Genomic DNA, 263,104 nt, shown 5'->3' with positions numbered 1-263,104 from the left:
GCCAGTGTCAGGCACACACTGACAAGTGCTGTTTTAGGGTGGCAAAGCGATGGAGAAGCAGCATTTATGGTGCTCTCTGCCCTCATGCCTCTCTGTGCCCTGTGCCTTGCCCTGTTTTTTTTGCTGAACTGCCACCTTTGAGTGTGGGGGAAGGTGGGGCTGTGCAGGTGGTGGCTGTCCCCAGGCCAGGCAGAGGGATGTGACTGGAAGCCGGCCGAGCCCCGGCGCGGCTTTACGCCATCCCGGCTGGTGGCACTGCATCATCCCTGCAGGGCCAAGCAGGAGCCTTGACGCTGGCAAGGGGGGAGGGCAGGGATCAAACACGAGTCAAGGTCAGCAACACGAGCAGAGATGCAAGGGAAAATGCATCACAAGGTCAGCAACGCGAGCAGAGATGCAAGGGGGAAATGCATCACGGGCAGCGGGGAGCCGGCTCCGGGCAGCTGGGAGAGGATGCTGTGAATGAGGGACTAGCCAGCTACAGACACAAAACTGGGCTTTTCTCTCCTTGAGAAACAGGGAGGATACAAGGCATCCTTCAGGCTGAGCCTGGGAGCAGCTCAGAGAGGATGCTGTGAATGTGGGACTACCCAGCCACAGACACAAAACTGGCCTTTTCTCTACTTCAGAAACAGGGAGCAAACAAGGCATCCTTCAGGCAGCAAAGTGCTGTTCAGATCAGACTTCTAGAGGGGAGAGTGCTAAACTGGAAGGCAAAGAGGTCTGACATGGGCAAAAAACATACAATGAAGGATAAAGTGCAAAATCTTGCTGGCCAATGGCAAGAAAACCCTCTGTTAGTGAATCTAATAGGCGTGTGACACACACACATGGTGGCAGTAGTTGAGCCTTCCCATCTGGCATCCTACTACTGATTAATCAAGTGCCTCTAAACCGAGGAAACCTCCAAAAATATCCATCGACAAGAGCTGAGAGTGTGAGAGAAAGTAAGACAACTCCAACTGTGTCGGCAGAGGCTGTGCTTGATGCTAACAGGTGGTGACGAACACTGCGTGATTTAGAGCTCAGAGGGGAATAGGAATCTGAAAGATCAAGTATCATTCCAAAACACTGACAGACTTTGGGATCTGAACCTTCAGGCTTGAGGTCTTCCAGGACAGAGCAGAACATGAAAATAGGGAGAGGAAATGGAGAAATCGGCTGCAGTTCAGCATTTCCTGCCTTCAAGAACTCTTCATTATAAATAGTTTTAAAAGAAATCTGTAGCTCACCTGATATGCTGACATTCTCGAGAATGGAGAACAATACAATGTCTGCTTTTGTTCAGATCTTAGAGCAGTCTTCAGACCCCATTCCCTGCTATCAGTAGTACCTTGCATCCTTTACACATTTAGTTACAGTGACACCCATACCCATACCCTATACAAATGTTGATTGGCAGGATGAAGACTGGCAAAAGTAGGATCTCCAAGTGATTTATGAATGCAATTCAGTGGCTCTTGTTTAAAAACAGCCTGGTTTGCTGAATTGCTGTATGCATCATTCCTGCAAAGATACACGCAGGTCTCAGGTGCTCTGCACGCAGCAAGAAATCTGCAAGGCACCAAGGAAGTGAAGGAGGAGAGGTGGAGTAAATGAAATAGAAACTCTTGAGAAGAAAAAATTCATTTCCCTGAAGTTGCAAGACTGAAGTTTAGCAATGGAAGGAATTCACTGGCCTGGCAAGCCTGGATGCTGCCACAGGAAAGCACTTTGGGACTGCCTTTGCACTGTACCCAATATCCTTAGCAGTTACACGCCCTATTCTTCTCCTCAAGCACAGAACTATCTTGAAAGCAGTTTATCCCTCTTATATCCAGTATTAAGCAGTAATATTAACCAGCCAAAGCTTTGCTGTTGAACCCAAATAAAATGTGATCAGAATTTGGGTTGATGAAGATCTGGTGAGGGAACTGCACAGAGCAGAGAAGGATTTGTTTTCTTTTTCCATTGTGTCAGAATGAACCCTACGAAAAGAGGACGGTGCAGCTTTAATAATAAAGAAAAAAAAAAAGGAAAGGAGGAAAGGAAGAAAAAAAGAAAGAAAGGTGCCTCAGTTGTCTCGGCAGCTGATCAACAAAGGAGCAGTCGTGAGCTGTAACCTCTTGGAGCTGCAGTCTGGAACATGACACATGTCAGGCTATGATAAATGGTGCGGAGTGTGTGCAATTTCAAGCGCAATGCCCTTGAGATGCTCAGGACCCCGATCGCAAATGTTATTGTTAAATTAAACCTTAAAGGAAGGATTGGGAAGGGGAGGGGTGGGTTTGTGTGCGTGTGCGTATGTTTTGGTGTGTATGTGTGTGTTTATTTATATATATATATATATATATATATATATGGATGTATGAAATGCACAGAAGAGAAGGGGAAAATGGCAAGGTGAAGAGAGAAAAACTTTATATTTCTTTTAATTGAATTGTGCATCTTCTAGGTCTGGTTGAGCTATGGGAGAACTTCAGGCAGGGTTTTTCTATCCTACAGGCATTTTATTACTTTTGCTCCATCACAATTTGATAGCTAGAGATCAGCTAAAGTAGGCAGGTGCAAGATTGGAAACCAGGTAAATAAATAAATAAACACATGCCACAGATGTGCAGTTTCTCTAGCTCAAGTGTTCTGCATCCAGGTACCTTTGAATCCAAATGAGTGAAGTTTCAGAGACTACTGAGGGCTGATTTTTGGGAGCTGCTGTTCTCTGAGGGCTTGTTTGTTAGTTGGGTTGTTGTTTGATGGTGTGTGCTTGTTCTTTCTGAGACAAATACTCACCCTTAAAAGCTGCTCTGAGAAAGAGGTGATGTTTACATCCACATCCCACTGTGAGGAGAGCAGGGACAGAATTTTGCAAGTCCTGCAGGCAGATTTCATCCCCAGCCTGCAAGAATTGCCCCGACGTACAGCTCGTTGCTTCTGTGGTGTCAGTGTCCTTTTTCCTGTGGTTTTGGAATGGGAGTGGGGACAGGGGCAGTGAATAGTACTTTAGACGAGCAATTGCAGTCAAGTGAGTGGTCAAGGGGTGTGCAACAATGAGTAAAAAACAGAGCAACCTCTCCCACGTGCTGAATAACCTTCTGCCAGGAGAGGTGGCAGGGAGAGCTCCACAAGCCTTACCCCGTGAATCTTGCATCATGTGGGTGCTGTGGAGAGCAGGGGCTGGATCTCCTGCGCTCCCATCTCTGCAGCTTCCAGGTGCTGCCTTGCTCCCTCTAAAAAGGTGAGAACCAACATGCTCCTACCTTGAGGTTGTCTCTGGTCACTCTGAACCTGGAACTTGAATCTGTTCCTCTCTCCTCTTCCTTCTGCTGCCTATTTTATGTGCTCCATCTTTACCATGTGCAGAGGAGCCTCCAGTTCGAAACTCACACAGATTCCTCAGAAGTCCCCTCTTTACTTTCTCCCTTCCCAGCCTCCCTCCCCCACCACATCCATGCTAAGTGCAATTAGTGTAGGCAGTGCAGGAAACACAGTGGAGAAGGGAGCTGTGTAAACGAGGGGGAGGACACGGAGTGGGTGAGGTTCGGGGTGGGGGAGCTGGAAAGCGTTCAAGGGGAAATGCTTGCATGGCTCGCATAATTGAAGGGAAGAAAGAAGCAATGAGAAGCATAAACCCTCCACTGGAAAAGGAGATGGGAAAAAGCCTTTAATTCATGATGGAAAGTAAATTCAAACAAACAGTAAAAGGTAACAAAGGACTAGCAGTGACTCATTTAGCAATAGATACTGTTTGTTCTAATTTTTACCAGGTACAAGACAAACCCAATGGTTGGGAAAATGACCAGCATAAGAGACCTCCATGACCTATTTAAAACACTTAAGAGAAGGATAAAAGGTAGCAGAGATCTGGCTGCACCAGCAGTAATCCATCTACTTATTGCTCCTGGTTGCCTCCATAGTGACTCATTGTCCATTAAAACCTTCAGAGTGTCATGACAGCATTAAAACCAAGGCTCAGATTTGGGAAATATAGCATATTCAAAGAACATATTAGATACCAAAGTACTAAGATTATTATTTTTAGTTGCATCTTATGAACGTCCTACATCTTGTTTTGTACTTTTTGGCTACTGTTGCCTAGCGTCCAGGAAAACTCAAGTCCTTTTTCAGTCCTTTGGAACATTTTCCCCATGTTTCTTGTTATTAAAGAAAATAAACATTAGACAAAAGCGGACTTTATTGTATCTATAAATAATTTAATGCAGATGGATTCATGGAAAATACCAGCAGGCAGATTTTCAGAGAGAAAGAATGAAAGGGAATGCTCTAAGGTTAGATGGTGAGGAAACAGAAAGAGTGAAGCAGCAAGAAATTATGAGATGCAATGACTGGACACAATCAAGAAGGTAACTAATAAAGGGTAGCTGAACATAAAGATGCCTTGGAAAGACAACTCAATCTATTTAAAAAGAGATTATCCTTTAGGAATGAGCTTCTTGCTACCAAGGAAAAGAAGGCATTTGCTCTGTGTCTTGGGAGGGTACCACAAACTTATATTTAATCATCTTTCATATTGACGTGTTCCCTCTCCTAACTTTTCCTTTTGGGGACAGGTGATGACAATGTTGAGATGATTATTTAATGATGTATCCCTCCTTTATGACCTATCACAGGATTCTGTGGACTTAGAAGCCAGTGTGGATGGATGCCTGAAAACTTGTTGATATTCAATGTTCTGTCTATTCCTAGAAGAATGCCTGTTGCATTAGTTATATGAAATGAACATTGAAAAAAAGCTTGGCCTGTAGGTAGGAGGAGCTGGTGAAGAAATGAGTGGTGGGAAGGAATAAGGACATTTTTAGGAGGAATGGAGCAGCTTTGCTTGACTGCAAACAGCCATTCCTAAGCCCACCAATTTTTGCTGATGTTGCACCAGAAAAGCCTTCTTTGAGGTATTGCTTCTGCCAGGCAAAGTGGAATAAAAGCCAGTTAAGAACTCAGCTGGAGTCATTGAAGCAAACATAAAGCAAAAACCTGTGTTGTATGGGATCCCTCCCTGCACTGTGTAAGACATACGAGGCCTCTTTGTCCAGTCACTGCTCAGACAGGGATTGTATTTTTGTGATGTGTCTTGGCTTTTGTATCTGTGCATAACCAAAAGGCAATGGGTACTGAAGTGGAAGGCAGAGGAGCTGTGAACCAGGTCTGTGACATGAGCTGAACGTGTCTCTGCTCCCTAGGAGTGCTTTTGGGAAAGGTGCTGCAGCACTGAGCTATCTCCTGCAAACACAGGACATCAGGGGAGGGAGACAGGAAGGTTTGCAGGGAACCACCCACCCACAGGCGGGAAGAAAGGTTTACTTCAGACATTAGAGAAACAGGAGTAGAAGCCCAGGGAGAAATCTTCTTCTTGCCATTCTGCTGCTTTGCCACATGCTGGGGGAGCAGCACATTGTTCTCCAGCTGAACAATGCCCAGTTCCCACCACGTGCAAAGGGAAAAGAATGTGAGCTTTGCTTTGCTTTATTATCAACTTGTGCAGTGCAGAGATAACTGCATAGGCTGCTCAGTCCCCGAAAAGCGAAGATGAATTTTGATCAAAATTGGATTACAGGGCATTTCATTTCTACTTAAGAATGGTTCTGAATTGGTTTCCCATTTACTCAATATCCACAAAAATAACAAAATAAAAACTGTCAAGATGGAATAATGCTGCTGAAAAGAAAAAATAAAGCTCAAAAATTTGTGAAAAAATAATTGGACTGAAACAGCTCCAAGTCAGATTAGCATTAAATCTTCTTAAGAATGATGAAGGCTCTTGCAACCAAAGGCAAGATAGTTCATTAGGCTGAATCTGCATATTTAATTCTCAGCGTGCCAATTTAGTGTAATATTTTTTTGGTTATCAGGGACCGTTCTTTCTTGATATATAATAATGACATTGCATTTGGTTTAAAAGTAGAAGTCCACAATCAAGGCAATCACAGACTATTAAGTGCTCAGTCAAATCCCAATCAAATTGTGTTCAAATGGGTTAAAGGGAGACAGTCAGAGCTGCCAAGCCCAAAATACAGCCCAGCCCTTCAGCCCATCCTGTGGCCAAAGGAATAGTACTCTCTTGACTTCAGCAGACTCTGTGATGGAAAATATTTCTGTCCAAAACAAAATTGGCCTGTAATCTGGGTAAGCTATTCAGTGCAAACAGTGGCAAATTTAGCCTTTTCTCCCGTTCACAAATCATCCATGTACGGACTTTGTTGTTTTAATGCCTTTGCATGTATTTGTCTGACAAATACTAAATATAGAAATAGCTCAGCAGCCTGGTGACATTGATTATATCTTGTATTATCTGTGGTAGATTGTGGTATATGACTGGTCCTTTAGGTTACACTGCAATTTAGCCATAGAGCAAATATGTTAAAATACCAGTGTAAAATGTACTAAATCAGATCCTCATGAATTTTAAAGCCTGGAGTCTGAAGCTCTTCCTCAATCTGTTTACCAAATCAGCGCGGCTGCTCTCAAATTAAAGTGCAGCGCCCCATAAGCAAGATCAGGCTTATGAGCCATCATAAACCCACCATGCACTTGTAAATGGCAGCTGATTCAGCTGTAACCTGAAAGCAGCTTTTGGGACCAGAGCATTAAACATTTCCAAAAGTTTCTTACCATTGTCAACCTTCTAGACCCTTTCGAAATCATCCAGCATGCCGAGCTGTGGGTTCTGAGTTGAGTGAAGTGTCTGTCCTCAGTAGGCACCTTCTGAAATGCAACAGCAATGTCCCCTTTGTTTTAAAATGTTTGTTTTGTAACATGTTTGTAAATGTGTGTGTGTTTGTGAAGGGATTGATTGAAAATAAGATCATAATACTGAAAATAAGAAAGTCTGCATTTTTGCCAAACAATGTAGAAATGTTGTGTGTGAGGAGGCAAGATATGGAGGCAAATTTCATTTAAAGGGTTGAAGGCTCAGTGTGATGGCACAGAAACCAATGTCAGTGTCTGCTGCTCTGAGCCTATTTTGTCAGAAATTGCTGCTTAAGGACCTCAGGTGTCATCTCTCCATGGAGGACATAATGTACATCTTATGATTTAGTCTTTTTTTTCAGTGCCAAAAGGGCAGAGTCAGGGCTGTAAACATCTCCAAAACCAGACTGGAGAGGACTGAAGCCTACCCACAGGCACAAGCTGCCCAGAGAAACTGTGGATGCCACATTCCTGCCCGTGTTCAAGGCCAGGTTGGACGGGGCTCTGAGCAATCTGGTCTTGTGGAAGGTGTCCCTGCCAGTTCCAGGGGGGTTGGGCTGGGTGATTTTTGGAGGTCGCTTTGAACTCAGATCTCTGTCTGTGAGATGACTGAAGGATATCCATAAATTCCTTATGCCCTGAGTGGACATTCAGGCAAGAGAATACTTGTTCTATAGTTACACAAAACCTATTTATTACCTGTGAGAGATCTGATCCTCAAGTATGTGCCAGGGAAAGGAAAGTATTCCCTGGGTCATGTTGTCTCCTCTTGTCTCGGATGTTTTGCAGCGTTTCTCTCCAAGAAGAAAACTTTTCTTGCTGATGTGCCAGTCTCTTGAAAAAAGAAAAAGAAAAAAACCAAAAAAGACAAAAATTCCCCTTCTGCCGACATTCCCTTCCGAGTCTGGGAACCTCTATTGTCTTTTCTCTGGTAATAAATGATAATAATTAAAGGCAAATACACAATAATTAGTCACACTAGGTTTATCCATCTGGCATACCTGTATCTCATCACTGTGTCTTTGAAACAGATGACAAGCACCATATTGCACAACATCCTGCTAATGGGTCTGAGCAGGGAAAAAGAAGGTAAAAGGGTTACCAAAAAAAAAAAAAAAAAAAGTAAAGAAAGTAAAAGAAAAAAAAAAATAAAAGGTTAGCAACAGGGACTGGCTGACATTATAAACATTATCGAACATTTTAAAAAATAGTGGTGGCTGACTCTCAAGTTCTAAACCACTTAGTGGCAGGTGGACTTTTGGCTGGGGATTAGAAAAACATGGAAATATGCAGCCCTTGGTTTAAACTACCTCCTCCTTACAACACCTGTACCTGACATACCTACTGTTGAAACAAGGATCGCTTCCTGGAAGATTTTAGCTGGGCATGCAGATGGATGAGGAAAACAAGCCATGCTAAAAGCTAACTGAAAATTTGGTTTTGTTCTGAGGATAAGACATCACAGACCCAGTAATCAGCTATTTTGGTCCCTCTTCTCTGGCTTGATTGATGCACACCAGGAGTCTCTCCATTGCTATCGGGGCTGCCTGAGAGAAGGCAGAGAAAAATTAATACAGCAAAGAATTTTCAACAAATATTTACTTCTTTAAGAAAAAAACGATCATACAAGTCTGGCATTTGATTTCTGGGAACTTGTGAGAAGCAGAGATTTACTTGTATAAATAATCACAGGGAGCCAATTTCAGTCACATGCATTCAGATTTCGATTAAACCTCCACAAGTGCCTCAACTCCCTTTCAAAGAAAAAGCAGACCCTGGCATGCTCTGAGAGCTGATTGTCTGGTTGTAATGATTTTTGGGTTGCAGTGCAGTCATGCCCAAGACACCCTCAGTGGAGCTGGGCCCAGCTATGTTACCTAGCTGCATAAAAACAAAGAAAACAAACAAAGGCAGAGCTTGACCAAAAGCCTCCACAACCTTGGTGTGAGATGAGCATCAAGCACAAAAGTGATTTTGTGCTTCCCCAGGTCTAACCTTCCTGAGCCTTGCAGAGCTGATAGCTGAAAGCTACCAGATGTCTCTCTCTAAAGCAATAATATTATTTTTTAAAGTGTAATAGATTAAAATAGATTTATAATAGATTCTGAGGTGAAAAAAAAAGTTGCAATTTACACCCACTACTCATCCAAGCTTCAAGGCAAAATCTTCCTTCACAAACATCAAGCTGCCCTGTCACTCACATTCTGTGAAGATTTGTATCTGGCTGGGATTTAGGGAACATCTCAGTTCTGCCTTTGCAATGAAGGCGCCTCTTCTTTAGGTGTTATTGAGCTGAAACCCATCACAAGTCATGGGTGGTTGATGTGATGCCAGCAGCTGTACCATTTTCTGCTGAACATCCCAACCTCAGGAAGAGAATAACCATGACCCTGACCAAACTTCTCTGCACTCAGAAAATGCAGCCAGGTATTTGTAAAAATGGTAATGGCAAATTGGTTCATTTTCATGTAGTCCTTGTGCATTAGGATCCCTGATCATACAGGAAGATAAAGAAAATAATGGAAAGGGTGAAGGGAGGTTCTGCAGGTGAGGTTCTCCCTAACACCTCCCTCTAACTCTATCCCTGACCATACTGACATAGGGAATGCATCATTAACTGAGTTGAGAGAACTGGTTTTTTTTTTGTACACCTGGAGCTTATCTTGCACAACTTTGCCTCCCAGAAGCATTTCAGCCAAGCTAAGCCCACTGGCATACATCACACACAATAAGCTGTGATGTTCTTGCAATGTCTGGAAATGCAAAAAAAAATTGTACTGGTCTGCAAATGAATTGTCTCCCTCAGTCTGGGAAGAACCATGAGGCTCTGGGATGGGAAACTTATATAAAACCAGAGCAAAACCCTGGAGTTTGTCATTAATTCTTCCTAAGTAAATTAACTGGGGACGAGCTTTTCAAAATACTTCCTGTACATATTTTCTATACAAAGAGACCTTTTCTTGTTTGTTTCTCTCTTCCTCTGGACAGTCCCTAGTGATGATTTTCACGGCTCTCATGGAAGCAGCTCATTGTTCTGCAGAGACTTAATTAAAGTGTACTTCCATGTGAAATTAGGCTATTGTATTTATTTAATCTTTATGGTAATTGCTGTAGAAGGGCTGTGACTGTCTGCATCCTACTCTCACACCCATGTCCCTCCCCACCCCACAGGCCACCACTCCCTGAAGGAAATGGCAAGTTGTTCTGCCCTGGTTGAACTCCTCATCTGCTCAAGTGATGCATTTGAACTTTAACCCACAGACAGCAATATTTGCTCACCATGCCAGCGTCCTTCACAGGCTTAAGGTGTGCTAGAAATGCTCTGCAGAGAGAAATGTGTTGGTGGTTTTCTTCTCCCAGGTATCAGCTGATTCTGCATTGACTTCTTACAACTGTGCTGACTTCTTAGCAGAGCTCATGCGGTGTTTCACACTTTCTGTGCCAGTCCACAGGTCTTTCCTAGGCTGAATTTCATATTGAAACTATGCACTCCATTGTCATGAGAAAGCTTTTTCTTAAAATTAAAAATTAAATGTCTATGAGTCCAGCTTAATCACCTGAAATGTTAAAAAAACAATGTCAATGAACATACAACTGCCAGGTATTATTTACGTCCAAATACTATCCAAGCAAAGTGTAAAATAAAGCTCTGGCACTTTTTGCTCTTGTTGGGGGTAGAAGGAATTGTTTCAATTTGTTTTCAGAACATTTCTACAGTGAGATGGGTCTGTTTTCCAAAGCGATGTTGGTAAATTGAAAACAACATCAGGTTTCCTTGACTCCACTGTGCCTGGAAACAGATGAGTAGAGTTGCAGTGAGGAATAAAAATCAAATAAATGTAATTAAAGCCTCCAAATGGTGTGACGCCAACATGATTGACAGTTTTTATTTTGTCCTCAAAGAGTGAGCTCCCAAAAGTGTTTTTCCTGAGATGCACCAGCAGACAGGTGTTCTGGCCCCCTCTCAGGCCATACCTAAAATTCAAGTCTGACTCAAGAGAATCGCATCACAGGAAGAGGAAAAATTGAGGTCTCTGGCTCATCACTGTAAAGATGAAATTGTATTTTCTGTCATACTCTAACATCCTGTTTAAATTACTATTGCTGCAATCCTCTCACATACAGAGAGAGGACTCGTATTTAACATAATTTTTCAGATTGGTTGAATAAAACACAAGAATCCAGCTTTTCATAAATCAGTTGTCTCAAGGACAGATTATAATCCAAAGCATTTCCAGAAATTCTCTCATCTGTCTTCTGCCAGGTGTGTATTTTCTGCAATTGATAACCTCCACTTTGTTTCCATATGAACTGACTATTCTCTTTCATTCTGTCCCACAGGGCTCCGTGCTGGCCCTGGTGCTTCTGAAGCTCTGAATTGGCTTCCTCTTTTAAATCAGCATGAGGAGTGAATTATTATTGCAACATCACATCACTATCACTCAGATTCAGTTTGATTTATCTGCAGGCTGATCCCAATAGCCCAGCTCTGCTTTCTTGCTGGGTTGGTGCAGCTATTGTTTCAAATCTGGTGGTGGAGATGCCCTATCTGTGCTCTTTCTTTGCAGTTTGCCTTTCTGGGTGGTGGGCTGTGTAACTCCATCCTGACATAAGGGACACGTCCACCACTTTGGAAGAAGATATGAGAAACCACTCACTAGGCAAAAATGGAATAATTCATCTCCACTGCACTGCAAAAGCTTTAGCCTAATCCTTTGGGCACAGAGAATTGCTTCAACTCGAGGTTTTATAGCCATTCAAACTTTTAGTGTTAACCCTGACTATTCCTCTTCTCCATGTAACTATCTGATGGCTGTATACATCCCCACTGAAGTCTGACCCTGGGGAAATCTTCCCACAAAATTAACTTTTCTGACACTCTAATACCTGAGCTAGTATTTCTTATTCTGTTTCATTTTTTGTTGCAATGACAACAACAAGGTAAAAAAAGGATGATTCATAACTTCTGAGAGGCATAATATTCAAATATCTGGAGGCTCCAGATAGGGTTTGAGGATGGCCCTTCATAGGTGCTGTGTTTGCATGTCAAATGAAGCATATTGCAGTCTGAGAGGCCTTCCCATCTTAGGAAAACACCAGATTTATTAGGTACCTAAAACAACCAAAGGTGTTCAAAAATGAGTAATCTGCTCTTTTGCTTGTTTTTCCCGGGAGCAGGCTCAGTTTTTAGGTAAATGGAATCTGGGGGATTGTTTGTGGGACTTCAATTTGCCTTGGTTTTGCTCTGTATCTCTGACCTCAGCTCTCTGCAATCTGTTCCTACACGTTCCCCCTTGAGCAGGTCTAGAAAATGGGGGCAGGAGCTCAGCAACTCAAATGAGCTTCCACCTGCAGCCCCTCCCCGGGCACATCTCCTTAGACCTCCACCCTATTTGGAATTCCTTCTTTTCTACAGTGCCTCCTCTCCTCAGAGAATTGCTCTTTTATTGAGCTTATTTGTGGACTCCAAAGGTGCTGTCGGGAAAGGCAGAGATGACAGCTCCCTTTGATGCAAACCAGGCAATACCACGGCACTTGCTGGCATGTTGTACCTACAGGAGTGTAGGGAATGCATCTGAGGGGATGTTTGATCTTCCATGACTATCTCTTACAATCTGCCTTTTTATATGGTTTATATACACTCCACGTGTGCCCAGGCACTGCAGCACCAAGGACTGATCTCAAGAGAGCATGGCTGCGTTTAAACTGGCCAGTGTTATCCTCCAACCCCCGAAAAATCCTCGGGGCCCCACCTTACAGGGCCTAAAGGAAAGAAACAAGGAAAACAAAACAAAAAGCCCAGTGACTATGAACGGGCAGAAACTTCAGCTCCATTATCACTCCCCTTCATCTGCTCAAAAACCCTCGCTGCAGGGGTTGTCATGGTGATGCAGGTTTGACCTCTCACTTTTTACTCTTCCAGGAGCTAAAAAGGTAAAAATGAGCCATTCGGTCTCGAATGAAAATCAACCTTCCTCAGTCAAAGGACTCCAAATTGCTTTTTCCCTTTATCAAACCCGAATGTTTCCATAGGCGACACAGAAATATATAAATAACCAGCACCAGCATCAAGGAGCACCCGTGGGATGTGGCAGTGGCCATGGTGGATGGGGCTCAGCAGGAATGGTCCATCCCTAAGTTTCCTAGAAGTCACAAGGTGCCACATCCCACATTTCACCTCATTCTGTCTCTACAGCCAGCTCCTTACTCAGCCTCTTCAGCGTGGGGTTCATGCTTGTGGCAGCTCTAGGGCAGAAAAATCAAATTATTGATTGAACTGTGCAGCAGCCTCATAAGGCATTATTAGCAGCCTGCTATGAGCAGGACCAGAAAGGGTAAAACCATTTATTTTTATTAATATTCTCGAGAGTTGGGCTTTAGCAAACCCGCCATTTCCCTGGGTTGGCAGCAAAGTCATTGCACCATCTCCTCGTTCCTGGATGAAGCTGGCAATGCACATGGAGGTCCTTCTGTTTGTGTGAGGGGTGGCCTAATGTATTGGGATAGAGCCCTTGTCTGAACCACGAGCAGAAGTAATCTCCTTCTGTCAATTACTATTGAATCTAAGTCCTCTGCTTTGATAACCAAATCCTTCCCTACTTGCTCATTCCTCCCATCCAGTCTCTCCTCCCACCACTTTCACACAGTGCCAGGGTAGCTTGACATGTGAAACCAGCATGACTTCAAATCAAATATTCGGGTTAACTACAAGCTGGCCTTGAATGAAACATTTGAAGAACCTCTGATGCTAATTCCCTGATGTTTAACACAGTTCCATCAAATCTCTTCCTGCACGAGACTCTCTCTACCAGCTCTACCTTAAACAAGAGCTACTGAATTTATTTGACAGAATAAAAACAACTTAAGGTATACATATAAATACACACACATATATATATTTTGCATGTGTGTCTGTATTTATATATGTCATATATATATATATAAAGTGCCAGCCTTAAAATCCTACTAAACTGCAACTGAAGTCTGGAGTCATCTAAAGTTCAAATATTTCCCATGATTTTGGTATGGAAGGTTCTGAGAACAAGTGGTTTTGGATGGTGTACCAATGTAGGAGGTCCTCAGAGCACCAGGCAACAGGAGTTCAGTTGCTCTCCAAATACCATTGTCCTCAAACCAGGGACCATCTCTCTGAAGATCCTTCATTCCCACATCCTTGCTTCCACTTTTCCCTCCTTACAGATGAATCTTTAGCAAAATGCCTTCAACAGACAGGGTCTGACAGTCCTTCCTCCCACCCCATGTGCACTCACCAACCCCCAGACACACTCCAGTGCCCTCGAAGGTTTTGTGCCTGAGCCCCTGAGGTGTTTCAGCAGAATGAAGGCACTTGAGCCTCCCTTACACTCCAGAAGCAGAGCTGTGCTGAACAACAAGTGCCTCCAGGCCCAAGACTGTCTCTCAGACCCTGCCATGGGACCTTCTCAGACCTTCCCTTTTGCTCCTTTGCAAATCAGCCACACTCGTTGAGGCACTAGGGCCTCCTCCTTGCCCACCATCCCAATGAGTAACTTCAAGTGTTGTGAGAATGCTGAAGAGTATGGGCAGCACCTGCCATGACCCACCTTTCTCCTTTGCCAGGCTCCCTGGTGTGTGTAACACCTCCCCTCTCCTCATCCACACAGCAGCCTTTTCAAATTGGTTGAATAAAACACAAGAATCCATCTTTACATACATAAAGTCCTTGTCACAGAGCTGCACCTCTTCCTCATTTCTGGAAACATCCACAGACTTCCTCTTCAAATCCATCATCTCCTCCAGCTCCAGCAGAGATCATCTCTACCAGAGTCACCATGACCTCCTGATTCATTCAGAGGAGGCATGTCATGAAGGGACACAGTAGATTGGTTCAGATGATGCTCTGAATTATGAAAACAGACAGTATTGGTGACAACATTTTAGGAGTATCTTGTGGAAGGGCATTCCACAGGTTAATTATATCTGTGAAACTTTTCCTTTACAACCGTACAGCCCAGTGAGTCTGATTTGCCCCTATAAAAGGTGTCTGTCATATTCCACACAAACCATTTCTCTAGCACAAACAGGCATTCTCTAAGAATAAGCTTTACTGGGAAAAAAATAAATATTTTCTCAGACATACCCTTTTGTCTTAATTTTGGTTATACCAAAAGCAAATGCACTTCTACTTAGACTTACTTTGGGGTGAGAGGGTTGAAATAGTGCCCTGATCCCATTGTTTTTGTACTGTATAACACTCTCCAGAGGGTTATAAGTGAGAGGATGTTCTAAAGGTGTTAATTTCTGTATATTTATGCTCAGAAGTTCAGCCCTGAAATGCAAATTAAAAAGAACTTACCACCACTTTTTCTCTCACTCTGTTTTTCCACAGCCTGAAAGATATAAGTCATTAGATAAATGACTGCCAGTGGAATGCTATAGCTGCAATGTAAACTATGAAGACAAAATCCATAACAACAACAAAAAAAAATAACGCCTCCCTCAGAGAAAAGTTCTGCTTTTCACATTTAAATGTACCAGTTATCAGTTATTCCTGTTCACAGGGCATTAAAATACATGCTGTTTCCTAAGCACTGATGCAGCTCTAACTAGACTCAAGCTTGGAGCTAAAATAGAACATTTTTTACCAAGCAGTATAATGTAAAACTGTTGTCTAAACATCTCTCCTCCGTACTAGGTCTCTCTACAGTTTTCTCCAGAGAATCCTGCTTTTCCTTTATAGCACCATCATTTATGGCTTTGTTTATTAGTGGAATGAACTTGTCAGTAATTCTCTTCCCACCAGCCAACCTTTGTCCCAGCTCCCTACGTGCTCATCTCTCCAGCTTGGATCAGACACAATGGAGAGAGGCTCCTGCCAAAGTGGTTTCAACATCAGCTGCTCAGCCTGCTGCAGGGCAGGGAGGTCACCCCTGGATCCCCGGTGGCCTCCAGAGCTCAGGGGCCACCGCGGGACCAGGGAACACTGACCAGGGCTGCCGTGGTCATGCCCAGTGGCCACAAGTGGCACTGTGGGGTGGGAGGGATCGTGCAAGGTGCCCTGAACACTCAGCCACAGACCCAACACAGGCATGGAGAGGGAAGAGGTGTCTCACGGAATTCCCAGGACAGGCAGATTCCATGTGGAATTCCATACCGGTCTGAAAGGTGCTGCCATGGTGCTGGAAGCAACTTTAATGCCCCAAACCCCTGAGCTATGAGGGTGATTCTCAAATTCCAGGACTCATCTTCTGATTTCACCACTCTAATTCATCAGTTTAACCCAGACACTGCCTGGACACATCCTGTAGATGCTCCGTCCTTCAAAAAGACAAAGTTTATCTCCCCCCCATATTTTGCTTTAAACTCATGACTTCTGCTTTCAAGGCTGCAAGGATACTTGAGTCTGACTTCGAGTCCTGCCAGATATTTTCTTCTGTGATTTTTAGGTCTGGGGAAATTAGTGACAAATAAACTCTTGCCTGAAGTTGGAGCAGATGAGCAGCAAGAGCCCCTGTGGATGGCTCCTCACCGATGCAGGGATTCGCTGCAGGTTGAGAAGTTGCTACGTGTCAGCTGATCCACAGCAACTGTCTGTCCATGGCAAATGTGAGATAATTTAAGGCAGTTAAATCCTTTTTCTTTGCCAGTCCACATGATGAGTTCGTGCGGGGTGGTTGGTACACAGTAAATTCACACCGTAATTTACTGTGCACTAATTTCCCAAAGCTTTTAATTTCACAGTGTCTCAGTTTCCTCATCTGTAAAAGAGAGATAATAAATACTTTCCTTTCTGGCAGGAGTGCTTGAGATCCTTCAGCAGTAAACATAAAAGGAAACATTTTAAAATAGTTACTTACTGAAACTTAATTTTTGGTGTAAACAGTTATTTGTGTCTGATCTTATACTACAACAGCATGAGACTACATGTAGAAGCAAATAAAATTTGAAAAGTAAATAACTTCTGTTAAAAATAACTAGGATACTGACCACAATATTATTTATATGCAATTGGAATTGCAAATATTTTATTAAAGCTTTCTGTATCAATCCATCTGTGATTCCTTATAAAGAAAAACTAAAATGATGTATTTGCCATAAAGATGCACTAGACTGTTTTCTTTAAAAAGAAGCAACATGTGTCAGGAAGGCCTAAACCTTGTATTTCTCAGGAGGCCCTAAACTTCTTTTTGAGGGAGTGATGCATGATCAGACCCAGAAAACAGTGTGGTTTTATTTCAGATTTTTCTAGACTGTAATAGCCCAAGGGTATGTGCTATAAACTGGAGGAGTTGAAGGAGACCTGTTTTTAAGAGGAAGGTGGTTAGGTTTCTGTTTCTGATTGGAATGTTTGTTTTAAACTTTTCTTTTAGGGGAACATTTCAGAGCTAGTTGCAGTTTCAATGATGACTAAATTCACATCGCAATCCCCGTCCCTGGGAGTTGTCCTATTCTTTCTGGAGTGGCTGAGACTTCAAGAAAGGGAAATTTGCCTTTAAAAATTATTCTTCATGCTGAAATTATGAGTATAGTATTAAAACCTAAAGACTGTCGAGGTCACGAAGCAAAATGAAAATCAGGAACTTTTTTTCATTAGCATCCATATACTGAAAATTCAGATTAACATATAAAAAGGAAACACTTGAAACTTGTGTATATGGATATAAGATTCTTTGTTTCCCCCCCCCTCGGCTGCTGAAGGAAACTTTTAGATCCGCTCCTGCTCTAGTAACAAAGCAGTTTAAATTGAAAACGCTTTCCATTTCTTCCTTTTCTAATTCTTCAGGTATTTCTGAGTGGTATTTCACACAGGCAAAGAACAGCTAATTCCAATCAGCGGTTGCCGCCTTGAGAGAGTTACAACGAGGTGCAATCAGCTCTGCTCTGTTCCGTGGTACTCAACTGCCATCCACTGGAGGAGAGAGGCAGAGGCAGGAGCTCTTCTCAGCTATTTAAGTCACAGCAAAAATAAAAAAGTATGAACTTGGGTCTTACTTTGCTTATTTATCTGTTCTCTTGCGTCTCCCTAACATGAAGCAAAATTGAAGTTAATAAGTCAAAGAAAATACAGATGACAAGATAATCCTTTCGTCTTCTTGACCAAGCAAATCCAGTAGTGACGGTCCTTAAGCACTGTCTTTAAATTCAATAATTCTTAATAGCCATATGAAGAGAAAGAAAAGGAAAGGAGTGAAGGAAAACTACACTTTTAAGATAAGAATACTGTTAGATCCAGTCTAGGGCAAGTAAGGATTCTTAGAGTACAGTCTTCTACACTACAAAGCACACAGGAATCTCCTGTAGTATGCTTATGTAAATGTTAAATTCTCAAAATATCACTGATTAAACAAAAAACACTTACAATAAAAGTCTCTACTTTTTGACTGCAACAAGAGTAACAGCAGAAAACAGGCTGGCTGCAGCCAAGGGATCTTGTCCATCTGCCCAACATTTTGATGCCCCAGCTGACTTGAATTAGGAGAGAATAACTTGGAAGATTTTTGAGTGCATCCAGCCCCAAGTTAAGAGAGTCCTCTGAAGCAGTGACTTATATTGCTTAAGATCACGCAGGGAGCTCCTGGTTGTGCTCTTGTTGGCTTTATTAGAAACACAGTGGTGGATCTGTGCGATATAAAAACCATCAGGGAGAACTTCAACACCTGCCACCCCCCCGCTTTGCAAGGCACAGAAATATTTGGGTGCAAGGGGGGATAAAAAAAATAGCTGCAAGTGATTCACCATTCCTGGTACCTCCCATCACCGTGCCCTTTCCCCCCAGAGATGCACCTCCCATGTAACACATGTTGGAGTGAACTTTAGCTCCTTGGAAAACAGGACAATACAGTTCTCCATGCATGCATTTCCCTCAGATTCCTGTGGCTCCACACTGAAGGATGCTGCGTTGGATAAGGTTGAGATCCTTGGTACCTTGAGATGCTCGGTACCCTGAAATCCTTGGTACCCTGAGATGGAGCTTTTCCTTTCTGGCGAGGCCCTTGACAGCTGAGATGGGCGGCTCTTGTTTGATTGTCGCTCTCCATCACGCTCAGGGAAAGCAGGGCTGGAAAGATGGGTAGAAATATCCTTCACTGCCTTCCCTTCTGCAGGAGCCTGACTTGTGCTTGACTCGTGTTCTGCAAACGCCGCAGTCCTTGTGTAGACAAAATCCTACCAACTCAGAGGTTTAGTTTGCCTGGCTAAAGGCTGCAGGATTTGACCTCTGGAAGCTCATGCTAAGTCCTCGCAGCTCTGATTTTGAGTTTAAGCTTTGGCCTGGAATAACAATGACTGTGAGGGAAGCAATAGGTTATGAGCTGGGTTAAATGATACCTGCTTCTTGACAGAAAGTCTAACTGTATTCAAGCAACTTCTGTCCTCATTTCCCTTTAAATAAATATATAAAGACGTTCAAACTTCCTATCTGAGCTGCAATAATGAAAATCATGTGCACATTAATTTGTACAGGGGTCACCGAGTCTCCCCAGCTCAACGGTTTTCAAACAGAGTGCGTAGTAAGCCCATAAAACATTTATTTTTCATAATTTATGAAGCATTACATATTGTGAGTCCACAATGCCAGCTGACGTAATACGTGATAAATTTGAAATAACAAAACATTTCTCATGTATTTTCCTCCTGATGTGACAATGTGGGACATAAATTTAAAAGAAAGTTCCCTTAGAAGACAAAAGCAAGGCAAAAGAAAAGACTGCTCTTAAATCAATAAATACTTATATTACACCAATTTACTGAGCCATTCCCCCACTCCAAGGCTGTGGCTCCCAGTTTTTTGAAGCCTCTTAATACCCCTGCTTCAAAGCTGGAATGAAAAGCTGCTGGGGTGGGTCACTGGTGCCCCCCACGAGTCGCGGGGGTGGCAGCGATGCCGCAGCTGCCAGTGCTGCCCTGTCCCTCCACGGCCACCAGCAATGGCTCCCAGCACAGCTGCTCCCTGTCCTGAGCCTGGAAAAACCTACCCAGGAACGATGACAGGCAGCAGGGCACAAAATCAATACCGTGCAAAGGTAATTTTCCTCCGTAACAATTATCATCCCTGTATTCCCAGGAAGAGTAGCAGTGAAAGGCTTTGCACTCTTGAAGATAACTTTCTAGTGCTAATTTAGTAGGCATGCAAATATGTAATTGCAGGATTATGATACAGAGCACAGAGCACTGCAGAAAACACTTAGAACTCACCTATGTGGCTCTGAAAGCCAGCTGATAAATTCTCATATTACAGGAAACACCTTACGGGTTGAAGGTTGAGACTCTCAGCATCTGTAAAATTGCCAAGTGGCTCCTACCAAGCACTGAGTACCTGGTGCTGAGCACTATTTGGTTTCATTTTGTCTTGTTTTGTTTAATTCAGTGCACCAAAGAAATGTCTGCTTCAGGAAAATACTGCAATCCAAGGAAGTGAAAAAATGTGAAAGCTATTTGAATGCATGACGCAGAACAGGAGTGAAGGACAGAGCAGGGTAAAGAGGTTCAGGGACTTAGTCTGGTGTCAGTACCCTGTTTCATAAATAAAGACAAAAATATTTAAAGATTGTGAAAAGGAGGCTTTGCAATAAAATAATAATCTTTCCTTTTAAGTTCAGCTTTTATATTTGTAGAGATCAATTAAACTTTACACCAGAAGCCCAAATGAGAGGGAAACAAAATTAAAATCCATATGAAAAATACCCAACAGGAATTATGTGAAGTTCAGTGTGTTGGAAGTCAGTTTTCCCAGGAAAAGACACAGCACATCCACCACAGCCAGGAGTGCAGGGACATCTACTGGCAGAGCAGCCAGACCTGGCCTTGATGAGTACAAAAACCTCATTTCACACAAAAAACCCCATCAGTTTTAGTGACAGCAGAAGGTTTTGGCTGATCTACTAAGTGGAATGTGTACAGAAAAGGGAGGAAAAGCTACTTGCTTGTCCCAGGGGTGAAATTAAGCTTTTGCACAACCCATCTCAGGGTGGGGTGTCCTTAGCTCAGCAACTCTGGCTACAAAACCATGCCCATGGTGGGGATGCTGGGCACACAGGCAATCTCACCCTTTCCAGCACTATTCCTGCACCCCTCTCCTGCCAATTTGGCCCAGGGGAAGCAAGGCTCAGGTCTCACCACAGAGTTCTCCTGCATTAGCCTTGGGGACAGCAGTGAGGTTTGGCTGCTGTTTCCTCCCTCTACCCCAGGCAGAACATTCCCAGAAGTAAAAGGCTCCTTGCCTCCTCTCTGGCCTTTAATATAACCACAGGAGACAAGACATATTTAATCCCTTCTGGAAGGATATGTACACCAGACTGATGAGACAGAGCAGGAACCAGCCTGACCCCAACGTTTGAAACACTGACTACCCTTCTTCAGACAGGGTGAGGATCACAAGCCAAGCAGCCTTACCGTAAAAAGATAAGAAGTGTTTGTTTTTCTCATCTCCAGATCAAGACAAATTTCTCAACTCCTTGTAGAAGTCCTGATTCTATAACTCATAAATGGAAATATCTCCCTGCCCCCACCCATGGCTTCTTCTCCACATACTGTTTTCTGCCCTCAGGGTATCTGTTCTATACTTCCAAAAAAAGTCCATCTGGTTATTTTACTGTAACACACTTACCAGAACTGTAAGATCATAGAAAAAACATTTGAGAAGGACCTCTGGAGGTTTCTAGGCCAGCCTCCTTCTTCTTGGAGCTTCATTAACATCAACACCAGACCAGACCGGGGATGCTTTTTGTGTAGGTGATCCCTGAAAGTCAGCAAGGAGAGAAATCCCACCACTGCCATCAATGACATGCCCTAAGGTGGTACTGCACTCCAGGTAATGAAGTTAATTCTAGTTTAAGACATAAGACATTAGTCTTGAAGTTAAGCACTCATCCTTAGTAGCTGAAACTTATTCAGCAATATTGAAATTCCAGCTTGTACCTGGATTTCAAAACCACCCATTGGGTTATTTACATTTCAATTTTGGTTCAAACCATTCTTGCTTCCAGCATGGGCCCTCAGAAAAGGCCACAACTGGATGAAATTCTGATTTCTAATGCACCTCCACCGAGCAATGTAGGAATAAAAAGGTTGAGAGGAGTTGAGATCAGGCAGGAGAGCTGGGAAGCAAGTGACCTTAGTGATGTACACTGACAATGACATAGAGACCTAAGATGGGACTCTTATAAATACCACAGACATGTGCTACCTTTAAGTCCCATTTCATCCACCCTAAATATACTCACTTTTACTTTGATTACACAGGGCTTTCAGCATTTTTAGGCTTATCCCAAAAGCAGCTGCCAAAATCCAGCTAAGTGTTTCTTCAGAAGTAAAGCACCTACAAGATCTTTCACTTAACTGACATTATGATATCAGAAAATGATGCATACGATTGCATTTCTTACAGTTATATACTTCATTTAAAACATTTCACCTGCTTTTATTTTATTCTTTCCTTTTTTCCCAGTCGTTACACAACATCTGAAAGATAAGAGAGGGAAATCATTTTGTTACTTTAAATACTTATCTCAAGCTCTCATTTTGAGTACATTGAATACATGCACTGTGCTAAAAAATGCACAAGGGAAAAAATTCCAAGGATACAGCTAAGAGATTGTGAGAAGAAAAAAAAGACAGAAAACAACAACAGCAGATCATAGAAGAAGAAGTGTCTAAAAAATGAGAAACAACAAAAAAAGGGACAGAGCTATAGCACGGTAGAAGAAAAAAATAAATATACCACATAATTTATTGCAGGGAGAGTTCTGAAGAAAATGTCTTGTGAAATAAATATAATGCTCATGAGGACAAGAGATCTCATTCATATCCAATCTGTCTTGTGTAAAGAACTAGGCAATAATGTTCAAGTAAGTGAGTCACTGCGAGCTCTCCCAGTTCGGCTGAAGATTGCTCAATAGAAATAATAACAAGCCTCAGAAAAAAGACAGTGTAAGTACAGGTGGGAAAGGGAGACAAACTCAGAGCAATAAGTACGTACAAAATATCGAGATTGCTGTACAAAGTAAAGGCATGATATGTGTCATTCTCTTCTTCCAGACTGTTCCTTCTGTGCCAGTGAAGATCTGTGCCCAGGCTGACAGCTTCCCTCTGCCCGTGCTTGAGACAGCACAGATGTGAGCAAGTTTCATAAAGGGTGATTTATTTATGGATCCAGAGCCAGGGATTTCTCTGTAAAGGACCTTCAACTCCGTATTCTGTTCCTCATAATGAGCCATGGACGTCCAAGTCCCAGAAAATGTAAAGCGCCCTTTGATGCCACCACTGTTCCATTGGCAGAGGAGCTGGTGAGGATCAGGAAGGTGGTAACTCAGGATGCAGGTGCTTTGGTAAATGAGAATGACATACATTTGCCACGAATTAGCTACATTTAACCTTTATAAAGGGGGATAACCTTTTGTGTCCACGTGGTCTTCCACAGACAGACTGAGGGTGTTTGAAGTCATGGCCAAATGGGCAACCCTGGCAGTGCAAGCTGCTCCTGGACGCATCAGGAGAGCCCTGAACTGACACATCCTTGGGAGAGACTGGCTTGGGCAGGAGAGGAACAGCATCACACAGCCCTGGGACTGCCCCAGCACAGCGTGCTGGCACAGTGACCTGCCAAAGGCAGGAGGGCATGCCTGTGGTGAGAACAGAGGGCACGGCCATCCTGTTCTCATGCCAGGAGCAGGGCTGGATCCTCACAGAGCCCACAGCCCCTGCCTGGACACCCTGTGCAGGCAGAGGAGAAGAAACAGGAACCTTCAGCGAGTGATTCATCGTGCTCTAAAATCTGAGCCTTGTGGGAATGCTTCAAAACACACAAGTTCATTTCCTCCCAAAATGCAGCAAAACTGGATGTGTTTTTTCCTTAACTGCTTCTGTCCTCGCAGGTCTCTCAAAAAAGTTTAAGAAAAAAAAAAAGGAAAAAAATGGGATTCCATACTTTTGATGTAAACCTGTTTTGGCAGGTGTGAGGTGGGAAGGGAGAGGGCATTAACAGGATGGCAGAAAGATCCACTGATGACTGCATCTGAACAGGGCTTTTTCCAGCCCAGGATTAGAGGTTCAGTGAAGAGATCTCCTTGCTGCTTTTAAAATACAGTAGAAAAATTGTTTTGTATGATTTTGCTTCCACTTCTTCCTCAGTTATTGGAGGTGAGGCAGCAAGGAGACAGCACCATGTAAAAACCAGCTGTGGGGAGAAGCAGGGAGGATGCAGGGATGGGAGAGGACTGAGAGGGGAAGGGCATCAGTATCCAGCTATTGGACATCTGCATCCTCACCCCTGGAAAAGCATAAACACCACTGGAGTACAACTCTGCCTGCTGGGTGGTCCAGCATGTCCAGGAGCTCCCAGCAGGAGCCTGAGTTGCAAATGTAAATACTAAAAATTTCTGATAGCTCAAACTATTTACAGAGGAAAAGGCTATCGACTCACATTTGGAAAAAATGTCCTCTTGTCTGCACAACTCTACATTTTTCAATCTAAATTTGGAGTTTTGGCTACTGTGATTTTTCAGGGTATGAGATGTGGGTGGGTATTTTTGTACAAGATAATGTATATCCAAAACGATACAGACTGTTGCTAGAGCCAGAAAGATGTTACAATGTCAGAGTTGTGAGGAGAAGAAAATATGCATTTTAAAGACTATGAAATAGAGAACAGCAACACCATCCAAGTGACCTGACCGAGGTTAGAGCATGAGTCACTCACGGAGGCAGGCAGCGAACTTGATTCTGTGATCCAAGTCAGAAGCACTTGGAATTCACTCACTGTAAGAAAACCTCAGCAAGGAGGGTCCTGGGGGTTAAAAAAACCAGAATGGAATGATTTACCATGGTCTATGGGTGCAAACAGTGACTTAAATGGACACCCTGATGTCTCTGAGGCACTTGTTAGCAAGGGAATTCATTTACAGCTGTGCATCAGCAAACAGAACTACAGAAGCCCTGGACTTTTAAAATGCAATTAATGGATCATTTTTCCTTCTATAACTCTGTAAGATCTCCCATCCAGCCATTGCAAACATTTCTCTGGCAGTGAATACATTGCTGTGCTCTACAAACAAACTTTGGCTGGTCTTATTCTTATAAATTCCAAGGATTAGGGGACATACAGTCAATTGGTGTTGTATTGTAACATCTCAATTGAAGTCAATGGAACTACAAAACTACACAATAGTCAAGGAATTACCTGAAGACATTAAAATCATCAGCCTGACTCTTGATATCATGGAATTAAATGAAAGAGAGAATAAGCATTTGTGAGGTCTTGTTATAAAAGAATATCCCACCACCACCTCACACAAGTGACGTGAATGCAGACTGAAGAACCAAAAAACACAGCAGAAAAAGAAAACTCTTGAAATTCATTTTAAACATTCTGATTCTTTCAGCCCGACTTCATGCTTTTAGAGAGCTCTGTGATGACAATACAAACAGTAGCTCATTTCTCAATCAAATTCCACCCACATCAGTGTGTCACACTTGTGCCTGATGAGCAGGAAAGGGGTAGTGGTGGGGTGCTACATACCCAGGGGCATGTAGATACACAGAAATACAGATACTGCAAGTCTCTTTTCAAGCTTTTTAGTGCCTGCTCTAGTCCTAGATACAGGGCTGGCAGCAAAGCAGATTAAGAATATTGTTCATAACAATACCAGAACCTTTTGAAATTTCAGAGGGGAAATGCTTATAACTCGCATATTTAATTATGCTTTCTGATATGTCTCTGAAATAAATTCAGTGACTGTGATGATTTCTGTCTTAACAGTGGGCAAACTGAGGCTGACTGACCTGATCTGCCCCCAGACACCCTTCTGTGACTGCTGGGCCTGAGCTCTGAGGCCCCCTCCCCTCGCACAGCCACCACGCCGCTCTTTTCCAGGGCATAATTGCCACATCAGTAACGATGAGAAGATTTTATTTGACTGAAAGGCTGCTCTAAGTGCCCAGCCTGCAGGTTACACCTCACCTGCAGGAACTTGGGGGCTGTACAGACACTCGATTCCATGATTCATTTAAAGCGACACGAAATGTTGCTTTGAAGCTCCCCCCCCTCCCCATTCCCTCTGCACATCCAGAGACTGCACAGTGAAGGGAATTATACTCAGCATATCAGTGGACAGAGATGGTTTGTAAAAGCTGATAAGCCTCGTTAGGGTTTGCAACTTTGTATGAACTTCAGTGATAAACACTGCGTTCGTGAAATGCCAAATACTGCTGGAATGTTGGCGTGAGCACGACAGAGATTACAGCTAATGTGGGAGCGCGTAGGTACCCTGTGCAGGAAATTACAGGCATGATGTGCAGCCACTTTCTGGGGAAAGTGGTGGGCTTTGAGGCAGGGGTATTTCCTGCAGCACAGGGATCTAACAGAGCTAACAGCTTGGAGGGAAATTAATGAAGCGGGGATGATATGACGAGGATCCTGAATGGGTACGGAAGGAAGAGAAAGTATTTGACAATATTTGTTCATGGCTCTTACTCATGGGTTACCTGCTCTGGTGAGGGTATGAGTTTATGAACATACCCAGCCAATGGCTAATGGCTAAAGAGACTCCTTTTTCCTTTCTTTTAACAAAGAAATTACAACTCACATCAAGAGCAAACTTTCAAATTGTCTTCCTTTCTTTTTTTTTTCCTCCATGATCAAAAGGAATTTCAGAATGATGTCCCGAACTCAGATGAAAGCAAAGTTTGATGTTCTGAAGTGGTAAACTTTTCTGCTTTGACCTGCACGATTGAGATGAAGGAGAAATTTGTCTGTAGTAATTAACATGACAAATAACTGTGAATGGGAACTTGCTGTTCTGAATGACAGCGTTGTCTTCTGCTTCAGGGTGAGAAACCCAGGGCCAGGATCCTGGGGATCTATCCCTTGCTTCCATCTGACTCTTAACAGGTTTGAAAATCTCTGTCTCTCACCTGATGGAGACAAGAACGGAGGGTGGTGTCCTGCAGGAGCACAGCAGCTTTGGATGCATCCTGCTACATGCTGCAAGATATTGGGCGGGTGGGGGGGAGAAGAGCTGATTGCCCAGAAAAAGAATAATCACCAGTGATTAAAGGTATTTCATGAGCCCTGCCTTTCATGCTGACAGTTCTGCTATAATCATTCCCAGCATACTGCTCTGCTTCTGTGCGTATTCATCTGTTGCCAATTGCCTTGTAGTTACTTTGTGAGCGTGTTAGTTGGGGACTCTTCTCTTGTTCTTTGTTTTCACAGCCCTCAAACACAAGGGATCCTATGAGCAGGATCCTGGATGCTTTGAGGCACCTAATAAATAATTATTAGCATTCCAATACCTGAAGTATGCTTTGCAGTATCAGGAAGCCTGTACAGCAAGGAGATAACTGATATTAGCTAATTGTTATTGAGTGGCTTTCAGGCAATAGATCACGGAGGTTTTTCTTTGTTTTCAAGTGGGCTGCTTTTTGCCTTTTTTTTTTAATTACAGTATGAAAATGCAATGCATTTTATCACTAATTTGATAGGAGATTACTCCAGCAGAGAATCCTAAAACTTTCCAAGCCACAGAAAGAGATTGAATTGGGTTAAGCTGTATTATCAGTGAGGAGGGGGACATGTCCTGCTGTCTATGCTACACCCACTCTGCGCAAGGCATTTGTATCTCCAGACATATCATTTTGGCTTTGCTCATCAGATCAGCATTATCTACAGGAGACACTCCTCAGAAATGCAGCAATCCTCACCTCATTCATTTCTCCCTTCTGCTGGCTCGTGCCTGGTGGGAAGCGAGCAGCTCCTGAAACCCTGCCCCAAGCTGCTGGTAGCAGTCTGTAGAGCCGTGTGTGGGAGGGGAGCAGAATCATCCTCACCCTTCCCAATTAAAACTTCATCACCAGCACCAAGATAACAATGCGACAGAAAAAACACTGAATGCTGTTCTCACTGGTAACCGACATGACCTCCCAGCTCAAAAAACCCCAGTGCCCTCTTCTTCTCCTGCCATTCCCCTGCAGCCTCACCCACGGCGCCCATCAAACAATCAGCCACAGACCCCATCTGTCAGCACGGGGTCTGCAGTTCATGGAATCTGCCCGACCGTGGTGTTCTATTACTGAGACTCTCTGTAAACAGAGGTGCTTTGAATGACTTGTCGTCTCTTACAAATTGCACGGGGAGAATGAAGGCTACAGGACTGAGTGACATAATTGTAAGACAAAAATTACAAAGGCTCTTCTTTCACTTACCCTGGCAGTCTTAGAACTGAGCTAGACTTTCACACGCAGTGCCAGGGCCGATCAAAGCTGCCTTGAAAAGTTTTTTCTTGCTTGTTGAGTTGGTTTTTTTTGTGTTGGCTTTTTTGGGGGTTTTTTGGTGGTGTATTTTTTTGTTTGTTGTTTTGTTTGTTTGTTTTGTTTTTTGTTAAGGATCCTTGATGCTAAGTAAATTTGCATCAGGGTTGCTTTTTTACATCACAGTCCTGTGTACTGTGATGGCCAAGTGCTCCCCCTCCAATAGCAGTTACTGATCGTGATATTTACCATGAAGCTTGACAAAATACAAACTCTTAACATTATATTCTGTGGTTTGTTTGTATTTTATGTTTATATCCTCTCACTTACATGTCTTCCACCCCTTTCTTCATCTTGTCCTTTAAACAAAATTCACAGTACCTTGAGGCTCATGTCTGAAGATCCTGGGGAAACCTCTGCTCTCATATTCAGTCAAACCAGTCACATCCTGTTGAAGAAGCTCTTCTGTATCCCAGTCCTGTCCCTGGGAAGCAAAGGTCATGGTTAGACTAAGTGTCCAGATGTCAGAACAAAGGGACCACATTTGTTTAATGGATTATGGAGTCCAGAGAGATATTTGGGATCTAGTGATACTTCCAGTGGGTCCATGTATTTATCGTGTTTTCCATCTGAACAACATAGAGTCTAGCTAGATGCCATTGTGATGGGTGGCTGATACCTGTGTGTAATAAATAATTTTTAAAAGGCAGAAATCAGTTACTTAACCAAAAAAATGAGTCTGGGTTCTAGGATGCTTTTTGTGTCCCTATGTGTAACGCTGTAAAAACTTTTTTTTGCTCGCATGAAAAAGATTTGAGACTTTTGTAAAGTAGAAATCAGTACCACCAAAGGCTTAATTATATAATGTAAGATTCTCGAAGCCCTCACATTAGCTCACTGATGCTTAGTGAAAAAAGCATTACCTAGCAACAGTCACTTACAAATCACAGGAAAAGTAATGGAGATTATATGCTATACCACTCCATAGAGTCAAAACTCTTAGCAGGATGTGCTTGCCCTTTCATTTCATGTGGAAAAATCCATTGTTTACAGGTGTCAGGGTGTAAGGGATGCACTTCAGGAGGAAAACAGGCCTGTTTATCCATCATTAAAAAGTAATCTTTAAATGAAGCCCAAAGATGGAGCGAGACACATTAGCGTGGACAGAGAAAACAAACTACAACAGAGACACTAGAAAAATTACCTCTAGTTTTCTTTCTCTTCAAAGAAATTGCTCTTCATATGTCATTCATTCTCAAGTGCTTAATTAAAACAATTAACCCATTTTTAAGTGCTGAAAGGCTTGAGTTCCCCAGCACCAGTGTCCTGCCTGTGACTCAGACAAGTTACTCACATCAAGGTGTTCAGGCAGTTCCTCAACCACCAAGATTTGGTGGGCATTGCCTCTGTATTTTGTTTCCATCCCACTTCTGTGCACCACAGTGGCAAAAACTCTTAGAAACTGCAGGAGAAATACATTGGTATTTAAGAGACAGAGTTATTAGAACCAGCTCCATATTGCAAATGCAGCTAGCAAAGAGAGAGCTGGGTTTTATTCCGAATTATGCTTTGTTAACAAGTTGTTAACTAAGTTCTCACTCCAGAATATTTAGAGCCAGCTAAATAATATGTGTCAAATCATTGATCTGACAAGTTTCACAACTTTTTTTTTTCCACTTTAAATTTCAAATATCTATTCAAAAAATAGCATGTTCAGTTTTTTCGCTCAGTTTTAATTACTGGCGACAGCAGGGGAGGGAGAAAGAACAAAGCTGAATGCACAGATCCCAGAGGGAGTTTGCCATCTCTGACCATTAGGGGAAAAGAGAAAAAACTGGATCTTTTCACTTGGAAACTGAGCCCACTGAGTGTGGAGGTCCTGGGAAGAGAGGAAACACAGAGTCCTCCCAGTGGAAGAATCCTCCTTTGCTGTTGCTCTGCTGATCATTCCTGTAGGCGGCTGCTATGGCACAAAACCTGGTACAACAGCACTGTTGGACTGAGGCAGGAGTTCTGCAAGGGTGCAATGTTTGTTGAGTTGGGAATTATACAGCTGGCACTGGGGACAAAGGGAAAAGTTACAGCACAGAGCTCTGCTCATTATACAGAAAACTGTTCAGAGACAGGTGGCTTCAGAGGATTGTGATTCTGAGGGATGAAACTTTGCCTTTTGCATGTGTGTGTGTGTGTGTGTGTGTATGCAGGCACACACATCGACGAACATTTGTCTCAAAAAGCAATGGAAGTGTTTCTGGCTTCCCTGGGCAGTGCTCAGCCAGTCAGCTGTGGCTCAGAGCAGGAATGTGTGAAGAGAGACCCCCGTCTCCCCTCATCTCACTCACCAGTCCAGGATTTTGATGATGATGTCAAAAGCAATGTCCGTGAGACTACACTCAAGATTATGCTTTGGGACTCCTCTCATGTCACAGAGGGAGTAGCAGGATTTCTATCTGGACCTGAGAAATAAAGATGTCTTTTCTAAGTGAAATATCTTAATCTAGTTTGCTTACTACAACTGAAAGCCCATCAGTGGGCACAGACCATTAGCAGCTCCAGCTGGAGAGAAGTATAGGCAAGGCCATAACTTGCATATCAGTAAAGACTTGTGCTCTGTGACAATCTTCTTTTCCACTTTTGGAGATCTCAGACCAAACAGGGCTGCTGTGGATACGAGGCTGCTCAGTGCATGTTCAAGTAGCACAACTGGATTCCTAGCAGCTCCAGTAATTATCAGGTATACACGAAAGAGCCAATCAAGCACCCAAAAGGACAGGCTGCCCTCTGCTCCCCCCGGGTGCAGCTGGCTCCTTATTTCAAGCACAATCTTAAATTATAAGGAAAAAGGATTTGCTGCAGAAGCAATGTTGTTTGGTATCAAAAAAGATTCCTCCTTCCTTCTGCCACCTCCCCCCATCTGCTTTTCATGTTTTATACAAAACTTGCTGCTCTGAACACTCCTGGATTTTCTCCCCTTCTAATAATAAAGAAGCGAATCTGATGTCTCCCACTGATGGCTTTCTAACCTTCAAAAGCATGTGTTTATCATGAGTTTCAGCTATCCAAAATAGTTTTGACCTGAGGTTACCATGCAGGCTCAGCCTGCTTCGAAGCAGGTTAAATGGATGATAAGCAAACATTTCATTACAGACCCTTAGTTGTTGTAAGGATGTGCAAATCCCTGAGAAAGATTTTCAGCATATCCTCCTGAGCAGTGTGGCGCTTTGGACCTGGGAGGTTCACTCAATCAGAGCCCTGCTGTCACTTTGCAAATATCTCCGCTGACTGTGCCCTGCATCATCACTTTGTGAGGCCCTGGGTGAGCCACGGGGCTGGGGAGAGATTCCTCCCACCTGATGCACTGTGAGGGATGAGATTTTTAAGTCTTAATTGAAAACACTCTCTTTTTTTTTTGCTATCTTGTTCCTTCTCTGGTTTCTGTCTGAGCAGAGGAGTGTGGAGAGGTGCTGATGGAGAGTTGGGTGGCCCTGGGGGAGATCAGTCCTCCTCCTAGCCCCTGCCTGCTGCCTCATGTCTCAGAGCCACATGCATCCAGCAGCTCAAAACCTCCTGCCAAAACTATTTTGAGCAGCACTATTGCTGGGCTACCTGTGTCAAGTGAAAACAGTCCAGTGTGGACATCACACAGCCTCACCCCACTAGAAGGCAAACCAGCACTGCTCAGAAAGCAGTGCTTTATTCTGCATCTTCCTCAAAATAAAAGAGATGGCAGCCCTAGTGGCTAAGCACACCCCAATCCCAGAAAGGCACATCTACAAAGCACCAGGTACCTTGCCTCTCTCAGCTCTGTCTCTTTCCTAATTTAATCCAGCCCTTTATGAGTCACCACTTGCTTTAATCCTGAGCAGGACTCGCAGCCCCTGATGACCAGCCAAGGACCGTGCCCCATTTTCTTTATTCCTGTCTCTCTTCTGTACCCATCCAGCTAAAATGTTCTCAGTGCAAGAGCCTGGGCTGATTAAAGACAGAGAAAGTTGAAGCCTGGGAGAGAATTCACAGTGTGCACCCAAAGTGGGCACATCTCATGTCTCTGGTTCCAGCAGCACAGGGCATGGAGGAGTGCAGGGCACCGTGTGCTTGCTCCATGTGTTCCAGGTTCATTACCCAGCCAGTGGATTGCTGTTCTCAGTTAAGTTTCTGATAAATGCATGAAGAATATTGCACTGCTTGGGATGGAGCTTCCCAAATCCGTAATTCCAGCCTGACTGCACCAAGGAAATCAGTACCTCTGCTCTGAAACTGCATGAGTGACATGCTGATATAGCTGTCCTCAACCGGTCTCCAGAATTATTTTCCTTCAGTCCCAATCATTCCTGGTGTTGGGCTGTACACAGCAGTGTTCAGTACAGCCCCTTATTTCTATGGTATTACTGGGACTAGCATGGATTTACCTATTTTTTTTTAAAGAAAAGTGTGCAGGAATACATCTAATTATGCTTTGCTAAGTATGAAATGTCCTTCTATTTAGCAGATGCTTGGGCCCTACTTTGACCTAACACTGAGTGTTTCAAGTAAACTGCCAGCAGCCCCGTCAAACTGTTGTGGGTAATTTGGAGTATGAAATGTGTTAAATTATTCAAAGAGCTGAATAAGCATAAACAGGCAGTACAACAGGAGAGATATGCATACCCAGCGATGCTGGTGTGACATTTAATACATCATATTAGCACTCCTGTTAGTACAAAGAGCTGGATGCCTAGCACAGCAGCTTGCAAATTCACAGGCAGAACACAGCCTAGCTGCATTTTGTCCCCCATATAGCCTTTCTCCAATGGTTTTCCTTTGAAAAGCAAAATACTGCTTGTCTATAACCAAAGGTGAAAGTTGGGAAGCAAAATTTGATTTCTTCCTGAAATGCAAAGTGCATGAGGTCCATCTATCCCACCTCTGCTTCATGCTGGTGTCAATCATCCTGCTGAGAGCAACTGTCTGATTTAGAACAGTGGTGCAAAAACAATCAGAATCAGGCTCTGATTCCTGATGCTGGAAAGTGGAGCCCAAGACAGACAGACTCTGCTTAGTAATAAGAGCTGAAGCAGCAGAGAACACACACAGGATCACAACACATGTCTAGCTCAGAAATACATATAAAACCCCGTGTCCTACTAAAAGCTGACACTAATTCAACACAACCCCCCCCCCCCCTTAACCTACTGTGGAAGCCATTATTTCTTATCCTTCAAAACAAAGAGTGTTTTCAGGTTATGGAGTATTTCTGAGTTCTCAAGAGATTACACTTCAGGGGATGAATGAGATGCCTCTGTAGTCAAGGTTTCGTGATGGTGAGCAGCAAGGGGAGGTGATTCTACTTTGAAAGCTTTTTCCCATTCTCAGAAAAGAAAAAAAAAAATCCAACCGGTACTGGGGAGAAGTTTGGGCCTGGCAACCCAATCTTTACTGCTTGGTTTGTCAATGAAAATAAAACTAAAACTTCAAAAGAAAAAAATCCATATAGCCAACTCGTAACAAATAAATGGAATGATCTCTCCTGAGAGCAGATGGAAGCCCCAGTGATGGAGGTAAAGTAGCCTGCACAAAGCACTCATGGATGTGAAAATACTGTCAGCAGCATGCCTGGATCAGCAAGGGATGGACGAGCTGACCTTAAAGGCCTTTCCTTTTCTTTTCATTTTCCCCCTTTTTCTTTTTTCATTTTCCTGCCTACAGTTTTAAGTAAGGGGCTGTGGGGCAGCAGAATTCCCCTGTGCCAGGAGGAGTTCTGATTTTAAGTGGTTCTAGAGATAGTTTGCTGACTAGCGTAGAGCCTCTAGTTTTGTCCCATTTGGTTTATGCTAAAATTTGATTTTAACATTCTCTTAGAAGGTGAGAAGAGACATTGGTATATTTTTTTTTTCACACTTCATTGGGACAAATAGATTGCAGGGTGTCTCTTGGCTCTCTTCTTCCTAGCTTCCAAACTCCATTTAGTGATAACATGGTATTGATGAGTCTAATTTCATCAAAAATGTTTACTAGCTTTGCTATCATGAGTGCTGAGTGATACTAAAAGGAGCATAGCTCAGTTTTTAGATGGTGAAGGGGAGCTTCTAATGTAGGCACTTGGAAAAACTCCATTTGAATTTATAATCTGAGCCAATTTTTATTCCTTTTGGAGTGAACCACAGAAAAAATATTAAATGTCAACTTGCCAAAAACATGACCTCTGCCTATAAACACAATGGAGACGGACAAACATTGTGTGGGGAAATGTCAATTCAAATTCAAATCTTAATATAAATTTGGGGTTTGCAAATACTTTGAGACATACAAGTTGGCTGTTTCCCTAGGAAAACGTATCAATTATTTAGGAGTGTTTGTGAGAAGCCAGCTTAAATTCCTAACAAGACTATCAGTTCAAGAAATATGAATCTAAACATCAAGCTCACTGAGTCAGACAACAAAACCAAACCAATCTCTAGATCCAAACTGAACCAACATCTAGAACCACCTACTGAAATTATGTGAGAACCATTTGAAATTATGAGTTGATACAGAGAGCTTTTTGCCTTCTCATAAATATCTCAAAAGCAAAAAGGGGGGGGGGGGGGGAAAGCCTGCATTCTCCATTTCCCCTGTTGCTTACACCAGTCTTTCTGATTTAGGGAGGATTACTTCTCTGAGCCAGCTCCTCTTCCTCATAAGGCAGCTGGGAAGAGGGAAACGTAGGCTGAGTCTATATTTGTATATCTGTTTGGATTAGAAATGTGCTTTTATCTCCCAGTCACCCCCACAGTCTGCACTGTGGTACGTGTTACACAAGGTCAGATAAAAATAACAAAACTTGGGCCCAAACTGTTGAAGGAAATTCATTTTATGGGACCATAGTGGAGGAGGCAAAAAACAAATCATCTCCCAAATAGCACAGAAATCAGACCCACAGCATCAGCTATGGCCCTCCTTGGAGCAGATCATAAGGTGATGGATGATTTATTGATATTGATGCCATCACACAGGAGGCAAAGCCATCTGGGGAAAACTGAGAAAGGCAGCGAGACCGTCGAGGGCTAGTTGACATAGCTTGGGAGCCAAAGTGAACTCCAAGGTTCATCCACTTCCCAGCACCTCAGCAATAAAAATAAATCCTATTAACTTCCATCACAATTGAATTCTTGTTCAACTCTGCCACAGTAGCCAATCCTTATTAGAGAGAGGGCACATCAAGAGCCCACGCTTAATCCCTGCTCCCAACTCTGCGTGGCGCCCATCAACATCCTCTGGCAGAGAGAGACTCAACAGGCTTGTGAGATCCTGGAAATTGGTTCAAAGAGGCTGGAGAACGCTTTTCTGAATCTAGCTGCCTGCACACAGGAGCTGAGTCCCCTTTCCTTGCTGACTTCACGTGCAACAAAACCACTGCGTAAAGCGCAATGCATTTATTAAGAAATAAGTGAGTGCAGATTAGCTCCTTCTAAACATTTTAAGCTACCCACTGAACCAGATCTGGTAATAAAAGCTAAGGCCAAAACACTTGAAAAACTTCATTAACAAAATAAAAAATCACTTTAATGGTCATTGCTATGGTTTAAGTTAGAAGAATTGAGAGGGTGAGGAGAGATTGCTTTGAAATGCCTTCATCCTCCAAGGAATATGACCATTGTTGCAGTTTTTTGCTGATGTTCATTCTTACAAGCCCAGCTATTTTGTGAGTCACCTGGAACTGGTTTCAAATTTTAAATATTACAGTCTAGAAGTCTTATTTCATCTAACTTCACTGACTTCTACAACTCTGCAGGGCTTTGTTTTGGCTTGGGTTTTTTCTTCATTTTTGGTATGTATGTGTGTTATTTTTCAAAAAAGTTCTTCCTGCAAAGTACCCCCTCAAAGCAAAAGCCACCACCCTTTTTTTTTCTCTTAGATATCAAACTATTAGTGTCATTCTTGTGCGTGCTACATGAAATATGATCAAAGAGAAGTCACAGAGCTAAAAAAAGTTAACTTTCTCTTTTCTGCCTGCTTTACTTATGTAGTAGATTTTGCAGTTACTCTGCAATAGCCAAGCAGCACTTACTGTTTTCTTTACTTTCCAATTGTTGATGTCAGTGATGCCTTCATACACACTTCATCTAGCCTAGAAGAGTGCAAGAAGAGCCAAAGCTGAAAAAAAAATACTGAAAGCTTTCATAACAGCCTTTATCCAGCAAGTTTCAAAGAGGGCTCATTTTGCACTTTCCCTGTATTTAATGAAAACAATTTCAAAGTTGAATTGTCCTCAAGCACTTTCAGTTTTGTTTTCTTCCTCTCATTCTCCTTTCTTGTTCCCCATCACTGAATGTACTCAATAGCAGTAGAAAGCCAAAATACTCAATCATTGTGCCCTTTCAATGGACCATAATGGTACATAATGGTACTAAGGCTGCATAGAGTATTAGGCAATACAGTGTGAATAAAACTCCCTTTTTATATAATAATCTGGATTTTACAGGTCATTCCTGGGAAAACTGTACACTCATCTGTGCAAGTTTTCCACAGGAGCATACAGAGCTGTTATCATTTGCCAGAACTTTCCCAGTTTAGTCCTAGAAATGTCACTGTCAAACCAATCCTGTGTTTCTAAATGACTGAGAGGTAGCAAGAATCCATACTGAAAGCTCTCCAGGGCCTTTAACAGGTTTGTGTGTTTGTAACAGCACATCTATCTAATCTGCAATGGTCTGCTCACTTAAGAACACTAACTGGTAGAGATAAGCACAGGTTTCCAGTTCCTTACCTGCAGGGCAGTGGTTAGGTGGTTTATAGGCAAGACGACCTCAGGTTGTGGCCAACTTTGTCCTGTTATTCTGGGTGCTCACATAAATGTCTGAAGTTGTACATGTCATATTAGCAGCCACCTGAAGGCTGGATGTGCTATCCATTCTCCTCCTCCACAGGAATGGGGGAGAAAGCAGTGGGAATACATCCAGTTCTTTCAGCAAGTGCTAAAGGGGAAAGAGGAGAACAAAGCGAGCAACACAGTGACTTCATTAATAGATTTTCATGCACTAAATCAGTTTGTCCTCAAGAATCAAGAACAGAAAAACTGAGTCCATGAGCATCATGCAGAAAGAGTACAGATCAACTGAAGGGATTCTTGATAATTTTAAAGATATTTTGTATAGTCTATTTAGATTATTTAAGCGTTTTCACCAAAGCAAATGAACTGCCTTACCTGATGTGTGATGTTTCCAGATTCTTCATTGTTCCTCTGTCCATCCATCCATCCATCCATCCATCCATCCATCCATCCATCCATCCATCCATCCATCCATCCCATCTGTCATGGCAGTGTGGCTATGTTAGACCACTTCTACATCCAATGGAAAGTTGCTGAATACAGAAAAAAAAAACCAAAATCAGGAAAATCAGGATAAACTGGGACCCCTGAATCCAGCAGCTAGAAGATTTTTTGTTGCTTTCAAGCCCAGAGCAGAGTTATATATTTTTTCTGCTATAATCTTGCCAGGGTCACATCAGGCTCTGTGGCACTTCAGCAGCATCACACCACAAACGGGTGACCCTGAGGTGACACAGTCTCATGCCTCAGTGCAAGGAAAAGAGTGGATCTGACTTTAGGGTTTTTCAGCTTTGACACTTAGCCTTGACACAACCCCCACTCTATTAATAAATGAAAGTTCACCTACAAGAAGACACACCCCACACTTAGTACACCAAGTGTCTGCTTTCCTAATCAAAATTAAAAAGTACTTGTGATTAATTTGGAAAAGTAGTGTCAGGCAGGTGACTGTGGCATCTGCTTGACATATTTCGCATTCCTTTTCTATCACATGATGAAGACTCTCTGTACTAGTTAAGCAAGGTATTATAAATTCAATATCCAAATTTTCCACCACGCCAGTGATTGTTTTAAGCCTGCTTCTTGTGCCTTTTATCTCTCTTACAAATCTTGAAGGGAATCGGATTCATCATTACACAAATGGCCTTTATTTCTGGCTGTTAAAAACCTGATGATGAGCAACATTTCCAAGGAAGAAAAAGCAGTCAATTTCCGAAGCATGTGCAGAGTTAATGTCTGCAGTAATTGCGACTAAGTACGGTAGAGCAGAGATGCTCTGCCAGCTGGAGCCAGGGATTAAAAAGGAAACATCTGTGCTGAGATTATAGGAACAGAGGAAGCTGTGGGAAGGAAGGAAGCGAGAATGCCCATGTAGGTCCACCTACCTCATTTGAACTTCTCCTTTTCCCCATGGTTTTGTTTTTCCCTCACTAAATCCTATGTATTTGCCACCATGAGTGCAAAGAAAAGCCTGTCTGATTTCTCTGCTGTTTGACCTTTCCTTTAGACCATGGCCACCCATCTTACCAGAATGAGTCTTAAGAGCAGGAGTTGGGCATAGCCTTAAAACTGAGCATTTTCTAATGTGATTTGCTGAGCAAGGACACCTTTGAGCATTATGACTTGAGGTAAAATTTTGGGCCTCAACCAACAAACTACTTACAAAGGAACTAACTTTAGGCAGATAAGAAACTCCCTTAGTCTCAGTAGGACTATACACAAACTTAAATTTACATGAGTTTAATTATTTAACTAGACTAGGAGCTACACAAGCAGGAAGACTACAGTCCAACAGCAAAGTATTGCCCATTGTAATAGAACCAAAATGCATCATTGTAGATATTGAATACTGACTGTATGCTTAATTCTGCATCCAATAAAACATGCTGAATGTAATGAAAGTTGTGTTCTTTTCAGGTATCAGAATTTTAGAACCTGTCCTACCTTTAGGATTTTTTTTTTCCCTTCATTCTTACTTAAATAGTGAATGAAAGCTACAGGAGATGCATTCCAATAAAATAATAAAAAACTCTGGTGGCTTGGTAACGTGTTAAAGAATTTGAGACATATTTAAAAGCAAGGAGAAATTTCTATACATGCACAGACACACATTTAGCTAGTCAGCTGAAATTCTACTGAAATATTTTATGTTGCTTTTATCCCTCCCAGTACTGAAGATTTACAAGTTTGCAGCAGATTTGCAGAAATTGCCCTTCGTACAGGAAGATCAAAAAGAGATTAGAGAACTCTTCACATTCACAGTATTTTGTTTTTATTTTTATTTCTACTCCAATTGCCTTTGAACTCATGTTCCTCTGGTGAGGTGAAAACTCAGGAGTGAAGGAATTGAAGGTGAGGAGGAGGAGGGAGGACAGGAGGAAGAAAAGCTAGAAGGGAATTACTCCTTTCAAAAATAAATCAATCAATAGAAAAAGCACAGAAGTATTACTTTAAAAAAAAAAAATTCCCAGAGCCAGCACACACACTCCATTTCTACTAATTGGATTGTGATGTGTTTGCCTTTAATATGTGCAGCCAGCCCCTATGCCCTGCCTTGTGCACATGTCATGTCCTTTCAACATCAGCATCCACTGGCCTGATTCTCAGTCCTTGATAACATGTTCCCAAGTAGTATCGTGTAACGAGGGGGAACGCAGAGGGAGAGGTGGGGGAGAGCAGCCAAGGCCTGCACGAGCCATTGGTGGCCCTGTTGAAATGCTGCAGACAATTCTCTCCTCATCGTGACCCTTCTGTTTGATTTCAATTCTTTGTTTCTCGTTGATGCATCCAGCAAAGGCCACACTGGCCATAAAACAAAAGGATGGGCTTGAGCAGGGCTTTTCCTTAATCTGCTCTTCTCCTTTCTCCCTCACCCTGCTTTCAACAGATTTTCAGTATCATTAGTTTCTCCTAGTGTTTGCATTTTGCTGTTCTTGTTTAGAAAGGGAGGAGCTGTCAGAGACCACAAAAACGGTGTTGGGTTCAAACCACAGAAGTTTGAGGTGCTGCAATAGCATTGATGAAATCCTAAAAGAGAGTGGAGCTAGGGAAGAGCATGATGGGCAAGGAGAGGACACTTGCTTGCTCCATCCTCTCTCAGACCAAGTTCCCTCTTGCTAGTACATCTTTACACACAATATTTTATCTATTTACTTTAAGTAATTTGCTGAAATAACTTGCAAAGGTCCCCTTTGCCTGCCTGGTGGGACAACACATCCTCCATAGAGGAGCCCTCTGTGCTACATGGGTGCCAGAAAAATCAAAAGAAATTTATGAGCTGCACTGCCATAATATTTTCCTTTCTTTTCACTTACTGACTCTGTAAAAGGCATTATAGAAAGCTTTAGATGCAAGTATTTGCCAGTTCCTTGAGGAGAGAAGCAGGTCAGCCATTTAACTCTACTGCTCTTTTAGTGAGATGGCCCAGGCAGGACATTCAAAATAAAGCATTTCGAAAATAATTCGATTCCACCATCTCTAAAACTGAAATACACTTGAATAACATTGACCTTCTTTTAAAGTGTGTAGATGCTTCTGCACAGGTTAAATGTCAGATTAAAACCTACATGGACTTTTTGAGTGGCATGTGAGCAGAAATCAGACAAGACCCAAACACCACAGAACAGACTTTGCACTTATTCTGGGACCACATCTGAGTGCCTGATCATTTTGCCTGATTTTTTTCCATTTGATTTATAAAAAGAGAGCAGTGAAGTTGGGCTGGGATACATCAGACTGCAAATTACTCTGGACTTCGAGGTCTCACTGGTTGGCTCTCCAGGGCTTATCTGAACTAAGTGCACATTGGGTTTGCTCAATGGAACCTTCACCTAAATGTAGTTTCTCACCAGGTTCCTGATGTGTCCATACTGGTGTGAATAAGAGATACCTTCTGGTTCAGTGGAGATACAAGTGTGCCTGCAAAGTTACTCAGTCAACATCTCCAGTGTTTACTTTCTGCTTTAAAGTGAACTAGAGCACTTTTTGGACTCGTTATTTCCTGAAATCTGAGATCCTGAGTGATGCTTTTCCTAGAGATCAGCCCTCCAATATCCTGAAAAACAGTTAGTTAATAAAAGCAAAATTCATCCAGCAGGGACCAGAAGAGAAATCAGATTCACAAATACAAATTAGAAAAGTGAGTATACTGCCTTCCTTATTTAAGTCATAACAAATACCAAACTCTGTATATTCCATCTCCTATAAAAGGGCTTTATGGCACTATTCTTTGTCACACAGGTGATGGTGTGCAGTGGGGTAACACAGAGATCAGCCTGCCTTTCCTGTTTTGGATCCTCAACTATCCCAGATCCCCAGCTAGGTGACAGGCACCTGCCCTTAGCACCTCTCATTGTGTTACCTGTTAAAAACAAAAGTCCAGCAGCAGCAGAAGCTTTAAAATTTTGTGAAAAGAAATCTTATGGTTGATCCTATAAAATCAGATCCAGAATTTTAACCTGTAGCTTTTAGCACTTTACACAGCTGAGCCATTTTTTTCCTTTCTGCTCTGACCATCTCTTTGGGCAAGAGCAGGTAATCCAAAGCCTTCAACTAATGACAGACCCTACAGAGAATAAAAGAGCACCAGCATGGACCATCTCAAAGAAAACCAATGCAAACTTGAAATATCCTTGGAAAGGGGGAAATAAGGCAGCATATGGGAACTCAGCGCTTTTACTCACTTTCCTTAAAGAAATACTAATAGCAATAAAAACCCCAAATTATTGAGAGCTCCAGAAAAAAAAAAAAACAACCAAACAAAACAAAACCAAACCAACCAAAAAAAAAACCCAAAAAACCCGCCAAAAAACATAAAAAACCCAAACCAATATCCTTAAAACAGTAAGGATCCTGGCTGATAAGTTTAGTTCCCCCCTTGACCTGTGTTTGATTAGCAGATATGCACATCCTGACCTCGGAAACCTTTCCTGCACCCTACTGTGTGTCCCTCCATGCTCCATCTCTGCTCTGCCTCTGTGGGTTTCAGTGGCACTGGCACAAGCTGCTGACAATCCCTGTACCTGCAAGCTGAGCCCGTGCTGTGCCATGCACCAGCCAGTTGTGCAGCTTACCAGTGTGTTACTGCAAGCAAAACCCTGTAATGTAGCAGCTTGGCAAGGGAATAGTTTCCCTTTTATCTCTTATTAAAGGGGATCAGGTGTTTGCCCATGAGAACTGCACTCTAAGCGACATGATTCTTTTTTTTTTTTTCCCCTGGAATATGCCCATAAACTAGATATGTGTCTGTTTAAATAAGCATAAAATTATGAGTATCCTGCAGCAAAAATGAGACAGCAGCGTTCAGGAGTAATGTGGATTAAAAAAGCTCATTCTTTTCCCCTTCCATGACTTTGGGGGTGAACTTTGAGCCTACAGAGAATTTTCAAGGACACAGAAGAAGGGTCCCTTCAGCTGACAAAGCCTTTTTAGAATAAGCTTTTCAATGTATTTGATTGAGAAGCAGCAGTATAAAAGCTGTGATCTGTATTTATGTGCACAGATAATTCTCAGAATGCTGGCAGCTCGCTGTGTTGAGGAGCAGCGTCTCCCTCAGGTTTGCCACACACCCTCCACTTCTCCAGACAACAGAGAGGACTTTACTGCTCTCTGAGTTGGGACCAAAGAGCTTTATTAGTTGCACTGACTGCAGGATTCTCATGTTCTTGAGCCCTCTTATTTTAAAGCCTTTCATTTCCCAAGACAGCTGCAAGGCGTCCCTTCAAGGATTTTGCTTTTTTGATTTATGCTTTTATACACTCAAATCTCAGTCGAGGCATCCCAGGCTCGTTCCACTCCTGACCTCACGCTATCAAACTGGACTGACCCTCCATCTCTCAGGCCTGGGCTGGATTCCAGCCCAGGTTATGGAATCACTGGGGCAGAGCTGCCAAGCAACCCATCAACCCTGAATCCCAGGGAGACACTTCACCCAGAGCTGCTCTGGCCACGTGAGCCCGCTCAACTCTCCACCCTCTGAACTTCTGACTCCAGCCTTGTTTTCAGCCAAGGGTTCGTCCTGGGTTCACTTTGTTTTTCTGAGAAAATCCTGACCAAGCTGAGCATGGTGATCCCACAGATGGCATGGAAGTGGATGACATGGGGCTGAGAACTGCAGACAATGCTGAGAATTGTCTTTTTTTTCTTTTTTCTTTTTTTTTTTTTCAAAAAAGCAGCAATTTCAGCTAGGAGTGAGCCTGTTGGCAGTGAGCTGGAGTTCCTGAGAGCCAAGGCACCTGCTTCTGGTCATTGTTCTCCATCTACCACACCTGTAAGTGTGAGGATATCCAGGTATTCGACAAGCCCCAACCTCAGCCAAGAAGACCCAGCCTGCAGACAGGCTACACCCAAGGGTTGACACTTTTGTGTCACAAATATGCAAGTGCAACACACCCAAATGAAATAAATACCTTCACATTACATCATCACGCTTTTTTTAACTTTAAAAGAAAGGGAAAAAGGGAGATGCTTTACTGGAATAACCTTACTGTCAGAATCAGACTGGAAAAATGCAGCTGCTGAGTAAACCCCTTGCTGAAAATCCTTTCACTGTCAGAAAGCCCCTGTTCTGTACAATATATTTCTCTTCAATTAATACCTTAAAAAAATCAAATCAGTAGAAGGAAAAGCAGCTCTTATTCAGGAGAAACTGAGGCAATTTGAGCCAGTATAGGCTGGATTAGCTTCCAGCGTGGAAGCCATTTAAATAAACCTCTAAACAGTCCTTAGTACTTGCTTAAATAATAGAGGGGGGGGGGGGAATAGAGATTTTAAAGCTGGAGGTCTATAAAATCTCTATTCCTGTCCTATTCAAGAGCCACCCTTAGCTGCTGCTGATGAGAGCAAAATTGGGAGCAAATAATACTACCATCCTGCTTCCTCAATAATGCCTTTAAAACATATAAGTGCCAGTTGAATTAGCCTATTTATAAGACTTCTTTTTTCCCCCTGACTGTAAACTCCTAATGACTCTCCGTTACACAATGCAATTCAATATGACTCAAGCTTCCAGGGGTCTTGATCCCCTCTAGATAGTGTACCACAAAAGTGATTTATAAACTACAGTCTGAGAAAGTCACAGAGACTGAAGTGATTTGAGAAAATAGTTCAGGCTTGTAAGTGAATACAAGTGCTATGAATTCCAATGACAGAATAATACCCCCTCCCCAAATCTTTTTTTAGCTCGTTTCATATAACAGAGAGAAAGGTAGTGTTGAAGGAAAGAGAGGAAAGGAATAAAAAGCCCAAAGGGGATAAGAAAATTGAGAGCTGCATGGTGAGGGCTAATCAGGCACACACCAAAGATTTTTTTTTTTTTTTTAGTATGAAGAAGTGTAATGAGAGCCTGTTTGCATTGCAGATCATATCTGTGAAACTGAGCAATTTTGAATGGAGCACTCTGGCTGGAGGAGGCAGGGAAAGAGCTAATAAAAGCAGAGAACACTGATAAGCTGAACTCAGATATCAGGTGTATCATTGGAGGAGAAAAATACAAGTTTCTCATCCTTCCTTCCCCCAAACAAGTGGGCAGCAAACCTAGGTTCTTCTCAAGAAGGACTCTATATCTCAAAAGTTATTTTGGATTGAACTGGGGTGAGGGGGAAACAGAAAGAATCCCAAAGCACACAGTTCCTTCTCACAACACAGATTTTCCTCCCCGAATTTCAAAAGGGGCTGTTATTTTGGAGCCTGTTCCCTTCCCCCTCCCCTCATCGCCTCTCCCAGTCTTTCATATTGAGGCGTTTGGTCTAAAGACAACCAGGGAGCTAAATATATATTAATTAGAACTCTTGAGGCTGCCATCAATGAGATACAATTATCCCAAACTGTTGCTATTACAGGCTCTGATAGCTTCATTTAAATTCCTGAATAAAACATGAAATATCTTTAATGAGAAATGAATATAGTTGTCAGGAGGGAGTAGTTGTGATATTGTTACTAGTTGAGATATAGAAGATGAAGACATAATATGAATACCTCCGAATTTATATAAAAATGATGGCTGTTAGCAAAAGACAGATACTCCTTCAGAGACTTCATTTGGGCTGCATATCAAAAAAACATGGAAAATAGCAACATATCTCATGCAAGGAAACTCTGCTATCCAAAAGGCAGCTGGGACTGCTGTCATGCTGCAAACCATATCAGCTACAAGGTGTAACACTGGTCTAAAAAAATTCTTTACCATTAAGAGGAATGTAAACAAATCATGTGAAGCCCAGTAAGATACCTCTTTTGTCTTGTAACTCAGTGGCTGACCAGGGGGTTCAGTGCGGAAAACTCCCACACACAGCCACACACTCTGCTGTTTTTCTTACTTTTTTTGTCTTTTTTTATTTTTAAGACAAATGCCAATGAGTGAGCAGAGACACGGTTCTCTCCCTTTCAAGGCAACTGAAAGGCACAAGGCCAGGCTAGCAAAGAGCAGCTCTTTAAATCACACTGTCAGGGAGAGAGGAGCTGCAGCACCTCTTCATTCCTCCACAGCTGCTTGATGGACTGCACCAGATGTACTAAAAATTCACCCCTGAGCTGCAGCCGAGGTTTCCTCACCTGCTGTTACTTCACTGCATTTAATGACTCCCTCCTCCTTTCCACACTGGTGTATTTGTCCCTTTTTTCCTTAAAAGTGAGATCTCCTGCACATTTTAGACTTTTCATGCAGGAGAATTTCTGAAATAGCTTACAGAGACGGGGCAGCTCTGACTCCACCCCTGGAGTCCCTCACTTTTTTCCTGGTTCCACCAGATGAAAAAGCTCTCCCACCCTGGCATCCCTCCTGGGAAACAGTGGCTCCTGGGGTGGAGCATAGCAGCTATTTAACATCATGTACCATCACTTACACTTCAGTGTAGGTTGCAAACTGGAGATGATTACCATACTAATTGAAAGGGCATGGGAAACATTAAGGAAGCAGAACATAATTATCCAAACTGGAAATTGCCAGGTCGTTCCCATTCTTGAAGGATCCTCTAGTGACCACAGAGAATGGTCAGGACCTCAATTTAAAGTCTCAGCACAAGTTTGCATCAAGCTTTTTTACATTAAATCAATTAATATGCATGTCCTGACTATTATTTTTGAGGTACTTGTACTGTAGTGTCTCTGTGTCTTCTCCAAGCGTTGGTGTTGCCTATATTCTCTAGACACAGAGACAGAAAATTATCTCAGGGATACAATTCAATTTCTCTTAATCAACACCTCTTTGCTTCATTGAGTAAAGCATGCTTAATCCATTTAGAGTTAGTTGTCAAGGAACACACACTCTAATTAATATTTTCCTGAAGATGTTCATACATGACAGTATAATAAATTAAACAAAGAAAGTGAAGGATTGAAGAGGTCTTGAGTGCCTCTTTCAGACTGGACCAGAAGGGAGACCTCCATGGATTCTGTTTTTCTTCCACACAAGATAAGACCTTAGGAAGTAAAGGGAAGTCATATAAGTAATATATCTTTTATTCTTAGAAGCCCTCAGGGCTAAGTATGCTGCAGTTATGGCAATGAATTGCTTGTGCCTCAAAACTTCTCCCTTCCAGAATGGATCAACAATTATTGGCAGATTCCTGGGATGAGAGAAGAGCTTCCCAGTCTATTGCAAAGCTTATTGATGTTGCAGTGTGTTTTGTTAAGTTATTAGGTTGGTTTATTCCAATCCCCTCCTGTCTGAAAATGGTTCTGCCCCAGTTCTCCCTTCCCGCCTTTGGAGCTGTCTGTCTTCCTGGCTCCACCCCAGCCCACAATGGATCCCCTAAACTCCGCCCTGGTTTCCCTGGAAACCCCTGTATTTTTTCTTCTGATCCCTCCCCGGTACCCCGCCAATCACTCTCACTCCCCACCCTTACTGCTAGAATGTTCCAGCAGGGGAGTTCGATGGCTGGCTGAGGAACCGGGGCCCCTCCCCAGAATGTTTCCCGTTGGTGTTACCCACGTGTCAATCCCTCGGACCCCACTCCCCACTGCACCCCCATTGGCCCAATGCCTGGCACCTCCCTACCCCTTAAAACTTGCTGTCAACCCCCTCCCCCCCCCCCCCGTCTTCTCCTGTCGGTCCTTGCGGGGTTCATTAAAGCCCGGATTAAGCCACAGTTGGAGTTCGCCTTCTTTCCGCTGGTTGCAGCCTTTACCAGACTCCGTCCTGCACAAGGTGTGCCTACAGCCGCAAGCTGGGCACTGCCTTAGGCACTATCCCGAAGGCAGCTCTCGGGAGAAGTGCCCCTCGTGCTGCTGCAGTGCTGGAGCTAGCCGGATGCTGACAATTGAGAGTCACTGCTGCATATTCTGTCCTTACACTTGCCATATTTGTGATTTTGAAGGCTCACATGTATGCATTCACATCCCACAATAAGAAAATTGTTCTATTTCAACACCAAAACTGGCCACAAAGTACCTTGGAGGCAGAGAGGTGCAGTCACAGGTCCAAGAGTACAGCACAGCCTCAATGGCAGCACAACCAAGAGTAAAATACAAATACCTGAATGTCAACATGAATATTTACACCACGCTCAGATGCATTAGATTGATATGAATACCAACCATTCCTGGGATCAAAAGCCAGCTCTAAGGTGAAATATTACAACCGAAAAGCAAATATGTTGTATTAACAAGTGAGTTCTTTTCCTTTATAGCAAATTTGGGATCCCCTTGAGACAGTCAAACTTGCTGAAGCAAACACTCACCCCTGACTGCGTAAGTCATCCTTAAGGAACAGAATTAAGGGCCTCAGAGCCTGACACCGTGAACATCAAGTGCAATTTACAGCCCTGGAATCAATGGTACCAGAGCGATATCCAATTATACTCATTTTATTTATGTAGTTTATTTCCTCCAAAAATTAATTTTATGTTCCAAAAAATTGTTGGATTAATAGCCCTAGTAACTGAGGCCATCCGTCAACACAAAACATACAAGGCAAACAGTGACTCTGCAGATTTTACCTTTCATTTCAAAGCAGGACTTGGCCGGAGCACGTTTGGAGAGTGACAGAAAATCCAGAGACTTGTTCAATATTTTTACCCTTTTCTGAAATGACATCTACGGTGTCAGCCAGCTATGACCAGCTGCAGTGGTGCTATTTCTGATGGGAACAGGCATTTTTTCCAGGAGGACAGCTGACAGCAATGACTTTTTGACTGGCCCCTTCCAGTTGCTCAAATCTTAAGCTGTGGTTAAATGGCAAAAAACAAGGAAGAAAAAAAAAAGGTGTTACTCAAAAGATGGATGTTTACCTCAAACTCACAAGTTGTTTTAGATTTAAACCCAAACTCTCCTTTTTTTCCTCACCCCAGCACTGCTGTGTTTAGGCCCTGGCAACTTTTGTCCATATTCCTACTATATCCTGGGCAAGGCAGGGAAGTTTTCTGGGAGAAAGAAATATGAACATGAGAAAGAAAAGAGAAACCAGGCTGTGGCACTGTGATCTCAAGGGTGCTGACAGATATAAAGCTAAGATAGAGTTTACCATTGGGTGTGGTGACAAAAATTTGTGTGTGTTATTTGTACCAAAGTCTTGGCTTCTGAGCTCCTCCAAGCTCAGACTTCACCTCCCACTCCCATTGCAACCTCTCCCAGATTCACCCCTTGTCCCTGGGGCTCACTGGCACCACTGGGAGGGGGCAGAGTGCTCAGATAAGACACCCACCTTTGGCCCCATCTCAGCAAAATGTTGGTCTTCCCCTCTTTTCTTCCATTGCTCTCTTAATTCTTAAAAATCCCTTCTGACTGGAAGGTACCTGTTTGTTCCTATATCCTGAGAAGCCTAACAACAAAGCACTTGGAATTACTTATTGTTATGGCTTGGGGACAAGATTACATCTCTAAGTTTATAAAGCAGCGGCTACATTTGCCGCTAAATACAAATGATTTTAATAATCAGCATTATATTTGCTTCCTTCAGCAGGATGCCTTGTCATTACTCTAACGATAATAATACTCGCTTTTCATTTGCTAAGTGTTATTATGATTATTATTCAGAAGCTTTACTATAATTAACTAACTGAGCCTCACAACACCCCTGTGAGTCAGGTAAAGAATTATGACTCCTTGCTTTTTTACCTGGAATTGCTGCAACAGGGAAGCTGAGGATTGGAACAGAGAGGAGGATTAAAACCAGCAGTTCTTACCTCAAAATCCCATACACAACCCACACCCTGAATTCCCTGCCTGCAGTTCACCATCTAGTGATGCTGTCAATTCAAATTCCCCACGATGACATTTTGGAGAGGCAAGAAAAAAAAAGGAGGAGAAGGAAGAAGAGATGTGGTAATCCCTAACAACGCTGAGACACTTTGCTCTCTGCAGCTTTAACAACCTCCTCTGGCAGCTCCCGCTCCCGGCTGGTGTCAGTTCCCAAATCCTGAGCACTCGTGTTCAGTGCATGCATTACACACATCTGTATCCATACAGGCGACAGCTTCTGTCTATAATAGCCACCTGTGAGACCAGGGGAGGGGCATTAAAAATTAAAGAACTGCAGAGTAGATTGGAAGCCAATCTTGGGTTTTATAGACAGGGAAGCGTTTGACAGGTGGTCTCTGCAAAAGAAGTGGCCTTAGAGACACATTTCTCTTGATTTTATTTTTTAATTAACTTTTATTCTCAGTATTATCATGTCCTCCCCACACACACACACTTCCTTCCCTCCTCTTTTTCAGCCTGAAATGCTGATTAACTCACCAGACTCTCACCACAGTGCAATTACAGGCACCTTCAGTGTTGAAATCCAGCAGGAACGTTTTAAATATCTTTTCATCTATATACATCCTGATGCCATCCATCTACCCAATAAGCCCAAAGACCTTGACAACCACACATAGTCAAACTGCAGTGCTTATCATCAAATTAAGGCAAGTGGCTCATCCTGTAACTCGCTGTAGTGACTGTCCAGCAAAGCCTGTAATTACAGGGCTGCTCGGTGATGAGCAATCCAAGCCCTGGGTCAAGCATGTGCCTGTTAAGCTCTTCCACATGTGCCATTCAGACCCTTCCTGTTTGGGTTTCGTGCACTGGCTTTGCACCTCTCCCCTCACATAAAACCAGATGACCTCAGAGAGACCAGAAGGGCCATCTCCATCACTGTCTGCGGGGTGGGCTTCACCTCCTGCCATAAAAACGCTTCCTCACCTTCCCTCCCGCTCACCCCTCGCATTCCCGCTTTCAAGTTAACTGGAATAACACATCTGCAGCCCAACAACAGAACCCAGTGCATCCCCTGCAGGCCCCCCCTGCCCTCTCCACCCGCCCCCCAGCCCCGCTTTGCTTCATTGACTCCTCCAAACCCACCGCATTTCGACAGGAGCACTTAACCTTCTGCAGAATATCTTTATGCTCCATTTTCCTTTCCATTAGGAAGGAGATGAAAGCAAGCAGAGGAGGCTTTTGTACAGCTGCTGCTGCTGCCTGCAGATGTGCTCTCCCAAGCCTGTATGTGTTTTAAGCATAGGCTTGAATACTTTGGGATGTGAGGGGTTTTGGTGTGGAAGGGATCCTTGAAGGAAGCTTAAGCAATGCTGTGTTTAAGCCAAATGCAATAATTTACACCCAAATCAGAGTAATTTGTATTCATGCTGTCCTCCACATTCTTACCAGAGACTCTGCTAACCAGAACTGCTGCACTTGCTGTACTTTGAGTTTGATTTTCCAATTTCTAAATGTATAAAGTCAAGACTCAAACTGAGACTAACCATAGGCCTTTACCACCTGAGGAAAAGATCTGTTATGAACCTGCTAAGCTTTATGGTGGGATTCACCTCTTCACTTCCAAATTAAAAATCACTTCTGAGGTTTTCTTCATAAAAATTTGCTCATGGCAACAGTAGAAATACATCCATGTGTATATATAAACCCACTTTCTAAATAACTTTTAGAAAGATAAAAAGAAGCCTTAGTAGCTTCTACACTGAGAGAAAAATATCCTGCCAAGTGACTGATGAGCACCAGTAACTCTGTTCATGTGTGTTCCTGAAAGACCCTTGTGCATCCAACTGAGAACCAGCTCTGAGTCAAAGCTTGGGAAGCTCCAAGTGCAGGAAAACTGGCTCTAATAAAACTGTCCAGATTGTGTCCTCCCAGGAGTCATTTCACCCACCAAAGATGCAAGCACATCTGGGGTAGGCAGCAGCTGAGCATAAATATAATAGAGGGGGAAATGATGAGTCTTTTCTGCACTTGAACTGCCAAATGTATTTCAGGAAGATCCTGTTTGGAAGCTGTTCTGTCCCATGTCTACTCTTGCTTGTTTGCCATGCTTTAAAGCATGCCTGGATGTGACCTCTCTTTTCCATCTCAGGCTGGAGGAAGAGAATGGTGTGCGGATGGGCAGAGGTTAGCTCAGAATCTGTTTCCCCAGCTCAGTCCTTTGCTCTGTACAGTCTTTGTGGATGTCTTGGGGCAAATCAGTTAAACTCAATTTCCCATCTCTAAACTCACAGTATTATTGCAAGAGCAAACACTGCTGGGCCAGGGAGGAACAGAAAGGAGCCAAGTCACCAGAGCAGCAGCAAACACCACTGTGATAATGGACTGTACGGAAAGTGTCCCTCATTCCCTGATACCCAACCCGAGCCAGCTTGAGGTGGTGTTAGTGAAGCTGTAGCACACCCAGGCTTTGGGAAGGGCATGTTCTGGTTACAGATTTCAGGCAGATTTCAGTCCTGCAGCAGGGCACGGGAGGACTGTAGCAAGCAGGGCATCCAAAGACCCCTCAAAAACCACTTTGGTGGCTTGCCCAGCTCCAACAACAACAATCACTCCTCCATCCTTAGTGCCATCAGGACCAAATCAACATGAATCTCTGTCATTCTGCCCCTTCCCTTATTGAACCAGAGGCTCAGAGAGACTGGCTCTGCCTTACCAGTCTCATTGTATTAGCTTGATAAACCATCCATTTACCTATAATTCAACAGACTGTAAAAATCCTTGTGGCTATTGCACAACAAGGAAAATAAATAATAATATGCCTTAACAAGCATTAGTTGAAATAACCAGGATTTGATGGACCTGGAGATAAACAGCAGATTTACTTTCCTGGGAATGCAGACAAACTAATCAGATTTAGTTGGCAGCTATGAAAACACAACTGATGGGAGGCTCAGCACCAGCTCACACAATCCCCTGCATCCCTGTGAACGCAGAGGGGCACGAAAGGAAGGGACATTAAAAAGATACCACATCCTCACGTCCCTGTGCTGGATGCAATGCCCTGGCATGCTGACAGCTGGCTGGCAGCTTTCCATCCCTGGGAAGGGGGATGCTGGCCTGCACAGCCCAGACAGCAGTTTAACCCCAGGGTCAGAGGCCAGTCAGGCGTTATCTACCGACCGGGCGCATTTCCTCCGCATCTGTGGCTTCAATATTCCCGAAAAAGACACTGACAGGAGGATGAAAGCTAATGGGAGCTCCTCTGGTATTTAGAAATTTAAAGGCCTACATTCATTTTTAATGACCTTGGAAACTCAATAAATAGATAAATAAATAAATAAATGCCTTAAAAACAAACAAACAAATAGTCAAAAGCAATTTATGTTTTGTGAGAGGAAGAAAATTACTCCAAGCCTGCCTTCCCTACCTGTTTTTTTCAGGACTTCTAGCTGTTGGATGAGGGGAGAATTGCTGTGTGCTTTGTTAACTAAAACCTAATTTTCAGGATAACATTCTGACTACGAGATGAATTGTACAGCTGTGCCTTGCATGTACACCATTAAGCTTTTATTGCACAGGATGAAAATAATTCCTACCTTAGCAAGGTAAAAACCATTATTATCTCCTCCCTGTTCTTCTGCACAGGTAGATTGTGACAGACCCTTGTCAGTCTGCATGAGGCATAGGGCCAGTTTTTGAGCTGAGCACTTATTTGGTGCATCTCTGTGACGTTTTAAAGCCACTCTTGCTTTCCAGCTGTCTTGGAGGTGCCAGTGCTGTATAAATTGGAGCACCCCCTAAATCTGATCACATTTATGGTGCCCGCAAAAGCAACAGGGAGCTGCTCCAACACCTCCTTGCCAGGCAGGCAGATGGGGTCCTTGATTGTGTCCCATCTGCCAGGAACCAGGATGGAGAGAGGGCAGAGATGTTCCCAGAGCTCTCCTGCTCTGCCCGGGACATTTTGCTGGTGGGTGCCCCAGGTACCAGCCCTCCCTCTGGGGTGGCAGCTTTGTGACAGCAAAGGCCACCAAGCAGTTGCTGATGCTGCCACAGGGCCAAGAGGGATAAAACAAAGCCCTTTCCCATTACCCAGGTGGAGTTGAGCTCCTTTTATTGATTATGCTACAGCATTAGTTCTAGAGGAATGCAGCTGTGGATGGAGACAAGATGACTGTCTCCAGTGGACGACACTCCAATGTTTTTAGGTGTACTGCAATTTAGTCTTTTTTCTTTTGTTATCTTTCATGATGATGAAATCCAAATGCTACCTGATTGGGCACTATAAATGGACCAAATAGCTTTCCCTATGTGCTTGATTATTATACAGACCTCACCACAAAAATAGTGACCAAAAGACATGTCAGAAGGACCTTTTTGCCAATTCTTATGAGTCACTGATACTGTCTCCTTCCCAGCCATATCACAAAACCATCTCTACGATTAATATCTTTACTGGCATCCTCTGTGGAGTGGTAGCCAACACCAACATAGCCTCTGCATTTTAAAGGTGACAGAGATGGATGAGGTCATTTTCCCATCCCTCATGTCATTTCCCTCTCTGTCTACGAGGGTGCTCCTTGGGAGAATATCCTAATGGAGGGCTTGTCTAGACTAGCCTTTAATTGACTCCAGCAACAGGACTTCCTCCATTTCTCCAGGGAGATCATTCCACCACCCGACAGACATCACTGCCAGGAAATGCTTCCTGATATTCACCCCACCAGCTCCTTCCTCAGGGTTACCCCTGGAGCTGTGCTCAGATAATGTCATGTACAACCAGAGCTGCAGATCCCACCCATCTCACCAGGGTATTCTCACTTGGACCACACTTCCAACAGGCCTGATAACTTTCTGCTTGTCAATTTTTTTTTCCTTTCAAAGCCCTAGATCAACATAATTATTTTAGATTTCTCCCTCAGCTGCACATTAATTTGATTAGTTTATGGAAAGGGGTTTTGATAGCGGTGGCAGAGGAAATACCACCTTTTGGGTAGCCATTATAAACAGTCAAATGTTTTTAATTTACTAAGGGCAAAAAGGTGCTTATGTATATTCTTCAACAAATTCCAAATTCAGAGTGCAGAAGAATAATTTTTCCAAATAAATGATTGTTTAAAAAGAAATCTGTTTAGATTCATTTACTGGCAGAGCAATCACATAAATAGTGAACAACACATTAATAAGGCAGTAATAGATATATTAATAATGAGTAAATCGATTGTTATGGGCTGTTCTATACTGTGCTTATTAGCCAGGTTTATATTCATCTGCACCACTAGAACTGATGAGCTTTAAATAATCTATAACATGTTATTCATGACTTGGGTATTCTTCCCTATTAATAATTTACTAACAGTTTATAAACTATTCATAATTGCATTCTTCATCTCAAAATATGATCTTTTATCTAAAAGTGAGTTATGACTTAGGACAGTCTCCACTGGTCTGACCTTATCACACACAGGGGCACCACCCTGGAGCTGCTGAAGCACCACCTGAGCAATTCCCACAGTCCCCACCACTTGCTTCAACCCATGTTGTGGCTCCTAGGAAACCTGATAGGCAACACAAATTTGATTTGTAATTTTGCAAAACTCAGTAGCAGATGATGCTTAGAGCATGGCTAATGCTCTCATTGCATTTGCAAATCCCTTTTCATCTGCTGGTTTGGAAACGCATGAGGAAGAAAGGCTAAGAGGAGCTCACCTACACTATCATGCAGGCATTATTACTATTATCATTATTATTATCACCATCATGGTCATGAGACTTTTACTCATCTTACCATTTCTGTCGAGGCACAGAAACAAGCTCTGCTCTGCTTGGAGCACAAGTTGTGCAGAAAATGGCTTAAGAGATGCCAAGAAAAAATGGAGTTTCTTCTCCACAAGCAAAGGTCAACAACCAAAGCTCTGGCTTCTCAAACTGGAATTTTCACATCAGTACTCTTCCAAAGATTCACCAAGTCCTGAAAAGAGAGATGCCAAAAGCTTGGAAAAAAGTAATCCAATAGGTGCCACCAAGGAAAGAGAGAATCTGGCTTATTGGTCATTCAGGGAATGGCTAGACTGTATTAGGAGAGGTGTGTTTGATATAAAGATATCAATGCTCAAAGCTTTGATAAGATGTTCTGGAAATATTCCTTCTAGTTCTGGTATTTAAGAACAGACACCTCACTGGGACGAGTGCAGAGTAAGGTATAAATATGTGACAGGAATGCACTGGCTCCCTCATGAAGAGGTGAAGAGACTTTGTCTTATTTGAACATCTAAAGATTGAAAAGAACTTATGATGATTCTTCCTAAATGCATTCAGGATTCAGGATGGTGAGACCAGGGGAACAGTAAAGAAAGATTATGTAATTTGAAGGACACCATTGGAACTAGATCAGTTAATTATAGATCAACCAAGAATCATCTCACCATGAAAACAAAACAACGCAGGTATTTATTATTTGAGTATTGAAGCTCTGTTATCATTTTCTAAAATTAAACACAAGGGAATCTGAGCTGAAATTTGATAAGAAAGAGGCTGTATTGCCAAGGAGACATGAATCCTGCATGTCAGAATAACCCCAAAGGGCTGAAAGGAGACTGGATTCCTCTTTATTTGCATTGCATTTATCTTATGCATCAGGTTTCTGTGGTTACTTCTGGAGAGAAAAAAAGATTTATCCCCTCCTCACTCTTTTTGTTTTCTGACAGGCCTGTGGGGTTTGTCTGGGTCCAGTTTGTGCCTTTCCTTGAGCCCAAATTGCTGATCAGCCATCATAATGAACAGGATGTAGAAAGATGCAGTGATATACTTACAGATCCACATGTCCCCAGCTTAGATGGAGGCTGAAACTGATGGATGAACTCTTGAGAGAGGAATAAAGTTTGCCAAATATACCTAGATGACATAAACATGCTTTATTTCTTTAGATAACTCAATAGTACAATATATGAGTGATGGGGCAAAATAGAAAATGGAAAGAAAATTCTTCAGGGTATTTGTAGTACCTAGATTTGATTTTGAACTCAATCCCCACATGCTTGCTAGATGGTCTGTCTTAGTTTGTGTCTGAATGACCTTTGAAGGCTTGAATATCCTGGACCCCTCAGAATCAAGTTTGGGGCTGCAATCCTTCCTCTCTGGAGGAAAAATAATTTCAGAAAGAGCTGGAACAGAAGAAAGATTTGTTATGGCTTGTAGATTGGGTGATTTATCCAGTTTGGAAACAGCGACAAAAGTGCTATCTCCTGTTTCCCCAGAATAAGTCTGAATGGTGGAGAAAATTAGCCACCTTTTTTTCAATTCTTTTTTCCCCTTAATTATTATTATTGCCAGCTCAGCCCCATCATTCGACTACACTTAGGAGCTTAATTTTTTTTTTTTTTTTTTTACCCTGCAAAGTACTTTCTAACAATACTTATTAATTTTTCTGGAGGAGTGGCCCAAGTAACTGGAGTATTCTCCTGTTCTGTCCTCCCACACACAACTCAATCTTCCCCCGTGCTCGTGGAGGAACAGCAGCCTCCTCTTTCATGCGTCTGTGCTAAAAGTGGAAAGAGGATTTGACTTAAAGGCACACTGACAAATGGTTTAAAATCTTGAGTTAATTTGGTGTCAAAGTAATTTTTTTAATAAAACTTGGGGGATTCGTTAGAGTGACGAGAGAGTGAGAGATTTGTTAAATCAAAAGAGAATTAATTATTCCCAGCCATTACTGAAAATAACCAACACAACCTGGTTGCGTTAGAGCAAATGAAATTGATTTTAAACAAAACTGAACCTGACCATTCACATTTCACCACCCGCTCTGTAGCACCGACAGCCACCCTTCTCCAAGGTGGGCTGGCCTCTCCAAACTTCACTTCTTGTTTAACAGAATTAAGTATTAATCTGGCCACTTTTAGAGAAGGCTGAACGATAACCCTGTTGGCTCAGACTGCCTCAGCTGATTAAGTCTTGTTTCCAAACTGATTGGGAAGACATATGAGGGTGACAAGCTTTTGTCTCGCTGAGATCTTCGTGTTCCAAGTCTGTAAATCCTCTGCTCTCTCTCACCACTCCTGTTTCTCCATTTAAGCAGACACAAACCTAAACAACAAACCTGAAATTTAGGAAATGAACAGAAAGCTCTAGCTTTTCTCTTCCCCAAAGCCTTTCTAAATATTTCTGGCATGTTTTTCTTAATCTGCCACTTGACATTACTCCTTTCTTGCTAAAAGATATTAGGATACAGGTTTTGTTGTTGTTTGTTTTTCATGAAAAACATAGTATTAGATCTATTTGCATAGAAAAACCAACACAGCAGTAAAGGCAGAGTGGGGGGTTGCTAAATGCTGATGAGAGCTGAGGCATATTAACCAGGTATGAATGTGCTGCTCTATTCTCCTGCTTTGAAATCATTGCTAACAGGCTTCAAACCTGCTCTCTCACGGCCTATAACAGACAGAGAGGTGCAGAGGAATGTAATTAACTCCTCATTGGCTCCTCCTTGCCTCTGTAGCTGCATAAGGAAGGATGGTGTGAGACTGATTCAGTTATTCCATTAAAAACAAAGAGAGATGGTGAAATGAAACCTTTCCTGGCAGGTGTTTCCAGCTCCAGAAGACCCCACAGACCACAGAGAGGTACAAGCCCTGCTCAGGGGATGATGTGAGGCAGCAGAGGGGCCAGAGGAGAGGCAGCAGCAATGTGGGGCATGTGGGATGTGCAGGACAAATCCCTAGCTTGGTAACCCTACCAGCACCTTTTCCATCTCTCCTCAGCCTCCTCTTGCACAAAAACAGAGAGATGGTCAAGAGATGTTATCCAAGGCCATGGAAAGAGCAGTCAGAGGAATTTAGAGGAACTTTGAGGATGGCTTAGTTTGAGCTCATGGCACTCTGCTGGCATAACAACAAATTCAGTGGCCATTGCATCAAAAGAGCTCCAAGACATCTTGGAACCTTCATCAAGGCCAGGCTTGCCCCTGACAGAAGGGAGAGCTATGCTCCCCACCTGTGACACTACTCACAAGCAGATACAATCACTCCTGACAGGGCACTTCACAAAACATTTTCCATTGGACACCAGCACCTTTTTAAATATTAACCAGTGAGATCTGCTGGCAGCCTCTCTGAAATCACCAGCTCTGGTACTGGTGATCCCAGCGTGGCAGCACAGCTCAGAGCCAAACCTTGCCTCTCAGCGAGCGGCTTGCAGATGTGGATTTTAATTAAAAATATTTAATTTTCAGCTCTGAGTTCCATTTGCTCTACCTGGCATTAGAGCTTGTGGTGCTCATCACACAGCCTGCTGCAGTGCTGCTGTGTGGAAAGCTCAAGCCTATGGCAGCTCCACCAAATGGCCCTGCTGAGCCCTATTTTGTGTTCAGCCATAACAACCAAAATAGAGCTGGAAAAATGAAAGTCATTTGTGCCTCAGAACCTACCTTACACTGGAACAATTCCCTCAGAGATCAGCAATATGGAAACAGCACCTTTCTAGTCCCACCAAGACACATCCCTGTAGAATCTCTTTATTGTTTTTCATCTGCAGGAAGCTGAAAACATTACTCACTTCTAGGGGGAAAAATGTTAAATTTAAATTGGCACCTCAGGCTTGTATCACATTCACAGCTATCTCCAAAGCCCACCTCATCCTGTGGCCATTTTTCTTTGAGATGAGATGCTGCATTCCCAGAGCTCCTGCATTTTCCCTGGATGGACCTTACATGGTCAACTGGGACCTTACATGGCTCCTTCATTGTCCTATTTTCCTTGTGAAAAAAAGTTAAGACAGTTGTTCAGTGAAAAGTTGCTGTTTCACTTTTTATTGCTCATCACCTGATTTACCTCTTCTCAAGTTATTTAACAAGTAGCTTTAACTTTATATATATTTTCACTAGTATGTTTCTACATCTACAGGCATGTACTCAATGAATCCTTAACTGAACATTGTGGAACAGGATTTAGTGCAGGTCCTACTCATAAAAAAGGTTCTACCTTTGTCCTCTGATTGCTCCTTGCAAACAACACACACAGAGTGTTCTTCCATAGATAAACACTTCTTCAGAATTCAGCAGGGAATTTTCAGCATTTTGAAAGTTCTACATTATGGTTGATGGAGAACAGAAAACCTATTTTAAGTTTATTGTTTGGTTCCCATGTTTTTAGGGAATGTGGAGGAAGCATGTGGAAAAAAAGGGCAGAAGGCAAGAAAGCAACTCCAGGGCAAATAAGCCTCCTTATATTAAATATCTAAATATAAATATACTTTGAGGATTTCAAGGTATTTCTAATTATTATTAATTTTGATTATGGAAAATATTTTGAAATATTATTGCACTTTTTATGTCCTGTTTTACCTCAAATTAGGAGGTAAAACTGAGAGAAATAAGGAGTCCTACACCCTCTAAAGAAATTCCTGTTACAGGGCATGTACAAGTCAGTGACTGCAGAGCCAGTGAGGGCTCATCCCCAGAAAAAGACTTTGTGAACTGTTTGTGGGAAGGACAGCCCATGGTTGTATGGCACCTGATGCAAGGGAGGCATGACATATGACCCTTACTGCAAACAGAAAAATAAACATCAACAAGACAGATTGAAGAACACATCAGAAACAGTAAAAATAAAGTTAAAAATAATCTCTGATAGCATTTAGCCCGGAGTGCTTTTTGCTTTGTTATTCTGTATTGACAATCCCACCTACAAACGGGTCTCTAAGACTTTTTGACTTGTAGACAGCCTTGTTTGCTCTGCAGACCCCAGCATATCCATTGTCACCCATGGGAGGGCCCCAGGCCCTTCACTATGCTGCGTCTTTGGGGACGGATCAAATGGCTCCCAGACGAGAACAGAACCAGACATTTTCTAACCAAATACCTCTCAGGTCACTGAGCAATGCTCTGGTGGCTCTGCCTCGCCAGCAAATGCCCAGGCTGAGGCACATCAATGAGCAGCTTTGCCTGGGGAACCTTCCTGCCTCCTCCAGGCTTTCTGTGCTGATGGCAGGAGGGACGTGTGCCCTGCTTTGGCCAGTGGCAGGAACCTCAGACACGGGCTGGGCATGTGCTGAGATCCCAGTCTGGGAACTGGGGCACTGGCAGCACACAAGGAGGTTTTGACCCACCAGAACCACTGCTGAGGTGGTGGGGAAGTGAGTGGAACTTCCACTGTATGAGGAAGTTAGAGAAGGTGCTGCTGGCTGAGGGAGAGCAAAGGAGGAGCAGAAAAGCTCCCCTAATTGCCACAGCTCCACAGTCACTGCTGGTGAGCACTACCAGCCATGGCAGGGCACAAACACGAGACTGAAGGAGTTTCAAACTCAGCCTGGGGGTGAATTGCACCAGCCTGTTGCTGCTCTGAAGTCCCAGACACCAGAGCTCCTGTGCCAAAAGATGAAAAGCCAAAACAAAGCCCAGTCCCCGATTACAACAACTTACAGCCTTGGGACATGCAATTACTCATTCAGATGAAGCTTTGTGTCAAGAGCTACCGGTTTACAAGACAATTGGGTATTGCTGCAGATGACTGCCACAGCAAGGACATTTAGGAAATCTCTCAAAATCACCCTGTGAGTGCTGCCATAGGATGCAGAACACAGATGCTTCATCACTCTGTTCCAGGCTGTCATGTCGAAGGATAGCAAAATAATGTCAGGTTTCTGCTCCATGGAAATGAGCTGAGTTAGCTCTACAGGGGGACAAATCTCTTCTACAGCTGAACCAGCCAGGTTTTGCAGGACACCAAACCCTCATCCCCAGCCATCTCATGTGACAGACACTGGAAGTTACATGTCCCATGCTCCACCCTACAGGATCCCACAAAGACCCTCTGACAACCACTGCTAGCTTTTCTTCCTTGTGTCTTGAAGAGTCCACCAAAAGTGATGGATTGGGTGGGCAAAGCTTGTCAAAGGACACTTTGGATGTCAGACACTTTCCTATCCCTTTGAAGTAGCTCCAGAGCATGAGCAAAGATGAACTGCCCAAGTCCCTCTACATGAAAGTCTCCAGGCTGATTTCCAAAGATCCTTGAAGCAGTCAAAAAGAAATACACCAAGGTGTCAGATGTAGAAAAACATGTCAGAGCAGGAACATTTCCTTTCCCCTTCACCCCTTGCCTGCCTCATCACAGCCAGTGCTTTCAGCATCTCTCCCTCCTCACCACCCATGGCACAGGGAGCAGACCATGTACCCAGCAAACCCAGGCAAGGGCAGCTCCCGTCCAAATCCAAGCAGTTTCTCCTACCCCAGTCAGAAATGGCATGGGATTATGGTAATGGTGTTCTGCATGAACTTGTTCTTCAAACAAGGACCAGCTTGTCATGAGACAGAAGTGGAAAAGGGTCGACCTTTCGCGCCCTTTCTGCGCATAACAATTCCTCCTTTCAGGGGGCAATGGCTTGAAAGCTCCAGTTATCGAAGCCTGTTCTCCACAGTGACACCTCCAGACCCAGACTCCTCCTCTCCCTTTTTTAGGCTATGAACAAGTCCTTGGTGTTTTGGCCAGGCCACTTCTCCAATGCAGCTTCTGTCTTTGGGAAAAGAAAAAAAACAGGAGGAGGGGGATTAAAAAAAAAAAAAAAAATCTGTGCTTTTTTGGGGAAAGTTCTGCAAATATTGTATGCCTCCTCTTTCTTTTTTCTTTCTATTTTTTATATTTTTTCCCCTTCTTACATTCACACAAGCAAAACAACAAGAGGGTCCTCTGATGAATGTGGCAGATCGCCATGGTTACGGTTCAGAGATGCAGCAAAAAGCAATTATGGTGGGACAGAGTAGAGAAAAAAAGAAACAAAAAAAAAAGAAGAGAGAAATGCACCTCTTTGTCAGAATTTCAGAACAGCTGTAATAACACTTCTGCACCCCAACCACTGCAAAGTAACTGAAATATTGTGGCATGCTAAATGCCAACGCATTAAATACCAAGATTTCAATGTCACATTATTTAAAAAGACAGGAAGCATTAATTTCCAGCTGCACTTTCAGCTTGTTAAGTCATCTAGGGGGAATAGGGAAAAAGGAGCAAGTCCATGGCACAGGGCCTCACATTTTGAGGTGTGAAATAAAACACTGTTCAGCAAGGCAGTGGAATGCACTTGTAACAGATTTAATCTGACAGCAGCTGTGGTTTCCTATTTAAGCTTTGTGTGATTTATTTTTCCCCTTGGTGCTGGAGCTCCTGGAAGAGACGGCGATGCTCTCCTGACCTTTCCCATCAGAGGATCTCAGAATTCTTCACCCCCATGCACCCAGTGCTGCTGCCTGTGATGGGCAGGGGAGCTGGGCTCTCCCTGTCCTCACAGAGTGGGTGAGACTCGCTCAGGTCTGACCTACCAAGGGTCACATGTGCTTTGTCTTGGTTTGGGCTTCTGCAGTGGCTGGAAGAAGAAGGAAATTCTCCTTTTCCACGCTGTTGTTTTAAAATTATATTGGAAATAAAAGCTGCATGTCACAGGTTGGGATTATGTGTCCCTAACATTTATTTCTGTGCAGCTAATAAAGGAGTTACCTGTGCTCTCCCTTACTTGTATTTAATCCTGATGGTTTCCATCATTGGTCTTACAGATCTATTTTTGGTGATAAAAGCAGCATAAAATATTTCCCTTCCTTTTCATACCTGTTGCATACTGCAGCCTCCAGCTGTGTTCTTGTCTTCCTGGCTATGAATCGCACCAGATATGAGATCCTGCTGAATTTTAGACCATGGAAAGAGGCATCAGGTGAGCAATTACTAAAATGGATCTATGTCTCATCCTGTTCACCAAGATGTTCTGCATATTGTAGTGCCAAAGGGTAGAGGGAATCATGAAAGGGACAAATGGTGCTGTGTTGGATACACTTTGGGAGCAACAAAAACAAAGGATGGACAGAGTAATACAACCATGAACAGACAAAACAGCCCAAACAGGACAAATAGCAAACACTTCACAGGTTATTTACCTCTTTTCTGAATGTTTCCTTCCAGTTTTGTTTCTTATCTCTTCACAGAAAAGAGCTCTCAGGTTAAACATCCTAATTCCAGCTTTCCTCCATCTGACCACAAGAGCAAGCTCCTCCATCCAGCCAACATTTACTCAGTCAAAGGACTGAGACAAAAATGAGGTTTCCCCATCACAGCAGAGGTCCACTGTTCCTCTCTTCTTCTTTCTATTCTATGCCCAGCAAAATCAGAGCTCCAGTCTTGTTTCCTCACAAAAGAAATCTGAGGAAACCTGTGCATGAGAAGACGACACTAAATCTGAAGGAAAATGAAGTGTTGCCAAGTCTTTTGGTTATATATCACAAGTCTATTGATATTTTGACTTTTTTAATTGCTTTTTATAGCGCTGTCTTCTAAAATCAAAAATCATCATGAACCTCTTATGAGAACAGCAGAGAAATCATGAATAATAGAAGGGACTGCTAAAGGTTTAGCAGTGAGAAGGAGCCTAAAAAAACCCACAGCTTGAAATTTTCTTGCTTCTTAAAAGCAATTCATGATTTAGACCAACCTGTTGCAACTTCTCAACAAATGTATACATCATGTTAGATAATGCACTTTTCCCTTGACAATTCACCCCCTTGGAGATTCAGCTTCCACTTCATTTTCTCCTGTCTCAGAGCAGTTCCCAAATCAGAGGTACCCAGCTTGAGCAGTGGGGCAGGCTGGATGCCTCTCAGCCAGCCTGGGGCTTCAAGAGTGGGGTACATGGGCAGCAAACATCAGAGCCAAAGCCAATGATGTGAGGTACCAAGCAGGAAGGGTGGAAAGGCAGGTGAAACAAGCTCAGTTTCTAGGTGAGACTTCAGGTGAAAGCAGAGACAGTTTGCAAAAATGTGTCAAATTATGAGAAAAGAAAAAGATCTGGGGAAAAAAAAAAAGGCTGGAAGAATAAACTGTTTTAGGAGTTTCAAAATCCACTTCTATTTCCAAGAGAGGTTAGAGAGCAAAGCCTGGAAACCTGAGAAGTGAGTAATTTAGGAAGCTCTGGTTTTGAACACAGTGATGCTTCCGCCCAGCCCCTGAACCAACCATGGAGAGCTCCAAGAGGGAAGGATCCTTAAGGTGGATGAATGCCAAGCTGCAGCTGCAGACCCAGCCCTGCAAGATGCCTGAGCTGTCCCACACCAGCAGGATCTACAAGCACACAGAGCCATTTCTATCAAACACCCCTGCTCAAATGGGGAACTGCCTAGGGAGGGAAAGCAGAGCAGAACAACCAAAAGTGCCCCAGCCCTCTGTAGCAGTGAGTGCCATTGCCAAGGCATCCTTTGTGCACTCGACATTTATATGAGAGAAGATAAAAGAAAGAAATTTAAAACAAAGGTTTCATTGCAGATTGGTATTTTCTCATTGCTTTATTATTTGTTATTTGCATGTGTCAGATAAGTGGACTTGCAAATAGCCTTAATTAGAAATGCAGATTACACTGGGCCAGAACACAGTGGACACTTTCACTCCAGCAATCCTGCTGGGAACACACATGACCAGTTTGCTAAGAAACAGACTGAAAGTCAAAGTTAGCTTCATTTTTAGGCTGTGTCCTGTTCATAATCCAGCAGCTGTGAATAATTCTTCATTCTTAAAGAATTTAATTGAAGAACTGTGTTTGCAGTAGAAACTCCCACTAAAAGAGATCTGCAGCTCCTTGTAGTGATTGTAGCTGTTGAGGTAGAATCAGACATGATCAATCCTGAACTTGTGTTGCCTCAGCCCTGACAACAGGCTTCAATACTTGAAATCTTGTCTCCTTGCCCACAACTGAGATTAGTGTGTCAAATAAAAGGCACTACCTTTCCTCATGTCCCTTGGTTTACTTGTTTACTAATATTCCTCCTAAGAGTGGGACTTCTCCCTCTGAACTTGATGATACATCTAAGTATGATTACACAAAAGCTACCAGTTCCTGGAACAAATGGCCATTTAAAATCCTTCTGGCCATTTGATGTTTTGCAGGTGATTTCTTTGAGATTGGTCCATTGCTTCTTTTGATTTCAGCAATGCCTAAAATCCTCCATGTATTATTCGAGATGTGACTGTTTTCCCAGCTGCTGCTTTGCAATCATTACCAAGTTCAGAAGCAAGCAAAAATGGACAAAGTAAGGGATGAAAATAAGGTGTTTCATGTCATCACACACTACAGACACTCACCAGCAGGATAAAAGCTGCTCCAGTCCATCACCTGCTTCCAGGCAGGAGCTCTTGGCTGTTCTATTCCTGGGCATCAGGTGGCAGAGCTGCAAGATGGGTCCACAACACAGTGAAGTCCAACTTGACCCGAAGACCAAATCTGGAAAAAAATAGCATTAATAAAGAGGCTGTAGCAATATATGTCTTAAAAAAAAAAATTGCTCAGAGTGACTGGCTATATGGATGTGGATATGGGGGATATTTTTGCTTTTTTTTTTTAAGTGTTTATTAATTGTTGTGACTTTGTTCAGTGTTCACTGAAGAAATGTAAATGTTTCACTAAAGACAAAGATAAAAAGTATGCAACAGGTTTCAAATAAACCATTAAACATGTGAACCTGAAAGGAAATATGGACATACATCCAAAAAATCTGGTGTGAAGATCAAGCCCATTCTCACAGACTCACAATTATAGAGAAATCCTTATCTCCACTGTTAACATTGTATGGGTTTGTGAGTGGCAAAAAAAAAAAATCAGCAATCTGCTCAAAAGGATGATATCCTGGTTACAGAAGGCCACAACCTGATCCCCAGACACGTCACAGCTGTCTCGTGTGACCTGGGCAATCTGGTGAGATCCATTTCAGGAGGAGCTCACCCTGCTGCATCTCCAACTCCTCAGACAGATATTGCAGCCCACACTGAGTTCCCACAGCAGAGGTGCAGACAATGATGTGAGGCTGAAATTCAGGTGAGAACTGGTATCCTGAGCTTATCTAATTTGCACTTGAGTTGATATAATTTTGCAGTCATGAATCAGAGTTTTAGATGTAATGTACTGAATTTCAGACCTGAACCTGGTCAATCACACCTTGTAAATGTGTCATTTACTGCAACAACTGTGAGAAGAATTGGCATGGGGACAGAGGGTGAGAAGAGAATTAGCAAATCTTCTAAAAAAAGAAAAGGTACAAGACTTTCAGCACGTAAAAGAGAGCTGTGAGAGAAAGCTCAAGGATCCAGAATGGCCTTCATGCTCCAAAATACATCACCAAGGCTTTGAAGGAAATTTATGACATTGAAACTCTCCCCACTTATTTATTACCTACATTTGTTAGTCCAGGGAGGTCTGTTGAGAGGATGTGCTTGCTCCAGAGTGGTTTGGAAAGGAAGGAACGGAGCAGGAGAAGGGAGTGCAGCGAGTACTGGAAATGCACAGACACGTCACTGAAATCCTGACCTTTCTGACAGCTCTGCTGGAGCTGTGTCAGGGCCAGGATATCACATTTCAGCCTCTGCATCGCCTGCAGCACAGCAGCAACTTCTTTATAATCACTGGATTCTGTTTTTTCACTGCGTCACAATGGCACCTGGGCAGATAATTTTAGAGGAGGGTGCAAGCAGAGAAAGAGAACCTCAGCTGTGGAGCTGCTCAATTCAGGTTAAATGGAACTGGTCCTGTTTATCATAACTCAGTTTCAATCCAAAATCCCCCAACAACTCAACTACTCCTCTCTGAAAATGCAAAACTTAAGGGGTTAAACATTTCTTCCCGTCACGTCAATGAAAAAACTCTTTTTGCCTATGGTGGGTGTAAAATGCCATTAAAGTTTTCTAATACTGCTTCTAAGAAAAGGTTTGGGTGGGAAGGATAATTGTTGCGAATTTTTTTTCTGTGATATCTTACATTGACTTACTGTCAGAACTATTGCACTGTTACAAAATATTTTCCAAAGTCTTGCAATAAAACGTAGCTAGGGATGTAAATAAAACATATAACTAAGTTTGTGACTTTCCAATTTAGAAATGGCAAGAAGGCCTCAGCATTTCAGAGAAATGTATAAATTTGTATCACAGTACTTATTATCAGGTTATGAACTGATTTTATCTTTGTAAGTATCTCCAGTGTATATACTCCACTAAATATCACAAAGTATCAGGTCTAGGGGAGGGTTTTAAACAATGTTTTTTAGACATTTCGATTCACTTAAATTGCTTCAGGGGTGCTGATGCATCTTGGGTGTTTTATAGGGTCAATTTTACAGGGAGAGAATTTTATGTGAAGTGAGAAAATTTTAGACATTGGTAAATATGAGCAGCCACTAGTTAACATCAGTGGCAGAAACATGGCTTCAAAAATGTACTCAAGAAGCCCAAAATCTCCACAAGTAGACAATCTCCACAAGTGGATATTACATGAAATGCAAGTGGAACTGGCTATGAACAGCTGAAGAACTTTACCTCAGAGTCCAGGACCATGACATTTCAGGTTGCTCATGAAAATCTATCAGGACAAGGTCTCCATGGGACATCATTTAGCGTCTTCAAGTGTTCATTTGACAAAGTTCTGAAAAATACTTTCCAATCTTGATCAACAGAATAGGTAAAGGGAAAAAATGTAAATTATACTCTAAAAACTATTAACTGCTATGGACTGTGCCAGCAAACCTGCACAGTTCTCTCTTTGGACAGGACCACGAGCTCTGCCCTGGCTGGTGCTCATAATTTTCTTTTCCCCCTGTCTGGGAGCATCCAGACCCATTTCTATTCCAGGAGCTGTGCAGATCTCTGAAGCCTCTCTCTGCCACCATCCCCTGGGAATGTTGAATTTCTCCCAGCAGGAGAAGCAAAACTCTCCTCTCAGCCACTAGAAACATAATTCTATCACACTAGAAAATCCTCCAGTAGCTTCTATAAATAAGAATTAACCAACACTAAACTATCATATCCCTGTGTGTTAATAATTTCTTTTAAATTCACATGACTTTGGATATCTTCCTGTCTCTAACCTTATATTTACTTCTAATCTGTGATTTCAGTGTTTCACTATTTCATGAGGAAACCCACAGTAAATCTGAGGTTTCAAACAAACTATATTATTGCATTAATGATCTCTGTAAAAGTTTATTTTCAGCAAGACAAAAAACCAAGCATTCTTTCCCTTAGATCTCCTCTGTAAAGCAGGAAAGAAAGTTTATAACAATGAAGCATTTCTGCTTCAGTGTGGCTTTTGTCACTTTTCCAAAACCCCAACACCTGATATAAGGCACCTGGCCATGGATTGCCCAAGGCATCAAAGTTTTACTTCTAAAAATGAACATTAAATGTCAAAGCCACTTGATCAGGCAGCTTTTTCAAATTTCCAGTTGAATCAAAAACTCTGCCTTTAAGGTAGCATACTTGCATAAATTTGGTCCCTAAATATTAGAACCATAACAGGTATCCAGTTCTTTTTTCAGAGAGGTGACCACACTTGGATGAATTTTCAAAGTGTATACTCAAGGCTGTAATTCAGATATTCATGAACTTGATCTAGTGGTTGGAGTAGGTGAAATAACCCTTAAACAAGTGAAACAACCCTTAAACTGTAAAGGACAGTGCAAAAAACGAAAGCAAACTAAAACCCAGAGACACAAGATTCAAACAGGTTCTGTTACCAAGTAGAAAATATTATTTCCTCACCATTTCACAGAAGGCCAGATGTGAATGTGCTAGGATGTTGAGAAAGGGGTATTGGGTGACAACCATCCTTAACTACATTGGACTTGAAAATTGAAGCATAAAAATGGATTGAAGCTATTTTTTGGCAGCCCTATGGGACTGTGTCTCCCTGAAGTTTTCTGTGCCCAGCCCTGACCTTCTCAGAGGTTTCCATCCATTTGGAAAGCACGGACAAAGCAAGTGCTCAGCACTGTAGCTTGCAACACAGAACATGGGTGATGTTTCACTTCACCAGGCTGCACTTTGGTGGCTGTGGTGGCTGGGGAGGGAACCACTGGAGCCCTCCAAAGGATATAAATTAATAACAGCATTGCTTGAGAGAAAGTCTTGCCCCATGAAGTCAAGTCGTCAGATTTTCGGATAACAGGCTCCCCACCTGGGAGGGCAGCTGCTCTCAGCACTGGTATTTTAACTTGTGGAGGATGGAAAACACGCTAGCAGAGAGTTTGTTTTGGCCCCACAATACAGGGATGGCTGAGCTCTGCATCCAGCAGAAGATTGTTGTTCCAACAATGGAAAGCGGAAGGGGGGAAAGAGATGAACTCAGAGCAGGCAGCACACCAAAGCCAAAACACACAATGCAGACATTTCTGCTGTGGTGGGATACACAGGTTAAGCCAAGTCAATGCTCTGCAAGTCTAAAAACTCACGCTCCAACAAGCATCTGCCCTCAGTAGACCTGGGCAGAGCAAAGGGTTTTACTCTGGCAAAGCGACCAGTTGAGGGGAAGCGTGAGGTTTTTAATAAGTTGCTCCTAAGAAGATTTAATATCGTATCTCCTCCTCTGCTGCATTCCCCCCTCACAGCCTACCCCTCCCAGGAGGCTGTGCAGAGTTAAGTCATTTGGCTGCGAGACAAAGGAAGAGGAGGGTAAAGAGCAACTGAGGGAGCAGAGGATGAGAGAGGTGGGAAGGCAACGAGGCAAAGGAGAGTGTTCTCCCAGGGATGCAAGGGAGCTGCTGAGGGCAAAGATGGCAGAGAGATCACACAGGAGAAGCCACTGGCATGAGCAGGTTGTCCTCCCCCAGTTCCACACCTCAGTCACAACACGAGGATGTCTGGAGCAAGTTCCTGTGGCGAACACAGGCACTCAGATTCACCAGAGGAGCTGCTTGGCTGTGGCTCACCTGGCTCTGTCAGCGGAGCAAACCCAGGTGTGCACAGTCCTGACAGACTGCAGGGGCTGTAAATGGCCAGGGGCAGTGTCCAGCTGCTGGCTCAGCCACAGGCAGGGGAGGTTTCTCAAAGCAGCCCCACTGGGCAGGTCAGCACACCTGAGCATCTGCTGCCCCATTCCCCAGTGGGAGCACAGAGCCAGCAGCGCCCTTGGACCAGGGTATCCCAACCTCTCCCTTCCCTAGCTGAAGTTCAAGAGAGATAATTAAAGCAGAACAGTGGTTTTTTTTCCCTCCTTCCCCTTCCAAACAAAGAGTGCGAGTTGAGCCTTAGAAATATAAATTTCTTCACCCCAAACAGAGGACAGGACTGTGTGCTTTAGCACTGCACATACCCTGGATTTTATATCTCATTTGCTTCTTTGCCTTTGCTCCCTCTACCCTTCCATCCTTTCCACTGAAATCAGCCCTCCTTCTCCCCCATCCTCTCTCAGAACATTTACTTTGTCCTCCATGCTGTAACCAAACCTGATCCAACATCCCAGCATCACTGAGTTCAAACTAAAACACTCAGATATACTACTGTGAATTGGATGCAAACTCAAGCCTGGGAATTCTGCATATCCTCCATGTATTTAGCTTATATAAACAGCAGTAGATATTTCTGTCCCTTCTACACAAGCACACACATGCTCCTGCTGCTCCCAACCCTACAGGCATTCCCCAAAAGCCATCTAAAATTACTGCAAATGTAACACCATGTTATGGCTTCTAAAAAAATAAAAAGTAGTAAATAAAATAAAACACTAATGAAAATGAAAATAAAATTAAAGTAATAAAATAAATTTTAAAATAAAATAAAAAAATTAAATTTAAATAAATAAATTTAAAATAAAATAAATTATAAATAAATAAAATAAATAAATAGAAAATAAAATAAAATAAAATAAATAAATAAAATAGTCCTGGTGTACCACCAGAGAGGAAAGTGCCAGATCTCAGCTGGTAAATAAGATGTTACTGTGAAGCTTGTAAAGCCAACGTTATTTCTCCTTTGTAAAGCCTCTACCTGCATAACATGAAGGGGGCTCAGTGACAGACACATTAAAACACCATTAAACTGTGAAATAGAACACAGTGTGAAAATAGATTTAACCTTCACAGCATATTGATCTCTACCCCGCGCCGTGCCTAAGTTCTTGGACAACTGTTTTATAATAGGTTTTACTTATTTTCCTGTTGCTATTCTGACTTCCTCAGAGGAGGGTGTTATTTCTAAAAGCTCCTGACAGCTAAGGGAAAAGTGGGCTTGTTTCTTAGTCATCGCTCAGTGCTCAAGCCTTGCTGCTGCCAGCTGCTCCATAAACAGAAATCAGTTTTGTGCAAGTGAAGGATGGGTCTGGGCAGCAGTGATTGCAGTGGGATGGGAGGAGGAGGAAGGGGAAGCGGAAAGGGAAGAGGAGACGGGCTGTGTGCAAGGACTCTGCTGAACAAAACTCTGCAGGATGCAGGCAACCAGGCTGAACCCAAAATGCCTCCTGGAAAGGACGGTGCCAAGATTTATTTAAGCGTGCAGGGACACGGGCTCTGTTTGTGAAGATAGGTAAAATAATTGTGCACACATCTGCATATTCAGACGGGAAATCCTCCTGATGAATTGGCTGCCACAGATCACGCTGCTGCCAGCCAGTCCTTAGACTTTCACTGGGAGACAGGGATTTCTCACAGTGATGAGTTATGCCACAGGACCTCTGACCCGCCCGTCACCTCCCTCTGACCATTCATCCATCTCCCAGAGCCTTATGCTAAGAGTTCAAACCCTTTCAAATGGCCAGGTATTTTTCTTTTTCACATCAGTTCAACAAAAATGTTCCACCAGCCTCTCCACTAGGATTTCCTTTCTGACCACCCCAAAATAAACCCAGCCGGAATACAGGACAGATAATGTCCAGCCACTTCCTGTAGCCCTGAACAAGGGTTTTGTAACACCCATGCACAAACTAGATAAATTTTTTGGGGCGTGGAGGGGTTATATTTACGGAAATATTTCTGATGCCTTCCCCCACGGTGGTCATCTGGCAAATTCTGGCCTGGCTGGAGATCCCTAAACACATGTGAAAAGGAGGCTGAGCCCATCCATCAGATATCCCTGACATGCTGCATAGAAATCAAACCTTCACACTGGCTGCTGGGCATGGCTGGAGCACCCCTGGAGCAGAGTGTGGGATCCGTGTACCCAGACCTTGCCAGGAAATTAGCACCATACCAGACACGTTTGCACTGCTCATGGGCAATTTGCAAATTATCTGTGAAGCAACCGTGCAACTGCCACAGAGGTCACCACTCAGCAAGGGTGTCCAGGGCTGATTTCAGAAAAAGGCATTGACTTCAGCAGGACTGGGATGGTGCTCACTGAATTTAAGGCAAATGCCCACTGAAAATCTCAGTGTACTTCCCTCTCTGGTTAAGTCATCCAGTTTTCCCTGGCATTGAGCATTTCAGTGTAGCATGGATGACAGCCATTCCCCAAAAAATGTATAACAGTGTTAAATTTATCTCATACACCTGAATTCTAATAATAAGAGTAAAAAAATGGACAAACCCACCTTACAATCTGGCAATAGGAAGAATTATTTCTCATACAAAATTCTGAGGCTTTTACAGGAATGTCCTGTTTTGAATTACCTTAATCCAGGTCACACTGTGATGATGGAAATGACTGAACACGTGAGAAAACGGAAAATAATTTTGGAAAGAGTTTCCCTGCAAAGAAGCCTAACACTCTGCATGTGCAATAGAAAAGTTGCCAAAATCCCACTCCACAGACCCTTCACTTTCTGAGCACATTCATACCTTGCACTGCCTCTGGTGGGCAGCAGCCCTGCAGAGCTTCAGGGGACAAACAAAATCCCCCAGAACCCCTTCCCTCTGGAGAAGGAGGGGGCTGGCAAGTGGAAAAGAGGTAAAAGTGAATTTTCTATTACATGGGGTGAGCCAAGAACAAGTGCTGGAATCATCCAGGCTCTGCTGGCACAAGCAGAACAATGGTGCCCCTTCTACTCTTAGTGCTCAATGATGCAGGGGAGGACAGAACAAGCCCCTGCTGCAGAATGTGACCTGTGCAGGAGCCCTCTCCTGACTGATTCTATGAAAAAAAGGTTAATTCAGAGTGTTCTCAGCAAGCTTTTAACCTAGAGATGTTCAGAAACTGGCAGATCTTCTGTGCTGCCCCATGCCAACCCTGGGCAAATGGGTTTTGGCTGCCTGACAGGAGCTGCATCACACCATGCTCTGGGCACAGGCACTTTCTGCTGGTTTGTGATGCAGTAAACTCACAGAGGTTGGGTCTTAATAGGTCTAAATTTAAGTATTTCCTCTCTCCTGTAGTGGATCTCGGCATGGGGTCTACTGATCCTAACGCTACCAGAATAATTACCATGGAACGCTGTGTTACTGTGAGGAATCCTCTTTCAGGGCATCACCATCCTCTCAGCATTAGGGGCAACTAGTTTATCAGCAGCAAATTTGGCTACTCTTTATCCCTCTCACAGAGTTTTGAAGACTGATCCAAAACCTTTGAGCTCCACAGGCATTTGATTTCAGTGCACTTCAGGTGCAGCTCATGAAGAGCACCACTTTAGTACAGCAATGCCAGTGCAAAACCTCAACTGTTCATTGCTTTTTCATGCAGGGAAGTGGTTAAATTTACCTACAGGAATCCTGACACTGCTTCTACTCCCTGAAAGGAATCTACTCTTTCCCTGTGCTTTAGAGAGGGCAAACACACTCTCACCAGCACAGCAGAAGAAGTTGTTTCCATTTCTGATGATGCTGGACCAGAAGGACAAGCCACTCAGCTGTTTGACTTAAGGGGAGGGGAAAAGAAGAGTTTCACTTTCCCTATGCCTCATCCATTCATGGACTGTCCCACTCTGCTTATGGAAACTCTCCAGAAGCTTCTGTCTCATACCTCACAGCTCCTATGGATCACAGGAGGGTGGTACAACCAGTTTTTCCCACAAACAGGACAAAATGTAAAAACAATGCAAAGGAAAGTGGACAGCTGAGACTAGGAAAGCCTAAATCAAAATAATCTATGCTGCTTTTTCTGCCACATGCTTGCTCTGTGACCACGGGCAAATGGCTTGAGTTTCTCCACTTGCCCTCTGGCATTCTGATCAAAACACCAAAATCTTCAGGGTAGCACCTGAAGGTTACTCATTGTGCTTGGATCTCAAAGTTCAATCATTTAATAAACCCATTTAACTGTAATCTCAAATGCAAAGCCTGAGATGCAAACACTTCACTCAAAAACATATTTTGAAGCAACAGTCGCACATGGCTATGGAAAGATGATGATAATTGTGACTGCTTACATCAAATGGTATTGCCCAAATTGGTATCATATCCTACTGAAAAAGTCTGAACAGAAGCATCTGGGCCAGCACAGCAGAGTTAAAAACAAGCCCATCGAAAATGGATAAACAATTAAAAATGTATTGAAAGAAAAAAGAAAAAGAGAAATCATTCCTAATTAATTCTAGTGCCCTGTACAACCCCAGACTATTTGTAATCCTACAGGGAACATCTTTATTGATCTGGGGGACGCTGCAGCAGACTTCTGATGCTTATCTCAGCATAAAAATAGGCTCTTGTGATGAGCAGTGATTTAATTACATGACAATCACTGCTAACAATGCATGGCGAATACCAAAAATATGCAGAGCAAGAGTGGCAGTGATAAATGCAAGGGAATGGCATTGACTTTCAGTAAAGTCATCTATTGCCAGGGCTGGAGGGAGGCTTCACCCCCCTCCCAGCCCTTCTTCTCAGGTTGTAGCTGCTGTGTGGTTTCAGATACTCACTCTGGAACAAACCGACCATGGGCAGACAGAAGATGGAGGGAGAAAGCAGACAGCCATGATCAAAGCAAAATTTAGCACACAAGTCACTGAATCTAACAGGCTTTTTTTGTCTATAGGAACATATGCTCTTTCCACTGTGCATCTCCTCTTGAAAATGAGGATGAGAGATATTCTTTACTTTGGGAGGTGGCAGTACTGAGCAAGTGAAAAATATGTGGTTTAGCTGTGTACAGATACAGGCCCAAAAAATCAATTGCTTTATCCCTGTATATGAAAACCCACATCTTACTATCTCCTTATATGAAACCCACACCCACACACCAAAGCAGGATAAAATTTTAAAAAAGAAAAAAAATAGAAAGCTAAAACCCAAGGTATCATGATAGTGAGAGACCAAAGACCAGTCAAATCCCATATTCCACATACAGCAGCTAGGATAGAAGTAGCAGCGTTTGCTCAAGAAATAGAAATAATTTGGTTGGTTTCTTTTCATGTGATCTCATTGAAAAAAAATATCCAGGGTAGAAATAAAGAGTAGTGTCACTAAGACACTCCCCCTTATATTCACTTACCAGTACTGAGTGTGAAATTGAAGCATTCACCAGCATCTGAAGGCATTACTGTAACATTACTGGTGAGCAGACTTTGCACTGTCCTGAAGGCATTTGGATCCTTTGGGACCGAAGGGGAATTGAGGCTGATCGTGCATTTGGAAGTGGCAGGCCCAAGTCCTTAGGGTTTTATCACCTTCAGTTTGTAGATGACAGCTCAACATTTAATGTTTTATCCCACCATAAGAGCAACTTACCAAAATGCAGAGATCGACAGCAAAAAAATTCATTCTTTCATCTGCTGAAAGTCTGATCACAAGAAATCCAGCATGGAGGAGAGACCCCAACAGCTCAGCAGTCCCTAGGTTCCCTGGGGAAGCATTCCCTAGCACAGCCTCCCTACCCAAACCCATCCATCTATGCCCCAAACCACTGAGGGCCAGGGCCTTCTGCTTCCTTCTCGGGCTGAAAGCCACTCTTTAAATGTGCTGGCTGAGCCATCCTAGCAGACAGTGTTTAAGAGTGAGAGGCAAGATCTGCTGACCATCTAAACCTGACCCTGTAAGACCCAGAATCACATGTATGTGCCCAGTGCATGAGACTGCCCCACCTTCCTTCTGCAAGAAGTCCTCAAGAGCTTAGATGGCTGGTTGCTCTAGGACGTCAGCACAAATTTTACACCAGCAAGTCTTCCAGCTCTCACTCTCTTCCCCTGCAAGAGGCACACCATCATGCTCAGCCAAGAGGGAATTTGCAGGTGTTCAATCCAAGACACAGGAACTGACTGGCAACGTTCGTTCACGTAAAATTTAACAAGAATCTCCAGCCCTCAGGTTAAAGCCACGCTGAGAATTTGAACTCGTGCCTGCCCAGGTGCTGGTGCTGTTGCAAACACTGAGACCTGGATGCCATCTCCTGCTTCCCCGTGCTCAGTTTCATGATTTATGTCAGATAAGCACGTCTTCCATGCAAAACAAAATGACCCTCTAAATTCTCTTGAAATGCTGTGTTGTTCTCAGTCAAAGCATCACAGAGAAAAGTAGATTGAAAATGCTATAATGTCAAGAGACTTTTTGTTTTCACTCCAACAGTATTTCTAAATGCTAGTGAATATTTACATTAATCATAAATATATCCTTTGCTCACATTTACCCTGAATTACTCAGTTACTGCTGAGGGTCTTCCCTTCTGATAAACTCTCAGGCAGATACTTTGTCCCAAAATCATATTTCACCTGGCTTAATTTACCCGAAATTCGAGAATGATTAAAACACTCTATCTGCAACAAACCAACAATAATTTGGAGTATCGCAGCTTCCTTCTGAGCTGGTAACTCTTAGGATGCAGAGGAGCAGGTACTCTTATCAAGCCTCTGTGAGATTTACAGGGATAGATGCACCAGGGCCCTGACACATGGAGCATTACAGAGAAAACAACACCCAATATTAAAATCAGAACAGCATTCACTACTAACACATGCCATAGTCTCCAAACCAAAGATACCATTTCCAAAACATTCTATCAGCTTACTTAAAGGATGGAAAATCTAAAGGTTAAGGTTTGGTTAGAATGTATTTTGTCAATTTTTCAGTTAAGGTATCAGAGGAACCAAATTCCTTCCTGGTGTGCACCACTGGTCTGATGGGAAAATGAGGCTTTACCTCATTTCCTGCTGCAGCAGGAGATGCACTTACACTCCTTACTCCAAGCAAACTCCAGTGTGAATGGTTACACTGCACTGCCAAGGGATATCCTTGCTTACCTAGTCAGATACTAAATATTATAGCACAGCATTTTGCAAAGAATGTGAAACATATCTCCTAATCCAGACAAATTAAAAGCATCAGCTTAACCTCAAATGTTTATTGCATTTCAAACAGCATTTATCAAAACAAAGAGCTCATCACAACATATATAGGTACTGGACCATCCAAATCCCTTCATTTGGTATGTCTCCAGCAAAACAATTAACACAAATTATTCTGAAACCCAACATATCTACACAAAAAAAAAAAAAATAGAAAAAGATATCACCCTGTCTCCTGAACAGAAATCAGTTCCACGTGGAAAAACCTACAGAAAAACCCTCTAAAGTATTAAAGTATCAATCTGAATTTCTGAATAAATAAACAGTTTTCCCTGCAGTTGAATGTTTTCACTCAAATCAGCGATCAGATCCCACACGCCTGCTTAAATATGCCTGACTTTGGTCCTTACAAAATGACAAGATTACAGTATGATAAACCAGATGATAGTTTGAAGCGAGACAATGAGGCATTGTTTACAGAGAAGATTGAGAAACTGCTTTAACAAAAGGGTTCCGTGGACATCTATTGTATGTACAAGAAGGAGATTTACTGGAGATTTTGTAATTTCTACAAGGCTCTTTCCAACCAGCTTCATTAAGTTGAAGTAAATCAAATCATGCAGAGATCTGGCTCAGCCAGAGAGACATGCCGGGAAAGATACAAAATGAAGAAGAACAGACGCGAGATGATAAGCTTTAGAATCTTTGGCATTTTTCATAAACATTTTCAAGGTTTTTAAATCTGTATATTCACCCATTTTCCCCCACACACTCGCCTACAAATACATTATACATGTACTCTTTATACACAACTCTGTATATGCATGGGTACACAAGCACACGTGCAAACAAAGAGGCATTTTTGTGGCTTTTTAAACCAGGATAATCTTTCCTCAATCCTTCCATTTGCAGCTACAAACAGCTTTGCATAAGCAAAATACATTCTTTAGCCAATCAAGTATATGAAAATGTGCCTGTCCTTATTCAAAGGCACAGTGGGACTTCGAAAAATAAACTTATGAAAAACTACTGAATCTTCCTAATAACCCAGTGGAAGATAGTCTGCTGTTAGTTTTCCTCCTCCTTCAGATTCCTGGAACAAGCCCACAAGGATTGTGCTATGGAACCACACACAACTCCATCTGGATCACAAATCCATAAGCAAGGTTTTAACCATTCTACCTTTTATTAGATGACTTTCAAAACCCTTTTTTTTTTTTTTTTTTTTTTTTTTTTTTTTTACAAAAAAGAGTCTTATCTCTCAGGTTTCTGCATTTCTTTGTACTGTCAAGTACCTCAGGGAATGCTGGTGGTAATCCCTGCCTGGGAATCATAAGCAACAAATCCAGCTCTCATGCTGCCAATGACTTGTGGTGACAAATCACTCCCAAAATGTCCCACAGCACCTAAAGGACTGAGGGCTGCAGTATCAGCAAAATTAAGTAGGTTTTACACACAATTCTGTGTTTTAGTTTCCCCAGTCAAACAACCTGACTAATGCTCATTTTCTGAAATACATAAAGCAAGTGCACAATTGCTAAAGGATTGGTAAGCAAGCCAAAAATCACATTCTCCACAGAACACAAAATGGGGTCCTTTCTTCTGTCTTTCCATTGCTGTTTCCACTTGACTTCACTTTTGGGTCCTCTCCTTGTGAACCACCAGGAAAGACTGCAAGAAGACATCAGTGGTGGACCAAAGCCTGCACCCTATTGCACAACCACTTCTTTGGGCACGTGCTCTCTTTCTGCACAAGCACTTGTTTCTTTAAGGTTGTAAAGTGTTGGTTTTTCTTTTCTCTTGGATCTGTAGTGTTGACCCCTCTGGATTTAGACAGGAAAACAACAGCTATGCTGAAAATATCTGATGAGATGGAATTATAAAAGGCAAGCCAACAGAGTCTTTTCAGGTCACTGAGTTAGCCTTTTCTCTTAATCCTTTCATGGCATAAGGTTTTCATGCATCCATTGCCAGCAATGGATCTCTGATGATTCCAGTATATAAAGAGTTAACCACAGGCTGGGCTTAAAAAAAAAAAAAAAAAAAAAAAAAAGGAAAAAGGAAAACCCACAAGTGCAGGATGAAATACTGAGATACTGTTGGAGCTCCTAGCTCTTTCTGCTAATTATGATAAAAAACTTTTTAAAATGTACACTGCTTGAACAGAAGATGGGTATCAAAGACTCGTTAATTCAGAGCTTAAACCTTTCTAGGCACAGTGATTTAACTCAGAAAAGAATAGCTTTCATATCTTAATGTAAATCTGTTGGATATGTTAAAAACTGGTTCAGAGCATCTCCTCACATCAGCTCAGCTGATCTGCTACACTAAGCAGAATTATCTCTTCCTACATAACACAGGGAGTGCTGCCACATCCAGCCTTGTCTCTACAATCAAAGGGGGGAATAAAAAAAAAGAAAAATAAAAGGTGCAATTGCACCATCCTCTTCCATTCTCCTCCCCATCCCACAAAATCATTCACATTTCACCTTGCTCTTTTTTTGGGATTCCATGCCAAAAAGACAACCCAGAAAAGAAACCCAAGATAAGTGTTTATCAAAAACCACATCTTCCAAGAACGAGAAAGTCCGTGGCAAGTGACTCTAGTGTTGTTCTGAAGCAAGAGGGAGGGGAGGGGTGCAGTGTGTGCACGTGTGTGCAGGGAGGGAGGTGCTGCATTCCCAAACCCTGCTGCATCCTAGAGCGTGCTCCGCTTCTTCCTGATGGGGCTGGAGCTGCTGGATGGTTTCAATTCAGCCTGCTGCACCTGTAAAAACAAACAGGCATGACGTTTGCACTTAGGTAACTCTAGCTCACTGCAGCGTGTGTTAATGGCTCCCCCAGGACAAACCCAGGGAAACTAAGGAAGGTTCAAAAGTAATGAATCATTTTCTAAACACAGGAACATGGGGGATTAATTGCAGGAAGGATTTGAGAAGTCATGCATCATTTCTTGAAACAAAAATATTAAAAGCAGATTTTTCTAATGAGATACATGGGGTTCTACCTGATTTCAGAAATCTTTTTGGGTTTGTTTTGGTTTGGGAGTTGTTTTTCTTATCTTTCTGGCATTAACCTATTAGTTTAATAAACTTCTCTCAGGAGTCTCAGTTCAAGTGGATCCCAATAGACAGTAAGATGACAGTTGTCAAAACCATACACAGACCCTGGGATGTTGAAATACTTAATAATTTCAAAAAAGGAAAGTATTCTTCCAAATAGAACCTGGACAAAGCTACCTCCACCTTTCAAAACAAATTCATATACAATATAATGATTAAAACATGTGTGGTAAACTGTCAAGGATGGTGTAATCTTCAAATTGTCTGTTGTGTGAGACAAAAGTATTCCCACTGAAATCATGGGGAAAATTTGGCTGAAAATGCCATCTTTTTCACTCCTCCTCTGTCTTCTGTCCAAGACATGTGGTTGTAAAGGGGTACTGTACAGATAGGAGTAATTTCTAACCCACTGCAGCACCCCAGTGAAATGCTGAATGCATTGATAGCACACAGAACAAAGCAGGCAGAAGGGCTTTGGAGCTTCCATGGATGACTTGTCCCTGAAGTGTGTGGCTGTCACTACTTTCAGCACTAGTGGAAAACTCCAAGTTTTGTCCCATCCAAGGAACTTTTATCATTCCTCCCATAGAAAATGGTGATCATTTTCCTTGGAGAGCTCAAAGGATCCCAATATGATAGAAACCACTCAAGGAAATGTTGTAAGTGTAAATGTTAAATAAAGCATAAATAGAAAAGCAGCTTATCTTTAAACATAAACATTTAAAGGGCATATGCAAACCATCACTGTAAATCCAGTGGCCTCTATAAGAGCAATGACAACAAATAAAAATACACTGAAGCTTAATGGCTCTATGATTGCTCCTGCTTAGTGTTTTTTCCTCTCACCAGTCCATGGTGAGATTTCTTTCCAGTTATTAGTGCTGCCACCAACCAGTCTGGTGGCCTCTTGAGATAAAGAAGCTTTTTCCAACCCTGCTTGGGTTGGAAAACCCAACACTGCACGTGAGCAATTCAGTTTCTGTCTCCAACAGCATCAAGTCACTATGGGTAAGATTGTGATCCCCTTATTCCCAGTGAGCAGCACCTCACAGGGAAAGTGCCACAGAGAAAGGCACAATGTCAGAGGGATCCTGGGCATCAGGATCAGGGCCTGGGGACACAGATTCCAGACAGTGAAAACAAAAGAAAGAATCCTTTATATTGTGTGGCTTCATTACCCAGCAAGACTATTTTCCCTCCTCCAAGAGAAATAAACAGATCTTGACATTCGAAAGGATTTATTGTTCAAATAATTTCCAGGAAGATAGGCGAGATTGCTGAAGACAATGTTGTTGTTTCAAAGAAATGGGAGAAGAGACAAGACTTGACTGAAACTGAGGGAGGATAGATTCTGGTTAGATTAAAACTTATAATTCCATAATGGTAGAAGATTGATCTGATCAACTGTAGAGTATTTTAAGCACATGTCAGGGTTTCCTTTAAAGAAAAAGATGAGCAGGGCATTGTCCAAAGGAGGCCTGGAGCTCAAGCACAATGTCACAGAAATAATTCCCCCCCATTCCTCCCCCTATCTTGAGAAAGAGGAGAATTCAGCAAATCCTTTTGGATGGTTATCTCTATCAAAGAGACTATTTTTCTCCTCCCTCTGCACAAATACCGGAGCAGAAAGGTGACGAAAACCATAGCTCAGTAACCACGCTGAGTGATTTTCCAGATCATTTTTAAGTAGGTCTTTTCAGGATAATTTTTCCTCAATCATTTTATCCTTCTGACAAAGGATTTGGGCTCCCCTCTCTTCTAACACTCTCTCTCCCCTTCCTTTTGTGGATTTTCCCCAGATTCCTTATCTCCCTTATTCAAAAGTCTTTGGTATTGTATTCCCAAAGGGAGCACCCAGCCGCTCTCAGTGTCACTCCTTGCCTCTGTTGGCTGTGGCCATTCATTACCTACCTTTTGAACATCAGATGGTACCCTGGAGAGGAAATCTAGTAGCTCATTATTGTCGATGGCATAGGGATTTCTAAGCTTCTTAGTAAATTTATTTATGCCTAGGATAAAAAAAAAAAAAAAAAAATTAAAGAAAAATAAAGGCAAACAAAATAATACGAGCCTTTCCTACTCCCTCCCTCTAAATTTGTTCAGGCAAGGTGAGAAAGGGAAAGGGAATTCACAAGTAAAAATTAGTGTGAAAACAGTGCCTCAGACTTAAAGCCACACACATGCTCCCTGTCACGTGGAATCACTCACAAGTGGGTCCTGGAGGAAGTAGAGGACATCACTGATAAAGGTATTTCTCTACTTTGGGGACCATGTGCTGCCAACAACGTGGTGAAAAGTGACTGCAGCAAGAATTCATTCTGGGGGATACTATAGGGAGAATACACACAATGAAAGCCAAGGGTGCTGTTAAATCTGCTATCCTACACGACCAACTGGAAAGCTCCGAAAATAACTGGGAAAAATTTTCCTTCCATCTCTTCAGAAAATGAAAGCTTCCCTTCCCCATCCCTCATGGCTTATCCCCTTTTTGCAGAGCCACATTGACCAAACTGTCCATATTATGATGCTGTGGGACAATGTAAAACCTTATCACAAGGTTTACTTTAATTTGATCTTTGTGTAAATAATTAGGCTTATGAACTGCAGCAATAGCAGTCCATCTCCATGGACTTAGAAAAGCTTCAGTTGGCAGAGGTGGTCCCTAGTCTGGACAGAAGATCCATGGGACTGAAATGTTCATGTTATTGTGAAGTTCATAAGGTCTTCTCTTGCCTCTCTTAAGGTCTTCTAGGTGAAGAAAATCAGCTAACCCATTTTAAAGAATAGCAAAAAAATTCAGATGTTGGTTGCCCCTGAGGATCATAATACAGCATTCAATTCCATCATGCCCCTGTCCAAAACCTCATAGTGGTTTCCCTGAAAGTGATTTCAAATGTGATGGCTGCTCCAGCCTTCTCCTCTCCCTGAAATGTACCTGCTTCACATCTGAGATTCAGCTTTTAAGCCATATACTTGTAGCAAAATGACAACACAGTTTTCTGTGTACCTGATTTTTAAAAAACAGAAAATACCATAAGGTCTTTTGAGGCCTTGCCACAGGGTAGTTGTTTAACATGTATCATATCTGAAGGCCCTGTCACTCTGGATGATGTTGAATGGATGTATAGTTTTCATGTACTCACCATGTCTTCCATACAAGAACAACAATATTTCGTTACTGAACTTTTTACTCCCAGCAATTTCTCCCCTTTCTTTTTGCCCTTTCTTTTGTTTGATTTAATCCTTTATTTCTTTGTTGCTGTTGCCCAAGAATGGCTTTTTTTTTAATGCCACCTTCTCATTCCCTCCCTTTTCTACAGCCAAGACAGCAGCTGATGGCCCAGCCCCAGGGGTCACAGGGGGTCCCTACAACTCAGAGCCACATCAGGGCTGAGCTTCTGCAGGTCAGGGAGGATTTACCTGCACTGTGCTCTCCACACCTCTCTACCTCAAGGCTGAGATAAAAGTTAGCACCCTAAATAAGACAGGAGGTCATTTGGAGATGTAGAAATCCTTCAGCAGCTGGAATCATAGAATGGTTTGGAGGGTGTCTTAAAAACCATCTTAATCCAGCCCCCTGCTACAGGCAGGACACCTTCCACTAGGACCAGGCTGTTCCAAGCCTTGGACATTTCCAGGGATGGGGCTGCCACAGCTTCTCTGTGAGCTCACCACACTCACAAGAAAGAATTTCTTCCTGATATCTAATCTAAACCTGCCCTCTTGCTGTTTAAAGCCATTCCTCTTAGTCCTGTGCCCTTGAATGCCATCTCCTTCTGTGAAATATGACCTCACATTTCTTCATAATGCCACCAGGAAAGTTTTACTTTTTAAAAGCTCCTCTGTATGTATCTTCATACAAATACTTTCTGACCCATGACAAAAGGAGATGCTCAGTGTTTCCCACTGGGCACAGCCTGTCCTGACTGCCAGGATACTCATACCCAAAAGGCTCCCAGGGTCCAAATCTACATGGTCCAGCTCTGCAAACACATCTTGTCCACTTCCTACCATTTCCCAGCTGGAGGGCTCCAGCACCAGGAAGCTAATTACTTTCCTGCAGAAGAATAATAACACTGAAAGTAGCTTATCTAGGCTAATGCTCTTCTTGTGGTGCTGTTGGAAACTTATAAAGAACCCTAAGAAAAGCAAATTATCGGATAACCCAGGGGGGAGAAATGGTAATTTTAAGAAGTTCATAACATCTTTATTCACCTCTAAGCAACAGCACTTGTTTGTCTGTGTAACAGGTCGTTTAAAGCTTGTTTGATTTCACTCTGTAGACATATATTGTATTTATCTCATACAAATGAGACCCAGTGGAGTACTTACCCCAGATTAAAACAATGTACCTCAGTGGTATAAAATACAAAATAACTGTTGCTGCTGCCAGGACCAAGCAGGCCAGGACAGAGAGGAAAGGCACCGTCCAGTTGAATGTGCTGTAAGGAAAAAAACACAATCCCTCTCAACATTTCTGTTCTTGGACACTGTCTGTTCTCTGCTTCACAATAATAATTTAATGACCCCTTTGCAGTGCTCAGTGCAGTCAGATATGCTGTAAATTGCAGACACTTTGGAAGGTGGATAAGTAGATTGCTACATCTGGATGCTAGAACAGATTAAGGAAGATACCTGAGAGGCAGCTATCACAGTAAGGAAAGAGAAGAGGAGCCCTGGGGAGCTCAGTGAAGTTGTTAGGCATGTAGTGAGTTGTTTTTGTTTCTTCTATGTGTGGCACTTGTCACACATCTCTGCTGGCCACTCAGCTCTCCATTATTCATGGGCAGATTATCTGATCTGGAGACAGGGTGAGCCAGCTCCACTGGGTCACAGTGAAGGTGACACAAGGTGTGTGTCCAGTGCACGACCCAGGTGTGGCAGGTAGCCAGAGTCAACCCCAGCAAATAACTTGCATTGGATTGATTAGGACGCCAAACTGTGAAAGAGCAGTTCGAGTAATTTCTCTATGTAACATTAGGGCCATAATATTCTATAAAAAATCTCTCTACATATACATACATTTTGTCCTAGATCTTTACATTTGCAGCAATTCTTTACTACACTGAGTATAGGATGCTGGCTGGGATAAGCTGTAATAAGCCAGCAGCAGCCCAAGCTTCTGCATTCCAACAATCCACATCGGACCTTTCCCAAGAGGAGCGCTCGTGAAAGGCTCAGTTACTACAGCATTTCAGACTTTGGCCACATTGCAGTGAAAAACAGGATTTTATTTCGCTCAGACCTCTCATCTGCAAGTCGATGATGGACTGAAGGTGAGAAGCCACTGCTAACACATCTTTGGAATTACTTTGTTCCCCCTGTGCCATTGTAAGACATAAACCTATGCCCTGCACCAAATGTTGAGATACCTGGACTACAAGGATGCCTGCTAGTCCACAGGAGGATTTATGGATCTGGGCATCTCTGTTTCACACAATCTGCCTGCTAACTTCATCATATCACAATGATGGGGAGTAGGAAGAAGAGAGAATGAATCTGGACCACTTATCAGGCTATAAAATAAGACAAACTTCCCTTGACAGATAAAATTAATAGGACGCTTCAAGAATTACATTTAAGCTTCAATAGACGTATTAAATATTAAGTAAAAATAGGTGGGAGAGGACCCATCATTATCAATCAATGTAGCTTAAGTTAAAGCAAAAAAAAAAAAAAAATAGCAAAACAGCTCAATTGAGTTAAACTATGAAAACTCCCTATGATTGTGTAACTGGAGTGACAGACGGAAACTGTAGCACAATTCAGTCTGTCACTTACAAAAAAAACTTTGATAGCAATTTTTTAATGGCACATCACTGCCGAGCTACAACAGAATCCTTCTGAAATTACATCGGGCGTCCACATTAATACCCAACGTGTTCTTTAAGGCCATTGTTAGCAAAATGAATACAAGAATTAATAGTGTTTAAGTGCTTGGAGTCTTCCTGCCATGCAGCTGGGCAGAACAGTGCCCTGTTCATAGACTGGAATACATCTCTGGGCCACTTCCACCCCAGCTGGGGTGTCCAGTGTGGCACCACAGCACATGTGGTTGCTGTATTTTTAGCTTGAACCCAGCTCCTCATTAAAGTGAGGCTCGGTCACAAACCATCACTTTGTGTTCAAAACAGACAACAATATGGATCAATTAAGCTCCAATAAAGACTGAGTTATAAAAGGTTTGTGTGTGTTTGTCTGTGGGATTTTTTTTTTTTTTTTTTAGGCTCTTCACCTCCCTCCTGACCTGTAAGGTCAGGAATACCCTCTGTGTGTCCCCCCCTGCCATGGGACCCTGAAAACCCCCTCTGGGCTTCCTCGTGGCACCAGCAGGAAGCAGACAGCTCAAAATGGCAAAGACAGAAGAAGATCAATGTGTTGGCCAGGGACACAAGTGACTGGTGACCCCAACAGCCAGGTCAGGATTGGGAGGGCGTGGGAAAGGCAACACTGAGCATCAGTACCCACTTTCTGTGATGGGACTGAGAAGAAATGCCTGATACTTCTGTGACCACATCTTCAAGCATCATCTGTGGCACCCATGACTCCCCACCCCATCACAAAAAAGCAAAATTCAGGCAAACATGAAAGCTGCATCAGTAAGGACACTGCTGCTCCTCTTCTCTGTGCTCTGCAAAGGTGTTTTGGAATAAAAGACTGTAAGAGAAGAAGCAGTGGTGGGACTGGCCAGCTTATCCTGCTGCACCTTGCAGCCATTTTTGGAGCAAGACAATTACTCCACCTTGATCCTCCTGGTTCTGCTTCATTTCAAATCATGCTCAAGCAAGAAAAGGTTATTACTTACTTTTTAATCCTCTCTCCAAACGATGCTATTTCTTCCAGGATGCTTTGAACAGCTATGATGATCTCTTGGACCATGTGGATTCTCTCAATCAGCCCCTTTTTCTCAGATTCCTAATCAAAAGAAACCAGAAAACCAAAACTTTTAATTATTTGCTAGGGTGTTCACAGACACATGGTGAAAATAAGATTTCCAGCACTGCTGATCCATCCGTGACCTCAAGTATTTCACTGAAGGAAGGACAGAACAAACACCCTGGGTTTATCACACAGAACCAACATTATTTGTATAGATCCCTGTATTTTCTTCCTTTTCCTCAACACATGGGCAGAGGTTTCTTCATCTCCTAACACAACCTGACTGCAGGATCTCAACCAGGATTTCACACAATTGGATGCCAAAGCACAAGAGGTGCTGAGAACCCCTGGTGTGGAGTGCTGGCTGCTCAGTGCTCCACAAAAACAAAAATATTCTTGTGCAGAACTTCTAAATATCACATTTCTGAGCTTTGTAGGCCCCTCGCAGCCATGCTGGTTTGTGTATATAAATTAGCAGCAAGATAGTGAATGTAATATTTTTGAGCATTCTGTATACAGAGACTTATTCTTTTACTGGGAAAAAAAAAAGGATGAAAGGAAAAAATGTCATTTTCCCTTTGCAGCGGCCATCTCAACTTCATTTCTTACTGCTTATTTTAGGCAGCAACATTACAGGACATTACTACACATGTGCAGAAATAAAAAGGAAGCACAGAATGAATTAAAAATCAAAATTACTTAAATCAGGCTTGAAAACCAGTATACAATTATCAGCATTCAGCATTTCTTTGCCAGCAATCTAACACACATACAGGCATGCAAATTGGCTTGGTTGCAGATATTCTTGCAAGAAATCAGCAAAACATTCACTTATTACAAAATGCAGAGCCCTGGACACTGATTTTACATCACATTTAGACACTTAAAAATCAGTCCAATTTAGAAATAAAAAAAATTAAAAAAAAAAAAACAACAAAAAATGAACCAACAAAACATTTAAAGCTGTGTTTTAACCAATCTGTTCCCAGAGAAGGGAGATGATGGTAAAGAGCATTTTGTATCCGTGGCCCACACCAGTCAAGGCAGAGGAAAGGGTGGGTGGGAATGAGCAAGGGCCAGAGACTTTTGCATCAACACTGCTGCAATTCTGCCTCTGGGTTCTCATCCACATCCCTCCTCCATGCAGGACAGGGTCAGAGGCTATTTAAAGGTCACACAGGGCCACAGAGGTGAGGGCTTTTGCTCCAGCATTTTTGGCATTACCAAGCTGGCAGAGGGTCTGTAAGGGGCTGAGAGAGGGCACCACTCTGCAGAAGGTGCTGGAATAACCTGTGACCCTTCCCTGGATGCTGACAGGCAGCCATGGGAATGCAGCCCTTATCCCACTTTGAATTACTTACTGCCCATTTCTCTTCCCAGCAATTTTTGAGTTTAAAAAGCCAGCCAAAACCACCACGGAGTTATCAAGCTCCAGACATTTGAATATTTGCCTTTAGGTTGCAAGTCAGTGCACAATGAATAGAAGCAGCATTTTAAATAATCACACATTTGGGTGTGAAAATGAGTATTTTTACATTAATAAAACAACCAACAAAAATGAAACCCTTGGGGTGTGAAATAACCCCAGAACAAAATAAATAAATAAATAGTCAGTTTATGTGAAAATAGCACCAAAAAGTCATTTTCACACAGCTCCAGTTATAATCTCGTTAGGCTCAAATGTAAATGACACATTGAAATTATATTTAACTATTTCCTCACTGGAATGGTACAACAGTGCTTTGGCCATAGCTGGCTTTTTTCCCACCAAACTTGGAAGCAGAAGCTGAGGAGCAGCTCATGGAAAACCAGACAGTGGGAATTTCATTCTGTCCAAATTCAGGCAGAGGGGTAAATAAACCACTTAAATGAAGTGATATTGCAGGGCAAGCCTACTCTTGCTGCCCAGAGCTGCAAGGCAGATCATCTGCCAGCTCTGCCTGCATCATGCTGACTTCATTTACACATCCCCGATGGAGCTCAGAGATGTGGTGATAACACAGTTTAACCAACACAACACAACACAACTCCTGCTGCAGCCACGAAGCAGAGCATAAAATAAAAATAAATAAACCAGAAACTGCCAGTCCCTAAGTTATGACAACTGCATGCCCATGCTCACCTGGCTGCATGCTAAAATCACCCCTGGACAAGAGTGCTTTCGATTTCTGATGCAAATATGGCCAACCAATGTAAAGGCAGAGGGAAACTGGGATTAGAAAACCTCGCAAATAAAATTAGTTTGAGAGAAAAATAGGCTGCAACTGTGTGTATGCACGATGGGCATAACTGTTTGAAAATCCTGGGAATTTGTCAACGTCATTTCTTTGTTATTGTTGTTTGGTTCTGGAAACCTGCAGTCTAAACACATGGACAGGATTATTAGATCACTGCTTAAGCAACGTAGAAGCAGACAAATGAAGTACAACAAATGGGATTTTCCAAATTTTTTAGACTTTGGAGTGTTGCTTATGCTATGTGAAGCCAGCACCTCAGAAAACACTGTCAGAAGCAGTAAGAGTCCATCAGGATGAAAGTCACTGGACCCTATTTATCAGTAAATGGGCACTGTCATAGAGAGAGCTGTATTTGAACACTACCATGTTCATAGAAAATGTAAAGAAAGAATCCAAAATGCATCTTTCACTACACACACTTTCTCATCCGTGCAAGGTCCCACCACCCAGACAATTCTTCTCCATCCTCTCCAGGTGTCATTCCTTTCTGATTGCTCTTGGACTCCATGTATTATACTGCTTGAAAACTGGATTTGGATACCCATAGCTTAAGATCACAGCTCAGAAGCTTTTGCATGAATTGAAAACGAAATATCCTGCCTATTTCTGGCATTATTTCCCTAAAACCAGTCGTGATAGCTTCCATTAATTCAAGGCCTTTGTCTCCTTTATTTCTTAGCTGATTACAGCACTGTGGGTGGACCAAAACTGGTCTTCAGCCTCTGGGAAAGAATTAACTCCATCAAAATGAATTTACAGCTGAGAATTAATTATATAATCAGTGTGTTACCTCAACTCTTCCTTGCATATCCTGATTTAAGAATCCTTCATTTCTACATTAATTGCCTGAACAAAACCACAAAAGGGGGTTTACAAAAGATTAAGCATGTCAGGGGAGGGAAAAAAAAACCCAACAACTCCAACCAAGACCCAGCAATTTCAGTCTTTAATTTCTTTCAGAAATTAAGTCTTTTGTCTCCAGCTAACATACACCAATTGAAGTCTGAAATGAAGAGACCAAATCTCTGCTGTACAGGAAGATGCTCCTAGATTTTTCTATTTCTCAAATATGTAACAGTTAAACAGGACACACAAACAGACTTAAAGAGCCACCACAGCTCTGGGATCTCCCTTCCCCAGAAGGAACTCATGCTGCTCTGAGACATTTAGGGTCAGTTGCAAAAGAAACTTTCGCGCAACCACAGCATGGAGGGGCTCCCAAGGCTGAAGACTTTAAAAGAGTGGGAATCTGGGGCAGACCAGGACAGGATGTCCCCAGCACTCACACAGCAATTCACAACGGGTGAGCTGCAGCAGTCAGAGCTGGTCTTGCGAGGGAAAATCCTAAGAGTTATGGGGGAAGACACTGAAGGCAAAATTCTTCAATCATCTGCTCTGGAACAAAGGCCAAATGCCACCCATTAGCGCTTCTTCTCTAGCCAAGCATCCATTACTGAATTCAAAGCCTGGATGGTGGAGATCCCCTAACTTCTTTTGATCATTTGTTTCAATGATTAATAGCTTTCATCTTTACAGAAAGCTGTTTCCTATTTTTTAAATCTATCCTTCAAATATTTTTCCTCTGGATACATTCAAACCAGCAAGCAACGCTCCCAAATGCACAGACAAATTTTGCTGTTGTTCTCTAAGTGTATTTCTGATGTATACTGCAAGTATCACATGCACACAAGGAAAAGTTAGGCTTGAAGCCATGGGTAAGTTCTACATAATACTTGCTCACTTGGATTTCATAGAAAACACTTGCAGAGAAAAATCTTGCATGCAACTTTCAAACAAGTGGTATTCATCAGCAGATTTCTGGCATGCCAAGGGGAACTCAATATATAAAGCTGAGGAACACTTGGGGGCAAAGACGAGGAAAAGGGGAGGAGAAAACATAAATATGGATTAATGAAAAGGAGGAAGAAAACAGGATACAGGCAGCTCAGTCAGGAATGAAAATCCTGAATCTCTTCAGGGATTGGAAGAATTAGTCTGCCTAGCCCTGGGCTGGCCTAACTTTCAGGATTAGCTTTCTTACAGTAGCTGTCTCATTATGCTACTGCTGCTACAAGCACATTAGGGTGATGTTTTACCAGGATTTATCTAATGTACCAGTTATTAATTCTTCAGTGTATTAGCAACAAACAAGATTGATGGAAAGGGAAAAGAAAGGAAAATAGCTCAGGCATGCATTCCTTTTTGCTCCACTATTATTCTGCTTTAAAAAAAAACCCAACAAAACATGCTGTAGTTATTTAGGGAAAAGCAGAGCTAGGCAAAGTTGGATTTAATTTGCAACTGCTCTCTGCTGGACTACAAAACTCAGACCTTACCGGTGTCCAGCAAAAGCTGTGCCAAAAAACATCTCAGGGCCAAAACACTCGTCCACGAAGAACTTCTGAAACCAAAAGGATTTTATTGGGCATAAACAGCAGACCACTGGCCTCTGTTGCCAGCAGGGAACACTTCACTAACGCTCCAGTCTAGCAGCAGAACGAAGCTCTTGTGGGAGGTGGCAGCCATGGAGTGACAGACAGTCTCTTGGTAGCTGAAACGAATTCCAGGCAGAGCTTTGCAAGCAGTCACCACAGCAACCTTGAACTGGTTCCTGCCTTCCGTGGGAGCCAAAGGCTGCCGAGAGGAGCCCAGCAATGTGCCTTGCTGAGTCACTGCCCTGCCCCGAGCTGCAGAGTCTGCTGCGTGCCGAGGGGAGGACGGGCACGCGGAGGGGACGGCTGCCAAACTCTGAGCAACTGCCTCGTGCAGCCCTGAAACTGTGCATCACAGGATCTTTTTGTTTATTAACACCATGCTGCAAATGTGCCTGCCTGTGGAAATTTAGCGGATCCAAGTGTACTTGAAATAATTACCAAATAGAGGAAATGCAACACATACAGGTCAATTTATGCTCTCAGTTAAAAAGGTGTGAAATCTGGAATAATTCCACCGGAGCCAATAGAATCACTTCAGACTGGTATGAAGGGGAGCAGCATTGGTCTTAAAAGGACACATTTGGAAGGAAATAGCACATCATCCTGCAGCTCAGGCTGGGGAACACTCCCTGAAGGGCAGAAGATGACCACTCCATGCCTTGTCCAGCCATGCCTGCCCTTTCTCTGCCTCCATTAGATGAATTTCATCCATACACAGGGGACCAGCAAAAGTCTCCTAAGCCAAGCCCAAGAAGAATCTTATGTGAAAAACTCTAGGTCATAATTCAGTTTCTTTCTCTATGCACAGGCATGAAATGCAGGGAGTTTAAGAAGCATTTTCTGTACATGGTCACGTTTTCATAGACGTGTAAAGCAGCCCAAAGTCCACTGGTATTGCCACAAGTTTTCAAGCAGTATCACCAGTCACAATAGAATAAAACACAATTCAGGTGAGGAACACATGCTTAAGAAGCAAGAATAAATCCTGAATGGAGATAAAAAGTCATCAGTCATCTTTCATTTAAAAACTGGAAAGGGAAAGAAACTAAATTTTGTCAAAATAAGTGCTTTCTCCTGGAAACACATGAGACTTAAGAACAATCACATGGTTATTAGACTTAAATCTACTGGATCATCATCTATAATCTAGGTAATGACCTTCAGAATTTGGGGTACAGGAGAAAGAGGTATCTATTCATATATCTGACCAATTTAAAAGAAAATTTAACAATATTATAAACAGCTGGAATTTTTAAGAGAGGAGAACTCCCTGAGGCTCATCTTCTGGGTCCAGTGACCTGCTTAGTCACTTAACTACTTAATATTTTTCTAGAGATTTAGAGAAGTTGCAGTGTTGGCTTTTACCTACATCTAGGTAGGTAATTCTCCTTAAGAGGGAGAATTCTCTACCACCATTCTCTCCACCACCTCTAAACCTATGAATGGGTGGCTCATGGCACTGATGTAAGAACTGTGCCAATTTATGGGATGCCTACAGATAAGACCAGCCTTGGAAAACGCTGCTGTGTAAATAAGATTTAACAAGAGACCATTTAACTTCCAGTTTCTTGTACAAAGAAGGCTCCCAGGAAAAGAGCAAAGTAAAACCACAGCAACCCCTGCACTGGGTGCTCTTGCCCATAGTTTTGTGGAGGACATGGATGCTCCTTGTCAGTCTGAACATACCCTGTGTATCACGGGGCATTTTCAAGTCCTTACCATCACTTCTCTTCAGCAATCTTAATGGGGGATGTTGAAATATTATATTGCAATTGTTGTATTGAAGAGAAAAAGAAAAAAAAACTAATGAAATTATTTATACTTCCAGGGAAGAAAACAATGAGATGATATTGTCTTGAATGACCTTTCCTAAGTATGGGGATATAGCATCTTACACAATAGACTCTTGGTTCATGTTTCAATTACTGACCTTTACTGCGGAGAAAATTAATGCAATTTTCATCGTAATCCACCCGTACAAATAAGATCCATACGGAAGGTTTCCACATGCTGAATCTAACTCAAATGGAAAATGTCAGCTCTTTGCTACTGGATGGATTTGACTTTAATTTGTTCGGCTGGAGTCTTTTTGAATTGTGTTCATCAAACTTTGTATATCTTTGGTACCTACTTTTGACAGAGAATTTCCTACATTAAAGGCATTAAGTTTTTATTCTTTGGTGATTTTCTTCCACTTCTGTTTTTTTTCCAATACATGAGACACTAAACATTTCTTGGAAGTTGCCAAATAACTTGGCTTAAAGCCACAGTATCATTTGGTTCTTCCCTGCTACATTGCACTAGCCAAGCAGGACTACACTGCCTCACCACAGGACAAAAACTCATTAAAAAAAACCCAAAAAAATCAACAAAAACCTCACACAGGAATTGTTGTTGATTTACTTTTGTCTCTGATTTTCTTTTGAATCAATTACCAGACCTGAAAATAGTAGTAAATTAAGCTTTGTCTGTTGTGGAGATGTAAACTATTATTCAGACAATGGAGAAGACTCCAAGGCTCTTTTCAGTCAGGTGCTATGACACTAATCATTCTGTTTGCTCTTGAAACTCCACAGTCATTATCAGAAACAGAAAAAAAAATTAAAATAAAATAAATAGAACTGGTCAACAATCAGACAACTTAAACTGAGCTGCATGCAGCTTGTCTATACCTTCTTACTGGCAGACCAAGGATGCTGCAGTGATGCAATTTTAAAACAATCCTTACTCAGGCTGACAGAGCCCAGAGCTGACAGGACACAGCCTGAACTCTGTGTCCAAGATGGCACAAATCCGAGAAGGCATTTATCCAGGGAAGAGCTGGTGCCAAAGGGACAGAGCACTGCTATCTTTTACAGCCCTCCATGCTGGTATGTGGGGAGGGCAGAGGGGGAAAGGACGGGGGAGTCAGCAATTAAGCCCTGTCATTTAAGACAGATAGTCTAGGTGGAGGGAGTTAATCTGCTCTTGGGTTTTTGAACTAAGTGTCTGTGTATTTATAATTTGTAAACAGTTCATCTCTTCGAGGGTGTGTTACAATTCCCAGAAGCACGGTCTGTTATGTCTAACAGGCAGCAGAACCCAGAAGGGCTCTGTGTGCAAGTATTTTGATACAGCAGGATGACAGGAAACAGAAACAGTGACCTCGTACACCACAACCCAACTAGCAGATTTCAACTTTGGGAGCTCTTGTATTAGGGAGGAAAAAAAAATACACAGACTTCATTTTAAAGTAGACTTGTCTGTTTAAATGTTGACATTGCCATGAGATAGTGTCATAAAATTACATATTTCTTACACTCCCCAGAGAGCATTGGCCACCCTCAGACTTGGAAAAGTGTCTTAGAATGTTCTTAATGTAATTAAAGATGTACCTAATGTACTTAAAAGATGCAAGTCATGGGAGTGCAAGTGCAGCCCATCACTGCTGCATGGGGGTACACACAAGGCACAGTAAAGACATTAAGGCAATTCTGCACAGCACTGGCCATGGGACCAATGTAGGGGCTGGCAGCTGTCTCTTCTGGCAACTCTGTGCCAGAATTCCATCCATAACAACTGTGATGTTGGGATGTAAAATGTTATCTTCGTGAGAAAGCCTGCTGGGGGTATCTGGTGTGAGAGGCTTTAGCCAGTGCTACCAGCCCTCTGTGTCAGAGTCCTGGAGTTTGTGTGGAATGGAGACAGAGGCAGCTCCCATTACAAAATGGCAAGGCCAAACCATCAACAGCTCAACACTGACTCCCCGGAGTTTTACCAAACCTGCACACTTAGTTAAAATAAACCAAGAAAGTGAATGAGAGTGAAGCTGTTTTGGGGGAGACAAAAACCCAAAGTCATTAAATCCATATTGAAATGACCCAGTTGTATTTGCACAGAGAGAACCAAAGTCACTGGAGTTAAATGTAGGGTAAATGTAACCTAGAATATCTTAGCAGCAATGAATCGATTGCACATCACAGGAAACAGAGGATTTGATACCTATTTAGTACATTCTTACTTCCCTTTTCCCATCTCAGCACTTGCAAGGGGAAAATAGGAACATTAAAATAGAAGATATAAATGGGATTGTTCCAGTGAATAAGTTACACCTTCAGGCATCACACAAATAATATGTACAAGTGTCTAGAACCAGGTACCCACTAAATAGAAATTATTGACTTCTATAGATATACAGTATTCTTTTGAAAAAGATGCAACTTTCCTTTAGCAACTTTTGAAGAGTTTCAGATATCGGTCCATTCACTTGACGAATTTTACAATACAAAGAGTAAATTATAAATGAGAACATTTAAACAACTACTGTGTGTTGCAAGAAACCTGTAATTCATCTGGATTGCCTAAACTTCACTTTGTAACCTTGATGGATTTCTGGGTGCTCATTAAAATATAAGCACAGCAGAAGAGCAAGTTACATTTAAATAACTATTCCCATCAATTAGTCTGCTGAGCTTCAGTCCTAGAGTCTGTGACTGAGAAGAGTTAAGGTGCACTTGCTAGTTGCATTATTGATTTGCTTCTTAATGATCAACAATTTCACTGTAGCATTTTTAAAACATAGAATATTCAAGAAGAGTCTTATTAACTTAGTATGCAATTTGAAAGTTTCACATCCCCTCATGAACATTTTCTTCCTAACAGCTAATGTTCCTTTGCATGCTGTTGCTCGTTAAATAATTCCTCACCTTTTAGCTTTAAAGTATTTATAGATTATCAGATCCTCCTTCACTTACTTATGTTTTTTCAAGCTGTATACATTTAGTTCTCTTAATCTTTCTTCATATGTCATGCCCTCTAATCCTTTTATCATTTGTCACTGTGGTTTGATAAACTTGGAAAAAAATCCAATGAATTTTTCACAGTGAGAAGAATGAGTAAGTATGTTCCAATAAAATAAAAAACAGGCCTTGCCAATTCCAATTCTTTCCACATTTCAGCTGCTGAACTAAAACTGTTTTTTTTCCCAGGCTCTGAAAGAAATGCTGAGAAAATTCTAACCAGCCCTCCACAAATCACACCAATTCTGGCCTACTGAAGTGGAAATGCCAAATCGTTTGGGGAAAGCCATTAGTAGGGCACGTCTACCAGAAGCGAGGGGGGATTGCGCATCCTTGTGTACATCCCTGCACCTCCTCCACCACACACACCCCTGCTGCAGGAGCACATTCATGAGCATCTGCCCACTGCAAGGCCAGGCACAGCCTGGGGCTGCTCAGAGTCAGCCCTTGTTCAGGTCTTGCACAGGTACCGCCACTCTGGGGTGTTACACAAACCAACCCCTTCCTACTTTCAAACCTGCCAAGCAGCAAACTGCTGACAACTGTCTTCCCAGTTAATACAGAGAATAACTGAAGATTTATAGAGAGATTATTTGTTTGTGTTCTCCCACCTACCCTCTGATTCTAGCCAACACAGTTGTGAGATATGCTTACCTTATCGTCTTCATCCTCGTCTTCATCCAAGCCCATAAGCTCCTGCAGAAGCAGATGTCCATATTATAAAACACAACACTTATTTTTTAGTGACAGGCAATGTTCAAAAAGCTTATGATACTCCCACAAAGTTTCACTATACAATTTTCTCCCACTTCTATTGAAAGTCATTTAAAAAACCCACCACTTTCTCCTTTCCAAAACAGTGTTTTATATTCAAGGACCTTTCTTTTTTGTGGTATTCTGAACAAAGCATGCAATACCCTATACAAATTTTAAGTCTAAATAAAGCACTAGTGGCCGTGTCCAGTAATCTGAAGGCAACAGGCTTTCAAACACATTGCCAACTTTTACTATCTGTAAACAGCTTTGTTCTCAGTCTTGCAAATGAACCAACTGGTATGTCAAGGCTGAGGACTCTATATTCAACTTGTTCCATCCCCACTGCCACAATGACTGCTCCCTCCCTTTAGGGCCATTACTGAAACATTAGACTTTAGAAAACACATTAGTATGAACATAATCAATCTCACATAGAATCCCAGTCAGATTTCTATGCAGCATTATTTCCTCCCTTTAACTTCTGTGCTGACAGGTAGGACAGAAAACAAAAGGCTTGGCGAGGGCTTGGAATTAGGAGCACTTGGCTTTCAATTCAGGTATTTAACAAGCTGAGCCTTTAACAGGGTCCTCCAGTTTTTTTCTTGGTTATTTAATAGCTACATTTGAATCTGTGTACTACAAGTTTAAATACAGCAAACATGCAAAGAATGTGAAGAATCACAATAAAAAGATGTTTTGAATTTAGGGTTTCTTAGGGGGTTGGGTGTTTCTCTTTTGGAGTTTTTAAATTTCTTTTTTTCCTCTGAATAGCAGTTTCATCTAGGATGTAAAAGGTACTCGGAGTTCAGATAGCCAGATTTATTCTTTGGCTCTTTGGAATACCCAGCAGCTGAATTAACACTGATCATGGTTTAAATTTCTATAGAAGCTCCCCATCTGTAAATCATAAAACATTTTACCAATATTCATGAATTTAGCCTCCTGGCAAGTGGATCAGGAGTACAAGGTTAATACCGTTATTCACATTTTATAGCACAGAAATCAGAGAGAATTTGAGGTTCACTTTTGCAAAGACTCTTGCTTGCATTCCTCTGTATACACAAAATGTGCATGCTGGCACACAAAAACCAAAGGCAGTGAATATCCAGCCAAGGCCTGAAGAAGCAAAAAACAAATAAATGACTGTGTAAAAAGCATTGGTATTTTGAAGAAAACCTTTTCTCATCTGCAGGACAGATGTAACTGGGGCTAGCACCTGATTGTCTATTTTTGACCTACAGATGGTTAGAATCATAGACACACATAAAAAAGGAATCAGGTAATATTAAAGGCACTTTGACTACTTGTTCCATATGATCCCAATCCTGCAAAGCACTTTGGCAGACGTGTGATTTTGCTTATGCAAAATGCACCCCTGAATTTCATGGCATGGCACTGCTTACAGAATGTGTGGCAGGAAAAGAGCCAAATTCCTGATGGACCTTTCTTTAGTATTACCACAATTAGTTGTATGTTTAGAAATTGCCTTTTTGCAGTGTCCATCTGATGCTCTGCTCAATTTTTCTGTCTCGTGTGAGACTCTCCTCACCTGAACATGCAACAAACCACAGGATGAGGGAAGGGGCTGGAAGGCACTCTCTATGTATTTTATTTCTGGGTAGGTTATTATTGTTATTTTTTACTGCCTTTTGTGTTAAAAACAAAAACATCTGTTAGCCTGGGATTCTCCCACATGGGAAGTTCTGCTTTTCTTGATGAAATCAAGTAGTCACTGAAGACACACAGTATCTTTCTGCATTATTCTGGACTTGGCTGAAACTGAAGAAAGGCATTTCTTTTACCGTGTTTTCAAATTAAGCCTCCTCTGGTCTGGATAATGCAACTTCTCCTGTTTTCTAAGAATCTTTCCACTTGGGAGTGGATGAAAACTAAACAAGGAGCAAATTTTCACATGAAAATTAATAAACATGCCATTGAATTTTTTTATTCTAGGATATTACGCCTTTGTGTAAAATCCACTTGACTCATTTAGGTAAAGGTATTCTTCATGGTTACCAATGTCAATCATCTTTTAATCAAAAGTTAGAAGGAAGCTATCCTTTGACTTCCATTTCATTACTGTATTTATTTCACTTTTAAAAACAGAATATTATGTATATTCATGAATTTACTCTCCTGTCCAGTTCTAATTGCCATTGTTAAAGACAGTGGTCAACATCAAACAATCATTTTATACCCCAACAATAGAACTTTGTCACACTTGGTGGTTATTTCTGTGCTAAACCTTTCTTTCTCCCAAGTTAAAATCCAAAGCCTAAATTTCTGGGGGAAACAAAAAACATTTTTGGGTCTTAAGAGCTGATGGGAAAGAGGAGTAAAAGCTTCTTAAGACTTCAGATCACAGGACAAGGCTTAAAAGAACTACATTCTCCTTTGGATTCTATTGACTTTCCTCTTCTGTGAAACACGAATCATGAGTGTGTTGCAGAGTGCAATGGCAGGAGGGGAATGGCTTTCAGGAACTTGCTGCTTTGCAAACCTTTTTTAAGTCTAATTAAAAACATTTGTAGGTATTTAGTAAGCAAAATCCACCTCCTACACACTCTCATCTTCTTCTCCTACTACTCTGAATGGTTTATTTCTCTAATTGAATAATGAAAATTGAGAGGGTTGAGGTTTCTTTTCAGTAACTTTGAAACAAGAGTGTTGTTTAGCTACAAAATCAACTTAATGCCATTAGAATGTGTGACACTTCACTCAGGCAAACTGAGACTGCCAGAAATGTCACTCTACTTGCCTGGGCATCCTGGGCATTATTGACCTTCCCTGTTGTGACGAGGGAGAAATTGTATGCAAAGAGCACCAGCAAGGCCAGGGGCACCATGTACAGCTCCACGGTCCAGACAGTGACCACAAACACCTGGAGAATACAGACAAGTGTGGAAAGAGAGAGACATGTAAGAAAGGCTGTCAGTCATTACCACTGTGCACATTCATCCTTGAATCTCTGCTCACCCCACCCAGATTATTATTATTAATTTGGCAAAGAAATCTGCTCCCCCTGTTCCGTGTGAGTTCATTAGGCTGCTGCTCCCTCCCCTGTACCTGGGGAAGGAGAAGCCATGAACATAAGGTGAGCCCAAAGCTTCTCCACTCCTTCCTGGGATCCCTCCAGCCTGAAAGCCTTTTGTCCTTAGTGCTGGTGTACAGCAGATGCACTTAGAGAGGTCAACCTGCTCCACTCATCAAACTCTAACTGCCAGGGGGTCTTTCCCAGGCTAGGGAAGAGAATTATCCTCTTGTGCAACAGGAGCCATGGAGCTCCCTTGTCACTCCACAGGGATGATCAGCAAATGCATCTTCACCATTAATCCACCTATACTCTTGGCACACCAGCTCGGAGAAAGGACTGTCACCTTGCAGGAGGCAAGGCCTCAGGCTGCACATGATTCATTGTTTTGGAAAGGGATCCAGTCAGCCTAGTCCCCGTTCTCATACTCTTGCCATTTTTCAGCACAGCATATTCTGATTTCACTGGTTCTTTGGAGTCTCTTTTCCTAAAAACCAGTATGAGTCTGTGTGTTTGGACTGGTATCTGACAAAATCCACTAAAAGCAAAAACAGAAGGCAAACTGGAACTGCAAAACACACAAATAATATGATGGGGATCTAAAAAGCACATAGGATTTTTCAAAAAAACTGCATCAAGCCAAACTGCAAACCTATCTTACAAGTACCAACAACACCTGAACAGACTGCAAACTTGGAGGGGTTGGCAATGCAAAGTTAATAAACTAAATCCAGAACTGCCATAAAATGTATGTTGTGATCCCATTTCCTTTTCTACTCATACATAGTATTTCCAGAACTGCCTAATGCTGGTAGCAACTTGAAGCTATTTTAAGCAATCTCCTTCAAAGACAAGGCACAAACACATTTTTCTGATTTTTCTTTCCCCAAAAGAAACTGGTTTGATCAAAAACAACAATCACATTTTTAGAATAATACAGGTTAATGGAAATGAGTCAGATCCAGTAGAACTATCTCAAACAACAACAAAGAGAAAATTCTATGGGTGATGAGGAAACTAAATCTCTACCTCCCCTCATCCTTGTCTTGCCAAATACTACATAAAAAGACAATGCTGGCAGTTGTAGAATGGGACATTAATGGCAATGTATTTTGTGTTATGAACCTGAAAGTGTAACCACTCTGAACCAAAGAAACACTTCCCATTGCATTCAGCAGTGTGAGAATTTACACCCCCACAAGATAGCAGCTGTTTTAACTTTTTAAACAAAAAGACTTGTCTGATGTCAGACAAATGGCCAGTTAATACCTACCATGGGCCAAACACAAACCAAGAAACAATGCCTGTATCCATAACCTTGCCCAAACAGCACTTGCATTTTCTGGAGTGCACCTGATTTCATGTTAGCTGTTGCTATGCAAGGAATTCGACTGTCATCCTGTTCTTGGCATTTGTTGGCCTGTAAAGCAATCTCCAAGATATATTCATCTATAAAATGGGCTGACATCCAGGAAATACATCCCCATGTTATTGATTTGCGGCACAGGAATGTGGAAGACAATTTGGTTTGGGGTTTTTTTTCCCTTTTTTGATCCTGTTGTTCAACATACTAAAAAATTAGAAGTGATAATGATTCACACAGCCACATTTCATATGTAAGCAAGGCAACAGAAACACGTGAATCCAGGCCAAGAACTGGTACTTGATTTGTCTTATAGGAGTCTTGCATAACTTTAGCTAATAAAACCTTCAATAGTTTTGATATTCTCAGCTAAAACATCCCCCATAAATGAAAAGCTCCAACCTGAACAAGTTCCTCTGAAGCTATTCCAACTCCCTTGGATGAATATATGCTTGTCTTTTAAGACAAAGTGAAGGTGATAACAGCTTCTGTCCTACCCTAAATGTTACTTAAAGAACAAGGAAAGGACCTGTTATTATACATATCTCCACAGCTATCTTTGTCAGGCACACACAGATTAAAAAAAAAAGACATACATATAAACATACATCCGATCCTTACATAAATTCCTTTCACAGAAATTCTCATTTCCAGATATTAATTCCCACTTCCAGATATTAATTCAAAACATTTGCCTCAGCCCAGGGGAGGGGGTTGCATTTGCACCACCTCCCTGGGTAACAGCAAACTCAGCCTTCCCTTGATGCAGCAAAAAGACCCCACCAGCAGCCAGCCAGGCAAAGTCCTACAAGGAGTCAATGAAGCTCTTGAAGAACCTCTCTTCATTCACTCAATTGCAGGACTTGACCCAATTTTAGTGCATCTGTCACCATCCTATGTGAACATCACCCTGCTCGGCTGCAAGTGCAACACAACCTTGCAATCACAGGTCATTCAGGCAAGCTACGAAGCCAAGACCTTGGTGATTTTAGATCTTACAGTACATTTTGTGTATTATTAAGTTTCAGACCTCAAATAGAGCTTCATTACAAGATCTCACTGTGGGCTCAATGGGTAGCTGAGGCATGCTGTCTCCTCCTTTCTAATGCTGGCTGGTTAATCAGCTGCTGAGTTATAACTCAGACAGTGAAGCTTTGATAGAGCTCCCACATCTCCTTAACAAGAGCTGCTTTGCTGCTGTTGCCACAGTACAGGGAACTTTCATTACTGTGACACGACACAGACACAAGACAAATTGATTTAGCTATTCAGAAATTATTTAGCCTCGGAGGTATGGGAAATGATTGCTGTGAACATACAGTACATAATAAAAGTTCAGAGTGTGTTTATAGAGCGAATAGAAATATTTCTGCTGTTTTAACAGCCTTTTGAGTGGTTCTGCAGCATCAGTTTTCAAAGCAGATCCCCAAGCAGGCCCATGTCCTATTATCAACTTTCGGGGAGCTCCTTGACACTGACCACAGCACCAGCAGCCCTGTGACACAGATACCCACTCCCCAAATGACAAGGTCCTCAATCATGCATGTTTTTACTCTCTCCTCAGTGATACTTTGTGCCTGGGAGAAGTTCTTGATTTATGCTGCCTAAATTATTTTCTTATCAATATTTTTATGCCAAAACTCAAGAGTGCTTCAGCTGCTGATGTAAATAACAGCTAATGCAAGGAAGAGTATCTTCTTGATTTCTTGTCATCCCCAGTCTTCTTTTGCCTAATGCATAAACTAGAAAGAGAATCCATTAACAGGTTCAGATCACTTTCCCAGTGCCACAGAAGTCAGGGACACAAACCATGGCCCTGCTTCAAATGATCCAGTTTCAACAAACCATTCCTTTCTTCAATGTTTCTTGTTGTTAGACCAAGTTCTGTCAGACACAATCCATTACATTAATTGATACTTTTTCTGCTGGGCTTCACACTGTTCGTGGGGGAAGTTAAAAGCACAGCAGCCAATTTCTAAACTAAGAGTTAAAGTAGTAGAAGTGAGTTTTCCACACTACTCCTTTTAATGCAGTTTGAGAGCATAAAGGCCTATTATAGAAGTGAGCACTTTAATTCACAGCATTCTAAAACAATGATGAAAAAGAGAAACAGAAATAGGATAGACCTATCTTGAGGGAAAGAAAGAGAAAAAAGAGCTCTTGAAACTAATATTTAGCTAGAGCTCTACCTAAAAGACAACAGCAATATCACAGCCTTGGAGAAAGGACCACTTGATTTCAGCTGATTAATGTGTTGCTATTTCAAAGGGCCTAATAACTACAAGTTAAAGCTCTGGAGGTTTGGGAGCCGTTTCATCTGAAAATCATTGAAGAGGGGTCCAACTGTTCCTGTCAAGAAGCATGGAGTTTGAACAACCATGAGAGTGGCCCTTTTGACAGCAGCACAAAAGATGAGAGAAGGCAGTCTCAACTGAAAGTAAAAACAAACCCTTAGAAACACGTTTCAAATCTGGTTTTTCTGCCGCTCTGGTTCCAATTTAGCATCTGACTATTAAGACCAGATTTTAGACGGGTGTCTACTAAAATATGCCCATAAAACATTTGTCACCAGCAAACCCACAGCCATGGGATAGAACAGTTTTAAGAGGCTTAGAAACCTAGCACAAGATAGGATTTTCTGCGTGATTTTTCCACACAATAATTACAATTTTTCTAACTGTAAGATTAACAGGCTCTTTTTGACCTGGCAAGCCTTTATGGTGCAGCGAGGGATGCTGTGTTGTGTGACAGAATAACTCTTGGACAGCACCAGTGATGGGAGGAGAGTGATACATTCCATCAGATGGAAGAAATAAAAGTGAAAGGAGATTAAATGCATGCGAGGAACCTATGGTATAAAGTTATTTTCTTGGTCAGTGCAGGCTCCAATGGTAATGAAATGCCTCATCAGCAGAGCTGTGAAAAATATTGTTTGAAACTCCAAGTTTCAAAACCCACAATTTAACTGAACTCTAAACTTCTAACAGCTTCATCAAAAGTTTCCTCGCGATTTATAAACACGTTCTGTGTAACTTGTGAAGGCACGAGAAAAACTTGGGCTGATACTGCTGTGAACGTCCAAGTTTGGTTTTGAACTAAGCTACACTAAACCAGATCAGTGAATTTGATTTGAAAGAGAAAGACATGCTCCCCTTTATTTACAGGGGAGAGGAATTCTGTATTTTTAACTTATTTCTGGGCTACACACTTTCAAGTTGCCATGAACGCACAAATGAACTCCATAAAAAAGGAGCAATTTTTGAGAATAAATATTCAGGGGCGAATTCTCGGTTTTTTGGGGGGTTTCTAGGCTTTCAGTCCCTCTGCTCCAAACAAAATACAGGATATTAGCCAATGACATAAGATACTGGCTCCCCAAAAGGGCACTCGAATCCCTTGGAGGCAATAAGCCTGTCGACAACAAATTATTTCTGACAGATACTTATTCCTGCCCTTAGACAGGGAGAGCACAAGAGCAGAGGAGAGAATGAACACACTCACAGAGAGCAGTACATTTGTGCATATGTGCAGATATAGCTGTGCATATGGAGACAACTCTTCCAGATATGGGCAATGTGGATGCAGGAACACAGCAGTGCTGAGCCTCCACTGACAAAAATCAGGGTGCCTGGTGAGGGCCCAGCCTGACTGGAGTGCAGCAATCAGGCTTGTGCTCTTGGGCTGGCATTGCATAGAATAGTGAGAGTATTAATAAAAAGAAGTTATGAAAAAAAAATGGAAATTATCTTCATACAGCCCCATCTCAATGCTTCATAAAAAATGGAAATTATCTTCATACAGCAAAAAAAAAGGTTGAGGAAAGCACATAGCATGTATTTCCCATTAAACATCCTCTTCCAAAGATGCATTCCAGAGTCATTTTGACTGATACTCTCCTTCCCACATTCACCTGATGCTCCCTCACCTCACAGAGTGCTCTTACTGCACTTCACAGCCGCGAATCTGGAGCTCAAGGAGGGTCAGTTCTGAGCAGAGTCACTCCCTCATTGCAATGCTGTGCTGGAGAACGTGGCAGGAAGAGAAATTACACTTAAATAAACCAGCACTGGCAGAAGAAACCTATTTACTTTAGATTCAATTTGTTTTTTGTGTCCCCGGCAGAAGAACGGGGAGCATCTCAACGGCGGCGCGGAACGTGCGCTGTATTGAACGGCAACGACCAAAATCAAAAATGACCTGAAGGAATGGAGGGCTTTAAATATTTATGCCACATTACAAATCATCTCTGCATTGCTCCACACACCAGCATACAACTTACTAATTTTTTTGAGGGTGTACCAGAAGGCAAAAAGCTCTTTGAAGTAAGTGTGAGCACGACTGGAATTCAAAACCAAAGGCACAAAAAATCCACTTCAACATCCCAAAAGTCAAACCAAAGAATCAAACTGTGCCCCAAAAAACCTCTGCCTAACGTGTGACTGCACAGAACCAAGAAGTAGAAATAAAGGATATGTTTGCACAATTTGTTTTACCATGTGCATAAAGCTAATATTTTTTTTTCCCTCAGGTAATGCCTTGGATAACAAACAACAGGCCATGGTTGCCCAACCCAATTGTGTGCATAGGCTAAATGACACAAAGCCATGTCCTGCTCCCATATCCACATCCCAACTCTTCTTTTCCCAACTGCATCTTGCTGAGTGAATAGCCCAGGATGAGCTGAAGGAGGAAAAGGGGGGCCCAACTTGTTGGGAAGTACCCAAGTAGTGCTTGAAAATTTACATCACATGTGAGGATTCAACAAGAAAAAGGAGCAAAAGAATAAAGCCTGTGGAGGAGGGTGGGAACTCTGGTCAGCATGGTCACAAATTTTACAAAATATTCAAAAGCAAAAGAAAAAAAAAAAAAAACAATGTTCCCCACTCCCAACAAAAAAAAAGGGATGCAAAACCAACAAAAATAGCCCCAAAAACATGCGAAAAAACTCATACTGTTTAAGTCAATATGTGTTAGGGCCTTTTTTGTCATTGCCTGATTTAGACTCTTCAGGGGGATCTCATTTTCTCTGCTGCTGGTAGGAAGTAGAGACTCATTTGTGTTTTAAATGAAAGCTGTGATTCATGTGCAATCACAGGACTCTTAAGAAATGATGCTTTAAGAAGAAGCATGTTCTGCAAAAGTCGCAGAGAAATCAGAAGAGCTGACAATATTGCAATCTGTTCTCCACCATCCTCTTGGGACACTGCCGTCGGAAACTCCATCAGGGAAGGTTGGGATGCTACTCTCAAGACTGCAAACACTTACAAAATGTCCCCACTCTGAGCCTGAATTATTGTTGTCATTAACACGTTCAATGGATTTATCCCCTACTCATAACAATGCCTGGAATCAGAAAGAGATAACAACAAAACAAAAACTAAGCTAATTAAAAAGGGACGGTTTTCTTTCATTCTGATTATTTTTGTTACATTAATGAGGTTACCCAGCCTAGAAAAGTGGAATCAAGATCCATGGATATATTTCTGTAACGAGGAGGTCAGGGAAGAGACACTCAGTCTAAATTTATTTCACTGAACTTATCACTTGTAAAGTCTGTGTGTAATTTAAGATTTCTATATTGCATTCCAGCTATTTGACAAATACCTGGCACATTGGTCAGTGTGGGTGATAATTTCCAACTTGAAGGGGCACATGCCTGGGGGTGTCACCTCTGTCCTCTAAAATACGTGCATTTAACCCTCAAAGCCAATACCCACGAGTCTAGTGGGTGCCCCTGTCCAATTTTCTTGTGGTTCCTACTTTATCCCTAATCCCTAGAAGAGGTTAAACCAAAATCAGCTCCAACAGGAGTTTTGGGTTCTATATTTATGTATGTACAACAGTTTTAGAGTAAAAGATTTCAAATCCTTTTAGGCGGCAGACACTGAAGAAATAGCTGTTTGCCAACATGCTGACTGGTCTAATTTTTCCCTCATGCTTTTATCTAACGTATTTTACATTTCCTGTGCCAAGTAAAATACAGTTAAGACCCTCAAGCAGTAAAGCTTAAAATCAGAAAAAAAAAAAAAAGAAAAGAAAAATAATATTACAACCATTTTCTATGTTTTGGGGTAATCCTCTGGGGATAAACCAGGGGAATAAATCTGCATACTATTTCTAAAGGGGTTACTATCACAGAGTAAGGTGACCAGAGAAGATCCCAAAATAAAGAGGGGCTGACATGCAAGAGAAAAAAAAAATCTGTTGTTTTATATCATAGATAAATTAAATGGTCATTTTTAATTCTCATGTTTTGGTTTGATTATCAGTAGGATCACAGCTCTGGAATTATTCTCTTACACAAAGTTATAATCTATTTGCAGGGAAGACCGGCATTATGCAAGTTAAAAGCCTGATCTTATAGTAAATAATTCTTCCAAAAGGCACCAGAAAAAATATTTGTGCTATTTAAAAGAAGGCAAAAAGTAGGCAAATTTTATTTATTCCGGATAAGGTGACTACCTTAAAAGGGTCATGAAAAAAAATTATCATTAGCTGAGCTGATAAATGTCCACTTATTTGGAGATGTATTTGTTAACATTTTGGGAAACATTAGCAACAAGGGACAGATGGTGACGTAATTGTTCACAGTGGAAGGAGTGGTGGTGGAAGTGCTCTTAAATTTGGGCTCTCAACTGGGTTCCAGTTGGTAACAAATGGGAGTCTTAAATGATTATGTTTAAACTACTTTAATGACTCCTCCTTCACGTTCATAATGTAAATTAGAGCTGAATGGGTAAAGGAAAAAGAGCTCTCTAATAAAGAACATTTTAAATTAGACTGTGTTCAGTGAGAATCACACATAAGGTTACTTCCCTGGCATCTCCAGCTATGGCACAGGGGGGAAAAAGAAAAAATCAAAAACCAGGTTTGTAGAACCTGGCAGTAAACCCAGACAAATGAGGGATAGATGATTGTAGCACCACTGGTGCAAAACTCCCTGGTAATCTCTATTCCAAAACCTCCAGTCCTAAAAAAAACATTTCCAGACTGAAACAGAGCAAAGGAACAAAACAGTAATTTTTAAAAATCCCAAACCGGTAAACGAAGACCACAAACCCAGAAATCTAAGAGCACCTCTAAAGCACATATAAAGCAGTGAGATTATATCCTTACAGACAAAGAATTCCAGATTATTTATCCTCTGTCCTTAAGCTGTACCTGGGATTCCCCAACACATCCCCATGCCAGAGCCCAGAAAATCTCCTTATCTGCCTGGGATAGATTTCCCACAGTGAAGAGGAGAAATGCAGTTCATAACCCCAGCCCTCCCCACACCTGACACACACCCAGGACACCAGGAACAGTGTGATTACACAACACTTAAACAATTCCAGCAGGTTCATAATCTGCAGTGTGACAAAATTGCTGCATTACAGAACAAACGCATGGAGCTGACTGAGGCTCACTGTAATTATACCCTGGATATGTTACCATTGTAAGCTAACAGCAGTGACACACAAAAACACCCCCTGTATATTGACAGCATGACTATGTAATAGAGATTTTCCACCAGCAGACCTGTAGCATTTTGCTACCCAAAACACAGAATAATCTTAAGAAAAAAAAAAAAATTAGAAATTGCAAGACTCCCGCAATTTCAGGCAGCTGTTCAGGTAAAACTGAAGCCAGGAGATTGTTTATTTTAATAAAGCTATTATATGTGCAACTCCAAATTAGGAATGGCAGGAGACTGGGGGATGCCTAAACCATCACCACCTGTTTGCCCTGAAAATCAATTAAAGTCACACTATCACAGCAATCCCTTCCTAGCTAATAAAAGTTATACAGCTTCAACATGCAGCTTTAGGTTCTTTGAGGGAATGTGCCTGAAATCTAAATCCTGGGTCTCACATTACTTCAACACTAAACACAACTCTGAACCACTGTAAAACTTGCTTTTTTTGGGGTTAGAGAAGGTGTTAAGAGCAAAGAGATCCCAAAATGCTGTTTTGATGCAATGGATTGAACTAATAATCAGTAAATTCTAACGATTCAACCAAGAACATTATATAGAGTTTGAAGTAGGAGAAAACTGAAGTCCTTTATGACACATGCCTGTTCAACATATTCTGTGCTGCAGAACAGATCCAACTTTACAAGTTGAAAGCAAGGGCAGTAGAGACATCCCAAGTGTTTTAGTAATTAAACGAATATGCATAATGAACCATATGCCCAAAGGGCCTGTTCTTCATGTGGGCCAGATTTTTGTTTGAATTTTTAATTTTTATATACAGATGAAACATTTCATGTAATATAGCAACAGTGCAAAGGAACATGCTATGCAGGAAGGGAAGGAGGAACTACCCATCTGAGAACGATCAGAATACACTTGATGAATTCTGCTCCTCAATTTCCGATTCAGAGCCAAGAGGGCTTTAAAAAAAAAAAAAAAAGAAAGAAAGAAAAAAATCTTTTTCTCCTTTGAACAGCTGTATTACTCATCTGCTCAGAGTCTAGAAAAGAGGCATTGAATATATGTATATTTATATAGGTCATATTTATACATTTATGTGTGAAATGGATTTGATACACCAACACATTTAGATGCTGCAAGACTAGAAAAAACATAGACACTATCAAAATTGAAAAGCTCCTGATCCACCAGAAAAAATAACTACAGGATGGCTCTCTGGTCGGCAGGACCTGTCATGTTGTGTGAGCTGCAGTGAAACAGGACACACTCACATCTGTCTGTGAAACAGGAACAGGCATTTGGAAAAAGATGGGTCAAATTCCACTCCTGCTACAGTAATGCTGCCCTACTGTGAATGTGAGGATACCACGGCCTTGTTGCAGAAATATTAAATCTCCCAAGTTCTCCTGGGGTGGAGCAGTCCTTCTCCTCTCTCAGTAATATTTACCTTTTTTGCCATCCCTTGCCCTTGAAGTACTTTCCAAGCAAAAGCAGCATCCTTTGCAAATGAAACCTATTTTAAATATTTGGACTGCCAAATAATAAATTGGTTCTTCTAAGTGGTTCTGATCCACTGGGCAAATTTCTCTTTTGCTTCAAAAAACCAGTGGCACTGGTTTTTTTACCACACTGACAGGTACTTGCCAGTGTGGACATTCTGGTTCAGAAAAACTTTCCTGCCTTGAGCTTTACCAGCTTTCTGAGTGCATTTTTGTTTCAGGTTTTATGGACTCAAACGCTAATCAGACTTAGTGAGGGAGAGGAAAATTTTGGGAGTAAATAGAAGAGTGCCCCACAGTAGCTGAGGTGTGGCACTGCTCTGGGATAAAAAAGCTGTGCCAGACTCAGTCCCACAGAGATGTGCTGGGGAAGCACCGGCCCAGCAATAAGGGATGGAGACCATAACACGAGCACTTCCCAATTAAAAGGGTGACTTTTCATCAAATTCAGCAATTAAACTTTTTTTGGCACTTCAGGAACTCCTATAACCAAAAGTGGCATGGCAATGTAGGAGCAACCCTGGTCTCAGGACTTAGAGTATTTAAAAGCTGAAATAGTTCTAAATAGCAGCACTCATCACTCTCAGTCCTGATTTGGGGTCTGTGCTTTTGCCACTGCTGGGTTTGCATGATCTAGTGGTCTCCATGGAAAGACAGATAAACTTCAACAGCTGTCAGAAGACAAAAATTGACAAGGAGCATCACCTTGCCTGACTGTTTAAATCCTTTAAGGAAGTGTTGCAGCAATTAGAGAGGGAGTTTAATCTTTGCAGAGTGCATTAACACTCTCCGACCTCCCAGACAATAGATCAGGCCTCAGACACATAATGCTTCCCTAAGGCTTTTTAACCAGAGCATTTGATCTCATCCCACTCTGTGTGTCTTACTGTAGGTATCCCTGTGTGAGACAGCATTCACTGGGCACTAAAGGACCACTGGCTCTGCCAGTATTCACACAACTCTCAAAAAATAAAAGCAGGAGTAGCTTTCGTTGCAAGGCATGCTGCTGCAGAAGTACTACTTCCCAGAAGAAGAAGAAAAAAAAAGAAAGAAAAAGAAAGAAAACAAGATTAAAACCATCCAGAGTAGCTCTGCGAAATGTCTTCATTTTTATTAATCTCATATTTCCTTTCTACTGCCACTGTTTATTTCCCAGCTTTGGAATATAAATCTACTTTTTGAAAAAAAAAAAAAAAGCTTAGATTAGTTTTTTATTCATAGAAACAGTTATCTGATAATAATTTCAAAATACTTCATTTCTTAACCCCTGCAGAGGGACTTAAGGGAAAGGGAATTAGGAAGACAGGTCTAGTTTATTAAGGAAATTGAAATATATCATTGCAAATAATTTTCCCAAATGTGTACATGGAAGTATCTGGGGAAGTTTTCTTAACTGCTGGAACAAGTCATCATCTCATTCCTGATGGGCATGTTCAGTTAAAAAAAAAAAAAAAAAGCTAATATCTCTGTATCAATTATGCATTTCCCATTTAATATTCTAAACATTTTAAGAAAATTTGCTTAGTGCAAAATTTTTAATGGAATTAGGCTGTCTTGCCATCATGTTCTGACAGAAGCCACATCTCCTATGGCCAATACATAATGGGAGGATAAAAGCAGCTCACTGGATTCCCACCCACTGCTAAAAAATGGGTGCTGCACTCTCCCTAAGCACTTGGAGTTCTCCCCCCCATGCAATGCATTTGAGGCACCCTTATGGCTAAAAAATATTTAGATGAGGCTATTAATGCTTTTCATTAGCAGCAGGGTTTTATTTTACTTTTGTAGACCTACAAAAAGTGCCTTTTTGTGGAGTACCTGCATTACAAAAAGGTTTGGCTGCTGCTGAAATGGGTATCTCAAATTTGCCAAGCCAAGTGCATCACAAATGACAAAAAGGTCACATATACCCAGTATATTTAAAAACAAGCAAGCCTTCAAAGTCAAAGTGTAATGCAGTTATTTCTAATCTGAACAAACAATAGAATGCATCTAATGAAAGCTGACAATTGGCTTTGATACAGAGATGTGCTGCTCTTCTCTTCCATTAAAAGATGAAAGCTGAAGGGAAGTACAGAAGACAGCGACTTCTCCCAAAACAAAAGTAGAAAGTTCTGAACCTGAGCTAGCAAAGTAGTTAAAGGCTGTTTTAGTGAAGACTTTTGCTCACCTTTGGCACTCATCTCTCAGTAAACATGCTGACTTTACATGGGTAATGCTAAAGGTAAAATAAATCAGCATATTAGACTGGCACAAAACACTACATGCTTTACATATTTATTAACACTTCTCAAAATCACAGCATTACCTTTAAAAAAGAAAAAAAGAAAACACACAGATAAACACCAAAAGAAACCTGCTAAGCTTGACTACAGAGTGGATGCCACAATTAAGAATAAGAGATTTAATTTTCATGAAGTTGTGGGGGACGAGATCAAAACTCTATTGATGTTATTGGTAGCTGTGCAAACCTTTACTGTGGAAGCAGTCAAATTTATACATAATTAATAGCAAAGATTTTTTTTTTTAAATCAGATTTCTGGGATTTTGCAGTCATCCCACTGCTCCACATTTATTTTCAACTGAATATTAAAAAAAAATAAATGTAAGGGACATACCCTGATTTAAGGTATTTTTACTATTACTGCTATCCTCAAACAACCCAAGAACTTTCTGGTTACTTAAGAATTACCTCAAAGTTAAAGCACATCTTAGTTGCTAATAAAGAAAAGTAAAGCTAAATGAGAACAAGCTTTTAAAAAAAGTGTATTTGTTCTGCAGCTTCTCTACTAATCTCTTTTTATTTCAGAACTTGTAAAGGATCCAACTCTTTCTTATTTAAAAGGAAAAAAAGAAAAAAAAACCCGACAAGCAAACGCCTTAAGAGAAATCCCTCAAGGTGTATCTGTCTCCATCATAAAACCAAATGTTGCATTACCTTCAAATAGGAAATTTCTCCCAGTTGTCACGATTTCTGCAACTAGTGTTACATTAGCACTGAGAGAAAGGGTGAATTAAATTAAAAATAAAATAGTTCAAGCAAGAGAAAGAAAACCTGCCAGAAAAATCTGACAAAAGCCTGAATGCCAGAGCTGGCTCATTCCTGAGGGTCCATCGCCATCTACAGGCTTTGCCTCCTCTCAGAAAACCTGATCATTCTATTCACACAGCATTTTTGCCCAAAACGAGGATGCAGATTTTTTTAAACTGATGTTAAATAGCACAGGTTTGCTGAAGCTAATGGAGTTGCAGTGATTTAATCCACCTACAGATGTGTCTCTACTTATTCCTTCATTTTGGAAGAATCAAAACTTCCCCTATGCTTCAGGGGAAAGCAGTGTTGCTCTAAGCTTACATTTGTGTTAAGAAGAAAATCTACCTTTTTAAAACTAAAAGGAAAAGAAAAAAACCCACTGAAAGGGGTGTTCCACCAACGAGATGGGCAATAATAGTCAATGTCTACAATTTTCCTGTAAAACTGAGTGCTTTAAAGTACTTTCTAAGAGGTGTCAGGTCAAAGTAATGTGAATAATGAAACAAACCCAAGCAGATGCTGACTGAAAGAAAATCAATACACCTGTGGCTCTGGGGGGAAAAAAAAGAGCACACTAAGTAGAAGAATTTTTAATTTTAATGGAATTTTTGCTTCCTTATATATACCTTTTTCATCCTACATGCCATGGGTTTCCTGCCTTTTTTGTTTGTTTGTTTGGGCTGAGCCTTATGTTTTTCCCATACAGCTTGCAGAGTCTAAAGCCATGCCAACTTTGGGAATTTTACAAATAAGCTTCTCAAATTCTGGTATTTCCAATAGTGGTGGGTAAGTAGCTTCTGTCTCACACTCCTGTTTAATGAGTCTCACACAGATGCAACATTCATTCAACTCAGAATACTAATTTCATCTTTGTTTATGCAATTTCTAGTCTGTGAATAAAGTGAACTTTCAAAAAAAGCACCAGGCAAATTGGGAAAATGAAAATTACTGAATCCTGACATAGAAAATCATCTCTTTAGGATCAGATAAAGTGGCAAATTATTGCAGATAAATTTCTCCTGGTTTTCAACCTGCCACTCAATTCAGAAGAATTACAAGTCAGAATCTTGTGATAAGAATCAAAAATTCAGAAGATGACGATGAGTTTTAATCTGAAGTCTCTCAAAGAGAGGATTTTAGTTCCTCTAAAGAGAGTTTCATTTAAGACTGCAAAAATAAATACAGCACAAGAGGAAACAGCTCAGAGTGGCATGTCAGCCAAGTCCAATTTTTTTGCAGCAAATTCCTAAAGTCAGAATGGAGGTTTGTAAGATAACCATAGAAATCATGAGCTAAATTCACCTTTGACACAATCCAAATTTTGCACTTTTGTTGGGAGTAAAGGAACCAGTGCTGCCTTGCTGGAGAGAGAGTTTCACTTTTTCTAAAACAGTTAAATAATAGTCAAAGGTAAAAAAAAAAAAAAAAAATTAAATGCTAATGCGTGATTACTCTCACAGTTGGGAGAACACAGAATATCTGCTAGTGAGGCAGGAGTGTTAGATGCAGGAGTTCAGCAGTGTTAAATATACAAATAAACCCAGCAACAGGCAAGAGTATTATTTTACTGTGCTGAGCAAAGCAAAATAAATACAAGGCATGCAAAAATAAATAGGAAAAGTACAAAATAGCATAAGATCAACCAAACCTTTTGCAAAACTTCAGGAATTTAAAAGACAAAAGGTGTTATATATGAAGGAAAAATAAAAATTAAAATTAAAAAAAAATAAAAGGGCTTCATAAATCAAACAGTGAAAGTACAACACAATATAGCAAACTCCAGCCAGACCACAAAGAGGGTTTGCTCTTCATAAACATCAGATCAGGCAGCTAAAATTATTACCAAACTCTCTTGTAACTGTCACCTGTGGTGGGTATAATTACAGGCTACTGCTGCAAGCACGCCCACGTCATATGGCAATAAAAGGACCTACAGCTTGCCAAGAGCAGGCAGACAATGGAGAACACACACCACCTGACGAGAGCCCAAAAAGATCAGCCAGGGAGACTAATAAAAATGACAGCTTCGAAACAAATGACAAAGCTTCAACCACAAAAAAAAAAAAATAAAAAAAAAAAAGGAAAAGAAAAAAAAAAGGCGATATCAAATTAGCTGGAAATGCAAGCACTGAGCAGAGTTCTCCAACAGGTTGCAACTTGAGCACAAAGGGAGGAAGAAGGATTTTTGGATGCCTTTAGTTCAGGTTTTTGCTAGAAAGAGCCCTTTTTCATTTACCTTTTTTTTTTTTTTTAATTAGATAAAATGTTCGCACATTTGACCTTGGCTTTGTGGGCTGCCATTAAATAGCCAAAGAGATGAAAACTACATTTCCAGCCTGGCTTGGGAGACTGACAGACACAGGTATCTATTCAGCTATCTTAGCACCAACACCTTCCAGGGATAAATCCACATACTATAACAAAGCTGAATTTCTTTCTCCCTGCCTTAATTCTCGACTGGATGCCTGCATACACATTCCTGCTGACCAGCTGCACAGAGGCTTATCCTACATCAGGACCTGTTCTTTTACCCAAATACTTGGACCACAGAGTTGAACACACACAGCCAAGGTATTAAAAGGCTTTATCATCAATTAAACCCAACAAAATGCAATTAAAGAGGAAGAGGCAGTGATTCAGGTCTCTCTCATTACCAGGGCTGAGGGAATCATTTCGATGTGATGCATTCAAGTTTTGAGTACATGACACAGAAAGCCTCAAAAATATCAGCACAGCATAATTTAAGAGGAAGATCCCCAACCCAAAATCAAGGGAATTCCTATATAGGGTAAATGTCTTGTTAAGCACACGCAGAGGAAATGACTCCTCAGATGCAAAACATAGTTTTGCTTTTATTTTTATTTTGGAACATTTCACTGGTAAGAAGCAAATCCCCAAAACTTCTGAGCTGGAAACGTAAGGCCATCCATCTTTTTCAAAGTTAAAAGGGATATCTGTACTGGTCTCTGCTCAGCTCCATCTCACCCCAACTCTAAAGCTTCAAACTCTGCTTTTCAAATCTTGTTTATTGTGTTGTCAAGGCTCAAAGTGGTTATTTCCCTATTAACTTTGTCCTTGTTTGTTCTTGCATTTTTGAAAGAGCTGGAAATAACATGTGTTTACTTTGCTGTGTGTCTCTCAGCATCGTCAATATCACTGTTGCTATTCCAGGAATTTTAACTGCTGCAGCAAAGCGAAGTCTGGGATCTCGAGCTTAAATTGTATTCCCCCGCAACCACGGAAGAATAATAGTGGAAATGTAAAAATTGCAGGGGGAGAGGATGAAACCATGCCCTTTAATTGTCTGGAGAAGCCTGTTTCCCATCTGAGCAGCCACTCGTGTCAGGTACCGTGCCCCTGACAGCTTTGCTCCAGCACCGCTGCGTTTGCACAGGCACTGCCACGAGCAGCCAGGGGGAAGCAGGATGGAAACGTTTCCTCCTTCATTAGGAAAACACTTCTATTGGGATATAACAGCCTGAAATAAAGACACACCTCTCCACTCCAGCCTTTCCACCAGAGCTGGAGACAACGATTTTAAAGATGTGCCTTTGCCCGGGATTGGCAGAGGGGAAAAGGGGAAGAAATGTTGGGGGCTCTGAAGAATTACTTACTAGGTGAAATTCCTGAAACCTGCCTCTTGCTGCTCCTCCAGCACCAGCTCTAGCCTGAACATGAACGAATTTCTGTAGCAGGGATATTTTACAGCTCCCCTATTTAAATAGAAACTGCCTTCCTTCCTTTGCCGACTGCCTCTTTAAAACTGCAGCAAAACACAAGCTGCAAATGAGCTGAGAACAGCCCTTAGCAAAAGCTCTACAGTAAAGCGGATGTAAAGACCATCTCTTTTGCATTAATACTTTTTTCCTTCTTTTTTAAGTTTTTTCTTCTTCCAAGTTCCCTATTCAGTGTTTGAAGAATACTCATTCTTCTCTCTTTAGGATTACATCTATTCATTTTATTTAGCTTTTTAATGTGGAGACATTTTAATCTACCATTACTTTAATGCTGTTCCCGAATAGTTTGGGAACAATGATTTGTATTTCATCTTCAGCTGTGAGGATGAAAAAATAAGGGGGGGGGAGAAAAAAGACTGTACCCTTCTCATCAGTTACACATGTAGTCAAGGCAGGGTGGTTTGTGTTTTGTATCGGGAACCGCTTGTTCAAAATTAGCAGACAATCCACAGGGAAAATAAGAAATATTTTAGGGGAGCTCATGTGAGAGCACATCTTGCTTCCCCACCCTGTAGAAGAGTGAGTTATTACCACCTACTGAAAATACTCAGTTAAATCAAACCTCTCTCCTCTGCTTGGTTGGCCAGAGGTGCAAGAGGGGTTTGGTGACTCAAGTCTCTATCTTATTCCATAGCTGCTACTGGTCTCCCTTCTCCACAGATTTCTCATGTTGCCTGTGAAACTTTCATCCCAAGAATTTCCTCTTATTGATCTATAAGCCCCCTCCCATCAAGGAAAAAATACAATAAAATAAATCACTGTGTTGCAAAACAATGCAGGAGTTAAATTGGATGTTTTACCCATATATTGTTGTCATCTCCAGGGTTGAATTATGCTCAGTACAAACAGGGCTGGAACATTTTGTGCTTTGCTTGGGAAAGCCAAACCATAACATGCAGGAGACACTTGTCCACATACAGAATGAGAGATTTACCCCATGTAAACTCCAGAAGGCTCAGATTTTGAGTTAACAAATATCTTTCCTGAGGGGATAAAGAACATTTCCCTCTTACTGATAAGCAATTAGCAATTTTAGAGGACACTGTCAACAAGCCAATGGCCTTTTGCCTGCAGTTCATCACTATAAATATAGCCCAGCTCAACAGGGATCAAAAATTGTTCATGTCTAATAAGATGATTGGTATCTTCTCTCTGAGATGAGTTTAGCTGGGCTCAGATCCAGCTGCTGTATCAGGAGCTGAAGTGGCAGAGTGCTCCATCACACACTCAGCAGAGATGCCCAGAAGTTCACAGGCTCTGTCCTCTCTCTCTCTGTCACTGCCCCAGACCTGAAGCAAACCAGCAGAACAGTGCACAGCCCTGCAGCCTCACCCAGCCAGCCCTGGGGCTCCTAAACCTTCCAAGCTCCCCCAGCCCAAGGGGCCAGTGCCCAAAACCAGCCATCCCCAAGCTCCCTCTGGGTTTAAAGAGCTTTGGAGATCTCAGTGGAGAGCAGTGACAAAATCCCACCTCTGCAGCAAGGAGCACAAAAGTTTACATTTGGGCTCTGCTCCCATACTCTTGCATCAGCCAGATTTCTGGGAAGCCCAAAGTGCTCCAAAATGACCCCATGCCTGTCCTTTTCCCAGCTGCCCACCACTAAATAGCTGCAGGCAGTTTGACCAGAAGCCCCACATTTCCAACACATTATGCTGCATCACCACACACTCCTCCCAGTACTAAACCATCATAAAATAATTAGTAGACACAGTGCAATGTCACTGCAAAATAAATAAATGCTGCCTGTGCCTGCTGCATCCCTTGTCTGGCTGGCCCCTGCTGCCAGCAAGGGCTGAGCTGGAAACATCACTCCCACCTGTCCCCACCCTGGCAGCAGCCTGGATCAGCAAGAATCCTGAACTTGATGGAGTGGGAAATGCTGCCAGTGCAAATGAAGGATTCTGGCATGGGTGAGTGTGCAGGGACCCTGAAGGAATCCAGAGCAGCACTGCCAGCCACACCAGAGGTGCTCTGGTGGCTGCTTTCCCACCGTTTGCCTCATCCTGTCAACGTCTCTTGCAACTATCATACAAATTTTAAAAATATATATATATATGATAGTAAAAATTCCAGTCAATATATTCTTTTAATTCGCAGCAGCTTATATTTTTAATGCAATTACTGTAATTTCATTAAATGGCATAATTACCATTAATGCAGAGAAAAGTGTCAATAGAAGGTGTAATTATGTTGTATAAAATCACAAGCACAATGTGCAATGATGCATAATTCCTCATGAAAATCATTGTGACTAAAATTAACTTTTAAATATTTTAAAAATACATATAATACAGTAAGAATGATTTGGTTATTACAGACTTCACCTCCACAACCAGCAAAGGCAGAGCAGAGCAGGCAGGGAGTGTTTGCATACAGAAGGAAGGCTCAAAAATTTGGTTTAAATGCGCAACAGGAAGGTAAGAAGACAAGTTTTTGTATGCATGAGTGGGAAAAACAAACAGGTTATAATCAGACATAAAAGCTGAGTTGTGAGCAGACATTCCCCCAGGCACATTACAGGACACAACTCCAGTTTTTGGACACCAATAATGCTGTGTGGAAGTGATATCCCAATGGAGAAAAGTGTGGTGAGGAAGGAGTGAAGAGGACCAGGCTAAAACTGCAACATTGAGACAGCAAACTGGTAGAAAATTGTCCAAGGTAGGATATGGAGTGTGTCAGGCACACAGGAAGGACCATACTAGGTATACTGTACTATGTGTCTTTCACTTCAAAATAAAGACCTTTTTGTGAGGTATGTTTCAATCAAAACACAACACACTGGGTTCAATACAGAGATAACCATACCAGGATTAAACAGAAAGAGAAGTTTGAAGGTCTTTTTGGTCTTAAAAATCTACAAATCCCCCCAAACTGTGAACTGATGGAGAAGAATACACAAAGTAATTAAAGGTTTCTCTTGGAATATGAAAACTGTCAACTCTACAGGCAACATTTTTCACATGGGGGAATATTCCTGATATTCCCAGGCAGATACAACTATGTATGGCCACTTTTCACACCAGACCAGTGAGGAGAGGTAAACTATGAAGAACCTAGAAATCCTGTGTGTGACCCTTTCCTCTGACCCAGGATGTTTTCTCTGGTTGTGTAACACCATTTCCACCAAACCCTTTATGCACAGGGCAAACATCACCAAAAGTGAAAATTTGCTCTTCATCTCACCTCCCTTTCAACCCTCTTTCCTAAACCTCTAAGCTTGAAAAAAATCTGATTTTACATGTGCTTCAGCAGAGCCCAGTGTCCTCTGTGCCTATACAATTAACTCAGATGAAAAATCATCAGATTAAAAGCACAGAACGCTGATGAAAAATGTGATTACATTTTTATAGCACAAAAAAATTCATCTACTCACATGTTCTTGGACTGTCTCCTCTCACCATTACATCCTAATAAAGAAATTTAGCCTGGGATGATGAATCTTATAAATGAGGAAACAGAGTGAGAGCATTTTTCTCATTCACTTGTGTCCTGCCTGTGCTGTCCTCTGTTTCCTCCCTCTTCACCTGCCCCTCTTTTTCTCTTACACCCCCAAAAGCAGCTGATGTCCTTGTCACACACACGAGCTGTCTCACTAATGGGGAGGGAAGACTGAAAAAGAAAGGTGAAAGATTCCATGTCCTTGGCTATTGCTGTCCTCTGACAACCTCACAAATATTTTATCTGTCTGGCAGTGGGTTTTGTCTGATTGCTGAAGAAAACAAGGTTCTCATGATTACACTGCCTGCTTGTCTTCCTCCTCCTCCCTCACTTCATTCCCCCTTGGAAGAAGGGGCATGGGTTACCTGTAGAGGGAAACCAAGGGAAATACCAGATCAAAATGGTAATTGCCAGGGGCCTGAGGGACATCATCTGTAAGGTAAAATAATTTTTAAAAACCACATTTTCTATTTTGAGGGCCTAACTGGCATCAAAACTACCAATAAAGGGTTTCATGAACTCAGCTGAAAAATGGGTAGAGAAGCTTTGTGCATCCTCCTCACCTCATCTTTTAAACACCAGCACACAAGGAGTGGATTTTCCTCACAGACTGGGCAGGGAGGGATGCTGCACCTACTGTGCTGTGTGCGTATTTTCAATACTATGAACACTCATGCTGGAAATAGTGAGAGAGAGAGAGAGATATATAATTAGCATTTCATTTTTAGTGCCAGAGCTGAATTATCTCCATGTGAGAAAAATCAGATAGACTTAAATTTTGGGTTGTAGAAGAAGCCTGTGGTAATTATTCTTAGAGTTGAGTATTTTTATTCCTTTCCCATTACCCACTTCCTTTCAGGAAACCATGAGTATTATGGTATCCAGTAAAGATGCTATCAACCTGTAACTTGTAAACTGCTCATAACTCTTTTTCACTGGGAATAAATTCCTTTTTCTGTAGACCCATTTTCCCACCTTCTTACTTTTCTGCCTCTCCACCCCTTTCAAACTTTTCCTAGGTTTGGAAAACTGAACTTGACAGCTGTAACTTCGCAAGCACTTTCGTGAAAAAGAGCAATCCTTTTAAATATGTGCTTAGATTCCTGCTGTACAGTGATGGCAGGACATGGACACTGGGATTTTACCCTCTCCTTCCAGCCCCAGAATGAACAACCATCTGATCCCCTTGGACACAATCACAGAACTCCTTTGCACAGCCACTCTTACTTCAGTGAGGTACCAACCACTCTGCTCTCCAGCCATTAACTAAATATAACATATATATATCTTCTGAATGAACTTCAAGAAACAGAAGACAAAAAATTAGAGAGAAAAGACCCTCTTCATCCTACCCACTCATCTGTGTGAGCCATCCCTCTGACCTACAGAGTGAAGACAGCTCCTCTGTCCTTGTTCTGAAGCTTCTTTCAATCAGGACTGGTCTACTTTACCCATCTGTGACAAATACACTGAAGTTTTCCTTAAAAAAATCTTTTAAGTATGTTACAATTCACAGACAGTAAACACAGGAGAAAATCTTAGCGATGTGGATGTTGTATTGCTTAATAAACAATAAACTCAAAAACTTTCTCTCTGCATGCTGGACCACCACAAAATGATTTTTGCAACCTTTAATGACATGCCAAACATTTCAAGCATGAAGAAAATGTCACACCGCAGAATAAAGAGCAGGCAAAATCTTTTTGTGCTTGAGTGGATTATGAGAAAACTGCAAATGGGGTGTTTACTACCAAGAGGAAAAAGGAGAGAGATGAAAAGCAGGATAGGCAGGTGGAGAAGTTGGCTTTTGGTTTGCAGAGTAGAGTAGAACTCACTGACCAGCCTTCTCCTAGTTTTTTTCTTTCAAATAATGTATTATTACATTGTTTGAAAGAAAATGTCAGGAGACATAGTCAGGAGAATAAATTTGCAACAGGCAATGCCAACACAGGCAGAGCAGGAATTGATAACCTGCAGGGAAATGATGCCTCACTCCCATGGAAGATGGAAGGCACAAAACCCATCAACTCACTGAACCACTGAGATCAAAAGCATCACCCTACATCACCCTCTTGGTCCCCACCTCCTGCCTTTCCTATCCCCCAGCTGCCATGTTTCAAATTAAAAATAATTCAAAATTCCAGAGTTGCCACACAGTTACAGACTGTGCATGGCGGCATCACCCACCACAGACATGGGCATCCCCAGAGCTCGGTGCAGGAGGTGAATATCTCTGCTCCCAGCCAGGAAAGGTTGCTCCTGAAGGTCTCATCCCCATCCCCACCAGGCCCAGTGTAGCCCAAGCTGCCCTGCAGCCACAAAACAGCAACAACAGCCAACGAGAAAGGGAGGAAGGCACGGGAACACTGATGGGGAGGAAGGCACAGGAACACACCAGATCCTGGATCACTCAGCCCCATGCAATAAAAGAAGAAATCCACTTACCACAAATGCTATCAGGCTCTTCACCGTGGACTCCCAGAGAAAGCAGCTCCAAAGGAATTGTATTGTATTCCATATTGCCATGGTGATTTTTTTCACGCGATCAACATTTCTTGATAAGATCTGATAAATATTGAGTGGGAGGAGGGGAGGAGAAGAGGAGTTTAATCAAACACACTAATATTGCTTCAGAAAAAGGGATAATTTAGGCTACAAACGCATGCCAGGGCACATATTACAAATAAAGCCTCTATTTCAGACACATTCGCCAGCTCCTGTCTGCTTTCTGATTACACCCAAACCTTCCAGATTTTCCTCATCACTTACAAAAAAAAAAAAAAAAGAAAAAAAAAGCACAAACTGATGCCAAAACTAAATAAAACAGTTATACAAACCTACCTTTATCGTCATTCAATTCTTAAAATACATCAATGTCTCAGGGAAAGGGACAGAGAGAATGTAGTCTGCTGCTCTATTCTACATGTTTTGGACTTTTCCATAGAAATAAAGAGGGATTTTTAGACTTATTATAAGGCCTCTCAATTTTAAAAAGAATAATGGCGGTTGTTCTTAAATCCTATGGATTTTCTACATAAGGAATTTAGCCTTTCTTCACAAAGAAGGGAATAAGGCTCTCATTGAGCTTTAAGTGCTGCGAAGTGTGCAAAATCCACAGCTATCATTTTCCCCACTCTGAAGCACAAAGCAGAACTACTGATGCAAGCCAGATCAGAAAGCAATTTCATGTTAACACAAACAAACCTTTTAATATATACAGAAATACATTGAATTTACATGTGTTCAGCACTTTATGCATAAATAGGTTTTGTTCTTGCAATTGTGCTACAGCAATTCAAATCTTACAGATGCAAAAGCTTAGCCCAGACCCAATTTTCACCTTTTTAGAAAATTTGCGGTTCTCTTCAGTAAAGCGCTTTTCTCGGGGCTTGAATGTTCTAATACTTGCTTTTATCTAGAAAGAAAAAATTAATAAAAATAAGACCATGTAGTATTAAAGGGATTATTTCATTTTCACAGCACCAGCACTGCTCAGGAAGATCAGGAATTTCAGCATCTCTCAATCTTTCCAGACTCTGTGTGACATAGGAGTTGCTTTTAATACACCTTTGCATAAAATGAGGATGGTGAGGCACTGGCTCATCCCTGGAAACATTCAGGTGGACAGGATTCAGACTAATCTGTGTAGGGGAAAGTGCCCCTGCCCATGGCAGGGTGGGGTGAATGAGATGAGCTTTAGGCTCCCTTGGAAACCAAACCATTCTATGATTCCATGCTAAGGAAAATGCAGACAAGTTAAATTGGGTGAGGCTGGACTCACTTGAGCAGGAGCAGAGCGGTGGCACAGCCCACGATGCCCTTAATAAATAGGAGTTAAACTCAGTATAAGACTGGAGGGCATAAAGGATTGAGACTGACTCAGCCACCTAAAAACTAAGCACTGTGTCCATGCCTCATTAATTTTCCTGTCAACACCCTGGGAAGAGAACATCCTGGGTCAGCTTTTTAGGGGAGAACTAGGTATTAAAAGTAATGTATAATAAAATGAACCTGAAGCCCTTTTTTGGCTGTTGCAATAGAAGTCATGGCTGCAGCAATCAGCACCTCCTTCCCAAGGTGCTTGTAGTTATTTATCCCTCCAGGAATGCCCCTTCTCTGTCCCATTCACCTGGAAGGGCCACAGCTCTGAGAGCCCAAATCTTCTTCACCCACAGCATCAAACATCCCTCCACCACCAGATGCAATGGGGACAGGACTTTTCTGGCTTGGCTCCTGGTTTTAAAAGCATCACTCCCACCCTCGTCCTTGCAGATTTGCACTTTTCTTACACCAGTGATAAGCAAAAATACTTCAACTTACAGGATTAAATAGGACATCCAGCTCCAAGTAAATTACTCCTTTTGAAGCACGTTCCAAGTCTTTATTCTTCAGTGTGTAACAACTTTGTTTACCATTTCTAATCTATAGTTTGGGGTGGGGAGGGGAGAAAAAGCATCAATATTTTCCTGGCTGTAATCCTCAATATAATTTAAAGACACTGCAAACAAATAAATAAATATTTATAACTCAAGCACAAAAGAATAAAAAAATAAAAACTTCTCCCAAACCCTGATAATATACTCAGAGCCTGAAATACAAAACAACTGTTGGATTAGAGACCTATAAAATTGCAGATTAAATCTCTTACAGTCCAACTTTAATTTTCAGACCTTGTACTTTATAGTAGAGCATTGCACGCAATAACCAGTCTGAAAATTCTGCCCTGGAAGCCAGTGAGTTGATGGGAAGTAATCAGCCTCTGTTATTACAAGTTTAAAATGGGATTTTTCTTCCAAAGTTTAGGAAAAGAGCCACAAACAACAACTTTACCTACCTATTGCACACTCCAGTACACGAAACCACTTCTTAATGCTTAGTTTATTGCAACGTTATCAAATTATAACCCAGCAAACAAATGCAATCCAAAGAAATGAACAGGCTGAAGTGGAGCAAATGCTAATGTAACAAATGTTCAAAATTAACTAATTCATGTAAAAGACTTCTCCCCCCACCCCACCCCTGAATTTCAATACCACTTCTCTGCTCTGATCAACCCGTTGGCCCTATCTCATTAAGTATCTATTAAACAAAAAAAACAACCAGCCCAAAAACAAAATACCTTCCTTGCCATTTTGTAAACTATTTGGCTCAAAGCAAAAGCATTCTCTCTTCAAAAATGATGGCAGAAATGTATTTATTACACACAGTGGGATATGTATTGATTAAACATTTGGCTTTTTAGGAAGCAGACCAGTTAATTCTAAACAGCAGTAACATAAAAAACTGCAGCTTACCAAAAAGCTATATTGAGAGACTGTAATGATCAAAGATTAAAGATAACGGAGGAAATTTGGGGGCATGAAATTGCAACCATATTTAAAATGGCTATTGCTGCTCTGGCATTTAGAAGAGGCACTCCTATAAACCATGGTAGAAATGAGTAAGGAAAAAAAAAGGTGTAATAGGAATAAAGTGATTTCACAAGACAAGGGAAAGGTCACTTTCTTTCCCAATGCTGCTCCACCCTTTCTATACCCAAACAGCTTGTCAAATGGTAGATGGGATTTCTGCCCAAGGGTTGAAAGGGAAGAGGGATCTCACAAAGACCAACTGTGCATCCTCAGTGGTGTACAGCCAAGAACTCCAGCAATTTCCTATTTTCTCACCCAAAGCTCTACAGTTACAGAGACCTATGTGGAATTCATTTAATACTAATAAATAAAAACAATAACACTAAACTGATCACAAAGCACCTCTGCTTTCACCACAAGAGAGCACAGACAGTGCTGGAGCTGGCAGCAAAGGATGCTGCAGGAAAGGGGCAGGTAAAAAAACATTTTGCAGTCCTGCAGCCTCAAAGCAGAAGAGCTGCCAAAGTGACTAAACCCTTTTCTAGGGCCAAATGGACTGGCATCAGAAGGTCCTCAGGCCAAATGCCACATGCAGCATTGTCAACCCATCATAAAGGTTTCTGCTCTCTCACCAGTTTGCTTTTCCCCCCTTCAAAAAAAAAGGCAAAACAGAATTGAATTTACTGAATGAGAACAAAATTTTGTTTGGAAAATAGTGATTTTGTTACATTTTACAAATTAAAGGATAAAGGGTTTTACTGATGGCAGGAATACTGAGACAGAAGGATTTGGTTTGAGGTCCTCGGTGCAAGCATCAACAGGTTTAGCCTGAGCTTTGATTCATGGATTCTGCTGTGAAAGGATAGAATGTACTTTATTCTCAGTGTGTCTGCAGAAATGCAGATGTCCAGTATATATCACAATACCCTAATTCTGGACTGTCCATGGCTATTCATTTTGGAGCTGAATTTCCCTGTATTTCAGGTACATCTATTTCTCATCACATTTCAGCCAGTTACACCAGAAGCAAGAGCTAGTGGGAAAGCCTCTTTATATTCTTTGGGATATATTTCTTTCTTACATCTTTCAAGAGCATAACCCACAAGGAAAAGAAATGTGACACAGAGCTAAATTGATAGAAAAAAGGAAAAGAAATGTTTCTGAGTGTTTGAGCCTGATACTGTGGTGTTCTGCACTCAAAAAAAAATGCTTTGGGAAAAAGACTTCATTTTAAGAGCTGGAGCTGAATCAAACATTTTGGGTGTGTCTGCAGGTGTTTTCAAACAGTAAGTTTTAAATCAGCAACAAATAATTTCCACCTCTGTGTTTGTAAATAGGAGTTGCTTGGGAAACCTCTTGAATGGTGTCATTATTATTGTTGCTGCTATTCTTAAATTGAACAGGGCAGGAAGTAATGCAGTGCAAATAAGGTTTTAGAGTCAGATTTATTTGGCATATTTAATTCTAAGTGTTCAAACTGTCTGGAAAAAGGATGTGCAAGAATAACGCAGCCTAGGACTAAACACTCCTACAGATATTTTAGCTTCAGACTTTCTTCAGAGGGAAAGAAGCACAAGAGAAGAATGGCAGCCTATGAAATGGCCTGTCTCCACTGCATTTTCATTTGGATAAAAAGGAAGAAAAAAACTGAAAAAAGTCAACAAAAGACTCCCTTAGAGTTTTGGCACTGTGCTAGGGCAATCTGGTTCAACAAAAGGTACAGGGTAATTCTAAGACCCATGACTGCATGGAGATTACACTGGTGGCATGGCTCAACTGTGCCCACAAGAAAACATGCAAAAGAGCCTTAAATACTCCTCATTTTCACTGCATCCTGTTCTTGGGGCACAGTTCAGATTCTGTTCAGCTTCTCCCCCAACCTGAGAGACAGACAGTTACAGTAATTTCATTTTGCATCTATTTCTTTCTGCTCTCTGGGTACTTTCCCCCAGTCTCTGCTATTCCCAAAGTGCTTAAATGCTCTCTCCAGCTGTGGAGAAGAGCAGCCAGGGCTGGGGTCATAGGATGAACCTCAGTGTCAGAAAGATCAGGTTTCTTCTGTCACCCAAACACCTCTTGCTACAAACCTGATGATGTCACATGGATTTGTCTCAATGAGCAGTTCTGATAACTGTGTCTAAAACTGCTTAACATCTACTTATGGGAAAAGGAAGGGAAGGTTCAAATTAAATGTGAAAATATCTGCAGGTAAGCACCTTAAAGAGACAAAATCAATATTATTCCTTTATTGATGATGCTTTATATCCTTACTGAATACTAATGCCTGCATTCTCTGAAAGCTTCTTAAATAGCTTACTGGGGCTCAAGCACCAAGCAAGACTGCCCTGGGATTAACACCAGGACAGCAGAGCCTACCACACCTACATGCTGCCTTTTGCAAGGTCACCATCAGAAACATAGTCTGGATTTTCATCCCATGGGAATTTCTGATATTTGGGGCATTTCCCTCCTCTGAATCAACACAGAAAGACAAAACCACATCCATAATTTCACAGGAAGAATTGTGTATTCTATATCACATCCCTTCTCCATACAGGGCCAAGAAAAGGAAATTATCAGCTGGAAGAAAAGCTGAAATTCTTTTTTGCAATAAATATTTCAACCTACGGAGGCACTTGAGGCAAAACACTCCCTGAAGTTGCCTCTAACTGAAGGAAATGTTGAGGTACATGAGACCACCATCCAGTCAAGGTCCAAAGTGCACCAGGTTCCTCTCGAATGAATGAATATATTTGCTAAACTCTTTGCACAGATGTCCCCAGTAAAACAAATGTGACTAAACACAGTATTGATGTAGCCAGCCAATGCTAAATCTATTAAGCAACAACCTTCTGACCGCTTGGGAATTTTAATGAAATAGCAAAAGCCAAGATTGATATGACACAAAACACGGAGAAGACAGGACCCTTACGCAGCAAAGCGTGTTTTTTCATTGCTCTTGTCTTAAAGAAATATGGTTTAGAGGCTTTTTTTTTACATTGATTTTAAGAAAACTTCACTCTGTATCCAGCTTTGATGCAGATTCAATGTCATATATTGATGACCTGACAGAAGAACGCTGGGTTAAACCTCTGTACATCAACACCTGTGACGTGTGGAGAGGGTAATGGCTACTCTCCAAGGGTAATTCATCTAAAGCATTTGGGACCCCTGATATCCCTGCTTGAGCTCATTGCTGATGCACAATGTCATCCCATTTGCCCTGCATAACATAAAGCTGTCTTGTAATAGACACACACCTCCCCTTATCAAAGGACGTATTTCCCCAGGAAAAGATGAAAGCAAGCCACATATTTGATCCACCTGCACATGAATAAAGAGGTTTTTGCTCCTCCCCAGTCTTGCCATATGCACCAAACTAATTTTGTACAAAATGCTTGTTCCTTCACCCCAAAACTCTTTACTCCAAACACTTCACTCTGAACAACCTCCTGTGGGATCCAAAGTGGAATGGAGATTTGGGTTTTTGGCAGAGGACTGCTATCCAAAGACCAAAGAGATATGGAGCTGAGGGACTGAAAGAAAGCAGGCAGGGCTTTCATATGAGGGCTTCAAGCCAGTCAGAGGAGGAGCTGAAAACCCTGGGAGCACAAGGAGCCTAGGTGATAACTGAGACAACATCCCTGTTGGTACTTTTTCAGTGAGCAGCCAGTGGCTGGGGGAAAATCTAATGCCAGAAACAAGACATTGTTTTCTCTGGGAGAGAGGTCAGGGATTTTTGCCCATTCCAAAAATCCTGGTTCATGATCAGGATGAAAGTTAGAACAGACAGCACATTTCACAGCTGCCTCCACTGCGTAAACACAGCAGTTTCACTTTTCTCAAACTCTAAAACTTTCTCCTGGAAAGGACTGTGCACTTATGGTCAAGTGCTAAGTAAGTGCAATCGTCAGGTCTCTGCTCTCTGAATCCAGGCCATGCTTTAGACAATCAAGCTTGCCAAAGGCACACTCCTTGTTTTTAGTGTATCGTTGGCTACTGACCTTGCCAGGCACTTGAGAATATTTCATAGACCTCTTCCTGTTGGCTGGAAAAAAAGGGTGCAGCTGAGGACTACTCTGACCTGATAATCCAGCAGATAAAAAAACATTCCATTCTGCGCTACAACTCCTCACTCAAAGGCCTTTCTACATGAGGATATTTGATATACTCTGCTTTCAAATTCATTGAAGCACACTATATGCTCCCATGTCTCTAATAACTTGCAGCCTTCTAGGAGATAGGAGTCTCTTGAAGCAGAAGAAAAAAGACAGACCCTCACAAAGACACACGGTTGCCTTTACTAAGATCTAGGACACAAAGGAACACAGAGACAGAAAGGACTTCTTTGATAATTAGTTCAAGTCCCCCAGAACCTACAAAACTTCTAAAACCTATCAAACTTCTTTCTTGAAGTAATAAAGTTTTTGCCCTACTTCTCTGTTGCCCAGGTTCTTCTCCAGTTTCTGGCACAAAAGCTTGCTCTGCTCAGTGCTCATGGGCTTCCCTTTCACTCCCTACACCCCAAAATCCCACCCAAGGCTTGGCCAGGCCATACTCTTTGGGTCACCTCTGGCAAGAGAAGGATCCTTTCTGCTGGATACTGTGGTAGCACTCATTTGTTTCTTTTCTAGTGTAAATTGTGAATGTGGCTGACCAGAGAAGTGTTTGAGATCAGGTCCCACACATGCTTTAGAGGAGGACAGTAATTCAACAATAAGAACAGGAGAAAATAAGTACAACAGGTTGATCAACGTGGAAAAATTAAAGCTAAACCACAAACTTCTCTCTCTCTGCCCCCAAACTCAGTTTATGGCTAGCAAAATGTGCCTTTATCCAATTCTGCTTTATCACCTCTACCAGAACGTGAATTTTGCAGTTTTATTCATCATTTGCCACCTTAAAACTCTTCTCATGCTGCCCAGATTTTTATTTTTCTTATGTGGTTCCTGCGATAACCCTGCATCACAGTCAAGGATGAACGGAAAGAATCCATAATTCCACCATCCCTGAATTTTTGTGCTGTAAGGTTATTCCTGTGCTAATGTGATGATGAGGGTGTAGTCGTGTTTCCAAAATGCCAGTGTGGGACTACTGAACACATTTAACCCAAAATTCGGTGTCATATTAATTAAACATTTCATATCCCTCCAACACATACTTTATTCAAGGCAATTTTTCATTAAGAAAAGAATCTAGTCATCCATGAACAATTCCTGAAGTAAACTTACTTCATGTGCTGACAGCTCACAAGTCAAACTTGTGCATTTTTAACAGGAAAAAAGAATGGCAAAAGCACATCTATTTTCAAAAGATAATTCAGTGCCAGGCAAATATTAGGCCTGATTACATACAGAAATTAAATCTACATGGTTGTGAGGCTTCCTTGAGTCTTTAACTTTTGTTCTCTTTTAGTATATTTATCTAAATGGTTCAAAGGATACATTCAAAGTTACAGTCAAAATGACAACATACATTGAAATTCCTATTTGAAGAAAAAGAGCTTAGAAAATTACAGTTCTCTGTCTGAGCAGACCAAGTTAATAGGTGCAAAATGTTTTTAATCAGAAGCAGAGATGAGTATATTTACACTAGATTTGACTGAAATAGGAGGCAGAGAAGTTTGGATGGGAAGGAAGAAGATCAGTTGGCAAGGGAAAGCATAAACAATTTTTATTTTATTTTTTTTTTTGTCCCAAACCTTGGACGCAGAAAAACCTACACTGAATAGTTTGGCCATTACCACACACATGCACTCCCCTCCTCTGCCTTGTTACATGCTTCCTAAGGGATACTTGACAAATGCCTATAAAATCAACAGAAAATCCAAATCTAACATCTTCTCACTGTGAGCCCACACAGCCTGCTGCTGATCATGCAGGCCATTTGGCAAGCACTGGGTCTGCAGGAGAGCAGCTGCTCCAGCCACTCTCTTCCAGTAACATCAGAGATACGAGGACTTGGGGGGAAATTAACAAAGTGATCAAAAATGGAATAAAAGATGTTAAGAGGTTTTTTCCTCCCTGTAAACATCAAATAATCCTCCATGCCCAACCGACTCTAATATTATTCTAAAATAGAAGATATTGACAACTCGAGCTACAAAAATAGATGGGCAATCTAAAATATCCCCAAAAAGATCACATAGTCTGAGGGAAGAGCATTGGAAAGCTCAAAACAGCATGTGTGCCACTGAGAACTTAGTATTTACTCCTCAGATCCTGTATCTTAGGCTCTTTATATCCCCAAATTGCTGGGGTTCCCCTGTTTCAGACACCAGCATGAACAGCACAGGGTGGATGAAAGCATGTACACCTTTGGGAAGAGATTCAGAAGCCACATTTAACTCACATACACAAGAAATACATGTATTTAGACAAAATCCCAACAAAACTGGAACACACAGACCTATTTCCCTACCACTGTAAAGCATTCTTTAGTTTGGGATCATATCCTCTAAGTCAGTTCAAGAGTTTTCTGGGCAGTTCATTATTTATTTGGAAATACCAAATGTTTCAGTCCCCCTCTCTGATCTTGACTGGTCCCTTACCTAAACTGTGCTTATGCTGTGAGGCTTATATGGCCTGCCTTGATCAGATGGGATCTTTGCTTTCCCTCTAGAAATCTCCAATTTCTCCAGTCTCGTTGGGACAGAGCCCCACAAACCCATCACTGCCTTTCCTGCAGCAGCCAACCTCCAAAACTCACAGGCAAACTCTTGCCTTAACCCTGGAAGATGTGTGGCAGCCGTTCTGCAGAGGTGAATCTGCCTCCACAGGGATGTTTCAAAACAAGACTGCAATTTTGTACTCTGCAGTTTCAATCAGGATCCACCATCTGCCTGTTTGAGAGTGCTATTACCCACAGCATCACACCGAGCATTTCTGAAAGCATCTCACTACAGCCTGTGCTGCTGTGGTTATATATGGAAAGCATAAATGCCATCATAGAACACCCTGACTTGAAAGGGATTCACAAGGATCCTGGAGTCCACCTCCTGCACAGGACAACCCTGAGAATGACACCAGCATGTTTGTACAACAAATCATCACCTCACACTCCTGCACAGGGCTCAACTGCACAAATATCTGTCACAGCATCCCCCCAGCACAGGGAACTCCTGCAGAGCATCACTGCCTCCCAACTCACAGCAAACCCCATGCTTACAGCTAAACCTGTTTACACAACTTGGCTAATATGACACAAGAGTCCCATGATGTTTCAAGCCTCAGCAACTAATTGATTTAATAAGTCACAGCCTAGAAAGTTCTTCCTACACATTACAGTAAAAACTACCAGAACCTTCTGTGACACTGCACATACACATGGAGCTGTTTACGTCCTCTTGATCTGGTTTGCTCACTAATACCACCAGTCTTGTTTCAAAATTAAATCAGTCTTACCAAACACAAAGCTGCTTTTCCCCCATTCCTCTATTAAAGTCTTTTAATGATCCTTTCATGTTCCACTCTCTTTAGCTTGGCCTTTTTTTGGCTGTTTCTGAAAAAGCTTCAACTCTCCTTAATCTCCAGAGAAACCACTTTCCCCTGAGCTCGCTTTGTTTCCAGTTTTGATTTTGCACTCCCATGGTAGTACTCACTCCTCACCTATTTGTTTACAGAACAAAGCCACCAGTCTTTTAAAGCACTATAGAGTGGAAAACACCCCTTTTAGGTAATTTCATTCACTTGTGCCAATAACAACAGCTATCTCCAGTCAATCCTACTGCAATGTGCAATTACTCTCTTGGAGGAAAAAGAAGCAAGACAGAACAAGGACATGTTTAAAACGTTACCTTCAGAAGATGATGTGGAAACACACAGAACGACTCAGTTATGTTCTCAGACCTACGTGGCACCGATGAAGTGCAGACATTTCTGAAATTTGCTTTCCAATCAACCAAATTTGTACTAAGATGGGTGGACAATGCTCATTACACTAAGGAGAACTATAAACACTGCCAACTAAGACATGCATAGATCACAAAACCTATTTAAATCTGTTGGGTTTTGTGCTAAGGGAGGAAAAAAACCACTTGTTCCCAGCCAACCATGATACATGTGGTAAAGGTAACTTACAGACAGCAAAGGGATGGCAACTTTTCCAAGGAAATCAGGGGGTTTGTCTCCATCTTCATCAAACACTGTCACCTCCAGAACATCGTGAATATCTTTAATAGGGCTGGAACAAAAAAGTGCAGACACATAAAAAATAATATTTAATACACATGCACACAGTCTCCTCCACAAAGATCTGAGACTACTTTTTTACTAATTAAGTTTGTATTACCTTGGGATATATAACTAGCATTTAATTAAATTCCCCCCCAAAATGAATCAAGTGATGGGCATTCCCCAAGCTTCCCCTCATGGTTCAGTTGCATAACTAGGTCCAGACAGTGACTTTTTGGTATTTTTTGTATTGGTGATGCTATCAATGTAAAACTCAGCTCTCCAACAGAGAATGCTGGTGCTGGAAAAGGTCAAGGGCTGAATTCAAATCCAAGTTTCATTGCATTAAAACTGCACAGTGACACACACAGGTAAGTGTATTGCAGAAAACCTGGATATAATGGGGATAGCTTTGTAGTGGTACTGAAAGGTCCAGTTAAAATGGACTCATCCACCCAAAACAATCCACACTGCTCCAAAGTAAATCCAAATCATCAATAGCTTTTAAGGGGCTTAATTCTTTTTATTTTTAAATGGACAAAAATCTAAGGAGAGATGCAAGTGCCTGACTGGCTCTGCAGATTTGGTGCTTGGATCAGCCAGGCAACATTAGTAAGAAAGTTAGAGAAAGTCCACAGCTGACGTTTCTGAGACCCACAGGAAGTACAGACACAAACTTTCTTTTTAAATAAAATAAATTTGGATTGTTATTGGATTTATTTTGCTGGCTGAACATCCAACAAGACTCATCTGCTGGCACAGTCTCAGAAAAAACAGTGATGAGTGGAAGGTTCTTGAGAACAAAGTATGAGAAAGGACTCCAAGAGACAAGCATTCAGCTGTACCCCTGAATTAAACAAAAATACAGCAAAGTATTTCTATTAAAGAAATCAGATTGTTTTTCTTGTGTTCTCATCCAGCCTAGTATTTATGAATGCTGCTTTAGCAAGAAGTTCATAATTTTCAAACTGATCTTCCAGTGGACAGATGCAAATGTCACAAATGCTTCATTGCCAGCCTTTGCACAGACTGCTGCAGTCTTGGGAGACAGCAGCACTCACCCACTTATTCACAAAAATCTTTATCTCACTCACTTATTCACAAAAACCTTTGTCAGCATACAGCAAGATTAAAAAATTGGGCTGTCTAAAAGCAATACCTAAATTATAACTTTTATTATTAATAAAGTGACAAATAAAAGAATACCTTGATTTCCATAAAAATTTAAGCATCTAATTTGGAGCGTTTGACTAGTTTAAATTCAGAATATAGACCAACATGAGCTCTCATTCTCTACTTTCTTCAAACTAAACAAGGATTCTACCAAGATTCAATGAAACATATTTTATTTTAAGTTATAGAAAATGTAGGCGTGAGTATCTGGTCTCAACTTTCTGTTACATTATCTCTTGGATCAAACTATGACTCCATTATGTCTAGTCATGATTCTTCCTATAAATATCACAGTAATTTTTCTTTTAATGACTTCTATTAATAAACTCCACGCAAGAACTAGTAAAAGGCAAAAGGCTTTAATTAAGTTATATTTGAGATTTCTCCAACATCCTCTCTGACTATGAAAAAAATGACATATCTTAAACTTGACCTTTGCATTTTCCCAAAGTCAATAGCTTTCCTAGTTAAGCTGCTAAGTGGAGTTGCTGCATGGTTTCCAAAGCAATCCACTTACAATGTGAAAACTTTGTTCCACTCTGGGTTGAGGTTCTTGTAAACGGTGTGTGTTTGAAGCATGTCGTTTCCCAGCTCCAAGACACAGAAAGGATCACTTTTGCCTAGGAAAAGGAAAGGAAAACAAAGTGGATCAGTTATGGTATTTAGTATGCAGACTCTTTCTTTGCAGTAGGGCTGAGGAAGTGCTTGGTTTAATAAAATCAGATCCATTAAAGCAACTGCAAAGTGCCCCATTCTGCTGCAATGACTCGCCAAAAAAAATAGTATCTCTGATCATCCCCATTCTGGAAACTCCAACACTTACCTTACAGCTCAGTCTGGGGGCTTCACTCTAATACCTGAAATCTGAGACCTTCAGTGAATCATCCCTCAGTCCTTACAGCAAGAAAGATCTGCTCATGGTGACAATGACTCAGCCACCCTTAGGCGAGCAGCACCACTGCTCTGAGCCAGGGAAGGAGCAGTGCTGCAGTTACACTCCCTGTTTTATCCTCTGCCTAGAGCCTGTGGTCTTCTTCAGTTGATTACAGGATTAAGTATCCACATCATGAGAAAAGAAGCACAACACTGACTGAAATCAGAAGCATTTCTTCAATTAGCTCCATGTGAACAAGTCCTTGAAGCTATGAAGGCTCTGCACCGTGCCACAGTTTAAACAAAACCCAATATCAACTGGAGAATCCATGCATGATCCAAGTATTGTACTTACAGCAAACAAACAGAGCAAACCCCCCACAACAAAAAAAAAAAAAAAAAAGGGAAAAAAATTCCTCTTCTCTAAAGAAGGATGTCAACATGGAATCTATTAGGTGAACACATGTTCACTAATGCATTTTTTGATCACTCGCATTAAATGAATTTGTAGTTTTACCAACTCATTGCAGCTCAGCAGTTTCCTTTGTGAGCAGAGTGGCCCCTTATCAGCATGTCTGGCTCAGTATCTGATTTAATCTCATCTCCAATGCTCATGTACAGCTCTGCCACAGAAACTCCAGCCTAACTTCTACGTAGGCAACTAAATATGTCAAAAATGCAGGGATTTAGATATCAGACAAACAAGCTATTTAAGCAAAAGCTGTCGTTTTCTTAATCCTTATTTTCTGTATTATTATTAATGCAGAGCTTTTAAGGGTCTTACTCTCAGAAGTTTATAAACTAAACAGGAATCTTTTCAGTATGTAAACAGTGGGTATTAACTAGTCAATATTGGTAAAGTTTAAAGACCATGTGTATTACTGGAATCTATTTGTCTTCTCCTTTTCAGCTTACATGCCCATTCCCTGATAGTGTGGAAAATGCATGTAGCCTTTCAGAGAAACTGCTTGAAATGCAAACTGGTATATGCCAAAAACAATCCCACTGTATAATTTGGTATTCTGAATGCTATTTTTTGGTCAGTGAGCAAATGCAGTGTTTGAGAAGAACTCTCATGCGCACACAGAAAACATCCAACAAAGCAGAAAAAGTCATTTCCACATCAACAGAACTATTATCTAGGAATATAAAAGTATGGAAGGCTCAAACTGGGCTAGCTGTGGGTGAAGAGCTTCTACATATATGATACAGCTGTCTGGAAACCAGCCCAAAAATTTATGTCCACGAGTAAAATATGGATTTCCAGAACACTGTTCGAAACCAAAGCAGATAGTGCGTGTTTTCTGATCACTATTATTACAGCAGGCTAAAAACTTGCAATTAAAATCTATGATGATAACATACAGAAATCCTAATCACACCAAAATTCAATCTTTACTGTGGGAATAAGGTATAAGGTGGCATTATACCCATCATACCCACCGGGCTGCAGGACTTGGGGGATTTAAGACTCAAGGCTGCTATGGGAAGGGACAGGGAGGGGACACTACCTGCTCACACTGCTCCTCTATTAACCCTTGGAAATCTTTGTACCTCTGATTCCCTCTGTGATTTTCCCTTTATTAGATTTTTAGCTGGGACTTTGAATTTACTTTTATCAATAACAATAAATCTGAGCAGTCTCCTTGGCAATGCAGGAAATATGGCACTGCTCTAGGAGGGCTCTATTATGGAAGCCCATAATTGCTCCACTAATCATTTATGAATGGCTCAGAACAGATAATTAATCTTTATGTCTCTCATTTCATGATCAGAAATTATGCTATTTTTACCTAAAATGGCTGCATCCTTTTGCAATTTGGTGGGTCTATTACAGCATAATACTAGGATATTTTCAGCACTGCCATTGAAAAACAATTTGTCATTTGCTTCATGAATCAGGCTCAAAGCCTGGGTTATTTTGAATATAATGACAGACTGAGTAACCTTTTACTTAAGCAGAATTTCATTCTGTGCTATGCACAAGGAATGTGTATCACATACTCTGTATGAAAAGTCTTTGAATTGCAGAATCAAGAACCTGCGTGACTCTTCCAATGTTCATTATCCACCCACATGCTCCTGTTTGAGTACTGAGGGAGAGGGGGCCAAATCCATCACTGATGCAACTGCTTCAGCATCAGCAAAGTTTTCCAGAGGGTAAATAACCTTCTGAGCTCAGCTCTTTCCACAAACTCTGTCTATATTAAAACTCCACGTATTTCTAGATGGAACTTTTGGCACATGGCAAATCTGGGGCTGTTCTGCTGTGCTACATTTATCAAATTATATTAGTCAGCAAGGTGCAGTTACACTCCTAATTCCATATGGACCTATATATTATGTCAATTTAGATATGGATTTCTTTACCAGTTACTTTTCATTATTGACAGGTTTTGGTTTGTTTGTTTGTTTTTTTTTTCAAATTAAGTTCCTCAGTTCCTTGAAGAACTGCTCTCTGCAGTAAACATTTTTTTCCAATTCAGGGTTAGCAGTGAACTGAATATAGCCCTAAAATAGTACCATGATTGATAGTGGGCTTTCTCCTTTGCTCCTTTTTTCAGAGGCAGCATTCTCTTATGTAACAATGCCTTCACAAAAACAAGAGAATGGGGCAAAAATGTTTTCCCCGTACCATCTTTCCTGCCTTTATCAACAAGTTATCTTTAAAAAATGACTGTGTCAGCAAACACACAACACACAATGCTGTGCCTGTGAATTATGAGCTGCTGTGAGATAGAGAGGGGAATTAAAAGGTCTCCAGAATCCTGGAGAAGATGATAATAAAAATAATAATATCCAGGCAGTCGCTACAGAGAAGTATCAACCTCCTAGACTTTCCCCAGAGGTACAATATAAAGTTGTGGTTTTAAAAGGTGTTAGTGTCCACTGCTGTCAGGACCAAGCACAACCTGAGGAACAGCTCAGTGGAAAATCCATATTTTTCATGGAGTAAGAGCACCAAAAAGGTCATCCCAAAGTGAAGCCTCAAATGAGCTCTAAGAGAAAGCATCACACTCACATCCCTGTTGCTGACAAGCTTTCTCTGTCAGGTGACAGCCTGCAGCATCACCCAAACCCACACAGCCAGCACCACATCAGACACCCCAACATCTTTCAGTCTTGCTCCAAACTCACAAGACACCTGATGGAAGATGGAGAGGCTTTGCTTTGCAGGTGCTCTGCAAGCACCATCGCTGTGTATCAACTCTTATTCTACATATTCCTGATGGGAAAAACACTTAGCATGATGTGCTGTTGTAAAGTTATCTGTCAGATTGCTCAGGTCTAATGGGAAATTAAGATCTCCATGCACTGGACCTTCCCACATACTTTTGGCAGTCAAAGCCATTTGGTATCACAGTTCCCTGAGGCAGGTTTCAGCGCTGGAGAGATGATGGCATGATTCACTTTTCCTTGATCAACTGATCATTTGCAATATATTATAGCATCATATGCTGCAAAACAGAAATAAAATACCTGAAAAATCTGCTGCCATCAGGTCCACTGCTTTTAAAACTTTGACTTGTAAGAAGCCAATGTCCTTCATGTCCCGAAAGGAATTCTTTATACACTGCAAGGAGAAAAGCATAATGATGTATTTTGCTTGTAATTCAGCAAGAAACAGACACTATGGACCACTAAATAGCTTATCACAGAATCAGTTAGGTTAGAAGCAACCTCTAAGATCATCAAGTTCAACAACTAACCCTGCACTGCCATGTACACCACTAAACCATGTCCCTAAAATCTACATCTACTCATCTTTTAAATACCTCCATCACTGATGACTCAACCACTTCTCTGGGCAGCCTGTTCCAGTGCTGAAAACCCTTTTGGTAAAGAAATATTCCCAAATATCCAATCTAAACCTCCCCAGGCACAAATTGAGATATACTTATTCCATCCTGACCAGCTTTGAGGACATGGAAGCCATCACAAAGCTTTATCTCCCAACATTTAAAGCCTAGAAAATAACCTTCCCATAGGAGGGAATAAAGCTAAGTATATTATTATCTCTTCATGATATTCAGTGTCTCATTCACCATGATAATCTCCTAATACAATTCAAGTTTGCAAAGAACAGCATTAGTTTAAAACTCAACAAATACAAACAGCCAAATTGCTTGGGTCTATCTGCCCTGCCAACCTCCTCATCATTCGACATGCAACTACTCAATTTAACAGTTTTCTTTGGTAGGGGACAGGTCATTATGACCGGAGAAATTTTTTTTTTTTCTGCAATTTTGACTATTTCAAAACCAAAAAATAAAATAAAAAAAAAAAAAACCAAAAAGAAAGAAAAAAAAAAAAGAAAAAAAAGAAAAAAAGGAAAAAAAAAGAAAAACTCACATAACGCTGAGCAATCTGCTGCCGTTCATTGGGGTCTCCCAAGGGACAGACACACAGATCAGAGATAGACACTCCTGTACATGGGGCAACAGAAATCAGCATCAGCAGGGACCCTGGGTGTTTCTCCAGAGGCAGCTCCAAGCAGTTGCTCTGCTTTTCTGGCAGGGCAGTAATGTCAACGTGGCACCTGGAACAACATTGCCAAGGCTTAATAAGGAAAAAGAGGTGATAAAAAAAAATAAAGCAACCAAAACTTTCTGCTTCTTCAGTGCAAAAAATAAAAAGATTCCAAAATTAAACTAGGGAAACCAATTAGGCAGATTCTATTGCACTTACTGTCAGATTTTGTTTTTTGGTCTGTCTGCTGGTAAAGGGAAGTAAAAGGTTTGGGCTGCAAGTACAGGAGGAAAACTTAACTCTGGCCTGCCTCACTTCCCCTCTAAAACCCCCCAGCGTTTTGTGATGGATTTGAAACACAATTCAATTTCACCTGGGGGAAAAGAAAAGGGGCAAATGCAAAATTTAAAACATTAGCCTAAAATAGATTAGTTTCTTTAAAGTCACATACTCCATTTTATGCTACATTATACTGTATGCCCCAATCTCTTTTACAAGCCTTACTAGAACTACACTTTCAATGTACTGTTATATTTCCCAAAGGGAAGAATTGTCTTAAAAGTCCCCCTACCCACTCCTTGCACATAATATGTATCATTAACCTGATACTTCCCCCAAAAATAAAAATGAAGAGGATAAAAGAGAAACATTCATAAAGAGACAACAATAAAATATGAGTACGGGCTAAAGCAGAGAGATCACCAGGCAGCCAGTTACACACAAAGGGAGTGGTTAAATGCAACAAAAAGTGCAATCACTGGCTCAGCTAAATGCTTTCTATTTAGAAGTCCAGTAAATGGAGTGGAACTTTCTTGAACCTCCGTGGGGCTTGGCTCGTAAGAACAGGCTGTGCAAAAGTTACAGATGAAAAAAGGGTAAAAACCAAAACAAAACAAAAGAAACAAACAAAAAAAAAAGAAGAAAAAAAAAAGAAAGAAAAAATGAAAGAAAAAAAAGAAGGAAGGAAAAGGTTTGCTGCCACACTGCAAGAGGAGGAACATTCCTCAAAGGGATGGGCAGTGGCTGACGGAGAACGAGAGGTTTTGCTTCACTTAATGCCTGCCGACAAGTTTTTATTTAAACTAAACTTGTTAAGGTGTTGTCTTAATAGGCTAAAATTCCACAGGGTTCCCCCAGGTGTGTTTCTTCTGGGTAAATGGTGCATGTAGTGTTCCTGATTGATCCCATTCCAGTAGTAGAGCTGGAGCAGTTTATGCCCATCTGCTATAAATTGCATGCTTTCCGCTTCTTAACAGCCTATTTTCTGTGAATGCTAAAGGGGGTGAAAAAAAAGAGGAAAAAAAAATCTCAAAACATTTCAGCCTGAGAACCCAAGAAACCATGTTATGAAGTAAAAGCCACTGCTCTGATGAGTTTCTAAACTGTCCAGTAGCTCTGTGTATTAAAACACAACTCCTTAAGCTTCCTCTGACCACAATCAACGGGAATGACTTTGCCTTAAGTGTGCTCTTTTCTCTCCAGTGCTCTGGAGGTACAACAGGTTTCAAGTTTACTCTTATTAACTGCTTTCAAGTGCTTTGAAAGAGAAGGAAAATAAACCAGGCAGAGTACCAAGACGGCTCGGCGTGTAGGCTGCCTCTCAACACCATTTCCAAGTGTGAGAGGTTGCGTTTAAAGCTCACTGCTACACCTAGACTCTTCAGAAAAATATGACAGGAAAACTTACAGCAGGAAGGAAAACAAAACAACAACAAAGAGAGAGAAAAAGACCTTATTTCTTTCTGAGAAAAAGCCTTTATCACTTCCACACTGGAGGTCAACATCACCTTGGCTGCACTGACACCACTGTGTCTCAGGCTGCAGCAATTCCAGTGATACTTTGGGTATCAGCACAAAAAGGGAGATGTATCCTTATCTTGGAGTTTAGTTTTTTGTTTTGGTTTGTTTTTGGTTTTTTTTTCTAGATGCAGAAACTAAAGGAAGGAGAGGGGAAATCTCAAGGTCACCCAGCTGCTCTGTGGTTCAGCTGGCAGGAGGGACCATGTCTCCCACATCAGCATTTCATACACCACCCACTCAATGCAGTCCACAAAAAGCTGGGAAAAGCTGCAGTTGATTTTTTATGTTTAAAACTTTCCATGGACTAAGACAGAAAACATGACTTGTTCAGACGAGAGCATCTCCCACCAATAGATAACCTCAGCCTTCATCAGATGTCAAAGGCAGAGTTAAATATAATTCTATTCTGTTTTGGCAAATTGGAATTGCTTCTCTTCTTAAAAGAATTTGATTTGCATAAGGTTAAAGAAAAGATGGAGTACAAGGGTGTGGAGGTCAGAGTGATTCACATGTGGAGGGGAAAACAGCAGGAGGTGGAGTGTAAATATTTCTTCCTCAAATCATGTCTGATTTCTGTGCAAACTAACTTTCCTTCAAACATCTGTGTTCACTCAAGGTATGCCTATATTTTCTTGTGAGAAAAAAAAAAATCTTGTGAGAAAAGAAAATCCACGTTTGCACTGGCAAAAGGTTTAAGAAAAAAAGACACTCTGTTTCATTTAGGTTATAAAATCAGACTGCAGAGAATGCAGCCTGGTAAAACAATTAGACATTCAATTTACTATATAAATTCAGCAATTTCCACACTAACACTTCTACACTATTAAAACGAGTCTAATGATTTCCAAACTACTTCCCTCATTCTTGCGAAACAGAAACTCTTCCTTTCCTTCTTTCTCAGCCTTTTATCTGCAAGATCTTACTACACATAATTATTTCACAGGAAAGTGGTAAGAGGCTTGTGATGGGCACAGAATCAAACTAATGGAGGTAATCCACTTTTGTTTAAAAGTTGCCTGCTCTGAATGCAAAGGGCAAAACTCTCAGAATTTGTATTTTAGGTGATAAAAATGATCTCCTGAGTTAAATTCTCAACAGTAATCCTGTTTTAGGATAGAACAGCTCTGCTTGTTGTCATCTTTTGCTATGTTACATATTAAATTCAGACAATCTTTCATGTGGCTACATGCACAATCTATAGGGGCTGCAGGTGTGTAAGTTAAGACTGCATTGTGCACACAACTGTATCACTTTCCCTTCTTTCAACCACAATTAATTAAGTGCTTTCCTTCCTCCTCCTGATCAGTATTGAGGTCTTCATCTCTATATTAGCCTCGAGTTCTGTACAGATTTAGTTTTCATTTAAGACTGTTCTTCTGACTTAAAGCCCTCACCTATAGTTTCCTTTTTCCCCCATTTTTAACTAATTTTGTAGAGAAATAGTACTTCTCTACTTGAGAAGAATACACAGCAAATCTGGGATTAAAATATTTGTTTATCTGTTAAAATTTCACTAGAAGGTGCTGAGGCTAACTTCTTACTAGCCATGAAGTTTTATTTCATTTTCCCAATCACAGTTAATCAAATTATGACAGGAATATTTAAATATATACAAATAAATATGAAAAAAATCTGTACACAACAGTACACTTTCCCCCCTGCAGACTTCTTGAAATCCCTTCACAAAAAAGATCAGAATCATTAGAGAGTAGAGACAGATGTATCTGTGATTAATAGTTGAAATTTCAAATGCCACAGGTGTCAGGGGAACAATTAGTAAGGTTTTATTATGACTTATTCAACAGACAAATTTTGTTTTTTCTGATTCATCCTACAGCCTGGTGAGATTTAAGTGAAGGTTTCGGTTGCAGCCATAATGGGGATTTTACTGCTCCATCCCAACAGCACAGCCTTTAAAACACGGGGTGTTTCTTCCTGCAAAGACAGTTTCCTGGAGGCATTCATCATAAAGATATTGGATGCACTCCAGTCTCAGAGCTTAAGTTTAGCAATTTTTGTAAAATCTCTTTCTTGAGGTAAATATGCGAAGGAAAACCCTTCAATGTTCTGCAGCATCTCTTTTTGCAGAACATATCCCCTAACGCAGAAACACTCTCTAACAACCTGGCATAAACAATTTAACTCTGCCTGGACAAATTCTGCACACGTTAACACCTTTGTTTATTCATATACATTAACATCCTCTCCTGTTTATAGCGTGCCTCTTCTCCCAAAGGACACAAAAAGCACTCAATAAACGTTACTAACAGTCCTGTGCAGACTAAATAGAGGGATTATTTCAGCCAGCACCAAAATGCAGCCAGCCCTCAGTGTCAGAGCCTGCAGCTGAACCACTCAAGGCTGTGGGATTTTAAGTGAGGAAGAGAAATTGGACCCAGCTGAAACTCTGAGGAGACTGCAGGTAGGCTGAATGTAATAATTTAGCTTGTGATGTGCACTGACAGTGAGGGTTTGTTTTGTGATAGAAGGGTGACATGAAATGTTTCCTCACTAATTCAGAAGCAGACAAACACCCCAGGTGTTTGTGCTCAGCACCAGAGGTCCAAGGCATTCCTTATTCTACATGTTCCATGCTCTCCACAGACACTTCAGGTCCTATTTCAAGAACAATATTTTACCTTGAAAACAAATTATGCCTGGGAGAAGAACCATATTCCAGAGTCTTAAGGCATCCATACTATCTGAAATCCTGTGTCTAACAGAATTAATAACAGTCTTTGTGCTACAAAAGTTTATCAGATTTGACTCTGACAGATGTGACCACCTCCAACTTCATTTAAATATTAAAAACATGCATATATTTAAAGGTTTAACCAACGCAGTTGGAGGTTGAGCAGGCTGGAAGGGACCATAATGAATTCTAACTCTATTCATAAATTGACCACAAAATTATTAATTCAGATCCAGAAAATTTTGTTTTTTCCTTAAAGCCATGCAAATTATTTGAGGGCAGTTGGCTGCACTGCTGTGTGTAATGACCGAATATAACCCACAAATATTTTACTAAAGAATATTTCTTACAATGATGTTGTGAAATCCAGAAATCTCAAAACTCAACTTGGAAATCATGGAGACAATAAACACGGCACCTCATAATGCTGTTTTTCCAACAGAATCCTTCTCCAGATTAGACAGCATTTGAACCCTTCATAAAATATTATTTATATGGTGTCAGAAAGTTTCTACACTGTAAAAACAATACTTGTTATGATGCACTTGGTGTTTACCTATTCTTGCAATTGCTCTTCAAAAACTAGTGTGTTTTCCCATTTTGATGCTACAGCCAATTTGCTGTGCTTAAGACAACAAAAGCAAAAAAATTTTTCTCCACATAGACATCAAAAATAAATTTCAACATGCATGGAATCAGGGAATTGTTTGGGTTGGAAGGGATCTTAAAGATCATCTTGTTCCAACCCCCCTGCCATGAGCAGGGACACCTTCCACTAGACCAGGCTGCTCAGGGTCCCATCCAACCCAGCCTTGAACACTTCCAGGGATTTACCCTGGAAGTTGTACCTTTTCTTTAAGGTAAATCTACCACACAGAACTCACCAGTGCTGAACAGAATAAGCATTCCACTGATTTTTTTTTTGCTACACTAAACATCACCTGCCAGAAACCAGTAGGAAAAAAAGTCGGGAGAAGCTTAGGGAAAAATTAAAATAAAGGGGAAAAAACCTCAGGAAGAATTGCTCCAGCATCAGAGACTGACCTGAGGCAAGCTGCAAACACTGCTTTATTTCTTAACTCTAAACAGAGTATCAGAAGTAATGGAAGTAACTGTGAGAATGGAAGGAACAGATTCATCTTCAGCCACTTCTCCATGTGATGAGCAACAGCACTCAGCCAGAAAGAATTTCCTGCTCTGCAAAACCACAAACATTTGTAGAGCCAAAGGGCATTGTTCTTCTCAGTGAATAGTCTCAAACTATTTGAATGCCTAAAGTTAGAGAATGTTCTTATGAGTTTCTGCTATTTAGTCAGCACATTGTGAAACCCTGGCCAGGTGAGAGCAGCAAACAACTGCAGGCAGGGTCCCCACCCTCGGGAAATTGAGAGTTGTGGCAATGATCCTGCCAGCAGATGAGCTGGACAGACCAAAGGGGGTGTCCAGTGGAGTGAATGGTTCTTGGTGCTGCTGCATGTCCCCAACAGCAAAGATGTTTTTTGGGGAGATGGGTTCCACAGGACAATGCTGAAAAACAAAGCAAGGATGAAAGAGGTACTGCTAAGAAAACAGCACTGAACAAATTCAGACAGAGTGGAATGGAATTGAAGAATCTTACAAGAACACAGCATGGAAGTGCAAACAGAAAAAAAGGGACACCACTCTCAAAAGGAGCACAAAATCCCTTGAGTGGCACCAGCAGAGCATATGTAACAATGTGGAGCAATATCACCAGAAAAATACAGAAAAATCCTGCCTGCTGATGCCACTGAGCTCCCACAGTACTTCAGGTTTTAGAGGTGGCCTGGATGTCTCTGCATTCAGATTTTGGCTAGTCGATTACCACTAATAGGTTTTAATATACATAATGTAAACATAACCTAGACATGGCTGGAATAAGGACAGAAAAATACATTATGATGCTTGTAATGAAAAAAAAAATTGATTAGTTCTAAAAAAATAATCAAAGAAACTTTATTTTTTGTACTTAACCCATTCCCCCCTCAAAAAAATATAAAATCTAACTCAAACCCAACTTACCTTCCCAAAAGCTCCTCATGCTTTTTGTTATCCTTTCTCCACACCTCAATGTCCAACATATCCTTCCTGTCAGAGAAGTAGTGAAAATCAAACTGTTCCCTCCACTGAGGATTTGCACTCTTACACAGTGTCTAGAAAACATGCAGTTATAACATTTACTTTTCTTAAACAGTACTTATTTTCACAGTAAATCAAAAAGAAGAAAAAAGAAATCAATTCTACAGAATAAGGCTGGATGTTAGAGCATCAAGTACTAATGTCATTCCAACCAAAGATCCCCAGCCCATTACATACAGTCTCATCTTCCTAAATATTCTCTTTCCTCCCTCTCAATAACAATAAATATACATTGTTATCTGAACGAATGGCTGGAAAAATTCCAAAATACAAGGTAGATCCCACCAGCTCCATGGTCATCATTCACCATCATACACTGAAAGAAATCAGGAATAACCCTTTTGAGGACAATCACCTAGAAACAGGTTTGAATGAATTAAGGAACCCAAAACAGTGGTTTTTCACCCTTCTGTGTTAAGCAAACAGCTCAGCTTTGCAGATTCACAATACATCTATGGACCATTAAAGAGACACATAAAAAGGGATTGTAACGGGAATAACATCTATCTATTTATTCTAAAGTAACTAAACCATTTGTTACTTTTCAAAACTACTTTTCTAAATAAAAAACATATCATGACCTTGGTTTGAGGTCTGATGTGAGGGACAGAGTGCAGGTTTCAGATGCGCCTACATCCAAATGTTATGTTCTGTGAACTTGCTCTGTACATTTTGTACAGGAGGAGGTTTGTTTTCTCCTCCTCTGCACTTCCAGTTCATGACATGCAGAGCTCTTGCTCTCTCAAAAGAGTATTATTTTAATTATAGCCTTTCTTCTTATTAGACTTTCCAGATGAAATGTGTGTCTTTGGGAACCTCATTAATTTCTTAGACTCTTATATAACTGAACTGTATACAGATAAACACAGCCTAGAAGAATAAAAATTGATATCAAAACCATGGAACATTTTATCTGTTTGGGGGGCAGGTTCTGCAATATGTAACATATTTTTCAAGAAAAGTACTTTAAAAGAATAATAATTCCCCTGCACTGGAAACCATTTCAGGTCTACTTTTCCAGCACTGCAAGCTCAACTTCTGTATTGGCAGAGTACAAAACACATGTGTGATGCATGTAGCTTTATTTCATTTCATATTAATATCAAACATCCATCAACATGATGAGTATGTTAAATGCACAAAACACTGATAACACACAATATTCCTAACTTGCTCTTTCTCTACTGGCACCAAAACAGAGCAAAACATTAATGCTTCTGGTGTGGTCTCCTGATTTTGAACTCGCTTATCAAAGAGAGCATCAAGAATAGTTCCATCTGAGGTAGCAACACCAGTAAAAGAAACACCAAGCCCCTTACTGACTTCAGACAACTTAAGGAAATCCTTAATACTTACCTTGCTCTTGTATCTTTGGTCCCCCAGTTTGAGGAGAATAAAAATCTCTGCCAAGCCCCCTCTGGGCATGTTCTTGCCCTCCAAGAGGGTGATGGTGACCAGCCCGTTCCACAGCTGGTTCTTGCGCAGCGACTCCGAGAGCCGCAGGTTCCGCGTGAAACTCGACTGAAAAGCAAGGACAACATGGAATTTTTCGAGACCCAAATACATTTTCATGCTCATGTTAACTCGACTGAAAAGCAAGGCACAAAACAGAATGTTTCAAGACCCAAACACTTTTTCGTGCTTACGTTAACTGAGCTATGAAAGCACACCAGGAGTGAGAGAGACACCATGCTTCCCCGAGGGTAAGCAGGCAATGGAAGGCAGTAGGATGTTATGGATTTTCTGCCCAACTGTACTACAGTCCCTGTGAAGGGACAGTGCTCAATGTCACAGCAAAATCAGCAGGGCTTGCTTAAACCACCAGAGAAGTCACCTTCAGCTACCCTGGCTGAGCTCTGGAGAGAGCAGACCTCAGGCACTGAGAGCAGTCTGGTACCTTGGCTCAGGGAAAGGCACGGGAGAGCCATGGGGAACAAAAGAGGGGAGAAAGTAAAGCAAACTCTTAAAACCTCTCCAGCTACATCCATAAAAAGCAGGTCTGTCCTTTCTGGGGAGGCAGCCCAGGATCATCAAGTCCACAGCCAGGTGAAAGGCTGAGCAGCATCTTCCACCTCCTCCATCACTCAGCCGCCCGCCTTAGCTCTTTGCTAACTTTGCTCTTCCTGCTTCCAGAAACTGAGGCCACGAATCAAAAATACTGATGCCTGCTGAAAAAACACTGACACCACCAGGCTCTTTATCTGGAGTTATGGTTACCTGGTAGCCACATTTGTTACCTTCGCAGCTTCATCTTGTGCAGCACGGCTGCGCTAACAGTTTGCTAACTGGCAATATTTTATTGGACAGAGGATGATTAAATAGGCCTTTATTTGGGGGGAGTGAGCTGGAAACATTAAAACTCAAGGCTATACTCTTCTTCCTGCAGTAAAAATCCTGCCATATTTTATTCTCCTGAAGCAACTTTTAACTCGCCACACTTTGGAGCTTCAATCATGTCATGTACAGGTGGGAGCAAGACGGAGGAGAAGATTTCACAAGTCACTTTAAAACAGGACGTGTTAGCTTTAAAAGCAAGTAAGAAATGTTGTTGCTAAATAAAACGATTGCAAAAGCACCTGATGTCTGAAGATTACTTTTTATGGATCAATTACCCAGCAACAAAATTCTTAAATCATAGGTGGTGAACTCACAAATTTTTTACTTGTTTTTTACTGGTTAAAACACCGAATTCTGAATCCCACAAGCATATTAATATACTTCTATTTAAACACCCCGTTTGGCTTTCCTGGAGCAATGGGTAAAAATTCCTACCTTTAAAAAGAAAACGAGATTTTGATTCATAAATCCAGCTGCAATGTAATTTCTTTTCTCTTCTTTTTTTTTTTTTTTAAGTTCATCTTTTGGGCCAAAAAAGCTAAAGCATGACTGTTCCCATGGACATACTTCAAAGTCCCAGCAGATATACTCCTCCCTAAACACTGCAACTATTTCAAAATCCTTTTTATAAAAAAGGGAGTAATGTCCACAAGGGATCAAAGGGCATTCTACAGTCTGGCAATCGCCTTAGAAAAATGGCAGTGCTTCCATGAAATATGCCCTAAAATAATTTTGCAGCTTGGTATGTCCTAATTTCGAATTGGATGTTTATCTTGGAAAGGCTTCTATCTAACTTGTCCATAAAACAGCTCCACTTAGCTCTATGAGCCCTGTGAAAATGGAATCCAAAGCTGGCTATTAAGGGGGCCTGGAGATTGCTTCCATATGGCGTAACAGCATGGGAGTGGAGGGCTAAGGCCTACAGCAGGCGCTGCTTGGCTTGAGCTCCCCATCTATCCATGGACACTCATTGCATTACACCATAACATCTGGATTATTGCTTGTAATGTCCCTGGGAAATATCCACTTCCCATCAAAGCCTTTATCTATCTCGCTTGTACTTTGAACATTTTAGTATTTAACATAGTCATGTTTGATGTGATGTACTCGCTGCTTTAGGAGCAAGGATGTTCCCTCCCCCTCCTGCTCCTTCCTCGGAGGAGGAAGAGGTATTTGATGTTAGTTCACAAAAAAAAATTAAAAAAATAAAAAACAGATGAAGTTTATTATCCACGTTACAATTTCTTTTAAAAACAAAGCATCCAGCTCTCTTCAAAGCTTCCAGGCTGAACACAAAAGACAGTTGTTATCACTCAGTTTTCAAATCAAACTTGGATTCTTTTCTTCTTTTCATCCAGGCCAGTATTTCAGGGAGTCACTAAGCGTTGGGGACCTTCCTACCCCAGCTCTACAGCACACATAACCCCACCCTTGTAGCTGCTGACTTGACAGTTCAAAGGACTCTTGGGAGGTACCCAAACCAGCCTGGATCCCACACAGCCCCTGGAAAAATCAGCACCTGCACTCAATATTACCGAAACACATTGCAATGCACCAACCTTGACCTCCCAAAACAGGTGGCCCCAAGCAAAGAGCCTCGTGCACCCCCTTCTCTGGCTGTGCAGCTGCTCTGGGCTCCTCTCAGAAGAGGGGTGTGCTGGTCTCCAGCTAACAGGACCTGCATGAGATCCAGCATCACTTGAGAGCATCCCACTGCAGATTGGAGCCAAGATGTTTGCAACTGGTTCAGGGCACAGCGCTGACCTGCAGCAGCTCCACACAGGCTCCACGACTCCCCTCCAGCTCCCCACCCCTCCCAGTCCAGCCCTGCCACTGGCACAGGGCTCTCTCCAAACTGAGCATGGGAAGGCTGCTTGTCTCACACCCCTGCAAGGCACAGCACATGAGGAATGCTTTGGATTTCCTGGACATGCCCAGGTCGCCCCCACAGAGTCTGCTCAGCAGGTCTGGCACATTTCCTGCGCCTCGTAGCACCAAAGAGCCCCTCTGTGCTTGCTCTGTGGCCACCTCTCCAGGCTCCCCAGGTATTTGGCAGGCTGTTCCTCTGACCACCCTGATGGAAATCCCAGTGAAACAGGCAGTGTCTCAGATTCCACTCACAGTTTCTGGAAGGAAGCACGTCTGGGGAAAATCAGATGTGTGGTAGACCCACAGACCCAGGCCTTCAATGAGTCAACTTTAGTACTGTCTAGGGAAGTCTGCACTATGGAAAATGCCTCCCAGGTGACAAGAAAATGATATTGCCTTATTTATTTTAGACTTACCTCCTCTCTGATACCCCACACCTACTCATTTCAAACTGATTTACACAGAGCTAATTGATTCAACTTCACAGCCTCCCTCTGAGTTGGCAAAACTACTGCAGAGCAGAGCACAGAGGACTACAGCCCTTAGTCCAACAGAGTTACTTGGGCAAAATAAGCACTGAAAAAAACCACTCCAAACACTCTTCCTTGCCACCAGCCAGCCTCCTAACCTGCCTTCACAATGAGACCAGAAAAACCAAAGCCCTGGTCCCAAACTGGCCAGGAAATGAGGACACAACTGCTTAATCAGTGACAATTTTGAAGTGTTTTATCTATTCAGCTCTCCCTTTTGCTGCTACCTCCCAGGCTACTGATGCCTCCACACTTGGGTACTGCAGCTCCTGCCCAGCTGAACCTGAGCCCTTTCCAGCTGGGCTCCCACACTGGATGCCAGGTCCTTCAGGCCTCTCCTGCTATATTTTCCTGTAAGCTCTCTGCTCACACTCTGGCTACATCCCAGACCCAAGCAAAGGTGCCTTGCCGAGGTACAGAAAAGTTGGCTGAAGCTGGGATCAGGCTACAGGGCTGGAAATTAGGAAGCACATGATTTATGATGGAAGCTGGCACATGTCCCAAGCACAAGGCATTGGACAAGCTTGCTTATTCCTTCCCCTCATCGTTTCTGAAATCAAGGTAGACTTGAGACCAAAATTTGAGGGCTGTCTCTAGACAAGCTAGAGCTCTGATTTTGGCTGGGCTCTGTGTGCAAATAAGCAGTAACACCATAAAGGTCACCTTTGTGAGCAGTTCACTGCTGTAAAATGGATAAAAACTGGAACTAAAGACATCCCTCAAACAAGCCAGCCAGGAAAAAAAAGAAACAGCAACAAAAAAAGCCCAGATAATAAACACTAAAATATCCAGAGATCCTTATTCCTTAGAACTAACTAGATGCTTTTTAAGTTTAGGAAACCATGTCGACTGCAGATTTTGGGACTGCAACTCATCAAATAAGTAAAGAGTAATCTCTGAAGCAAAAGTATGGCGTGGTCATAGAGCAGGATCCTGCCACAAAAGGACCAGAAGATGGCTCTTCTCCCAACTGCTTAGAAAGGGAGAAAAATTTGCCCAAAAAACATCCCATAGCTCTGCATAGAAAAATTAAAAATCAGTGTTCACATAACCACTCTCAAAATCTTGTTCCTGGTTTCAAAATTTATATTAAAGTTTCTCACATCAACTTCCAATTTTTTATCACGTTCTGGTTTAAAAAAGAAGAATGAGCAGGTGGGCTTTATTCTGCCTTCACAGAGCCAAATACAGGAGCTGAACAAGAATGACAGAGCTTTGGAGGGGAAAGAACCAGCTCATTGACCCAGCTTCACAGAATCCTTTAGGAGCTCCAGTCTCCCTGATAACTCCATTTGTCCATAATCTCCCTCTATAGGCACCCAGCAAATCCCCTCTGGTGCATCAGGGCTGCTTTCAAATCTGTCTCTTTTCCTGACACACACATACATGCCCCAAGTTCAAACTTGTTTTTGAAGCAATAAAGAGATGCAGAAAAATTGTAAATTTAAATGACACGGCGAGGTGGCCAAGTGTGAAGTGAGCCCATCTCTCCCATCCTTCATTTAAAAGGATGAGACAGGACAACAGAAAGCCTGCTGCAATCCCTGTGAAGAGGTCAGCGTCAAAACTGGGCCACGTAATTTGCCATTTGAGAAAACAACAACACACAAATAGGAGGACTCTTCAGACCTCTCCTCATTAGGCAGAGAAACCATTTCTGCAAGAGGCAGTTTCCCCTTGGGAAAGAGGAGAGGGCAGTGGAAAGGCAAGTGAACCAACACGAGATTGGCACCACGACGTGTGACCCCGTGGCGAGCGAGTCCCCGCGCTCCGCGCTGCCCACAGGGGATTGGGGGAGAGAGCCAAACACAACGAGGCAGACAAAAATGAAACCTAACAGCCCACACAGGAACACACACAAAAAAAAAGATATGAGAGTGAGGGATTTTCCCCTGCCAAGAGATGTTTGAGGAGCCCTTGGGTCCGGTCAGCCTTTCAGCCAATTTATTCAATCAGCTTAAGCTATCAAGGTGGCAATTCCGTCGCTTTTGTTTCAGGACTGAACTGCTGCAGGTCAACCCACCCCAAGAAGACCTGCTTATCTGCCTCCTGGATGTTCGACACTTAAAGGTTATTCAGCTGTACAAATGCTGGAAAGAGCGTGCCGGGCACTCAGGGTGAGACTCAAGCCACCCGGGACAAACAAGGGTAGTGAGCATCAGCATGCTGGGCTCCAGCAGAGAGCTACCATCTCCCTCTGTGCCCCAGAAAGGAAAGCAGAACAGAGGGAAAAGCATGTCAATACATAGATATGAGTGATTATATTAATGCTGCCTAACAGCATCCTCTTCCCTTTGCAATGCCACCCTCCATGAGGAAAAGTAGAAACCCACACTCTTGAAAACAGCTCCCACAGAGGACAATGCTGTTCTCAGCTCCCATGAAAAATGAGGGATCTGAATGTGCTGCCCATGTCTGGGGAATCTGCCCAAATATGCAATGATTCCCTTCCAGCAGCAGTGAAAAATATACACTGTGTAATAATCAAGAGACACCTAAATCATGTAGTTCAACAGCTCTTGCTCCAAAATTATTTAAAAGACCATACTGAGTTGCTGGAATCCTTCCTGCATACTCCCTGTAATGACCATGAGGCTACTGGAGCTGGACTGGAGATCTTGTACTGGCACTGTTTTTGCTGCTGTCTGAAATGCAGCTCTTTCTCCAAAAAGCAAGGGAGCTCAGAGAACACACATGAAGAGAGCACAGTACCCACAACAGCCCACGTGAGCCCTGCTACCAGTCTGACATGGAGCTGCAACAGGTACCAATGCCATCAACATTTGGGGTAAATTTGGGAAGTCAGCAAGAATCTCGTGATTAATGTGAAAAGACTCATTTAGGACACTGATGTGCCAAATCTTCATTAAGACAACATAAAATGGTCAAATTAGAGGATAATCAGATTTCTTTCATGTAGGCAATACAGATTAAAAAACAGCTGTGAAAGTTATATTCATTTTGTCCATCCTTAAAATAAGTCATTTTCCCTGTATTTATAGAAGAGGAAAAGCTAAATATTACAATAAGGGTCAGCTGGAGTTCAGCACATTAAAAAAAAAAATATCCCAGGAAACTATTTCAAATAGAAAACTTTTATTTGCCTAAACCTGGAGAGAGGAAATTTAGATGTTGCTCAAAAGGAAAGTATACTGTGTTTTCCTCCTGCAACACCCAACCAGAGTCAGCTCAGGAGCCAAAAACCAGACAAGCTTGTGTATCCATTACAGAGCGCTCTCCATTTCCCCTGCACTCCTTATTCCTGTATCTTTATCTCGTCCAGCAGCATTGTTTTCTACCCCATCATACTCTCTGGCTATTCTTCCATAACCTCTTGTGCCTTCCCTAGACACCTATATTCCCCATGCACACAATTTTTCTTCCCAGCCTTTATGTTCTGCCACAAACTGCTAGTACTGCTTCCACAGAGCAGAGTTTCCTAACTAAAGATGGTTATTGATGTACAGTACTAGTGTTTTAGTGCAGTAGCAGAATCAATAAAGCAGGAAATACTGCTTTGTCAGATTTTTTCCAGCGCATGCTGGGAAATATTTTTTACTGCCTTTGGATGGTCACAGAGGTTTTCTTTAGAGATCACACTGGAGCATGAACTGTGTCTTCCCTAGGAAGAGCTGAAGCTCTCCTACCCTCTAGTGACTGGAACAGAACAGAGCACAGGGTTGAAGATTTTTTCCTTTTAAGCAATACTTTCAGTCTCCTAAATCAGCACCACGCTTCAGCATCTCTTAATTTTATTTTGAAAGGTGGTAAGGCACAAGACGGAGTCTTGAGACCTGAAAGACTGACAGCTAAAGATCCAAAAACATGTATGTAAAAAAATTATGCAAAATGCAATGAGATATTATGTAAAAGCAAAAAGAAAAACCAAACAAAAAAATCCTAAACAAATGGAAAAAAAAAACCACCCCAAAACTTTCAGTAATAGCAACCAAAACAGGATTTTGACTATTTTGAAGAAAAAGAACCTGAGTTTAAAAACCCAACTCCCTTTCCCAGGTCCCAAAGCCAACCAGCATCCAGAGACAGCTGTGTGAGAAAGATGGGGATCAAGCAATGCTGACCAAGCCAGGGCACAGTAATTTCCAGAGTTTTAGTTAAAAACTGAAGTGATAAGCTCTTCAGTTATTCCATCACTGTCTATCATGTGGCATTCAGGCATTCCTGGCAGCTCTCTGCTCCAAGCACTGCAAAATCCCTGCAATCAGAGCTCCAAAGGCTGTACTTTGCACTTCTTCTATTGACAAAAACATTCTTGCTGGCACAATACCTGAGACGGTTGGCTCCTCTATACAGCACACCACAGTTGTAATGAATAAAACAAGAGGAGGTTAATGATTCAATTTATTTAGGCACAAACCGATAGTTACAGAGGGAAAATATCATGAGAGCACACTCATCTTAAGAGCCAAATTCTGCTTTTCAGAGACTGAGACTGTACAGCTCTCAAGCTGGGTACTGGGGCTTGCAGTGTCTGTATCATTGTTATTTACTCAATAGCAAATTAAAGCTTTACAGAACACATAAAAAGCCACAGTCTGCTTCCTGAACAAGTTAAAATCTAATGCAAAAATGATACAGGAATATAAAAGTAACGGAAGCCTGCAGGGATCCTACAGGAGACCAAGGGAAGCAAGCTACACGGACATGTGGCAACACACAAATCTTGGAAATCCTGTTACAATGGAGGTAATGAAAACTCCCTGCTCAGCCTCCATCCGAAGAACAAAAGGAATTTCAAAACCCACCGGGGCAACTAGAAGAAATACTGCCTCACAAAATTCCACCCATGGTGAGTGGCAGCCCCAAAGACAGACGGGGATCCAGGAGAGCCTCGTTCAACTCCTGCACCAACCACCATCTGTGCGTTCTGAAACAACTCAAACCCTCCACAGCTCCTCTCATGTTGGTTGAATTACACCCCTTTCTTTTGTACAGGAAGTTTTTCTCTCTTTCTACAGCTCTTTGTGAATTGGGTCTTACGTTCACTTGCCACTAGATACTACCACGGCACCTACAATTAGAAAACAACAGCAATTTCCCATCACGATGAATAGAAAAATCAAGAAAGCAAAGGTTACAACAGCCATCACATTGTGACAGGTTGCCTCTACACTTCTATGTTTTCTTTGTTTAGACTGTTTCAGAGGAGGGCACAGATTTTGGGAGGGGACCTTCATTTTCTTTAAGTAAAAAAAAAAAAAAAAAAAAAAAAGTATTACCTTGGATGAAGTTCTTTTCTTTCGACTTGACCATCTCTGTTCATGAGTCCCCATTATTGTACCAAAGACATTCCAGGGAAAGGAAACAGGTAAGAAGTAAAATGGGGAAAGTGTTTAGTAAAATAATTCAAACAGAAGCTTGTCAAATGAGTTAGAAAATCCTATTACAAAATAGAGGGCTAAATCTACAACTACATCTCCATCTACTTTCCCTGCTTCATGGAACATAACAATCAACAAACTCAAAATACCTGCATTGCACCAAAAAAAAAAGAGGCAATAAAAAAAAAGTAATTGAGAATAAAAAGTGGAGGGACCCAGAGCCATTAGTAAGAAACATGGCTTATACTTTTGGTGCCATCTGGTTCTACAGTAAGCTAATTTAAAAAGGGGGAAAAAAATCATCTTGCTGTTAAGTGCTAATGTGGACAGAGCTATTTCACTGTTCTGACTCCTTTGGAAATGGCTGAGCAATCTGCATTTGAAATATGAGGGCTTAAAACATTGTCTTTTAAAAAAATTACAGTGTGCACCAGCTCTTCTATCATCTACACTCTGAATGTTAACTAAGCACCAAAGAGTACCAAAAGCTGCTATTTAAACCAATAAGCTTTGTTTCACTGGCTAGGTCCACTTTAGCCAAGGCCTTAATAAAAATCCTAGAATTCCTGAGGTTCTCCCGACTAAAATGACTTTTTTGCTAAAGTAACTTTACATTTTTGCTTCACCCCTTCCTGCAATTCAGTAACACATGCCAACAATGCTGATTGTATAAGTGAGAGGGGAGTTCACATTCCAGATAAAACCCATCTCATATTATAGACATATAAATACACCATTATTTTAAATATTGTGATTAAGCTTTCAAATAATCACACAGTGAGGTAAAATTAACTCTATCATTACCTTGTTATTAATTAAGGCTTTACAATTCTCAAAAAGGCATCTATTTGAAAAATAATAACGAACAGCAGATATTCCACATTAGCTTCTTCTCATTTTGCTTTCCAGCCCCTTGAAACATTTATGTTTCTATAAATAATCCCATTCAGGCTGGAATTCCATACCTATAATTCACTAAAGTACTGTAAACAGCAAGTTTCATACCCGGCTTTGCAGAAAACTTGTAGAAATATTTTCTCTTAATATGTATTACACATATTTAAAACTAGGTCTGGTTTTTAAGACAGTCCAAGTAGCTGCCTGATCTTGGGCATTCTCCACCCCTTGCTGCTCAGGAGCGGGATTAGTTCACCAATATTTGTGAGCTGTACACACTGTATAAAACACTAGGAGAAAACTTTAAAAATAGATGCAAAAAAGCCACGTGCAGGACCTGAAATTAAAAAAACTATCGGTTGCAGTTATGGTGTTCCCAGTCTCTGACCAGCTTCTCTGCATTTCTGACATCACTTATCACCACAAATCACATTTCTGCATCAGGAGCCAAGTTCAATTAACTCAGTGAAGAAACTGACAGTGGGAAGATCAAGGTTTTACAAGCAACCTCCTCCTCTCAGCCTGGTGCTCCTCCACACGACTGGGGCAGTTTAAGTCTTAAAATTCATGCTCAATTTTTAGCTTTCACATGGATAAGTTTTTTCATTGTTGTTAAAACAAAAAAAAACAAAAAAAAAAAGGAAATATAACAGCTTTTCTTCAGCCTGTCCATTGCAGTGCTGGGCACATACCCAGAGCACAGAGAGCACTGCCACAGTGCACATCACAGTGACAAGACAGAAGCACCCAGCTACAAATGTCTACACAACTTTAACCCAGCTAAATACAAGGATTTTTTTTAAGTTATGCTCTATCTCGATTTCAATATTGAGTCTCAGAGGATGAAAATAAAGGTGGCATTTCCCAGTAAATCAGATTATGCCAGCTCTTCTTTTCTCCCCCCTACAAATTCCAGCTATAAATTTGATTTCCTAAGCCACTTACATTTCTCTTGAAGTCTCCTTGCTTGACTGCTAGACTCAAGTTTAATACAATCACTCCCATGTCGTCTTCTAAACTGTTGGGATCTTCCAGTTTTAAAACCTGTTCAGTAGTTCTTCAAGGCAACAACAGAAAAAAAGAAAAACAAAGAAGTTGTGCATTTATTGACTCCAGTTAACTCGAGTTGATTATTAAAGGTCAGGCTGAGCTGTGCAAATTTCAGCTTCTTGTCTGAAATTCCCAATATTGAGTTTAAATGTTAAAATGGGAAATCTGGAGAGTTCTTTCTTGGTTCTGACAAAACACCCCTCTTTTAATAATGCAGCATAGTGTTCCTATAGCACTACTCACTACTCATAACTCTCCATATGCAGGTACACACTGAATTAAGTTACTACTACCTCCACTACACAGAAGAGTGACAGGGAAACTCATCCAAGTGAATCTTCTAATATTAATGGTTTGTATTTGACTCCAGAGATATTTACTCTGCCTGCTTTTAATCCCCCTCCATGACTCTGTTCCCTTGCTGAAAACCGGAATGCTGGTATTTACCTGGTGGCACTATCTCATGGACAAATTAACATTTCTAGAAATTCAGATACAACAGCCACGGGAGCTACAACACCCCCTGCACAGGAAAAACTCATTCCCCCCAAAAAAGTCATCGCACAGCAAGGGAGTATAAAAGAAACAACTAAAACTTGAATTCCTGGCTTCCGGCTCCACACTGAGCCCAAGCAGCAGCAGCAGCAGACAAAAGGCACAGGGCTTGCCTCGGCACTAAATCAGGGCCAGATGCAGCTGCTGCAGGCAGGGATGGATGAGGGGGAGGCTGGAAAAGGGGCACTGGCAGCTGGGAAAAACCTCCTCAGCCCCAGAGAAAGGCACCCCGTGAGGCTGAGGACAGGTCCCAAATCTTCTCCCCCTCTTCCTTCTTCCACCTCCACAAATTGTCCTGGTGCAGCTCTCCCTAAACAAATGCTGCACACAGAAATTCTTAGTGCCAGAACTGGGCTCTGTCCAGGTTGGATTTGAATCCAGTGCATAACGCCGGATAAAAACATGTGCAGAAGATTTATCTCAAGTGATTTCTCTTGAAATCCCCACTATTCGATCAACATAAGTTTTCACAAATAGAAAAATTTCAAGCCAGAAAAAAAGCATTTCACCACTTCCCTCTGTTTCTCAATTAAGCTCCATTAAAAACCTTTAATTAAATGAACTGTTACCTATTGAGTTCAAGTTCAGTGAGTGCCACAGATGCCGAACCCATGAAGTCTGAAGAGGTTAAATCACGATCGTACACCTGGTGGCAAAATAAGACAAATATTTCCAATTTTCACATCATAAGCCAGTTTTATCCCAGGCGATGAAAGAACAGATATTTTAAGCCCTTTCAGTTCAATTTTGTATTTGAAAGATCAAAGCTTAGATATAATTCAGGGATCACTTTCCATCTCCCCGCTTTAATTTGTATTTTTAGCTAAATATTTAACCAGCATTTTGAAAGTATCTTCTTAATATTATGTAAACAGAGACATGTGTGCTGCTATGGATTGTGCCTGCTCCTTTATACTCCACACGACAGCATAATGAAACGCTGCACAAAAATCAGGTACTTGTGCTTACAGATGTTTTAGCAATTAGTGCTCACAACTGGTAGCCTGTGGTTCTGGTAACTGCAACGTTACTCATAACCAGAAAAGGCTTTGCTACTTGTCACGGCTGCATCCCAGGTAATAATTCTGTGCAGCCCAGCCAAATTGCACTCCTAAAACGTGCTTCTGAAACTGCCCTTGGTTTCCCTGAGTTTGCACAAGCACGGGGGAAAAGAGGGAGGGGGAGAGAGAGAGCAGAATTCAGCTCCACGGCTTTAAACAGATCCAGTCAAGGAGTTTTATTTCAAACTTGGGTTTTTGCAGATGGAAAGCAAAACATACAAGTAAAATCTGGGAAAGACATATGTGCATTTTAATTTGAAATTGCTGAAGCTCTTAAACCGGATTGTGTTTTATGCCGTGCTGCTACAGCGAATAAAAATCAATATGTTTCTAAAGTTGAAAATAATTGCTTAAAAAAATATTGGGCAGTCTTTCAAAAATCTGAGACCAAAACTTACCTTGATCCAGAGGTTTTGATCGAGGGTCTGTATGGGCAGCACAACAGTTTCATCCCAAACTGGGTTGAGGTTCTTGTAGACTACCTTACTTTTGTAAAGAGTTTTGCCATTCAATTTAAACTTCACGTACGGGTCACTCGTACCTGTGATAGTTAATTAAAAAATAGATTAGCTTCAGCGCTGTATGCAACTCCACAACCTTAAACTATATTTTCATACAATAATTAAAAAACAGTTAATTGTAATTACAGATACATGTATATATTTAATTACCTATATAAAAATTGCTCATTCATACAGGAAACCTACAGACAGAACCAGAAAGTTGCCTGAAAGCAGGCAACAAAAAAATCTTCTTTGTTTGCTTGATCTCTGTTGTTTTATTCTTAAGAATATTAATTGTTGTTTAACAACTCTGTTAAAATTTTAATTTGGTAAAAGAGCAAACAGAAGCAGCACTGAAGCACTATTTACAGGCCAACTAATGACACAGCAGAAGAGAGAAAATGTGATCCTGTGACTAGGAATATATTCAAAGGACCCAAACTCCAAAGCATCGTAACTGGGATAGGAGCTCCAAGGAAACCAGTAACAATAGCTAAAATACCCGTCAGGATTTCATCACTGGTGTCACTTTGCCAATTTACTTAAAACCCAATTTGAGGTTTCAGTGAAAAAAACCAGCAATGTTATTCATCAGCTCAGGATAAAAAGCACACAGAGAACAGACTCTGTAAAAACAAGCACTGTCCAGGTAACTCGTTTTTTAATCCAAGTGGCACAATTTGCCAGGGCAATAATGTCCCCTGTTTTTATGGAGCAGATGTCCATGGACAGAGCGTGAGGCTCGTGCCACTCGGCAGCAATAGACAGACTTGCATCTGTCAAAGGAAAACAGAAGAGGGAATCAACTTTTTATTATTGTTATTAAACTGGTGGCATCTGCACCAACACCAACCACCGTGCAGGACACCGGGTGAAAGGGGAACAAGGCACAGGGAGGATTTAACTAGAGGATGGTTGATTTAGTTATTCCTACAGACTTTGCAAAAAAAAATCTTCACAGGCTGCAAATAAAGGGGAAAATCAAACTGAGATGTAGCAGCATCTACAATTAAATGAGCCTAGGTGCCATTCATCTGTCATATCCAGTATTTTCTGTATTGTACGTGATAGTTGGAATTAAACTTCCCTCCTAATAGTTCAATTTTATTAGAAGAGTAACAGCTAAGGTGGTGGTCCCGGCTGGCCCCAGCCTGCAGCGAGGGCTGCTGGAGGAAAAGACTGATTTCTACAGCAGACTTCAGAGTCAGAAATAATCTGAACCTGTCCTCCCTGGTTCCCACTGGCCTGACAAACACATGGCAGTCCAGGATAACCCAGCCTAAGAGCAATATTCAGTCTTGCCAATGATTTGGTGCCCCTGCGAGGATGTGAAAAATCCATATTTAAATATCCAAAGCTCTCATCAGTGTTACATGAAGACAGACTTAAACACAAGAAAAAACAATTATGTGTAAGCATCTATTTGGAATTATGCAGCACTGTAAAGAACTGTGCTCTAGGGAGACAGACATATTTCTAAGAATTAGAGAAAGTTTTTATTCTGCTTTAATTTCAAAAGGGAAGAGTTGTACAACCTGGTGCATAAAGTGTGTTTCACTCCCAGAAGGAAAATATCAGTTGGCTTTCAAATACTGTCCACAGCTGATCCTTTTTCTGAATAATAATTGTTGGAAAAAAAAAAATCACTTTTTTTTTTTTTGGTTAAAAAAAAAGCTACAAACTTCTAAAATAGAATTTTCTTTTTCTTCTCCTCTAAGAGAGACTAATAATAAGGGCCTGATGGAAAGCCAGAAAAGTCAGAGGGCAGCTTCTCATTGTTCCCAGTGGGTTAGGACTAGACCTTTCCCTAAAAATTTCTCAGAACTATGATTATACTCTTATACAAAGCATCCAGCTTAAAACCAGCACAATGTCCTGGAGTGGGAACACAGAGATAGATCACAGCCCCACAGTGTGGGGGGGGGGGCAGCAGACCTCAGAAGATGCAGAATTAAAAAATAACAGCACTGAGCTTTTTGGTGTCACTTCAAAAAGGTTTTAAAAGGCAAAAAAAAAAAAAAAAAGGCAAAAAATCCCCTGACTTTTATTTACAGGGCAAGCTGGACAAAACTGCATAAGTAAAAGTAAGAATAATAATAATGTCCACAACCTATTCTGTGCATGAAATAGCAACTGGCCAAGACAAGGAAAGCAACTGATGAAATGAAAGCACAAAGAGACGATGGAGGCAGGTGGTTTATGGCCATAACTCATCTGCTTTTGGCACAGAAAACCCATGAAAAAGGACAAAACCTGAAAAGAGAGAGAGAAAAATAGGAGATAAAGAATAAAAGCAAACAGCCAGCAAGTTCAATACCAACAAGTAGAAAACTCCAAGCCCTTTCTCTGAGGATGGGAAGCAAGAAGACTATAGCTAAGTAAGCCTCCCAATTGCATTATTGCTCTGAAAAGCTTTCCAGGTTGTTATACAGCAAAGGAAAATAAAAGGTGGGGGGGGGGGGGAGAGAAGGGCTGCCCAGCACTGCTCATGCAAGCCAGGCTTTAGCAATCATTCTCACGTGTTTATTTTTAATAAACTCTTCCTTTATATTTACATATAGAAACACACATATATAAAAGGAATTTATGTAAAGGAATATATATATAAAAATGAATATATGTAAAAGGAAAATATATTTTGTTTACGTAAAAATACATATTGTACATCAAAAAAAAAAAAAAGGGAGGGATGTGGAAGCTATAATAAAAAGAGGCCTTTAATTAAATAAGATTGCCACTCTGGGATCAGGCCTTCATGCTTGTCAGCTTACTCTCAAAATAAACATCTCAAAGCGGGGCCTCAGTGGTGTCACTTACTCCAGCAAGGCAGCCTGGGTAATCCCTCGCTATCTTGACAGCTCCATAATGTTCCAGCGGCTTCACGGGTGAGCGGCGGCACCCGCGCCGCGGAAAATATTAATGCGGAGAATTAACGGCCAGAGAGAGGGGGACGGCGGCTTACAAAAGCCAAACAAGGCAAAGGTGTCAAGTTAGCACCGGTGTTAATTGTGAGGGAAAATAATTGTGGTGGGGAGCCTTGTGGTGCTCGCCTGTCGGGCTGTCACGGGGGTGACATCTCAACTAGGCGGGTGAGGGACGGGGCGGCGCGGCTGCCGCGGCCTACAAATGGCCACCAGCAGCTGGATTGTCACCTGGGTGGGGGGACACAGAGCACCTGGAGGTTGGTGGTGGTCACTGCGGTGAAGCTGGTGGAGAAATGTCAGGGGTGGATGTGGCAGCACGGGACCAACCAGCGGCAGGCCCTGAGGGCCAAGCGGCACGGGAGCGTGGCTGCTGCATCCTACAAATGACAGGATGGCAGCTTCATGCCACCAGCAGCTGGATTGTCACCAGGGTGGGGGGACACAGAGCACCTGGGCGGTGGTGGTGGTGGTCACTGGGGTGGAACTGGGTGGCTGGTTGGATGCCAGGATGGATGCGGCAGCACGGTCCCCAGGGCCTACCCCTGGTGGGTCCCAAGTGGCACCAGAGCGCAGCTGCCACATCCTACAAATGGCAGAATGGCAGCTCTGTGCCACCCAGCAGCTGGATTGTCACCTGGGTGGGGGGACACAGAGCACCTAGAGGTTGGTGGTGGTCTCTGGGGTGGAACTGGTGGAGAAATGTCAGGGGTGGATGTGGCAGCACGGCCCCCAGGGCCTGCCCCAGGTCAGTCCCAAGATGCTGACGTACCTCTCTGCTCACTGTCTGGTTCTGGTTTCCTTTAAGACACCCCAGATTGCATCCAGGTGACCAAAATATTTGACAGGGAATGAGAAATAAGCCACGTGGGCAAGCCTCTCCTGATGGGATGAACAGCACAGACTGCAAATTACTGACTGCATTTGAATTCAGGGCTTGAAGCCTTCTGGATTCAAGCTCAGAAAGATGTCTGGGTCTATTAAAAGCTATTTATAAGAGACAATCTACAATCTAGGCAGAAAAACATAACTTTTTTTGAAAAGAGCCTGGTGATGCTAGAGATGAACCAGTCTAAAAAAAGGGGTTTTTGTTTATAATCTTCTTTTAACTGTGACAGAAATGGATAATTTACTGAAAAAGCCAGACCAATTAAAAAAAAAAAAAAAGCATTTTAGCATCCATTTCCTAGTGAAGGCAACTGAATCAACAACTTTTAAGCACGTGCATGCAGGCTCTTCTGAAAGCAAGGTCTCACTCACATCAGCTGTAGCAGTATCAACAGGGGAACGGATTATTGTTAATGCCAGTTGAGAATTTTGCCCCCAAAAAATATCTCCATGGTGGGAAAAGTAAGGTTCTTTGAGGTGAATTTGTATATTGTACAGTGAAACAAGTAGGTTCTGACACAATAAAATATATGGACAAAATACATATAAAAATCCACGATAATCTACTTCTCAGCCTAAAGCAAACCAAATAAAGGGTAAAAAGGAAAGTTGACCTCCAAAAAAAAAAAAAAAAATCATTCATCATCTAGGCTTCTTCCCCCATGAGAGAAAAAAACACTCATCTCGACAGTGATGCTGCCTGGAATTCCTTTGCATAATACCAATATAATTTCTATTTTCTTCCACTAACACTAAAAAGCAATGAGTGCAGGCAGACCAGACATCACCTAAAACCTGAGAAATTTTCAGTGAGCAAAAAGTTGTTGGGACAGAGCAGCAGGAGAGGGTCTAGTAGCCCAAGAAACTAAACTGTTAAAGGTGTTTTTAAATGGATACTGCTGCCCTCTAGCAGCTACCAAGAGGTGCATCACATCCACTGCTTCAGAACGAGGGGAAAAAAAAAACCCAACAAACCTAGAAGACCCAATATAATTTCAAGCCACACACTGTTTTATGAGAGCAAACTTACTGGAAATGTAGCATATGAAACAAGTCTCGTTCCATAAATAAATAAATAAAAATGACCACCAAATTGCCTTAAAATCTTGAAAAAATCAAAGAGCAGTGTGAAATATAACCTAGACCATCTTAAGTTTTGGTTAAAAAACTAAATTTTAATCTGAAGAAGGAAATTAAGGATTTATTTTATAGGCATGTAAAGAATAAATATCTGAAAATCTTCCTAGAAATAGAATTACTGGAGTTATTTACGACAAGGAGTAAAAGACATTCTAAAATAGAACACACATTTTTCTTTTTAAGTGGAAAACCACTACATCCTTGCAGAGAAACAGCCAAGATCAAGGCTTAAAGGGGAAATCAGAAAAAAAAGTATTCTGCTGGCAGGAAATTCAGGTGATTTTGGACAGTTTTGTCCCCAGCTAGTTTTACGTGGCCAGATGGAAATGAAACATTGCTTGGAAACAAGCAGTCCCAATAGTTTCCAAGGGAAAATAAAACCAACCAGAAAAAGAAAAATACACACAAACCTAAAAAAAAAAAAAAAAAAAAAAACACACAAAAAAAAAACCCCAATAAACCAAAAAGACCAGAGAAGTGTGAAGAAAGTGTGTAAACAGTTTCAGGGAAGGTGAAGGAGGGGAAAAATTGCCTGAACTTAATAGAATGAAAGATGCAGATATAGCACTTTCTATTCAAGACACTTCAGAAACACCAAAAAAAAAAAAAAAATTAAAGAAACAGAAAAACCTACAAAAATGCCATGTGACAAACATTAGGGACATGTGACACAAAGCACAGAATTGTCTTTGGTAAGAATTACTTCAACTGAACACTGCTTTAGGCACTGGCAGAGGCTCCAAGAGCTCCCTGGACCTTTCTCTTCTGCATGATAAACCCCAACTCAGCATTTTTTTCTCATCTTCTGAATCTTCACCCAAATAAAATCTTCTTACAAGGTCCCAGAAAGATGCAGTGTGAGCTGCTAATGCAGGCAGGTGCCCCCCAAGACTCAGCTCTGATAACTGATGGAGCTAGAACAGTTTAAGAAACTTGGTTTTTAAACTACAAGTCTGACACAAGAAGAGTCACAGGGTATTCTCTGGGCCTAAAAATTCTCTTCCTAGTCTATCATTCCAACATTTCCTAATTTAACGTTACAAGGATTGGAAGACATAGAAATTGCTTTTGTTTGAACTCCTCCAGACACATAAATTGCTTTTGTTTGAACTCCTCCTGTTTTTCTGAGGTTCCTATCTCAGTGCATTCCTTTCCCACACCAGTGTAGGCAGGATGCTCACGGGGATCACTGTGCCCAAGGGCAAAGTTTCAGGCACTTTGCACTTCCAGAAACTGGGCTTGGCACAGTCAGACATTCTCAGCACAAGCCCTTGTTCACATCCCAAAAACATCCAGAGAAAACATCCAAACGAGTGCTCAGCACCATCCAAACTCTCAGCATTTGCAAATTAGCCATGATTACGCCTTTCAAAAAGAAGTGTGAGAAGTTGCCTAATACATGGCAATAATTAATAAATCTGAAGGCCTAATGATCTAATTGCAGATACCCTGAAAACAGAGAAAGTCTAAATTAATCAGCATGTTTGCAGAGAGCAATTCAGCCTAATTGCTCTGAGCATTTGCTTTCCAAACAATTACTTGCTCTAAGCTGACAAATACCCAGCAGAGCACACACACATCCCTTCCTCTGGCACTCTGGTATCAGCACAGACCCAGGCAGTGAAACACAGAATGATAAAACACCCTGAGCTGGCAAAACCCACTGGGATCACCAAAGTCTAACTTCTGGATAGCCCAGAGCTATGAGTGGTGGGTTCCTGCAGGCTCACTGCTGCTGGAAGTTAAAAGTGTGTATTATTCTACAAGTTTCTTTCTTTTTATTTTGTCCTTGGGAGGCTGATCTCACAGGGAGCCCCCCAGGACCCTGTGGCAGGGGGGGCTGTGAGATGTGAGAGCAGAGGATGATGTGCTGAGGACGAGGAAAGCAGGATGCACCCATGGAGGTGCTGCATCTTCTCCCCTTGCTCCCTTCACACTGCCTCCATCATGAGAGGAAAACCAACGTGCAGCAACAGGAAACAAATGAAACCTGAAAGGAAGAAACAGAGACAGGGCTCAAAGGTCCCATAAAAAAGATCCACAAAACACAAAACCAGGTAGAAAAGAGACGCATACAAAGTTCAGACTGGAACATGTGGTTAAAGGGGAAAGAAAAAGAAAAAAGACACCAAGCACAGCCACATCAGAGAACTGTGTTTCTTGTAACTACACTGTTTAACAGATGAAAAATGAACTTTAAAAGCACGTGATTTGGAAATGGGAGGGGCTTCTCACCCTCACAGGCACCCAAAGCCCAGTTTCTGTTTATTTTTACAGCAGCAGAGCTGGCTTTGCCACCTGAAGGAAGGCAGCCCTTCCTTACAGCTGTGGCATCCCTTGGTTCACTGCTCTGGAAGGGCGACTCCACCAGGAGCAACGTGCACAGCCAGAGCACCCCAGTGCCAAAGGGGAGCAGGACCTTGGAGATTGCTTCAGGTTGACTCAAACAACCACAAGGCATCATCCTGCCCTGTGAAGGTGAACCAGCAGGTGGAAATGGGCTCCAGCCTCCCCCAGCTCAAAGCATGAAGTTGGACTTGACAAAACAAGGGTCAGCAAGGCCCTAAAATCACTAAGGGTGCCACAAGATGCCAACACTTAGAGCACCAGTGATTGCTTCTTAATGCTAAATGAGATACAGAATAATCATCTCTCTGTTCTGCCAAGCTACTGCAGTGCTCCACAGATTTTTAATTAAAAAAATACATTTCAGCTTTCTTACTACCTGCAGCATTAAAACTACACAGATGCAAACTCCTTGCCATCACTGAAACACATCTAGTAACAATAATATCACAAAATACATAAAAATCAAACTTTTGGTGCTGCTATGTACACACATACATAACCTTCAATGTTTGGCTCATCCCCCTACAAGAAGTATAAATGTAGGACCCATTCAGTGCCTAACATTGGCCCCAAGGTGCACACAGGTAACATGTCAAATTTTTCATCTGTTTAGGCAGTTTCTGCTCTGTGACTGGGTGAGACTGTAAGCAAGTAAATCAGACTCCAAGCAAGCTGATGAGCAACAGGTAACACCACTCTTATCCTACATCCCAGACAAGACATTGATTTTGACCCAAAAAAGGAGTTTTTGGAGCTTCTTTACTTTCCACCAGATCTAAGATCCTGCTCCAGCAGCACTTGGATTCCTTGGCTGGGGCATGTATGTTGGGTGTTGCTGTACAGAGGCTTTTTCTTTCACTTATCCTTCAAAAAATAGATAAAAGAGGAGAAGAAAACACTGAATCTCTGATTTATCTTTCTTTTCTACATCGTTGTGCAATTTAGAGGAAGCACATGCATCTCTGAACCAGTGTCCTGGACTGATGCAGCCTCTCTATAGAGAGTAGTACAAGGAGAGGAGCTGCAGAAAGTCAGGGACTGGAGAGACACGAGAGAGAGATAAAAAGCAATGCAAGAAGTAAAAAGTGAAGGAAAAAATGGGAAAGAGCAGATGTTAACAGGATTAATATTATGAAGAGAAAAAAAAAAAAAGTAATGAAAATCTGGTAAAGTGAAGGAGGAATTTATATCACACCAAAGGGAACAGATCCTGGAAAGAGCAGTACATAGTGAGGCAAAGAGTCAGAAAGAAATACTGGGAAAGTTGGAAAAAAGTGAAGTCTGCAGTTCTAAGTGGAACTCCTGCTCACCTTTACTTGGCCAAGCATAATTATTCAATTAATAACTTAAGCATATAATGAGTAAATTCAGGGAGAAACCTGTGAATTTCATGAGTAGTGCCAGGATGGTTTTTAGCAATATCTAAAATATCAGAAATATCCAATGTCAGAAATATCTCTCCCTGGTCACCCACCTTAGATTAATTTTTACGTGTACACACAGATAAATACTTCTTACACTGGGACAAAACAGAGGCAGAAACAGACTGAACATGAGCACAAGAGACTTTACTCAGCTGCCAGGAGAGGGCATCACCCACCCACACTGCAGCCCCTAAGCCTGAGCTATTTAAACTGTTGTAAAATAAAATTATGGGGGAAAGTGCAAACATGAGAAGAAGGCAGGACACCACACTTAAATACCATTTCCTTTATCTTTATGTAGATAAAGAAACTCTCTCAAAAAATGTAAACTGATGGGTTTGATGACTGCTTTGTGATTTTTTTCCAGATAAATCACTGATTGCATAAGAAATGAAAATTAAAATTAAGGAAAATTACAAGACTTATTTTAAACCTTATTTAGGCTAAAGATGCTGGGGCATAAACTCTCCACTCAGTCTGTGTGGATATTTTGCTAAATTCAAATTATTCAGAGCACACTGATACCCCCCAGCACAGCAGCTCTAACCAGCACCAGGGTAGGGGGAGAGGAGGGAAGTCTCACACTCCCAGCCCACAAGTTCTCTCTGGGGCTTTCTCACACTGAAGAGATGAGCAGATCTGACAACCTCCCACTTTCAAAGGCACCTTGAGAAAGCCCAGTGGCTGCAGGTCAAGCCCCAGCATCACACAAAGATGTCACATAACCAGAGTGACAGCAGAGGCCTGCAATGATGGGCATCCGCTGTGGGATTTTTATTTTTTTAAGGAGCCACCACTGCAGCATGGTGGTGACTGATGAATAATCATTAAGGCACTGTTTCCTCCCCCCCTGCTGCCTGTGCAATAAAAAGCGGCAGTTTTACTGAAGAAAGCATCCCCTCACATACTCAGTTTACTAAATCAGAGGTCATTTGCCACAAAGCAACAGAGACTCATCAAAAGGGATTTTTTTCCCCCCTTATGTTGTTTCCCTGTGCTGTCCAATGCTTTTCTAAGACAAGCATTTGCTTTCTTACACAACAAAACACAGCCTAGAGCAAAGTATGCTCTGTCTTCTCTAGAAATACTATTTTGCTGGAATTGCTCATTTCTAGCATCATTTTCCTAGGAGCAGTTGGATGTGTCCTGGCTTGTGCAGCCTGCTAGTAAAATCTGATGAACTGCTACACTGTGAGGAAATTCAGGCTTTTGTATAACCATAAAGATCTTAATCTAAGTACTGGTTCACTCCTTCCAAAAACTGGTAGGAAAAACAAGCATACACTCAACCAAATCTTACTGTTTTGGGAAGTCACGAAAAACCAGCATGGAAAAAGTTAACTGAGATACCAGACAACAGAAATATCCCAACAGCACCTCATGTAAAATCAGACAGGTCCCTCCAGGTGCAAACCTTCAACCTTCACAGGCCTTTAGGCTGTGCAAGCTTATTTCGTTTAAAACAAATGAATAAAGCCCATGGCTTCACCTCAAAAGAAGTTGCTCAGACATTTTGCAAGACAAAACTACCAGAACTGTTTCCACATGCAGGAAAAAAATATGAAATCAAGCCTGGACGTATGGAAGAGCTCTCTGACAGGTTCAGATGGAAGGTCCTGCCACAGCTGCTGCCTCAGGCTGCAGAGAGCCTTTGGCAGGGCAGCTCTTCCTCCACAGCAAGTGACTGGCTGCTCATAAGCATTTCTACTCCCTCTTTCAAAATCCTGAATAAAAGCCAGGTTAAGGGAAGGCATTGTCACACATTTTTTCCAGGACTTCCCCAAATATTTCATAATTTATTTGATACATCATCTGGGCGTGGGGTTATTGGGTTTTTAGGATGCTGTCATTGCTCAGCCACATCCCAGGTTGGAGAGGATTGTTGGCTTACAGCCTTGCTCCTGTGGTTCCCCCTTTTATTAACATCTTTGCAGATAACCCCAAAAGCACTCCTCAGAGCAGTTCCATCATTTAATAAACCTCCAATTATTCTTTGGAGGTTTTTTTTGAGCTCAAATAGAATTTCTTGCAGTTCCTGAATGGGTCCAGGTGCCAAGGGCAGCCAAGAAGGAGCTCTGCAGCTGCACAGTCAGAGGGCAGCTCCCTCCCCTGGTGGATAAACGCAACCTGTGAGTGCCCCGACCTGCAGGAGAGACACAAGGCCACGACTCGTTGCACTGCAGATAAGCAGCCAGCTTGCTGCCAAACAGATCACTGATAAAGGAGTGAACAAAGTGATAAAGTGTGTGAATTCTGCAGGAAGCCAGAGGGAAGGTGGGGCTCACCACAACGATCCCTGATAACCAGGTTCCTGCCTTCCTTCAGGTGGATGGTCAGCAGGTAGGCAAAGGGGCTGGGCAGCTCACTCAGGCAGTCATTGGCTTCCTCCAGAGCCTAAGGAGAACAAAGGAATCAGTCACACACCTCTGGAAACAGATCATAAACGAGGCAGGTGTGCTCCCAGTGCTGCTGCAGAGGTAAAGTTCTGATCTTTCCTTAGGGCAACCTTTTACAGAAAGGAAAAGAAAAAAACAGAAAGAAAAAAAAAAAAGAGGGAAAAGAAAAAAATAATTCTTTCCCAGGCTTTCCTTCACTATGCAAGTAGCTAAGTATCAGCATCAAGTATGTTCAACAAAGCAAGGATTTTACCTGAAAATGAGTGATGGTATAAGAATCACAAATGCATGCACACGTTCTTCAAATCCTATCAGCACATTTTTTTCTGAGCTGTTTCTTGTGCATTCAGAGCATCTCTCAAGTTGGAAGAGACCCTGAAAGTCCTTTGTATCCACCTGATAACCTCAGGAGGAAGAACACATCTCACAGAGCTGCTGAGAGGAGAGCACAGCACTTCTTTGTGCAGCTCCAAAAGAGAGAAGGGCAGTGACAGGCAGTGCTGGTTGGGAGCTTTTGCAGAAGCAAACTCAAGAGGATTTCTGCTCATCAGAAGTGCTGCCACAGAGTTACACAGCTCAGCATCATCCTCCTGCTGGAACACTCGGTGAAAACAGCTCTGGACAGCACTTGAGAGGTTATCAGAGGGCAAAGGTAGAGAAGTTCATCCACAAAGCAAACATGTTTTACATGAGAATAACATGTCAGAACTGCCAGTGCCTCTTCACACTGCCCTGAAACTGATTTTGCTACCTGTCAAAGCTGTGTTACTTGCTGTATTTACTTTAATCCAGTTTGTTCCTACACTGTTATTTGAGTATTCATGCTGCTGCTCTCATCAGTTACAATATAGATATTATAGAGTACTTCAAAAAATCCAGAACGTTTGGGTCTATTCAAAACACCAGCAACCACTTTGAACTACTAAAAACCCAAACAAAAACACAAATCCACCACTAAATAAACAAATCCCCTACAAACTGAAACACCCCCACAAAAAAAACCCAACACACTCTGGGCAAATCTCTAGATGGGCTCTTCACCTGATGAGTTTTTGAATTTGTAAGAAGCAAAGAACCTAAATCTGAAATAAATTGTCTTTCTGATCAAGCTTCAAAATGACAGGACTTACCATTTGGTCATCGAAGTTTTGAGATGATAGGGAAGAGTCAAAATCCATTTCTCCACACGGGCACTTATAAAACAAAAGATACAATGAATTAGACAACAACGGAGGAAATAAAATGCTCCTAGCATCAGTAAGAAATTACTCATATATACAAGTAATGAATGAAATGCTCTTACTTATGCTTATAGATAATTTAAATATATATTTCTTTTTCCTGTTTTCCAGTAACTGCTCTTAGTCTCTTGAATTTAATCCAGGAAAAATAAGTGCCTGCTTCCAGCTAGGAATAAATTTCTTCTTCTCCTCCCCAGCACTGGGCGCTGAAGGTTCTTATCACAAACTCTCCTGATGTCTGAAGGTTGTTGTGTCTGCCAGCCGGCTGCTCTCACTTGACCACAACTTCTCCTTCACCACCCAAAAAGCAAGTTCCACTTAAAGGTTTTTTAAATCGTTTTTTTAACTCGGTTTGGTGCTTGGGTTTTTGGGGTTTTGTTGTTGTTGTTGTTTGTGCGGGGTTTTTTTGTTTGGTTTGAGTTTAAAAAAAATTGCTCAGGGGAAAAGTTACAAAGAAATTGTCAAAGGGAAAGGTATCCTTGTTTTGGATGAGTTAATTTTCCTTCTAGTAATTGGTACAGTGTTCTGTTTTGGATTTAGGGTGAGAAGAATGTTGATAACACACTGATGCTTTTAGTTGTTGCTGGACAAGTGCTGTCCCTCTGCTGAGGAACTGGCTGGATATCAGTCAGCAGGTGATAAACAATTGCACTGTGCTCACTAGTTTTGAATACTTTAACTGCTGTATCATTTCTATCAAAATATTCATTGTTTTAAATTATTAGATAAAATATACAATTAATATAATTAAAATTTTAGACGTTTGCATTATAATATCTTTCTATTATAATACATAAAATATTATTAGAATAATAATATTATTCTCCCTTATTAATCTTCCTTTTCTGTCCTTTCCTATCTTTATCTCAAACCATGAATTTTACCTTTTACCCTCAATTCTCTCCTGCATATGATGGTTCCCACTGAGGAAGGAGAAAATGTGATATTTAGCTGCCTGGTAGGTTAAACCACAACAAAAGAGAAAATAAAAATACGAGAAACATGTACTTCCCCCAACTTGCTGCAATAACTGGAAGATCCAAAGGATTTTTTAGGAGAGGAAGTCAAACATTTCTTCCTAAATACTGACTCATCCAAGACCTTGAGGCTCCAGTGGCCCAGCATCAGGTCTGTCTGAAGTGATTCACCAGCCAGGACACCTCTGATGCTCCCTCTGGCTGCTCCAAGAGCTGAAGAGGACCAAGGTCCCTGGGAAACTCCTCTGGTCCGATGCAGGGCAATCACAGGCCGTTCAAACACAAAGATTTATGCTAAGGGCAGTCTCTGCCTGCAGAAATGCACGCAAGGTGGAATTCGATCCTCATGTGAAAGGGTGGGAACATTCAAACCTCTCCCGATGAGAGCAGCATTGTGGGCAGCACTACAGAAACATTTAAAAGTCAACCAGCTCCTGCACCAAAGTACATAAATCTTGGCTGTATTGACATGCTGAAATAAATATAAATACCCTTTGTGTAATTCTTTTCCTCCTCTTCCTGCAAATACATATATTAGATATCAGGAAGTACAGTAATCCAGCATTGCAAGGAAGATTTCCCTTGCACGACAGACAAAATCTAACTTTATGGTTCCCACAGTAATCATAACTTGGCCACCTTGCAAAAACACATTAAAAGTGGAAAAATTATCATCATAAAGAGCGGCAGAAGAATTTTCTCACACAATGGAGCTGAGTTACAGCTGCTAGGGGAACCCTAACTTTGAATTTTCTGACTAGTATGCATAAAATCTCACTCATGTGCATTAAACTTAGTGTTTCTTGGAATCTCTGGCTTCACAGGAATCTCCTTCAGGCACCATCATTGGCACTGGTAATTGTCTCTCTTTACAGCTCATTTTACACAGCACTAACACGGGATCAAAGAACTGCATTGAAATTATAATAATTTTTAAAGTATTGCCTTGGCTAGCTTGATACCATTTATTTAAAAATTACCCTCAAAATTATGATTTTGTTTTTATTCTGTTTTTTGTTTACTTGCATTACATCCACAGATACTGAACAATTATAATTTTAAATAGAAAAACTTGTTTTTTAATTTTAGCTCTACATAATATAAATTACTGTTATTCTAGGTAGCTAACTGCAGTGAGATCACTGAATATAGATAAAAGTCATGGTGAAAACATAGTCCTGAAACCTTGATTTTATCAAACTACAGTGACACTTCTCAACTTTAAACAAAAGTGGGCACACCCAGAGGGGTCACAGCCCCAAATATATTTGCATGAAAACAAATCAAGCAAGAGTATGTATGAATATACATAAATTGAAAGTTCTTCTTTACAAGCGTTCCCACCTCTGCCTCCCCTTGGTTTCTGCAGAAGAAGTATTCAAAATACAAAACCACTGAGTGCATCTGCAACAGGACAAGGCTTTGGGTTGCCCAAATTCGCCCTAAACCAGGACAGTGACTCACTGCAAAGTGTTGGCAGGGAGATAAAGAGATATCAGAGCACTTCAGCAATGATACTGGCCATGGACAAAACCCAATGGCAAAAAAAAAAATGGCATTACAGGAACCTTTTACAACCTGAATCACGCAGGGATTCAACACAACTTCACCCGCTTCTTCAGCCTTGCCTAGCTAGGTGCAATGGGGAACAGAGAGCAAACCTCTCACAAATGGGAAAATGGTTTTTGGGCAGAGCCTTGGTGAAGATGGGCTGTGCTGAGCTCTGCAGGGGAGCTCACACAAGTGAGAAAACCACAAGCACACGCTGATCTCACAGAATCGGGTGGCCAAAGACAACCAGGAAATGAGTAGGTGGCATGTGACAAGCAATTCAGGGGGGAAAAGAGCTCAGCCTACATTTCTGCTTTTTTTAGTTTGTTTTGTTCCAGGGATCTGCCTTCCTTCTGATTTACCTCCCTGGGCAGGGAGTGATGCTCACACAAGAACAATGGGAACTCTTGAGCTCCTCAGAGCAACCCCACCCAGCATTCAGGGACCACAGTCCCCTAACAAACTATTCCTATCCCAGGCAAGCACAGCACAAACCCGGTAACTGTTCAATTAAGTACAAGCAAAGCTGAATACTGAGTTGTCATAGAATCATAGAATATTGAGGCTTGGGTTGGAAGGGCTTACACATCACTTAGTTCCACCCTCCCTGCCATGGACACCTTCCAATATTGAATTTGTTTTTCACCAGATTCAATGTAATTAAATTTGCTCAATTCTCCTTATTTCTACTTACCTTTGCTTCACTCTCTCCTTTTATTCTCGAGGAGAAAGATCTTTATAAATTGCACTGGAGGCAGATAACAGTAAGGAAGCATATTCACACAGAGAGATGATTTGCCATACAAGTAGATACCAAATGATTTACACACATTTACATTTACACAGCAAATACAGAAATACACATTTAGGGAAAGACTAAAGTGCTGCAGAAAATAAGCCAGACTCGAATTGTGCATCTGGATGAAACTTGACTTGAGGTTAAGCTGTTTTATCACTATACAGGTACTTCATTCTCCTAGAACACTCAGTTCACCCAAAATCAAAGCAGGACTTAGTATTAACTTTGTTGTGCTGGGGCAGATTTTAAATTAGGGCTTCTGGCATACAACAGCAGGAAAAAACTGCTGCTATCATTAAAACAACCTGGAAAAACTTCCAAAATAACTAGAGTCCGTATATTTACCATACACCAAGTGATGTGCTACAACTTTTGAGTAACGCTTGAGCAGAGAAACAAAGCACTGTACTATTTCAGTTGCTTTTCTTAAGTAGACTTCAAAATAATGAACACTCTAGCAAGATGAAACCAATTTGTGAACAATTTAGCAACTCTAAACCGCAAGTGATGGTCAGTAACTACCAGTCTGACACTCTGCCTCACAACAGACTGGGAGCTAACACCCATTTGGTAGGAATACACAGGTCTCTGAGATGCAAAACAAGCAGTTTATATCAGAAAAGACCACTTTCCCCACATCAATGCGAATCATCCTTTAGAAGGTGCAGTTAAAAAACAATTAACCTGTGAAATCCCTATTCCCAAGGGAAGACTTGAAATAAAAAACGCCCATTTCCCATTTTAGCATCTTGGACGACTACAGAGGCAGCTCCCACTACTGCAACAATCGGGTAATGAGAAAAAGGCCTCAGAAAGTTGAAAATGTAACCCTCCCAGAGAGAACTCAACAGGAGCAGACATACTTCCACAAAATCTAACTAAAACAAATTTTGCCTGAAGTGTTTCCTGCAGCCACAATCTTCACCTCCTGTCGATATAATGAAGCTATCATAGAGCTCCTCAGGATTCCCAATTTGCTCAGGCCAGGCAGGAATTAGTTTCGTGACAGTATTGGTCTCTGATCCTCCTGGGTCATTTATGTCCAGGCACAAATACTGAGCACAGAGCAGGGGGAAGGAAAGGGGGACAAGACAGTGCAGAGAAAACATTTTAGTTTTTCACCTCCTTAAATCATCATCACAAAAACCCAAAAAACAGTCCTGAGAATGATGCTACATGTTCTGTTCTCCATCTTGTGCTTCCTGGAAGAGGCAGAGCTCACCTTGCTCACAGCTATCATTCACCTATTGCCTTCATCAGAGCCTTCAGTGGGTGAGTGGCAAATTGATAGTGCTACATAGCAATCCTGGTAATTATATTAACTAGAAAGCAAATGTATCAGCACCTCAATTCTGTGCTCAGAGAACTGCAACAACTGTTGATTTGAGCAATTCCAACAGAGCTGAAAAATCTCAGGTATCATTACAAATAACAGAAGAATAATAAAAGAACTAAAAAATTGGAGCAGTGTTATTTGCAGCTCCAGACTGACAGGAAGGATAGCTGAACTAGTCTTGAATAATGTGTATATCATGTAAAGTTTGGGCTTATTTGCATTGCTCATTCATTCCTTGAACAGAGCCCCCTCCTCACAGAACGCTTCAGGTGGGAAAGAGTCTTAAAGCTCACCTCATGGGCAGGGACATCTCCCACTACACCAGGCTGATCAGAGCCCTGTACAGCCTGGCCTTGGTTGGATCCTCCATCCCTTTTTAACCCAGAAAACGAAGGAGAAGCACAAGGAGCCCACAGGAGGTGGCGGCTGAGCCTCACTGCTGCTCCAGCACCCACCTCTGTCCCCTCGTCGCTCAGCGTGGCGCTCAGCCGGGAGCTCTGCAGCAGCTCAAAGAGGTCCTCGCTGGATCTCCTCTTCTTCCCCTCAGACACGGGGCTGCCCACAGCCTCAGCTCCTCGTGAGGACACCAGCTGAATGCCCACATCTTGCATGTCTGGGGGGGTGACTGTCACCTCCGTCCGCGTCCTCTGCTGTGACGCCCACAGCCAGTCCTCTCCCGCTGCCTTCACCGAAGTGTTTCTGCTCTTCAGGGACACCACAGACCTGGAAAAGCTCTTGGGGGAGCAGCTCGACAACACCTGAGCGTCCGTGTAAGTAATTTCTTCTTCTTCCTCCTCTTCCATGAGGGTGTCCACCTCCAGCATGTCAGGCACGGACACGCTGAGACAGCGGTCCAAGGAGCGGCCCTTCCTCTCCAGCATCTTGCCAGACCTCTTCTTCGTCTTCCTCACGCTCAGGTTTCGCAGGAACGGCCGCGTCTTCTGCTTCAGGGATCCCCACACGGATTGTTTGTCCAAGTCCATTGCTGCAAGGGGAATCTCAGCAATGCCTCCTGCAGAGAACAGCTTCAGCGATTCCCAGGGTGACTAAAAGGAACGTAGGAAGGAGGCAAGTCAATCACAAAAGTGAACAGCCGCTCAAGACTATGATTCATGTTGTCTCATCTTAAAAACTTTCAGTCATTTCTCTGAACAGTTAAAACAGAGCATGTCACATTAGTAAGTGCTTCCAAATACAATCTGGTGGGTAGGTTTGATTATTTAGGAGGAAAACAGCCAGAGCAAGTATTTATTCCTACACAAAAATGCAATGTCTGCCCACTACTTCATTATTTCTAAGAGAGGCCATTACATTTCTTCTTCTGTCAAGCCCTGATTTGTGAAAACTTGAGATTTGTCCAATTTGAAACTGTTTCTGTACAAAGCTTACTGACGGGAGTTAAATCGTGATAATGCAAGCACACAAAACATGCTGGCAAAGCTGGCACTGACATTTCTGCTGCCACTTTCCCAGGCCATGTAGGGCTTTGTTGACTATTTCCAAGGCTACATGGATTCTTACAGGATGTGTTGTTGGCAGATATGTAAAAACTAAGTAGCTGAGGCTGAAGAGAGGACATTGAACTTGAGGAATCCCAACTGGGACCCCAAAACACTCCCTTACATTAACCCACTCTCAGTGAAAGCTGCAGAATTATTTTTCCTTGTAAAGTAGGCAACTGAGAGAAAAATAATACAAAAATGGATGGGTGGATCACTTTTGAAAACTTACTGGTGGACTTATCTTTGAGCTGATTCACAGTGAGCATTTACACAGCTGGGAGGGTCAGGAATAAAAGAGCTAAAATAAAATCACTCACCGTATGTGCATCGTAAGGGAACAGGGACACCTCTGTGCACAGGAATATCCTCACAGACAGACTCTTCTGTGGTTAACAGCTGAGCAATCATCCTTATTCTGTGAAGAGATGTGGTCAAATCATCATCAAAACCCAGTGAGAAAAAAAGGTGGTGAAACCTACAGATTTACTCCTTTACAGTCACACACACAGAGGTTTCAGTACATACCCACATCCTCAGAAATATACCCCCATTAACTACATGAGGCTGTTCCTAAACTCACAGCATGTTTACCTTCTAACTATTGCATAATCGACAAAAAATTACTTCCCACCGCTTTCCTGATTACTAGGAAAAACACCAGGAAAGGCAACAGAAACACAATTGTTAGATTAATGCACACAGAGAAATTACTGCCTGCTTTCAAAGAAATCTACTCTTGCATTCATTAATTTGAATGAGGCTGCATAACCAGTTACTTAATAACTTATTTAAATAACTTTATGACTAACCTTGCCACACTTGCAGAGTGTTCAGGAATCTACAAAAAAATTCTCTAACTGCATTGCTGTCTAACCAAAGCTGCACAATCTTCCCCTCCCCCATTTATATTAGCAAATAAAGAATATCAGCATTATTATAACACAATAAATAAATAAGCTTAATGGCACTGCATGCATTCACAAGGCAATAACAGGTTTTGCCCAAACAGGAATGTGTGTTAGTGTAGATGTATTAGCTCAACACAGCCACAATATCAAAGTGCACATGGACAAACTGAAATTGGTTTTTTTCCTTTACAGCACCACTATGTAAAATCAGTTTTCTGAACCTCACAGAGGAAGATTTCACACAGAAAGACCCACCATGCCTTTGTATTTCTCACTGAACTCAGGCTGAAGCACAACAGATTTACAGAGTGAGGAGAAAGACAAAAATGCCAGCCCAGTTTGATTGGGAATGGAGGGATGCCTGTGCTGGAGCAGCACCTGATGATGCCCTGCACAGCCTCAGGAGACATGGCTGGATTTGCTCACACCAGCTGAGAGCTTTCACTGAGGCCCTTCCCTGTCTCCATAACATCTTGACAAGGCAGGCACAGCCTCCCTGGCAGTGTTACATCACGTGCCAGCAACAGAAGTTATTGGGCTAAACACGTTTGCACAAAACATTATGAAACACACTGCTGGGAGTCATTTAAACAACTCATCTTCTGCTACTGCTCTCTGCATGGCTCGCCTACTTGCACTGAAACCTGCTGGAGCCAAGATGTTGCAAATAAAGGCAGAGCCCAGCTCAACATCCACTTCCCAAGGCACTTACTGCTTCCCATTCCCTTCCTGTTATTCTCCACCCCTCTCACTTTGAGGACCCACTGCCGTTGTTGTTATTTTGTTTGCTTTGAGATTTTGTTACCAAGGAGCAGACTTATTCCTGTAGGTCTTTCCAGTTGCTTTCCCCAAGTCAAATGCTCTTTTTCCCAGTTAGATTGCCTCAGTTGCTGATTAGAAATGCCCATTCTAAAAGGGACCACACTGTGTCTCTGATATCTATCTGCATTTCACCCAGAGCGGGCAGAGTCCTCCTCAAGCCCAGCAGCAACACAGTGGAATCAAAATGTTTAAAAAAAATTTAAAAGGGGTTTTGTCAAGACAGCGGGGACGGCTCCACTGAGCTGCCACCTCACAGCTCCTGCACTGGAGCAATACATCAGTGGTATTTGCTGCACAGGAAGCAGCAGGTTGTCTCACTGAGGCCACAGAAGAAATATACCCATCCCTGGTCACTGCACTGCCTGGAAGTTTAACCATACTCTGCCTCTGGACCTTTACACCCACATTCCTGCTGCAGCTACAACTTCTCTTATGTAAGTATTGTATTTACAAACAAATTAACCTGAATGATGGCTATGATACACAATTAACAACAAACACACAATGTGCTCTCATCTGAGAAAAGGGTAAATACAGTCTGAAGGGGAAATGCACTCTGACATCAGCTATCTGCTTTTTCACTTCCTCAGTTCAAGAAGACACACACAGATCTCCACCACGACAAGAAATATTCCCTAGGGAGATCACTGGAAGATTGGGAATGGGGATCACCCTTCTCCACAGTGCTTCTGAGCCAGGATTGCTGGGGCCAGCCCACATTCACACACACACAACTCTCCTTTCTTCCCACATCAATTTCCTCTGCTTTTCTCTTCCATACAGAACAGCATCAATAGAAACACTTTATTTTGAAGAGAGAGAAATTCTCCCTTGCATGTAGAAAGTGTGTTCTTGGTACCAACATGTTGTTCATGTAGTCCTTATCCTCCACAGGCCAGAAGTTTTCCCTCTTCCTTCCTCAGCCTCACAAGTTCATGGCCAACTGTATCGCCAAATATTCCCTAAGCAACCACAGGGAAAAAAAATATTTTGCCAAATTCTTGGTCTAAGCTTGGCCTCTTTATTCTTCCCCTTTCAATGGCACATTGTGGCAAAAATCTGCAAACAGAAAACATTCAAAGAGACACACTTCCTGTTATCAATTTAACTCTGTTGTTTTTGATTTAATTGAATGGCTCCTTGTTCTTAGGTAAAAAGAAAAAGATAATGTTTTCAGTCTACCTCCTTCAGCCTTCTCTTTAATATGCTGCCAAATCTCAAATGCTCAGAAGAATCCATATACTTTAATCTCTTCCTTCAGAGACTGCTTTTGATTGTACCTGTCATTTTTATTATATCCTTTTATTTTGCCATCTCCTCCTCTTTTGGGGGCAATAGGGACAGAAAGGATTACAGACAAAAAAAGTTGGTCACAGCTCACTAGAACTGAACAAATATTTCTAGCATTTTATCCTCCCTTAAGTATCTTCTAATTATGGTCCTTGGAATTTTTTAGAATTTTTTTAATGTGCTTTGGTTTCTTTCAGTAAAACACTCCATATGCACTCCCTTAAATTCACATAATATTTGGAGCTAAATGATTTTTTAGATGTTCTACCAGGTGGCTATAAGAGATATTTCAAATGCCACTGAAAGCCTAGAGAAATCATCCTGCAATTCTACTTCACTTACTGGCTTGACAGGAAGCCAGCAAAGCCACAAGTGAGAAATACTGCAAGACACTCTGAAAATATTATAAAAGTGCCAATATAACCAAGCAAATAAACTGAACAAACCCAAATTGATTTACACACTGGAAATTAGAGAAGAAATTGTCTTTCTTCACTATGGAACCGTTCCCTGCACACCCAGAAGTGCCCCGTGCACACTGAAGATGCTCCTGGTTAATATTTTTAAAGTATCATCTTCAAAGTCAGCCAAGATGACAAAAACACACCTGAGCACCACACCAGCACTATTACAGCTCTAGATTAATTAAATCCATTAATCCTTGTACTCATTTGTTTATCCAATGGAGGTGAAAACTTCGGGCCAGTGTGCATGCCAGCCACCTCTAAGTTCAAATTCAATCAGTGTGTTTTCAGCTACAACTAAATGCTAATAAACACCTAAATCCATGGCAGCTGAAATTACCAACACATGCATCAGAGGCTGTTAGGAAGATGCTCCTCACTTGAATGCATATTAGCACAGGTTCAAACTGGAAGGAACTAATGGAACTCCCTCAGTGTAAAACCTCTATTGATTCTGGCTGCTCTGGAATAGGATATTCACCCCAATCTCTGCCTGTCTGGCACATTCACTGATTTAAAACCTAATGCATGAGACATTGTACAAATTACAAGAAAAGATAATTACATTTCCCTTATGCAACATAATATTTGGCTATGGAAAGTTCTAATATAAGTTTATAACCTCCATTAGGTTTATAATGTCTGAATTCAGTGCCCTGAGAAACAAGGCTGACAAGAAGGTGATAAGGGAGCAGGGGGAAAAGGGACTGAGGACTTTTTTTCACATTTTTCTTTTATCTTTTTGCTATAAATTGAGTCTTCTGGCTCTAGGAGCCATAAATGAAATCATTCCTCCCTGGGAGAGAAAGGAAAATATCAGTGAAATAGCTCTCTGCTGGCTGAACAACCACTGCATGGGTGGTTATATCTGTAACAGAACACACCAAGTACCCCAGGTTTTTAATATCATTGTAGCTCAAGCACAGCCAAAGATAAACCATTACTAGGAATGGAATGACTTCTTGTAAAGAAACCAACACTTCCTTCTTTGCAATGGCTTATTTCAGTCCCTTATCTGGCAATGCTTTATGATAAGCACCAACAGCCACAGAGATAAGAAAATATCATCCAAATCAAGTAACCCTTTGTTGAGCATTACCAGTTTGCCCTGGAGATTTCCAAACCCAGCACCAGTTATTACAAGCATTGTGTCTCCTTTGCAAAAAAAAAAAAAAACCAAAAAAAAAAGAAAAAAAAACCAACCAACCAAAAAAAAAAAAAAACCAAACAAAAAAAACCAAGTCCCAAGTGGAAGATTGGAAGGCTGAGCCTGAAATTCCCTACAATATGGACAAACTGAGACAGCCTTTCCTCCCTGCAGCATATGGCAAATACCTGGACTTAAATTTAATAAGGCACCAGAAAAAAGAATCTAATCTCAATCTGATTCTGCACAGGCTAATTACCCAGGGGAAATCAGTGTTAGAATTATTTTTAGCACTAGCAAGCATCACAGGGAGTGCACTGATGCAGTGCAGGTAAAATCTTCACTGCACAGGTGATTTGCTGCTAAAGCAGGGTCATGGCTTGGGCAGCTTCCAAATCTTCCCACTGAGCTTAAGCTTCCCTGTAGGGCTTCAAATGATGCCAGTCTGTGGATACAGATCCTGCTCTGCTGTAACAGATTCATTTGCAGAGCGTAGCAGGATGCTAAACTCAAATATATAAAATAAAATGAAGACTTGACCTGTTGCTGTCAGCCAAACTAGAACAAGTGCTTCGTAAGAAACAATTTTACATGCTTCAATGGAAACAAGATATCCAAAACAAACCAGCTTTATTTTCTTGATGTGGGATGAAAGAAATCTACAGTCTCTGCAGAAGATCACAAGTAACATCCAGGGTAAATACAAAGCCTAAAGAAAAGCCTGTTTGTTACATGCAGACAATAAGGGCATCTAAAGTAATATTTTCTATTTTAGGTTTGGGTTTTGTTGGGGTTTGGGGTTTTTTCACAGATTCATGGGGTTTTAGGCTCTTTTAGATCCCATGCTTGGCTCTTTGATTTCTAATTGGCTCAAACATGATGAGTTTCATCTTTCACAAACACATGAAACAAGCACACATCCTCCTCCACTTAGCAGCAAGAGAGGAACAGGCCCACTTTAACTCCTTAGAGGCTCTTTTGCACAATCTGGAGGGCTTTTTTCTCAACATTTATGAGCAGACAGTAACTAGGAGAAATAAGAGAACGACCAGCTGCTACAAGCATCTTAAAATAGCATCTGATAGTGAAAGTCACTGAGAAAATACCGTGCACCTGCCTCCAGCTTATGAAAGTATTGCTTTCATTTTGCTTCTGTCTTTTCTAAAACAGAAGAAAAATGATGAGTATGTGTTGAGGAAATGAAGGAGGAAGTGTTTGGGTGTATTTTTACAAACATATTTCACAAGTTCCTTCCACTCTTTGAGCTTCCTTCAAAATATTGTGGCTTGCAGTTGTACCTGTGCAAGCAAAAAGACCCTTCCAACCTTTCCAGTCAAATTTGTGAGACTGTACCAGAATGGGGCAATCAGATATGATCTTCACAGTGCAAACAACACCTGCTGGGCAGCAGAGCTCTCCAGGGACACCTGTGCACAAAGATCTGCTTCCTGCAGTGATGATGTGCACCTCAAACCAGACTCCAAGGGAGATCGTGGAGGGGCAGATCCTTCTCCTGAAGGCACTGTGCCATCTGCTGAGAACACACCAGCAGCTGGGACACTTGTTTCCCACTGACTGAAACTGGTTTATCATTTGTCTCATTGTTCCCAATCACATCAGAAAATCCCTGGGAATGCTGGCACCCAGAGGAGCAGGGGGAGAGGGAAAGCTGGTGAGCAGCAAGGGGAAGGAGAGGTGTAGGTACACACAGAGTAAGAATGAGGTAAAAAGAGCTCTAAATTAACTGGGCTCACATGAGGGACAACACAAAACCAGGATAGAAGCAGGTACAGACATGCTGAGAGAGCTGGTCCCTGCTGCAGGAGCTCAGTTGGGAATCCAGCCCTGCAGCCTCCTCACTCTCTCCCCTTCCAGCCCCTGCTCACCTCCCTCAAAACAAAAGGTTTATTTTTATAACAAGAGGTGCACAGAAATAGATCCTCCCTTTCCATAACTCTCAGGGAAAACAAACCTAGGAAGGAAATCAGAGACTCACTTCCACTGGAGGCCAAATCAACTCATGTCTTTTACTAGCACTTAAATCATATATTTCAATAAAAGCAGCTTGTGACTATACGCAAATTACTTGTCCATATGCCAGAATTTCTCCCTAAATAACTACTATTACTGTCACACTTCTTATCAAATTTCAGTGACTATAGAGGAGAGGTCTATTAAAAGCTCTGTATGATTCTTTATTTAACAATTTACCAAAATAACCCAAAGAGAACGCTTTTGATTCATAAAAATGCCCTGATGACAACTTGAGCAGGACAAAAACCTACTGGTTTGCCCTTTTTTTTTCCTCCTTACTACATCACGTTCCTCTTTCCAACAGTGACATGGCACAAGCCAGGCTCAGAGCTTGGGTGTATCTGCAGGTAAAGTGAACCGGTGTTTCTGCAGTCTTTTAATTCCCAAAGCAGGAGGCTGAAGATCCCTAAAGAAAAGAGAGTTTGGTGTGTTGCAGCACAGCACTGAATGAGGGAATTGCACCAGTAGCAGCCCTGATTTTCTGCAAGAGCAACAAGTCTCCCCACAGAAAACAAGAGCACTTAAATACCTGGAGTTGTGCATCACACTGAGAAAGTTAGAAGGGACACAGACAGAGAGAGCCCTTAGCAATCTCTTGGTGAAGTCAGGTGTTTGAGGGTCTCACCCTGGACAATAATTTACTACTTGAAATATAAAGAAGCCAATGCATACAACTAAAACCAGTCACGTTGCTCCCCTGAAGTCATGACAGCAAAGTGCTCAGCACACAAATGGCAGCAAACCCAAAGACTCCTTAAACTCCTTTAAACTTCCTTTTTCTCCAACTGTAAGGACTGAACATATGCCAGCACACATCTCTAAATGCCAGTCATTTTTCACAGGAAAGAGCCATCTTTGAGGTTTCACTTTCCATTCACCATCTGAGTTTTCAGCCTCCTGGCACTCCAAATCTGCACCTTGTCTCCAGTTTCTGTTACAGCATTACTTTCTCACTGAGAAGATCAGGTAAAGTTTGCAAATTTAATTCATCTTCATTGCAATTACACTTTGGTACTTCCAAAGTCTCAACACTGGGGTTTTGGTTTGCTAAAGATGAAGCCCCAACACACAGCCAGCAGCAGCATCATAAGAAAAGCACAAACTATGATTCCAGTAACTATTTAAAGCTTGAATAAAAGAGACAAAAATTAAAGCATAGGAATATTCTGCTGGGGTCAATAATAAGTGACCTGTTCAGGATTTTACTTGCAGAAGTTCAGAGAACCCCAACTACAGCAAAGCCTGGTTTTGTTAATTCTGGCTCCTGGAAGTGATCCAATCAGAAAAGCTCCACAAAACAGGAATATTATCATTGCTGAGCTTGGATGACACCTGATGAAGCAATTTAAAATTCACTTTCAGCTTTTCTATGATTCAATACGACACACCTGCTCCGTGAAAACCTGCAGACACATTATATGCAGCCCTTAAAAAACTATCTGGGCCTGATTCATCTGAGGCATATTTGCCATGGGCAGGGTGGGGTAGATTGCTAACTTTAAACACCTTCCCTTAATCATATTTACAGCTCTTGCTGCCCAACCACGCTGGCTTCTCCTTTGTACACTGCTACCACCATGGGGTTTTTTTGTATGGTTTTAATCCTCCTTTGATGCACACATAGCTCCAGGCAGGATAGCTTAGAACGGATCAAGCTGACCACTTGTCATTATCGTGCCCCATTCACATATTCTCAAAGTAAGTGTTAAGTGCACAAATTATGACTACTTAGCCCCTAATTAACCAACAAAACACTGGGTTTATAATCATGAATGTTTAGTTCTGGTGAATACTGACTAAAAGGTATTTTAATTCAGCTGTCATAATTATACAATTTCCTGGTTTGGCTCATGGATTAAAATCGCATAAAGCTCAAATCCAGAACTTTTCAACAGGTGTCAATAAACCCTTTAAAGATGTAGTAATGTTTTTTTAAATGGATTTAAGAGCTATTCACATTTCAATTCCTCCATCTAGCAGATATGGACGGGAGTCACCAATCTGGCAAGTGTCTTGAAATACAAACTGCTCGCGGTCAGCTGAACAGATTTTCTGGTTCAAACAACTTTTGCACCCAAGTAGGTGAATGTTTGATCAGCTTTCATTTGCTTACTATCAAAGACCAGGCAGATTATTTGTTAAATGCTACTGTGAAGCATTTGGTGAATGGGAGGAACGAGAAGCATTCCTGAACACAAATCCTTGTAGTGAGATTTGTATCTTACAGTTTTACAGAGTTGAAGAAAATTCAGCCAGTTATACAATAAAATAAATTAAAATCGCACCACAAGCACAAAGGCACCATTCCCACTATTTGAATTTGAGTAGGGAGCATTTATTCTAAAATAATTACAAGCAATCCCAAGTAGCAGGAATCTACAAAATCCACTAGAATATATAACTGGAATTAGATGTTTGCATTCAAAAAGGAAAACAAGACAAAATAAAACTCTCCAGTTAATTGTTTCCAAGTCGAAGAAACTGGGAACAAAGCCTGCTATTGAATGAACATTAATGATCTGCCATTTGGATCTGCAGATGTTTCCCATGAGGGAAGAGAGCAAAAAAACATTCTCTTCAAACCGAGGGAAGCAGTGACAAGGGGATGAGTTATGTTCATTCATTTGGATACTTTTATTTGAAATTGTCAAAACCATTAGGTTCAATAAGATTTTACTTCAAGGGGAACCTGCATCCAATAAAATTTCAAAGAACTGAGCTCTTATTCTCTCCTCACTTAAACCCAAATGAGTCAGACTTTCAAAAAAAAGAACTTTCACAACCGTGATAAAGTGAGCTGAGAGAGAGACTGCCCCATCCTCGCTGACAGCTCCTGATCATCACCACCTCCACATCAATGGCAACACAGACAAATGCCTGCGCAAATAAATTAGCGTGGCCTCCTCATTTCCATTCACCCCTATTAAAAGATTATCAAACAATATAGATTATATGCCCTGCCTAGAAACTTAGCTTCTAGAGCAGGGCTTATCTATCTGGGAGGAGAGAATGAAAGTGCACACTCATAAATCCGACAAAGACAGAGCTACTTCATGTCTTAATTTATGGCGTTATGCAAAAGCAGAACTGCTTTATTTCTAAATTCGCTCTGATCTCAAGGCAGTAAAACTATACAATTCCAAGAATTCCCAAACAGTGAAATTTTCCCAAACCTAAAGTTTCCAGTAAAGCAAAATTTACTCCACAGACTACATCTATAGTTCTAGGAGTGGGCAACAGGAAGAATTGTCAAGGGTACAAGTGCTTCCCAGAAAGGAAGGATATGAATAAGATCTCCCTTTATTTCTCCCCATCCCAAAAGGCCAACAAAACCAAACAAAGATCTCAAAAGCAACGTTAGTATTTAGCTTGCATTTTATCGAGTTGTTTTTGTGGGAAAGTGAAAACAAGCCAGTGAAGGAGCATCTGTGTAAATACACAAGAACCAGGCACCCACCACGGCAGGAGGAAAAGTCACCCCCTGGGTCACCATGCTCCAGCTCTCACCACCGCTGACCAAAACACCAGGAGCAGAGAGCTAATTAATTACTTCGAACTGAAGACCACTAGAAATTGTTACCAAGAGGCTCTCCTTTAAGGCCAAAAGTGGTCACAGAGTACATTCAACCTACCCAACATGAGGGTCCTCTCTGGTGGCAGGAGGGGTTGGACACCTCCGTGACCAGACTGGAAGATCCAGCTTCAATTCCACAGGCAGACTTGAAGACTCTGAGCTCTGGGGTCTGTTTTCCTCAGAAGTGAATAGGAAAGCACAGACACAATTTGTCCCCATCAGTCCCCACCTAGGGTTTGACAGGAGGCAGTGAAAGAATCAGAGCAAGGGTTAAAAAAATTGCCTAAAGGTCAGCAGGCTGCTTGTGTGAAGGAAAGAAAAAAAAAAGTCTTCTTAGAAAAGCAGTGTGCATTTAAAAAATAGAAATTAAAACTAAAATTATTACATTTTCCCACAATAATCCAATTATTTCAAAATGGAGCTTTGCAGCAGTATAGCCTTGCAAAAGGTCAACTTCATCTGTGCTCCTTACAGATTATATTTATGAATAGCCAGTTAATCAAAACTTAAGGAAACACAGCATACTATTTACTTGAGCTTTTTCCCCCAAGTATGGAAATTGAAGCTGCATCTAATGTTCACCTGTTTGAAACTATTCCAGACAAAACAGCAGTGATCCCAGGAAAAACCATCCAAATTTCCATCACGCATAGGACGCAAGGGGACCATATCACTCCAAATATCCACTTAGCCCAAATAAGCTGCCTCTAACTCTGACCAAAAACAGATGCTCAGGGAAAGACTATAAGGTCACAAAATCATATTGTGATTCTGCCTACAAAATAATCCTTGTTTCCAGGAATCTGTGATTTAGGAGCCGCTTCAGCTAGAAATTGTACCTGCATCTTTGTGATTAACAGCCCCTGGCGTTTTCTCTCTTAATTTGCCAAACAACTTTTAAAATTCATTTATATCTTTAACAGGAAGATATTGGAGTAATGAGCTGCACAGATAAATTATGCTTGTGTGAAGCAGAAGCATAATTTAGCTATGGAAGATTTGTTTTTATTGAAGAGGATCTTAGGGAAAAAAAAATCTTTGAATCTTGCTCATTTACTCTTACCTCTTTAACATCTTGAATTATGTGAAATTATAAATAATTGTTCTCTGTTTACTCCACATCACTCAGACTGTTCCCACTCCTGCATTCTCCTCTCTAATGATCTCCTTAATTGAAAGAGAGGCTCATTCAAGGAACCTGGTTACTGTTACACCATCCAAACATCTGACCTGGCACACACCACAGGCTTTTTTCCCCCGTCCAAGATAATTGATTTGTCTGAATATATAATGTAGTGCAAAACAACCTAAGTTCAAAACCATCTAGGAATGTTTCAAGAAAAGGTAATTAACATCTAATTTTCTACAGTCTTTACAAATATTTTACCAAGTACTTACTAAGTTGAAAGAATAGTTTAAAGGGTTTGAAAATTACCTCTGGCTGTGTAGCTTTTTAAAGGACTGAAGTTTTTGATTAAGAAAAATTTGTAATCTCTAAATATTAAAAAAAAAAATAGAGCAAGACCCTCCTTTATATCACTCCAGAGCAAGTTTGTGATGAGTTACTGTAAATACAATTCTATTCCTGCAAGTGTTTACCCTGGCACAGCGAGGCATGAGGCCACAGGGGTGGCAAAAATCAAATGTGCTTCAGGAGGTGACATCCTCAGGGCAGGACAGACAGATTGCACATCCACAGTGCCTTGCAGCTCACAAGACACCCAATATCCAGGGAAAATAGAGAACATCTAACAGCAATAAAGTCTCTATCAACAAAGCTTCCTTAGTACTGATCCCTAAATTGGACCAAAACCATCTGCCCACGCAGCAATCAACCCACTCCGTGGCTATGCTGGTGAACCTGTAGTTACACCCAAGCTAATTTCTCCAAGGCAGAAATTGCCAGGTATATAAAAAGGTGATTAATCATTTGATCTAACATGGGAGACTTGGCCCAGTTTCTCTTGTCACTCGTGGTTCTCATTAGAACCCTCACACAGAAGATAATGGGGAGTTAATTCTTATGTAGATCACAGAAAATCTTCTGTGGGTTACAGTGGGATACACGAAGAAAGCCTTGATATTGAGACATGTAAATTGTCCAAGTATGAATATTCCATCTGGTTCTATGATGATTTTACAGCATCAACATCTCAGGGAACAGAGGTGCACTCAGGATCAGCTTTTATACTGATACATGATTTAAAATCAGAGTTCAGGGCACTCATGGCTCCAACATCCCCACAATCCTGAAACGACTAGTTAAGCCTTAAGAAACAGACCCCTTGGGCCCAGGGAACATTTATTCAGCTTAAGCTGAATAGGAAATAGTTGAATAGATTAAAAAAAATGTTCTTTTTCTTATAAACAAGCTCCTATGCAAGCGTGTTATCTAATAAGTACAACTGGAAGTAAAATGGGAATGTGGGAAGAGTGCCAACGTAAATCCTCCAATTCTGAGGAAATCAGGAGCAATTTTCCACTCAAGGGTGGAAACAACAGAGAGGAAATGCAGAGCATACTTGGCATGCTTTGCTCTCCTCTGCTGAGGTAAAGGTTCCCTCTCCCCTGTGAGGCAGAGAGACCCCAGGGGATGAGACCCCCAACCCTCTGCACTTTGGGAGACTGGGATTCAAAATCTCATACTAGAATTAGTTCATGGTACGGGTGATGGGTGAACAAAACAGTTAGAACCCAGAAATTCTCACAATGAAGTGACAGCACAAGTTGTTACACACATCCTGCCTGAATTTGACAGCCACTGGTGGGGGCCTCATGCCAACCTTCTGCTGTCTATGAAAATTAAAGTTAAAATGGGCAAATCTGCACAGTGTAGACTGAAGGAGGAGAAGCAGACACTCAGTATTGCCTGGAAATATCAGTGGGACCAACCAAGAAACTTCTGGGGTGAGGTTTATCCTCTGTCCCAAGCCCACTCCAGCACACACACACAACCTGACTCCAGCTCCACCAAATCCCACTGAACTTCAGCATCCAAGGTGCAACCACTGTTCTCCTCAGAAGTGTTCCTTGGCTAAGCAGGTAGATTTTTTTAATAATCATCTGTTCAAGTAAGAGGTGCAGTTAGTCCAAAGGCAGCTGCTTACATTACCAAATGCAAAAGATACCGGGGAAAAAAAAAATAAAAACCTGCAGTGAAATGAGTGAAATTGAGCCAGTTATGGTTCTAATTACCTTAAATGACATTATAAGCAACACTTCTAGCACTGGCACAGCCTCATTCACTGTCCCAGGAGGAGATGATTACAGGAATCCCTGGGCTGTTTAGACACCCACCTTCCTGTCAATGACAGTGGTGCCTCTCCTCATGCCCTTGTTTATAATTGACACCTTAAACCCACACATCTACAAACTATACCAGAGCTCTTTTAATATAATCAAAGTTAAACTTGTCTAAACTGCATAAAATTTACCATTCTTATTTTTCAAAAAGCACAAAATTGTCAAGAAATAAAGTGAAAATTTCCTCTCTGCATCATTTTTGTTTTTTTTCTTTCCACAGGCAAAGTGAAACTACACATACTGAATCCATCTTCAGGTTACAGCACATGCAAGTTTATTTGCTTCATGATAAGCTATTTTATGATGGCATTGAACAGCAGCAAGAAATCAAACAAGTAAGATTATTACTCAAATACACTCATTCATCTTGACAGTTAACTCACTCAACAGTATCATTTCTGAGAATTACTGCAAAATGTATGATAAATTCTACAGTTTAATCACAGTAGCCTAATAGTATATAGATATCCAGGTAAGAACTTTCATTTTCTTAACACCGCGTAGCAGCAATTCAGCTATCAGTGAGCTTTGACCAACTGTCATAAAGCTAAAGGCACCAACTGGATCCCTGCCAGTTGCCATAGTTGTGCTAAGCAAATATCAATGAAAATTCACACTAGTTCTCATTACAATCGTACGAACAGCTCTTAAAAAAAAAAAAAAAAAAACCAAAACAAAAAACTATGCCTTACGCACTACATTTCCCTCAAAGTTACCCTTAGAACAACCCCGCTATGTCAATGCACTAGTGTGAATGTTCTACTTGGTTGTTTGTTTTTAGTTTAGGGATTGTTTTATTATTACTGTTAAGTGGCTTATTTATTTAGTCAAAGTCAACAGCCAACCAACTCAGTTTCAGTCAGCAAGCGCACATGGGGATGCACCGGCTCAGTGAGAGCTGCCTGAGGAAGCAGAGAATTTACCCAGCAGCATTTTTTCACATCAATGGCAACTAAAAGCATTATTCGCACAAGGTGCGAGTCCCAGGAGCAGCATCACACAGCCAAAAAAGCGAAGGGACCCAGAGCGTGCCACGGCGGCGTTCGTTCTGCGGGGCGCCTGGGGAAGCACCAGCAGCGAACGGAGAGAGCGACCGAGCCGGCAGAAACACGCCAGACCTCAAAACAGCAAACAAACAACGAGAAAAAAAACCCCAAACTAAAACCCAAACTACAGAACCTCCCTCCCCGAACCTGCCGGGCTGCCCTGTCCGGGCGCGCTCCCGTCCTTTACCTGCCGGCCGCGCCCGCCGCCGCCCATCGGACCCGCTCCGCCGCTCCCGGCCGGGCACGTGTGGCTGTCGCCGCTGTCACCGCCGCCCGTGTGGCCCTGTCCCCGTCCCTGTCCCCGTCCCCTCCCGCCTGCCGGGGCGGTGCCGCCGCCGGCGCCTCCCTGCGCGCTCCGCTGCCCGCCCGCCCCCGAACCTCCGGGGCTGCCCGCAGCCCGCCCCGCCGGCATCGGCTGCGCACCGCTTCCCGGGCATCCCCCTGGAGCATCCCGCTGGGCATCCCCTTGGAGCATCCCCCTGGAGCATCTTCCTGAGGCATCCCTCTGGAGCATCCCCCTGGAGCATCCCCCTGGGACAGCCCCTTGGAGGATACCCCTGGAGCATCTTCCTGAGGCATCCCTCTGGAGCATCCCCCTGGGACAGCCCCTTGGAGGATACCCCTGGAGCATCTTCCTGAGGCATCCCTCTGGAGCATCCCCCTGGAGCATCCCCCTGGGACAGCCCCTTGGAGCATCCCCCTGGAGCATCCCCCCTGGAGCATCCCCCTGGGACAGCCCCTTGGACGATCCTTCTGGAGCATCCTCCTGGGACATCCCCTTAGAGGATCCACCTGGAGCATCCCTCTGGAGGATCGCCCTAGGGCATCCTCCCGGGGCAACCCGTTGGAGGATTCCCTGGAGCATCCCCTCGGAATATCCCCCTGGAACATCCCCCTGGAGCATGCCCTTGGAATATCCCCCTGGAGGATCCCTCCACAGGTCCTGTCGCTCATAGCATCACCCTCCCCCCTCCCGGACCTGCATCCTGCCCGCCCACCCCACACCAAGACCAAAGCATCAAACTCCCACTGAAGCCAACACCCCAGGGACATCGGGGATGGTGCTGGTAAAGGGCAGGGACTGGCAGCACTGCCCTGGAGAGCCCTGGGCGAGGGTGGAGCTAGGAAGGAAACTACACGAATGAGGACAGGCCAAGGGAAATGCAATCAACAGCAGCACTGCTGCCCCATAACACTTGCTCTTGGCTGCATCTCCCTACAGGTTTTTTCGGCAGCATCTCCAGGTGCCTGACTGCAGGGAACCAAGAGCTGCAGCCGTGTTGCAGGCAAGGAAACTGAGGCAGGATTGGGTAAGGTGCTGAGCTTACCTGGCGTGTCTGCCCATGAAACGTGGTCCCACACGTGTTTCTTCATGAGTTTGCCACAGCGTGGAAAGGCAAACGCCTCCCAACAACGCCTTCAGTGCCAGGGTGTTTCTGGAGCAGGCTGGGTCACGCACCTTCCCGGAGAGCTCACCCAGTCACCACTCCCACCTGCCCTGTTCAACATCCCTGGAGCGTGGTATCACTGCAGGAGATGCAGAACAATGAAATGGGGAAGGACAGGCTTGTGGTGGAACATATTTACATTCCATACGTGTCATTCTGAAAAGAAATTACACCTCTTGCAGCTGACGTAGTGACACCCATCTCACACCATCGTGTGAAACTTGGTGATGTAACCCCCTTGTGTCATTGCAAAAGAGAAATGGTCTGGGACCTGTGGGAAGGGTGTCACAGTGCAAAGAATTGTTCTCTAACCACTGAATAAAAATGTGGGGAAAACATAAAAACCATTGTTCCAATTCTTTCAGCAAAATCCGGAGAGGAAGAGTTCACACCTATGCACAGTCCCATATGGATTCACAAAAAGAGGACCAGGAGCCATCAGTTCAGGAGCTGGGAGCTACACATCAGGAAGATTATTACTTGAACACGTGAGCAATTTTAGAGGAACTGGAAAAAAAACCTGGCAATGCTTTATTTTGCCTCCTGACTTAAAGGTCATGTTTGAAGGGCCAGATCCTGATGTTCCAGCACAAGCTCAACAACAACACTGGTTACTGCAGGCAGTGTTACAGGTATACAGCAACTCTTAAATTGCATAAACCTTCCCAAAGTTTGTCTACATGATGAATAGGACAGCTTTACTCAGCTCATGCAATCAAAAATCTAAGGGGAAGTTGGCTGAGATCAGAAAGCTAATCAACGAGCTCAGCTGAAAACAGAGAAGAAAGGAAACTCATGGCACTAATGTTTTTGTTTTCCTTTCATCTAAACCAAGAAAAATATCAGCTTCAGATAATTAGATAAGTTTAGAACTAAAACAACACAACCTTTAAAACACTTTTCTCTTAGGTGTGTGATCCCACAAAATGTGTATCAAATATAGTTCTGTGCATGTTTTGTCAAAGGCTGCAGCCAAGAGAGAAAAAACTGTACACATGCCCAAAGGCAATCTAATAAAGGTGGCTGCTGATTTAGGGAGTAGCAAACGAAAGCAGCTTGTGTGTGCCTCTGCCAAAATGAAATGTAACAGTGCTCCTTGGATGCAATAGGAGAAAGAGAAATAAAATTCTCATAGCCAATATGAGAAAAGCTTGCCACAACTTAGTGGCAATAAAGAGATAAATTGATTAACTGTCACAAGATTACCCAAATATGGGCTTTGCAAAACATGAGCTTGAGAAATTTTCTTGTCTTAGGCATCACGTAGCTGTATTAAAGATGCTGATAAGGCCACAGAATGCTGAATATCAAGTTCTTTGTTACTTCACTGCTAACTAAGAGAAAAAAAGGAGGACAGTGCTGGGAAGATCCTTGGCATAGGAGCTTTACATCACTGGCAGGCTAAGGGGAAGAGAGGGGGAAACATGAAACTTTGGAAATGTCACCAAACATCAGTCTGAGGGTATTCTATGGATTTATCCAATGTAATCTGAAGTCATCAAGAGCCAAGATATGCATTATTATAACAATAAGTCATTAAGTATGACTTAAAGATGAGCACTAATTAAATCCCCCTGTAAAACACTTTGTCAAAAAAAGAAAAAAGGCACAGTTAAAAATACAGCTAACAGAAGAACTTCAGCATGAGAAATTGAAATATGTATGTCTAAACAAGATTTCTTAATAGCTTTCCATACTCACAAGGAGCCCCTGTACACCTTCTCTTCATGCACACAAATGTTTTTCTTCTGGATTTTATTAAGGATGTCATTATCAATTCCTGTGAGGGAAGAGAAAAATATATAATTGAGAACCATAGTTGGCGTTATCAAATCCTACTCATCTTTTGTGTGAATATCTCATTTTCTCAGGAGGGAAAGAAGACCTGTCTTCTCAGCAAAGGAAAAAAAATCACAACTTTTCTTCTTTGCCTGCATTTTCTTACCCTGTATTCTGAAATGCTGTATGCTGAAAGAAAAAATGACCTTCTCAGCCTTTACCAAAACCTGGCCAATGTGGATCAATGTGAGGCTGCTGAAAATAATGAGTTTAGCTCCTTTCTTAATTACAGGTTCAGCTGCAACCTTTCAGAGAGGCAGCAAGTGAACAATTTCTATCCAGCCCACCCCTCTGCACAGCCTGTTTGTAGCAGCACTTCTTTAGGGTTGTGAGGAAGAGACATGAGGGCACAAGGAGATCAAATCACAGAAGAAAACAGTCATAGAATGGTTTGGGTTGAAAGGAAGCTTAACGCTCACCCAATTCCAGCCTCCTGCCCTGGGCAGAGACAGCTCTCACCAGAACAAGTTGCTCAATCCACTTCAGCCTGGCCTTGGACACTGCCAGGGATGGGGCAGCCACAGCTTCTCTGAGCACCCTGTGCCAAGACCTCATCAATCTCACAGGAAAGAATTTCTTGTGCATATCTAACAGGAATTTCCCTCCCGTGTAAGTTAAAACTCCTTTTCCTGACCCTGCTGGCAGTGTATCTGCTAACAAGTCTTTGGAGCTCCATCAAGTTAAAAGCTTGTCAGTAATTCCTCCTCTTATCTCACCTACGAGTGGAAGGTGTTCACTGGAAGCACCATCAGAAGCTTTGAAGATGTTCTTATCAGGATTTTGAGCAATTCTGTTTGCACCCACCTGCTCACCACCAGCTTTGCTGATGTGTTTACAGCACTTGGCTTGACAGATTGCTTGGGACATTTGTGAGCCTGGGACGCAACCCCTCAGCCATGCAGCTGATAAAGGCTTTTCAAAACCCCAAAGTGAAATCTCCTGCAAGAGTCGAGTGTTATGTTTCATTTCTTTTGGACAGGTGGGTCCCAGAGAGCTGGTGACCCCAAATACAGAATTACAAGTCCCTAAGCTGCAGCCCATTTTCCTTGCAGCTGAGCACCTGGTTTACAGGCAGAATTTGGAGCAGGACCAAGGGTGTGTTTGCTCCCAGCTCTTTGAGTGTTAAGCCATTCCCAGAACACAAACTAAGCCAACTGCAAGGTTTAAGTCATTCTGTGCAATTGCACAAATAAATGCACTCAAGACTTTAGGAGACTTAAGCACGTCAGTAAGTCTGGGATTAATAAATGAATAATGATAATTAGTTATGGCTTGACTACTTTCAGCTCCAACAGGTTACCTTGAAAAACCACATATTTTCAATCCCACTTAATGTCATTATGATTCACCTTATCAGTTAAATGTGTGATACATTCTTTAGGGCTGGATTTTCCGCTCTGAAATGTCACTGACCATTTTTTTGTCTCTGCCCATGTGGCATTTCCACAGCTAACCTGAGCCTAAACTTCACAGAAATGAAACCATCACAGCCTCAACCTTCCTCCTCACTTTTTCAATCCCATGCCCATGTTTGTGTGCAGCTTCACCATTTGAGCAGCACTGACAACATTTCCATCATCTGTACAAGGATAGAAAGAACAAAGATGTGAGACAATTGTTTCAACCACTCAGGATTTTCATTATTAGCTTTTAAATGCCACTTAAACAGGCTGTATTTTGTGACAGAATTTATATTTCAGAATCTATGCAGTCATTTTCCTGACAACCCATTGAGCAGCAATGCTGGGGGACTGTTTCTTGTGCAAACAATGAGCTTTTAGAACATTTGAAAATTCAGCTTCTGATTCATCCCAAGAGTAGAGCAGAGCTGAGCAGTGGGTCTGTGGGCTCCTGAGACCAGATGACAACTTCTAGAACAGAAGTGTAGTCAGGGATTTAAATAAGGGACTGTATCCAGGAATCTCCAAGGAATTTATCAGCATTAATCAATGCATCCTCATACATCTCAGAAGTATTTTCAGAAAAAAAGGCTGATACAAGCAAAGGGTTTTTTTTTTATCATTGGCTCAGGATTAGACAGGAAACCAGTGAGAGTCAGGGGTAAAATATGAAATCTTGATCCTTCCAATAATATCAAAGTGTTTGGTAGGGGAGGAGATGATGAGTGACTTATTTTGGTTGGGTTTTTCTGCTTGTACTTCTTGAAAAGGGAAAACTAAACCATGGTGTTTGTAGCTCCCTGCCCCAAGCTCTTACCAGAGCTCCAGTGAGACATTTGGTTCTTCAAAGAGGGGAGGTTGGCACCTCACAAGCTATGGAGAGTGTGAGTTATGCAAATAAGTTCTGAACACAGGGCTGGAAAAATGAAAAAAAAAACCACATACACACACACAAAAAAAAAGCCCCAAACCAGTCTTTCAATATTTTTGTAAAATTTCCCCTGATTATCCTCTCCCCATTCCTTCAAGTACAGAGTTGTTACAAGCTGATTACTGGTGTACCATCATCTCTGCCTTCTCACAAAGTGATCCTCCTGGGAAGAAGATACAAACACAAACTAGGGATTAATAGTGTGCTCCAGACCTAGTCCTGGATCTAGAGAACAGAGCATGGGGCTGGGAGTAAATGTAAGGAAGAGTTTTGTTCTTTTCCAGACTCTACCAAGTAAGGTATTCTTTTCCTTTATGTCTCTTTTCAGCAAAATGCATGTTCAAGAAAGAGAGTATTTTCCTACCTTGAACCATGCCTGTTGGAACTGGCATTCGCTCATAAATTGTGATCTGGGGTAGCTGAAGGAAGAAAGGTACACAGGTTTTAACACAACAGTTTTCAACTGTATTTTCTAAAATTTGACAGCTAAAACTCAAGGTTTACATTTCTCACAACTGACTTGAATCAGGAAAAGGAGCTATTTGCCCTCTTATTTTTGCTACTGTTAATGTTTTGGGGGGTTTTATCACTTGATTATAGCACAAAACTCTCACTAAGCTGAAATCCATAGTGAAAAACTGGAGCACAGCAGGTCTCATCCCTGCTGGTAATGCATATTTCCAGTGCATTGTTTAATCAGAATAACATATTACTATTGACAATAAGGGTTAGTCTTGTACATATTCCTAGATGTTGAATGAGTTTTTCAGTGTTAAGGTTCCTGGATCAGAACAAGTGTTTACATGTAGGCATGGCCACAGATTTACTTAAAACCTCACCTACTGTTGCTCTCCAGGTGTTATCCCATGAGCAAACAGAAAGGCTTTGTTTTACAAAACACTGACCTATGGACTCTTCTTAAATTCAATTACTTGAGTCTTTTAAATTCAATTACTTTTTAACATTAAAGACCCAGAAATTACCAAAGGTGAGCTGAGAACTACCACAACTAAGCCAAATGTGGTTTGAGAATGGCATGTTAAGGTGACAAGCCTGCAAAGCCAGGCCAGGTGTCACATACCTCCTTAGAGCCACCAGCAGACAGATCCCTGAGGGTCCTGCTGGACTTGTTAAAGCCTACCCTGCTTCCCATGCCAAGGACAGCTGCACTTGCCAAGGAGGTTATCAATGCCATCTGCACGCTGCTCCCCCGTGCCAAACGTTATCACACACAGACCTGTCAGCAGGGCTGCAGCTGTGAGAGCTCATTAATCCTCTTCTGTCAAAATAAACTGCACTGGCAGAGCCCTGCTAATTAAACTCCTTCACCTTCCTCCCCTGGCTGCTGCAGACATGTCCTAACTACCTCGTTCAGGAGCATCTCCAGTCCCCACATCCCTCTCCTGTCCTGGGCTGCTCCGGGGAGGCTGCAGATGACTAAATCTGTAGGAGGGGTAATAAAACTCACCAAGCAAAGCACAGCTCCTGTGCTTCAGTGTGATATGATCAGAAATGCTAAAACCCAGCAGTGCCCATGAGCAGGCCCTGTTTGGAGACGTGCCAGGTGTGATCAAAGGCTGCCCCTCACCCTGCTCCCAGCCATTGTTCTCCAGGACAGCGATTCCTAACAGGAGAGGTGCCCTGCACAGGGGCTGACAGGCTTCAAAGCAGGTCTGTCATCCAGGCAATCTTCAGAACAGCCTGAGAGGAGGGCAGGAAATTGTGTCAGAACAAGGAAATGATAAGAATAACTGCCTATTTTTGTAACTATGAATTTGTTGGTACTGGATCATCCCACTGATCCATCAATTTCCCTGCCCTGCCTCTGTCAGGGACCAGAATTTGTCAGAGCTGAGGAAAGTGGAAACCCCACAGAAGGAATAGGGGCAATTGCACAATGCTGGAAGTTCAGGGAATTTGTGCTCAGCAGCTTCAGGAGTGGTTATGTTTGTAAATGAAAGCACAATACCCAGGAGCAATTATTCTAGCTGTGTTTTTCCTACTTCGTCAGTCTGCGTGCTCCAGAATATAAACAGGAATACTGAATTACAGTAACTGGTGACTCTCTGTTTCCCAGCAAGGCCAGTGGGCTCTGATTCCCATCCTCTTGGTTTGTTGTGAACCAGATCTGATGATTTCCCAGCCTACCTAGGAAAACCTACCAGGGATGCAGAGCAAAGAGCTCTCCCTGTGGAAAGGTGAAGATCTGAGGTTATTACAGAGAGTGTTGGTGGAAGAGACACAGGGTGGAGCGTGAAGTGCTGGGCTAAGGCCTCAGCTGCTATGATTTAAAACAGCCCCTGAGGCTGCTCTAATTTACTTTGGAGCCTTTCCTAGAACAAGGTTGAACATTTTACAGAGAGGACACGAAACACAAAAGCCTTTTTGCACAGGCAAAACCAAATGAAACAATCCCTAGGCACAAGTGTCTAATCCCTCCTCTTTAAAAGCCCAGGTGTTTTGACTGGGAGTTTGAACCCTTGCATAAATCAGGCCAGGTGGAAACCCCACCTCTGTGTACACTGATATGTTCCCTTTCCTCTGGGTTTGACAGAATCCAGCTTGAGTGTAGATAATTAGAGGGAAAAAAAGCACAGAGCAGCTCTGATATAACATAAAAATAAAAAATGGGTGAATTTGAGGTGTAGAAGCAAGAGGTAGCACTTAGCTTTGAGGACACTCGTTAAAATTCATCTTCCACATGTCGGAGTTGTTTATGGAGGATCACCTCAGCCACTCAGCTCTGATAAACTACAAGAGCCAGTCTGGAGATTGATGGCACTGCAGCCTGAAAAAAACCCACCTAATTCTTGTCTCAGCAGTTTGAGGCTGATATACAATATATATGTACAACAAAAGTGCTTTGAGCTTGCTTTTCCCCCCTGCCTCCCTGATAAACCCAAAAGGTTACTGTTAAGGTTTTTAATACAAACCTAGGGACCAGGGGGGAGAAAGAGCACTAAATGTTGAGTAATGTTTCCAGGAAACAGCCAGAGCTGGAAGCCAGGTGCTTTATACATCCAGCTTCAGCAGAGCTGATAAGAGATAGGCAGGCATCAGTAAGTTGAGAAAAAAAGTGTATTCTGCCTTGCACAGGGATATGAAGGAAGGTTTTAGTACAGAATGACCAAACCCATTTATGTCTGTACATTTACCATCCTCAATACCTAGAACTAAGATACAACAAAAGAAAGCAGAGGAGAAAAACAACCTGTTGAGTGTGGGTGTTTTAAAGGGTTTTGTAATGTATAAATGCATTTGTAATGCATGTATGCTTTTTTATGGCATTTCAATAAATCACGTGGCAAGATGTTGCCAAAATGATGTATCCTTTAAGCATCCTGTTAATTTTCTTTATAAATCTCCAATTGATGCAAATAATTTAGTATTGAGAAGGACTAAGCAGCCAAGTTGGGAGAGACTTTGTTCTTCAAAAATCAGGATTTTTACCGCTACTGCAGTGCAGCCTTAGCACCAGAATGTCTTATTTTTTTCTAAATCCTGGGGACAACTGATGCAATTCCATTGTTCATCTAGTTCAGTGGAAACCAGGGCTGCAAATCCCCCAAGATTCTGGGGAAAGTATTCCTGCATGTTAACTTTCAAAACTTTCTTTCACCACAGACAGCATTTCCATGTTGCAAGCTGTGACCTAGCAGCCAGTGAAGGAAGCTGTGACATGAATCCTCTTGCACCAGGGGGAAAACACCAGAGCATTTTTCTTTCCTTTTAACCCCCCACGTGCAGTTTTCCAAGCCTTTTCCTGGGTGATGGGAGAGGAGGAGGGAATGGGGAGAATTGTCCAGCAGTAGCACAATAGGCTGAGGGCAGAGCACTGCTCCTGGCTGGAATCACACTGCAACCAAGGCTGCATTCCTGGCAGCCAGCTGCTGCTGCAGCCTGCCTCCACCTATGCTTCATAAAGGACTAAAGAGAGCAATGCTCTGGGATCAAGGGAGAGGGAAACCAACCCAGACCATTTGCAAATCAAATCTCTACAGGGAACAAGGCACGTTCATGAGAGCTTAAACATCTTTTTCGCACAGCAAGACAAAAACTGCACTGGTGTATGTCTGCCTGGATTTAGTGCTAGAAAGAGTCAAATGATGCCAGTGAAACATCCACAGAAATGCCAATCAGCACGTACTATACTCAATATCCTTGAACTTCGAGCAGTATAATTCACCAGGCACCAGCTGGTGAGTGCTTTTATTTGTTTTCCTATGAATATTCCTTTCTAAGAGATGAGACACTCTGTTCTGCTGAAGGCCAAATGTGAAATTATAATTGCAATGATGCCTGAGTGGAGCAAACTGGGAATCCTTCCAGACTCTTATTTTGAAAACATGTAAGTAGATTGGAGAGTTGGAGGGAAAGAAAGGGAGTATGTACTGGGTAAAGGAAACAAATGTTTGTTTGCTTGTAAAGTACAAGTTCTTCTCCCCACCACCAGTAAACACCTTAAAATTAGTATAGGAAAGTAAGTTTGCAGTCAAAAGCAGCTCTAGAACAGGTGATCATCCAGGGGGATGTCCACAACTTTTACTTGTTATCCCAGATGCCACAAAACACTCTTGGTACCTTAGGACCAATCTACATCTATTTCTTAGGAGATCACAAGGTATAGAAAACAAAGTTCTGCAGAAAATCAGATAAAACCATCAAGAATATTTTCTCTTTTTCTATACTCCTTTAACAGAAGATATTTTATACATGAAGATAGTAACTGTGTAAATATAAGAAGTAGTCCCTGAAAGCAGACACTTGTGCCACATTGGAATAGAGACACTAAAGGTCCATGCCAATAATGGCACCAAACCCTCCAAAAATGAGCAATATTCTCTGGTCAGTCCCTGAGTTATTTCCCATGCCCAGCCTGGCTCCCATTTCACCATTTCTCTGCCTGTGGCCAATACTCCAGAATGTTCCATAACTAGATGGGGAAGACACATTCCAAGACTGATATATATACCTGATGAAAAGCAAAGGTACTCTGACCAAAAAAACCCTGAAATGGGCAGGGATTCAGCATCCAAACACTTACCTGTTCCACCTGGGAGAGGAGAGAGGCCACAGCTCTGGGCATCCAGGGTGTGGGGTGACAGGGACACACGGGAACAGAGAGCTCCACTGCTCTGGGACAACACAGGGGAGTCACTGCAAAACATCTCAGTGCCTTTTCATATGGGAGCAGCTGAACATCATTAATTAGGAGATGCCTTCAAGGTTACCCTCCCACTGCCTCTAATCCTATACTCAAGCACCCAACACGGATCCTCCTGCCCCCTTCACCACCTTTTGCTAAAAATTGCATCCTCCAGAGACAAAAATCTGTTCTGGATCCTTTTCTTCTCCCAGAGTTCTCACAAAACTCTTCCCAGATAGCCTGGCCTTTGAGTTCTACTCTTCATTCAGCTCTGGAAACCCTGAGGTTCAGTGAGACTCTCCCACTTTGCCTGGTTTTGCATCACTTGGAAAAAGCTAAACTGCTTGCATAAATTCAAGTGGTTATTTTGGCTGACACAAGCTGACAATCAGGTTTGCCTGAACCCTTCTCCTCGGTAGCTGGAGCAGAGAAGTTGAGCTTCAACAGCCCTTTAAACACTGGTTTGATGGGTTGGGGCAGCAGAAGGGGACTCTGCCTCCTCCCCAGCCCCTTCAGAGGCTCCTGCACCTTGCTGCTCACTCAACTCAGCCCACCTGGCATCCAATCCCTCTGCCAAAGCCCCCAACAGGGTAACCAGCACTGAGATGTGACATGGATCACCTGGGAACAGAAATGTTTTCCAGCATCTCAGCTCGATGGGGATGACCCCACAGGTCACACCACAGGGCTTGTTATGGTTTCTTCAGGTCACACCTTCTCAGTAGAATTATTGGTCCTGCCCTGGTTCCCAAAGACAGAGCAGATTAACTGGTTCAGATGTGGATTCTTACAAAGTAAATCACTTCCCACCTGAAGAGAACTTCCCTTCCAAAAATTTTTTATTAATATTTGAGTTGAATTTGTCTGCCTAAAAATGGTGCAAGATGAAAACATTTCCCCTTTTTGGTTCTCGATACACAGGGAAAAACCCCATGTGAGTGTGGGCTATTGCTTCATTTGCCTTTATGACTATTTCACATGGCTGCATTTAACATACCTTTAAACCTTTGTGAGAAGGAGTGGGAATGCTGAGAAAGTCTGATACAGCATAAACCCTCTTAAATCTTAGAGACTGGCTCCAATTTTTGGCCTACCCAAAGAGCAACTGTTGCATCATCGTCACCATCACCTTTTGTGCTTTTAGAAGAAATAGTGAATACTTACATGGGTATCAAATTTAGTTCCACAATTTTTACAGAGAAATTAAATTTAGGACTGTTTTATTTAAAGAATCAAAATTTCACAATTCCAGAAGGAAATAAACTTTTTTTAGGAGTCTGAATCTCAAAAAAGTAAAAAAAAAGAAAATTCAAGATTAAGGAATGAAGTCTAATCTAAAAGTGAAGGTAGTACACAGATTTTCAAAATTACAGCACTAAAATGAAGGAAAATGCTGCTTCTCTACAAGTCTATCACTCCTAACAGCTGATATATCAATGATGTACACTGACAATCTTGTTTCTAAGATTGGTAGTTAAACAGAAAATATCTTTAGGAATTTGCCAAATTTCATTACATAAACCCAAAAAGATCTCTACGAGGACTCAACATAATCAAAACTGGGAAAGTTATTTTTATAGCACCAGAAGAATTAGAAACATCCTGTACAGAATCCAACATTCATTTCCTCCAGTAGCTGTAGCAAGTCAGAGACTTCAAGGATAAACCTTAAGAGCAGGGAAAACAGTTTCAGGAATAGTGCATGCCCAGAGCTGAGCTGTGCTTACAGTAAAGCAGATCAACTTTTGAGTCATTCTTTTCCTCCATGCTTTTCTTTATTCAGAGCCTGATGTTCCCGTATGATTTAGTAAAGTTATAAAAAAGCATGAAATATTTCTCTCGGGTGTTGACAACACTAGACAGACTTGATGGAAGTCTCTCCTTCTCCTCTGCCTGAAATGAATGTTTCCTCTCTCTTCCTTTGCCTCTCTCTGACAGGGAGAAACCACATCACAGCCCTCTTACAGAATATTATTTCCTTCTGGTTATAGAAGGCCATGGGTTCTGCTGCACATATAAGTGCATGTGTCAAATACATGTTTTCACCATTAACTGTATTTCCATTTTTAAATGGTCACACCATCTGAAGTCTAAAGAAAATAAATAGCTGTTATGGTAAAAGAGCTCAGATCCTCTATTTGTTTGTCATGAATAGGAATTGCTTTGCAATTTATATATTGTAAATAAAGCTTATTTAATTGTACCTGAATTAAATAAGGTTTAAAAAGTTTTTTAGCCCATACTAATTGGCATCACCACATTTCTTCCACTTCCTACACCAGTAAACTTCATGCCATAGCACTCAGAACAGCACCACTCTTACATGAGGGAGCTGAATAGAAACACACCCGGAGCATCTGCCAAGGATGGGTTGTGGCTACCTACCTCTGTGTTTTGCCAAAGAAGGCCATTTCTGCAGCATTCAGGCAACAAATGGGCTTTGTGTGCCCTTGTCTCAGCAGCACAGGAACACTCTTTCCTTCTGAACTGCAGGTTTTACCCTCAGATGAGCTGGAATGTCCAAACACAAGAGAGAGCCGGTTTGATGACAGAAGAAACAAAAGGTACAGTGGATGAACATGGTGCAGTTGTGCAGCTCTGGCGCCAAATGGACATTAAATGTCAGCAATAGAAATGGCAAACACAGGAGGAAAAGCAAAGAAATTGTCTTCTGGCTTGCTTGAGACACTAAAGATGATCAGTTGACACTCAGTAGATAGATGGCTCGGAGGAAGAATTGTGGTCTGCAAGAAATCCACACTGAATCTGAAATCAGATGGATAGCAAATGGGCGTACAGAAATATCAAAAGCTTGAGCTCAAAGGGTATTTGAGGCATTATTACTGTTCAGACTCGATAAATGATTCTATTTCCTGAAAACTTGGCTTTCAAGACAGTCTCACTTTACAGCTACCTGGTGAGAAGGTGGATAATGTTTAGAAACTTTTGAGAGGAACTGAACCAGTCAATGTGGTACCAGGCATTTTCCCTCAGATCAACATCAGGATCACATCTGGGAATCTTATCTTTGTACAAATTCCAAGCACAGTGATATTTGGGGTGGGAGAGAGGCCAGAAATTAAATCACAAGGTGACTAAATGAGAGAAGGAGTTAAGCCCCTGGGATGCAGTGCAAGTGAAGCACAATCCCACAGCTCTGAACACAACTCACCCCCATCCAGGATCACTGCTCATAAACAGATCCCAGGGCCACGTGCCAGCCAGGAAATACACTCCTGGTTATGCAAACAGCCAGCAGAAGTTCAGAGAACGTGTGCAAGCAGGAATGACTCCAAAGAACAGGATCCAGGCACATTCAGGGAAAAATCCCAACCTCAGACTGACTGAGCTGATGGAAATGTGCCCTGGAGAAAGGAAAATGCAGGGACAGCTCACCCAACCCTGCTCCAAAGCTGGCATGGTACTGAGGGGCTGAAAATCTGACCACCAACTGAGGGTGGGAAATAAGAGATTTATCATGGTGGTTAAGAGTATACATAGAAGAGGAAGAAAAACAGTGAGATGCATGAAAATGGATCAGGTGCTATCCAGAGTATTTGTGCCACCTCCTGTAGAGATGTTTGTACCTTCCCAAGAACAGCAACAGGCTGGTCAGGGGTTCATCAGGCCTGCCTCTGAATGGGGTTGCAAGGATTCTGTTTCATTCCTTTTTCTAAAAGAATATACCAACCTTCCACGTTATCCAGGTCACCTTCATGGTCAGAAGGCATTTGCAGTGAAATCACTACAGATTCTGTGCTAGAACATTCATTTGCAAAGTATAGTGGAAATTCATTAGGAGTCTGCAGAGGCTGTGCCAGTGTTCAGCCTTGAACACAGATAAGAATTAATTTTGATCAATAGCACCTTAAAGAAATTCCTGGTTTTCTAGACAAGGAGAGAAACCATAGAGATTTATGAACCAGAACATGAAGCTCTGTTTTGGGTGGCACTATTTTTCTTTTATAATCAATGGTTAGTGATCAAAAGGAAAGTTTAAAATTGCAATATGCCCTTTATTGCATCCAGCTGTCGTAAGCTGCAAGATAATTTATCTCCATCTCAGCTGCAGAATCATGGAATTAAGGGTGGAAAAGACCTCTTAAGATCACTGAGTCCAACCACTAACCCACCATGGTGTTGAAGGTTTTACTGCAGTCTGGGTAGACAATATCCCTTTCCCTCAGCCCCTGGGCAGGTCTCAGGAGATCAGGCTGGTCAGGCAGGACCTGCCCTTCACACAGCCTGGGCCTGATGCCCTGGTTCTCCTGCAATGCCACTCGAGGTGATCTCTCCGTAAAGTTCCTTGGCACCCACATCACTCTGACAGGTGTGTGTGCCTCATTTCTGCCAAACTGGAATAGACAAGAGGACAAAGGTGTTAAACAGGGCCCTGGTGACATGCAAGAGGTGCAGCCCAAAGTGACAGCCCATGCTCTGGGGGTACAGCACCTTGAGATACCCATTCCTACAGGACAGGCATAAACCAGAGGGCTGAATCAGCCTTACTTGGATGAGTCATTTAAATAAATTGCACTCCATTATTTCCTCTTTAAACTAGTAAATTACTCCATCTATAGGAAACTGTGTTAATTAAGGGAGGTATTCAAGTTGTCTCTAATCCATTTACAAGGAAAGCAGAAAAAAAATTGCTGCAGAGTTCACACACCTGGTGGTGCTTTGCCCTGCTTTCCTGTATGACCACATTCCTGCCAGCAAGTGCTGTCCCGTGCTGCTCCCTCATAGTTCACTTGGTGACTGCTTAGCAAACAGCTTCTCCTTTAACTAGTGTCCCATACTAATTATGGCTGCAATTAATGAACAAGCATTTCCCTTCTGCTGAGCTGGGCATGCTGCAGACACAGCCAACATCTTTTTTTTTTTTTTGGTTGCAAAGAAATTCCTGTCCTTCTAGACAAGCAGAGAAACCATGGGAGGCAAAAATCCATTTTGAGCTGCACTGTTTCTCTTTTATAATAGATTATGAGTTGCTTTTCAGCCCTGTCCTTGCTTATTAGCTATGGCTTAGGCCATGGTGCAGCAAGTGGGTTTGGAACCAGGGCTGTGGTAAAACTTTGCTTTCCAGTCACTTCCCAAGGATTTCCAGTGTCATTTTAGGCAAGAAGCATTCAAACACTTGAAGACTTTATCCCAAGGGAATTAGGCTTTTTATAAAGACTCAGTTTCTTAGTTGTCTCTAGAGAAATCCTTAGCCACAGAAAGGAAGTTTCCTCTGCCTCCATGCTTTTGTGACTTACCTGTAATAGAAGGGTCCTTTTCTTGTTGCTTTTTATTCAGGTTTTGAGGATTGCTCAGGGAATGGTTTCATGCAGTGTTTGTAGAGCCTAACAGCACCCTGAAGCTGTAATGACAATATGACAGGACTGAAGAAAATCACACATGCCCCAAAACCAGCCTGACTTCTGCTACGCATTTAATTCATCCTCAGAGAGAGAGACTAAAAAAAAAAAAATTATTAATTTCCTCTAAACACCTCACAACTCAACCAAAACTAACTGGAAATACCTAGAAAAGTTTGTGTCATTCTCACCCAGCCCAGTTCCTGCGGGGGCAAAGCACAAAAGGAATCGAGTGCTGCTGGAGGTGAATCCCCACCAGCCTTTCCCCGCAGCAGACCCAGCTCAGTCAAGCATCACACCTGGCAGAGCTCTCAGGGACTCGTTCTGACGCTGCTTTAGGACAAAAAATCCAACACAGAAATATCCTGTTTGGATTTTGCTGCCTCACTGTGGCCACGGGGAGCTGTGGCAGCAGCTCTGTCTGGTCACAGAGAGCAACAGAAAACGTTTCCAGGCATGGTGCTGGGAAAAGTCTGTGAGAAAATCAGAGAAAAGGATGAGAAACAATTCTTATCTCCTCTTGCTACACCTGATATTGCAAACATGTAGAATGTGCTATAGAAATTTGTTTACCAATAATTTCTTAATTAACCAATAGTGATAGTGTTTTAAGTGAAAGACCAAGTAAGTCAACCTGGAGTGAACTGGTCTAAAAAAGAGCAATAAGTTTCTTGATAAAGATATTATTGATCAACCTTCTGTCATACATGAAGTCTATGCCAATTATTACCTGGCTGGGGGCCCACCTACCATAATAGGGAGCAAAGATCTTGAGGTGAGATGCTGCAGCTCAGACAACTCCACAGCTACACAGACTCCAGACTTTGAATTTTCTTAGACAAGTGGCTTATGTTGCTTATTTTCAGGCAAAATTAGATATTATCAAAGAAATAAATTTCTTTCTTTTTTTCGGATGAGAAACCTGAGAAATTAGGGCCTGTGCATGAGCATCCTGGTGAGAATTGAGAAAATATTATATTAATAAAAGCTCTTGGCATCCCCAAGAAAGTTTTCAGTAGCCCTCAGGTGAAAGTGGACCCTGAGAGACCTAAAATGACCCCAAAAAAAGGAAAACAAAAAGTCTTCTCTCTACTGTACAGTTCCTAAATAAGAGCCCTTGTGGTTTTCCTGTAGCAATTTCTATTTTGTATGCCCTAAATAAATCAGTATTCTTATCATTCAAATACCAGTAAACCCTCTCCCACCCCAAGTATAACCATCTCTGGGTTAAACCACATGGAAATTTTGAGCAAGCCCAAAAACCAAATCTGTTGAGTGCAAAACAGTGCAGAGGCAATATAAAACAAAACACAAAAAAACTCTCACGTTCCTTCCCAGTGAATATTAACACTGATGTATGAAAACACCAAAAATCTTCTTTCTAATCCCATTTTGGCCCTGGCACAGAGGCTTGTCCCCATGAAACTGAAAGCAAAGCTCACTCACAGATAACTGCTGACTACAGAGGAGCAGCACAAAGCAAAAGCAGCTTCTCCAACCCATCCAATTCCCAGTCCTGGGGGCCTGCAGGAGGTGAACTGAAATGCAGAAAATTGCAGGCCCTGAGAGCAGCCAGTGTGAGACCTTCCAAGGGCAGCTGCTTCCATTTGACTCCTGAACTTTTGTTTCTGTTTTCACAGCAAATCAAACCTGTGTGTTTTATAAGCAGCCAGAGCATCCTCCAGCTCTGTCAAGCTCCCCCAAAAGTTGTGTAACAAGAGTGTGGATAAGATGCTGCTTCAAATCCCCCAAATGTAGGGCCTTAATAAGTTGCACCCCCATCCTTCCCATGATTTAGAACAGGTGAAATTCCCTTCAAATTACACACTGAAATCCTTTAAATGGCTGTGGCACTCCCTCATTTAACCCTGCCAGTTAAACACCATTTTAAGATGATGCCTGTTACAAGGTCTGATCACTCAAGCATTTCTCCATATATTTTTTAATTTGTTTTCTGGCCTGGAAGAGGTGACAACATCCTTATATGACTGTCCCAGGATACATAAATACATTCCCTTGCAGATATTCAAATTATCTGTAAGATAGAACTGAAGAAGTTCTGTCTTAAGGCAATCTGGTCCCATTAGTGCTGGCAGTTTACCATTTTTCCTGAAAACTAATCAGGCTGCTCCTGTCAAAACAATGGTTTGCATACAACCTGCAAGCAAATTTTAGGAAAAAAAGAACAAAAAAATAAGATATTAATCTGCAGAGACCTTCTTAGACTTAAAGCAGAAATTCTGTGCATCCTCTCCCACCTGGTCAATGTTAAAATGTCAAAAGTGATGGGTCTGAAATACTATAGAACGCAAAGTGCTTGATCGTGACTTCTTTTAGGTTAAATACTGGCTCAAATTCCAAATGAAGGCAGCATGTCAGCTACTGATGAGTTTTTACAGTGCATTTTTCAGAGGAAAACTTTCTATTTTGTAGAAAACAAACACCTGCAACTCCACTATGAACTTGCTCAGCTCCTTTCATCCTACAGGAATGTCAGAATACCTGCAATTATGTATCCAGTGAAAGTCTCTAAACAAGGAGACATCTCCATCCTGTAATGTGAGGGCAATGCTTTTTGCATTCTGTCATCTCCAAAAAATACATGCAGCCCATCATAGTGTCTACAAATGCTTTTTACTGATAAATATCCTGTATTAATTTGAGTCATTTGATAAACGTGACAGCAAACACAAGCACCAATATCCGCCAGCACAAAATCAGGTGTTGAAACTCAGAAAAGCTGATTTATATATGTGCAAGATAAAGAAAACCACCCTCAAATGTAGCCACTTACTGACCAATGAGGGGGAAAAAATCCATTTCCACTACAAGGTTATGCTTCTGCTTTGGTATTAGCTATACTAGAAATGGGCTGAAGATGGAGAATTTCTTCACAATATTTCCCCAGTTAAGAGAAAGAAATCTCTGGGAGATCTGTCCAGCAGGATTACTGGACTCACTTGGCAAAACTCAATTACTTCATTGATCCTCACAGACATCCTCCTTCCTTTTAAAGTCCATGTGAGAGGGAGGCACAAAGGCTGAAAAATTGAAGCCTGGAGGTAGCTGAAAAACAGACTAGAAGCCTTGATTACATTTTCCATCAAGTTACCCTGGTTTATTGCATTGCAGCCCTGGAGAATTTGATTAGCAATTTCTCCTCTTCATTCATCCTCATGTCATCTGGATTTCAAACCCCTGATCTGTATCTGCAAACATGCTAATACAGATCCCAGCCAGGTCTTGTCACTACCCACTCCTGACATACCAGAATTTAAGTGTCAGAAACTCCACTTTATTTGTGGTTAACGGGTGCAAGTTCCCCACGGGCAGAAATAAGGGAGGCCCAGGGCAAACCTGGACTGAAGTCAAAGCAAGGTGCATGAAGCAAGTGTATATAAATATATTTTTTTTTTTTAATATGGTGATTGCACAGAATGATATATTACCTCTAAAAAATGGAAGATTTAAAAGTGAATTGATGACTTGGCTTTGACACACATGCTGTCTTTAGGCTTGTGCAGTGCACATGGGCACCATCAGGACTCTGACACACACCAAAATGTGCTTCCCAGCAGCAAGGAGGACAAAGAGATCAGTCCCCTTGCAGCACACCCCCATCCCAGAGCAGTTGCTGTGATGGAGGCAGGGAAAAATGCAAATTAAAAGTGCAAATTTAAAGCATAAAAACAGCTCTACCAGGTTATCTGGAGTGCTAATTGCAAAAGGCAGGGAATATCACCAACTAACGTTGTTATCACAGCTCATCTTTGCTTGGACACAACCCTTTTACAAACCAGAAAAAGGAAAACTTCCCTACATCCTCCATCACATGGATGGGTTTGGTTTTGGGTTTCGTGGGTTTTTTTTCTTTTTTCAGGCCATTTCAGAGATTTGTCCAAAAGTAAACCTTCCATTGCTCTGGAAGCTTTCCAGCAGTGTCTTTACAACCCTACCTCAGCAGTATCACTGGTGTCACTCTGCACCAAAGACAAACAATGTCCCTCAAAACCACATGGATTCAGAAGTTCAGCCTGTTAGGTTACAAAAAAAAAAATCTCCATCTGCAGCAGCCCTTGGATCTGGGGCTGCTACCATGGAGCAGACAGAATTCCAGCAGCACAAAGAGAAGTGTGCAAAGCCCAGGGCGTGGAAAGCCAAGCTAAACAGAACTCCAAGAGAGAGAGGCTGTGCAGGTGCTGGGCTGGAGGGAGAATTTGCTTTGCAAAGCCCAAGGAGTCACCCAATGTCACAGATACATTTTATGAAAAATCCTTTCGTTACGATCTTTCCTCCTGAGAAGCTGAGAGGCCTCAGGAACAAACTGTAACCAATGGTTATCTGCTGCTGTGGAATGCAACAGGTGCATCTGGGATTGGGCTCATGTGGTTGTTTCTAATTAATGGCCAATCACAGTCCAGCTGTCTCGGACTCTCTGGTCAGTCACAAGATTTTATTACCATTGTATTCCTTTCCTTTCAAGCCTTCTGATGAAATCCTCTCTTCTATTGTTTTAGTATATATTTATATATATACTAATATAATATATAGTATATTATAGTATGCTATAATATACTATATTATAGTATTCTATAATATATATTATATTAGTATATATACACTATATAGTATACATATAATATATATAGTGTATATATGTATACTATATATATGTATACTATATATACTATAGTATACTATAGTATATATAGTATACATATATTATATATACTATATATTATAGTATATATAGTATATATGGTATATAGACTATATAAAATAATATAGTATACTATAATATACTACTATAGTATAGTATAATATACTACTATATACTATATATTATAGTATATATACTAATATATAATACTATACACAATACTAATATAATATATATTATATTATTAATATTTAAAATGTAATATAATATATATTATATTATTAATATTTAAAATGTAATATAATATATTATATTTAATATTATATATATAATATAATATATCAGCCTTCTGCAACATGGAGTCAAGATTCTCATCTCTTCCCTCATCCTGAGACCCCTGTGGACACCAGCACAATCCAGGAAGGGTGGAGATGGGGGTGACGCCACCTGCAGAGAGCTGCGGCATCTGCTCAGGAGAGGAGCTGGAGGGTTCCGTGCACATCCAATTGTGCTGACTGAGCTCTGTGCCAGCAGATGGCACCGGGATCCCATAAATCCATAACCTGCAGGATCGCAGCTGCTGCTGCTGCCTCCAGCCCTGCAGCCATCCCGCACTCAGCCAGGCTGAGTTAGATAAATACGCTGATAAGTAGAATCGTTCTGCGCTAACTCGTGCAGGGTTTTTTTCTGCTGCAGCGCCATTATTACTTCCTGCCCTTGCTGTGGGAAGGCTGATAAAAGCTGTGTACAGAGAGGGGAAAAAAGGAAGCGGGAATTCAGTGTCTGTATGTAGAAAAAGTATAATAATTCTTTATATAATATATAATTACACTATATATAGTATATAATAATACTTCATATAATGTATAATATAATAATAATACGTAAAAAAATAATTCAGTGTCTATACTACAAAAAAGTAGCATGGCAAGGGCAAAAATTCTCCTCAGCCAAGGCCAGCACTCTGCTCACTTGTCTCAGCTGCAGGAAACATGATGAGAGTTTGGTCTCAGCATACCTGCATATACAGACAGGTGGGGAGACTGGTAAATGTTGTGGTTGAATTTTATTTCAGTTGTTTTCTTTATTGGCACTGTGTCTAGGCACTTCTTCATGAAAATTCCTCCCCTGTTTATCATATCATGGAGTACCTGAAACTCAGCTCAGATTTCCACAACCTTCTCAGGAAAATGACACCAGTAACTGACAAAAGGTGGGAGGGAATCACTTGGCTAAGTACAACAAATATTTTGTTTCTAACTTTGTCCCACAGCAAGAGGCCGGCATAGTTTGTCCAGCAAAACCTCTAAAAACTGTTCCCAGCAATTGCTTCAGAGGCTGGGGTATGGGAAAATGCTGCCTTGGTGACAGCAAAGGGAAACACTGGGGAACAGAAGAGAGCAGCTGTGATTGCAGGGCTAAGCCTTGGCCACGAGAAACTGTACTTACAATATCCCTGAATTTCTGGATTTTATCCATTCCAGGTACTGCTCTGTAGTCTTCACTTCCAAATCATATAAAGTTTCCTCCAAATCTAAGGCCTTTTCCTCACATCACTATTTCCTTCTATAGATTACTCAGAGGGCTTCCAGTTTTAAGAACAGCAATATTTACATTTGCTGCTGCATACCTCCTTCCAGAGCCATGTCTTGGGGCTTTTAGGAGTGTGCCTGAGCAAACATGACTCTTTATATAGACTTCAAGAAGAGGTAACTCGAGTAAACACTGTGCAACTTAAAACCTTGAAAGCTAATATTTGGCAAGCTCTTGTGTTCACAACTTTGGAAAGGCTCACCTCTGGAAATAAAGCAAGAATATCTTCTCCTTAGAGAGAAATAAAGTCAGAGTGGCAAATCCACGCCCAGGACTAACAGTGGAATTCCTGAGTTCATGCATTTTCCTATGATGGGAACAGCCATACCCAGATGCTGTTTGATAGAGCCAGGTTTTACAGATGCAGACCCCCAGGACAAGACTTTCAAGAGGAGTCTTTGTACCTGCCTGATCTGCATGGGCAAGTTGCCCCAAGGCTTGTGAAAAAGCTGAATATCAGCACAGCAAAAGTGGGAGGAGTGGAAGCAGCCAGGGACTGATTAACAAAACAAAGCAAAAAAAAAAACCAAAACGAGACAACAAAAAAATCCCAACGACCCTCGCACCAAAAGAACCCGAAACTGAGCACTTGGGGAAGTAGCTGTGAATGTATTGAGGGCTGGAAAGAGCGACCCAGCCCTAACAACCTTGCTCCCAATAAGTTAATTCAGGTCTCTCCCAGCTTTAGCAGATACTCTAGGAAAGGCTGCATCTCCAAAGGCACTCCTGAGCTCTTTTGTAAACTCGTGATTTCATTGCTCTCCATGTGAGCCCACCGCTGCAGCAAAGCTCTCAATTCCACACATGAGTGATAAGGAGGGAGGGTCCCACAGAATCAACATTCAAACATGTCTTTCTTCTTCCAGACAAAGTAATTCAAAGATCAGCATCATCTCCCACGTTTCAACACGAAAACTAAGGCATAGAGCAGGGGATGGGCTGTGCCAAGCAGGCTGGCCAACACTTTGATTAGCAGATCTTTCCAGATTGTGTTTGCTATGCATTGGCTTGGCCCCACAGTGACTTTGAGAAGAAGCAAAGCCCAGCTACCATTCTTCTGCCACTGCTTCCAAACTCCTCAGCAGAACAGGAACACAAAAATCATTTTCCCAGGAGGATACTGATAGCAGGATAGAAACAACACAGTAAACACAATTATCCTGAGCTATCTGGCTCAGCATAGAAACCAAAAGGGGCAATTTGCAAAACAGCTGCACTCAGCTCCATAGAGGTCTGGGGGATTAATTTCTCACATATGCAGGGTTGGATATTTATCTGATTTTTTTTTTCCCTGCTCTTCAAGAGACTTTGAACAGGGTTCCAGCTCTCCCAGTGTCTGTTTAGGAGCTGCTCTCAAGTTGCAGGTGGTCCTTGCTGCAGTGAGTGGCACATCCCCAGGGACACTGTCTGTGAGCTACCACAGCCAAGAGCACTGCTGAGGTCTGTACCAGGGCAACACAAACTACTGCAATGCCACATCTTTGACAGGCTCTCCAGGGACCTCCACAGATGTTTTGGAAGCTATTTTGCAGCAACAGCTTCATTAGAAGAGCTCAGCAGGAACTCTGAGCTCCCTTCTCCTTGCAACCTCCCCCTGCCACATTATAACAATGGTAAGTCTTAATTTTCTTTGCTGACTCTGTGACAGGAAGAGATGCAGAGATGATCATTTAAAAGCCTGCTAAGAGCCCCATGTGTAGGTAGCTGTTTGCAGCACTCACTGTCACTCCCCAGAGCCACCAGCTTTGGGAGGTGGGAAGTGATCTCCCACACCACAAACAACCTCACACCGTTTTTATTTGGGCACTGGAGTTCATGGTAGCACAGCCCTGCCCAGAGCAAAGGGGTTTAATCCTTTTCAACATGGCAATAAGGAAGCACGACAGCAATGAGAAAAAAAAAATCTCTCTGCATGCAGGTATTTGGTTAAGCACAAAAAGGTTCTGGCATCTCTCCAGCCCAAATTGCTCTTTCCTTTGATGCAGGATTCCATCTACCTCATGTAATGGCTCATTGGTTTGGCTGTCAGCAAGAACTGGACCTGAGGCACATACCTCTGGAGGTAGCTGACTAATCCAATTAAGTGGAAGCAACAGGAAGGTGAGATCCTTCTTGTATTCTGGACATGAGCAGGAAAGAGGCATAAACAAGGGATTTTTATTTACCAAAAGAAGCTAACTCAAGAGTTTAATTTGGGAAACTTGCCACAGACAATCATGGAAATGATTTTACTATTATAATTAATAACTTTCCTTCAGCTTATCTCCACATGTTTTCATGGTAGCTGGTATCACTGCTTTGATTTTACAGGAAATCAAAGACAGATGAAATATCCCCTCCAAATTTAGTCTTCCTTCCAGGCCAGTAGCAGAGCTTGGAACAAAACATGGATCTCAAGAAATACCTGAAAGTTTAGATCCTGCCAGGCTAACCTAATCCACTTTCAAGTTTGTGTTCAGACAAGCTCTTCAGAAGCTGTTAAATAAGCCCAAAGAATTTCTGAATTACATCACTTATCCATACTTGTTCTGATGCAATTCCTTTTTGCAGACCAGTTTGGTATCCCTTTTTCCCCTCATCTTTCTTTCTGTAATTAGTGCAAAGTCACCCACACGGTGCCTGTTTCATGGTGAACTGGATCTTCTTAGTTGGCCCCACTTCTTCCCTAAGCAAGAGCAGCCAAGCTCCAGGTGTGCTCTCGAGCTCAGGTTTGTAAAATCACAGAATGGTTTGGGTTGGAATGGACCTTAAATCTCATTGCATCCCTCTGCCACAAGCAGGGACAGCTTCTCTGAATATCTGCTAAGAGCAGTGATTGGCTCTGAAAAAATTTAGAGGGCAATAGCAGTATCTGCTTTTTTTCAGATCTATTTTCTTGCCTTTTCGTCAAATGCAAGTTGTCGTTGATAAACTTGAATTTTTGCCTGCCCATTCCTTCTGGAAACTCTAGGTCCAGTTTCCCTGCTCCTCCAGGCCCTGGGAAGGATTGCAGGATCTGGCTGAACACCAGAACAAGATGCATTGCTGAGCAGGTACCCAAAGGTGTCCTAACACCAGCTGCAGTGCTGGCTGACCTCTCCACTGCATCCTGATGGAAAACACTGGAAGCACCAGGAAACACCAGAGCAGGCCTTGACCTGCCACATTTTCTGAAAACTTCTTTATAGTCAAAAGAAAACCAGTGTCCCAAAGTCCCACACAGCCTCACTGCCTCCTTGGGGGCAACAGGATTTCAAGGAACAGCGACTCCACCTCAAACATGATCACAGCGACCTCTGTCACAGCCTACCCCAAACACTCCCATGTTAGAGTTCACTGTCACCAGCTTTTCAACAAGTTGAACTTTTTTTACCTCCCACAAAAGAGACCCCAGCAGCTTTGGGGCTTGACAATTCACACTCTCTCTATAGGATAACTCCTATGTGTTTGTAGGCTTGTTAAAACTTATCAGACTTGAGTGAAGCGCCACCATAGGGAAAATAAAACTTCATATCAGTAAAAGCTTCATAGCAGATCAATAAACAGTAACACAAGGCCTGAACAGGAAGTCCCTTTCAATAGGGACTCTTGATATGTAACAAAAATTCACAGAAATCAATCAGCATCTTTATGCCCACACACTTCTGATTCTGCCAGGGGAACCCACAGCCATCACTGCAAATACTGGGCTTGAACAATCTGCTCCAAAGGATGGGAGATAAGCAGCAACCACAAAAATCTGCTAACACACACCAGTAATCTGAGAACTAAACTGCCAGCTGCATCTGCAAACCAAATTTTATATTTTCCCCATGACCTACATTTTGACATAAACCCCAGAAATCTAGAGATGATTCTTCCAGAGTGTTTCTGCAAAAATTCTGTAACTATTTATTTAATCATCCTTGGCCATAGTCCTGACATTTCTGTTCAAAGTTTATGCACATGTAGAAATGCTGCACACAAGGGCAAATTTAAGTTTCACACTTTGGACTCTGGGGTGAAAGGTTCTTAGGAGAAATATCACAAGATTTTCATACCACCAGCCTTTCTCTCAATATTCATAGCAGAAAAACTGGGCATGAGATTGGGAATAGCTGATGAATTTTCTATGGACTTGTCCTGCACTCCTTCTGCACTTATTCCTCCAAAATTGCCTCAAAACAATTAAAAATATAAGCCTTAGTTTGAGCAAAATATTTTCTGTGGAATTTCTGGGGTCTAGGTGAACATTCCTCTATTGAAACTCTTCCAGCACATAGGGAATGTTTGACACTTCTGCACAAGGAGCAGCTCCCACTGCATGGGGGCACAGGGCACCTGACTTTGCAGAAATGTTCAAATTTCCCTGAAAAATTATACTGGAAGCCCCCAGCCATGTCTCTGAGCTCACCTTTCACACTCAAAATCCATCCTCTCCAGCAATCCCAGCTCCCTGAGAATGACTTGGCTTCTGGGTTGGGATTACCCTGTTTGACCAAACTTTGTTCAGCCTCTTTTAGGGATATTCCTCATTAAAGAATTTGTTTAGAGAGATGGGAAAGAATCTCCCTTTCCTTTGTTTCTAAATGGATCCAACACAACATAGCCCCAAGCTCTTTTCTGTGGCTGGAACCAGCCAGCACAGGTAGCCAAGATGTGCTGGCAGCAGAGCACCACTCAGTAAATGCACATTACTCACCTCACAGCAGCCAAGCAACCCAACTCTTCATTTCACCTTTCAAGCACTAATTAACAGCAGCAGCGTGGAAATGTAATCCATGATCCCTCTATAAGCTGTCAAGTGTTTACAGAGGGGAAAAAGGAAAGTTTTAACAGAGCTGGGCAAAGGCAGCTCCCACTCCACACCCAAACTTCTGCTCTGCCTCACAAAAATCTGCTTTTATTTCATTTTTATCATCACCACGTGTTCACACCAGAAATGCCTTGGTGGGAAATCAAGGACAGAGACAGGGCAATAGGAATGGGCTCTAAAATGTTCAGATTTCATAGATCCCCTCCTTTGGATGAGCCTTTGTTTCTTCCCCTTGCACAGCCTGAAGGGGAAAAACGTTCTTGAAAATTCAAGAGAGGAGGAAAAAGTACTTCTGGCCTTGCCTTTCCCACAAAGAGCTGTGCCAATGCATCCCTGCCTGGTCCAATTCTCAGCAGAGAGGGATTTGCAGCAGACAAATCTCCTGCACTCTGGCACTTCATTGGCAGCATCACCAGGACCAGCAGCCCAGAGGCTGGAACAGCCATCCCAATTAAACCACTGCCACCCTGGAGAGATTTCTTTCTTTGAAGGGAGAAAGCAGGCTCCAATTCCACTGGCAGCAAAGCTGCCATCTCTGCCACAAATAAACAGCCAGCCTTTTTTCTCTGCAGGTGCCAGCTTTGCCCCTGTGCACTCAAAATTCAGCTTTTTTTTTTCCTCCCTCTTGTTCTGTCATCACAACTCACTGCCAGTGGCACTTTATCTCATCCCATTTTATGGGTCACATGTGCAGCATTGTCTTGTTCAAATTATGAAGGCACAAACACCACCTGCCACTGGTTTGTGGGTTGTGAATCTGCCTTATCTGTGTTCAGGTAATCCATGATTTCCATTTTCTAAGCACCAAATTCCATGATTTCTATTTGTTTTACCCAAAACTCCATATTCTGAAATCTTATGAGTTATGAGTACCCTGGGTTTGATTTAAAATAACAGTAAAATCAGCAAATTACAGAAATTACTTTTGGTCACGTGAGTGACCCTGTGCTAAACCCAAAAATAATTTAAGGCAAGAGTCAAAAGGAAGAAACGGGAAGGAAGAAAACACTAGCACCACCAGAATAATATGTACTGCAGTCCAGACTACAAGGGCAATAATAAAATCCAGATACAAGGTACTTCAACCTAAGGTTAATTCCCAGTGAAGTTTCCAAATGAGTGACATTTGCCTTACACTCATATCAGCACAACTCCTCTCAGGGTAGGAATGGTATCACTGAAGGAAAAATAAATAGTATTTAACTGTTCAGAATTCCTCTTTTTTCCCTCTGCCTGGATTGCCTATGGCATTTATCTGGGATCCGTGCAATACATCCTGATTTCCAGAAATGTGCATTGGACACCCAATACATGAATTTTCTCGAGGGATTTGGCAATATCTTGCCTAGAGAATCTGGGGTCCAGCTCCTTTCCAGCAGGAGTGTCCCCTCTCCATGGATGCTCCCACACTCGCGGTGTGCACTCCCAAATGTGCCTGCAGCATTTGCAGACACCTTTACAGGAACCAGTCCTCCAGCTGAGCACATTTCCAAAAAGGAACAAAGACACATTTACCCAAGCAAAAGAAATATTTGAAAATTCAGATGATTAAATACAGCCTGCTGTTCATTTTACCTCTGTGGTCTCTGCTAAGTACCATAAATCCTGGTTTCCCTTTGAGACAAATTGTCACATTATAGCCCTGCTATACAGGCATACACACATTCCTTGCTATAAAGAGAAGGAGAGAAATCCATGCCAGATTAGGACATATGGAATCTCTGTTTATGGATAAATCATTTTTAAACCCCCTCTCCCTCTCTCCCTCCATGAGTCTGTGTGAATTGCTTAAAGTGTCCTGTCAACAATAGTTTATTTACATACAGAACTAATTAGCATTATTATGGCAGATTGTAGAGGCAGGATTATAGCTGGGAGACATCACCAAATGAGTGATGCCATTTTAGGAAGGTTGGGGAATGGAGGTTTGCAGCTCTCCAGCCCAGAATTTCATAAATTGGCCACCTTCCAAGGGTGTCAAGATGAAACCCATTTTTAACATTTCTTCCATTACTGATAATATTACTTCACAATTAAAAGCCTGAGTCCTAATTTGTATTATCTTGATTTTTTTTGTAATATGCATTTCAGAGTAGAGCCTGATCAGCTTATTTTGCTTGTAGCCCACTTTCTCAGTTCCATATCTTAGCACCACAAAATTGAGTTTAGATTTGCAGAACTACAGATCTATTAATAATTTTTAAAAGCTTTAAATGCCCCTAAAACATTTATATTTTCTATTTGAAGATTATTTAAAGTCAGCAACTAAATTTTAAACTAAATTAAATTTATATGGCCTCTTTAGGTTAGTGAGCATAGTACATACAGCTACTCTGGGACTTGCATGGACCTTTCATCATTAATAAGTGGAACAAGATAATTACATGCTCCAGTAGCTCTTAGGGGTCTAGAAGTTATCACCACATAACCTGCTTTATAATGCAGGGAGAAATCATCTGTGCTAGAGCTGGGGGTATAATTCAAAGAAATTTCCATAAATATATAAACACTGTGAAATGAATTCATGTGATGTGCAGGCATTTCATTTCAGAGCTGCTAATGTGTTTGCCCATTAATTTGTCAGGAATGTTCACTTTGATTTGCTCCATTTACCTTGGGAGGATGTTCAACAGCAAAACAGCCAAAACTGCAAAATTAGTCCACAGAAGGGCATCTCAGGTAAGTGCTGCTGAATTTGCTCTGAAAGGTCCATGCACAGATGCCTGCTCAGGTAGACAAATGCACAAAGAGCAAGGGTCAGAAGCTGCCTGGAGCTCTGGAGAGGATCTCTGACTCCACACACAGACACCTGACTGAGGGAGATGCCTCCTCCTTTGCTCCACAGAGAGAGGATCCCCTCTTCCACACTTACTTTTGGCAGGATTGCTCTGCTCCCATCTTACTGCCCCCTTTCCGGGGCTACACCTCCACACCAGCTGGGACAAAGCACTCAGAAAGCTCCAGAAAAACTGTCACATTATTCAGAATTTCAGCTAATAAGTGCTTTCTGGCTGGTTCCAGATTTCCCTGGGATTATTTCCAGCAAGATTCAGACTGTGATGGACAAGTTTTCCCCGCAGAGCTTTGCAAAGCTCCCTTCACAGGCAGTGGCTCTGCGAGAGGGCACAGCCTCCCTGCCCTGGGATGGAGCCCTGCAGCTCCCTGGGCTCAGCAGGCAGCTGCCTGGACCAGAAAGGAGCTCCTTGGCTGGGAGATGCTTCACTTCTCCCCACAAGCAATGAAACAGGGATTCCTCAAGCCTTCTGCACCCCTTTGGATGGACAAACGTAGGATTGACCAGGGGTAGGACGGTCAGGGACGGACGGAGACGAGAGATCTCTGCAGCCAGGGCTGGGAATTTGGGGTTCATTGCAAAGGGCCTGGGTGCAGGGCCCTGCTGGGAGCTGCCAGACACAGCTGGAGCAGGCCTGAGAGAAGAGAGGGGTAGAGAGGATGAGAGAGTGAGAGAGTAAAAGCATAAGAGAGTAAAAGGGGTAAGAGAGTAAAAGCCAAGAGGTAAAAGTGCAAAGTTCCCATTACAATACAATAAATCTCTTCTGTGTTGAATATTCTGATTCTCACTAACCAATCTAGTACAAGATACAAATCCTACAGCATTTCCATACAGCCCATAAGAATCGCTATGTTACCATACTGTGCTACATTTTAAACCCTAAAAACTCCTCTTTGGGCCCCTTCTGCCCAGCTGGCAGGGTCTGCTCTGACCCTTGGAGCTGCCTGCAAGCAGAGGGTGTTGTTCCATCAAAAGGGGATCACCCTCAGCCAGCCACACCATTGTTTTCCTGTTGTTCAGTAACTAAGGGATCTCAAAGCTTGCTTTCATTTCAATCTCACTTATAGTTTCTATATTCTCACAATCTTTTGCCAGACAATCATATTTATAAGGCTTTCCTGTTTCATCTTCCCCAACAGACAAAAACCCCTACAAGACCTGTGAGCTCTCCAGCTGCGGACACTGGCACAGCTGTGGCAGTCACAGGGACATAACAGGCTCACTTTGCTCTCTGTCACCCCTGGCTTTCACACAGCCCCAGGCTCAGGGGGCGTTGCAGGGGGACCTGCCAGGTCCCCACACATCCAGCCTGTGCAGGCAGGTTCCACACAGCTGGCTTGGGAGCATCACCCAACCCTGGCACAGCACCAGGGGCTGGGAAAGCAGAAAGCATGGCCAAGCTTAGGAACAGGCAAGTGGGAACCTGCACAGCCTTGGGCATCTGGAAATGGTCTGAAGAGGTATTAGATAAGCACAGTTTTTGCCATCTGAACGACTCCTCTGTTTCTGTTTGGCACAGATGTTTACATTTTGGGGCGTTTTAAGGGAGTTTTTTGCAAGAGCGTTCCTAATATTTCCCCTTGTCATCATTTTTCCAGTTTCTGACCATTTTTAACAATTAACAAGAGCTGAGAAATTACAGGATTTGGACCTGGAGAAGTTGCATTGCTCAGAAGCCAAAAGAAGAAGTTTTAGTCTTGCTAAGAACTAAATTTGATAGCAGTGAGGAACAGAGCCCATTCCAGCACCACAAGCATTTCAGTGGGCATTACAGGACTACACTGCCTTTTCCTCAGTGAAAGAGGACTGGCACACAAGCCCTGGGCTGGAGGCAAAAAGGAAGAAACCTGGAAGAGCACTGCCAGTCCTTACCTCCTTGGGGATCTAGAAGGGGATGCTGCCACTGGGGATGGGAATGGGTGTGAAGAAAATGGAAACAAATACTGGGGACCTCAAGGAAGTGTTTGCAAAGCCTGCCAGGTGAGATTTCCAAACAAGTTAACAGAAACAAATGCTCTTAAAAGTTACTTCCTTCACAGCACCACCCCACAGATCCATTTGGAATGGCAGCCCCCTCAGATTCTGCCTCCCAAAAGCAGAGCAGGCAGATCTGCCCTGCAGGTATCAGGCAGATGTGCTGGGCTGGGCTCCCAGCAGGGACCACTGCTGTTTGCCTTGTACACACCCCAGGCTGATACTTGAAACCTCAGCTTCCACTTATTCACATCTTCAGAGAGAGATACCTTTGTTCCTTTGCTCTTGGCATCTTGATCTCCAAACACTTGAGTAAGTGGTGTTTTGATTGTGTGAGGATGAGGGCAGCAGGGATCCTCTCCTGTCACTACAGCACATGCACTTGGTACACAAGAGGCTCTCAGCGAGTCAGGTTTCACTCCTGACATTGGATTTTCTGTGTGAACCATTTATTTTGCTGAGTTGGCATTTATACACCCTCCCCCTTGCACCATTTGAAACCCGAGACAAATATAAGCTTGAAGTCCTGACTTCCCCCCTCCTCTGCAGAAAGCTAAGCTGGTGTGGCCACCCAAATTCCAGACCAAGCTGCTGAAACCCCATTTCACTGTTCATAAAGCGTGTAAGGTCTGCCTGGTGCTGGTTCCCACATTCCTGATCCAGGCAAGCTGGATTAAAGTTCCTCCCTCACAGCCTGCACCTCTCCTCCATGCATCTAAACTTACATGGATGAATCCACACAAAGGAAAGCCTGGACAAGTGCAAAATAATTTTTCCACAAATTTAAGTGCAGGACAACCTCCCCTCGCTGGCTTTCTCCCCATCATCCAGCTGTGCCCATAAACCAGAGGCTGACCAACCAAGGCAGGGGTTGGAGGCAGCTATTAAACCTGCTCCCTGGAGCTTTAACACTTGGAGCAATTTGTAGTGGAATTATTCTCCCAGCTCAGCTTGCAAACCACCTCCACACAGGGTTCAGTGCTGGGGTTCAGCTGCTCTCTGCCAACCCTTCCTCTCCAGAGGAGGGGCTCAGATGGGCACACAGCCCCACCCTGCCCTTCCAGCTGGCAAGGGAGCCCAGGTCCAGCCTCTTCTCCTCCTTGAAGCGCGTTATTGTTAGTGTGAGCTAATCTGCCAGATATGCCAACTGTCTGGCAAGCAGCTCCAGGCAGCATTGTTTGTTTAGGATAGGACTGGGCTCTGTGAATCCAAATGAGACATAACCACCTCAGCCAGGAATGTCTGAAGGTGTGTTGGGCCTGAGGAGGCAGGGAAACAGCAAAACAGGCCACAAGCCTAGAGCTTTATAAGGGTTTGTGTGTGTTTCTTTTTTTAGTTATTACCTCGCCTCCGCTTTAGATTCTTTGGGAAACCAGATACCAGAGTGTACCTGTATACCAAATTCTCCTTATCACCACACAACAGAGGTGGTGATTTGTTTTTCAGCAATGGACTGCAGATTGTTTATTATTTGGGTTCTCTTGTTTGTGTTTTCCTTCTCCCTCTCCTCTGGAGGGCCCTCAAACACTTTACTGGTGAGCACTGGAAAAGTGAAAAGAGGAGCCCATCAGTACCTCAGCTCCTCCTTCATTGCCTCCTCTGCCCTAGAGGAAATGCAGACCCTCCAGTCTCAGCAATGACCAGAGGATGAACTGGTTCCTCAGCAGAGCACTGAGCTGTTCTAGAGCCCTGGAGCCACACCCCATCCCACTTCCCAGGTCTCAGATGTTCATGTTCACATACCTACACAAAGCTCACAAAAAACCCAGGCAGCTGAAGAGCTGTTGCTATTTCTCTCTAGTCCCAACATTGCCAAGGAAAGGGAAAATGGGGGACTTAGTTGAAATGGGGACTCAGCTGAAATAAGCTGGAGCACTTCTTGCTCCATCCCCATGCAAAGCAGCCAACCTTGGAAACCTCTTGCAGCCAAAAAACACAGACCAGGCTTCAGCTCAAGGACTAGAAAGTGGCTCTATCATAGTTATAGAAGATGAACATTATATTCAAGCCTTAAAATTACTCACCCTTAACAAAAAACAGCCATTGCCAGCTCCTTCCTGAGAGCAGCTGCCCTTGGGATGCAGCAGGAGAGCTGCTGGTGCCAGCCTGCAGGCTGCCTCCTCCAGGCAACCCAAACCCACCTTTTAACACACACAGCCCCTCCTGGCTCATCCCCCTGGTCAGCTCTGCCTCTCAGGTGCTCAATTGCAGAGTTCTTGGTGCTCTTTGGCCCTTCCCAGGGCACGGGGGTGGGGATTACCAGCACATCTCTCCTGCCCACAGGTGGGCAGATCCAACCATTCTCCAGCAGGGCCATGTGGCCCTGCCTGCAAATCAGCAAAGTGCTGTAATTAATTAAAATCAATTAATGGGTGTCATTTCCCCAAACTCGACCTCAGCCTTTTTGCATTCACATCATCCCCAGGCATGTGCCAAGGCAGTAAAAACACATTTTACATTTGCTTCCTTCATAATCCACAGCATCACTGTAGGCTTTTCTCTTAGCTTAAGGAAATCTCTCTGCAAGAAAACTGTGTGGAATTGTTAAAGAGCTTTGCTCACCAAAAGTAGCATCATAAAATGTAAAGCACCAACCAGTCTCTGAGCAGCCCAGTGCCTTGAAGAAGAGAAGCAGAGACTCACATAAACCTTGAGCAAGCACACACCAGGGAAAACTGCCCTGAAATTACCCTGTCAGGTCTGCCTGTTGAGACAGGGTGAAGGTTCTGTGCAAAATGAACTTGCATTTATTTGGAAATAAATGACAAATGGCTCCATTTGTCTTTTACTCTCCCGTTAACGCTTGAACCTGGGGATTATTATCCCTGCAGTGCCTAAGGCTTGCAGATGAGGTGACCTCTTCATCTGGACAGGATTCCCTCCATTTGGGGAGTACCTTTCATCAGCCCATCCAGCCTTTTCACCTGTACCTTTGACCAAATACTTACTGCTCAAGGAATTGTGAAGAGTTTGCCAATTTAGTTCCATGGCTGGGGTTGAGCTACACAGCTCTGGGGCAAGGAGAACTCCTGTGAATGGTGCTTGACAAACAAGATCCACAAAATAATAATTAATTCCATAAGCATGAGCTGGAGCACGAGCTCCATAAGGAGACAGTCTGAGCTATCGTTATTTTTGCTTTTGCCATTTCTAGCCACCTCAAGCCATTTATCTGGTGTCTCTGTTTACTGTTTACCTTCCTCCCTCAAAGAGGAAGTGATTGGCAGTATGAACAAACAAAATAACTTAAAAAGAGCATGAAAATGTGATTTTATCATTTTGTACGTTATCAGTGATATTTGTTATGGATTTGTTATGGAGTTTTCATTGTATCTTTATAAAATTTAGATATTTTAACTCTCATTTTTTTCTCTCCCAGTGCAAAGAGCCACAAGCACCAAGCTCTGTTTTGTTTTGTTTTCTGTTTCTGTTTTGTTTTCTTCCATTTTCAGTCTTCAGTTTTTGTTTGCCCTTTTTATTTCCTTTTCTGTTGAGAAAGCAAAGTGCACGTAGACAGAAAGCCTGGAAGGAAAAAAATGGAAAATAGAGATTTGAGAAAACTTTAAAAATTACACTCGAAACGAGTCATGTTTCTGAAGTTCAATTTTGATTTTTGTGGGTTTTTTCCACTGGAATATCAAAATACATGAGGACAGTAAGTTAATAATGTTTGGACTATAATAGAATATTGACCTATTTTGCCTCTGAGACAGGAGAGGAATAAATTTAGGAATAAATCTAACTCACAGTACATCCTGTTGCAGTCAGCTCTTTTCCTGCAGCAAAGAGGTGGGAAACAGTGGCCATCATCATCATCATCTTCATTATTATGATACACAGAAATGTTGATTGTAATCATAGTACATGCCGGAGAGAGCTGTGAAGTGCATTTTATTTCTCACAAAATACCCTGGAGGTGCAAAATAGACAAAAATAGGATTAATTGAGTCTCTTTTGTCTGAACATTTCCCTGCTGATTTTAGGCACTTTTAAATGTGTTAGAGAAAAATCATCAGTGATAGCAAGATACATAAAAATATATTTTTTAATGAAGTTGCTTCCAGGAATGCCTTTCATACTTGACCTAGCAAGGATGTTCTAGGTGGTCCAGAAGAACTCTGGACCTGAGGTGTCCCATGCAAGGCTTTGTGCTGTGAGAAACAAACACTGAACCAATACAAACTGATTCTGAAATGAACACAAACATCTGTTAATTGTTTGATAGAAGTGTGATGGATGTATTATCCTGACAGAGGAACAACAGGTAAACTGAATTTCCAGGGATCAAACCACAGAAATCAGGGGGTGGGGGAAGCCTTAGAGGGGAGGAGGTGCTGCTGCTTCTTGCTGTGGCTGCACATACATGTGTCACATCACTGACACACAAATATTTTACATCAGTGCAGTGATGAAGGGTTTTCTCGTGAAAATGAGTAGAGAGGAGCCCAGTACCAAAGGAGTCTGGAAACAAAGACAATTCCATGCTCTGGTGGTACTCTGAGAGAAGAGGAACCAAGTATCCAGGATTTTGTCATGAGCAGGGTTTATTGGGACAGAACTGCTCAAAATGCTGCCTGAGAAAAGCAGTTTATTGAGCTGGGCCTGAGATGTGTGAGTGCCCAAGCTTCTCCCTCACTTGGCTCTCTAAAATCAACAATAATGTCTTGTAACATGAAGAGACACTGAGATCTAAATGTCTGACTCACAATGCCCACGTGTGCCCCATTAGCACTTTGCCACTCTGGACTGTGAGCAAATTACCTTTTCTTTCACCTGAAATAACCTTTTCTTTCACCCTGAACCCATTCCTCAGATTTCCTTGGCATTCTTTTTCCTCTGTTGAAACCCTGAGTCCAAGCCTGGGGAAGTTCACAGCACATCTTGTCTTGGAGTTTCCATCCTGTATCACCACATTCAGGGTTTTCCTGTCCACTGGGGTGTTTGTGATGATTGAAAGAACTCACCCTCAGTCAGCTTTGACTTCGTCTCAGCAAAAAGACCCAGCAGGCCTTCATGAACCAGACTTCCTTCTTCTTCTCCACTTCTCTCAGTCCCTTCTGACAAAACTAAGGACCCTTGGGCCATATTTCCTATTTATTTCTCTGTCTGAAGTTAATTTGAACAGATGCACGGAGAATGACAGTTAAACAGCCTGAAAAATAGGTTTCCAACCCCTGAGGCAAAGTTTAAACTATTCTCTTTTTTTAATTTTTTTTTTGCTTCTATCAAAACAGCCTGAGACAACCCTGCTGCTGAGCTAATGGCTAGTTTAGAAATTGCTGCATTCTCTTGTTTTCCTCTTCAGCCAGGTTTAGAGTGAAAGCTTTGTGTTTCAGATACAACAGAAGAACTACAACAAGAAGTAATTGTACATCACTGTCGGGTATCACCAGTCAAAGAAGATGAAGCCATTTGTGAAATGCTCCTATTTTCCAGGGCTGGTGTAGCTTGTAAGCTGTTTTATTTCTTCATTTCTGTTCTCCTTAAAGTTCACTCATGCAGTTCAGGCAATTCACAAGCAATAGGAACTTTAATCCTGCTGCCTTCTTTGAGATCTCATGGTACTTTCTGAAAAGAACCCTCACAAATCAAATTCTTCCCCTCTATCCAATTCTTCTCTCTTGATTTTCCTTTTTTTGCCTAAGAAACAGATCTGCTTTGCTTCTGGGCTGGAGTTAACCAGAAGTGTTTAAACCCAGAGGCAGATGCATCACAGCAAGGGACTGCTTTGTTCCTATGGAAATCACCTGAAAAAGAAATGAGAAAAAGTAAAATACCCTTGAACATGGATTCTGCCATTAAAAGTGAATTATAACTTCCTCAGAATCTGAAAAGAAAAAAAAAAGAGAAATTTAGAGAACCCATTCCTTTATACTAAAATAATTCTGGGTCGTGCTGTCTACTCTTGCATCCTTCTAACAATTTAGGTAAGTGCTTGTGTGATCACCTAGGAATCTCTGATTTTTCACACTCTGTTTTATAGTGTTTTCAGGTCTCCAAGTATAAACATCTGCTTGGATACTGAATGTCACACAAATGCTTTTAACAGCCCTGAATACAGCTAAACAGCACTTTACTACCAGGGTGTTGAAACATGTTTATACAAAATATGTATACAGGATTTCAAAGAATATAAATGTGTACCAAGAATGCATACAAAAATAATTGCAGGATACCAAGAAAAGCAGGTCTAAAACCAAACATTTGCCATGAACATTTACCCAGTTCTACTCCTAACCACCAGCAAGTGAATAGAGAGGCTCCATCAATCCATTTGTTTTCTTCTGATTGCTTTGTTTGGCTTTTACTCTTAATTAAAGACATCCAGAAAACTTCAGGGGGTTATTGGTCTTCAGAATATATTTAGAATTCAGGTTCAATGTTGTTATTTATTTGTGGAGATGAGAAGATAGAGCTGTTAGAGAACCAGAGCCATGCAGGAAATGCACTGATAAACAAACACATTGATGTTACATATGTGTGGTACCCACACACACACACACACACATACGCAAGTGCAAATGAGAACATCTGAATATTAAAATAAATATTTCTCCTTTAGCTTTCCCACAAGCTGTTGCAGAGCTGAGTCAAAAGCAGAGCAGAAGCAAGGAGAAGTGGGTAACTCGCACTTCTGCTTCTGCCAAGGCTGTGGCTTCTCCCTGTGCCCAAAGGAGCTGTGTGTGGCACCCTGCAGGCTGCAGTGGCATCTCTGCACCACCAGAGACCAAACCCCACAAGGCATGGCATGGGTCAGGTGCCAGTGCCTGCTGAGGCACCTTGGCACCACTGCAATTATTCCTGGATCTGGTCCTTTCCAGACACTCAGAACTCACAGGACTCCTCTTTGGAAGTTAAAAGGCCACAAGCTGCTATTCTCAAAGGCAAACTCCTCCCAGGGATGCTGAAATCCCTCTCCTGTCACCATCAGCATCACCGGTGCAGGTGATGCAGAGCAGCTCGCTTTGGCTCCCATCTCTGTGCAGGTGTGAGCCTCCAGGGCCTCTGCAGTGGCCTGAGGAGGAGGAGGGGGAGAACTGTAAATCTATCAATAACACTCGTTCTCCTTAGGTGCTCTCCAGCATTCCTGGATTCCAGCAGCAGGAATGCAATCCTCACTGCTGCAGAGGCTCAGGCTGAGCCCTCCTCTGGGGACCAGGCACTGCACCTCTGTGCTGGATCAGCCTCTGTCAGCTCAATAGGCCTGACAAGAGATCCTGCAGCATTCCTTCCAGTGAACACTGGTCACCAGCCCATACGGCCTTCACTCCATTTACTCCATTTCTTATTTTCTTCATTTCTTGCAGCATTCTGCTCTCCACAGGTCTTGTAGCCACACTCCTCTTCCACTGCAAGTCAAGAATATACATGTTCAGTAGAAAAAAGACCTGTTCTGTTAGTTAGGCACTGTCTGTGACAGGATAGTTTAGTTCCTTCCTCGTGCCTGAGCTTGTGCTCCTATAGCTAAATATCTGACAGCATCACAGGAGAAACTCTGAGGCCACCAAGCTTCAGAAAGAAACTGTGCCTGAGCCAGATGGCTGGAGCTGGTGGGGGGAAATCCAGGGCCTTGGAACCAATGCTGAAGCATTATTTCATCTGAACACAGCACACCTGGCAGTCCCTGTGGCTGGGTAAATGCCTTTCAATCTAAAGCAGCTCAGTAAATTCAAGCACGTCATCTCTACGATAGGAAATCAATGCCTACCATTAGTGCTCAGCTTCTAGACCAGCTTTTCCCTTTCCCTTTCTCACTGCCCTTCCAGTGGCTGCCCTCTGCTTACCCAGGAGAGTTGAAGAAAGGGCTGATGTGGAGGAAAATGACCATTGACATTTCTGTCACAGTGAGGAGCTGCAGGTTAATGGCAGATTGGTGACAGGCCTCAGGTGACAGGTTTCTGCCTGCACTGTCAGCCTGTGAAGGGGATGCTGGCTGTGGCACTCACTGGTCAGCTTTGCAACTGAAACACTTTGCAGTACTGTTTTCAAAATCTTTCAAAATGCTCAGAGCCAACACAAAGAAAGCAGGGACTCAAACACGAAATGTCCACCAGGCTCCTGACAGCAATGTCTGTGCCAAAGAAATCTGGCATGTCTGAACTCCTCATCCTGAGAAAGCTGCCTTTTTCCCCTTTCTTCCCCACTCTCTTTCTTTTCTTCTTGGTTCCCCACCACATCCTGAGGTTTGAGTCACTGTGGGTTGTACTTTTATCAACAATGAAACACAGAGACACCTTTCACAGCTGCTGAGCTCATTTCTTGCTTGGAATCTGGCTTTCTAAAGGTGAGTTGTTTGCCTTTGGAGAGTTCACACACGGGTACACAGCCTCAGACTTGCACACAAAGAATGTTCCTTGCTGTAGGAAAACAACAGCCTTACACAGCTGGGTCTGTCACTGGGGGTGGTGGCTGCTGCCCTGTGGCAATAAGGGGATGCCAAATAAGCACTGCCAGCCTAATTAGAGCCCTGAAAAACAACAAAATTAATAATCATTTTTAAAACCCCAATGGATGATGAGCCTTTTACAAGATGCCGCATACACTGAGAAGTGACAACAGCATCAAGATTAATGTTACTGGTTTGGGTTTCTCACATGGAAAAATCATTTTAGAATTGCATTTGCAGCCTCTCATTTAATCCTGCTGCATTCCTCAGCCACAGGGGAATGCTATTACCTGGGCTGGAGCAGTGAGGGGGCTGAGTTCCTCTTCCAGAGGCCTCATCCAGAGGCTGCTCCCTGGCACAGCATCCCATCCCCACAAGTGCTGGTACCTTTCAACCCTGGCATGTTTCTGTGGCATTAGAGAACTTGATTAACCTTCCCTCTCAGTATCCCTTCTTCCCCCTCATCCCAACCCCAGCACTCTGTTTTACATTCTGTCTCTGCCTCTGCACTTTCTAATTCTCTCTCCTACCAAAAATTTTGAACTCTGGTGAGAAAGGCTCATTGGATTGTAATTTCCTGCTGGTCAAACAAGAGGAAGCATCAGCAGCCTTGTGAGAAAACCACTTCTCATGACCATGAGGTGAATGAGCTGGGCCCAGAAGGCTAAGAGAACTTTGGAGAGAATCCACATTAGGATTTAAGTGTTTGGATGTTTATCTGAGCTTTTGATCCTGTAATTCTTTCACATTCCCTGTAAACTTTGACTCTGCCTGCCATAGTTTCACTGGCCAAATGCATTCCATGAGGAGGGTTGTTTTCACCTCCTGATCAGCTCAGGGTATGCACAGTGCTTCAAACTGCTCTGCTTGCATAAAGATACTTCCTGGTGGTGCTGCTTCTTTTGCTTTGCTCCAACTTGCGGGGCTTCAGCTCACACATATCCTGACAAGTGGGGATCTGTGTATGTTGACAAACCCCTTTGCTAATCCCTTTGACATGAGCTAAAACTCTTCCAAGTAAAGAAAATTTTCTCCTTCATTGTGTTTCAGTCATCTAAAACTGGGAAAAATAATTATATTGTGCGGTTCAGTTCACTCATTATGTGAATTGAATAGGAAACAACTGATTCAAAGAGTACACACCATCCAAGCCTGTTAATGAATATTGGGAGAAAGGACTTGAAAGAGTATAGGTTCACTTTCCAAATAATTTATGAAACAGAAAAGGAGCTATGGTCCTGCATGGAAAAGCAGTGGGTGCTTGCTGGATTAAACATTTACCCTTAACAATAAACACATGCTTAAATCCACGTAAGACAAGTGAGACTAAGGAGTGCTGAGCTGGGACTCCATTGTAGAACATTTTCAGCTGTTTTCAACCCTGGAATTTTTTTTTCCCTCATTCTGCAGATGCTGCTGGAAATCCCCAAGACAGCCGAGGGTATTTGGGTATTCACTTCTGCATGTCAAAATTTCCCCCTAGGCTTTGCAAAACTTCAACCAGCTCTGCTTTGTGTTTGTCTGAATGACAATGTTAGCCACTGATTTCTGTTGGAGATGGTATAGTTCCAAAAATCAAAGGTTCCATTTTGCTGTACTGGTTAAATGGAATTAAAAAACAGGCAAACTACCAATTTCCTGCCTGAAATGAAAGTTGCTACCAAGATTTAAAAAAAAAAAGCCAAAGATTCAAACTGTGTTATTGAGCAGAGTTTCTCAGGACATACCTTAAAGTGACTCTTCACTTTATTTTCCTCATCTATTTCCAGGTAGAACAGTCTTTCTTTACTGCAATGTGTTGGCAGCAAATAACATTTCATGAGACAGATACAGCCTGCAATGTCCTGTCTGCAGTTCTTATTAACAATTTTTCCTGCTCATCTATGCCTGTGTCATCTGAAACAGAGTCTACATGTCAGATGTTCATTATATTGATGATGTCCCAATGACAACCAATTTATTTTCCTGCCTGCACCTCAAAGAATTGTATTAGTAATGATGTCTATCTGCTCTAGAGATGCTTTGTTAAAACTGATGGTCTGCCATGAGGATACTTAATTATATCTTCTTAAAGGAACACAATTAAGTTTTCAGGTAAAAGATGGCTCTAGAGTTAAAATGTATTTATAAATTAGTTTTCCTGGTGGATAGGATGTTTAATTTTCATTTTGGTAGTCAAACTGGAGAATTGATCAGAGCGATCTAGTAAGATGAATGCTCTGGAAAGCAGAGCTGCCACTCATCAGAATTCTCTTTTAACCTTCAGCCAATGTGATATTTGGTTGTAAAAGGAAACAAAAGACACATGTGGCAGTGCACAGAGTCATGAGAGACCCACTGTGGTAGGGACACTGCTGATGGGGACAGGGCAGGCATCCCTTGGGGCTGTCAACCATTAGACAGGACTCTGCTGAAACTTGCAGAAATTTGTATTTCTATCAATCAAGAAATGCCGAAATTTCCATTTCTGTCAAGGCTTCCTAGGACAACTTCAAGGAACTTTCATTCCCGGCCCAGATCTCCAATACTACTCCTCCTGTAACAAGAAGCTCATCCTGCACACCTGTGTGTGTTTGGCACTGGAATTATAAATATTCCTTGCTTGAACAAGCCTCTGGGGGACACTTGGCCACCCCATAATGGGGTTCAGGGTTTGGGGCACCACCCACACTTAGATCCTTTGCCCAGAAAGGGTCAATGGGTTGGCCAAGAACCAACTCATTGACCAAAACCAGCAGAAAGTCTCTTGTTCTCCTGAGCCCTTCAGAGAACCAGGGCTCTTTCATCTGTGGTTTCCAAACTGTCCTGACACTGGTAGAAGTAAGACTTTCTGTAACAGCTTCATTTGATTCCTTTTTGGGATCATTTGTCCTCCCAGTTCAGTCTGATCCAAAGTTTTCCACATCACCTCTGACATATTGAGTTTCCACATTAGCTGTACCACATTCATTATTTTTAGCTGAGCAATTACTTTCTGAAAGCAAATCACTTTTTCTTTTTTTTTTTTCATAGCATTTTGGAAGCAACCCTCAGAAGATGCCTGAAAGGAATGTCATGAAAATACATGTAGCAATACTTTCCTGCAATACAAAACAGAACTCACTTAACATGCAGATCTCTGCAAATGTTGGAAGCCACCTGCCTCCCAAAGCACACAATTTCATAGTCCAAACCAGAAATATAAACAAATAAAAGTATCTGCATGCACACACACACTTCTATGTATCCTTATCCAAGTCTATTTTAGTACAGCAGAAACCAGAAACTGTGGATGTAAAAAAGGACATAAAGAAGAAAGTCCTTTGTGCACTACTAATTTAAAAATAGTCTATCATAATTATTTCCAGAATATGTCAACATATAATTTAAAACAAATGTTTTGGATGAAAAAGTAGCTTTTCCAATTACTGGTGGCAAGTAATATTTATAATAATATTGATTTTATTTGTGGTCTTTCCTCTCCTGCTTTCTGGTAAGCCACTCATTACTGGGACATATTTACCATACAGTTTGGACAAGAAATTGCCAATCTGTTGTCTTTTTGCAAATTGTACAGTATGATATTTTGTTAGTTAATTTTAATAATGATGATGATTCCAGCTGGCTCAATCACATGCTAATATTTTTGTTTATTAATTGGGTAGACAGAAAAACTTAAAACTGAAACCAATTAATATTAAATCACAGAATAGTTTGTGTTGGAAGGGACCTTAAAGATCATCTTGATCAATGGATAGGGACACCTCCCACTATCCCAGGTTACTCCAAACCCCATCCAACCTGGCCTTGAATACTTCCAAGGGTGAGGCAGCTGCAGCTTCTCTGGGCACCCTGCGCCAGGGTCTCAGCACCCTGACAGTAAAGAATTTCTCCTGCATATCTAATCTAAATTTCCCCTCTTTCAATTTGAACCCATTACTCCTTGTCCTATCACTACAGTTCCTGATGGAGAGTCCCTCTCCGATAATAAATGATAATAAATGCAGTTCCAGGTGCAAACATCTGGTTGAAATCAATGAATGTAATTAGTTTAATGAGTTGCAATTCATTAAAAGAAAATACTGCAGAGAATTGGCAAGTATTAATCACAATGTGACCAAAGTCCTCATGCTGATTAAATTTTCCATGTTATTCATGAGTCAATTTTTGAATCAAGAAGAAGAAAAAGAATGAAGAAGAAGAAGGAAGAAGAAGAAGGAAGAAGAAGAAGGAGAAGAAGGAGAAGAAGAAGAGGAAGAAGAGGAAGAGAAAGAAAAAGAAAAGAAAAAGAAAAAAAAAGAAAAAGAAAAAGAAAAAGAAAAAGAAAAAGAAAAAGAAAAAGAAAAAGAAAAAGAAAAAGAAAAAGAAAAAGAAAAAGAATCTGTTCTGAAAAAAAGCCAGATGAGACATTTGAGCTGGGCAGTGTTCAGGAACTCTGGGAATATTCCTTGTTCCCCTGGTTCTCATGGCTGGAGATCCCTCTCCCTCACAGCTGATGCTGCTTAAGCCATACTCTCTTCCCAGGTTAAAAGTTTCCCTGGAGCACCAGATCCAGCAGATCTTATCCACTGAGGAAACTCCATATTCCAGCACTACAGATTTTCCATGCAAGTACAAGAGATTAAATCAAACCTCCAGATACAACAACCAAAAAAAAAAAAAAAAAAGCCCTCCTGTTCTTTAGCAAAGCTTGGATCAAGGTTTAGATCCAAGCTTCATGGCTTGGGATCATTTCCAGTTCTGTCATGTCTTTCCATTCCTCTTTCTGGACACGATCGATAGCGGCCGTGCCAGTAGAAACGAGTGTTGGAGGCTGTTTTTAGAACCCTGGTGATTTGTGCAAAAGCAAAAAAAAAAAAAAAAAAAAAAGAGCAATACTCCAAGTGAAGCCTCACAAAATTTCCATCTCCATCCTGCAGGCTGGGGTTTGGATGAGGTTCAGGTTTGAGGTGCTTAGCACTCAGCTCAGCACCTAATGAGCGCCGCGCCGGCCAAGACCGGGTTCTGCTCCGTTTCAACACAGCTTCAACTCGTCACCAAATCAATGGATGGGCTTGAGATTTCACCATAGTTACACACAAGAAAAATTCAAGAGCCCTTGGAATTTGCTCCTTTTGCTAGATTTTGAATGCTTTAGTCTAATTCTTTACTACAATGCGCTGACCCTGGGCTAAAGCTCTTGAGATCAATGCATGGACCAGCTTTGCTGAGCTCTGCATTCAGCTTACTCTGAGAAAAACATCAGCCCTTCGTATCACAAGAGGACTGAAATTGTGTGGGTAGGTGTGCCTGTGAGAAAAATGTTAAAATTATTCTTGTTCTCTTACACCTTTCAAACGTGAACCACAGAATTCGTGTACGCTTTATAAACAAGCCATGTATGAGACTTCCACATAAATATTGCATTCAGTCAGGTTCCTGACACATTATTAATAGGTTTTCTGTTTTCACCCAACAGATTTGATAGAAAACATTGTCTGCTCTGTGAGGAGTACACAAGAACTAGTTGGCATCCATGCAATATATGCTGCTTGATGTAAATTGCTTCAGAGCTAGACTTACAAAATGTTTATTCAAGGCCTTGCAGCAATCTGTTTGGATACATGGCAGCTAGGGAATGTGTCACCTACAATGCTGCTGGGCAGAGTCTCCATTTAAATCATTTTAATGGTAATAAAAGCTATGCTGCACAGAACTCTGTGCAGAGACTGCCAGCCAAGCCATGTTCAAGCAAAGTTGATTTTTATTTATCTTTATGGGGGGGACTGATAAACTGAGGCTTTTGCTGGATACCTTCAGCAGAGCACATGGGGCCTTTTGGAGTGAAAAGGTGGGTGTGACACCCCCTGATCACCTCCCCATGGCAGTGCCCCCACCTGCATTCAACACTTCACCACTTTGTCTACAGTTTAATTTTAAAGGTCTTTCAGAATATTTTTTTTTTAATACCATTCTATGATACTAAATTACCTGCTTATCTTGAGGCTTGCAAATCAAAAACTTTTGTGCTGCACGAGGGCTAAAAAGTCACCCTCACATTTACAAACCAGCAACAGGCTTTGCCATCTGAACATCCTACAAGGAATGATGTCACATGGAAATGACAACCCACAGGGAAGCTTGCCATCCTCTGTTACTAGATGTAGCAACGTCTGGAGCATCCTTTTCATTTGTTTTTTTCAGTGGCAATCTCACCAGGGTCTGATCAAAGAGCCCAGTGCTGCCCAGGGCATATCCAGGTGACACAGAGCCGTGGTGACAGGAGCACTGTGTCCCCACCAGGCTGTGCTGAGTGGTGCAGTGGCTGTGTGGCTGGTGTTGTGCCACACTGGCTGCCAGTCACAAGCAGAGCAAGCTGCTGGTGAGGTGGGATGAAGCTCTGATCCATCACAAGCCCTGGTTGCACCCTGAGAGCCGCCGCAGGGGTTTTGCTTTGTTCCTCAGCTTGACTCAGCACGGAGCAGATGCAGAGCTGGCAGCCAGGAGCAGCAAATGTTGAAAATGTTGAGCTGAGCAGGGAGGAAATGATGGTGACCCACCATATAATTGCTCTGAGGATCATCTTTCCTCCCTGAAGGCCCTGCAGGGCTGTCTGCAGGCGAGCCCTTGCCTCAGTGGCTCACACACCGAGCTCACAGGGTCAGAGAGGCTCTTGCAAACCAGTGCAGCCTCCAAGTTTTGGGTAACAGTATTAGCTCTGATAGCCCTACCCCACTCTGTGCAGCTGTCAGATGCATGGCTGTACAGGGCTAGAGCCATATCTATCCCCTCATCTGTTTTCTGTTCAGATCTGCAGATTTTTCTATTCCCGCTGCCTTTAACTCATTGTCTCCTGTTAAATTGATTGACAGGCTTGGCAACCATGCCCTCTTAAAAAAAAAAGAGAATAATAAATAAAAAAAAAGGCAGTGTCTTGCCAGACAGAGTTTAGAGATGGTTCTGCATACATCTGGAATGTAGCAAACCATGAAACACTGGTGTCCTTCTAAAGCTCCCCTTTACCCAGCCAGAGGTTGCATAAAGACAGTGCTGTAAAGGTCCAGCCCAGCTGGCCTGTAGGTAATGTACCAATGTTGAAGGAAGAACATTTTAAAAAGGCTGGATCACTCTGCTCCTTAAGCTCCCTTGTATTCTGCCTGTAAATCTGGCCACACTCATCATGACTGATCTAAAATATTCCATTTTTAATTAGTTCCAGGCTCACAAATGTGATTGCTACATCTGCACGACATAGCAGTGCCAAATCAAAGTCTGAGGCTGATGAACAAGTACTGCACAGTTTCAAGACCTGTGAAGGAGAAAATAGGGCTACTCTGCTATTGGAAATGCCTTTTGGAAAGTTCAGAACAGCCAGGTCTCCACCTCAATCTCACAGGGCCACTAAAAATGAGAAACTGGGAGATACTCTCTAACTTCTCCCAGATTGAAAAAAAGCAGCTCTCAGAAGTAATGAAAATTTCTAAATGTTGTGCTGTTCTGAAGATGTCTCTCTGCAGAGGTACCATCAGGACTTGTTTCTGGAGGCTGGGGAATACCTTGATTCACTGATGTCATGCTTTAAAGCTGTCACTGACAGTGTCTCTGTTACTTTCTCCTGGGGCATCTCACAACACAGGGGTGGAACAAACATCCCATCTACTCCCAGGTGACACAAAAAACTTCCTTTGCTCTGGATCTCTGCTTTCAGTGTCCTCTTTGGTGGTGTCTAACTTCATGCTGTTGGTTCTCTGTCAGAGACATAAGAGGTTAATAATGATGAGACCTAAATGCTGAGGGGAGCCCTCCTGGCCCAGTAGCCAGGTGTGCAACCTTTTCTCCATAAATACAAATCCCTCTGCTGTGGAGCTCTGCTGAGCAGCTACTTGAAATGCAAGGCACTTGAGGGGGAAGTTAAAATCATTCCTTGAGGAATTATCTTATGAGGAAGACAATAACTTGTGTATTTCTCACAGAGCAGACAATAAAGAGAAGGAATGCATCACTAATAATAAAGCATATGAGCATGGCTGATAGACAGAGAGACAGATAGGCTGAGAGATAGTCCCAAGTATTACCCTGTGGAATTTTATGCCAACTGAAACTAACATTTCTGTGGTTCACAGAAATCATTGCTGTCCCTAATTAGATGTCATGACTAAGCCATCCTAAGTCTGTGCATATGGGGTTTTTTTTTTCTTTTATTTTTGTAAGTGTTCTGTGTTACTTTTTTACTCTCTTGAGAGCAAGGCTGAAACTCTCACAAGGACTAGGAGGTGAAATCTAAACCATTACAAACTGTGGCTTACATAAATCTAACCATATGCACTTTTGGAATGTCTCTATATTTTAAACTAGAGGTCTGTGTGTAACTGTTCTGGCTTTCAAGTCCCAGGAAAATGGATGTCTCTGGGCTCTAATAAGATCTCTTTTGCAAAGATACTAGCACCTGGCTTCCCACTGCAGGATAAAAATTGATTTCCTCCTCTTCTCTGCCTTTGTGAGATCCTATCTGGAGTTCTGTGTCCAGCTCTAGGCCCCCAGCACAAGGAGGACATGGACTGATGTGAGTCCAGAGGAGGCCAGAGAGATGATCTGAGGATGGAACACCTCTGCTCTGGAGCCAGGCTGAGAGAGCTGAGGGTGTTCAACCTGGAGAAGGCTCTGGACAGACCTTAGGACACCTTTCAGTACCCAAAAGGCATGGAGTGACAGGACAAAGGGGAATGGCTTTAAATTGAAAAAGGAATAGGTTTACATTAGGTATTAGTAAGAGATTGTTCCCTGTGAGGGTGGTGAGGCCCTGGCACAGGGTTCCCAAGAAGCTGTGAACATGCCCTGTTCAAGGGCAGCTTGGATGGGGCTTGCAGCAACCTGGGACAATAAGTGGCATCCCTGTCCATGGCAGGGGGGTTGGTCCCTTCCAACCTAAATCTGATCACACAATCACTTTGTTTGCAACTTCTTACAGCTCCTGTGGCTGGGGGCTGCTTACAAGGAGGTGCTGAGATGAGACTGAAGGGTGAGTTGCTGAGGTTCAGAGCTGTCTGGAGGCAAAATGCCTTTGCTTCCCAAAGGCTCGAGCCTCTGGCTAGCTGGAACACAAGCCTGTCTGTTTCTGCCTTGCCTTGTCAGGATTAGCAGTACCTACCTGGGATCTGCAGTGTTGACCGTGGCTGTCAATTAAAACTAAACACATTTCAGCGTGGCTGCCAGCCAAAAACACAGAACCTGCCAAGTAGTAAACACAGAAGATCTGCCTAGTTTCAAAACAATTGTGCCACCTCTGCGAGAAGAGAGTGCATATAATTCCTCAGTAACCCAGGGGCTGCCAGTGCCAATTCCCAAAAGACAGATGAGGTCTTCAAAAGGAGCCCTCCAGAGCTGGCTGACTGCTACCTTTCTTCAATGTGAGATTTTTTATTTTGTCATATAAAATATTCTTTCTTAAAATATTCCTGATTCATGACAGTGCTTTTGTTCAGTAAGCAATGAGGACACTAAAATGCATCAGACACTAGTAAAACCACAGCATTTGATCAAAAGACCACAACAAGTGGATTTAGGTTTGTAGAACAGATATCTGTTTGTGATGTTCCATGAAAGAATCCATTGAGCTTTTGTAATTGAATAATACAAGAAACTATTTTGATAAAACTGTTGCTGAGGGTGGAACTTTCCCACAAGCTCTATTCTGAAGGGCACATGACAATCATCATATGGTGGTTCAAACTAAAAAAAAAGGTGTATCAGCTATGAAAAAAGTCATCTGAAACTTCTAAACTGCAAATGGATACTCACTGAAAGAAATATGTCTAAAATAACAGTGATGAATGAAAAAATACCTCATAAGATGGAAACAGATTGAGCTGTGCCTGAAAGTTTTGGGATATTTTGACCAAAGTGCTTCAAAGCTGCTTGTGCTCATGGCAGCAGGGAAGAAACGGGGCTGCTCTCATCCCACCTGCATGGGCCTCCAAGCCAAAGCTTGGCTCTAATCCTTTGGAACTTGGAAGCAAACAGTTTCTGTTTCCTGAACTATTGCAGAGCAATAGGAAATACATAAGAAGATGATGAGGAATGGTGACAACTCCACACGCTGCCCATAAGGTGATGGGTGAGGCAGCCTGCACAAACTCTTGTGGAGATGACACTGTGGAGATGAGGAGAGACTTATTTCCTGGCATCTCAAGGGCCAGACCTTGGAAAGCTGTAAAGTTCTTTTTATTTTCTTTAAGTTTGTAAATCATCCTTAAAGCCTACAACAGATGAAATATGTTTTTAATTTTACATTTAAAATGGAAACCAAACAAAGATGCCAGAGCACATTCTACTCTGTTTAACTGAACTTGGTAAAGCCTATGACAGCCACGTTTTCTTTTGCCAGAGAAACCCACTTGCCTTTTCAATTAGGCTTAGATTCACTCCAGAAATATGATGGTGCTGGGTTTAAATAGGGCTCACATGTTCCAGCTTTCACCATTATTGACTCAAATCTCAACCATGAAGATCTGACAACACAATGGGACAGGTAGATCAAGGGAAAGAAATATGGAGACACTAATAACCAAATACTCTACTTCAATCCCTGCCTTTCATTCTGAAAGCCCCTAAAGCACATTACAAATTGGGTTCTTTATCTCCCAAAACAATTTGATTCATCCATGAAATAAAACCATCTCAGGAGCTGGGTTTATGAAGGAGGGCAGAGAAAGAGGCAGATGTTTAACATCAGCCCAACAAAATAATTTCCAATTGGAAAAAAAAAGAAAGAAAAAGAAAAGAAAACTAGCAAACTCAAATATTTATTTATGCAAACATCAGATACTGGGTGTCTCACCTCTTTCCTTTCAGTTTTCCATAATGCAGGTAATGGAGCCAATACTCAAAATTTACCAAGTTCTCAAAATGTTTTGGCAGCCCACAGGGAGTTGAATATTACATATGACTGAAAGCCCTTCTGCTTGGTCAGGAGAGGTAAGCACTCGCTGCTACAGCTTTTCTCCAGGGAAGAACTGCAATGTAAGCCCTCAATCCAGACTTCATCAAAGTATAGCAAGATGCCTTGGTTATCCTGATTTCTCTAATTTTCTGCATATAAATAACTTCACTGGGGAGGCAACAGAAGAAGAATCACCAGTGTATTATGAGAGCACTCATCATCTCTCCTTCCATCTGAGATGATGGGCAGCAGTGGCATGGAATTTTTGGCAGCAAACAGAAAAACAGGTTTGCAGCTCCTGGACTTGCCCACCTTCCCTCAGCAGCAGCCTCAAACGCTGTTTTGTTTTGACACGTGTTTCCAATAAAAACACAAGGTTTGTATTGACAAGAGGAATGCTGGAGCAGACCACTAGCATTTCAGAGCAGCCACAAATCCTTCTTTCTCTGAGCCCCCAAGGGTCAATTCCACACAGCAAGAATCCTACTCTCTAATTATTCACGTTCCTCCACTACCAGCCTCATTATCTGGTGAACTACTGTCAGCTGAAGCAGATTTTTTCAATTATTTAAAGAGACATTGTCAACTCAGCTATGCTCTATTTACATACATAAAATCAATAATCTCTTTTTCGTTACCTCTGCTGTGTCTGCTTTAAATACTACTGAAGTTTGGAGAGGGCCAGTAGAGGTTTTCTTCTTTACAGTAAATACCCCAGAGAGATATTCTGGTGACCCACATAAGGTGTGCGCTACTAAGATGTGTGAATAAAAACAAAATGTTGCTGAAATGTCCTTAGTTTCATGCCTTGGCTAGAAGGCCCAAGGTTTATTTTTGTTTCTTAGGTTGCCATCTAAGAGTTTGTGATCTAGAGAGTATTTTGCTCCTGACTTAGAAAAGGGGTCTTCTTGTAACCTAGCAAAGGACAGAAATTTGTCGAAGTGAGGGAAGTTGTTCCCAAGAACCATGGTTCCTGGCTGTCATCAAGTCCAGTGATCAGGGTATTAAAAATCAAAGTCCTGGCCTGTGTTTCTGCCCCACTTCCTCTCACACATGAGAGAGGAGCTGGAAAAGCTCTGAGAGTCCCTTAGAGTTCATCCCTTTGGAGCAGGGATGTACGAGCCCCACATGGTCTGGGAAGGCATCAAACCCTTCTGTACCCTCAGGCTGGGTGAAGGGCAGACCCAGCTTGCTCCAGCTATGCCCCTTCTTCAGGTACACAAAAATTCCCCTCACAACCCTCCAGCAAGAGTTACAGTGCCGAGTCTGCACACTATCATCAAATGAGCTGAGAGGAAATGCAGCCAGAGTGAGCTAAATGTCTCCAAGAGTCCCTCACAATCCCAGCAGAATAACTGGGAAAAGGGCATTGGCTCCTTTTCATCTCCTTCAGGGGCAAGAGGGACATTTTTAGTGAGGCTCCTTTATTCACCAGTCTCAAAGACATGATCCTTGTGTTAAGAATTCTTTCTACATAAGAAACAAGGATTATAGCCAAAACAATTGATGCCATAGGACTTTTGCCTCACTGACAAGTAAAAATGGTGTGATTTCTTTTTTTTAATAAATTCTACTCAGATTTCCAAAAACAACCAAAGGAAAACAAAATCACAAAGAATACAGAAAGAAAAAAAAAAAGCCATTTCTGAGACACAGAGCTATTACACACCATGAATTGCCATGTCTTCCCATTTCACCTCACACTGGCACAAACCATAATGGAAGCCTGAACAAATTTCTTGAACCAGCAAGTCAGGCTCTCAGGAGAACAATTCAGAACATTTTTTTTTTTGTCTTTCTGCTTTGATGTGCTCTACAATCTCACACAAAATCAGGCCACAGTGGGAACAGCCAGGCTCAGTGCACCAAAGGCAACGGGCTCCCCTCCTAGGGAGCTAATCAAAACCATCCAGTGTCAGCACAGAAAAGGCAAAGGCAAAGCACCAGCAAATAACTAAATAAATACAATTGCTACCCCTTAAATAACCTTGTCACCGAAACACAGAAGTACACTGATAACTCCATCCTTCTTCTGAGCAAACACACTGTGTGTATTTAACTTGACAGGTTTTCAAGACTCATATTCCATAGCTTTCCATATTGTCCTCAGCAGGACACAGGCAACAGCCTGGAAAATAATGTCTTCTCTAACTCCACTATTCCCTCCCCCACTTTTTGTTTCTTGTAATCATCCATATTATTAATAGGAGGCAGCTGGTTCCCATTAATGTTGGGAAAAGTGGTCTATCGCAGGAATTATGGTTTAAATTGGCTTGTAGTCTGGGGGAATTAGCCATCTGCACCTGGCCTAACATGGATATTTTCAGCCATACTAATCATAAACAGGGCTTTGTTCTAGTTGTGTCCACTTGGGTCTCTCACTCTGTCTTTTATTTTCCTACTTAGAGAGTGGGGAAAAAAAAAAGAAGAAAAAAAAAATCCCATTAACCCTTTCAGAGAATTAATCAAAACTTAACTACTTTATTACTGTCCTGCATTTTATTTTGTGTTTGTAACTGAGCACATCATTTGAGTGGGGCCCAGCACAAGCCCTGTAGCTTTTCAGAGGCTGAGCAGAATTGGCAAGAGGAAGAGGCAGTTGTTTGGCAAGCCCAGCTGTGATTTAGCAATAACTTCATGACGTCCACACAGGGCTGAACACCACGTGGGCAGGAAAGGCTGAGCACCAGGGCAAAGCTGCAGGGAGGGAGGGCTGCAGTATGTAAAGCAGGAACACCAGAACATCCCAAATCACGCCAAAGAATGCACTATCATGTAAAGGGAATGTAGGTTTTGGGGTAGCTTTTCCCCCTGGCTTCCATTTTATGCCCATATTTGGCGAAATGGTTGTGTTTTCCAGGGGTTTGGGGCTGAGGAAAGAGTCGATTCAAAGGTGAGTGAAAATAGATGACATCATCAGGTCAGGGGGCTGCTCTCTTTGTCTCACAGACTTGGCAGTGAAGGTATAAGCTCTATCCCACCTCCAAACTCTGTAGGGAATCCATCCACAACTGCAGTTGTAGGAATAAGGAGTTATTCTGCTCAGCAGCCTGTCCAAAAGTTTGACCTCTTTTTTTTTTTAACAGATGGATCTTTACAGAGATTTTTATAAAAGACAGGATTCTCTCTCTCTTCCCATGAATCTTTCTGCCTTAGTGATTATAAATGGACAGTGCTAATGTGTTTAAAAACTGTATAGACAAAGTCTGGGAGAATGGGTTCATCAGTGGCCCTTAATGATCTGGACAAGAGTTTTGGCTTGAATGCCACTGTACTACTGCACACTGGAACTGCTGAGGCTCTGCCAAGGAACTGATCATGTCCAATTCTCCCTCCAGACAGGATATTGCATTAGCCATGACACTGTAGCTGTTTGTACACACACCATTATGCGGGCTTGTAGTGCAAGCAAAACTACACTCTTTAATCTGTCAGTCTATAGATCTGGGGTTTTGTCTGAGGAGAGCCAGCTCCAGTGGCCACTTTTTGTGGTGCAGCATCCCTTCTCCACCCAGACCTACCCCTGGGCTACTGCCCTGATGTGCCCAATCCAATGTGGTGCCAATACAGAGTCACTCCATCCCCCAGTCTGTCAAATGCCAGCAATCACTGGCAATGCACATCTCAAGCAGAAGGAATCAGAGAGCTCCTTACAGCTGCCTCGTGTTTCCACCTGGTTGATGGGACCACCTAGCTCTAAATGGGCTTGTTTGCTTGCTCACTGCTTTTTTAGGATCCAGCTAAAACAAGCAGCCAAAACGCTGACCGCTCATGCAAGAGCCTGTTGCCATGCTATCTGCAGCTTCTCTGGGATCAGGAAGTGCCAAAAGCTCAGAAAACAGCCTTCCCAGCTGGTCCTCCAGGCCAATTTAGAGTCCCAAGAGGCCCAGATAGTTTGGATAACCTACAGTCGAGCATTACAATTTATGGGAGCTTGTCCAAACCAAACTCGGAATCAAGTCACTCACCCATCAGTAACTGAAACACCTCTCAGAACAAGGTGTGCTGCCAAGGGCTCTGAGGTGAGGCCAGGCAGCCTGAGAAGGGACAGGGTCAGCTGGGGATGGACTGCTGAAGCCAGGCTTTGGAGGGCAGGGAAGGTGCAATCAGCCTTCCATGGAAACTTGGGCAAACAGCTGGCAGCAGAAGGAAACAGAGCAGAAGGGAGGGAGGTTTTAATAAGCAGCTTTGAAAAACTCCTTCAGCTGCCCCCAGACAGATGTAAATCAGGAGGAGCTGGTCTGGGAGAGTAGGAAATAGTGCTGAAGCCATAAAGGGGGAAAATGGAAACTACATCCACAGTGAAGGTCAGTGTAAATCCCAGGGGACTGCAGCTGAACATGAGCACCGTGACTGCCCAAATGTAGGGTATGAAGGAAGAGTAGGAAGGTAAAAAGAAATGAAAGGAAGGAGGTGAGGGCAGAAAGACATCCTTAATCTTGGTGAGCTCTTAAGTTCACTGAGACAGACACAAATTCTGGAAATGAGAGTTGCTACCTCTTCAGGGAGGAGGATTGAGGCACAGAAGCCAGAGTAATGAATCTTGCACAAGAAAGGTATATTAGAAACAAAATAATAGAAACTACACAATGTAATAACCGAGAGAAAAGGCACCTGCAATCCCCAGATATGTCATGTTGGAGGTGTGCACAGTATCCACGGTTCAGACACAGCAACGCAGGAGAAATAGAAACCAAAAGCAAAGACTCTCCTGTGGCTTGCTCCTTTGCCTGACTCCACCAGCAACAAACCAGCCCACGACTTCCACCTGCTCCAACTCTCCTCCTCCTCCTCACTGAGGTCCTCAGGGCCCATCTTTGGAGTAATTGGTGCAGTGTCTGGTGCACTGCAAACCTGCTCTCCATCTCTGCTCTGGCTGGACAGTTAAACTTATTTCTTCTTCATGACAGCGCCGATCACAAAGTCCAGAACAAAAAGTGCAAAAGCCAGAGACAAAGTCTCCTGGCTGGAGATGCAGCTGTGGAGCAAACTTGCAGAGGAAATGAGAGAAATCCAGTTAGAGCACCTTTGGGACACAATGAAAAACGTTTTCCATCACAAGCAGGATGATGTTCACAGCATCACCATCCCTTCACATCTGAGGAGAGAGATACTTTTAACCATAAAAAAGACAAGAACCAGAGAGACCTAAATCTTGCGTTTGCTGACCTCTGTTTTCTCTCATGAGCAACAGTTCTGTACTAAATTGCTGTGATAACCAGGAGGATAAACCATCAGGAAGCTCAGTATAACAGCAAGGAAAATACTGAAGGGAAATACTTCAGGAGGTTGTGGAGATGCACAGCTATAGGGGCTGGGTACACCATATGTGACTTCCTTCCAGCTTTCCCTGCCTGCTGCTCCCAGAGAGCCACCATTACCCCCCCAGACCCACAGATGTTTTTTAGCAAATAATCTACCTGTAAAAAATGTGTTTATTTCCATCCCATTCCTGAATTTCTGCGCACATCCCAAATAATCCTTCTTGGCGCATTCCAAAACCAAACCTCTTGGAACTCCCTGGGTTTTGGAGACTGATATCCTGACCATAGCTGGTCCTGCAAGAACAGAGATCCGTGCCACCAACCTCATCACATGAGCACCTCTGAAAATCCAGGTTTAACATGCTGCTTGACTCCAGCAAAAATGCAGCCTTGTAACAAAATAAACACAAGAAAAACCTCTCAACAGCACAAAGACCTAATTCAGGGAGTAGATTTCATTATGGGAATAGCACATGCCTGTCTTACAGACCTTAAAGTATCCCACATGCTTCGCTTATTTCAGAACCTGACTCCATAAAACAAAACACTGCAGGATAATCGTATTTATTTGTTTGGTTTTCCACTTTGTTCGGTTATCCTAGCTTAAATCTAAGCCAAATGTTACACTCCAAAAACCGCACGGACATACATGTTTTTTGATTTACCAACAGAAGTAACAAAATAGGTTAGGAAAGCCAAGAGCAGAGGTCCTCATTTGTAACCATTTATCCTCGTGTAGTTAAAGGTCACCCACAAATTACAGACTGTGGGTTCTAGCACCGTTTTGTGTATATAAATACACATGTATATTTACAGCTGCTACATACTCGTTTTCCACGGTGTGGTGCCCAATGTTTCTGCTACAGCCTGAAAGGAGCTGCCTCACAGGCAGGCAGTGCCTGGTGCTATATTTAACACACAAGAACTGTTTTCATTGCTTACAAGTGGGAGGAGGAGAGGTAACTTGGTTAAATCAGTTGTGGCCGAGACAAGCAAAGGTAACTGTTGTGGTTTGTGAGCTGAATGGCTGCTCGTGTCCCACATGAAATAGAGAAACAAACCTAGGAAACCATCCTGTTAAGAGATGACTCACTAAAACAGAAAAAAAAAATTGTTTGCAAGTATCCCTATCTTTTCCTTAAATAAAGGAGAATTCTGAATGACAAGCTGAAGTTTTAAACAGAATGTCTAAATAGCAATAAGATTTGTGAAGAATTATAGAAATGATGGAATAGTACTTACATTCTCATTTATGATTCTTTAAGCGTGAGCCTTTCAACATTTCTCTGCAGCTCCTGCCACTTGAAAAACTGAAAACCTGCATTCTCAGGGAAATACATGACTCAGGAAATCAACACTTTAAGAAAAACTGCAAACACTGTGGGACCAGCACTAGAACTGTGAAAGTGGGCAGCAAGCCTGTGTAAATTGATTACCCAGCAAGTTTATAGGGCCTGTGAAATTATTAAGGAGTAATTTGTAGTCACCTACAAAAAAAGAGATCTCAGGATAAGCAGATGGTGTGTTAACATGCAGGGAACACTTAAGCTAGTGAGATGGAGCTTCTACATTATTTACAACTTACCATTTAAATTAGACTTCAAAGATGACCAGACTTCTACAGGTCTCTTCCAACCTGGGACATTCTGTGAGTTTAAGATTTTGGCATATATCTCTCTTCAGTGGGGGTGAGGAGGAAGGTTCTTCAAAATGCAGGAAAGAGGCAATCCTAGTTGAAAAGTCAGAGGTGAGAAAAATGAGGGGTTTATGCTTGGGCTTTAAATAAAGTCCTTCCTGCAAAATGTGTTTTGAAGTTTTGGCATTTTCTAAGTGGTTCTTCAAGGAAATGATACAGACCCTTCAGTTCTGTGCTGCTGGGTGAGGTTCAGCACAGTGTTGTCACTACTGTGAGGGATTTCACACATTCTGCACTATCAGACTTGGTGCAGTATGTACAGACTGATGCTCTTTCCCTTTGATTTCCTACAGCTCCTTCCCTTGGTTTCTAGTTTTATTTCCGATCAAACTTCCCATGAAAAGTCACCAAAAAGTTCCTAAGTCCCTAAAGATAACTTGGGTTTTCTTGCAGACTCAACAGCCCCACATACTCCACCTGGGAATAATTCCTGGAAAAATTACCTAACCTTAAATTTCAAACAAAATGTGTTTATCTCATTAAAAACCATCCTTTATATTCCAGTTTTAAATGGCTATTTCTCACTTTCCTCTCTCCTTTTTCTCACCTTCCAACCCTGTGCAAGCACAAAAGATCCAGGAGAGAGAATCATGGAATGGTTGGGGTTGGGAGAGACCTTAAAGATCATCGAGCTGCACCTCCCTGCATGGACAAGGACACCTTGCACTAGACCTGGTTGCTCAGAGCCCCCAGGAGAGTCCCCATGAACAGAAATGGGACAATCCCCATGAACAGAAGGGGGACAATCCCCACAGACTCGTGCTGCTGCCTGTGCCCATGCTCTGCCCCTGAGTGCTGTGCCAAGAGGGCACAGAGGTAAGTACATGACACTGCACCCCAAAAGTGGAAAGCCCAAGTGGTACACACAGGGAAAAGGAAGAAGAAACCAAGCCCTGCTTCTCCCAGCTTTCTGATCCCTTAGAGAATCACACAAGTACAAAACCATGAAAACAATAACCCCAGCTGCAAAGGCAATGAAGCAATTTGTTAGGGAGATGACATTTTTAATGAGAAACACTTGCTGGAGGAGAACAAAAGGCTCTGTTTGGTCAGAGAGATGCTCTTGATACTCTTCTGAAGTGCATGAAAAAGTAATTTCATTTAAGCGTCATACACAGAGCAGCTGAATTTCCTGGGGCTCCAGATGTTGTCCTGTGCAGATGCTGAACAAATGGAACTCTGTCTTGATGAAATGAAAAGAAAAAAGCAAGCCTTCCTAAACCAAAACCCATGCACCAGAGTATTTCATGTCTTAGAAGGAGAAAAAGAGAAGACAAAAAAAGAGAGGGAAAGCCATGCAAAGTGGGTGAAAAGGAAGTTCTTGAACCCAGCAGCATTGCCCATAGGATGGACTGTTCTTAATCACCCGATGGGTAATTGAAGGAGAGACAATCTGGGTTTGCAAAATACCAAGATCTGGCTCTGTCGCCTCTTTTTCTTGGCTTTGCTCCGTTTCTCTTTGACAGTTATCTGGCTGCGATTACACTGAGTTTGTTCCCTAAGAAGGGACAGATTCTGCAAGCTTTCATTAGGCCAGAAGTTACTGGAACATTCTGGGGTGAGTGACAGACTCAGAATCAACAACTGCAAAACTACAATCAATATTTCTCTGTGTTGACAAAGTTGAAATTACACAAGTTTCTTTCCCGAATTTTGGGGAGGGCAAGGGGTTTGGTGCCTCAGTAGTAAAAGCTTTTGAAATAAGAGATCAGACCAATATCAGCTCTCACGTTAATGAAGACTAAATGAAGTATATGATGACCTTGATATTCAGACACTTAATTCCTGAACGTTGGGGTGGGTGGCAGAAGAAGATGGAGATGATTCCTAGGCTTTGTAAGCCATACAGGGCCTATACAGATCCTGATGCAAATCAGAATAGCCTTAGGCCTGCTGGCTTATGCTCTCATTTTTTTCTTCTGCCTTTTTAGGCTCAGAAAAAAATGGACACTATTCACTCTTTCTTCTAAGGCACAAGTCTCCTTCTGACACAACATTATCCTTCTGCTAAGTGGTAGCAGATGACAGAGTCCAAAGCACTGCACAAACACGAGAGCATTCCTGCCTCTTACACAGGGCCCCTTCCCAAGAAGGCAATGCTGTCACAGACAACTCAGCCTTTGAAAAGAAAAAAAACCCAACAAAACAGTAATAAAAGCCAGGTTTGTGATGCTGGTCCATCAGCAGGTGGTACTGTGTAGTCAGTTTATAGTGAGCGAAGTCAGAAGGATAATATTGTTTTAAATTGGGATTTGGAAAGGTTAGCATCACATCTGACACCTCCCTGAAGGGCAAAACTGAAGAGTGACACACCAGAGTACACACCAGAGGAGGGGCAAGCACGCAGTGGGTGTGGTAAGTAGATCTGAATAAGAATAGAGCTAAAAATCTGAAAAATAAAACAATGTAGTGCATGCAAGTTATGAGAAACCAGGGGACTGACCTTTTGCTTCTCTGTTGAGAGGCAGGGACAGGCAGAGAGCAGCTGCTCTCCTGCTCACAGGGAAGAAGCTGCTTCCAGTAAGCCTCACCAGTCAGAAATTCAGGCAGAATTCAGGCAAGAAGCAGATAAGAGGGTTGAAAAAGACCATTCCTTGTTATTTTTTTAAAAGCAATGCATCATAGGTCAAATGAGCTAGTTTTGTCCAAGCTCCGTAAAACCTAAATCTTAGATGACCTAATGTAAACATCAGCAAACCAGCCACGGTGCTGGTGGCTCACAGAGGAGCATTGTGCTTTGGGAGAAACCTGCTTGAAGCAATGCAATAAAATGAATTGACCTTAGGATGGAAAAATCAATTTTTACAGAATTATTGGGTGTGATCTAATGACTGCAGTGAATAACCCAAATTCCAACAATGGGTAATGCTTTTAAGCACGTTACCAGGTTTTGTTTCATGTATATGTTGCCAAAGTAATCCCTTTGCACACACAGAAAGTAGTCAGTGAAACTTCACTTCTGCTGAGCACTTAGGAGAGCCTTCCACAAGCAAGCAATCTGTTATTTTATATTCTAAAGGGGTTTGCCCTAAGGCCTGCCCCCACCAGCAATCAGCGGCATACTGACAGTCTCCAAGGTCTGATTGCTAATGAGGAGAAAATAATCACTGGGGAAGAGGGAAACTAGAGATAAATAAGATATTCTGCCCTCCAAGCACACCCTACAGCAGAGCCATGCCTGGAGCCATGTGGGACACAGGTTTGATCCCACTGAAGTTTTGCTGCAAGGATTTTGGGGCAGGGAGTGTTTTGGAATTTCCAGAGCAACAGCAAATGCTGCCACATGAGCCAGCACAAAGGAGACAAACAGGGAGTGGTGCTCAGGGGCTGGGGACTTCAGGGCACTGAGGATCAGGGTACTTTTAAGGGTGTGTTTTTAAGGGTGACCCTCTTATTAAGGATAACACCATTCCAGAGCAGGCACTCCTAAATCCTGCTCATGGGAGCAGACAATGCAGAATGTCACTGCCACCCCATGTTGCCTCTCTCCCGTGTTATTTTCCCCAGAAATCCAAGGATCATCTGCATGGCAGATGCTGGGTCTTCATCTGACAGAGAAGCCAGGGGAAATGGGCTGTGTGCCTCTCCTTAGAACCATGGAATTATCTCTCCTTGTGCATCTCCAAGCAATGGACAGCCAGGCAAAGCTTTGGTAGTGTAGCAGCATCCAGGGTATCATTAAAAACAGCCTGGATTCAAAATCCAAACTGTCTGTATCCATCTTTTTAGAGATTTCTTGGCTTTCTCCGTATTTCTTTTGATATTTTAGAATAATTTAAAAAATTCCCCTAGGCATAAATAGAAAATAATTTCTTAAAATCATCTGGAATACCCAGCTTCCTCACAGATTGCTAAGTGAGCACACTTATCCCCTCAAAAACGCCAGGGAATGATGATTTCCTCATTCAGGAATCGAATGTTCATTTTCATGGATCATTAGAGATGGATAGCTCTAAAGGTAGTCTAAACCTTTAAACTCCCCTGTCTTTTAGTAAGGGGAGAAAACCAGGAGAAAGACAAAGAGAAAGGAAATAATGAACATTTGCAAAGCCACTAATGAGCTATTGTGGGTCATTACTTTTATTTCCAATAGGAATTTAAATTACAAACTGTTTTGAGAATCACTTGCACTAGGCATTTACTTCATAATGAATGTGACTGCAATTTTAAAAAGCTGGTGTGCAGGATGGTAGAGAGGCCATAAAAAACCCAAGTTACATATTGAATTCAGTGTACACATAATGACCATATTATTTCTAGGGAATTAACTTTTTTTTCCCCCTAACTTTCCAGACTCTGAATCATTTTCTAATAGGATCTCAACAGGCAATAGTATTAAAAATGTGTTAGATGTTAGCATCTGGGCCAGAAAAAGCATGACAATCTAATATAGAGACTCTAACAAGGGCACTCATCCAAGCCTGCTATCCATCTTTCCATTCTCTGTGGTGTCTCTCCCACTTCAGGGTACACAGATTGAGCAAGTCCTTGGAATAATGGCATTTAAATGAGGTCAAGCCTACCTGATGAGGTTTCCTTGCCAGGCAGGTTGCAGGTCCCAGAGAACTGATTCCCAAACTGCAGTTGTCTCCCTGTCAGTAATGCCAGTTTGAACACAGCAGTTGTTTCAGTCCATGGAAGCAGATTAAAACCAGCAATTTCATTCCTTTAAAGGGAAAAGAGAACCCCAAGGACAACCCCTGCTGTCATGATCTTGAGACTTGATTTTCACTCCACAGTGAAACTAAAATGAAACCTTTCAACAATTCTCATGAAAACTTTCAGGGGAGAGAGACGAGCCAGAGTAATGAACTTGCTGGGTGGGTAAGATCAGCAAACTGGAACAGCCACATTGGGATAAATTTGAAAAAAGGGGCTGATTGCCACCTTCCTGTACTCAAGACAGAAGATTCAGTTGCAAGATCCTTGTTTATATTAAACAAATCTGATAATGACTATAAAGCAGTCTGATCTGCAAAACTCATTCTTTTCCACTTTCTGATAAAATGGCTTCTTTGATAGAAATATTTTTAGAAATAGTTGTTTGTGGTTTTTTGTTGGTTTGTTTTTTTTTTTTTTTTTTTTTTGGTGATCCTAATCCTTAAGACTTCGGGGAAAAAAGACCCAAAATCTTATTTTTGACTAGCATGAAATTCCCTCTCAAGATTTAAGATGTCCATTTACCCTCTTCCTATTTATCACAGTAGAACAAATGAGGTAAGGTTGGGAAAAGAACAGTAAATACCTAAATGAAAAATCTCTGCATCTTTCCAGTATGTCTACTTTTTCTGAGGTACCCAGGGAGGCTAAAAATTAATCAATCAGCTCCACAGTGTACAGCTGCACATCATATTTGGATGCTAGTGAGCTTGATTAAAGTCTTACTTCAGTAGGGCAGACTGCTAAGAAACCAAAGCTGTCTTTGAAGGCTTAAAATTGCCAAAGGCCATATGAAGAGAAAGAAGAAAAGGCATTTTAAACAAATTAGCCCATTCAGTGTTTTAGCTTAGGAATCTTTGCAGAGAATAAAAGAAAGCAAATTACTCAAATTCCAGGAGGTTCAGTATGCAATGCTTATGTTCCCTCCCTTTGGGGTAGATTTGCATAAAGGAGTTGAACTCAAGTTTTGTTCAAAATTTAAAACTAAAGGTTTAGTGTTTAGAGATAGTTTGTTTTCCTGCTCACACACACAGAATGTGGTCAGAACGATGGACAGGACCTCTTTGGACACTGTGTCCAGTCTGCTGCAGATACTTATCATTTTATAGAATCATTCAGAAACAGTCTTTGTTTTGAAAAGCAATTTTAAAAGATCAATATAACATCAAGATTCTGCCTCTTTTTCTAACATGGACATTCCACTTTATGCCAATCCACCTGCCTGTATTAAAAAGCAAATCTCTTGCAATCATCAATCTATAGGGAGACACAGAGAAACATGTGAATTTGGCAAACATTTTCCTTCCAATTGCTGGGCTTCACTTATAATTTGCATGTCTGCTTGGATGACCCCATAAATACATTAGTCCAGTTGAGCTGGGGTGCTCTAAAGTCAAAATCCATTTAACTGAGTACATTTTGTGTTTTCAGTACCCCATTCTAGATGCCCCAAGAACATTTCTGTGTTTCTAAAATCTCCAGTGGCCAATAGAAAGTGATTTCTGTGCGTAATTTAGTACTGACTCAGAAAATGCCTAAACAAGACAGAATGGGTTTTGTTATTATCATTATTATTATTATTATTGTTTTAAGCAAAAGACAAAACAAGAGGGAACAAAAGTTGAAGCCATTGAGAGTGCATGGTGTTTATTTTCATTCCAAAGGAAGAAGATTTACTTCCAAGGCTTGAGTACTTGCAATGTCCTCATTAGTAAGAGTGCATAAAAACAACAGAGAGAGGAAACAACATCTGAGCTGGAAAAATGGGCTGCCCAGATGTTACAGGACTTTGAATTCCTACCTGTGTGTGGTTATTACCTTAGTAATAAGGTAAAAAGCAGAGCAATGCTCGTTTTTATTGCAAGAGAGACTGCATGTAAGCATGTGCATTATGCTCTAGCATGTTCCATCCATTATTCACTGATATTTTTGATGTACAATTTTGCTTCTGCCATGGATATCTACATCAAAACAACTTGTGAAGAAGCTGCTGCATAAAGTACTCAAATTACTGGGAATCCCAGGAAGCATCAAACATTCGGTTCTGCATTTTGTTGAGAGTATTTTCAGAAAAACTCCAATTTTGGTCAAGTATTCTCATCTGAAAACATTCAGGCTCATAATATTTCATGAGAACATTTACACAGAGCTGCTTTGAGGAAAAATAACTTGAAAATGAGCAATAGAAACTTCATTTTGGCTTTAATAATAGTTATTATTGCAGATCAAGGGATATTAAAGTAGTCCACTGCAGATGGACTCACACATATACTGAATCAGAGGTTCAAAGGAAAATATTTCATTAGCAAATTGCTCATAACTCCTTATTGTTACACCACAGGGCAAGCCAGTCAGTCAGACAAAAATCTATTAAAAACCCCTCTCTTAAGTATCACTCCCATACCTGGAGAATGGCAAATCTCATTTTAAATTGTGACCTACAAACTTCAGTACAGGAGCAGTGGATGAGAGTTAGGTGGGTACGTTTGGGATAAGGGAATGAGTTGCTGAGATTGATGAGCATTTAGAGGAAAACAACTTGATTGAGAAGTTTGTTCTGCAGGGAGGGTCCAAAGATAGGACCAGAGCAAGAAGACTGGAAGGTGGTTTTAGCAGATTGAAATAGCCAAACCAAGTCCTTCAGCCAGCATGAGCAGTCAGAGCAATCTGAGAAGATAAATAGAAAAACAAAAATTTACATTTTCTCTCCTTCTGTGACTGCCTTGCTGATGTGATTTTGCATGTTTACTGTCATGCCCAAGCACATGTGGAGTGCAGTCAGAGGCAAAGAGGAGGAGGGAGAGGCGGTAGGAAATCAAACAAAAGTCCTATGAAAAGAAAGTCTGGAGTAAAAATAGCATGAAAGCTCTGCTCTGTTATCACAGGGCCAGATGTGGCAGGGCAACATATCTAGAAATAGTGTGGGCCTCAGATGGTGTTTATGTGTCCATCTCTGTTTGTGCTGGTGATATATTGCCTTTATTACTGCACTCATGTGCACCCACAGTGCAGTCTCTGAGCTAGAGTGCAAACCTGAGTAATTACATTAATTTATCACACACACCTTTGGCTGCTCAGCACCTCCTCCCTCCTGAATTGTCTTAGCCTTCCAAACAAGACTTTGTGTGAGAAAATTTTAAAGTGTTTACGGGGGAGGAAACCAGTGGGATTCTATAAAACCTGAATAAGGTATTACAAAATATACCCTGGAAATATGTTGGCTCCTTCCTTCTTCTCCAACAGTGCAAACCAAGAGTAACAGCACTGTAGTCACACTACTGCTCCACAAGAGGACAACACCACAGGTCAGACCCAAGAACCACAGGGTGAAATTGCCTCCAGCACTAATAAAGCTTAATATCTCTGGTAAAATTATTAACCCTAATTAGGGTCATTATAGCTCCTTAGCAGCAGCACCTCACTCATTCATCTGTGTTTCAAAAGCAGTCCAGGTTTTTTCACCACTGTTGGTGTTCAGGGTTACTGCAGAATATTTCTGTTAATGAAGAACTCCCTTAAGCTTACAGCCTAAATTAACCATTGTTTTTCTGTTCTTTAAAAATTGAGATTTAAAAGTGAGCTAATAAAACTCTCACAATTAAAACAGCTTCCCCGAGGGCAGGACAATCAAATAGGTTTTGCTATTAATTTCACATCTGCACCACAGAGGCTTCCTGGACACTGGCAGCAAGAAAAGAGCTTCTTCTGGGTCAGGGATCCTCATCTTCTGGGCTTTCCCTCCACAGCCATCAGGTGAATGAGATTTTTCAATTGTCCCCCATCTCACACAGACCCCAGCAGAATCACCAGCAGAATCACCAGCAGAATCACCAGCAGAATCATGGCTTTTAGGCTTTTACCTTTGTAAATCACTGATTCTGGTGAAGGTCTCAGGTTGCTCAAAGCAATTCTGTGAATAAGATGTCATTGATGCATTTACACACACGGATCCCAAAGAGATTTTTGGGTGCAAGGGGGAACAATTAATCTGTCTCTTTGAATGCAAAATTATCTACAGACTCTTAGGCCTGCTTTAAATGTTCAGGCCACCTTCCATACAGATACATCCTAAATTTCATTTTCTGCTGAATCAATATAAATTCCCAACAATCCATTATTCTGCCTGTAGCATTCCATCACTGACCAATTTAATATTTTACACTCCAAAAATCAAATTGTAAACTTCCCCAGATACCATTATCATTTTTCCCATTTTCCTCATGTAACATCTCTCCTTCGTCCCATTTTTGAAAGTCCTTTTATGTCCTCTTAACAGTCATGAATGCAAACACAGAGAGAGGATGGTTCAGCTCTCTGTGCTCATGCCAGTTGAATTCATCCCACTTTTAAAGAAGTTTAATTCCACTTTTAAAGAAGTTTAATCCTACTTTTAAAGAAGTTTCTTCTACTGGTCTCTATCTGCTTCAAGGTTACGTGACTGAAATCCTGAGATCAGAACCAGACACGGGAGCAGCTTATTCAGCAAAGGAAGTGAACTATTTTAATATAAATCAAATCTAGCAGAGAGTGTGATTACATATCTAGTTTAATATCACACAGCAGGAAAGAAGATTGAATAGTAAGGATTTTGCATCTGAAATACACTGATAATTCTAATTCTTTGGGTTCTGATGGCTGGGCATGTTTGTGTATAATTTATTTTAATCTGGCAGTCTCAGTTTAAGAAGAAATTAAAGAAGTCAGCCTATAAGAAACTAAGATCTTGTGATTTCCATCATCTTAAAGGGGAGATAAGGCCTCTTTAAGCTACTGGTGACAACTTGACAGCTCAGAGACAAGCAGGCACTTGGTTTAACACCAGGGCTCAGAGCTGATGCTCAGGGTCACCCCACAGCATCACCCACCCAGGAGATTCCTCCTTGGGGACATTTAACAGAGAGGTGCTGGGGCCAGCTCAGCTGTCAGTGGGAAAATGCCCACATGAGAATCAGGCTGTACAGGATGGCTCTCAGTGCTACCTACAACAGATCTTTCAAAAACATAAAATTTTAGCATCTAAACATTTTTAATCTCGAACAGTAACTTTCAAAGCTGCTCAGACTGAGCCAAGGAGTTGTTTGATGCCTGAAACACCTGGAAGAAATTCCTGCACCCCCATTTGGTCATCATATTCAATGATCATATTCTCCCCTTCTCTGACTCTGTTTAGTCGTTAAATAAGAGAAATGCCCTTCAGTGATGCCATCACACTGTGCCGCTGGATAAAACCTGGCCTCACAAATTCCAAGAAATCAATTTTGCACAGATGAATCCTGCCACCTTTGATATGCAGAATTTGTACATAGCAGAGGGGAAGTCTGGCAATGAATTCCTATTGCTTAAAATCTGATCTCGATGCACAAAGCGAAGCCTTGAGATTAGAAAAACGCATTTGCTTCTGGGAAATATTCTACATGCAGGAACGTGTTCAGAAGGCAGCTTTTCCTAGCACAGGATTGTGATCTCTATCTGCAGCCCTTTGTTCAGAAGCAGAAAAAGGAGGGAAAAGTGGAGAGATCTGGGTAAGAGGCTTCAAACTTACTGATACAGCTCCAAAGCTTTCATAACTTGCTCCCACTCCTGCACAGGCAGGAGACCCACAGAAGCAATTCCCCAAATGAACCCTCAGAAATCATTTCTTCATCTAATTAAAATCTCTTATGTTCCACATAATCCAAGAATAGCAGATGACAGAGCATTACTGTCCACCTGTTTTAGTGTATAAGCAGAAGTGGAACAAAAGACAGTTCAAGTGAAGATTTCCAAATGCAGAGACATGCCCAGATTCTACCAGATGATTCCTAAAGGTTGATTTAATCAGGGCTGACACTCTTTTGAGGACCCAGTCAACCTTTCTTAAGTGATGGAAAATAAATGGGGGCAAAACTCACATTAATCTGAAACTGAACTCTTAGGCT

At 42.0% G+C, this 263,104-nt stretch overlaps 1 protein-coding gene and 1 long non-coding RNA gene across 2 annotated transcripts; both read right to left on the bottom strand.

Annotated features, from left to right (window-relative positions):
* Window positions 1–77,981: 77,981 nt before the first annotated feature.
* On the bottom strand, window positions 77,982–195,748 carry MCTP2 (multiple C2 and transmembrane domain containing 2). Its single transcript, XM_036389954.1, has 24 exons — window positions 195,694–195,748; window positions 180,095–180,192; window positions 178,731–179,321; window positions 173,502–173,564; window positions 172,261–172,369; window positions 161,149–161,291; window positions 160,259–160,335; window positions 159,030–159,141; window positions 157,086–157,121; window positions 148,466–148,630; window positions 146,993–147,123; window positions 140,344–140,530; window positions 139,471–139,564; window positions 135,635–135,737; window positions 133,852–133,954; window positions 124,743–124,844; window positions 123,763–123,837; window positions 122,868–122,987; window positions 99,659–99,781; window positions 96,799–96,840; window positions 86,621–86,730; window positions 84,148–84,257; window positions 81,727–81,824; window positions 77,982–79,520 (listed from the first exon to the last, which is right to left on the bottom strand). Exons 3-24 carry the CDS (start codon window positions 179,256–179,258, stop codon window positions 79,452–79,454), a joined length of 2,700 nt encoding a protein of 899 aa, XP_036245847.1. The 5' UTR covers window positions 179,259–179,321; window positions 180,095–180,192; window positions 195,694–195,748; the 3' UTR covers window positions 77,982–79,451.
* A 33,979-nt stretch (window positions 195,749–229,727) lies between these two features.
* Window positions 229,728–231,470, bottom strand: LOC118690991 (uncharacterized). The gene is made up of 3 exons (XR_004980936.1): window positions 231,249–231,470; window positions 230,032–230,194; window positions 229,728–229,806 (listed from the first exon to the last, which is right to left on the bottom strand). It is a non-coding gene; the product is annotated as an uncharacterized LOC118690991 (long non-coding RNA).
* Between the last annotated feature and the right edge of the window lie 31,634 nt (window positions 231,471–263,104).

Source organism: Molothrus ater, chromosome 13 (genome assembly GCF_012460135.2).
Source record: "Molothrus ater isolate BHLD 08-10-18 breed brown headed cowbird chromosome 13, BPBGC_Mater_1.1, whole genome shotgun sequence".
NCBI classification, from domain to species: domain Eukaryota; kingdom Metazoa; phylum Chordata; class Aves; order Passeriformes; family Icteridae; genus Molothrus; species Molothrus ater.
This window is presented reverse-complemented; position numbering and strand designations above follow the sequence as displayed.

Coding starts and splice junctions, on each gene's coding strand:
- MCTP2 (XM_036389954.1), bottom strand. CDS start 179,258: ATGGACTTGGACAAACAATCCGTGTGGGGATCCCTGAAGCAGAAGACG. Junction 135,738..139,470: donor GATGGCAGCAGATTTTTCAG/GTATTTTATTTC, acceptor TCCTTTTCCTAG/GCAAAAGTGATCCTTTCTGT. Junction 81,825..84,147: donor GTACATTGTTTTAATCTGGG/GTAAGTACTCCA, acceptor TTTTTATCCTAG/GCATAAATAAATTTACTAAG.